This window comes from Coptis chinensis, chromosome 2 (assembly GCF_015680905.1).
Source record: "Coptis chinensis isolate HL-2020 chromosome 2, ASM1568090v1, whole genome shotgun sequence".
Lineage (NCBI taxonomy): Eukaryota > Viridiplantae > Streptophyta > Magnoliopsida > Ranunculales > Ranunculaceae > Coptis > Coptis chinensis.
Window position 1 is genome coordinate 111,822,755 of NC_141457.1, and position 248,320 is coordinate 112,071,074.

General features: G+C 37.7%; 22 protein-coding genes, 3 long non-coding RNA genes and 1 pseudogene across 34 annotated transcripts; 20 read left to right on the forward strand and 6 right to left on the reverse strand.

Annotated features, from left to right (window-relative positions):
* The first annotated feature begins 22,776 nt into the window (after nt 1-22,776).
* On the forward strand, nt 22,777-25,782 carry LOC147520694 (glutamyl-tRNA (Gln) amidotransferase subunit A (DUF620)). Its single transcript, XM_086592207.1, has 3 exons — nt 22,777-23,556; nt 24,015-24,362; nt 24,463-25,782. Exons 1-3 carry the CDS (start codon nt 23,065-23,067, stop codon nt 25,081-25,083), a joined length of 1,461 nt encoding a protein of 486 aa, XP_086448333.1. The 5' UTR covers nt 22,777-23,064; the 3' UTR covers nt 25,084-25,782.
* An 8,196-nt stretch (nt 25,783-33,978) lies between these two features.
* Nucleotides 33,979-34,596, reverse strand: LOC147520695 (uncharacterized). The gene has a single exon (XM_086594311.1). The coding sequence runs from the start codon at nt 34,594-34,596 to the stop codon at nt 33,979-33,981; it is 618 nt and encodes a 205-aa protein (XP_086450437.1).
* A 5,159-nt stretch (nt 34,597-39,755) lies between these two features.
* LOC147520696 (putative F-box/FBD/LRR-repeat protein At1g78760) lies at nt 39,756-41,080 on the forward strand. The gene is made up of 3 exons (XM_086594312.1): nt 39,756-40,373; nt 40,476-40,652; nt 40,730-41,080. Exons 1-3 carry the CDS (start codon nt 39,756-39,758, stop codon nt 41,078-41,080), a joined length of 1,146 nt encoding a protein of 381 aa, XP_086450438.1.
* A 48-nt stretch (nt 41,081-41,128) lies between these two features.
* LOC147520697 (uncharacterized) lies at nt 41,129-43,801 on the forward strand. 3 transcript variants are annotated; one of them, XM_086594973.1, is made up of 5 exons: nt 41,129-41,530; nt 41,686-41,823; nt 42,377-42,449; nt 43,369-43,530; nt 43,622-43,801. In XM_086594973.1, the coding sequence occupies exons 1-4, from the start codon at nt 41,408-41,410 to the stop codon at nt 43,410-43,412; spliced, it is 378 nt and encodes a 125-aa protein (XP_086451099.1). In that variant the 5' UTR covers nt 41,129-41,407; the 3' UTR covers nt 43,413-43,530; nt 43,622-43,801. The 3 variants fall into 3 exon arrangements, 1 of the variants encoding a protein (XP_086451099.1); XR_015214452.1 differs by lacking the exons at nt 42,377-42,449; nt 43,369-43,530; nt 43,622-43,801 and adding an exon at nt 41,910-42,351; XR_015214451.1 differs by lacking the exons at nt 42,377-42,449; nt 43,369-43,530; nt 43,622-43,801 and adding an exon at nt 41,905-42,349.
* A 5,246-nt stretch (nt 43,802-49,047) lies between these two features.
* Nucleotides 49,048-51,799, forward strand: LOC147520698 (uncharacterized). The gene is made up of 8 exons (XM_086594313.1): nt 49,048-49,220; nt 49,502-49,856; nt 50,046-50,081; nt 50,175-50,725; nt 50,924-50,976; nt 51,151-51,346; nt 51,463-51,643; nt 51,732-51,799. The coding sequence occupies exons 2-8, from the start codon at nt 49,625-49,627 to the stop codon at nt 51,797-51,799; spliced, it is 1,317 nt and encodes a 438-aa protein (XP_086450439.1). The 5' UTR covers nt 49,048-49,220; nt 49,502-49,624.
* Nucleotides 51,800-59,930: 8,131 nt separating this feature from the next.
* On the forward strand, nt 59,931-60,669 carry LOC147520699 (uncharacterized). Its single transcript, XR_015212789.1, has 2 exons — nt 59,931-60,036; nt 60,114-60,669. It is a non-coding gene; the product is annotated as an uncharacterized LOC147520699 (long non-coding RNA).
* Nucleotides 60,670-61,527: 858 nt separating this feature from the next.
* LOC147520700 (uncharacterized) lies at nt 61,528-62,327 on the forward strand. The gene is made up of 2 exons (XR_015212788.1): nt 61,528-61,910; nt 62,047-62,327. It is a non-coding gene; the product is annotated as an uncharacterized LOC147520700 (long non-coding RNA).
* A 193-nt stretch (nt 62,328-62,520) lies between these two features.
* On the forward strand, nt 62,521-64,014 carry LOC147520701 (F-box/FBD/LRR-repeat protein At5g53840-like). The gene is made up of 3 exons (XM_086592218.1): nt 62,521-63,003; nt 63,107-63,265; nt 63,352-64,014. Exons 1-3 carry the CDS (start codon nt 62,839-62,841, stop codon nt 63,685-63,687), a joined length of 660 nt encoding a protein of 219 aa, XP_086448344.1. The 5' UTR covers nt 62,521-62,838; the 3' UTR covers nt 63,688-64,014.
* A 7,683-nt stretch (nt 64,015-71,697) lies between these two features.
* On the forward strand, nt 71,698-72,729 carry LOC147520702 (putative F-box/FBD/LRR-repeat protein At1g78760). Its single transcript, XM_086594315.1, has one exon. The coding sequence runs from the start codon at nt 71,698-71,700 to the stop codon at nt 72,727-72,729; it is 1,032 nt and encodes a 343-aa protein (XP_086450441.1).
* Nucleotides 72,730-72,773: 44 nt separating this feature from the next.
* LOC147520703 (uncharacterized) lies at nt 72,774-73,508 on the forward strand. Its single transcript, XR_015214453.1, has 2 exons — nt 72,774-72,946; nt 73,024-73,508. It is a non-coding gene; the product is annotated as an uncharacterized LOC147520703 (long non-coding RNA).
* Nucleotides 73,509-82,439: 8,931 nt separating this feature from the next.
* On the forward strand, nt 82,440-84,676 carry LOC147520704 (F-box/FBD/LRR-repeat protein At1g51370-like). Its single transcript, XM_086592217.1, has 4 exons — nt 82,440-82,782; nt 82,917-83,875; nt 83,979-84,143; nt 84,233-84,676. The coding sequence occupies exons 2-4, from the start codon at nt 82,994-82,996 to the stop codon at nt 84,449-84,451; spliced, it is 1,266 nt and encodes a 421-aa protein (XP_086448343.1). The 5' UTR covers nt 82,440-82,782; nt 82,917-82,993; the 3' UTR covers nt 84,452-84,676.
* A 1,108-nt stretch (nt 84,677-85,784) lies between these two features.
* LOC147520705 (senescence-specific cysteine protease SAG39-like) lies at nt 85,785-137,265 on the forward strand. Its single transcript, XM_086592219.1, has 3 exons — nt 85,785-85,940; nt 86,104-86,804; nt 137,157-137,265. The coding sequence occupies exons 1-2, from the start codon at nt 85,886-85,888 to the stop codon at nt 86,694-86,696; spliced, it is 648 nt and encodes a 215-aa protein (XP_086448345.1). The 5' UTR covers nt 85,785-85,885; the 3' UTR covers nt 86,697-86,804; nt 137,157-137,265.
* Nucleotides 96,317-98,497, reverse strand: LOC147520706 (replication protein A 70 kDa DNA-binding subunit B-like). Its single transcript, XM_086594975.1, has 10 exons — nt 98,378-98,497; nt 98,215-98,296; nt 97,988-98,120; nt 97,751-97,914; nt 97,540-97,660; nt 97,255-97,437; nt 96,990-97,082; nt 96,791-96,880; nt 96,619-96,708; nt 96,317-96,516 (listed from the first exon to the last, which is right to left on the reverse strand). The coding sequence occupies exons 1-10, from the start codon at nt 98,451-98,453 to the stop codon at nt 96,511-96,513; spliced, it is 1,038 nt and encodes a 345-aa protein (XP_086451101.1). The 5' UTR covers nt 98,454-98,497; the 3' UTR covers nt 96,317-96,510.
* LOC147520707 (uncharacterized) lies at nt 103,477-111,467 on the reverse strand. Its single transcript, XM_086592208.1, has 4 exons — nt 111,384-111,467; nt 110,340-111,265; nt 107,259-107,442; nt 103,477-107,149 (listed from the first exon to the last, which is right to left on the reverse strand). The coding sequence occupies exons 2-4, from the start codon at nt 111,237-111,239 to the stop codon at nt 106,440-106,442; spliced, it is 1,794 nt and encodes a 597-aa protein (XP_086448334.1). The 5' UTR covers nt 111,240-111,265; nt 111,384-111,467; the 3' UTR covers nt 103,477-106,439.
* LOC147520708 (uncharacterized) lies at nt 104,492-105,673 on the reverse strand. The gene has a single exon (XM_086594316.1). It carries the CDS (start codon nt 105,671-105,673, stop codon nt 104,492-104,494), a length of 1,182 nt encoding a protein of 393 aa, XP_086450442.1.
* LOC147520709 (uncharacterized) lies at nt 112,617-113,566 on the forward strand. The gene is made up of 2 exons (XM_086592209.1): nt 112,617-112,662; nt 112,753-113,566. The coding sequence occupies exons 1-2, from the start codon at nt 112,660-112,662 to the stop codon at nt 113,281-113,283; spliced, it is 534 nt and encodes a 177-aa protein (XP_086448335.1). The 5' UTR covers nt 112,617-112,659; the 3' UTR covers nt 113,284-113,566.
* On the forward strand, nt 122,063-123,452 carry LOC147520710 (putative F-box/FBD/LRR-repeat protein At1g78760). Its single transcript, XM_086594317.1, has 3 exons — nt 122,063-122,680; nt 122,783-122,959; nt 123,037-123,452. The coding sequence occupies exons 1-3, from the start codon at nt 122,063-122,065 to the stop codon at nt 123,328-123,330; spliced, it is 1,089 nt and encodes a 362-aa protein (XP_086450443.1). The 3' UTR covers nt 123,331-123,452.
* On the forward strand, nt 126,335-127,535 carry LOC147520711 (putative F-box/FBD/LRR-repeat protein At1g78760). The gene has a single exon (XM_086594976.1). It carries the CDS (start codon nt 126,554-126,556, stop codon nt 127,457-127,459), a length of 906 nt encoding a protein of 301 aa, XP_086451102.1. The 5' UTR covers nt 126,335-126,553; the 3' UTR covers nt 127,460-127,535.
* Nucleotides 133,016-135,636, forward strand: LOC147520712 (F-box/FBD/LRR-repeat protein At1g51370-like). 7 transcript variants are annotated; one of them, XM_086592210.1, is made up of 4 exons: nt 133,016-134,137; nt 134,241-134,399; nt 134,486-134,892; nt 135,222-135,636. In XM_086592210.1, the coding sequence occupies exons 1-4, from the start codon at nt 133,220-133,222 to the stop codon at nt 135,241-135,243; spliced, it is 1,506 nt and encodes a 501-aa protein (XP_086448336.1). In that variant the 5' UTR covers nt 133,016-133,219; the 3' UTR covers nt 135,244-135,636. The 7 variants fall into 7 exon arrangements, with proteins under 7 accessions (XP_086448336.1, XP_086448337.1, XP_086448338.1 ...); XM_086592211.1 differs by having other exon boundaries at nt 134,486-134,922; nt 135,222-135,634; XM_086592212.1 differs by having other exon boundaries at nt 134,519-134,892; nt 135,222-135,634.
* LOC147520713 (senescence-specific cysteine protease SAG39-like) lies at nt 135,819-137,265 on the forward strand (annotated as a pseudogene). The gene is made up of 2 exons (XR_015212787.1): nt 135,819-136,307; nt 136,471-137,265. The product of XR_015212787.1 is annotated as a senescence-specific cysteine protease SAG39-like (transcript).
* Nucleotides 137,266-139,494: 2,229 nt separating this feature from the next.
* On the forward strand, nt 139,495-142,470 carry LOC147520714 (putative F-box/LRR-repeat protein At4g13960). Its single transcript, XM_086594318.1, has 6 exons — nt 139,495-139,542; nt 139,923-140,217; nt 140,407-140,929; nt 141,064-141,523; nt 141,626-141,802; nt 141,880-142,470. The coding sequence occupies exons 1-6, from the start codon at nt 139,495-139,497 to the stop codon at nt 142,183-142,185; spliced, it is 1,809 nt and encodes a 602-aa protein (XP_086450444.1). The 3' UTR covers nt 142,186-142,470.
* Nucleotides 142,471-167,189: 24,719 nt separating this feature from the next.
* LOC147520715 (uncharacterized) lies at nt 167,190-169,592 on the forward strand. Its single transcript, XM_086594977.1, has 3 exons — nt 167,190-167,447; nt 168,079-168,249; nt 169,263-169,592. The coding sequence occupies exons 1-3, from the start codon at nt 167,352-167,354 to the stop codon at nt 169,344-169,346; spliced, it is 351 nt and encodes a 116-aa protein (XP_086451103.1). The 5' UTR covers nt 167,190-167,351; the 3' UTR covers nt 169,347-169,592.
* A 5,292-nt stretch (nt 169,593-174,884) lies between these two features.
* LOC147520716 (uncharacterized) lies at nt 174,885-175,478 on the reverse strand. The gene has a single exon (XM_086594319.1). It carries the CDS (start codon nt 175,476-175,478, stop codon nt 174,885-174,887), a length of 594 nt encoding a protein of 197 aa, XP_086450445.1.
* An 18,400-nt stretch (nt 175,479-193,878) lies between these two features.
* LOC147520717 (uncharacterized) lies at nt 193,879-195,351 on the forward strand. The gene is made up of 3 exons (XM_086594978.1): nt 193,879-194,060; nt 194,147-194,239; nt 194,496-195,351. The coding sequence occupies exons 1-3, from the start codon at nt 193,917-193,919 to the stop codon at nt 195,159-195,161; spliced, it is 903 nt and encodes a 300-aa protein (XP_086451104.1). The 5' UTR covers nt 193,879-193,916; the 3' UTR covers nt 195,162-195,351.
* Nucleotides 195,352-204,220: 8,869 nt separating this feature from the next.
* LOC147520718 (uncharacterized) lies at nt 204,221-205,010 on the reverse strand. Its single transcript, XM_086594320.1, has 2 exons — nt 204,537-205,010; nt 204,221-204,430 (listed from the first exon to the last, which is right to left on the reverse strand). The coding sequence occupies exons 1-2, from the start codon at nt 205,008-205,010 to the stop codon at nt 204,221-204,223; spliced, it is 684 nt and encodes a 227-aa protein (XP_086450446.1).
* Nucleotides 205,011-217,638: 12,628 nt separating this feature from the next.
* LOC147520719 (uncharacterized) lies at nt 217,639-219,160 on the forward strand. Its single transcript, XM_086594321.1, has 5 exons — nt 217,639-217,891; nt 218,010-218,104; nt 218,198-218,283; nt 218,799-218,925; nt 219,125-219,160. Exons 1-5 carry the CDS (start codon nt 217,849-217,851, stop codon nt 219,158-219,160), a joined length of 387 nt encoding a protein of 128 aa, XP_086450447.1. The 5' UTR covers nt 217,639-217,848.
* The last annotated feature ends 29,160 nt before the right edge of the window (nt 219,161-248,320 follow it).

A 248,320-nucleotide genomic window follows, 5' to 3' on the forward strand; every position in this document is an offset into this window, starting at 1 on the left:
TTTTATTTGAACCTTTAGTATTATATTTACTGTGTTGTGATGTTGGATTATGATTGTGGGGTTGGCTAAAACAATTGGTGGTAGGGAAAGATTGTGGGTTGATGTTTGGGTGATGTAGGGTGCTGTCAAAGCTCAAGGATGCGACAATGGCGATCGGATCCAAGGTTGATACTGCAATACTGTGGTGGTGTGGATTTTTGTAGTTTAAACTGTTATTTTGTATTGTGGGTTGGTTGATTGATGAATGGTGGTAGTGAGGAGGTTTGAGTGTTGATTGAAAGCTAGAAGGAGGCGTTAATGGCGATCGGATCTTGGTTGGGGAGTGATTTTCGAAGTTTATAGGTTAGAGTTTTGTATGTATTAAAGTGGCGTGGGTTTTCGTAGGGAGTCCAACCGCTGGGTTGAAATGGGCGGACGAGTGGAGGTTGTGGTGGCCGGAAAAATTTGGGTTGGCGGCGGAGAAGAAGCTGGAGCAGACGACTTGGTTCTATTTCTTGCTTGGGCTTGGGCCGGAACTTAGTTTTGTTATTTGGGGCCAAATTCTATTTTTGTTTGGGCCAGACCACATTAGTTGTTTTGGGACTTTTTCTATTTCTTTTGTTTTAGGCCAAACTAATTAGTGTGTTGGGCCAGTTTCTATTTTTAGTTTGGGCCAAATTCTATTTTTATTTTGGGCCGACCCAGTTGACTTAAAATGGGTCAAGGTGAGTCTTTAAGGGTTTAGACTTTTGGGCCTTGGTTTTTGGGGCTTGTCTTGTTTAATTGGATTAGGACAATGGGCTGAACTGTTTTAAACATGGGTTTGGTTTTGGGACTTTGATTGTAGACTTTTGACTGTTTAAATTGTGCTACGTTTTATGTTGTAAATTTTATGGACAAATATAAAAATAAAAATGTTGTCAAAAATTGCATAACCTTGTTTGTCATTATCTAATTAAGATTGACGTGAGTAGTGTGTAAAGCATATAAATATTGGCACGTAACCAGAGGGAAATTCTTGTAAGACTTAGATATATACGTTTTTATGAGAATTAAATTATAGACGGACTTAGATTCATGAACTTTAGTATTTGGCTTTGATGGTGAATTGAGTTCACATAAATATATTGAATGAATACGTTACATGATTGATTACTATTATGAGTTGCTACATAAATGAATTGTAGTATGTATGAAGGCTTGAGATATTCCATATGGTGTAGTGCAATATATGATTGGCACGTGAAATAATAAGTTTCGAGATTTGATATAGAGATACTTGGATATCGTGTAATGAATAGTATTGGCACGTGATAATGTGGATTTTATTATAACGAGAAACGTTGAGCTTCAGTACAATTAAGTATACTAGCATGAGATAGAACAAGAATTATTCGGAGATGTAAATGTATGACACCTGAATAAATTACGTAACGAAAATCCAAGAACCTAGCTACCACAACTCAGAGGATTTGGCCCTTGTGATGGGCGTATGTGATATGATTGGCCCTTCTGGCGTTTCAGTGAATCTGAATGGCCCTTTTCGTAAGTGAATTTGAATGGCCCCCGGCGTTTGATGAATAAGCCGAATAGTGGCTTGATTATTCCGTTCGCAAAATTAGAACGAGATGCACGATATTTTATGATGTATAATGGCAGTACTCACATAATGGCTTTCGTGTGAGGGTTACCTAGTGTGCGGCATCCTGCTCAGGGTAGTTATGCACGGAGTGGTTCATTATGTGAGGGGAGGCATGTGGATATACATGTTCGGCGTTGGGTAGCGATTGTGGTAGCCAAAGAAACTATGTAAAACATAGATACGACATGATTTTAGGGATACGCAAAGAAAGCCTTAAATTAATATAATTATGGTAATATGTTGGTTAATGATATATCTTTAGATAGATGATTGTATATGGTTTTGCAGAAGGGTGGGTCAAACTAATTACTTGTGCAGAGGCGACCCACTCTGTAATTGAGCATGAAATGCGGTAAGTATAAAATATGTTTGGCTGGTTATTAGTTTAGTTAGAACCTAAGGCGCCTCGGTGGAAGAACTAAATGCCTTTGTATTATGGTTGAAAAGCTAAGGCGCCTCAATGGAGGAACTACATGCCTTATTTATTATGCGTATGGTATGTTGTATTAGTCGTTGGAAGTTAAGGCGTCTCGGTGGAGGAACTAAATGCCTTATGGATTGCGTATATATATGTATAAGTATAATTTGTATTTTAGGACTACTCACACCAGCATTTCGACAAGAATTTCAGAACTAAACTGTCACACCCCGAATTTCGACAAGAATTCGGAAAAACAATATTTGTTCCCGACTCTTCGATTTTCGAGGTGTGACGCACTCCCAACTTCCAAAAACCCATAAACAATTTAAATATGCGGATAATTAAAAACCAATAAAAATTTTAACTTAAACAAAAGTCCTCTTCATTACAAAAATTCACAAATAAGATTAGGTTACAAATCTCTTTTCAATAACTCTTTATTTAAAATTACAAATGAAAATACAAATAACATTGTCTCAACTGAAAATCTATATCACCTCAAGGGAAAACAAAACCTATCTTGAAATGCGACGCTAACGCAAACCACAAGCAGTAACCAATCTTCTTCAACACTAAACCTATCCAGACTTATCAACTATGTTCATTTAATGAACACACCCGATAAACAAACATGCAAATCGGGTCAGCATTATAAAAATGCTGGTGTGAGTAGCCCTAAAATACAACATATACTTATACATATATTTACACAATAAATAAGGCAGTTAGTTACTCCATCGAGGCGCCTTAGGTTTTAACTAAACTAATAACCAGCCAAGCATATTCTATACTTACCGCATTTCATGCTCAATTACAAAGTGGGTCGTCTCTGGCTCTCTGCACAAGTAATTAGTTTGACCCACCCTTCTGCAAAACTATATACAATAATACATTTAAAGATATATCATTAACCAACCTATTACCATAATTATATTATTTAAGGCTTTCTTTGCGTGTCCCTAAAAATCACGTCGTATCTATGTCTTACCTAGTTTTCCTGGCTACCACAATCGCTTCCCAACGCCGAACATGTACATCCACATGCCTCCCCTTACATAATGAACCACTCCGTGCGTAACTACCCTGAGCGGGATGCCGCACACCAGGTAACCTTCACACGAAAGCCATTATGTAAGTACTGCACTATTCGGCATAAAATATCGCGCGTCTCGTTCTAATTTTCTTAACGAAATTATCAAGCCACTATTCGGCTACGCCAGAAGGGCCATTTAGATTCACTAAAACGCCAGAAAGGCCAATCAAATTACTTACGCCAGAAGGGCCAATCATATCACATGAGTTGTGGTAGCTAGGTTCTAGGATTTTCGTTGCGTAATTTATTCAGGTGTACGTCATACATTTATATCTCATAATCATTTCATTATATCACATGCATGCCAATTAATTATTGTACTAAGCCACACTATTTAGAAATATCTCAATACATCTCATAACACCTTTCATTCTTTCATGTGCCAATATATTATTGCACTAAGCCACAATCCCGTGGGAAAATATTCACCAATACTATACTACCTCATAGTAGCATCTCACATATATAATAATGGAGCGTTTATATAAATTTCTCAAAAATATTGCATTTAATCGATATCCTAACATATGATATCATTTATCAGAACAACAATTTCAACATACCCCATAACGTCATAATAGCTCCAAACGTACCGCATAACATTTTTATAACATTTTAGGAATATTATATCTCCTAAAATTTCACTCTTGACGCGTGTCAAAAATGCAAAATATCAACGTCACATTTGTCTTAGATAATGACAACCAAGTTTATACAGGCTTCCACAACATTCTATCATTTGATTGGTCCATACAATTTACAACATAACACATAGCACAATTAAACAGTCAAAAGTCCACAATCAAAGCCCAAAACCATAACCCAAAAAGCTAAATATTTAAAGACCCCATTGGATCTATTTTAAGTTATATGGACCAGCCCAAAACCAAATTAGAAACTGGCTCAAAACACAAATGGGTTCGGCCCAAAGAATTTAACTGAAACCGGCCCAAAACTTAAACTAAAACTGGTCCAAAACTTACTAGGCTCGTGCATGGGCTTTTTTGGACCAATTTCAAGCATGTAAAAAATCAACTTCAAGTGAAGGCTACGACAGCCGAACAGAAATATCCAATAGCTAAATGAAAACTATATTAAACTCAAGCCCTGGTATGCTTATTTACGTGCTCCTAGATCATATATTTTGATGTTATTGTCGTCTATCTACATCTACACTCCAATATTAGGTTATAGGATCCGTATTATGAAGTCTAATTTGCACTGACTATTGGTTCTATTCGACATTTCGACCCAAAAACTTCAATTAGTTATAAGCTCAGTAACTGGATCTCCTAATTCCTACTAGAGGTTGGTCTTGCTACTTCCGTTTGAAAATCTCAATGTCATTGTAGGAAGAAAACAATTGTTTGTTTATATCAAGTAATTGGGCTGAGAGCCCAATTTTCCCAAATATTTTTGCTTTAAGTTCACTTCAATTTTAATTTTGCTATAAATTCTATGCAAATTTAAAATTGCATATGAAAAAAAAAAGATTACATATACAAATTTAAATTTATATATAAAAATGAACTATGTAAATTTATATTTTCATATGCAAATTTAAATTCATATAAGACTTATGGCGAAATTAAATTTGAAAATGTGTCATTGCGTCGAAATTATAAATAAAAAATGATGATGTTTGGAATTTATGGCGAAATGAAAAATTAAGGTAGATTTATTGTGAAATTATTATTGGGTTATGTCCTTGAGCCGTAATCTATGTTTATATGGGAAATACGCAATGGATGGGCGGGTCTGTTGGGCCCATCTAGCTAAGTCAACTAGTATTTTCAGGCCCATACAACTAAGTTTGTAGCTTAGATTTTTCTTTTCCGGCCTTTAAGTGATGGCTTAGCAATAGTACCATTTCAAGCATGATTCTGATGCGTGACAAATTTAGGTGATTTTCCTTGGCACAAAGCCACATACCCATATTTTTCTCGTGTGATGCTTGTGTTCAGGTTCTCCTACATCAACCCCTACTCTGATTCTTTAGCAAAACAAAAAAAAAAAAAACACCATATACTCTGATCTGCATTAATTCTGCGTAATCATTGTATAGGTTGTTAAAGTTTTGTGAAAATTTAAAAGAATTCTCCACAACAATGAGCTATCAAAAAAAAAAACATCATTACACCTTAAAGAAAGAAATGGGCCTCACATCACTGATTCAGATCCGAGTACATAAAAAACTCTCACCTCCCTATAAAAAAAGAGCACTACTTCAGTGCGCGAGATGTATCGTGCGCAGGAAGTGAGGGCCGTGGATCACTACTTCTTGATACAATACACACGCACCCCCCTTGTGATGTGTGGCCGAGATGTGAGGGCGTAGCCTACATCTCGCGCACAGTAGATTTAGCCATAAAAAAAAATTATAGTTTTAAAGAAATCATTATCTCTTTCGTTTATTTTTTTATTTTTTTTCTCCCCTTTTTACTTTTGGAAGAAAAAAAACCTATTTTCACTCATTGTTTCTCCTTCAATAAATTTAATTTTTTTACTTTTTATTCTATTATGTTCAATTTTGAAAAGTCTTTTTAGAAAATTTTCATTTACGGTTCAAAAAACACATATGATTATGCTATAGAGGAGTTTGGTTTATTGGATGATTTGATATTGAATCAACTCATTCATCTCTTCAACTTGTTTTTTAAATGAAAAATAACGTTCTTAACTTCCAATTTGAGGGGTGGAATCAATTTTTAATTTTTTTTTTCAATTCAACTTTATGTGTATTGAAAAAGATTAGTGCAAATTTATCTTTTCAACTTGTGGATTTGGATATGTTTGTTTTCGCTCTTATTTGTTTATATCTAGTGGATTAGTTTTCGACTTTTCGTCAAAAATTGATTTTTTTTCAATTGATTATTTATTTTCGGTGTTATAAATAGACATTTCAATGTGCAAAAAAATCTGCATAGCAAGTTAACTATATAAATTTATTGTTGCATAGAAATTTGACTATGCAAATTTCGTTTTGCATAGCATTTCAGTATGTAAATTTATTTTTGCATAGAAATTTGACTATGCAAATTTAGTTTTGCATAATATTTTGATATGTAAATTTATTTTTGCGTAGCAAATTGACTATATCAAATCGACTGAACAAATTTATTTTTGCTTGACAATTTGACTATGCAAATTGATTTTTACATAGTAATTTCGAATGAAAATGTATTTTTGCTTAGCATTTTAACTATATAAAATTGTTTTGCATATACTTTTCAATATGCGAAACAGTAATTGTAGTGTATATGCAAATTGATTTTTACATAGTAATTTCGAATGAAAATGTATTTTTGCTTAGCATTTTAACTATATAAAATTGTTTTGCATATACTTTTCAATATGCGAAACAGTAATTGTAGTGTATTATGTAAAAACAAATATGATTTTTCAAACAAATTTTGGATTATTTAGCTTTTTCTTTACAAAACCACACATTTCTTAAAAAACAGAGATTTTTGTGGTATTTTAGTTTAGACTTTTCTTTTTGTGTAGAGAAACTAATATTTTTACATATATCTTCATTTTCAGTTTTTATTTTTATTTTTTGAGATTTTTTGCAAAAAAAAAGTTAGATATTTGTATTGGGTTTATTATTTCTTTTTATTTTTCAATAGAAAAAATGACGTAGAAAAAGATGAGAACTTGGTTCTCTGTTCAGTAGCTAAGTTACAGGGGTATTTGTGTTCATTTAAATTGTGGTTTTGTTTTTGAAAAAAATAGGAAGGTTTTATGAGTTCTCTAGCAGGAGAGGAGTTTTTATAGACCTGATCACCTGAATCACCTGATTATGTACTCAGGGAAATTTACCGTAAAACCTGCAACTTAAAGTGAGATATACAACCGTTACTCTTATGGTAACGCCTAACTCTTGTTTTTTTCCTTTTTCTTGTTGGTTGGCAATATTAACCTACTTATTTTGATTCTAGTCTAATTTTCAATCTTTTTTTTTCAAATTGATACTTGCATCGAATTTTGCATGACTTTTGAGTGTAATGACCAATAATAAGTAATAACTGAGTTGTATCAAACTATCAATTAATTATACATGGTTGGTGGTGAGCTGAACTAGAAAAGAAATTCCCCATCTTTCTTTGATGGGACTTCCTTAGTATTTGAATTTAGTTTGTTTAAGTAGTCAATAATAATAAGAAACACCTCTTCCTTGCATGATTCACGGCGAAAAGCGAATTTGTCTTGGAGACTCGGACATGGAAGATAACTCACGAACCCCACCACCCATTACTTCTTCCACTTTACAACCAAATTTTCATACATGTTGCCGGTTCGATCTTCTTTTGCTTTGTGGCCAAAATGCTCTAGCTTCTCAGTTTTCATGCTCATGTCTCCTTGTCATTTTCCAAGGACCTGTGTTCTGATTATCGAGTCTAGCTAGTTATGGTCTCAGTTTTTCTTTTATTAATTTCAGATATTATAAACATCTGACTCATAGTTTAGAAAACCTACTAACCATTAAGATAAAAATGACATTAGAGTAGAATTAATTCGTGAAGTAGATGGGAAAAATGATCACTAAAAAGGAATAAATTAAACAGGACAAAATCAATTCCGCAACCAAAATAAGAGCCTTTTATCACGAATTTAGTTGGTGGATGAGTAGATGACTACCTTAATTTCTGTTTACTTAGTTTAACTGATCTAAACTAATTGTAAATGTCACAGGGAAAGGGCCAACAATGTTGCATGAGAAGATCTGTTGACGTACAGTTCTTTCGACCAAAGGTGACACTTACGGTCTTACCTAACAACAAAACCAACTTCAGAGATTCCATCAAGTCCCACCAAACAGATGCACATGGCTTGAAAATATATACCGTACCATCGCAATCTTCTATGCCCCCCCCTCCGGGTACTCTATCCTTGCTCTTTCCTTTTTTTTTTTTTTTTTTTGATAGTGAAATTTCTTTTTTCTTTCACACTGTTCTTTGATGGTACTCTTTTCTAATAGAGTGGCCCTTTCTAAGGCTGAGTCCAACGGTGTGTCACCCTCTATCTCTATTCTACAAAAAAATAGTGTTTTGAGGATAGGGAGTCAATTTTGGTGTTTTATGGCTCGGACCATTCTATACCACTTCGACCAGTGCGGAATTAAAAAAAAATAAAAAAATACATTTCACGCCGCTTCAAGTGGGCACTGTTTGGGATTTTACAAACCGCACGCCATTTCAAATAGCGCAGTATGAAATTAAAAAATGCATACCATTTTAAATGGCGCCGTTTCAATTTTTACAAACCACGTTATTTCAATTCGTATGAAATGTATTCTCTATTCCTTAATATTACTCTTTATATATAGAGAGTATTATGGAGATAAGAGGGAAAAACCACTGCCACTCTCTCCACTTTTGAGAGAATCCAGCCTAAATAATTAGCATAAACCCAATTCCGTCTTAGCCGGCCCAATCGTGGATTTTTGTATATACATTCTCAGGCATTGCCAACGACCGTTGTACTGTGAGAACAGTGTATTTTAAACTGAATTATCGAAAAAAAGTGTATTTGAAACTGACACTTGGAAGACTTGAACCCATCAACGACACCACCCGAGAAATGCGGGAACCTTAAATAGAGGTGGGACCAGATTGTGCCTAATTGGAGAGCGTACTTCGATTTATACGGGGTGCGCAAAATTGCAAACTCAACACTCCAATGACAATTCTCTAGCTTGTATTAGCAGACTGTTACCACACCACGGTTTTCAACTTGACCACCAGCAGCTTGCCTGCTTCCATGCACCAGTTTCTGGCCCTAATGTCTTTGCCCTTGTTATGGTGCATTGGTTTATCACCATGACACCATCTAAAAATACATAGACATTGTGATATGATTGAGTGAGGTTAATAGACGTCTAAATGGCAGGATAGGATTGGGGAATGTCTGACAATGCATTTCCTAAATTGTGCAGTTTTTATTTCCTTTTAGCTAAAATCGATAAATCATTATGTTTTGAAGGATTGTGTACCTTTTTCCCAAATTGATGGATCGCCAACCCAAACTGTTATCGAATTGAATTTATCACATTCGGTTTCATTTTTCATGACCCTTTTAGCCAATTTTGTTATATTTACAAGCAATGTAACTATAACCATGAACATATTCATCATTAACAACTGAGGGTACGTTGGAGAACCTTGAGAATTTCCCCTTATCTATATTTGATGGGAATTATAATTCTAATTCTAGTGTATATTTGGATGTTTATGACGGTCGAGACTCGTAATTTTAACGAGAAATGAATTCTCATTTTAGTAGGAATTTGATTCTCGCCTAAAACCCATATTAATTGGAAATTCTTATTGGGGGTGTAAAATTACACCTCCACCTAGACTCTACGTAGGTGCCATTAGGATTTTACAACTTTAATTGCATACTATTGTATAGTCTATAAATATCCACACTCTATACTCTCCAATGAAAAAGTTGGAAAAGTATAAAAAAATTGGATTTTAAACCCGAACGTCACTTAAAGTGACGTCTTTATTTAATTTAAACTAGGACATCTGAGTTAAAAAATTACTTTAGAATTAGAAATTGACGTTATTTAAAGTGACGTCCGAATTTTTTTTTGTTCGGACGTTGGTTAAAGTCTCGCTATAACTATTTATCAACTGATAGTGAAATGAGAAATTTTCTACTTCCTCTATCAACTAATACTCTATTATCTACGATATACCACCCCCATTGGAAATAGTTTTTTGATATTTAGAGTGTAAACTTTACACTCTATACGGTTTACACCCTCCATTAATTAGAAATGCTCTTATGGTGGTTAATAAGTAATGAAAAATAATCAAAATATTATCACCTATGCTATTTGATGACATGTGTACTCTTTAAATCTAGGAAAGAAATAATTCTTATGGGACACCAAAGTGACCAAACAACTCATTTCTCACTTAAATGTTTAGCAATTCAATCCTCATAGAATTCTATTTTTCATGAGAATTCTATTTCTCGTTTCCAAACACACCCTAAATTTTCATCTGATCTTATTCTACAAAACCACAATATCATATTAAGTCCAATATATATATATATATAGGGCCGATTTTGGAAGTATATACTTATTTTAAGTTTAAAGTAAGTACGTAAGTAAAACTTCACCTAGACAATGAATTTAAACGTAATTTTTTGTGGATATGATATATTCACCATAAAGATCATCTCAACAAAATTTTAGTTCATTTGAAAACCTCTATCCTAAATAAAATAATCTCGACATTTATGAATAGTTAGATTTCTTCTTAAATATGATATCAATTTTTATCTAGGTTAGAAGTTTCCAAATAAACTAAAATTTTGTGGAGATGATCTTTATGGTGAATATATCATATCCACAAAATACTACGTTTGACTTCATTGTTTAAGTGAAGTTTTACTTACGTACTTATTTTAACTTAAAATAAGTATGTACTTCTAAGATTGACCATATATATATATCAAAAAATCATAATATTTATTAGATATGTCTAACCATGTTAAAATTAGTGTTCATTTGTGTTCATTTTTGAATTTTTTATCTAACAGTCTAAAAGTTTTGTGAGCATGTTCTAATGTTAGACTTCTTTGAATGAGCTGAATTTTTGTTAGCATGTTCCCCATGGTAGGGAGATCATATCTACAAACAATCAGCCCTTAGTTCAACTTTTAAGTTCATGATTTTGCTTGAATTAATTTACAATGTGACTATAATGTGCGCATAAGAATGTGTCTCTATCCCTTCCCTGTATATATATTGGACACGCCTATAAAAACATTCCCGTGCTCCATAATTAACTTAAGTTTTTGTCATACCCCAATAACCGTTTCAATCCAATAACATCTCCCAAATTAATTTAGGGTATTTTCAATATAGGCAAAATAATTTTAAAAAAAAGAACAACATGTATTTGGATACTCGTTCTTTTGATCGAAAGAAGAAATCAAGAATATATTTTTTCTTTTGATTAACACAAATAAAAAGAAAAAGATGAACACATTTTTTTTCGATTCCAAGTGAAAACATAGAGTATCTAGGGTTTAGTACGTATGGCAGGGGCGGATCCAGGATATTATATCAGGGGGGGCTGCTATGGAGTTAATTTTTAAATTTTTTTTTAGGAACCAATAATCAATATCTATGTAAAATTATGTAAATATCTATTTGAATTTATAATTAGCTAGCATTGATAAACAAAAGAGTTATCGCTTTTATTACCTTATCCAAAATAGACAAAAGAGTGTTTTCACTATAGACCTAGACAAATTAAACATAACAAAGAAATGTACAAGAATAACATAGCACATTAGCATCACACTAGTGAAGTTTTGACATGCGTGGTTTTTTATCAAATACATCTATTATTGTATCCAAATCAGCTTCTTTAGCAAAATATATACATAATACTAAACAATTTATCTTAAATAATGAATAGGAAATAAAATGATAAATGGATTGGGTCGGAAGTCAAGAACTAGAACTGCGGAAGCACTGCTGAAGTCTGAAGAAGACAAGAAATCAAATTTTCTTTTGTGAACAGCAAAAAGTGCTATTTTTTATTTTTATTTTGACCTTTCAGTTTTTTGTTTTGTTTTCAATTTTTAATTTTTGACATTTTGTGATTGTGAGAACTGAGAAACGTGGGATTGTGAGTTTGTGACTTGAGAGAAACGTGGCCCACTGGGCTTAAGATTGTGACTTGTGAACGAGTCAGTCTGGCCTATGCGATTGTGACTTAACAAAACTTCAATGAGTCAGTGGGATTCATTTTTTTTTTCGCTATTCATACTTCATTTATTTTTTTTTAAGTTAGGGGGGGTTGTAGCCCCGATCAGCCAGCCTGTAGATTTGCCCCTGTACGTATAGAGTCTTACGGGTATATTAAATAAATGATTTGTTTTGTTTTTGATATACTTAATAAAAAAATATTGTAATTTAAGAACTTAAATATGGAGTATTTATTTATTTTAAAATTGGAGTACAGAAGTGTTTTTATAAGTGTGTCCAAAATCACCCTATATATATAGTTAATTAATTTGACGTAATTATATACCCGTAACCCACCCGAAGGAGTAAGCTGCTGATTCTGTTAAAATATTGTTTGGTTTATGTCACGAGAGTGATGAAACTAAAGAGACGATAGACCTAGCGAGTAGCGACTAGCCCCATTGGAACCAGTGCAACTATTTTGGACTTTTGGAGTAAGTTCTGCACTTCAATCCACTGGAAGAGGACAAAGTTATACAGAATCTGAATGACGCGGGATATTGCTATGAACCATTGGATTTAACGTGGAGATGAACCCTCAAATTGGTTATTACAATTTACAACTCACGGCGAACATCGCTTTCAAGTTTCAACAGTAAAGTTTTCACTCTTCTTTTGCGCTCACAAAACTATAAAAGCGTCCTTGTGGTTTGACTTTATTTTTTTTTTAAAGAAGTATGGGTTATGGGACTTGTGGCTTATACTTAACTCCCCTCAGGCTGAGTCCAAATGCCCATATCCCCTTAAAAGTGGAGTGGGGGAAGGGATGGTTTTTACTATTCATCTGGATTTCACTCTCTCTCTCTATATATAAGAGTTATTTTGAAGAATGGAGAGTGCATTCTAAGCGAGATCAATTGGAGTGATTTGGAAAAACACAACTGGCGCAGAAAAACAACAATATGTCATTTGACACCATTTGAAATGGAGTAGTATTGTTTGTGTCCTCACCAAATTTGGAAGGTATCAAACTATTCCAGTTGGAGTGGAGTAGAATGTTTCACACATAGTTTGTGATTCCGAACGAAACTCCGGAATTCCGTTCGGAATTTCGGTTTTTCAAAAAATTGAAATTTTAAATATAGTGTCGAAATAATTGAAATTTCGAAAAAATTTGAAATTCCGAATTCTATAGGATTGAAATTTACTGGATTTCGGTTTTTAGATTTACCGAAATTCCGAGAATTCCGAAATCCCGAACTATGGTTTCACACCATTAATTGAACAATTACTACTTTGTATTCTCATAACATTGTATTTTAGAAGATTATGAATAGGGAGTTCTCAACTATTAGAAAACACCCAATTGAAATCCGCCATATCATTTGAATGAAATTGGTTTCTCTTTCAATTGGAAAATAACCCAAACCCAAAACATAAAAATACTAGTAGAAATTCGTTCTTCTATATCTCGGCTCTACCAAACGTCCAAAAGAGAAAAGGGGAGGTGATGATATAGTTTAAACTTTAAACAATTGAAAATTGATTCAAGCATCAGGTGGATCAACATATTGCAATTAGGGGAGATTCACTCTCCCATTCTTAAATTTGAGATGATTTTATTTAGGTGATAATTCATTATTTTTAATTTTGTGAACAATTGGAATAAAGAGTTCAATCTGTAAATTATTCCTGTCTTATTTTATAGCGGAAATCAAACTCTTTTACCTCCATTTTCATCGAACATCATCATTACAGGAAAATCCATTCCTCTCCATTGGAAAAGGAAGTTTATCTTTTAAGAATTCCTTATTTTTTAATCACAAATGAAAAAACTACTTTGGAGGGTTACAAGTTTTATGGAAATGATGTGGCGGATTTGAATTGGGTTGTTTTGTAGATAGATGACAGCGGCTATCTTTGCTAGCATTACTCCTAGAGAGCAAAAATAGAAAAGAAAATAGGAACTTAAAAGTCATGGGTGTGAATAAAAGAAGATTAAGACATGGATCGGTATGCTCTTTTTAAGGTTGTTTTGCTTATTTTCTTCCTTGTGCAGACAGACTACGCCAACCTCCAAAATACAACAGCTACTAACAATCAATCTTCTATGTTCACATAAAGAAGAAAATGACAAACAACGAGACTCATATATATTATAACTGTCCAAAAATATAGTATAGAAAATAGGATTTTTTTCAGATTTTTTTTGGGCTACTGACGTTTATATAGAGGTAAAACGGGAGAGAAACATGAAGTGCAAGTAGATCCACTAAAAATATAGCTTACCTAATCTTTTGAGCTTTAAAATACATGGACTAAGTAAAAATAAAAAATTAGGGTGTTTTTAATTTGCATTGCATGTATTTTAAAGCTCAAAAGATTAGGTAAGCTATAATTTTTTAGGCGAAATCACGAAAAATTTGAAACCCCTGCTCCACGTCTCCACCAATCTTTCTCTCTTAAAAAACTGTTTTGAGGGAAGGACTCGAGATCTCTACAACCAGGTACAGAGATCATCTCTGTAACCGTGTTATCTCGCCGTTGATCCGAATCCGAGATATGTGTGTGTGTCTCGATACCTGTGTGTGTACTCCGAGATGTGTGTGTGCGCGCCGAGATACGAACTGTATGTGTGTGTGGTACAGAGATTGATCTCTGTACCCAGTTATAGAGGAACCGGACTCTTGAGGGAATATACCCTCGCTAAATTAACGTACCGATGAGTCAATGACAGCATCATTTTTTTAAATTATTACAGGAGTTTGGAAGAGGGACTTTTTACCAATACACAGTTACACACCAATAAACACTTTGAATTATACCAACTACCAAGTAGGCAAAGATATTCCACTTCTTTTGGGTTTTACTTCTTCACAGCTAACCAAAACCATGGAGCTTTGATATGATATTTAATGAGATTCTTGCTGGTTTGAACCTTAAAAAGGAAAAACAAACGCGTTATTGATCAAACTTCTGCAATCTTGGTTGTAAGCTTTAAATAACTTGTATAATGAAATCGATCAGTTTTCGATTTTCTTTTATGTCTATAGTTTTCAATTAACAATACATTAAGTCTTCAACAAATCTTGTTCATGTGGTGGACTCCTGTCGTCTCATGTCCCTACATAATCAAGATGACAAAAATAATATCAAATTATCTGGAAGTTCAAATTTTTAAATGATGAAAACTTTTAAAGTGTTAAAAGCTGTGTATTCCTTTTAGGGAGAACATGCTTTGTATGTAACTGGTGTAATTGTGTTCTCCACGTGCATAAGCGCGTTAAACAAAAAATGTTATTGGTGTGATTCAATTCAAGCAAACAAGTAATATGATGATGTTGAGGAAGTATCAGCGAAATTCAAATGGGTCCCTGTTATGCAAGGACGTTGGAATCCATATTTAAACAACTAAACGTTGTATCTATTTACATTCGCTCTAATGAGTAATGACCCGTTGTCACAATGTCACAATGAGAATGTACAAAAACCCTGTTCTGGCATGGTATGGAATGAACTTATCCATCATCAGATTATAAGTTCATAACCCCACTTGGTCGTAGGAATGGCTTCTACTGAACTGAACCCGGATTTGGTCATAGAAATGCTGCGGGTGGAGAATTTAGCTAATATATAGCAATGTTGCGTGCTTGCATTTTCATATAATCATACAAGCATATTACTTTATCTGAATCCAGAGATCAATGCTCTAACAGAAACACAGGTTGCAAGAATCAAACGAGCACATTTTTCCCCAACACCAACACCTCACCAGTCCACCACCAAAATTTAAATGAAGTATTCGTTTTTTTGTTTATCTGTTTCCATTTTTTGTTTTCATTACTGTTTCTCAAATGTAAATGTCACGTGCTTCTTCTTAGTATAAAAGATCACAACTATTGCAGTACTCAATTGGAGATTGTAAATGATCTCGAGGATCATTTATTCACGAAGGGGTGGCTAAAAATATGCTTCATTTATTTATTTTTATTACCATTGCATTGAATTGGCTACTTTTTATTCGAACGTAATTAAGTGTGTATGTATCATTGTATTGTCATTTGTCAAACGGTATTTTTTATAGTGGGGAGAAGTCTTTGTCGTGAAGGGATAAGATGGGCCCGTGCTTCATTCGAATACTATATCCGGCATGACTGAGCGTCTGAGCATACACATCTAGCTTTGCCTTCTGCGGCCTTTTGGTTAGTTGTAAACTTGCATGTGTTTAAATTTGATGAAACTTTCGTCGTCTACCTCCAAAACAAAGTGTAAAAATTTGGAAATTATCCTACACTATTAGTTTGTTCATATTTGGAAATTAACAAATATTTGGTCTTGGCATTATAGGTGATGGCGTGTGCAAGGGACATCCCACCTCTCAAACACGTCACACGCACACTATCCACATACAACAATTTCACCAACTCAGTTCAACTCCAAACACACGAGTACTCATCAAAATCGGCACCAACGACTCTTCACTCGATTTCGCCTCGTGACATCATCACTGCCAATTTCATCATTGTTATCATTAGCATCGAGTATTTACCTACTACAACACTCAAATCATTGTCATTATCACTTCCCTTACTACACTATTTCTATACCAACTTATCTGAAACCACCACACACGTGCAACTTGATAGGACGTGTCGCTCATCCTAACAACACACCTGTCCATATCACCACACGTATCATACCAACTACACACTCCCAATGTCTATAAAAAACCAGTCCCAAAACTACGCTTAAGCGATTCGGTCCTCACCCCAAGGTGCTAAATACGTAACACTCAAATCATTGTCATCATCACCTCCTTAACTACACTATTTCTATACCAACTTAAACAACATAATACCTGAAACCATCACACACGTGCAACTTGTGAGGACGTGTCGCTCATCCTAACAACACACATGTCCATATCACCACACGTATCATACCAACTACACACTCCGTATGTCTATAAAAAACCAGCCCCATAACTACACTAGCTTGATTACAGTCACACCCCCAAAGTGCTAAATACGTAGACATCTTTTTACTCATAAAGAGCCGTCAGTACCACCCACCAAAACATTCCCCTTTCTTCACTTGAATTAGATTAGAGTTAAGTCATAAATATTTTGTGTAATGTCATGTTAATCCCCCGAATATAAATATTTACAATGTGTTTTTTTCACTTTTATGTGAATATCTAGTTTGAAACAATTTTGAAAAAAATGTGTTTGAGAAGTACAAACACCAATGGAAATACCTCATTCACCACATCGGGTGAACCAAGGACACAAACACTTATTTTATATATATATATATATATATATATATATATATATATATATATATATATAAAATAAGTGTTTGTGTCCTTGGTTCACCCGATGTGGTGAATGAGGTATTTCCATTGGTGTTTGTATTTCTCAAACACACACACACACATATATATATATATATATATATATATATATTAGATCATGGTAAACAATATCTTAATATATTTCGAAATATATGTTGAATTATGGGAACCAAATACCGACATTATTATGTACCCATTAAAATTACGCGCTCTTTGCATTTCACTTTGACATTGGTAAATTTTTCTATACTTTCCAGATCTATCAATACTATATGAAATTTTAACTTTTTTAGCGTAGCCTAATTGAGCTTATACAATTAATCTGGCGGGTAATTTCTCGATTCAGCCATGATAATGTCATTTTGTTTCTAATGTTGACAATGTCAGTAACTCAGTGCAAAAAATTGCTTACATTATCCCACTAGTTGTTGAAAAAAATGAGTTGTGTTGCTATTTGGGTTCTAATTGGGAACACATTAACAATTTGAAATTATCATTATGGCTAAATCAGGAAATCATTCTAATCTTGCTCGAAATGGCTCATTGCCTCATTAGTACCTTACAACTATTTAATATTTTAACCATGAAAAAGGATATTCACCATTTTGTTGTGTGTATATTTTTTTGGTACAAATATTGTGTGTATATGATCCAATGATCACTTCAGCAACTACTCTGATTTTTCATGTGTCCATATATACTCCATAGATGACTAAGAAGAGCAGGGTCTATATTAAAAAGAGAATTATCTTTATCAAAAAAAGAAAAAAAAGAAAAAATATCCCTCTCTTTTAAAGAACACGCCCCTAGTTACCGTAGAATTCATACGTAATTTTTTATTTTTCCGATTTTGCTCTCACCAAACACTATTATTACAACTCATGCCACAGCCCATGCCATCTGAAATTTCAACAATTTCATCGGAAATTCCGGACAAATTTTCACACTATTATTACAACCCATGCCATCCGAACTTTCAACAATTTCATCAAAAATTTCGAACAAATTTTTCAAAAATTATTATTATTATTATTTTTTTATCCCAACAAATTTAACATATATAATCTAAATTAGTAGGTTAGTGGTATAGTTAGCAATTCGTAATACGATAAAAATTCGATACGGAAAATATTCGAATAAAATTCGAGTTTCGATAAGAATTCGTTTTTTCAATTCGGATTAAAAAAAACGTAAATGGCAAAAGTCCAGGTTCGTAAGTAATTTGAGTATAATACTAAATTAAAAATAAAAAAATACGATAAAATTTGACAACATACTCAGCAAATTTATAGTAACAATACGAATAATTCGCAAATAATTCACGAATAATTCGCGAATTAATGATTTTTTGCCGAATTAATGAATTATTCAGTATCATTGAAAAATACGACATTTTTAAACGTTTTTCGAATTAAATGAATAATTCACCGAATTGTTAACTATGATTAGTGAGACTTTTTTACATCTAGAATAATAAATTGGGTCAAAAATTTAAATTTTTAATAATCAATTCAAATTTGAATTTTATAATCAAAATTTTTTATGAACGCAATTGATTTCGATTTCGGATAGATAACATAAAATAAGTGTGAAAAACAACGTTCGAATCAAACATGCCGGAATAGATTTTACGCTTTTATACTCATCGAGCGTGCCAATAATACTAGTTTACATACAGAGCAGTTCTTCGGTCCGCAGACTGTATGGTGCGCAAGCCTCATACGACCATAGATTCAGTACTTCTGCCGTCCTATACACCCCACCCCCTGGTATGAGTGGCTGTGATTTCACAGCGCACCATACGCCTTGCGCACATAAGATTTAGCCTTACATTAAAGGATGATGATTCACATTAAAGGATGATGATTGTAGATAGCTTTAAGGCTTTAATGAGGCGTTGATCTTTCTCTCGCCCAGCAATCAGGTGTACACGTGTAGTGCGTGACTCGTGAAGCAAGTCAGTTAATGGAGAATTGTCCACACGAATTAATGCGGCGTCAAAATAAATGAGGTAAACGAGGGACCATCAGCGGTCCCATACGCCTCGTCTGATGGGCAAGCGATGTAACGCGTTTTCACACCAATTTGTATCTTCAATTTGGATTCTTTTTCTGCCGTATAACACATTAACACCCAAATCAACCCAGACTATACGGTCTTACCTCATTGAGACACTCATCTTGATCTAGATAAGTGTAGTTAATGCGTTAATGTGCACCTACGGCACAACACTCTCTTTGTCTATTAGGTGATTAAAGTGAGGCGTAATAAAAACTAAATATAACAAATAACAAATAAAAAATAAACTAAATATTAAATATGATATAAATTATCATTGTTTGGCTGTGACAATTATTAAAATTAATTTTATAGTGTGATTGTAAACCTGAAACCATTTAGCAATACCCATAAAATCTACGAGTTATTTCCATACCATTGTAATAATTTAAAAGAAAAATCTAAAACAATAAGTAAATAGCAAAATAAAACTCCTATCTCTCAATACAATCTAGTTCAATTTCAATAAATTAAAAATAGTGAACCAATCGAATTGAACAAAAAGAGTTTTTTCACGAAATAGATAGAACGCATTATTCAAATTTTGGAATCTCGTAAAACTTTATTTAATTTCTTATACCATACAATAATTGGATCGAGTATAAACGTATCAGGTATAGCAAAAATCGTAACAAAAAATGAAAAAACTGTAAATATTGATAAGGCCTGAACAAAAAAACACAAAAGATACACGCCCTATGTTAGCTCCCATGCTTTGATCAAAGTGAGACACTAAAGTGCGCCTCTCCGTACCTCTTTGTGCATTGACTACACTGATCTAGACTATGGAACACGTCTCATCTTTCCTTCCATGTCAATTAACCGAACTCATCTTATGAATCTTCATTATCTAACAAAACAAATTACTAAATTTTCTTTATTTGTAGTTTTATTTGTAAAGAGACTGTGGTCCGCCCTAAATATTAACAAAAAAATATACAATTGTGCCGGTATTAGTCCTCCACTACAGTCTTTAAAAATTAGTGGTAGGAGTAATTAAGTTTCCAAGAGACCACTAGTACTAGGGATCAGAGAACAGTCGTGGGATACAATGAAAATAGAATTTTACTACCCTTATTCGAATCGGACATGTCCTCCTTCCCTTCTTCCATAAACCCTTGTTAGTTGATACCTCCATCTTTGGCGTCCCCAATGCCACATTTGTAAACCATCCGCAACACAGCTAAGCGCTTGATAACAATGGGATATTTGGGATAGAAATGCAGCACAAGATTTAGACATCTATTTAGCCTAAAAATGGTGTGAATTAAGTTCAACATGTAATTTCCTTTTATGGGCAATTGATTATCTAAGATATTTTATTAATTTTTATTTCAAGAACTTGTAAAGTGAACAATTTCTAATTGTAAGCTTTTTTGTCTTGTTGGTTGCTGTCGTATGCACATTTCTACCCAGCTACTTAAATACGACTTCCTACTCCAACTCCAAAGTTTGATAGCATTGTTTTGCAAGCGAATATAAGCATGCATGAACATCGACATAGTCAGTTGTGGTCATTTAAGATATGGTCTGTTACTTTCATTTATGTACGGAATTGTTTTGTATAATTAGATTCTTAATTCTCTGTGGGACTGTGGGTACGGTCAAAATATCAATGGCCGAAAATAAAAGCAGCAGTTCTATTTTCGTGTTTTTATTTTATCGACTATATATTCAAGTTTTAGAAGGAGATTAGGTATCATATCAGAAAATCAAGTTTCTGGGTGTCCAGCCCACTCCTAACTCTTCTAATGCCACTCTGCATGAGTTTCCTGCAAATGTATTCTGATAGCCTCCTAAATAGTTTCTAGATCAGAACTAGTAAACCATTTTCTTTTATGAAATTTTTTGTACATCGTTTTCCTTTTTAGTCATACAGTCCAAACTGGTAGAATAAGGAGACCAAGGAAGCAAAACTAGTTTATAGGAAAGCTTATATAGTCAATTTATGGAGTTAATAATCTAAAGTGATGGTTAGTTGGTTACTATGAGTCCATGACCAATCTTGGTTACAGACTTACTGGTGATCACAGTTGAGCGTGATGCACACATGTTTATTTTGACCTCAGTTAGTCAATTTACTAACCAATTAAACGTACTTCTTTAATCATTAATTAAAAGAATATCAACCTCCCAAATTGCACCAGCTGCTAATCCATCAAATTGGAAGTGGTCCACTATCTGTCCAAACTTGCATGTGCGTAGTTCGCGGTGCACCATCACGTAGGCTAACTATATTTACGGTCCTACCCTATCTCCCTTTGATTATGACCTTAGATTTCCTTTTTAAAAGAACATTTATTTATTAAATCCACAAACAATAAACAAAACAAAATAATTAAAGCTGACGTTATGAAACACCGTTAGTTATTACTACTTTCCTTAACGGCGCAGAATTTTTGCTGTCGATTTCCAGGATTCCTTCCCACTGGCTTATTATCTTTTGTCCAGTTTCTGTTTCTCTTTATAATATCAAGAAGACTCTACCAAGAAAAGAAGCAAATATTTCTTATTTAAGATAAATTAGTACAGCTAAAAACCACTTGGTTGTAGAGTTGTACATGTACAGCAACAAGAAAGGAGTGTCTTATGGAACTCAATTTTCCCAAATTGGTCACACATACATTTAAGTCAGGTACCTTGATTGCCGATAAACCTAAAAATTAGATCATTGGGTAATCCTACGATCATAGGCACCAATATATGTTATCAAACAAGCAAAACAAATCATAGTGACTAATCTAGTTAAAAAAACTTGTCTTTCATTTTCTTAGCTCAAGGACAAAAAATGCCTAAATTATGTACAAAACCTGAATTTATTGTTGCTGATATATATGTTCGGTATATTTTGTAGAGATGCTGATGAGTGCATCGACTACCAATTTCACATAAGGGTAATTAAGAAATTAGTTAGAGTATTCTCAATGCAGATGAATATGGTGGGAATGTGACAATACTCACCTCTTTATGGTTCAAAATATTTGCCCAATGCAAATGTAAATACGGTAGTGACTATTTTTCCAAGTCAAAACAAGAATGAAACCTTCAATCGAAATAGTGGATTCCGTCTATAACTCTATATTACAAAACTCATCAGACGGAATCCAACATCCCGTCTCACTATATCCACCTATTGGAAGAAGGTGAAAATAGACTGTTTCGCGTCTGTTGATATTAGACTCACCATACAAGATGTTTCATTTCGTCTCTTTGTAAAATATCAGACGGGATGTTACATTTCGTTTCGATCAAAAAGCCTCCAGACATAATCTAACATCCCGTCTGAGATTATTTGTCATATTTATATTGGGCAGACTCACCTTACTTTTCATCAAAACGGTAGACAATAGTAAAAATACTATTTACGTGGAAGTGAATAATAGTGGCTTGAATTAAAAATGCTATTAGGGCAGAAAATATTAGGTAGGAGAGTAGCATATATGCAACTCTGATAAGGGAACAAAAAAGATTGGTGGGCTTTATACTAGAATTTCTCTTTTACACCTTTTATTATCCGAATCCGAAAAAGAAGGTCACACCATTCTCCCTTCAAACCTAACTCACACTCTCTCTCTTCTTCTTCTGTTCATAAGTTGCTTTTTTCAGTGTGACTCAGTAGTAGTACTAGTTCCTCTCTCTGTCTCTCTCTACAAAACCACTCTTCTCAGCAAAACAACACCGAGTTTTTCTGCTTCATTTTCTATGGTTTCCCAAAACACCCCATTTATGAAGAAGTCACCACTTTGTTGTTAAAGGGTCAGTTTTGGTAAAAAAAAGGAGAGTTTATTTAATAGAAATGGAGAGAAAACAAGGCTTCTTCTCAAATTTAAAAGAAGATGTAATAAGAGCAATATCACCAGCAAGAACAAGAGCAAAAAGCCCATCAACAAGCCATCGTAGTGCATCACCAATGTCTAGTTTATTAAGAAGGAGTAGAAAACAACATTATAATAATAACCATTACGTGGCACAACCAGAACCGTTGATAGCAAGATCTGGTAGTTTAAGACCAGTTGTAGGTGAAACACTGACACCATTAATGGAAGGACCGGAAAATGGAGATGGGTGTGGTGGTTCTGAAAATGGGGAGTCGAAAAGAGGGGAGAGTTGGGGTCATTGGATGAAAGGACAACTATCAAGGGCACCTTCGGTTTCGAATCATGGTGGGGGTGGGTATAAACGTTCGGATCTAAGGTTGTTACTTGGTGTTATGGGTGCTCCACTTGCTCCTGTTCATGTTTGCTCTATTGATCCTCTTCCTCATCTCAGTATCAAAGATACTCCCATTGTGAGCTCTCCCTTTTTTTTTTGTTTTATTCTACTTTTCATTACTTATTTCTCACTTTTTTTTGTTTTACAAGTTATTTGCAATAAAAATATCATGTCTTTTTGGACATAAATGGAAATATGTACAAGAGAAGTTGGTTTTTTGGGTTGGAGTTATTTAGTTACTGTTTTGATCTTTGGGACTGAATTACCCTTTTGTTTTGATGAGATGTTAGTTGAAAGGTTTCAAGTGTTTTTTGGTTTGAGATGGGGTTTGTGGTAATTAGGATGAAAAGCATAAAAATTCTTTTGCTTGTAGATTATGGAAATGGGACTGTCTACTTGTGGGTTAATTAACTGAGAATAAGAAAAACATAGTGTCACAATTTGATTCTGTTTTGAGACTGTTGGAGTAGTTCATAGTTTTTGATTCTTCTGGAAATTTGGGTAGAAATTTGATTAAATGGTATGCTGTTACAGGAGACATCTTCTGCTCAGTATATATTGCAGCAGTACACAGCTGCATCTGGTGGACAAAAGCTCCAGGGATCCATACGAAATGCGTACGCGATGGGGAAAGTGAAGATGTTAGCTTCTGAGTTTGAAACTGCCACAAAGGTAATGAGGAATCGGAATTCCTCTAGAGCTGCTGAATCCGGTGGGTTTGTTCTCTGGCAGATGGCACCGGACATGTGGTATGTTGAACTTGCTGTTGGAGGAAGCAAGGTTCATGCTGGTTGCAATGGCAAACTCGTTTGGCGCCACACTCCCTGGCTTGGTGCACATGCTGCTAAAGGGCCTGTGAGACCTTTGCGTCGTGCGCTTCAGGTGAAATTGCGTATGCCTTTTCATTTCTCACAGTTCCAACTAGTTTGATTTGGTCTTTGCCATCTGATTGTTTTCAGATGTGTCATCTGTTATTTTCCAGGGTCTTGATCCCAGAACTACTGCCAGCATGTTTGCTGATGCAAGGTGCATTGGGGAAAAGAAGGTGAATGGAGAAGATTGCTTCATCCTCAAGCTCTGTGCCGATCCGCAGACCCTGAAAGCCAGGAGTGAAGGACCAGCTGAGATCATAAGGCATGTATTATTTGGTTACTTCAGCCAGAGGACTGGTCTTCTCATTCACATGGAAGATTCCCACTTGACTCGCATTCAGTCTAATGGAGGCGATGCTGTCTACTGGGAGACTACCATCAATTCCTTCCTTGATGATTATAGGCCTGTTGAAGGGATCATGATTGCTCATTCAGGACGTTCTGTAGTGACCCTTTTCAGGTTTGGGGAGATGGCTATGAGCCACACCAAGACAAGGATGGAAGAGGCTTGGACAATAGAGGAGGTAGCATTCAATGTCCCTGGTCTATCAGTCGACTGTTTCATCCCTCCTGCAGACATTAGATGTGGTTCCATCAGTGAAACATGCGAGCTCCCTCATGCAGAAAGGGGAAAGACCATGGCAGCAGCAACACATAGAGCCAAAGTGGCCGCATTGGAGAAGTCTCATAACAATAACCTTGACAATGTTATGTGGAAAGTGGAAGTTTAGAATTGCGTAGGTCTGGAACACGGAAATTGTTCATATTGGTATCGAAGGTTTAATTCACTGACACTGTAGAAGTTGCTGAAATAGGAGCTAAGCTGATTGAAGACTTTTGAGTTGGCATGTTTTGTCATCTGTAAATAGAGCATAATCTTTCACAGGCTCTCAGGTGTCTGGCTGAATCATTATACTCTCAATGCAGAAGCCGGCACAGACTTTTTCCGGCATGTTGAAGCAGATGGAGGTTCTTTTTTTTAGTTTACCTTCCATGCACGAAGGGTTGTAGCAACTAGCAACACTTTAGGTCTCTCAGGGAGAGAGACCACTAACTGTTCAGTTATTTTACTAATCCTTTTATCTTTAGGCATCCAGGGGACAGTGGTAACGATAACTCAGCCGCTGTTCCTCCTGGCTTTACACTCTTAATTGTTTTTCAGTTTTTTTTTTGTTTTCAATCGGTGTTGATGTTTTAGCGTCAGTGTGGTTGTTTGGTTGTTGTATTGATTGGGTGTGGTGTAGAAATGGACTCTCTCAATCTAAGGAGGAGGTAAAATCCCAATTTTTGACTACCTACTGAACCAAAATGTGAGTGTTTGATTCGTGTTTCTGGTAAGGATTTTACCACTACTGCTTCTGGGAAATGATGTAAACAGGACTCTTTCATCAGATATTGAATGCTTATAAACTTATAGCTAATTTTTACTACATTTTCTTCTGATTGTACAGAAATTGTATAGTTTTGTTGGTGAAAAATGCTTCAGTACACTTTTTTTTGGTGCACAAGTCGCCAGCATTTATGTTGGCTATTGAAAAGCTAAATGTAGTGATAGTTATGGGCCCACATTCACTCAGGTGGGAGGGTGAGATGTGCTTGTTGGTGGGGCCTTTTCTTTTGAGTGCCCCTTTACCTTTTCTGACCATGTTTGTTGACTGAACTCCCACCAGGAGGTGGTGGGGGTGAAGGGTGGAAGTTTGGAACTTTGGATATGCATCGTTTGAGGCAAAGCTTGTATGAGAAATATCATTACAGAGGGGGGCACGGGGTTAAAGCCAACCCATGTGGTTTCCCTTTCTTCTTCTGTTCCCCACTGAATCTGAATATATTAAGAGCTTTTGCCAGATATTGTCTTTCCTTCGCTGTAGCCAAGTTGTGTGTTAGTCAAATTTAATTATTATGCCAGAAGGGGACGTTTCCCTTGTAATGATGATGCCTTTTTTATGCTCAAATTCTCCATCGAATGAATATAAATATTGCTAATTTAGGTCATATGCCGTTGCATTGCATGGATCATCTGAACTCTGAAGTAGATGTGACCAATTAAGTAAGCTAGACGACGTAGCCAGTTTATGTAATCAAAATCCAACGGAGATACTTAAGTTTAACCTTCACACTTTCCTTCCTTTTCAATCAGAAGCCAACCAACTGTGGTCCTAAGCTCTCACCTTCACACTTCCTTTTCCAGAATTTGTCATTCACTTTTGATGCCCGAGTAATTTGTTATTATTATTATTATTTTTAGTAGTCATTTTTTGTTTTTTTATTTATATCAACACGAGTTTACATCTTGTATCTAACATTTTAGGCAGAAGGTAGGGGGACCTATTTAAAGTTTCCCTTGAATACATTAGGCCCATGGAAATAATTTGCATCTATCTTTCTGTTATCTATTTAGTCTTTGCTACAACTTCAAAGGAACTTTAATAGATCGTGGTTACCTAATAATACGTGAGTTTCCTTTGAGACGGCGGCGTAGACCGAAATAGCAATATGAAAAGCATTGAGAGGAGAAATGTTGGTCTGACCTTTTTGCACTCATTGTTTTTTTTTTCCCTTCAATACCAATATCAAAATCGTCCCCAAATTGGAAGAGGTAGAATGTAGATTGTAGACTGAGTATTAAACAAGTTAGCAACAATCTTAGATTCTTCCTCCAAGAATGACGGTCGTTGTTTCTAGTTACTTTTTGCGTTCAACTTCCATAACCTAACTCTCCCCTCTAGAACTAGTGAACATATATAATTTAGTGTTGCTGATTGGATGGATAACACATTAGATATGTGTTATTTAAGAGTTCGCATTGACTTTGCGTACTCTATTTTTTTTTGGATAATAGACTGCGCACTCATTATATTGTCTAATAATTTTAGCAAAGTCAACTAAAATGAAGAGCCAAAGAGGTTTTCAATTGTTGTTTCACGTGTTAGCATCTCAAAAATCATTTATAGTCGGGCGGATCCAGGGGCGGGCTGCCGGCTGCAGCACACCAAACATACTAATTATAATAATGTATAGCTCACCCCAAAAAATATATTTGTAGTGTATGTTAGTCACTTAGTTGTAGCTGCCCCTTGAGTGGCAATCTTGGATCCGCCCCTATTTATAGTGATTAGAGGGAGCGACAGTGAAAATAATTTATATCTTTGTAACTGTGTCAATAACGCTATTCTGGGAGAGGCTGAAAGAAGGGAAGAAGAGACCAGCAAAGAATACTCTTATACGCAGTCCTATATAACATTTTTATCGTGGATAAACTTTTCCTACCAAAAACCAAGAGTGGTCCGAGAGAACTAACTTTAAACTAGTTGACTGCTGTCTGAAACATTAAGTTACTCTCTTAGTTCTTTTATGCTACGAGTAAGAGGAAATATTTTACAAGAAAGAAAGATTATACAAAGACGTACTGAAGGCAGAATATGATACATGAATTACATGCTACTACTAAATCAACAAGTAGATACTAATTTTCTGCCCCCTACATAAACTTATAATTCTTTGATTTTGGGGATATGAGGTTTCCATTCCAGTTGCAAAAAAGGATAATTCTTACTTTTCATAAATATATTTTGAATTCCACCCTAAAATCCTGGTTGCAAAATGCACCCCTCTCTAAAGCACAGACGCACCAACCCATGGGTTGTGTCCGCGTCGGACGTAGACACAAACGCGGACGCAGCATGGACGTGGTCAACACGCGGTCAACTAAACTGGACGCGGGTCAAGACGCAGTTCGGACGTAGGTCAACATGGTTAGGACGCGTATTTTGACCCCAAAAAAAAATCAAAAAAATATTAAAAAAATCAAATTTTTTTCATTTTTTGTTTTATTAAAACTTATGACATGTTTTTAAAGTTTGATTAGGAAATATTAAACTTAATTTTGTGGCTATTTATCTTTAATAGTTTTGAATTTATGAATGTTGATACATTTAATTTAGTTTTTAATGTTCAATTTATATAAAATAAAATTATAAATATTAATTAATTTCTGTGTCCTTTGCTGCGTCCGCGTCCTACATTTTTGAGATATAACAGAGTCGTCGCGTCTGTGTCCATGTCCGCGTCCATGCAACATAGGCACCCCTCAATGAATTGGGAACTCTAAGGGTTTTTGAAGCAATTTAGGATTCACTCCTTTCTTTTGCATAATTTATGTCATATATATTCCTATTGGTTGATTCTTATTGGATACTTTTTCCTATTTTTTTCAATGCCATGAAACATGTCAAATAGAGCTTTAAATGTCGCTGATTTGATTGTGTTTATGTCGGTTGTGTTTGTAGCAAGGACCAAAATATCGTTGATATATATGATATATCACCGATATATATCATTTTTTTGGTACACCGACATCAATATTTCCGACATATATCCACCGAATATTGAACCCTTTTTTTCCCGATATATATTGGAATTTCCGATATAAAATTGTATATCGCCAATATAATTGATATATACGATATATATTGTTTGACTTTTTGACTATTTTTTAATATAAATCTGATATTTCCAATATATTTCCGATATTTTAAATAGTTTGGACTGGTCACAAAAAAATTAGATATATCCGATATATATCAATTTTTGGGTACACTGATGTATTCACCGATATCGATATTTTGGTCTTTGATTTGTAGAAGCAAACATGTTTTCGTGGCCGTTAGAGAGTTGAAGATCCAAACAATCTTTGCCACATCAACTATATGTCTCTATATCCAAGTCAAAATCCATTTAAATTATACTCGATATTTTTGGCCCAAAAGAGGTCCTCAACCACGCCAAGTCCCATTAACTCTTTACTCTCTGCCACATGTAATAAGTCAGCCAAGTAATAACCAATTTAACAAACCATTTAGGGTTGGTTTAGGAATTTTAAGTGAAAACAAATAGTATAAAGCTCGTACAAGAGCAGTTGTTCGACCACAAAAAACAAGAGCAGTTGTTCGACCACAAAAAACAAGAGCAGTTGTAACGGTTCGAATTCTTTGGCGTTCAATAGTTCTTCTCTTCCGAACCATTTATAACTGAACAACACAAGTACCAACCGAAAGATGTGGTGATTGTTGGAAAATTAAACCAAATTTCTAGAAATCAAAGAGTCATAGTGAAAGTTTAATTGTGTCTAGGATAATGAAAAGTCTAATTAAAATGTGTGATATAGTTAATGAGGTTTCTAGTATCTATAGTTTTCTTTAAAGACTATATATAAGCCATTTATGTATCTGTTTTTGGATTAAGAAGAAAACTAAGAAACAAAGAACTGAGTTTCATGACAATGTTGCAAAGTCAATTTGATAACCAGAGCGTTAGTGTGGGAGTGGAAAGATTAATTGGTTTACCACTACCTTTAATCTATCCTATTGTATCGTTCCTTCCAGTTGAAGAAATGGTTCAAACATGTGTTCCCTCCTTTCATTTCGATCACGACTTATATCTATCCAATAAAATACGCGATTTCTTTAAATTTGTCGAGTCAGTACTATTTCGACGAGATGGCTTGGATATACAAAAATTTTCTCTTTCCCTACGATACAATTCCTGGTCTGCTGATTCGCATAGGGTGAATTCGTGGATCATTTATGCGTTAAGACATAATGTTCAAGTTCTTCATATAAGTAATGATAACACATCTATTGCTTGGACTCCTCAGATATTCACTTGTGAATCCTTGAGAGAATTCAAACTGCGTAACGAATACCTAAAACTTCCAACTTTGATTTCTTTACCTGTTCTCACAACTCTACATCTTAGCTCAGTTGAGATTTTGAATGGTCATCTACACGTGGCCTTTTTTTCAGCTTGCCCTTGCTTGGAGACATTAATTCTAGAAGAATGTGAGTTTGTTAACTGTTATACCTTAACCATATCTGCTTCTCAACTTAAGAATTTGAGAATAAGTGACGTAGTTCTTGCTTCAATTGTGATTTCTACCCCAAAGCTTGTATCCATCGAAATGATCAGAATTGGGAATCCATCCATTAGGTTCACTTGTGAGCTAAAATTTATTTCTGATGCGAACTTTGACACTGTGAGGAATGCACAATCTCTGACACTGTCTTTGTTACTTCAGGTAAATACTTGTACAACTTTTCTTGTTTTCATTCGACGAGTTGAAAATCTATTGTATTATGTATCGTTTAGTCTTACTGTATTTTGTTTCAATCGTGTCTTAGCCAATCTATGTGGAACTGGAAAATGATCCATCTTTACTCAGTCGCATCCAGACTTCATTTTCTAACCTTACGCGGCTGAAGATTGGAACTCTGTTCAGTGACAATGATATTATGTTGATCAAAAATTTACTCAGGCATTCTCCTCAAATTGAATATGTTATCTTTTTTTGAAGGATAGCTATGGGGTTAGGCGGACCCCTACCTGCATTCCTTAATCAAAATTTTACATAGATTGTTCCTCTTGCATCCTCCTCAATGATTTTAGTCAATTGTTCATCTAGAGGGGGTATAAAATACAAAAGAGTCTCGAGAGAGTCTTTTACACACTTAGCTAATAAATCTGCAGACCTTGTTGGTCTCCCTATAGCAATGGTTGACACTACTATAATCGAAGTTTCTTCCTTTTGCTCTCGATAGATAGTACAATATTCGACAATACCATGGTGATGTAGTCAAGCCATTAACTATTCTCACAGCAATCATAGAGTCGAGTACACTGTACTTTGGTAATTCCATGTTTGAGACACCCTCTAGCCCCGCATCAATAGCCATTAGCTCTGTTGAAGTATAGACCTCTTTGGGTTAGAGCCCATGTAGGCAAAATGCACTGTGCCATCTTCTTTTCTTGCAATACCACCGAATCCTTGGTGCGGAAGGAGTCAAAGACCCATCCGTGTTTAACTTAACATGGCTGGATCGGGGTTTACGCCATTGGCGATAAATAGGTTCCTTTGCATGGTAGTTTGCATCTATACCAAGGTTTTGAAGAAGGACTCTCACTGATGTGGAATCTGGTATATCCTTTACATCCCTTTGTTGTATAGCTTCATATCTTCTAGTATTCTCACCATGACCAGCTGAGGGGGACGATACTTTTTCTGAAAGATTCTAGTGTTCCTCTCAGCCCAAATAGCACTTACGGTAGCACAGATATATGCTCCTCTGATATCACCTTCCATAGAACTTTTTCTGCTAGTCTGCAAGATACTATGCCACTCATTGTTAGAGTCTGCTACTCTGAAACCCATACCAATCTTTGCTTTGACCCCACTCCACACTCTCTTTGTATAAGAACACTAAAAAAATAAGTGTTTGGAGTTTTCTCTTGCTGCTGTTCCACACAAACTACATTTTGAATGATTGATTATACCTTTGTTAACCAACCTGTCTTGAGTGGAGAGACTACCAGAGAATAGTTGCCAAGTGCAAAAGGAATGTTTAGGGATCACCAATTTTCCCCAAACAAGCTTGGACCATTTGACTTTGTTCTTAACCTTCTTTAGTGCTATATAAGCAGATCGAGCACTGAATTTTCCTGAATGAGTTAGAGACCAAACTACTTGATCCTTGTTCATGAGATCATATATATCCGTTCTTAGTATCTTGGTCTTCAAGTCACACTCTGGAAGAGAAAGAACTATGTCATTCCACCGGCATTTGAGATCAGTTCACTAACTTTGGCTTCCTCACCAAGTTGTAGCATTTGTCTAGCATTGTTATCCCATAGGAGGGTGTCTCGTACACCACAAGTGGAGTGCCGGATGAAAGTGTCATCTCCATTAGCAATGATGTTTCTTGTAAACTTCATAGCAGTCTTCCTATGCTCTAAGATGCCTCTCCATACCCATGAGCAGTCCTTAGGAGCTTCCATAGTCCAGAAATGTTTGTTTTTGATGCTATGAGTCCACACCCAGTTACTCCATAAAGAATTCTCTCTTGATGCAAGTTTGAACACTAGTCCACAATACGCAGCTATATTCCATGTGTGGAGATCAATCATGTTCAACCCCCCTTCATCCTTAGAGAATCGGAGTAGCTCATGACTAGCCTTGTGTAAACACTTAGTTAGAGATGGGCGGACTGGAGGAATGTTGCAAATTTTACTAACCTTGTCGAGCACAGGTTTTTAGGCGATACAAAAGTCCTAGACCAATAAGTGTGGAAGGAAGAAAGAACAGAGTGAATCAGCTGTAGTCTTCCGGCATGAGAGAGAACTCTATTCTTCCAATTGGAGATTCTACTTGTGATACTCTCAATGAGAGGTAAGCAGTCTTTTACTCCAAGTCTAGGCCTTAAAGAGAGGAAGGCCAAGATACTTCCACGGGGAGGATGTACCACAACAACACCAAGAACATCTGCAAGAGCTTGAGATTCCACTATGCTCATACCACCCGGTAAGTATAGTGGACTTGTTGAGACTAATACCAAGGCACAGCCCCGATTGAAAGTGACTAGGATAGTCTTAATAGCCCTTATAGAGTCAACATCCCTTTTGAGAAGATAAGAACATCATCGGCCAAAAGCTTAGATGTGTAATAGAGAGTTTCTTGCACTTCGAAAGTGGGGTTTAAGTCTTCTCTTGTACAAACCATGCTTGAGAAGGCCACCAAAGACTTCCATAATCAACACAAAGCGGTGGGGAGATAGTGGATCTCCTCGTCTCAAACCTCTCTTTCCTTCAAAATACCCATGAGGGCAACCATTAATAAGGATAGAGTAATGAGGGGAGGCAAAACACATGATGCACCAATCTATGAATTCTTTGGGGAAGTTAAACCTTTTCATCACCATAATCGGGACGGACCGGTGTGAGTCATAAGCTTTTTTATGTCGATTTTATGGCACACCTTGATGATAAATGAGTCCTTGCATAACTTCGAGTAGTTCATGAGCCATAAGAAGGTTGTCCCGGATGTCTCGCCGGTATAAATGCTGATTGGCAGTCTTCCACAAGTGTAGAGATATAAGGCTTCAACCTGTTCGTTAGGACTTTGGAAATGCATTTATAAATCACATTACAACAGGCTATAGGCCTAAACTCATCAACTTTTGTGGGGTTGACAACTTTTGGCACTAAACATAGAAAGGTAGAGTTGACACTCTTATGCACATGTGAGATATGAAAGACATATTTAACTGCTTTAATAAAATCTCTACTCACAGTGCTCCAATTATGCTTGAAAAAGTATGCATTGAAACCATCCGGCCCAGGAGCTTTGTTGTCTTCCATACTGAACAGGGCCTCCTTTACTTCAAGATTGAGATAGGTGCTATAAGTAAGGGCGGCAGGTAATGTGAAAAGAGTATTCTTCACAACAATATTGTTGAAAAAGTCCATGTCGGGCGTTGATGTGATAATCGACCCCAAGAATTTGAGTAGTACTTTTACAAAGGAGTGCAACATCGCTGTAGTAGACTTAATCCCTGAGTTATCCTCCACAGACCATATAGAGTTTCTCCCTTTCTTTTCTTGTATAGATTTATGAAAAAAGGCATTACATCTGTCACCATACCGCATATAGTCACAATGACTCCTTTGTTTGAGGTCCACCTCTTCCATCTTGACAAGAGAAGTATAGAGAAGTCTTGCTTGTTTTTCCCGATAATACAAGCTCACATCAAAGGGAGAGGTGCATTTTAGTTTGAACTTCAAAGAGGGATTTTCGGCCTCTAATACTCTTGACTTAATGTTAGAACACGACTTCTTGCCCAATTCTTAAGTTGAGGTTTAAGCACCTTAAGCTTTTGAGTAAGGATAAAAAGAGGATTACCAATGAAGCTAGACTCCCAGGCCTCCAACAAAGTATCCTTGAAATCAGGGTGAAGGCACCAAAAATTACAGAATCTAAAAGGTGGATGATACTGATAATTGTCATGCCATGAAACTACAAAGAGGGAGTGGTCAGATACTCCTTGAGTGAGAAAAGTGACCGAGGAGTTGTGAAACTGAGAGTTCCAGCAAGAATTCACTAGACACCGATCAATTTTAGACCACTTTCTTACATAATCACTGTTATTTGTCCATGTGTAAAAGCATCCATGAGCCTTGAGATCAGATAAACCACAAGAGTTCAAACAATTGGAGAAGTCCACAGTTTCTCTTGGATGAACAGCAGCGCATCCAATTCTCTCATGAGAAAACAACACATTGTTAAAGTCTCCAAAAGAGCACCACGGGCCAATTACATTTGTAGCCAAAGTAACTATTTGTCTCCAGCAATCCAATCTTTCAGTAAAAGTATTACTGACATAGACAATAGTTAAGAAGAATTCAGTGTTTAAAGGCATATGACATACCTTAACATGCAAAATTTGTTCAGATTCAAAAAGTTTCAGGATCCTGGCACGCTTAGGATCCCATGCTAGCCATATCCTACCACTAAAGTGGCTATCATAATTATTCAAATACTCCCAGCTAGGACAAGCAATCTGACTGAAGAAACTAAAGTTGTCTTGCCTAACCTTTGTTTCCAAAAGAGCGACTATGCATAAGTTATTTTCTGAAATAGCTTTGTGCACTTCCTTTGCTTTATTAATATCATTCAACCCCCTTGTATTCCAGTGGTAGGGAATATGTTATCTTGGTAAGCGCTCAATTGTTGATACTAAATTCAGTGGCTTACTAGGTAAATCCCCGACCTTCTTTTAACTTTTATCTAATGATCATTGTCAAGGGGAAGTATACGGATGACGATGATGATATCAAGGGGAAGTATACGGATACCCTACCAGTAAGCACTGTTCATGTTTTAACTATTTTGGCATTCATTTTAGGAGAATAATGGTGAAGATGATAATGATGACTACTAGAAAAACTCGATTATATTCTGTTCATGTTTTAACTATTTTGGCATTCATTTAGGAGAATAATGGAGAAGATGAGGACAACGACGACAACCAAGTTGATAAAAGAAAGTTAGTAGAGGAGGCGTGGTCCCTGTGCAAGCTGTCACACCTCAAGTTAGTTGAAATGCAAGGGTTTCGAGGATCTCAGATTGAAGTTAAGTTGGTTAAATTTTTCCTGGAGAACGCAATAGTTTTGGAGAGAATGATTATCACGGTGTCAAAGTCAGATCAGTGGATATCCATAGATAAGCAAGGAATGATGAGAATTGGCAGAGAACTGTTGAAACATCCACGAGCCTCGTCAAGTGTTGGAATTTTGTTTCTGCATGACCTATAATGCTTGATCTCGAGTCTTGATACTTTTAAGGTCTATCAAAGTTGTGAGAACAGGTCACGTCAAGTGAGTATATGGATAGGATTCAGGATACTTTTTAAAAATGATATAAAAAGTTTGTGTGTTAGTTGTTTACTGGGAATCGAGTAGTTGGAGGAATTGAGGAAACGCAATGATTTTGCAGTTGTACTTATGGCGATGACATTGGACTTATGGCGAATCTACACTGGAATACAAATGTACATTACATGACTGGAGAACGTCTTTGTAGACAACATTTCTTGTAAATGCGCCTTCGAAACCACTTAAGACTCCTTTCTACACCTGAAAGGGCAAAGTAGAAAAAAAAATTCAGAGAATTAACATAAAATAAATTAAACATCAAATGAAACAACAAATCAGAAGAACTGATACTACAGGAGGGAAAAGCCGGGTTTTTTTTTTTAGAAAACCACTTTCAATAGCATGAATTCAGACTACTAATTGATCCAGAAATCTAGAAATTTTGGAAAGGAAAAATATAAAGTTGATTTGCGACTTACGGTTGGAACCCTTGATCCAGATAACCAGAGCAATCGAATCTTTCAATCTTCAAGAACTTCTCGCAAGTTTATTGGGAAGAATCAAGAAACTGGGACGGAAATTGTGATTTGAGTATTTGGGAATCTGGAGGAGACGACTTGTTTGGATTAGCAAAAATTGTTGTACATAAAATGACCAACATACGCGGCCCTTCTGATTTGAACTCTCAAACTTAACGGCTTTTAATTGGGAATATCAGGAATGGAGAGAAGAAACCGGATGAAAATAGTGATTTGGGAAAATGAAAACAGGGTTTAAATTTATGTTTCGTTGGTTGGCAAAGTGTTTGTATCTACTACTATTCCTAAAATAACCTTATCATTGAATCAATTCCCCAACACATAATCAGCCTAAAAGAAGCATTGCACGTTAGGATGGTTAGATGGTGTTATAAAGAAATGTGGCCAATAGAACTTGTCTATATACAACTCTTCGGAAACAAAGACCTGTGTTAATTCATAGGTGAAGGAGGGGTGGTAGGCGGCTGAGGTTTTTGCTTTAAGGATTTACATCGCCTAAAATTGGAATGGAATCCAATACTCACCCCTACTTTGTGTGCGTACAAATTAATGACACACCACATAACCGGTTGCAATCAATTACCGGTCTGCGAATTTTGGACTTGGTATACTCTGGTTCCATGATAGAAACATACTTTTATTATATTTTTCAAAACATAAGAAATGTTTGATCATTGAAAAAATTCTATCTACAAAAGAAGGTCAACAAGCATATACTAAAGTAGCGCTCACTGACACTGCTTCTACGTAAGGTTCAGGCCAAAGTCCAAACGGATTCTTTTTGTCAAAAAATAAGCATGGTCAAATTAAAAACCTTGTTGGGGGATAAAGGATAGATGCTTTACATTATGGGCAATTTTTTAGTAACGTGCAGACAATCTAATGCTCTGATTCTAAAGGAGAGCGCCATTTTTACTATGGTCCAAAATAATAGTGCATGTTGAGTGGATGTGGGAATCATCATATAGTTCAACCCCTCCCCTCCCCACCCTAAAGACCCCGTCCAAGTGATAATATCTGAGCTCTTCTTCTATTTGTATTGGTGTTGGATAGTACCTCTGAAATGGCAAAGTTCCAAAGATTTGCATATGTGTAGGTCTTTCCATTACAATATAGGGCAGCTGTTTGGGCTGAAAGCATGTAATCACTGTAAAGAACGGCAAGAAATGCCGAGCCAACAAGGTTTCGCAGAGAGCATTCCATTGATCGACCCATATCATACCACCGCAAGTTGGTAAGAACTGGAGGTGCTTGAGAACAATGTTGTCTGATTCCTCCCTAATCATTCTTGGTTTATATGTAAAAATAGTTCTCGGCTCAATAGCCAATAACAAACTACTGAATGGACGGGGTTATTTGGATTATAACCTAATTTAAATTTCCTTAATAAATGAATTGGTATATGTTTGGACATGTAAAAGATTACCACCTGCTCAATGCGGTGAGGCTAGGGGAATCTGGTAGAAGGTCGCACATGAGAGCCTCGGCTGTTTGTTCTTCGTACATTTGGAGTCCGATGCTATCAAGATCCGAAATCTCTTTTCCACCAAAGAAACTTACCTCGGATTTGTAGAACTGCGCTCCCAAAATTGCAGATTTGCGTGATTGTTCTGACTTATTCCTAAAGCGTTATCAACACCCAAACAACTCTCGCTTTATAAGGTGAGGTATTCTTTTTTGTTTTTTAACTGTTTTTTATAGTTAATTATTTTGACAAATATGTTTAAATTGCTAAGAGTCTTATCAGTAGGTGTAGAGATTTAATGTTCCTTTATAACACATTACTTGAATATCTGAGAAATGACTACGGAATTATTAGGTGTAATTACTTTCGTTTTATTGAAACTCAAGATGTTATTAGTAGTAGCCGTTGTACATATATGTCACTATGTAGTAAGAGAAGTCAGTTGACTAACATGATCAGATGAAAATTAAATGCAAAGTGTTTACAGTATATCTTGCATTTGGCAATAACACGATATACCGAAGTTCCAAAGATGCTAGCTATCCCAACTAAACCATGTTGGATTGCCCCAGTGTTGGCAAATTCTTTTCCATTTTCCCCTATCAGATACTTGAGACATGAATTTTCCCCTGTCGCATGGTAGAGGCAAGAAGCGGCCCACAGAAGTTCATCTCCATATCCTGTAGAGTTGTAGTAAGTTTGAACTTCGGGGATACTAACACTGTAAGAGCCTCTATAGGTATCAGCGAAAGTGAAAATCTGTTATGCATGCTTAAGAAGCATACATGAATATGTTGAGTTGATTTTCTTAAAGACCAGTGAAGCCGATGACAGCGCCGCTGCTGTGCTTAGTACTGGTATTTTATCTTTTTCTTGCAGAAACACAAAATCCACTTCAATTCAATTCTACTTAATACCATTTCCAAATAAACGAGTTTGCGAAAGTACCTGAAGCCTCATAAGTAGATCTGAACTATGTTTCTTCTCAAACCGATAACCTATAACCTTGGAAACAGAGAATTGTATCGAAGAATAATCTGATTGTTTGTAAAATCTGGAAACGGTGTTGAAATGGTGCAAAAAATTAGTGTGGTTTCCTACAAATTGGAAACAGAGAATTGTATCGAAGAGTTTTATTTACTCACTTGCATTTATAACGAAGCAAAGAATCCCACAGGAATAATCGACTGGTTGCAAAGTGTTTGAAACGGGTTTTAATTGGAAAGGAACGGAGAAGACGAACGAACGGTTTGTTTTTTTTTTGTTGGGAAACTGCGAAACGGTGTCTCTATCTGTTTTCACGTTGAGTTTTTTAGTCCTGGGAAATGATTTAAATGACCAATTTACCCTTTAAACGTGAAGTATAGAAAATTTGGTGGGTGAAACTTTTGGGTACCCTTTTATACCAAAACATTGGGTTAAAACCGAGAATACAGGGACTAATAAACGGGGGCAAATTTTCCCATTATATATAAGATAAGATATATATAAGCCATTTATGTATCTGTTTTTGGATTAAGAAGAAAACTAAGAAACAAAGAACTGAGTTGTTTGCTAGAAATTCTTCTTCCAAAGTGATAGTCTAAGTTACTTTTATAACTGTGATCTCTATTTTGTAAAGATTGAACTTTTATAAGTAGTTCTGTTTTTGAAGTCATCTTGCGCATGTTAAGAACCACAAGATTCACGACTTTTGATTTTGGTTCGGTAAGTTTATTACCTGGCGTTTTACTAAGGAAAGGGTTTTGAAGTATAAGTAATGTAACTCTGTGTTCATTGATCAGAGAATTGGTGAAATTTGTTTTTTAATTTATTGCGAAGGCACTAATTTCATGCTTGAAATGTGTTCACAGGTCTCATTCTCCTACACCGCCTAGGGTAATTGACTTACTTGGAATTACTGCGTTCCCGATTTCATTTGAGAAAAATAGTTTCAATGACAAAGATCCAAAAACAATCAAGTTCGCAGAATTTGAGCCTAGAAATGAATAGGATCTCTGCATTACCCATGCCTATAATCTATCACATCCTATCGTTTCTTCCAACCAAAGAAGTGGTTCGAACATGCGTTATATCTAAAAGGTGGATAAACATATGGTCTTCTGTCCCCTCCTTTCATTTCACTTCAATATGCTTCCCATACACAAAAACATTCATTAAGTTTGTTGATTCTGTACTATTTCTACGAGATGGTTCAGATATGCAAAATGTTTCTCTTTCCATAGTAGGCCCGATTGATGATGTAGATGTAAGTAGGATCAAAGAGTGGATAACATATGCAGTAAGACATAATGTTCAAGTTCTTGATATTGAAAATACTTGCTGGAAAAATATCCAATTAACTCCTCATTTATTCACTTGTGAGTCGTTGAGAGAGTTCAAACTGTTATACAACAGCCTAAGCTTGCCACTTAGGATCTGGTTACCTTCTCTTAAAGTTGTGCATCTAATTTTTGTTTCTTTGAAGGATGGCCAACTTTATGAGGCCCTCTTTTCAGCCAGTCCGTCCTTGGAGACACTTATTCTAGAAAACTGCAACATTACGTCTGGTATTTTAACAATATCAGCTTCTCAACTTAAGAATTTGAATCTGAAGGGTAACTTTCCTTCCTCAATTGTGGTTTCTGCTCTGAACCTCATCTCCCTCAAACTCAATATAACAAATTCAGTTCCAGTAAATATTATATTCAACGGAAACCTAAAGTTGATATCTGATGCAAACATTGACCTCAAAGGTGATTCTTCTGTATCAACTACTCAACTAATTAGCATAGTCAAGAATGTGCGGTATCTGACAGTGTCTACTCTGTTCGTTCGGGTAAATACTCCTACCCGCTTTTCTTTGTTAACTTTCAACAAATTAAAAAATGGTTGTATTAGGTTTTGTAAACTCTTAGAAGTTTGTTTCATTGTGTCTTAGTCGATAGCTGTGGAACTGCAAAAGGATTTAGCTACACAAAAGTGCAGCGAGACGCCATTTTCTAATCTTAAGTGGCTGAAGATTGGAACTCTGTTCAGCAAGGATGAAGTCATATTGATCAACCATATACTCATGCACTCTACTGAAATTGAATCTATCTTCTTAGTGAACGATGTGGTAAGCGCTTAATATGAAATACCCGTTAAACTTGATTTTTTGATGTCTTAATTTTCTCTTTAATTGTCATTGTCAAGGGGAAGTTTGGTGGTTTGAAGAACATCGCTCAAGTTGAGCAATATGAAGTGAAGGAGGGGTACAAGTACAAGCTTTCCCACCTGAAGTTTGTTGAAATCGAGGGCTTCCGAGGATCTGAGAATGAAATGGAACTGGTCAACTTATTTCTGGAGAATGCAATAGTTTTGGAGAAAATGATTATTTTCCTTCGCAAGTCTGGCGAATGCAGTTCAATAGATGAGCAAGAATTGATGAAAGTTGGTAGAAAACTTTTGACAACCACGAGCGTCATTGACTGCAGGAATAATGTATTGGCGCATCTGATGATCTTGGCCTTCTTTAACTCTACACTTTTCTGTTTTCTAATTTAGTCTTGATTTGATAGTCAGGCGAATCAAATCAAGGCTTCATAGTGTAAACTGAGTTTACCATTATCAGTTTAGCACCAGTCTGAGAAGAGTTAGGACATAGTTTTTCTTTAAAACAATCACATCTTATTCAGCCAACAAACAAAATCAAGGCTTCATAGTGTATGTTTGTGTATGCCCAAAGGTCGGCCCATTCGAAAATCCAATGCTTTTATATTACATCTCACTGGCACGGTATGCTGGTCTCCTTACCATAAATAATGTGTTACCAATAGGACTCCTACATTTCTCTGTTACTGAGCTAAACTTGGCAGGACACCATTAAAGCTGATGGCAGTCATGTTGCAGTGGATAAATATATTGCAAATGTTTTCAGTAGCTGGGCAGAGTTCCTTCCCTAGCACATTATTGGATCGGGAAACAGCAAAGATTGTGAGGAGTGGTTCTTTCATCGTAAGTAAGCGAATGAAATTCTTATTTGTACCTTTGTTATGTTTAGCTCTAGGCATCTAGCTGTCGGTATAATAATTGTTTATTACAACTCCAAATACCTGAAGCCAATACTTTGATCTTTCCAATCTTATCTAACTAAGATCTACCGTGTACAGGTATTGTTCATGACTGACCAGTTGAATTCCGGGATCAGGGATGCAACTACCAACATCTCCCATGTTAGGGACTTATCTTCTATACTCACTTCGGCAGTTGAAGATCCAATTGTTTCAAGCCGAAAGATTTTCAACTGTGTAAGTATTGGCTGTTAAAATGTTTGAAGATGGCCCCAGTAAGTCTATTGGCTGTTAAAATGTTAATTTGTTGCCTCATAGGTCAGATGGTAACCTATGCCAAATAGCTCAGATGGTGGTGGGTAGATTGCATGTGTGTTTGACATTATGTAACAGCAGATAAAGAGTGAAGGATCGCATGGGAAAGGGAGTTTGTACAAAGTTTTTCGTTAGAGCTTAGAGAGTAGTGTATACTTCAAGGAGCTTCTTCCTGGGTCAAATGAGTATAGGAGTACTTCAGAAACAGTTCTTCATACTCTCGAACAAGTGAAATGATTAATGCTCCAATGAGACGTATTGATGAAATTCTTTAAGAAGAAACTCCAGTTAGACGTATAAGAAGAAACTGGGAAACTACAAAACCATGATCACCCTTCACGCTGCTGTCCCTCTCGAGCTCCGTGCATCTTGAAGAGTTTGAGGAAAATATTAATAAGTTGATCAATAATCTTACCTATTCTTTGTCATGTACCATCAATGCATATCTTAGCATCCCTACTTTCTTTTTTTGCAGAAAAAATTGTTTATGTTGTTCTTGCTGCAACCAAATGTGTTTTCTCCACATGTTATACCCATGAACTCAATCTGTATGTTTTCGGCGTAATTCAACATTGCAAGATCTTTATAATTATGTACTCATTACGATGTACATCATTTTTTAAACGCTATTGTGTCATTGATACTTACTACTATCTCATAATACAAACTTATATAGTTAGCGCCATCAAATATGCATTTTTTTACATGCAACTAAAAAGTCAGTCTCCAACAAATATACATACAAACGTCATTTTTTTTTTACAACACCTTGCTAATACACAGATAGAGTTGTAGGAGGGAGCTACGAGTGTTACATTTAGTCTGCATTCACGCCTTCATACGAGGTATTGCTTGAGAGCGGATTTCCACTATTACTTTTTGGAAATGCCCATACCATAGAGCTTTCAAACCGACTAGGAAGGCCCAGTAATGGGAAAAAAAAAGGACTTATCCCTTCGATCCTCACTGCTTGAAGTTCAATCCCCTCAATCGTCAAAAAACTCTTCCTTCAAAATTCAAGTACTAACTGCTTCAACTACCACTCGTATAGTTCCTTCAAACTATAACCGTTTCTTAAGCGAAACTGTCAGTATACATACAAAAAAAATTCCATTGTCAAAGCCTCACTTATTCTCTTCCTTCCCAATTTCTCATGTGCCATCTTTGGCATCAGCAAATAGCATTATCCTGCAAAAAAGGTTTGATCATGACTAATTTCAGTCTCTTCAACAACACTTTGCATATTTCAACTTTAAATAGACACCATTTTAACTCTACTAAATTGTTTCATCGTATCATTTTTTCTTTCATAGTGTTGTAGTTTTCAAGACTGTTCATCATGCACACTTTCAAGAGTGATTCATTACTTTTTTGTACACGTTTTCTTATTCACTACTGCATTTCATAATCTCCTTCGTAAAATATTTATTTCATGGTCTATATTTCTCTGACTTTAAAATTTTATAGGTTTCCTTCAAAATGACACCACCGGGATATCTTCCTTTATCTGACATAAATTACCAGAATCAAAACTGCAGAATTAAGTTTCGCGTCTCTAGAAAATGGAGCATCGGAAAAGAATTGCATGGAAAACCTAGCAGATTTGACATGGTTTTGATAGACGATAAAGTTAGCCAATTTTATTTGAATTGTACAAATTCCCTTTCCAGTATATTTTATTCAAAAAATTATTAACTGTTTGCGTATATTTTGGTTTCAGGGGAATCAAGTGCATGCAATTGTTCCAAAGAACCAATCTGAAAAATTCTCAGAAGTTATCCGAGAAGGCTGCGTGTATCATGCTGAGCATTTTAATGTACAAACAGTGTCTGATTATCGGCTTGTTCAACATGCGTTTGTTATACTTTTTAAATGGGACACGTTTGTTAGACTACTAAGTGAAACTGCACCAGAAATTCCGCCGTACAAGTTTGCTTTTACTGAATTTGACAACATCAACAGTCGTTATAAACAAATTACAAATCTAATAGGTATCCGAGGAATGAAGCCACTGAGAAATATATACAACTACAAATATGTATATTTATACATAACAAATATCTCTTTATAATATTTATCAAATGTATGTGGTGTGCTTGAAGGAATTTCAGCCATAACAGTTAGGAAAGGAATGAAGCAACTGAGAAATATTCACTTGAGGAATGACAGGTTAGCTTCCAAATTTTGTTTTAATGAGTATGGAAAACATCTTACCTGTATCTATATACTCACAAAAAAATTAACTACCCAGTGGGAAAAAAAATGAGGATTACACTATGGGAAAATGCAGTGGATTTGGTTGACAAAGATATCATTAATTCTACTGTGGATCAGCCTGTGGTCGTTGTAACATCGTTGACTGTTGACATCTATACTGGTAACTTAATTAATACAAGTATAATTATACGTTTTATATTACTATATTATTCCTTCTCCTTGGAACTAACTGCTGCTTTAAATATTTCAGGAGTTACTATCTAAATTCAACAAGGGCGACAAAAATTTATTTCAACTTGGCAATTCCTGAACTTCAACATCTAATGAACAGGTAAAGTTCTCAAACGTACATATACTTTACATTACTCAAAATTTAACTTTCATTTTTTCAGTCCCAAGAACAAAACAATTGAACTGCTTGAAGGGTCAGCATCTACTGATCGTATATCGAGTACTCGACAACTCAAGAACAGGAAAACTCTTTCTGAAATTCTTAATTCATTAGACGTACAGAGACACCATTGTGAGTTAGCAATACACTTTTATATAATTTTTTTTTTTTGCTTTAAAACTTTTCACTATATAGAATCATTCTTTTCAGGGACAAGTTCTGACATGCAAAGCTTCAATTTGCGAAGTCATACATGACTACGAGCCATATTATTTATCCTGCCCTAAAGCTGGCTGTCGAAAGAAAAAAGTTTTGGAAAAAGATGATCGCTATTGGTTGCTGTAATGAGTTTCTACCCTCTCCATTTACAAGGTAAAACTATTATATTTTATTATAACTTCTTCACTTCCCTTTCAATTATTTATATTGACATTGAATGCTAGATATCAAATTCAAGCCCGCATTCAATATCACACAAATCGTTCTATTGTGACCATATTTGGAAAAGAAGCAGAAACACTGGTTAAACATCCAGCATCTGAATTGGAGGCTATGCTTAAATCGGTAAATCTACTATTAAACATTTCAACACTAATTTATTTGCATTTAAATATATCTAATTCAAGTGGATAATATTTTCTTAAACCAGGCAAGTGGTTCTCAAATGGTTAAGAATATACTGAATGAGCTTATAGGTTCATCATTAATTTTTTAAATAAAAATTAGTGAATACAACATCAAGAATCAAGGAACCAATGGCTTCATAACAACTAAAGTTTTTCCTATGGATTACAAGCTAGAAGGAGACATGATGCTTACTCACATTGATCAGGTAAAAAGAAAAAATATATTTAATAAAAGTTTAAGATAGATAGACAAGACATTATTATTTTTTTATTCAATGCATAATTTCTTTTTTTGATTATAGATGCAGGCCAAAGTAGAAATTCATACTCTTAATACTATCTACCCAAATCCTATATCCGAACATCCAAAAGTGAGAGAAAATGTACATACTAATATGCTATTACACGTTTTTACGTTATGTTATCTGTTGCCATCTTTTATTATTTGTAACGGGGGGTGTTTCAATTAGAAAATTGAATATTATTTTGTTAAGAATCATGTCCTGGGCAGATCAGCTCATTAGAAATTCAATCCTTCTTGATACAGATATTACCATTTGAAAATTCTTCTGAACCACCTGGAACCTCAACTAAGGAAATAAATCCTAAACGTATGCGTAGAAAATCCGAATGTGTGGTAAATATACAAACGCGTTGATTTTTAACTATTTGTTTTTATCAATTCTTTATAACTAACCCGGGGGGGAAAATGTGCGTATTATGTTGGCACAGGAAATTTATTCATACAACTTTAAGAAAACCATGGAAACTTCAGCCACGACTGTTGCATCTAAGAGAATCCGCACAATTTACCAGGTAATACACTTTAATTATGGTCATTAGAATTCTTAACTTCCATCTATTGTGATCTTTAGTTTAAATAAATGTTTGATGAAAGAATATGTCGTTATAGGAGTAAATGTGTGTGCTGTGGTGTGGTGTTGTGGATGTGGTAGTGTATGTTGTGGTGTGGTGTGGTGTGGTGTGGTGTGGTGTGGTGTGGTGGAGGTGGTAGTGTGTGTGTGTGTTGTGTTTTGTGTGTATGTGTATGTTGGCAGGTCATGTGGTGTTGTGTTGTGTGTGTGACGTCGTGTTGTGTTGTGCTATGTGTGTGGTGTTGTGTTGAGTGTTGGGTGTTATTGATGTTGTGTACTTGGTGCTGCATTCTGCCTGATGCTGCTGTGTGTGTTGGGTGCTACTGCTGCGTGCTAGGTGCTGTTTTCTGCCTGCTACTATTGCTTTCATACATCGCTCGACTCCAAGTGCTTAATTTCTTTGCCTTCTGATGGTGGTAGTGGGAGTGTGGTGAGTGTGCTGGTTCGTATCTTTGTGTGGACTGGTGTGTCATGCTGTAGTGGTGTAGGTGGCAGGTGGTTTAGTAGTGTAGTCGACTTATTTTGCTGCTGCTGTAGTGGTTTATGATTGGAACATGTTAATGGTTATAGGATTGAATGATGGAGATGGCTTGGAGCATGTCGTTATTAATATTGTCCTCAACTTATTATTGTTTTATTACTTATGGTTATTAGATATTTTGTTGTTGGAATTTAATTTGTAAAGCAACAGTGATGTCACTAATGGCTACTAGATTTGCTCTGCCATGTCATAGTGATGCCATAGGATTTACATAAATAGTTGTTCTATAAAACAGCCTAACAGGTAAGCTGAGCATCTTTCCCTGATGTCAAAAATCTCAGTTACGTATAAGGTAAGGTAAGTGTCCTACCTAAATAAATTGCAATACCATAGAACTTCCCAGTTGACCATCAACTCAAGGTGAATTTACCCATAAATAATGCCATCTTAAACATTCTAAACGAGAAATTGTTTTGAGTCGATAAATGTTTCACTCATACAGGCAATTACAAAATCCAACACAAACCAGTTAAATATGCCCACATATTCCTATGGAAATAACATAAACTACTTAGTAAAAACATTTACAACAAACTTTCACACATAACTACATAATCCCAAATTACTACACACCCAATCTGCTAAAACCCAAAAGACACAAAACTCTTCTCCAAAACACTAAAAATAAACATAACCCATGTGTTCTTAAATCTAAAAAAAAAGCACATTTTGCAAGAACTTACACTCTATCACTAAGTTATAAAGTCTGTTGTTTGCCTTTCTAATTATTATTTATAATGATTTTTACTAAACTTTCCATTCCATGTTTCACAATTCAAACGAAACTCCGGCACATAACCTAATCACCCAATTGCAAAGTCTTCAGACTAAAGTTCATCATCCATAGCAATCCATGATTCCGCCAGTGTTGGGCAATATTTCAATAATTAGTTATTTACCATGCTCAGGCCCAGAACAATATATAAAAATGGGGCAATCCAATCCATCATGAAGCAAAAGATTGATGAATGGCATGTGCAGCTTGGTGCCAAAGAAAAAGGTTCATAAATTGGGACCAAATAACCAACATTTCATTTCATTATGTTAATCAAGTGGAATCCCGAAACTTGGCAAAATTTTGAATGTGTAGCTTGGTGCTAATAACATTTTTAGAATAGGGACCAATAAACAATGTAAAAATTGATCAAATTAATGCTCCACAAAAGAATTACACAACTAGCAGCACAAAGGTAAACTTCATCAACATAATTCCTATTTTTTAGGTAAATTAGTTTGTGCCATATACAATACTAATTACATACTAACTAAATTACAGGCGATTAAATACCCCTTCAAATATATTTATTCGCAACTTCGCATAGCAGCAAAAATTGAATCAAACAAAGACTAAAACTAGCGTATTCAATCGTTTTTTTTCCTTATTGAAGTTCTTTGAATATAAACCATTTTACATAATCCATTCAGACAAATGTAATATGTAATATTTTACATTATACATAATTCTTTCCTTTGATTTTTCTACCCCAATTTTCTTTCCTAGCACGTGCAACGCACGTGCCCGTTTACTAGTTAAGTATAGTAGTTATTTGGATGGGAGTCAAGATAAGTTTTCATGGTTGATATTCGGAGTTTGTGTTGGTTGTTTCCTGTGAATCAAGTAGTTGTTGGTAACCTAATGATTTTGCGTTTTTGAAGACTCAGGAGTCCGGTCAGTATTACATAATCTATAGTGTACGTGTAAACTGATTTTCAAGAAACTCATGCATTTTATGATGATATGAAAAATATGTTTATATATTTCATCTCAAGCCTTTCAAGTAGTTATCGTTTACTTACGCGGGTTTCCCTCAAACAGATGTATACTGCAGACTCTGCAATGGCTTTCTTTAAGACAGTGATTAAGTACTAGACACTAGTTTATTTCTCTTGGCCATTTGTGCTTTGTATGTAGTAGAAAAAATATATATATCCATGTAAACTTGCTCGTTAAATGCCATATAGGACTGTAAAAGTATTCTTCTCTTGCCAATTTGTGTTGTCTTCACTCTGTAATCTGTTGCTTCTACAAGATGGTTCAAGTATATAAGTAAACAAGATAACATAAAATACAAAAGTCATCTCTCAGTTGTGTGAAAACAATGTTGAAATTCTTGACTATGAGATAGCACAAAGAAAATATTTGAGTTGCTTCCACGTTGATTATGACCTTGCATTTTACAAGGTGAGATGCGAGGTATTCCGTACGTATACAGAGTTACAGACTATTGCAACTTCATCCGTTTGAGCAATTAGTACACGACCTTCAACAGATTTTATTGGGTTTAACGGTAAGAGACACCAAAATATCCCCATGCATCTGCTGTAATTTGAGACTCAATCTACTTATTGTGGAAGATGCATGGTGTCGTTCTTAGGTTCGAATGCAAAATGTGTACAAGATCTAAGGGTTGGTTTAGGAATTTTATGTGCAAACCCACCATATTACTTTACAAAACCCACTTTTTTTCAGTCTCTTTTGAAAAAAGTGCCAATAATATGAGCTCCACATTACTACATTAGCTTTATTCTTTCTCCAATTTCTTCTTTATTCATCTCCCCTTCTCCCTTAGCTTCATCCCTAAGTCAGTGAGTCACCTAGCCCCTAGTTTTAGGATGCAATGATGAATTTGAGCTCTGGTTGTAAACTTGCGAAAGATGTGGTAATCCCTGTAAGTTTTATTCAAACCTTTCATGTTTAATGTTTTTAAAAAGTGGTTATATCTATTGTAAGCAATTCTGTTTTTAAGTCATCTTGCATGAAAGATCCACGACTTTTGATTTTGGTTTGGTGAGTTTATTACCTAGGGTTTTACTGTATTTGTTAAATCATGAGGATAAGGGCTCTTTAGTGTTGGTTTTAAAGAATGTAACTCTGTGTTAATTGATCAGAGAATTTGTTTTTTTAAATTATTGCTAAGGTAATAATTTCATGCTCAAAATGGTTTCACAGGTCTAATTCTCCTACACCGCCTATGGACGTCTACGGTTGCAGATACTAGGGTAACTTACTTGGAATTACTGCGTTCCCACTTTCATTTGAGAAATATAGAGGAATAAAAAAAATATAGTTTCAATGACAAATTTCCAAAATAGTTTTACCTCTGGAGCCTTTGTCCCTGGATTCGGATCTTCAACAAGCTCTGTCCTTGGCGAATTCGGATCTTCAACAGGTGCTACCTGTACTGGATTTGGATCTTCTTCTAGTCCATTCGGTTCTACAAATACTGCATTTGGAGCTTCAAGTTCTCCATCCTCTGGTTTTCAGCTCACTTCATCTCACTTTGGAGCTCAGACTTCTCTGTTTGGTGAGTCCCTTTCCCCTGCAATACTTGAAATTTTCAGCTTAAATTTTCCAATAAATTTAGTGACTTTGGTTAGTGCACACGCCATTGCCGGCATCAGTTTTACTCAAATTTTGTCTCTGCTAGTAATTATTGAAGGATTCACACAAGTACTATTCTCAAGTGTTTTTACTTGTTCAAATTCATTTATAGGTGGCTCCAATCCTGCTGTTCAGCTTCCTGCTTTTGGTCAGCCTCCTACACAATCCACACCATCTATTTTTTATTCTACATCCACCCCTGCATTGGGAAGTAATCCGTCACCTTTGCTATTTAATTCAGGTTTGGCTACATCCCCATTCGGTGGCATGAATTCTAACACACAATCAGCTGGGTTGGTCCAGTCCACTGCACCTTCACTTGGGCAGACGGGTAGTATTGTTGAGCAGACTGGTTCAACCTTTGGAGAGAATTCGAGCCTAGAAATGAATAGGATCTCTGCATTACCCATGCCTATAATCTATCACATCCTATCGTTTCTTCCAACCACAGAAGTGGTTCGAACATGCGTTCTATCTAAAGGGTGGATAAACATCCGGTCTTCTGTCCCCTCCTTTCATTTCAATTCAAGGCTCTTCCAATCCAAGAGAACATTCATTAAGTTTGTCGATTCTGTACTACTTCTACGAGATGGTTCAGATATGCAAAATGTTTCTCTTTCCCCAGTAGGCTGGTTTGATGATGTAGATGTAAGTTGGATCAAAGAGTGGATAACATATGCAGTAAGACATAATGTTCAAGTTCTTGATATTGAAAATGCTTGCGGGAGAAATATCCAATTAACTCCTCATTTATTCACTTGTGAGTCGTTGAGAGAGTTCAAACATGTCACAGTGAGCCCAACATGTTTATTGTTTCATCGTATGAGTTGAAATACGAGCGCCAACATGTCACAGTGAACCCATACATCATGAACTTGATTCCACACTTGGTTACTAAAGAAATGAACGACTTCTTGACTGCAATCCCCAATGCATTGGAGGTGAAGGAAGTTGTCTTCTGCATGGACCCAAATAGCTCCCCTGGGCCAGATGGATTCCAAGGCTGCTTTTACCAAAGCTTCTGGGACATTGTTGGACATGATGTAAGTAGTGCGATTATCTCTTTTTTTAGAGACAACAAGCTACCACAAGCCATGAATACTAGTTTTCTGGTACTGATACCTAAGACTCAAAATGCCAGAGCCCTTAACAAGTTCAGGGCCTCTCTGCCTTAGTAATTTCTTTTTTAAAATTATTACTAAAATCTTGTCTTTAAGGCTTAAAGTGTATACTGACAAGTTGATTAGTAAGCAGCAGCTAGCATTTGTAAAAGGAAGAACAGGTATCACAGGAGTTGCTCTGGCTTCAGAAATGATTAATGAACTCGATACCAAAAGAAGAGGAGGCAATGTGGGGCTGAAACTGGATGTGACTCAAGCTTTTGACACACTCAGTTGGGATTTCCTCATGGAAGTACTCAACAAGATGGGATTCAATAGTAAATGGCTTGTTGGATAAAACTATTCTCGTGAGTGCTAAACTCTCACCATGATAAATGGTGGGCCTTGTGGTTTTTCGCTGTCATGTAGGGATTGAGGCAGGGGGATCCACTATCACCTATCCTCTTTGACCTAGCAGAGGATGTTCTCAGCAGGGCCCTTCACTGGATGTATACAAATGGGCATGTGGACTATATGGCTTTCTCTTCTGGGCCATCCCATTTGCTCTTTGCGGATGACATTTTTATCTTTGCAAATGGAGGCATAAAAGGTCTTAGGAGACTATGGAGATTACTACAAGACTACCAAGTCTCCCATCTTGGGCAATTCTTTAATGTAACTAAGAGCTCTGTTCTTAGGTGGCATGGACGATCGAAAAGAAAAGGGTAGAAGACCTTTTGGAATAAAAGAAGGAAAGCTTCCTTAAAAGTACTTGGGGTTCCATTGTTTAGGGGAAAGGTTACCTCGAGACATATTCAACCACTTGTGGACAAGATCAAGCTAAGAGCATCGGTCAGGGAAGAATGCTTTCTTTCCAGGCAGAGTGGTGCTAGCTCAATCCATCTTGAATAGTATTCCGGTTTACAATATGTCGATGTGCAAATGGCCTCGAGATGCATTAAAGAGGGAGAAGCAGCCATTAGGAATTTTATTTGGTCTGGGGACCCTACAAAGAGGAAGGGGATCACTTTGAAATGGGAGAACGTGTGCAAACCAAGAGACGAGGGTGGGCTAGGCTTGAGAAAGCTTAGGGACATAAACTTGTCTCTCCTGATGAAGTTGGGGTGGCAACTGCTTACACTTGACACTGACTGGAGCTGTTTCATGCACAAGAAGTATAAAATGTTGAATGGGAACTGGCTCACTTACCATAAAACATCTACTGTTTGGCCTGGGATCAGGTGGGCCTTAACGGAGCTCAATGCACACACTGGATGGGTGGTGGGCCAAGGAAAGGACATAGATATGTGGAGGGACTCATGGGCGGGAAAAGCTATAACTGATTGTCTTCCCCAAGTAAACTGGAAAGGGTTCAAAGCTAGGGTGGAGGACCTAATAACGGACAACAAATGGGACATACCGGCTCAAGTCACATCGGTGCTTACTTCACTGGGTATAAACGTCACAGAATTTCAGCAACCTACTGGAGAACAAGACCAGAGAATATGGAAGCCTGATGATCATGGCAACTTCTCCGTTAAGTCCGCACATGAAACGATTCGGGAAAAACGGAACAAGGTGAGCTGGTGGAAATGGATTTGGGCAACACATATTCATCCAAGAGCAGCTGGCACTGCTTGGAAACTTATCCAGAAAGCAGTTCCTACAGATGATAGAGTGAAGAGAGCTGGTATCAAACTAGCGTCCAGATGCCGACTATGTAGAAACAATGAAGAAACAGTGGAACACATGCTATGGGATTGTCCTACTGTCAGAGAAATTTGGGATTGGTTTGCAGGAGTCTTTGAAGTTAGGCTCACCAATTATAGCTTCCGAGAATTGATCAAAGCAATTAACAATAGAAGCCCGATTGTCAAAACACTATGGAATGCCGGTGTGGTGCATATCACGGTGCAAGTGTGGAAAACTAGAAACAAAATTTTTTTTGAAGGGAGATTTTTCAATAAAGATCGATTCAAAAGAGATATTCTTAAGGAAGTGAAAATAGCATCGGGTCGCCCAAAGCCACTATGCATAATCTGTGCATGAACCGGCATTCCTTCACAGATTGGGGTCACTTGCAAGCCCGCAAGAGTTCCTATAATCAAAGAAGTCAAGTGGATCCCGCCGTAAGACGAGGAGATAAAAGCCAACACCGACGGCTCCTCTATTGGCAACCCGTAATGGAGGTGCGGGGTGTTCTCTTTAGGGATAAAGAAAATCGGATACTAGGTGTTCTTGCACAAGGGCTTGGAGTAGTAACAAACTTTGAAGCAGAATATTGGGCAATCATCTTGGCAGCAGAACATGCCGTATGCAGAGGATGGTCAAGTTATGGATAGAATGTGATTCATTGGTCGCGTGGCTCAAAGCCTTATGGGGAGAAGAACGCCATGGAAGATCAGAGCAAGATGGAAAATAGCCACTTCAAACTTAGCTCCCGGAGAATAACCCATACCTTTCGCTGGTTAACTTTGGAGCCGACAGCAGCAAAGAAGGCATGCTTCAACTCTTGATAATAGACAAGTCGTTTGGAGTGACATTCACCGTGTTTTGTCCCAAGAGTGGAGTGTCCCTTTCGATCCTATTTTAGATTCTGTTAAGTCGATGAAATGTAATCTTACTATCTCTCTCAGAACACATTCTTTTATTCGTAATACTACTCCTTACTCATGCAAAAAAAAAGAGAGAGTTCAAACTGCTTAACAACAACCTAAGCTTGCCACTTAGGATCTGGTTACCTTCTCTTAAAGTTGTGCATCTAATTTCAGTTTTTGAAGGATGGCCAACTTGATGAGGCCCTCTTTTCAGCCAGTCCCTCCTTGGAGACACTTATTCTAGAAAACCGCAACATTACGCCCGGTATTTTAACAATATCGCCTTCTCAACTTAAGAATTTGAATCTGGGCGGTAACTTTCCTTCCTCAATTGTGGTTTCGCCCTCAACCTCATCTCCCTCAAACTCAATATAACAAATTCAGTTCCAAAGAAATATTATATTCAACGGAAACCTAAAGTTGCTATCCGATGCAAGCTTTTGACCTCAAAGTTGATTCTTTCAGATCAACTACTCAACCAATTAGCATAGTCAAGAATGTGCGATATCCGATTAATCGCCTACACCGCTCGCTCGTGTAAAATACTCCTACCCGCTTTTCTTTGTTAACTTTCGACAAATTAAAAATGGTTGTATTATGTTTTGTAAACTCTTAGAAGTTTGTTTCATCATGGTCTTAGTCGATAGTCGTGGAACTGCAAAAGGATTTAGCTACACAAAAGTGCAATGAGGCCCCATTTTCTAATCTTAAGTGGTCAAGATTGGAACCCCGCTCGCCAAGGATGAAGTCATATTGATCAACCATATACTCATGCATGTTGGGGATTACACCAATACCAATCGGTTCCCCCACTACACAGATAACTTGTATGAACACACTTCAACTCCGGATAAATTCTAAATATCAACTACAACCTATACTAACATGCCCAACTCGCTAAAACAACTATTAACAATGTGATAATAATGTAAAAAGCAAGAAAAGCAAACCACAAAACAAAGATTTACCGTGGTTCGCCAATGATGCCTACTTCCACAAGAGCCGGTTCTTATTAAAGTGGGAAGGAAGATTACAATCTCTCCTTTTAGGTCCTCTCACCTTACTAGATCACTTTATCTCTTTGAGTGGTTGTATCTCAGTAAAGGTTATCTCTCAATCTTGATAGCTTTCAAGATTGGGTTTTCTCTCTTTGTTTTAGTCCGGATTCCAATCCTTTTTCCGACTTGGTTTTTCTCTCGTTAGATTTTCCAAAACCTTGATTTTGGTTTTATCTCCAAAACCAAATTTCGCGGGTGCATCAGAAGAAAAAGGCCCCACGAAATTAGACTGGCGTAGCGCTGCCCTCTTTGAGCTGGTCGCACTAAGACATCGGACACCGAGCTGAAGTCGCGCTTTTCTTTGAGCGCTGGCGCCTCGACCGACGATCGACACCGAGCGAAGTCGCGCTTTCTTTGAGCGCTGGCCTCGACCACTCCAACGCCAATTCGCCCCGCTTTCCAAACCTCTTTCTCTCCTCATGTGAGGGATAACTCAACAATCTCCCCTCCCTAACAGTGAGGGGGCTTCCTCCATGCAATTTCCAAATCATCAGAGGGAGTGCGGCCGCCATTCCGCAATAGCACAACAGACATCAAACTTACCTTTCGGTAAGACTTTGGTCATCATATCCCACCCGCTCTTGTCGGTATGGATCTTCTCGATACACAAATGCTTGTCCTCGAAAGTACTTTCTAATCCAATGATAACGCACGTGTATGTGCTTTGGACCTAGAATGAAAACTCGGATTCTTGCTCAAGTGGATGGCGCCTCGACCGCCACATAGTAACTACAAACTGTTTCGCTTTTAGCCCTAGTTCGTCGAAGAACCTCTTCATCCATAGCAACTCTTTGCAACACTCGCTGGCTGCAATATACCGCTTCAGAAGTGGAGAGGGCAACACACTTTGCAACTTTGATTGCCAAGAAACCGCTCCCCGCAAAAGTAACCGTGATAACCGGAGGTGGACTTCATCGAAGTCAACATCACCGCCATGTCCCGATCGGTGTAGCCTTCAAGTAAGGGCTTACTTCCACCAAAACACAAACACGATTTGAAGTGCCTTTGAGATATCTCAATATCCACTTAACACCTTCCCAATGCTTTTTTACCCGGATTTGATGTAAATCGCTTACAACCCCAACGGCGAAAAGCAATATCCGGTCTAGTACACACCATGGCATACATCAAACCGCGCCCATCGCGGATGCATAAGGAATCTTTTTCCATCGACTCTGCTCATGCTCACCCTTAGGACACATCTTTGGTCATGCGGAACTGGCCACCAAGCGGATTAACCGACCGGGTTTCGCTTTGATCCATGTTCAATCTCTTCAACACCTTTCTCAATGTAGCTTTTTGAAAAGCCACAACTTCTCACTCTTTTGTCCACGAGTGATCCGTGATCCCAAGTATCCGCTTTGCTTGACCCAAATCCTTCATCTCAAAGGACTTACTCAAGTCTTTCTTTCAACTTGATATCTTGTTGATGTTTGGGCCAACTATCAACATATCATCCACATACAACAATAAGACACAATGAAATCCCCATCCGAAATCTCTCGAACAAACACACAATGATCGGAAGCAGCACTTCTTGTATCCTTGCTTCGCCATAAAGGAATCAAACTTTATGTACCATCGCCGGTGCTTGTTTCAACCCATACAAGCTCTTTATCGCCTTGCATACTAGGTGCTCCTTGCCTTTGACCTCAAACCCTCCGGCCGGGTCCATGTAGATATCTTCTTCAAGGTCTCCATGAAGAAAAGTCGCCTTTAACATCTAGCCGCTTTCAACCTCTAGGTTCATACTTTGCGGTCATACCCAATACCACCCGGATAGAAGTCATCTTCACTACAGAGAGAAAATCTCATCAAAGTCAATCCCTTTCCTTTGACCGAATCCCTTCACAACAAGGCGAAGCCAGGGGTGAGATTGTTCTCCCTCATGCTTGACTTTGTATATCCACTTATTCTTGAGAACTTTTCTCCCGTGGGTTTCTCAACTAACTCATAAGTGTGATTCTTATGCAAAGAATCCATCTCGCCATGCATGGCCTTCAACCACTTTTTTGTGTCGTACCTTCAAGTGCCTCTTGAAAGTACATAGGTTCTCCACCATCCGATAGTAGAAACGCACGATATGTGGTGGATACCGGTTGAAGCTAGTCTCCTTCTGCGACCTCCTTGCCCCATCCATCGGTGCCTCAGAGGTTGCACTTCTACTTGCTCTGGTGGTGGTTCATGCATCTCATCTGCATCTTCTATACCAATAGGTTCTATCCCATCATGAGCAATAGGATTCTCATCATGAGCTTCAAACTCATGGTTCTCTGCATTCTCAATGCCTTCTGCACGTTCCACAGTAGGAACTTCTGGTTCTGAATCAACAAGATCATTGGTGAAAGCCTGTAACTTCTCACCCTCCTCAAAGTTTGCTATGGTTTGGTCTTCTAAGAACACAACATCTCGACTTCGGATTACCTTCTTGTTAATCGGATCATAGAGTTTGTAACCAAACTTTTCATCTCCATAACCCAGAAAAATGCACTGCTTGGCTTTGTCATCAAGCTTGGATCTATTATCCTTCGGAATATGCACAAATGCCCTGCACCCAAATACCCTCAAGTATCCATAATCAACATCTCTGCCTGACCATACTCTCTCTGCGGATAATCACTATTCGTGAGGCTTTGCCGGGACGACAAAGTTGATCACATGCACGGCCAGACGCGATTGCTTCTACCCAAGAGCTTCTAGGTAGCTTAGAGTGAGATAGCATGCATCTCATCCTCTCTACAATGGTACGGTTCATTCTCTCGCTATTCCATTCTCGTCATGCGGTGTCTTGGGAACGGTCCGCTCATGACTTAATCCCATGACTCGCAATACTCTTCAAATGGCCCAATGTACTCACCCCCATTATCCGAGCTTAATACATTTCAACAACTTCCCATCTCTCTTTCCACCATGTGGAATTTTCAAACACGCCAAGTACTTCATCCTTGGTCTTCGACTATAGGCCCATATCTTTCGACGCATCATCAATGAATGTCAAGAAGCACGGCTCCCTGGTGGGACTTTACTCTCATAGACCACATAAGTCCAGGTGCACTAGTTCAAGGACGTTGTCCTTTTCGCGGAGACGGAATCTTTGGAAAGACACCCCGTGTTGCTTTCCTACCAAACAATGAGTACATGTATTTAAATGTGTACCTTTAATGTCCGCACGACCTTTTGCTTAGCAAGAACTTCCATCCCTTTTATGTTTGATGCGACACGCCTCTTGTGCCACGTTCGGATGAAGCTTCTTCTTCACAGATTCGCTTCGCTTTTACACAAACTAGCCCGTGTTTTGTAAAGAGAGCAAGTTTTCTTTCCTCCGGCGCTACAATGGGAACCTCTCGCCGGTTTCCATACCCCCGCTACCAAACGAAGTTAACAAAGCCGCCGTCATCTAATTTCCCCACCTGAAATTAGGCTTAACCGATGTCGGGACATGCCTTACATCCTTGAGTGTCAAGGTGTAGCCGACATTGGTTTCTATATATATGAACATCTCCAATGCCTATAATCTTCGAGACGCCATCGTTACCCATCCTCACTTCACCATATTCACCACATATGTAGGTAGTGAAGAATCCCCATCGCGGTGTGACGGATAGGATGCTCCTCAGATCTATCACCCACTTTGTATCCCGACATGAGGTACTAAGACAAAGACACACCACACCGACACAATTCCCACTCAGGTCGCCGGGATTAGTGCGGTAGTATCTCGCCGTGTTTCCGTTCCTCCGCACCATGTCTTCATGTACACGCTTATTCTTCTCATCCCTCTTCGTTCTCGCAGACTCATATCCGAAGTGGCCTTTTGTGGCACAATAGTAACATTGCTCTCTCGCTTTTTAGGAGTTCTAGCTTCACCCTAGATTTTTACTGGCCATCACCTCTAGAACGAGATGGTTTTTCGTTTCGACCTCTCCCCGTTTTCGCGGAAAAGGACCTTCGAGTGAGAGAGAGCTTCTTGCACTCCTTCTAGTCTCTTCATTCAACAAAGATATGGTAGCCATCTCCATGGTAACAATTCCATCCTTGGTCGCTCCATGTAGAGAAACCGCTAATGTCTCCCAACTTTCGGGTAGAGCCTAATAGAAACAAAGCCTCAACTTCGCCTCCCAAATTGATCTTCATCAAATGCATCCGATTGATGATATTCTCAGACTTCATTAAGATGCTCGACATCAAGAACCATCTTGGTACTTTCAGGGGTTCCGCAAACTTCTTAACGACTAGCACTTTGTTTCCACCGACTTCCTTTCATATAGGTCTTCGAAGTTTCTTCCACGCATCGGGCGTCGTAGTCTCTGGGACACATGGTGAAAGACACTATCGTCAATCCACCCGCCGAATGTATCCAATCGCTTTTTCGTCAAGCTTTTTCCACTCACCATCGGGCCTTTTCTCGGTTTTACTCCCTCATTCTCAATGGGAAGTGCCAAGTCCTTGCAATATAGCAAGTCTTCCATCTTGGCTTTCCGATGATGGTGTAGTTCTTCCTATTCGGACTCATCATACGAAAGTGTTCACGGAATGGTCCATCTCTACAAGTTATTTAACCTCAAATCTTCTCTCGTGAATTTCACAAACACCTTTCCGACCAAGATTCGATAACACCCTAAAGCTATTCTAACCAAGGCTCGATACCACTTGTTGGGATTACACCAATACCAATCGGTTCCCCACTACACACGGATAACTTGTATGAACACACTTCAACTCCGGATAAATTCTAAATATCAACTACAACCTATACTAACATGCCCAACTCGCTAAACAACTATTAACAACATATAATAATGTAAAGCAAAGAAAAGCAAACCACAAACAAAGATTTACCGTGGTTCGCCAATGATGCCTACTTCCACAAGAGCCATTTTTCTTATTAAAGTGGGAAGGAAGATTACAATCTCTCCTTTTCAGCCTCTCACCTTACTAGATCACTCTTATCTCTTTTACAGGGTTGTATCTCTTAGTAAAGGTTATCTCTCAATCTTGATAGCTTTCAAGATTGGGTTTTCTCTTTGTTTTTAGTCTGGATTCCAATCCTTCTGACTTGGTTTTTCTCTGGTTAGATTTTCCAAAACCTTGATTTTGGTTTTATCTCCAAAACCAAATTTCATGCGGTAATCAGAAGCAAAGGCCCACTTTAAATTAGACTTGGCCGTAGCGTCTTTCTTTGAGCTGGTCGCTTAAGACACTAGGACACCGAGAGCTGGCTCGCCTCGACCACTCCAACGTCGAATTCGTCCCGTTTCTCTCCAGCTCTGTTTTCTCTCCTCATGTGAGGGATAACTCCAACAATGCACTCTACTGAAATTGAATCTGTCTTCTTAGTGAATGATGTGGTAAGCACTTAATATGAAATACCCGTTAAACTTGATTTTTTGATGTCTTAATTTTCTTTTTAATGGTCATTGTCAAGGGGAAGTTTGGTGGTTTGAAGAACATCGCCCAAGTTGAGCAATATGAAGTGAAGTACAAGCTTTCCCACCTTAAGTTAGTTGAAATCGAGGGCTTCCGAGGATCTGAGAATGAAATGGAACTGGTCAACTTATTTCTGGAGAACGCAATAGTTTTGGAGAAAATGATTATCTTCCTTCGCAACTTCGGCGATGAACAAGAATTGATGAAAGTTGGTAGAAAACTTTTGACACAACCACGAGCGTCATTGACTGCAGGAATAATGTATTGGCGCATCTGATGATCTTGGCCTTCTTTAACTCTACACTTTTCTGTTTTCTAAGTTAGTCCAGATTTGACAGTCAGGCGAATCAAACGGTGAACTGTGTATGCAATTTCAAGGATTCAAGTGGAACTGTTTGTGTTTGGTGTCAGATCAGTATTAGAGTTGTGTTTATTGTCATTTTCTTAAACTTGTTTTGAATTCTTGGCTATTGTAACTATTTCATATTAGTAATATGCGCTTACTGGTCTGAATTGATAGATCCTCCACATCAATATATACGATTGAAGGATACTACTAAGTTTTTTGTTTTTTTTGTAAATTAAAAAAAAAAAATCTGTGCGGAGAAGAGGGTATGTAGTTAAATATACTCTTATTCAGTTTGGCAGTATTGGATTTTTGGGGTGAAGGAATGGGGAATGAAGTACTGTACTAAAGTTAAGTGTGTAAAAAACCAAGTAAGCTGGGGTTAAGGTATACCCCACCTGATATTATTGCAAAAGGTTAAATCTTAACAAGCTTCTTAAGAGTTAGATCATTGAAAGGAGTAACACAAAGACACTATAAAGGAGGAACAAAAGACACTATATCGACAATTAAGTGTTAATAGACCATTACGTAAACTTGTTTTGAAGTCATTCCTATAGTAACAAGCTCAGATTCGGAATCCTTTTGTAGGTCTTAACAAATCTAGTACGAAAAGACGGGAGGAGATCGAAAGAGGGGATGGAAATAAAGAGAAAATTATAGGTTGTTTAGCAAAATCACTAAATTTCTTTTCATGGTTTCCTATTTACCCCTATTCCCTAAGAGCATTTTTAGGAGAGATACTTTCCTAACATCAAACACCAAATTCTTGACCAAATTCCCAAGAATTTGGTGTTTTTTCATTTTAAGGAGAGTCACATGTTGATTCCAATTTTGGTGCTATATCAAATTTATCACGCGTTTTTTCGGTTTTTTAACACTGTATGGGCTTGGGCTAGAATGTAGACTTCAATCACGCGATTTTGTGAAAACTGCACAAGAGATTTGATTGAGAAAAAAAAAAAAAAAAAAAAAAAAAAAAGAAAAAAGGTACATCGTGCAGTTTTTGAAAAACCGCGTGGGCTTGGGCTTCAGTCGTGGTTGTGAGAAAGCCGCGTAGGCTATATGACGTAGTTTATCTAAAACCGCGCCATTTGATATCAAATATTTGATGTTGTTCCTGAAGTTGGTTGGTGTTTTTTAAATTTGGTGTTTGGTTTGATTCAAAAATTTAGTGTTTTTTGGGTTTCTCTACTAAAAATGTTCTAAGTGAATTCCCTAATATATTTCTAGCATAGAACAATCTGTCCAAAACATGAGTGGACAACTGAACCTGGACATCGGCCCGTGGAAAATGGGTTGCGTTTTCTTTTGGGCCTTCACTCCTTTTAGCCAGTCACGGTTCCGTTCGATATTTTAGGGGTTGGGAACACTGAGCAGACACTTGATAACCTTACTGTTTTTTTCTTTTTTTTTTTTATTTCTCAAACACGAGAATCAACGATCAAGGTAAGCTCTCTATTTACTTTTCCACCGATTTCCTGCTGTAAGTTCTATTAAAAATAAATATCCCACGTTGGCTCTATTTATTATTATGTTTTTTTTTTGAGTTATTAAAGTAATTCATGCCTAAATGTGTTGACAGGTCTGAACCTACGATTGCGGGTACTAAGGGATTCCCTTTGTTCCCAACTTCATCTTAAATAAAATTTGTGTGTTTCATGACAATGTTGCAAAGTCAATTTGATGACCAGAACGTTAGTGTAGGAGTGGACAGATTCATTGGTTTGCCACTACCTCTAATCTATCATATTGTATCGTTCCTTCCAGTTGAAGAAATGGTTCGAACATGTGTTCTATCCAAAGGGTGGAGAAACGTTTGGTCTACTGTCCCCTCCTTTCATTTCAATCACGACTTATATCTATCCAAGGAAGAACGCGATTTCTTTTAAATTTGTCGAGTCGGTACTATTGCGACGAGATGGCTTTGATATACAAAAATTTTTCTTTCCCTAGGATACAAACCCAGGTCAGGTGATTCTAGGGTCAATTCGTGGATCATTTATGCGTTAAGACATAATGTTCAAGTTCTTCATATAAGTAATGATAACACATCTATTGCTTGACTCCTCAGATATTCACTTGTGAATCCTTGAGAGAATTCAAACTGCATAACGAAGACCTAAAACTTCCAACTTTGATTTCTTTACCTGTTCTCACAACTCTACATCTTAGCTCAGTTGCGATTTTGAATGGTCATCTACACGTGGCCTTTTTTTCAGCTTGCCCTTGCTTGGAGACATTAATTCTAGAAGAATGTGAGTTTGTTAACTGTTATACGTTAACCATATCTGCTTCTCAACTTAAGAATTTGAGAATAAGTGGCGTAGTTCCTGATTCAGTTGTGATTTCTACCCCAAAGCTTGTATCCATCGAAATGATCAGAATTAGGAATACATCCATTAGGTTCACTTGTGAGCTAAAATTTATTTCTGATGTGAACTTTGACATTGAACTTGATCAATCAAGTGAATCAACTGCCCTACTAATTAGCACTGTGAGGAATGCACAATCTCTGACACTGTCTACTTTGTTCCTTCAGGTAAATACTTGTACAACTTTTCTTGTTTTCATTTGACGAGTTGAAAATCTATTGTATTATGTATTGTTTAGTCTTACTGTATTTTGTTTCAATCGTGTCTTAGTCAATCTATGTGGAAAACGATCCATCTTTATTCAGTTGCATCCAGACTCCATTTTCTAACCTTAAGTTGCTGAAGATTGGAACTCTGTTCAGTGACAATGATATTATGTTGATCAAAAATTTACTCAGGCATTCTCCTCAAATTGAATATGTTATCTTGGTAAGCGCTCAATTGTTGATACTAAATTCAGTGGCTTACTAGTAAATCCCCGTCCTTTTAACTTTTATCTAATGATCATTGTCAAGGGAAATTATGAAGACTATGAATACACCAACCAAGTTGAGCTATTTGAAGAAGAGGATATGATGTCTAACTGCAAGCTGTCACACCTCAAGTTAGTTGAAATTCAAGGGTTCCGAGGATATGAGAATGAAGTGAAACTGGCCAAGTTCTTTCTGGAGAACGCAACAGTTTTGGAGCAAATGTTTATCATGGTTTCAAATTCTGATAAACGGAGTTGCGTAGATAACCAAGAAATGATGAAAATTGGCAGAAAACTACTGAGACATCCACGGGCCTCATCAAGTGTTGGAATCCTGTTTTTGCAAGACCGGTTTATGTCCACTCTCCACATTCTGTAATATTAATTTTTCTTTTTTCAGGCCAGTCAAATTGTTTGAACATGGTCATATACTCATATCAAAAATATGTTTATATATTGTCAGCCAAGCTTTTGAAATTATGTTGCGCACCATAGTCCAGAGGTTCTGCAATGGTTGTCTGTTTTCTTTGAGACAGTGCTTGCATACTCTGAGATTGGTTCTTTCTGATCCTTCTTGTTTGTCGTGGAAAAAATATATCTCAAAAGCTTGTCTGAGATTGAAGCATGAAGTACAGAATGAATAGTTCAAGTACAAGCTGTCTCTTCTCAAATTAGTTGAAATACACAACTTCCGGGGATCTCAGAACGAAGTGAAAGCCGCTGATTTTTTCCTGGAGAATGCTGTATAACCACAAAATGATGACATTATGCGGAAACCAATTGTGTATCCTCGAGCATCACTGAATGTTGAAATACCACCATCAAAAAAAAAATGTTGAAATATTGTTTGTGCAAATCTGCAATAGCTGTAATAATATTAACCTGTCATATGAAGTGGTGAACTGCAAATGATCAGATTTAATTTGGATACAAATCCAATGGTTATAGTATAACCTCATTCTCCAGTGCATCTCAGCCAGATTTTTGTTACGTTTCACATCTCGCGAGTCCTGTGGTTCAATAAGCGGAGGCATGCAAATAAGAACTATCAAATTCAGAACTAATTAGATATTAAAACTGATGCCGGCATGATCAGACACTCATCAGCAGATGAGGATGATGACAATGATAATGATGCTGGTTATAATGTAAATGGGAAGTACGAAGACTGCAAGGACACCGACCAAGTGGAGGATAATCTAGAGGAGGACAACCAAGTTGATAAAAAAAAGTTAGTAGAGGAGGCGCGGTCGTGGTCCCTGTGCAAGTTGTCACACCTCAAGTTAGTTGAAATGCAAGGGTTTCGAGGATCTCAGATTGAAGTTAAGTTGGTTAAATTTTTTCTGGAGAACGCAATAGTTTTGGAGAGTGTTAACGTATACACTATCTTGGTGTATATTCTCTAATCTCCTATATATTCGGTTTACCTCTTTTGTATATATTCTCCTTCCTAGTATAATTAGATTTCTTTCTATATGTAAATTCTTGATGAGAAAGTCTCTCAACTTGAAGGGAAAGTTTCTCTTCCTGTACTTGTAATACCTTTATAAATATATTGAAGTTTTATGTCTCACAGTCAAGTGAAGACACCAAAATCATCTCCATTCTTAACATGGTAACAGAGCAGTAACGATCCTTGTTTTCTGACTCTCCATTCTTTTCAATCAATAATCTCTAGTTGTCATGGCCGAGTCTACTACTCGTGATTCTCTTAATAATCAAGGATCAACAAATGATCCTCTCTTTGTTCACCATTCTCGATAGCCCCACCTCGCTCTAGTATCTCCACTTCTCTCGCGATAACTATCCCACTTGGGTTCGACTATGACCATGGCTCTTCGAGCCAAGAGCAAGTTGGGTTTTGTGGACGCACAATCTCAAAACCTATTTTCAAACCGGCACGCAAGTGGGAACGTTGTAATGATATGGTGAATTCTTGGATATTGAATTCAAGATTCTAGCGACATTCGGCAAGATTTTATATGCCGATAATGCAAGAGAAGCTTGGACAGATCTAAAGGAGCGTTATTCACAATCAAATTCTCCAAAGATCTTCCAACTAAAGGATTCCATAGCCATCCTTAACCAAGAAGATCTATCTGTTTCGGCATACTTCACCAAACTTAAAGCCCTTTGGGATGAGCTTAATTCATTCTCTATTGTTCAACCCCAGACTTGCGGTCATGGAAAATCTAATGCCGAGCAAGTTGAAAGAGATCAAGGTATGAAGTTTCTCCAAGGGCTTCACGATCGTTTTCGTCCAATTCGAAGTCAGATTCTCATGATAGAGCCTTTTCCGAGTTTGCCTAAATTGTACTCGTTGATTCGTCAAGAAGAGAAACAGCAAGAGATCCAAAGCGCTACCTCTCGATTCGAAGCATAAAGAGCCCTCAACACCATCAAATTTGAAAATCGTGCACCAAACCCCCTCAAACCGATCTAACAATTCTTTTCGATCGACAGATTGGTAATCACAAACAAACTGGAAACTTTCGACAAGGTGGCTATAATCAATCAGAGCAAATCGCGCAAAACCCAAAGGGCGCCCCCATTGTGATTTCGCGGGTCGTGATGGGCACTATAGAGCCACTTGTTATAAGTTGCACGGTGTTCCTTGGAAGCAAACAGAGACAATTGGTTCTGCTTCGAATTCTCAGCTTGATGAACCTCTGATGAATCCTCCAGCCCTCACTCAAGAGCAATACAATAAATTGCTCGCTATGCTCTTCGTGTAGCAAGAAACTCTAATGCTAACCTAGCCACGGTATTGCTCTCTCTTATTTTCCTAGTTCTATGTGGATCATAGATACAGGTGCAACAAACCATATGTGTCATTCCTTATCTTTGTTTACTTCATATACATCTTGTTCCATGCCATATTATGTTCAATTGCCTGATGGTACTCATGCTCCTGTCACACATATTGGTACAATCACTCTTTACCCCCACCATTAGACTTGAAAACGCTTTTACATTCCATCGTTTAAGTTCAATCTCTTGTCTGTTAGCCAAATCACAAAATCTCTCAATTGTTTGCTAATTTTTTATCACAATCAATGCATTTTTCAGGACCTATCAACGAAGAAGAGGATTGGACAGGGTAACTATCATGAGGGGTTATATTACTTTTCGATCTCGTCGCTTTTTATCGGGTCATCAAACCACCTAGTATCGATCTCGCATTGGCGTTTGGGGCATTTATCTTATCGCTCTTTGCAAACTTTAAGTAGAGACATTCCTTTTATTTCATGTTCAAATAAACGTACTTGTGAAATTTGTCCACAAGCTAAGCAACATCGCTTGCCCTTTCCTTCCAGTGAGATCACTACTAGTTCTCCTTTTCAACTAATTCATTGTGATATCTGGGGTGGTTTTTCCCATCCTTCGTTGAATGGATCTCGTTATTTCTTAACCATTGTTGATGATTATAGTCGTTGCACGTGGATATATCTCATGCATATTAAATCTGAAACAAAAAGACTTTTGCAATCTTTCTTTGCCATGATTAGAACTCAATTCAACACTCATGTCCATAATCTTTATTCAGAACGGTCCTTTACTTTTCTCACCAATTCAAAAGTTCGTTTCGACAATGGCACCGAAGTTCCTTTCTAACGACATGCACGTGCTTTTTTTTCGATCATGGTGTCATCCACCAAAGGAGTTGTGTCTCAACACCACAACAGAATGGTGTTGTGGAACGTAAGCATCGTCATTTGCTTGAGGTTGCTAGAGCCTTAAGATTTCAAGCACACTTGCCGTTAAGGTTTTGGGGTGAATGTATTCTCACGGCAGCTTATCTTATCAATAAAATGCCATCACCTATTTTAACGGGTAAAAGTCCTCATGAACTCTTATTTAAATCTATACCAAGTTACTCACATTTACGAGTCTTTGGTAGTCTTTGCTATGCTCACAGCAGTAACATTAAGCATAAATTTGATCAAAGAGCTAAGCCTGGCATTTTTGTTGGTTATCCCCATGGTCAAAAGGGATATCGAGTATTTGATATTGCAAGTAAAACAATATATGTTTCTCGAGATGTTAATTTTTTGAAGGAATTTTTCCTTTCATGATGTTTCTAAATCTACTTCTACATCTCCCTTTGTTACTCCCCTTCCTTTAAATGATAATGATAGTATGGAAGTTATTTCTCATGATAATGAAGTCAATCATCATACTATCGTAGAAGGGAATAATGGTGGTAATCTGGTTCTCCTAGTTCAGAAATTATTCGCCAATGACGCACCATTGTCTCCCGCCGGGTCATAATTCCCTGTTGGTCATAACTCTCCAACACCCATTGTTCCGCAGCAGTATCATCATCCACAGCGTGATCGACATCCTCCTATAAAGCTTAGTGACTATGTATGCACACGGGTTACTCATGATAGCTCCCCTCCTCCATCCAATTCCAAGTTGACAGGTAATCCATATCCTATTCATAAGTACCTTTCCAATTCTAATATCTCTGTTGCACATAAGGGGTTTCTTTCTAGTGTTTGTTCCAGAGATGTGCCTACTTCTTTCAGTCAAGCAGTTAAGTGTCCTAAGTGGCGTGAGGCAATGCAAAAGGAACTTCAAGCACTTGAACAGAATAATACATGGAGTCTCTGTCCTCTTCCATCCCACAAGAAACTCATTGGGTGCAAATGGGTTTACAAAATCAAATACAAATCTGATGGAAGCGTCGAACGGTATAAAGCACGATTGGTCGCTAAAGGCTTTACACAAGTAGAAGGGATGGACTATCACGATACCTTTGCACCGGTTGCTAAACTGGTCACAGTTCGAACTTTACTAAGTGTCGCCTCACTACGTTAAGCAATGGCCACTATATCGCCTTTGATGTTAATAACGCTTTTTACAAGGTGACCTTGAAGAAGAAGTTTATATGAGAACACCACCGCTTTCCCGAAGGGGGGAGCATCGAGTATGCCGCCTAAACAAGTCCATATATGGCTGAAACAAGCATCACGCCTGGTTTTCGGAAATTTTTCCTCGCTCTTCTTGAAATCGGGTTTTCTCAATCCAAAGCAGATTATTCTCTGTTCACTCATATCACCGGTCAATCATCCACTTTTGTGTTAGTTTATGTCGATGACATTATCATAACAGGTAATGATGATTCCGTTATCAACCATCTCAAGCACTTTCTTGAGAACAAATTCTTTATCAAAGATCTTGGACGTCTAAAATATTTTCTTGGTATTGAAGTGGCACGTTCATGCAAAGGCATATTTTTGTCTCAAAGGAAATATCTTCTGGACATCCTTAAGGATATTGGTCTAAGTGGCGGCCGTATTTCAGCATTTCCCATGGAACAAAATTTGCATTTATCTCCAACTGATGGGACGCCTTTGCCGGACCCGACTATTTATCAGCGCCTGATTGGCCGACTTATTTACTTGACAGTTACTCGACCTGATATCACTTATTCAGTTCATATCCTTAGTCAGTTTATGCAATCTCCAAGGAGCGCACATATGGATGCGGTACACCGTGTTCTTCGTTATCTCAAAGGTTCGGCTAGTAAGGGGATCCTTCTGTCATCATCTAGCTCTCTACATTTGCATGGATTTTGTGATTCTGATTGGGCAGGATGCCCATCTTCTCGTCGTTCTACAACGGGATATTGTGTTCTTCTTGGCCACAGTCCTATATCTTGGCTTAACAAAGAAGCAAACCACCGTTCCCTTCTTCGGCCAAGCGAGTATCGTGCTATGGCAACCTTAACTAGTGAGCTCCAATGGCTGCATTATTTGCTCAAAGATTTTGGCATTTATCACTCCTCCCCATCACAGTGTATTGTGATAATCAGTGGCTTTGCACATTGCTAAAAATCCCGTTTTCCATGAACGTACAAAACATATTGAAATTGATTGTCACTTTGTGCGAAAAGATTGAAAAGGCCTCATTAGTCCTCGGTACATTCCTTCCTCCAATCAGATAGCAGATATTTTCACAAAGCCGCTCGGTGCAGATCCATTTCATCGTCTTATGGGCAAGTCAATGCTATGATGTACACGCTCAGCTTGAGGGGGAGTGTTAACGTATACACTATCTTGGTGTATATTCTCTAATCTCCTATATATTCGGTGTACCTCTTTTGTATATATTCTCCTTCCTAGTATAATTAGATTTCTTTCTATATGTAAATTCTTGATGAGAAAGTCTCTCAACTTGAAGGGAAAGTTTCTCTTCCTGTACTTGTAATACCTTTATAAATATATTGAAGTTTTATGTCTCACAGTCAAGTGAAGACACCAAAATCATCTCCATTCTTAACAGAGAGAATGATTATCACGGTGTCAAAATCAGATCAGTGGATATCCATAGATAAGCAAGGAATGATGAGAATTGGCAGAGAATTGTTGAAACATATACGAGCCTCGTCAAGTGTTGGAATTTTGTTTCTGCATGACCTATAATGCGATCTCGAGTCTTGATACTTTTCTTTTAAGGTCTGTCAAAGTTGTGAGAACAGGTCACGTCATGTGAGTATATGGATAGGATTCAGGATACTTTTTTAAAATGATTTAAAAATTTTGTGTTAGTTGTTTACTGGGGATCGAGTAGTTGGAGGAAACACAATGATTTTTCAGTTGTCGACCATCAAGAGCATGGTCAGGATTATTGTGGTCTACTAGTCTCTGTACCGCCGAGAAACTGGTGCATTTCATGTTATAAAGTAAGAGCATATGTTTAGAAATTTTCACTCAAGCCTTACAAATAGTGATCATTAAACTTCTGGCTTCTGCGGGTTTCCCACAAACCGATGTGTATTCCGGACCATACTTGCTATTCTTTGCAATCTGAGATTTCTTTGAGACGGCGCTCAAGTACTCTAAAGACTACTGTTTCTTGGCCACTTCATGTAGTGTTGTATAAAAAAAATATTTAAATGTGCTAAACGTTGTGTAGGACTGTAGGCGTATGCTTCTCTATGTTGAAAGACTTTTGAAAGCAATTGGCTAGATAATGCAATATAATCTTGAAGTTTACAAAGTGCAACATTCCTAATCAAATTTGGAAGGCCAGAGGTAAGGACATTCCATTTCTTACTTATATGGAAGATTGCAATTGCCGTCCGAACAATTATTACAAAGTGGACAGCACACTTTCTTTCTGATGTTGGCCTCAGAATAGTAGAATACGATGTCTACCGCAAATTAAGTTCTCCTTAATGCTGGGACGCTGGGTTTATTCAGAGACGACACAGTATCCCCATCATCTGGGTTTCTAAAACTCAATGTGGCAGACTAAGTTACATTTTTGGCAAAATTGAAGGGAGGCTACTAAAGTACTAAGTCAATTTGTGATTCTCACGCGTCACGGTCGGTTTAAAAATTTATCAAGTACTTAGAAGAGTTTTGTTTTGGGTCGTTATAGCTTCCTCAACGCTCCTTGTCCCGAATCATTCATCAGCATTTTCGTTTCACTCTCACTCCTACTGTACAAGATCTAAGGGTTGGTTTAGGAATTTTACGTGCAAACAAATAGTATAAAGCTCGTACAAATCTGTTGAAGGTTCAAATTCTTTGGCGTTCAATAGTTCTTCTCTTCCGAACCATTTATAACTGAACAAAACAAGTACCAACCGAAAGATGTGGTGATTGTTGGAAAACTAAACCAAATTTCTAGAAGTCAAAGAGTCATAGTGAAAGTTTAATTGTGTCTAGGATAATGAAAAGTCTAATTAAAATGTGTGATATAGTTAATGAGGTTTCTAGTATTTAGTCTTCTTTAAAGACTATATATAAGCCATTTATGTATCTGTTTTTGGATTAAGAAGAAAACTAAGAAAAAAAGAACTGAGTTTCATGACAATGTTGCAAAGTCTTCTTTAAAGACTATATATATAAGCCATTTATGTATCTGTTTTTGGATTAAGAAGAAAACAAAGAAACAAAGAACTGAGTTGTATGCTAGAAATTCTTCTTCCAAAGTGATAGTCTAAGTTACTTTTATAACAGTGATCTCTATTTTGTAAAGATTGAATTTTTATAAGTAGTTCTGTTTTTGAAGTCATCTTGCGCATGTTAAGAACCACAAGATTCACGACTTTTGATTTTGGTTCGGTAAGTTTATTACCTGGCGTTTTACTAAGGAAAGGGTTTTGAAGTATATAAGTAATGTAACTCTGTGTTCATTGATCACAGAAGTGGTGAAATTTGTTTTTTGATTTATTGTGAAGGCACTAATTTCATGCTTGAAATGTGTTCACAGGTCTCATTCGATGTTCCCGATTTCATTTGAGAAAAATAGTTTCAATGACAAAGATCCAAAAACAATCCAGTTCGCAGAATTTGATGCAGCCCTATTTCAATTGAGAAAAATAGCTTCAGATATCCAAAAACAATCCAGCTCGCAGAATTTGAGCCTAGAAATGAATAGGATCTCTGCATTACCATTTGGTGGCATTTATAAGAACACACATTCAGCTGGGTTGCTCCAGTCCACTGCACCTTCACTTGGGCAGACGAGTAGTATTGTTGAGCAGACTGGTTCAACCTTTGGAGAGAATTCGAGTCTAGAAATGAATAGGATCTCTGCATTACCCATGCCTATAATCTATCACATCCTATCGTTTCTTCCAGCCAAAGAAGTGGTTCGAACATGTTTTCTATCTAAAGGGTGGATAAACATATGGTCTTCTGTCCCCTCCTTTCATTTCAATTCAAGACTCTTCCGATACATGAAAACATTCAATAAGTTTGTCGATTCAATACTATTTCTACGAGATGGTTCAGATATGCAAAATGTTTCTCTTTCCATAGTAGGCTCGTATGATAATGTAGATGTAAGTAGGATCAAAGAGTGGATAACATATGCAGTAAGACATAATGTTCAAGTTCTTGATATTAAAAATTGTTGCGGGAAAAATATCCAATTAACTCCTCATTTATTCACTTGTGAGTCGTTGAGAGAGTTCAAACTGTTTAACAACAGCCTAAGCTTGCCACTTAGGATCTGGTTACCTTCTCTTAAAGTTGTGCATCTAATTTCAGTTTCTTTGAAGGATGGCCAACTTGATGAGGCCTTCTTTTTAGCCAGTCCGTCCTTGGAGACACTTATTCTAGAAAACTGCAACATTACGTCTGGTATTTTAACAATATCAGCTTCTCAACTTAAGAATTTGAATCTGAAGGGTAACTTTCCTTCCTCAATTGTGGTTTCTGCTCTGAACCTCATCTCCCTCAAACTCGATATAACAAATTCAGTTCCAGTAAATATTGTATTCAACGGAAACCTAAAGCTGCTATCTGATGCAAACTTGGACCTCAAAGTTGATTCTACTCATCTAATTAGCATAGTCAAGAATGTGCGATATCTGACTGTCTACTATGTTCGTTCAGGTAAATACTCCTACCCGCTTTTCTTTGTTAACTTGCGACAAATTAAAAAATGGTTTTATTAGGCTTTGTAACCTCTTAGAAGTTTGTTTCATTGTGTCTTAGTGGATAGCCGTGGAACTGCAAAAGGATTTAGCTACACAAAAGTGCAGCGAGACGCCATTTTCTAATCTTAAGTGGCTGAAGATTGGAACTCTGTTCAGCAAGGATGAAGTCATATTGATCAACCATATACTCATGCACTCTACTGAAATTGAATCTGTCTTCTTAGTGAATGATGTGGTAAGCACTTAATATGAAATACCCATTAAACTTGATTTTTCGATGTCTTAATTTTCTCTTTAATGGTCATTGTCAAGGGGAAGTTTGATGGTTTGAAAAACATCGCCCAAGTTGAGCAATATGAAGTGAAGGAGTGGTACAAGTACAAGCTTTCCCACCTGAAGTTAGTTGAAATCGAGGGCTTCCGAGGATCTGAGAATGAAATGGAACTGGTCAACTTATTTCTGGAGAACGCAATAGTTTTGGAGAAAATGATTATCTTCCTTTGCAAGTTTGGCGAATGCAGTTCAATAGATGAGCTAGAATTGATGAAAGTTGGTAGAAAACTATTGACACAACCACGAGCGTCATTGACTGCAGGAATAATGTATTGGCGCATGGCCTTCTTTAACTCTACACTTTCCTGTTTTCTAAGTTAGTCCAGATTTGACAGTCAGGCGAATCAAACGGTGAACTGTGTATGCAATTTCAAGGATTCAAGTGGAACTGTTTGTGTTTGGTGTCAGATCAGTATTAGAGTTGTGTTTATTGTCATTTTCTTAAACTTGTTCTGAATTCTTGGCTATTATAACTATTTCACTTAATTGGCATAGTATACAACGTACTATACATGTTTTTGCACTTTGGATACTATACAATTTTCTAGGCACTAAACTACATTGTACTATCAAAAAAATTTCAGGTTGCGACCTGGGCAAATATTCCGGCCAAAATCTGTTGACGTGGCCAAATTTGGAGGTTTTATAATCCTATGTGGAGACATGTCATTTTATTTATTATAAAAAACGTGTGTTGACATTTGCCACACAAGCTGAATAGCCAACAAGCATTTCCCGCATTTTCCCTCTTAACTTTTCCCTCTCTTTTGATTAGCGCCCAAAAATTGGAGATTTCATCAAAAACCTAATTGACCAAAATTTGTTGTCTTTAAGACTAAATTGCCTAATTCACACAAACCCTAACCTATATAAAACACTAATCCATAGAAATCTAGTCCATATTAAAGTAAGTTAATGTTTTTTATTCTTAAGTTAATGTTTTTTATATTGTTTTTTGTTATATTGTTGTCGGCTATTATACATGAATATTATACTATGATTGTTGTTATATTATTGATATATTGTTGCTAAATTACTGCAGTGGAAACAGTTGTAATTAATCTCCATCATGGGGGTTCATTTGTTACTAGTCCAGACCTTCGTTACCTTGGTGGTAGGATAGAGTGCTTGGACAATATTGATCCGGATAGGTTTGGATATTTTGATTTAAAATCAATGGTGGAGGAGTTGGGGTATTATAATGTGAGTAAAATGCACTATGGTCAAGCCGCCAGAAGTAGGGTTATATGTTAATTTTGATGATACTAGTATTATGAAAATGCCGCAAGAAGCTTTGGGAATAGAATTGAGGTATACATTGAACATGATGTTGAGGTGGATTCAAGTGAACAAAATGTTGTGCATGATATTGAAGTAGTTGAGTTAGAGAATGGAGAAGACATTGAGATACAAACTCAGTTACAGAGTGATAAGGTTTGTATTTCAGATGATAATGAGTCAGATGAGGAAGATTTTAGGTTTGAGGATTTGCCTGAATTGTCTGATAATGATGAGGAGCTTATTGAAGTTAGGAAAATGATAGAAGAAAGGAAAAAACGAAAAAGACTTGAAAGAATGAAATCAATTTGGGATGATGGTGATCATGAACCTGAAGTGAATGGTACTGGAGCTGAGCAAGCAATGAATGCTGAAGGTGATGATAATGTTGAAGGTGATGATGATGTTGAAGCAATGAACACTAGTACTGGTGCTGTAGCAGTGGATGGGCTTTATGTTGATGAAGGAAACAATGTGTTTATTAGTGATGATGAAGCTGACCATGGGGATGTTGATAGTGACTATATAGATTCAAGTGATTATGAAAGTCCAGATACTGATGAGGATGATGGTATTAGAAAAACCAAGAAGTTTAGGTACCCTAGTTTTGATCCCAAGACTGATGTATTTCATGTGCAACCAAGACTAGGGATGGTGTTTGCATCCCCTAATCAGCTCAAAGATTGTTTGAAGGATTTTGCAGTTGCTCATGGGTACCAACTTTGGTTGAAGTTAAACAACCAGAAAAGAATCCTTGCATTATGTGCTGAGGATTGCCCATTTAGACTATATGCTAGTTGGATGACAAGCAAGAGAAGCTTCCAGATAAAGTCCTATATAGAAGAACATAAGTGTTCAAGGATATTTGATGTCCGTGATTGCTAACCTGTAAATGGATTGCTAGGATATATGGAGAGAAGATACTGAAGTATCCTAAAATGAAATTGAAGGATTTGAAAGAGCATATTATGCACAAGTTTAAGCTTGATGTGACATTGTGTCAGTGTAGCAGAGCTAAGCGCAAAGTTCTAGATGCAGTGGAAAATAGGTTGGCTGGTGTATATGCAAAGTTGTGGGACTACCAATTTGAACTAAGAAGGAGTAATCCTGGGAGTACTATTGAGATAGAATTATTTCATCCTACACCTAATGAACCTGCAGTGTTCAAGCGCATGTATATAGGGTTTGCTGCACTTATAAATGCATGGAAGAGTGGTTGCAGACCAGTTATTGGAGTTGATGGATGTTTCTTGAAGGGGTACTGCAAAACAGAGCTACTGGCAGCCATTGGTAGAGATGCAAACAATCAAATGTTCCTAATAGCATGGGCCGTTGTAGAAGTGGAAAACTCAGATAGTTGGATATGGTTTTTTGGATTTCTTTGATGCAAGACTTGGGGTTATAGTGAGGTCGGTCTTGGGTTGACTATTATTAGTGACCAGCAAAAGGGTCTTGTACAAGTGATAAAAGACTATTTGCCTTTTCGAAAGCAAGTAAATTGTGCCGCACATGTATATGCCAATTTCAAGAAGACATTCCCGGTTTCTGATTATAAGTTTATGTTTTGGAAGGCTAGCAAATGTGGGACTCCTCAAGAGTTTGAACAAAACATGGATGAAATGAAAAAGTATTCGAGGATGCATATCACTTTGCATGGTGAAGCAAAACCCAAGACAAATTGGTCAAGAGCTTTTTTTAGCATGTTTCCTTGTTCGGATTATGTTGACAACAACATATGCGAGACATTTAACTCAACAATAGTGGAAGCAAGGGAAAAGAACATCATAGAAATGCTTGAGGATATCAGATTGCAAGTAATGGCTAGAATGCAAAAGAAGATTGCAGCAATGGCTAACTGGAAGACTGCCTTTTGTCCTATTATAATGCAAAAGTTAGAAAAAAATAAAGAAGATCATAGGTTTTGGGTTGCACATTACAATGGAAGCAACTCATTTGAGGCCAGGAAGAACAAATATGAGGCCTTTACTGTGGATGCAACTGCTATGAGATGCAGCTGTAGAATGTGGGAAATGAATGGCATCCCATGTCCACATGCCATTTCAGTTATGTATTATCTCAACATTGATCCATTGCAGCATGTATCTAGTTGGTATAGTGTGGCAGAGTACAAGAAGATATATAGTCATGTGTTCTGACCTTTGAATGGTCAAAACATGTGGCATAGGACAAAAAGGCTGTTATTTTGCCTCCCATAGCAAGGAGGATGCCCGCGGAGACCAAGAAGAATAGAAGGAAGGAAGGAGTAGCAATGGGGATTTGGAAGAGTGACACAAGTGGGAACTGGAAGAGTGACAGAAGACAAGGCTTCTCATCAACTATGCAGGAAGGGTAGGAAAATGCATTGTTCTAGATGCAATAGTGAGGAACACAACATAAGGTCATGCAAGTCTACAGACCCACCACTTAGAAAGAAACAAGTGAGTATGCATTTGTCTTTTACTTTTATAAGTTATTTTTACAAGTGGTTTTGATTGTATTTAAATATGTTAATATAATATTAGGTGAGGAAGAAGAAAGGAGAAGTGAATAATGTCCCAGCTGAGGATGCAACTAATGAAGGGCCAACTAATGTAACAGCTGAGAATGGCAGTAATGAAGGTAGGTGTACAAAAGGCAGAGGTACAAGGGGTAGAGGTCAAAGAGGGAGAGGAAGAAGGGAACCAGTCCCTATAGGCTTTGGAGTATACACTAGTCCTGAAGGAGAAACTTACATCAATGTGAGTCTTCTAATATATTTAATGTATTTTTCATTTATTATATTTTGTGCATTATCTTATTCATAGTGTATTATGTGTAGACTGCTTCAAGATTGACACCCTTGAATTCAAATGAACCATCTCCAAGTAATGAAGGGCCAAGTACTTCGGATGATGAGAGTGCAACTAATCAGCAACCAAGTACAAGGGTAGAGGTACAAGGGGTAAAGGTACAAGGGCTAGGGGTGAAAGAGGAAGAGGAAGGGGAAGCAATGAGCCACCATTGTTCCACTTGGTGTAAACACTAATACTATTGAAAGAGAAGTGACATCAATGTGAGTGTTTTAGTTTAGTTTTTCAATAAATTAGTTTGAGTGCATTGGCTTATTCATTGTGCATGGTGTGTAGATCGCTTCAAGATTATTTGTTCCACTTGCACCAAGAGTAAGCTGTGTCAATGGGTGATGGAGTACACATATTACCTCCAACTGGAAGAAAATATTTTAATGTAAGTTATTACTTTAAGTTTTTATTCATTTAAGTGTCCGCAATTTAAAATTTAGTTTAGTTTATGTCTTTATTCTTTAGTTTAGTTTGGTAAGTTTTATTAATTATGCTTTATTTCTTATATAGCCACCACAAGAAAGGAGAGTTGTACAAAGGAAGACTTCAAGTGCAAGTGATCAAGTTGGAAGTAGTCAAGGGTCAAATAATACACCACTTGGAACTTCGGGGAATCAAGTCGCAAAACAAGACAAAGATAAGGCATCCCACGAATTATTTGGTAAAATTGATCTAGCTCATTTTGGTGTTTTAAGAGTGTATTAATGGAATCTGTTTCAAACTTGTTGCTTTAATGAACAAGTGTCACGTTTTGTATGTTTCTCTCAAATATGGTCATGCAAAGAACAAGTGTCATATTTTGAATGTAAGAAAACAGTTTTTTTTTTGGTCAAAGAGAATGCTTTAATGAACATATTGAAAACTGATTTGACTAATGTCTTGTAAATAGTGTTATAGTTTTAATTTTGGACTTTATAGTTGGTGATAATTAATGGTGTTTGGTATGCAATCTATAAAACCATCCTAGAGGGGTAGAGGTTGTATGCAATAGGTTTAGATTCGAAAAAACAATGCCCAAGGGTCAGATGATCCATGTTGAGGGTAAGGGAGAACCCAAAACTTTTGAAAGAGCATTGGTTGCAGTTTGGGACCTCATCAAAACAAAGGAGGGGAAGAGAGTGTTCATGGAGGTTGTTTATGAGAATGATGTTATTAATTTGAAGCCTTGTGATGGTTGTGGAAGGGTGTGCATCATTGAGCCATTTGGAAGAGGGAGAGTCAAGTCGACCTAGAGAACCAAGTCCAGAAGTTCCACCTGGATTCGAACATAAGCTCAGGAAATCGCCAAGGTTACCAGCAGCAGCAGTAAATGAAGCAGCAGTGAGGGAATCAGCACCAACACCATCCAAGCAGCAAGTTCAAGAGGTTATCCGGTCTTTTCGCTGCGGCTTTTATCCCGGGTTTTGTATGAAGTCCAAGAAGTTTAAGAAGTCTAAGTCTAAGAAGTGAACCGATGTTTGATGTGTTGTTTGATGTGTTGAAGTGTTGAAGTGAACCCGATGTTAGGTTTATCTAGGCAGTGTATTGTGTATTGTGTCTTGTTCTTGTTTCTATGTTTTGATGTTTTTTTAGCTTGGTTGTCTTGTTCTATGTTAAATTATCAAGTCTTTTTTTTTTTGATAAACTTTCCATATTATATATTAAGCCTTAAAGCCATAAAGGCACAGAGTTTGTCTCCACCATACACATTGGCAGAGCTGTGTAGTGTAGTGATGTTTAACCCTGATACAGAAACTTAAAGCCACAGGTTTTTGTAACATGGTTACACAGGGTTTTCTGGTTTTTTTAAAGACCAGGCTACACAGGGTTTCATTCACAGAAACTTAAAGATACAGAACATTACAGAAACCAGGCCATACAGAAACTTAATTCCATTTTCATTCCATTTTCATTCCAACTCTACAAGCCACAGAAACTTAAAGATACAGAAACCAGATAACTCTACAACTTCATTCCATTTTCATTTTCATTCCGTTTTCATTCCAACTCTACAAGCCACAGAAACTTAAAGATACAGAAACCAGATAACTCTACAACTTCATTCCATTTTCATTTTCATTCAACTCATTACATTACAAAAACCATGTTACCAAACATTACCAAAACAACAGAATCCATGTTACAGAACATTACAGAAACACAGAATCCAGAGAACTCTATAATTTCATTCCATTTTCATTCAACTCATTACATTACAAAAACCATGTTACAGAACATTACAGAAACACAAAAACACAATGCACTTCACTTATTAACCAAACAAATACTTGTAAAGCAAGAATACAATGACCAAAATCAAACAAGTTTTCTTCGTCTTATAATTCTGGCATTCCAAAGCTGTCACCTTTTTCTTCAACTCTGTTCTCTTCTTCTTCTCAGAGTAAACAATTACATTCAATTTTCCTTGCAACTCCACCTTTTTCATGTTAGCTTCCTCCAAACTTTCTTTCAATTCGTCAATCTCTTTGTACAAATCAATGAACCTTTGCTTTGTTGATTTTGGAACTTTGTCCTCCCAATCAAAGTAGCCACAATCGTGAGTTTTGTAATTTGTACAACCAAAAAATCTTCTTCCCAAATTTCCAACAGTCTTTGACATTACTAAAGGAGATGGCTCTCCACAAAAGCATGAATGATTTGAATTGATAGAGGTGGACGACATTTTGAACTATTCAAATTGATAGTTAGGGTTTCAAATTGAGAGTTAGGGTTTTCAAATTGAGGAAGAAGGTTAAACTTGCAATTGAGAGTTAGTGTTTCAAGTTTTCAAATTGAGGTACCACCAAGTCACGTGTATTTCAAAAATGCCACATGTCTAGATGGCCGGACACGTGGCATAGGCCGGTGGCCACATCAGCAAAAATTGACTGGAAATACTTCCAAGTCGCAAAGTGAATTTTTTTTTATAGTACAATGTAGTTTAGTGCCTAGAAAATTGTATAGTATCCAAAGTGCAAAAACATGTATAGTACATTGTATACTATGCCAATAAAGTGTAACTATTTCATATTAGTAATATGCGCTTACTGATCTGAATATGGCTATTATAACTATTTCATATTTAACTATACAGAAAATTAGTCTAGAGGAGTTAGTTATAAATATTTAGTAGTCCTAAGACTCCTCTTAAATTTGTTTTGAATTTAATACCCCAATTTGACCAGAATATGGAACTAACCACCTGTTATCCAACTTTATCAGGAATAGATGAAAATATCCTCACTTGGAAACAAACATAACCGACTATCTACCGAGTAACATAGTGGGATACAAAACAAAAAATTAAATTTCACACAAAAAATTCACTTATAACTACCTGCCTTCACATTTAAAAATGCATATAATGAAAAGAGGACATCTAGGGTGCATCGAGTGTATGAGTCTTGTGAGGGAATGAGAGCCTTTGGACAATACTTTTTTGCTACAATACACCAAGATTTGTGCCTATATGAGTGTCCCGTGATGCTATATTAATCGAGTACACCCTCAAGCACACTAGCTTTTCGGTAATGAAAAAACTAAAAATATTATGCCTCCAATATTTTGTGGAGTCATTTGACACTAGTCGTTAAGTCTAAACTCCAAACCACTAGACACTAAATCCAAAATCTTTATAAACTAGACCCTAAGCTTAAACCTTAAACCTTAAGACACTAAACCCTAACCCCTATAAACTAGACCCTAAGCCTAAAGCCTAAATCTTAAGACACTAAACCCTAATCCCTATATCCTAAATTTATAAACATTAAACTCTAAACCAACCCGTTTCATTTAATAGTAGTTAATCAAACCCACAAAATAAATAATCAAATGCATTTTGTATCTGCATTTTAAAATGCGTGGTGTGTATGCATTTTAAAATGTATAAGTTTATAACGTGGTGCATCTGCATTTTAAAATATATAAGTTTATATGAGTTTATAACGTGGTGCATCTGCATTTTAAAATGTATAAGTTTATAACGTCCACATTCGGATGAAAACAGGTAGTGTCAAATTTAACTTTTGGAGCAATACACGGTACTTTTTGCTAAATTCTATTCAAACCCAAAATCTACTCTTTTTGTTCTAGTAGTTATTTTATCTAAAAGTAGTTATCTTATTCAATCTTTATTCTGGTAGTTATCTTATCTACAAGTAGTTATCTTGGAAGGGTGAAAAAGAGAATAATTTATATTAAAAAATAACAGGTGGCACCTGGTCTCAAGTCAAAAGTTTAGATTCTAAAGATTTTCTATAAAAAAACACTTATGGCGAATAAGAACAATGTAGGGGTATTAAAACCCAAAAAAATTATGGATAGGGCTTTAGAGTTGTTTTTTTTTTAAATGAGACTCTCTAGCCCAATTTCTTGTTTAACTATATACGATTGAAGGATACTACTAAGTTTTTTGTTTTTTTTGTAAATTAAAAAAAAAAAAATCTGTGCGGAGAAGAGGGTATGTAGTTAAATATACTCTTATTCAGTTTGGCAGTATTGGATTTTTGGGGTGAAGGAATGCGGAATTAAGTACTGTACTAAAGTTAAGTGTGTAAAAAACCAAGTAAGCTGGGGTTAAGGTATACCCCACCCACTTGATATTATTGTAAAAGGTTAAACCTTACAAGCGTCTTAAGAGTTAGATAATTGAAAGGAGGAACACAAAGACACTATAAAGGAGGAACAAAAGACACTATATCGACAGTTAAGTGTTAATCGACCATTATGTAAACTTGTTTTGAAGTCATTCCTATAGTAACAAGCTCAGATTCGGAATCCTTTTGCAGGTCTTAACAAATCTAGTACGAAAAGACGGGAGGAGATCGAAAGAGGGGATGGAAATAAAGAGAAAATTATAGGTTGTTTAGCAAAATCACTAAATTTCTTTTCATGGTTTCCTATTTACCCCTATTCCCTAAGAGCATTTTTAGGAGAGATACTTTCCTAACATCAAACACCAAATTCTTGACCAAATTCCCAAGAATTTGGTGTTTTTTCATTTTAAGGAGAGTCACATGTTGATTCCAATTTTGGTGCTATATCAAATTTATCACGCGTTTTTTCGGTTTTTTAACACTGTATGGGCTTGGGCTAGAATGTAGACTTCAATCACGCGATTTTGTGAAAACTGCACAAGAGATTTGATTGAGAAAAAAAAAAAAAAAAAAAAGAAAAAAAGAAAACAAAAAGGTACAGGCAGTTTTTGAAAACCGCGTGGGCTTGGGCTTCAGTCGTGGTTGTGAGAAAGCCGCGTAGGCTATATGACGTAGTTTATCTAAAACCGCGCCATTTGATATCAAATATTTGATGTTGTTCCTGAAGTTGGTTGGTGTTTTTTAAATTTGGTGTTTGGTTTGATTCAAAAATTTAGTGTTTTTTGGGTTTCTCTACTAAAAATGTTCTAAGTGAATTCCCTAATATATTTCTAGCATAGAACAATCTGTCCAAAACATGAGTGGACAACTGAACCTGGACATCGGCCCGTGGAAAATGGGTTGCGTTTTCTTTTGGGCCTTCACTCCTTTTAGCCAGTCACGGTTCCGTTCGATATTTTAGGGGTTGGGAACACTGAGCAGACACTTGATAACCTGTTTTTTTTCTTTTTTTTTTTATTTCTCAAACACGAGAATCAACGATCAAGGTAAGCTCTCTATTTACTTTTCCACCGATTTCCTGCTGTAAGTTCTATTAAAAATAAATATCCCACGTTGGCTCTATTTATTATTATGTTTTTTTTGAGTTATTAAAGTAATTCATGCCTAAATGTGTTGACAGGTCTGAACCTACGATTGCGGGTACTAGGTGGAATCACTTTGTTCCCAACTTCATCTTAAATAAAATTTGTGTGTTTCATGACAATGTTGCAAAGTCAATTTGATGACCAGAACGTTAGTGTAGGAGTGGACAGATTCATTCGTTTGCCACTACCTCTAATCTATCATATTGTATCGTTCCTTCCAGTTGAAGAAATGGTTCGAACATGTGTTCTATCCAAAGGGTGGAGAAACGTTTGGTCTACTGTCCCCTCCTTTCATTTCAATCACGACTTATATCTATCCAAGGAAGAACGCGATTTCTTTAAATTTGTCGAGTCGGTACTATTGCGACGAGATGGCTTGGATATACAAAAATTTTCTCTTTCCCTAGGATACAAACCCAGGTCAGGTGATTCTAGGGTCAATTCGTGGATCATTTATGCGTTAAGACATAATGTTCAAGTTCTTCATATAAGTAATGATAACACATCTATTGCTTGGACTCCTCAGATATTCACTTGTGAATCCTTGAGAGAATTCAAACTGCATAACGAAGACCTAAAACTTCCAACTTTGATTTCTTTACCTGTTCTCACAACTCTACATCTTAGCTCAGTTGCGATTTTGAATGGTCATCTACACGTGGCCTTTTTTTCAGCTTGCCCTTGCTTGGAGACATTAATTCTAGAAGAATGTGAGTTTGTTAACTGTTATACGTTAACCATATCTGCTTCTCAACTTAAGAATTTGAGAATAAGTGGCGTAGTTCCTGATTCAGTTGTGATTTCTACCCCAAAGCTTGTATCCATCGAAATGATCAGAATTAGGAATACATCCATTAGGTTCACTTGTGAGCTAAAATTTATTTCTGATGTGAACTTTGACATTGAACTTGATCAATCAAGTGAATCAACTGCCCTACTAATTAGCACTGTGAGGAATGCACAATCTCTGACACTGTCTACTTTGTTCCTTCAGGTAAATACTTGTACAACTTTTCTTGTTTTCATTCAACGAGTTGAAAATCTATTGTATTATGTATCGTTTAGTCTTACTGTATTTTGTTTCAATTGTGTCTTAGCCAATCTATGTGGAACTGGAAAACGATCCATCTTTATTCAGTTGCATCCAGACTCCATTTTCTAACCTTAAGTGGCTGAAGATTGGAACTCTGTTCAGTGACAATGATATTATGTTGATCAAAAATTTACTCAGGCATTCTCCTCAAATTGAATATGTTATCTTGGTAAGCGCTCAGTTGTTGATACTAAATTCAGTGGCTTACTAGTAAATCCCCGTCCTTCTTTTAACTTTTATCTAATGATCATTGTCAAGGGGAAGTATGAAGACTATGAATACACCAACCAAGTTGAGCTGTTTGAAGAAGAGGATATGATGTCTAACTGCAAGCTGTCACACCTCAAGTTAGTTGAAATCCAAGGGTTCCGAGGATATGAGAATGAAGTGAAACTGGTCAAGTTCTTTCTGGAGAACGCAACAGTTTTGGAGCAAATGTTTATCATGGTTTCAAATTCTGATAAACGGAGATCGTAGATAACCAAGAAATGATGAAAATTGGCAGAAAACTACTGAGACATCCACGGGCGTCATCAAGTGTTGGAATCCTGTTGTTGCAAGACCTGTAATGGTTTATGTCCACTCTCCACATTCTGTAATATTAATTTTTCTTTTTTCAGGCCAGTCAAATCGTTTGAACATGGTCATAACCTCACATATAAAAAAGATGTTTATATATTGTCAGCCAAGCTTTTGAAATTATGTTGCGCACCATAGTCCAGAGGTTCTGCATGTGTTTTGTCTGTTTTCTTTGAGACAGTGCTTGCATACTCTGAGATTGGTTCTTTCTGATCCTTCTTGTTTGTCGTGGAAAAAAATATATCTCAATTTTAAGTTGTGCTAAATGTCAGACATGAGTACTCTTCTCTCACAAATGCCCATTTCTCTTTTCTTATACAGAAAGATTACGGGAAGAATGTAATCAGGTTACTTTTTCCCTTTTGAAGGATGGAGAAATTTCGATGTACTGTTGCCACCATTGGTTTCGTTGTGGACTTGAGGACTAACATAAATTCGTGGAGTCTGTGCTACAAAGAACTTCCTGTCTCAGACTCTCAGTAGAGTGCATGAAGACTAGAGTACTACAGTGTTGTGAGATTCATAGTCTCTTTCCAAGAAGCTCATCTGTCCCCAGTATAATTTCCATTCCATGCATATAGTAATAACAAATTAGGAGTATCAGGCTATCACGACTCAGGAGACCTTACTAATTTATCTACCCAATAAGTTCGTTCAATAAGACAAAACTTGAATATTGTACGTCGTTGTCCATAGATCACTAATGTATAGTTTTGTATATTTCAGCACAAATATTTAAGTGCTAAATTGTCTATTTGCTATTCAAATCATCTGTGGTTCCCCGGCACTCAATTGTGAAAGTCTCATTTTGGTGTCAAAGTTAACAACACATGACTAAAATTCGTCTATATAAACAAGGACTAGGAATGTGCATACTCACTCAATTACTTGAAACTTGAATCCTACATATCTACAACTCTCAAAACTACACCCCCTACACCCCCAATAGCTTGTAGTCATGGCTTCTTCACTCACATGGCGGTGCATGAGTTTGGCGTTGGTCGTTTTGGCTCTCTATACAACTCAAGCTATGTCACGTAACCTCCAAGAATTATCTATGGAAGATAGGCATGAGCAATGGATGACTAATTATGGTCTGGTATACAAGGACTCCGTTGAGAAAGAGATGCGCTTTCAGGTATTCAAAACCAACGTCGAGTACATTGATACTTTTAACAAGGTTGGTGATCGAACTTATGTGCTGAGTGTCAATGGCTTTGCTGACCAAACCAATGAAGAATTTATAGCATCTCGAAATGGATACAAGAACTCCCTGAACGAAAGTCTGGGACAGCGTTCAGGTAATAAAATGTTACAGCAGTTCCATCTAGCATGGATTGGAGAAAGAAAGGAGCTGTCACACCTATCAAGGACCAAGGCCAATGCGGTAGGTGAACATAGACTGATAAAAACATCACTAAACTATCTATTGTTACATCCATTAGTTGCTCCTGGTTTTTTCACTTTTTGGTATACTTATATTATTAAATAGACATCACCTTCTAGCTGTTTGCTAACAATTTTTGATGTCAAAATACTCAAAAATACAGGAAGTTGTTGGGCATTCTCTACTGTAGCTTCTATGGAAGGTATAACCCAACTCTCAACAGGTAAATTGATATCTTTGTCTGAGCAAGAGCTAGTCGATTGCGACGTAAACGGTGAGGATCAAGGATGTGAAGGTGGTCTCATGGATGATGCCTTTGATTTCATTGTACAAAATCATGGTCTCGCTACTGAAGGTACCTACCCATACAAAGCTATTGATGGAGCTTGCGATAAGAAAAAGAAGCCTCCCATGCAGCTTAATATCACTGGCCATGAAGATGTGCCAGCCAATGACGAGAAAGCTCTGTTAAAGGCAGTTGCAAACCAACCTATTGCCGTGGCTATTGATGCCAGTGGATCAGCCTTCCAGTTCTACTCAAGTGGTGTATTCACAGGAGATTGTGGCACCCAATTGGACCATGGTGTCACCGCAGTTGGTTATGGAACAGCTAGCGATGGTACCAAATACTGGTTGGTGAAGAACTCTTGGGGGACTTCATGGGGTGAGAATGGATACATAAGAATGCAACGTGATATTGGCACTGAAGGGGGTATCTGCGGTATTGCCATGATGGCATCCTACCCAACTGCCTAGTAAGAAATCCTTGAGAATATGGATCAAATTATGTGTCTGTGATTAGTCCTTTATGTTTAGGCTGTAACTACTGTATTCTAAGTAATTATTAAGTTGTGTCCGTGTAAAGTATGTTCATGTATGTAAATGGCGTAATTACTGAGCAATGTACATTGTTGGTAATAAACATCTTGAAGTTGAGCTTTCCCTCCACATCATAGGATCAGAATGAAATAATTTTCAAAAGAGCGATTCGCAAACAGAATTTAATCAAGGCTCAATAGGATTCGCAAACAGAATTTAATCAAGGCACAATAGGCCGCTTAGGAGGGCATTGAGGATATTATGTTCCCTCAACGAAATCACCACGTACCGTTAATTACTGGAGTAGCTTTAAGTCATAATGCTTTGCATTAGTCGTAGACTCGTAGTTTATGACTTACCTTCATTATGTGAGTCTGCCCTTAAGATTGAAATTTGAAAACGCTTTGGTTTTTCATTTTTATCATTTCGCAACAGTTTAAGGCAATACAGACACCATCCGATTGAAGCATGAAGTACAGAATGAATAGTTCAAGTACAAGCTGTCTCGCCTCAAATTAGTTGAAATACACAACTTCCGGGGATCTCAGAACGAAGTGAAAGCGGCTGATTTTTTCCTGGAGAATGCTGTATAACCACAAAATGGTAACATCATGCGGAAACCAATTGTGTATCCTCGAGCATCACTGAATGTTGAAATACCACCATAAAAAAAAGAATGTTGAAATATTGTTTGTGCAAATCTGCAATAGCTGTAATAATATTAACCTGTCATATGAAGTGGTGAACTGCAAATGCTCAGATTTAATTTGGATACAAATCCAATGGTTATAGTACAACCTCGTCCTCCAGTGCATCTCAGCCAACATTAAAGTCTAAACTGAAATAATAAGTGAGGCAGACTTGCAGACTTGCTTATTAAAAGTGATATACTTTTCTTTGCACATCCTGAAGTTGGACAGTCTGAAATTCTATTTCAATTTAAAAATTGAAAACAGGCGCTCTTAACATCATCCTATGAACCTTCAAAGTGTTCAAAGTCAATCTGTTAGCATATCAAATTCAAACCTGTAAAACAACACTAGAAGGAAGTGTTAACATTCAAATTGTTCAGCATGAAATCACTAATGTGGCTTCTCCTACTTCTCAAGGTGCTGAGGTTGATGTTTGTTCTCTTATGGTCGTTATTCCAACTCAAGCTGATGTGACTACTAACACAAATGTTAATGTTGCTAGAGCTTTAGCTACTAAGGTTGTAGTTGGTACACATAGAGATATCGCACCAGCTAAAAGATACTCATCAAGATGTTGCTTTTGCACATATGAATGCTGAAATTATTAATGTTGATTTGAATGTTGGGGTTCAAGTGGATACTGTTCCAGTACTAGTGGATGTTGCTATAATTGCAGACATAGTACAAAATATCCTGATATATCGCGATATTTGGGGATATCTATCCAGATTTCAGAGAAAGATATATAAATATCACGATATGTTCAGAGATATATACAACTGCAAATATCGATGATATTTTGATGATATTTGGCGATATTTGGCGATATTTTGTGTATATAATAATTTTATTTAATATTTACCATTATATTTCAAATAAATATAAATAATATATCATGATATATCAAGAAATATCCACAATATCCACGATATTTTAGATATATCCACGGTATTTACATGTGAAACAATGTCAAATATCCCCAAAGAAGGGGATATTTCCACGATACATATCTAGAAATTGAATATCGATAAATACTCATATCCTGATATTTTGTACTATGATTGCAGATACTTCCCAGAACGTCATGAATGGTGAGCAGGCTTGTGCTCCCATGATGAAACAGCAGACGAGATATAAAGTACAACCTATCTCTCCACATGGAACAAGGTCGAGAGTTCAAGGAGAAACTCAAGCTGATGAGGAATGGACCACGGTTAGGTAAAAAAGAAGTAGCAAAGAACCCTCTCCAAGTGTGGTTAGGGAGCGCGTTGCTGGAGAAATTAGTCCTACCTTAGCTATGATTAAGCAGGCTTCCAAGACAAAATCTTGATGGATACATCAAGGAGATTTCAGATGATACTCTTGGATTAATATACGCTTGCGGTAAATGTGGGACTTTTTTCTACAATTTCGAGTATGCACAGAAACATCTAAAGAATGATCATCCAGTCTTAAGGGATAAACTTTTGTTTGGTGGCAGACATTAAATGTTTTTATGTTGTAAACTCTTTGTGTGTATACCCGAGTGGGTTATGTTCATGAGCTTCTCATGATTGTTAGGCTTAGAGCCTAGTATTATTGTAGTGAAGATTCTCCCTCTAATGATCATACTCTTAGGGAGATATGTAACTCTTTGAAGTTTAATCAACAGGTAGGAGTTTGTCTCAACCCCGTAACTTTTTCAAAAAAAATATACATTTTAAGTGACTACTTCGAAGCAAGGGCGAATGACACGGACATGAAAAAACTCGAGGAGATGCCCTCGAGCTCATTTTGAATCAAGACCATTCTTTGTTCTTACAAATCAGCCAAACGGCCATGAAGGCATGAAGGACTCATTCCAACCAGATTTCATATGCTTGCACTGTTAATACTTTGGTCACAGCAGCAAGTTTATTATGCAAGTGTAAAAAGCATTCCAGCTACAAGTTTGAAAACGAATTGAATGACTATAAAGTTAGAACATCACCAGATAAACTGTTATGATCATGCCACCAACATCAACAGTTCATCTATATTCAAAGTCTCTGTTTTAATTTGTATATGCAAGAAACGTTTCTTACGGATTTCATTCTTCTCAATCAACTACCCAACTAATTAGTATTTTTAAGAGTGCACAGTACCTGACATTGTCTACATTGTCTGCTCAGGTAAATACTTAGAATGCTTTTATTTACTCTCATTTGACCAAATTGAAATATGGTTGTATCAGATTATGTTATTTTCTTACACTCTTGTTTTTCTTGTCTTAGTCAATTTCTGAGGAACTGCACAAATATCTATCAATACTAACTTGCGACAAGACTCCATTTTCTAATCTGAAGTGGCTGAAGATTGAAACTCTGTTCAGTGACCATGAAATTGTATTGATCAACAGTATAATCAGTGTCACAGCCCAAATTTCTAAACAATTAAAAAAAATGAATATTTGAAATATAAATATCTCAAACATCACTTGGTTCAATTGTCTAAAAACCCAGGCTATGACGGGGTGGATACAACACATGTCAAAACCTAAAACCCACATCATAAAAGAATCTTAACAACAAAAATAATCTCCAAAATTCTCTTTATTTCTTTATAAAAAAGTCTATCTTCCGTCCAAATAAACATCAAACCACTCTAAGAATAACAGGTCTTCAACATCGTATTTTCATGTCATATGAAAAGAAAACTATGTTATTACATACTTCCAAAAGAAACAGACCTAACAAAACTAACGGACTGCTCCAGGCACGAATCCCAATCACACACCGCGGTTCCACTGCCTTCCACCTATGTTCCCAAGAACACACTCACGTTGCCAAAACAAAGCAAACATGGGTCAGCAAATTGAATTTCTTTGGTATGAGTAGACTAAATACATATAAACATTTCAAACTTTACTTATCCAACTAACACTTTAAATCTATCATAACCTAATCATTCTCACTTGGAAGCGGGTAGTTCCATTATCTCAACCCAAGATAGTTTCTTCCCAAGCAAAACTTCCATTTTATTAACTTCCATTTTATTAACTCATTCTAATAACTCCTTTTTAGTATCTAAATAATTGCATTAACACTTACCGATATCCACGGCCGTATATAAGGGTAGGACGGCCCCTGCACAAAATGTTATTAAGTCCTACCCTCCCAAAAAGAAAGTTAAAACTTCTATATAATATGTGTAGATATCCTATAGGTATTCGTATAAACCTAAACACACTCGCGATAATCAAATCAATTACTCAATTTATTTTCTTATACACATATTTCACAAACTATGTATCTTAGGTCATTCCCATACATTCAAGGAATACCTATCATATCACTAACGCCATTCATAAGACATTCAATGAATGCCCCGGGTCATTCCTCGCCACATTCAAGGAATACCCAATCATACATTCCCGTGCACACTCAAGGAATACAACTAACCCAAGTAAGCTTAATACCTTAGTTCCTCTACAGGGTAGTCCAAACAATCTGGTCATTCACAAGACATTCAATGAATACCGGGTCATTCATGGCACATTCAATGAATACCCATATATAACGCTAACGGGTCATTTATGGCACATTCAATAAATGCCCACCTAACCTATGACATCAACAGTCATAAAACTCAATTTCAAAACTTGAGGCGTGGAGAGTTCTCAAAGAGGTGGTAAATTTGTTTACGCATTATTGAAATTTATTATATATATTATTTCAGAGAACGAAAGAGTCTTGATTCATGTATTTTTGGTTTACGCGTTATTAATTATATGGATGTCTAAGTGTCATAACGTTGCATATCATAAAATACTACAAAATCATATAGTAGTTAATACACATACACACGTATAGATAACGGTCTTAGCCTAAAGCCAAGCATGCTAATAGTCCTAGACTTATCCTAATAGACCGAATCATAATCCGAGTTAAAAAGTCAAATTGGGTCAATTGGTCAAAAGTCAAACTCTGGTCAAAGTCAAAGTCAACTCTGGTCAAAGTCAAAGTCAACTCTGGTCAACAGTCAAAGTCGACCTGCTAAGGGTCAACAGCAATCAACCCAGTCCCAAACCGATTTATCTAAGCTGACCAAGTTCAATAACTTAAGCCTTAACCCGGCCCATACACTGGTTTGGCCCAACTTGAAGATCCACTTAAAATACTATGGACCAGCCCCAAAAACCAAGGCCCGAAATCGAGGCCCAAAAGTCTAAATCCTTAAAGACTCACCTTAACGGCTTAACCCATTTTAATTCAAATGGGTCAGCCCAAAATAAAATAGAACCTGGCCCAACACTCTATTTAGTTTGGCCCCAAAACAAAACAAGTTAAGGCCCAAACAAAATCAACAAGTTTCGGCCCAAGGCCCAACTTGCCCAACAGGTCGTCCTCTTCCTCCAACCTCTCTCCAGCAGCTCCTCTCCACCGCCAGCCACCACCGTATTTCTCCTCCTCCTCCAATTCCATCATATCGGTTTGACTCCTCCTGAAAAACCCCACATGCCGATATCCAAAAACTTAGATTTCATTATAATGCGAAAATCTCAAACCGACGCCATTAATGGCTTCTCAGAGCTTCACAACACTCATACCATGATTCCACCACTACCAATCATTCCCCGACGACAACAACTCATCTATTCTTCACCAAACCACAACCAACAACCAAGGAAAATACCACCCTTCAATTCAATCAACAGCAAAAGAAAACAAATATATGACTTCATCAAAACAGTTTACTCTCGCGGCAATCAATAAGTTTTGAGTCCATGTAATAATAATTAACTATATCATTAACTGGAAACTCGATTTCATTCCAGGTTAAACAAAAAAAACAAATCTTGCGAGGTTACAGTTTATCTGTTCCTGCGTTAACAATCTTATGTATTTCTTGGTTTTATACCATTTAGTTCTAACAATCACACGCGTATACAACCACATTTCCGACCTTTACAGTCGACAGAAAAACGATGATTCAGCACTAAACAAAAATTTAACAGAACATGTCATGTTCAGACTACTCACAGTTTTTAAAACCGAACAGCTTCCCGAAAGCGATACCCCGAAAGATCGAAGTCGACTGCCCGAAGAACTCTTCCTTTTCTTCTTTTAGCCAAACTCTCCCTTTTTTTCTAAAACCCTCGCTGTATTTTTTTTTTTCAACCCTATTCTGTTTTCTTTCTGTTAAAAACAAAAACCCCCGAAATAGGGAAGAAGGTTTATCCCATAAACCCACGTCTCCTATTTCCACTAACACTTATCCTATTTTATTTTATCTATTATCTATTATTATTATTATTACTAGTAAACGGGCACGTGCGTTGCACGTGCTAGGAATGAAAATTGGGGTAGAAAAATCAAAGGAAAGAATAATGTATAATGTAAAATGTTACATATTACATTTGTCTGAATGGATTATGTAAAATTGTTTATATTCAAAGAACTTCAATAAGAAAAAAAAAACGAATGAATACGCTAGTTTTAGTCTTTGTTTGATTCCATTATCTTCGCTTTTGCGATGTCGCTGAATAAATATATTTGAAGAGGTATTTAACCTACCTGTAATTTAGTTAGTATGTAATTAGTATTGTATATGGCACAAACAAATTTACCTAAAAAATACGTATTATGTTGATGAAGTTTACCTTTGTGCTGCTAGTTGTGTAATTCTTTTGTGGTGCATTTATAATTGATGGAGCAACATTGTTGGATTTATATGTGTGTACTACCTGTAAGATATAAGAATACTACATCATGTTGTGCAATATAATTTATATTCTAAACTGAAGAATAAAATATCTAACAAAAAATGCAAGAAAAGTAGCCTTTTTCTTTTGATTGTATTCAGAATGATCTAGCGAATCCATTTTTTTTTTTTGTTTGTCGTTAATTATTTTGATCGGTTTAAATAAGTAGGTAGCTTGGAGGGTTGATAGCTAAAAAAAGCCATTTTTTGTTTGTCTTATTTAGGAACGTTCACATTTAAGTTGGATATAATATGTGGACTGAATTGAATGTGTAAATAATAGTTTTCGGTTAGATGGCTATGTGGCAAAATTACAATTTAAAAGTTTTTAATATAATGTGGATCCATTTCATGTGTATGGAGATTTAATTATTCAAATGATGGAGGGTTGAATTTTTTCAATACATTTGTATGGAGGTGTCAAAAGAAAGAAATTATGGATGCTAGGTGCATTGCTGAATTACATCTGTGTCATCATTCTGTTAGTCGCACATTAATTTGATCAATTGTTACATTGTTTATTGGTCCCTATTCTAAAAATGTTATTAGCAGCACCAAGCTACACATTCAAAATTTTGCCAGGTTTCGGGATTCCACTTGATTAACATAATGAAATGAAATGTTGGTTATATGGTCCCAATTTATGAATCTTTTTTCCTTGGCACCAAGCTGCAAATGCCATCCATCAATTTTTTTGCGTCATGATGGATTGGGTTGTCCCATTTTTATATATTGTTCTGGGCTGAGCATGGTAAATAACTAATTATTGAAATATTGCCCAACAATGGCGGAATCATGGATTGCTATGGATGATGAACTTTAGTATGAAGACTTTGCAATTGGGTGATTAGGTTCTGTGTCGGCGGAGTTTCGTTTGAATTGTGAAGCATGGAATGGAAAGTTTAGTAAAAATCATTATAAACAATAATTAGAAAGGCAAACAAAAGGCTGTATAGCTTAGTGATAGAGTGTAAGTTACTGCAAAATGTGTTTTTTTTTTAGATTTAAGAACACATGGGTTATGTTTATTATGTAGAAGAGTTTTGTGTCTTTTGGGTTTTAGGAGATTGGGTGTGTAGTAATTTGGGATTCTATAGTTCTGTGTGAAAGTTTGTTGTAAATGTTTTTACTGAGTATTTTATGTTATTCCCATAGGAATATGTTGGCATATTTAACTGGTTTGTGTTGCATTTTGTAATTGCCTATATGAGTGAAACATTTATCGTCTCAAAACAATTTCTCGTTTAGAATGTTAAGATGGCATTATTTATGGGTCAATTCACCTTGAGTTGATGGTCAACTGGGAAGTTCTATGGTATTGCAACTTATTTAGGTAGGACACTTACCTTACCTTATACATAACTGAGATTTTTGACAGCAGGGATCACTTACCTTACCTTACCTTATAGAACAACTATTTATGTAAATCCTATGGCATCACCATGACATGGCAGAGCAAATCTAGTAGCCATTAGTAACATCATTGTTGCTTTACAAAATAAATTCCAGCAACAAAATATCTAATAACCATAAGTAATAAAACAATAATAAGTTGAGAACAATATTAATAACGACATGCTCGAAGCCATCTCCATCATTTTGTCCTATAACTGTTAACATGTTCCAATCTTAAACCACTAAAGCAAAGAGACAAAATAAGTCGACAACACTCTTGAACCACTGCCACCTACACTACTACAAAGATGACACACCGGTCTACACACGGATCTGAACCAAAGACACTCACCACATTCCTAGTACCAGCCATCGGCAAAGAAGCAAATGAAGCACTTTGGAGTCAGCAAGAACAACAATAGTAGCGGGGCAGAAAACAGCACCTACCACGCAGCAGTTAAAGAAAGCACCAACACAGATAAAGAAGGGCAGCGGCAACACATACAAAGAAGAAAGGCAGAATCAAAAGCACCAAGTACAAGATAAAGCAATAACACCCAACACTCAACACAATATGAAGGCATGAATGTAACACTTGTATTCCCTCCAACTACTCTATCTGTTTATTAGTGGGGTGTTGTAAAAATATTTTGCTTATTAGCAGGGCCTCTCTGTGGTGTTAACGAAAGGAGCCGACCTATATTCGAGAAGAAAAGAAGAAGGTCAATTAAGAATAGAAAACCCTAGGAGTTTAAAAGACGAAGCTTACCCCTTAACAGATGCTTCCTCAGAACCTTCTGAGTGCTTGGGTAGTGAAGGAGTATTACTTCTTGTTTCCTTGATGACGATTTTAGGTCTTGGACAATTCCGATTATTAAATCTGAATAAGGAAACATATCGAAGAAGTTGTGAATCAATATGATGTCGACTACCCAAGTATGTTACTTGTTTCTAACATGAGACAACAGTTATCGGCAATCTGTAGGACCAACATAGTAAGTTTGTTTTTTGGGTTGTTACATTCTGAAAATATCCATTATGAAAAACATGGGAATTGACAAAACAGAGCGAGAAGCATAAAGCATACCCCTTCAACATGAGGTGCCTCATTCGCGTTTACTTGTAGATCCGGAACTACTAATGTAAAAACAATTGTTTAACGTTGGCACTCAGGCTTGCCTGTTACAACCAAACAACATTAGAGTATGAGAAGCCGCGAACACAGCGGTTTATGCATGACAAATGCACTGTTTTATTTTTCCTTTTAATAATTGCTTAATCAAATGAAACTATGAAACGATAATCGCAAAAAGACATAAAAGATAAATACAAAAATAGTAATGGTGAATTTGGAGACAGGAAACAAACCTCACAAGATATCAAATCTTTGCCTTTTATTCAACACAACATCGAATTCACCGCCAACAACATCCGTTTCTAATATGCTCGGATAGAGTAGCATGAAATGCAAGTAACCTTTGCTAAGAACTCCGTAATGGTTGCATTTTTTTCGGGATGAATGCCTCCTTAATAGCTTTGACAACCTTTTCTTGTAGTGGAAGCGGTTGTCTCCCCGCTAGACTATCGAAATTGGAGCATATGACCCTTAAGTACCTTAGATCTTGATCCCTTAAATCTATAAACCTTTACAGTAAGTCTCCCTTTTCCTTTTGTAATACTAAAGTGATTATATATCTGAATGTCTTGTAAAAGCGGAAATTATATAGAGGGAATCTAAGAAATAGCACAATAAATGCAATAAAGTTATGCAGAATATTATAGTTAGTTCTGATACGTATGATAGAGATGGACTTCATGTCTAAAAGCAATAAAGTTACAGAAGATAGCACATTAAGTTTTTTTTTTTGAGAACACAACTAATAATAACAACAAATAAATATAAAATATCTCCATCGCATTATCTACTTTGACACATTTGAGCTTCAATCCTACAAACAAAGAAAAAATATATGTGATTGAAATGAGTAAGAAGAGTCATGTAGAATTGTGGTAAAGGTCAATTTGTTTGAAAATAAGTAATGTTTAAATACCTTGCTTTCTTTTATCCTACGAACTCTTTTAGATGGAGGTCTAATGACTGAAGTCTGGGATGTTTCATTCGAATCTTCAGTCGAAAATTCCTTTGACAAATAAGCATACAGAGGATAAGTGAATGTCTAACTATTTATTAAAAAGGGAAACATATAAAAGTAAAACACATACCATATAAGCTTTTCTTTTGAAAGTTTTATTAGGTCTTTTTTTCTTATTTGAGGGCTGAGGAATGTCATTGGAACTTGCCAAAAGAATCTGCTGCTAGACAAAAGAGCATAATAAGAATAAAGGGAGGAATAAAGGAATATGCAAAGTTTTTTTGTATAGATACTAAGTAATTTGCAGTAGGGTAAAAGTAAATGAATACCTTTTCCTTCATAAGAGTTGAGTTGTTCTGCTGCATGTTGTCAGGTAGTTGGGCTTGGAAGGAATCATTTAAAATCTGTGATGACTCTGTCACCTGAGTGTATATTAAGAGGTAAGCCAATAAATATAAGCCGCGCCAATGATAAATAGGCATATTATTGGTAGCTAGTGTAATAAAACTGAACGCGTCCAAAGGTTGAAACAATGAAGTATGTATCTAATAGATAAAACACAATCATAAAGAATAAGTTTGTATATCTATTTACCTGTTCAATATCTTCTTGTATTTGGTGTGAATCAAGATTGTAATCCATCTGAAAAACCTTGTTAGCTGTAAAGCCATACTTGCCTTGACTCTGGATGTTGTATTGGTTGATTTTTATCTCAAACACTATCGAAGTTCCAATAATTTCATCCATTATGGCCTTAACAGTTTGGATACCATCTGCCTACTCCAATAAATGATAATTATTCAGTTACAATGTTGTATTTTGTAAATCATAGAGATTGAATGCGAAAATTTTCAGAAGAATGCGTTGTAATGGTTTTACCGATTCGATAAGCCTAGCCAAATCAGAAGCTGGATGTTTTAGTAGCTCTTCTGCTTCATCACCAAATATAGTTATTAGGGTACTTTCTGTGTCATCTTGAATGCGAGCTTTCAGTTGATACCTAGCATACATTTTTATTAGATCAAAATCATAAAGTCGAGAGAAGTATTAAATGAATATCTTTAAAAAAAAAAAGAATATGAATACACACCTAGCATCTGGAGATGGAATAGCATTGTTGCAATTATTGCACCAATAGTGATCACCTTTGGCTATAACTTTTTTCCGGCAGCCGATTTTGGTGCAAGACTTATAGAACGGTGCATAATCATGAACAATATCATTAATAATTGCTTTGCATGTGAAGACTTGTCCCTGTATGGAATATAAGTATTTTGAGAAAAGTAAAATTAAATATGGTCGATAGGCAAATGTAGAGTAAACTTACAACAGAATCTGCATTTAACATTTGAAGAATTTGCGAAAGCGTTTTCCTGTTTCTTAAAGATCTGTCCTTCATATTACGTTCAACTGATGGTGAAGCTTGTAGCACTGAAATATTTCTTTCTTTGAAAGTGGAGCTGTAAAAATATAAAATATAGTTATACTTGATCAATGGCTAGTTAATAAAAGTGTATATTTTATTTTAAATAAGTTTTCGTTTTATTAGATCACCTGTTCTGTAATTCTAACACTTCTGGAATTTCCAAGTTGACATAGAACTGGGTTGCGCTTGTTGAATTAAGGAAGTATTGATCTGAAAAAGAAAAAAATTTAAGAGTAAAAAGGTTATGTAAAAGAAAAAGTGCTATATAGATTAAAAATCTAATATAATCACCATAATAGCTTCCAACAGTTAGCGAAGTGACAACCAACACCGGTACGCTCGTTGCATATGTAATAACATTATCCATCAATTGTATTGCATTTTCCCAGAGATTTATTTTCAGTTCAGTTCCACTGCATAGATAATATATTATTGTGTTAATGTATAGAGTTGGTTATGCATTTTTTAAATTCTAAATGAGCATATGGAAAAGCAAACCTGCTATTCTTCAAGAAGATCTCTTTCAACATGAGGCCTTTTCTAAACATCAATTGTGAAACACCTTCAAGCGTACCATAGACATCTGAAAAAAACAATTTGATGAAATAGTCATTTCTAACGATTTTTTTAGAATTGAAAGACTGCTTTTATATCACGGCAGCTTACCTTGCAGATTTTGATTTTCTTTTGGAAGCAGCCTAATTTTGTTAAACTCAACGAAGTCAAAATTATATTTTGGAATTTCAGGGTGTGCTTCAGAAGATCCCCTAACAATAGTATCCCATCTGATAAGTATAAGATATTCGTGTTGAACGGGGCGGAATGAATCTGTTCTAGTTTGAACACTGAAGTTTTCAATGTGATATACATGTCCTTCGTGAAGAACATTTAAGAATGTGTTCGAATGGTTCTTAGGAACAATTGCTTGAATTTGATTTCCCTGAAAATAATTAAAAGCATTTAGGCAATGTCATAATGGGGAGAATTCAATGTAACGGAACATAAATGACTTATACGAATTACCTATTCATCAATCAGGACAACATCAAATCTTTTCTTCTTCTCTTGGGAGTCTTTACTGCCTAATGTCCATCTTCTCGAGACACGAACTTTAATTTTACACCGATGAGTTTTGTCAGTTAATTCATACAATGGAACATATTCTTCTGTACCCATTTGTAACGTGTACCTAAAGTGCAATGAATTAGTTGCAAGGAAAAATAAAGCAACAACATGCCAAATTTAAAAGTTGTAACTTAAAAGTTAGAAGATTTAGAAACCAACCTTTTTGGAGTGATTTGGGTACTTGTTGTTCTTGGTGATGACGTATAAGAGAATGGAGCAGTAGAAGAAGAAGAGGGATTTGAAAATGTAGTTTTTGAGTATTTATAGTAACTATCATACATTCTGGGGTAGTTAGGAATGTCAGTGTATGAAGTAACTGAATCTGTATTCTAAACGGTGTGTAGGATGTATCGCTTTCAAAATAGATTCAACTGAGACCTAGATTCTTGGCTTTAAGGGAAGTGGTTGTGTAACTGTTTATAAATGAGAAACTTGGCGGTTAAGCCATTTTTTTATTGCATGAAAAAAACGGAAGAAAAAAAATTAAAGTGGGAAAATATTTGTAAGACTTGTAGTAATTCCTTATAAAATTCTTGAATATGATTTCAAAACGTGTAATTCAAAATTAACAATGTTACATAGCAGTAATGTTTTTTTCAAAAAGATTTATGATATATTTTTTTGTTAGGCAAACCTCTGTTGAGCTTTAAAAGCAATGTTAGCGACGATCGTTTTTTTATAAAAAGGAAGTTGAAAAAAAATAACGTCAAGACATTCAAAAGGAGACTGCAATAGAAAAAAAAATTTGGGATGGAAGCTTGCAGTTCTATGAAGAAAATGAGTGTCAGTTCTAAATTACCACCATGTGTAAATGATTTTATTATAGTTATATCGGTATGAATTCATGTGAAGGAACAAAGGCTAGTTTGTTATGTATGTCAGAACGAAGTTCCAGTATCATAGATCAACAATGACGACAACAATATAGCCTTGTCTAGAAAGTATATATATCAGACTTGGTTCCTAGCATGCCTGTTTTTGGTACTCTGGGTCTATGTAACAAATTGTCCCCGCTGCTGATGTCATGTGATATTGAGTAACCGTGTTGGCCACTGAGGGTGTGAACAAACGTGCCAGCCAACGCGTCTATGATCTTGGTCACATAGTTGTGATCTAGGAGAATATTGCCTGGTTTAAGGTCCGGTGCACGGGGGCTCGGTTTTGTTTGGTGAATGAATAGAAGTCCGGTTGCAATCTCGTCTGCTATCTTGAATCGAGTCCACCATGGAATCGTAGGTGTCCCTCCCTTCCTTCCTAAAGAGCCTTTCTTCTAAGCTACCATTGTCCATGTACTTTCGTAGACTAAGCATCAAGACTCGAGAGGCCGAGCAAAAGAACCCATGTTTGGATGTCTAATGCGACTTAACACTTCCCTGCGTAGTCATGTTTGTTCATCATGAATACAAAATTTCGTGGTAAAGACATAAATGCATAGTTATTTCTTGATGCTACCACCACGCTAGCACTAAATATGTTACCTCTTGTTGGAATTGTTTCATCCCTTGTCTTTGCGGCCGATCTTGAGGCCTTAATGGCAAATGGTGTGGGATCAAGCTCAGCTCTATAAACCGTCCCATATCCGGCTTCACCAATCTTGAGAGAATCGAGAAGAAGTTATCGATTACCAATCTCGATCTCTTCTATGTCGTATGTTCTTGTTTGGCAAAGATCAAGACTTTGGTTTTCGCCGCCCGGTCGAGCCTTCATCTCGACACCCTTCTTCCTCTTTGTCTCGGTTCGGATATCCTTTTTGATCTTTGCGAGTGCTTCAGCGGCGCTGCGTCCTCGCCTTTGCATCTTGGCAATTGCAAGTCTGCCTATTGACTAGCTTTGCATCCTCAAACTTGCGAGCTTCATTAATTTTCCATTGGTGAAACTCTACAGCCTGATATCAAACATCACAGATACCAGTTTTCTTAACTTGGTTTTGAAGGAAATCAAGAAAGGTCCATGCAAACTTGGCGAGTCAATTGTAGTTAAATGTTGCAACCATTGATCTTAACTTATATTTGGTACTTGGGTTATAAGCAGGTCCTCAGTTAGAAACTTTTGTAGTTAAACAACATATGATCAGGTGTTCAAACTGAAGAGATCTTACCTTGTGTCTAAATTTGAGACTTTTTTTTTGGAAATTTCGAGTACACATGTCCATGGTTTGCTTTAGCTCCATTTTTAGTCGCCTCATCTCAGACTCTATTTGTTGAAAGGAGGATGTATTTATTAGTTATCATCCTTGAAAGTAATGGACTACCTATCTAACTAAAATCAATAACATTGCAAATTTGTTGTGACATATGTACATATGAAATCATAACTCATTTGTTGCAATGGATACAGATGAAGTTCTTTCGGCATTAATGGTTCAAATAACGCATAAAAATAAAATAGAGGAAAGCAACGTACAATAAACTATTTAAGATTTAAATCAAACTGAAAGTAAAAGTGAAATTAGGAAATAGGAATCTTACCTCATCCATTGTGGTTGCAGAGATAATGGAGAGTATGTAGGGGGAGAGACTAATTAGAGGGAGAAGTAGGGGGTGAGACATTTAAAGGATCTTTCTTCTTTGACCAAGGCAACATTTAAGATGAATACGCTTTCCAAATCTATTGAGAATTCTCATCGAGTAATGAAGATTCTATCGGTGTGTGACGTGATAACACTGGAGTTGCAAGGGTTCTTTGTTGAGTACTATCTTACTGGCATGGGAGTATACATTAATTATGAAGGGAGCATATATAATTTTCCCGTGGAAGATATTTGATGTTTCATACTCACCCTTAGATCCATGAAGTTGCTTGCATGATCTTTCACGTTCTGACCATATAGTACGGCAACTGGCATGGACACCAGAAATGCATGAGCAGCGTGGCCAGTGGTTGTCATGAGATTGCGGAAAAAACAACATATCACCATGAATTCTTCTGTCTATAAAGCAGATGAGGAGCAACTTGTAAGTCTGTAAATAAGGTTGCAGACCCAAAAACAGGATACTCTGAAGCATTTCATAAGAATCAGGGAACCGGTGTGCCAGAAGGAATGCAATAAGAAGATAATTGCATGTTGGAACATTAGGGCAAAGTCGTGCGGCAACCAGCTTCAGCTTCAGTGAGATGAACACAATGGGCAAGGACTTCATGACACTGATGTATTTGTTTATGGATATGTCTATGTCCTAAGGGCCTTTGGTATCATTGCCTGTCATCAAAAAACTGCTCCACGGATAAAGGCCGGTGTCAAGTAATCGATAATATTTTTTTGACAATATGAAGCCGCAGGCCATATACCAGAACTGTGTCAATAGATCTTCAGATGACTTATGGTATGCGGCACGATAACCTGGTAGTTTATGCATATCGGATAGTTGAGATAGTGTTAGCCTCGAACTAAATACATACATAATATGGTTGTAGGAGTAGAGTAATGTTTCTTACTTGAGCGATGCCAATGTGTATCGATGCAATGATTTTGTTTAGAAGGGTGCTGGTTTTCCATCGGCTTCTTTTTCACCATCATTTAAAGTTGAATAACAATGACGGCAATAGCTAGACTTGAATTTAGTTCAGTCTGAAAACACTGTTCATATCTCAGCTTCTGCACCACCATCGACTCTATTGGCCTCTTTATCGTCACAATCGATTGTTAATGGAACAAAAGGCAGATGCGACGACTTGTATATCTTGAACAAACTGCACAAAGTTTAAAAGTAATCTTTAAGCACATGAAGAATATAAGGAAAACTGGAGACAGATAAACTGAAGAATATTATTGTGCAGAGTTAAATTATTAAATCCTAATCTTATAGACCCATTAACGGGTGCACATCTTGTATATCACATTTACAAACCTGTACTTGCAGACCAACTCCAGTGACGTGTCTATTGTTTCAGCACCACACAAAAAAAATTTAAATCAACTTTAGAGACAGATAAATTGCTGCAACACCACATGTAGAAGCTGAATTTGGAAAAGGACGAAACGATAGGAAGTAAAAGCTTGATAGTCAGCACTGCCCAAGTAAAGTTCGATAGTCAGCACTTCCTAAGAAAAGTTAGAATGGCTGACATTGTATGTTTAAATTCATAAATGAAGATATCAGTACTAAGGATAACTAATAGCATACAACAACAATTTAAATTTATTTTCCCTCCTCCTTTATCGGGGCTTGGGACCAGCAATGCAAAACGCATAATGCATTGGCGGAGTTAAATTTTTTTTTGGTTAGTCGTGGATACCCTCCCTTTAATAGTTGTTTTTCTAATTGTTTGAGCGTTTGCTTTGTTTACAGTAAGGACTTCAGTGAAAAAACTAAAGGCACTCTTGTAATGTACCAACAAAAGGAAACAATCACAAAGTAAGGCTAAAACGCAGGCTATGTCGGGGTGGAGACCACAAAGACACGTTCTAAGGCACGTTCAATTTGCACTATCACGAGTATTAACTAAGAATCCTAGGGACTACTTGAGCATTGTTGGGTGGTTACAAACATATATAGGTTTTAGGGGGTCTAATAGAAAAATCAGATAGGAAGACAATATTGTGAATCCAATGGATTGCCCAAAAAATTGCCTCACATGATATCTCTACTTCATATATGTTTATATCTTTGTGGAGAGTTTTTTAAAAAGTAAAGCGTGTGGGAGTGGTGGGGATGACGTATACCTAACTGCAAATATTAACTGTGGGTGGGTATCCCGAACTAACCATACTGTTTATTTTAAATGCAGTAGAAAAATAATCATAACATTTTATTGTACATACGAAAACCAGGGAGTGAAAAACAAAGGAATAACGATTCATTGCATGATAGCATGACGACACGAAAAGAAGGTCAGTGTAAAGCATCCATAGTATCATCATCATCTGAAAGTAACACGTCCCGATATACAATATTTCTAGTGTAAGTTCCGCTACGTTTAGTTAAGGTTCCATTTTTGACTAAAATCTTGATGTTATTTCTTGAGACACACCTCGACAATGCAACGTATAGTTGGCCATGAGTGAAAACATGATCAGGAAGGTATATACCAACATCACGAATAGTTTGTCCTTGTGATTTATTAATAGTTAATGCGAAACTAAGCTTAATTGGAAATTGTTTCCTTATAAAAGTAAACGGCATGTGTTCGCTTTTATTTGGCTCGAGAGGTATTCGTGGTATAAACTCTTTTTTACCTCTGAACTGCCCAGTGGCAATCTCAGCATATATAGTATTATCATAGAAATGAATACATATTAATCTAGTTCCATTACAGAACCCTATAGTCGGATTAATATTTCTAAGAAGCATGATTGGGCATCCCTTTTTTCGAGGAGTTAATTGATGTGGGGCAGGCCACTGGTGCAATAGAATTCAAAAATTCTTGTTGATATAAGTTCCTCAGATCAGGTGGAACAATATCAAATGAGTAGTAGGTTTTTTCTTGTCCTGGGAACATGTCTATAATCTGATTATTGAGTTTATCGACAACATCATTCCTCGGTATTAAAATAGCCCTATCAATAATGTAATTACTATTACATCCATTAAGACTCAGTGAAGGATAAACAAAATCTATTAGATCATTTATTGACGAATCACCTGTCCAGGGCAATACAATATCATCAGGTAATCTAATCATTCTATCATCATCAATATAAGGCTCGTCACCATTTCCCACACGTAATAGAAAATCAGCAAACCATGGATCAGTTCGTGCACGCATATTTTGTGTTAGAGAAATTATTTTTACCTTGTTCCAGAACCATGACCTAACAACAGATGCGTCAATCTCTTGAGCCCTTGTAGAACGCGGAACAACAGGGAGTGTTTGACGGAAATCACCTCCAAGAACAAAAATTTTTCCACCAAAAGGGAGGTCAGAGTCGGTGATATCTTTTAAGGTTCTATCAAGAGCTTCAAAAGCGTGTTTATGAGCCATTGTTGCCTCATCCCATATAAGTATATCTGCACAACACAAAAGCTTGGCAAGTGCAGAGCGCTTACCAATGTTACATGTCGACAGGTAATCTATATTTATTGGAATGGCAAACCTCGAATGTGCAGTTCTACCCCCAGGTAATGCAATGGCTGCTATCCCTGATGTGGCTGTCGCTATCGCAATATGATTATCATTCCTTAAAGACGCAAGAAGTGCTCTATATAAGAATGTCTTCCCTGTACCTCCTGGTCCATCAATGAAAAAAATAGAATGTTTTTTTTCTTTAACAAATGAAAGTATTTCATCAAAAGCCATTTTTTGTTCAACATTCAAGTTTTGAATCGCCATAAGGTCCCCTTCTGGAATTTGCAAAGATCTCTCTTCAACAATAAGCCTTGTTAAATCAATATCCTCGTCAATGCCCCCAATAATGTCGGGTAAATCATAATCGGTAATTTTCTTTTGTTTCTCGGCTAAAATATCATGAAGTTCCTTGAGGAAGGCGATTAATAAATAGTTGGGTATTTCTATTTCTATCATTTGTCGAAGCGTAGTCCTCGATCATAAATGGGTAGTATTCATTCCAAAGTTGTCTTACTCCACTTGGCTGACAATAAATTAAGATGGTAGCGAACAATCGTCTTAAAGAAAGAGGCATATGTGTACTTGCAGCCCGCTTAAACAACTTTTGATCTTTGTCATCATCTTCAAGTAAACCCCTTTTTCTAGCTGATTCCTTAAAAGTGCCCACATGCTCACCATTGCTGTCGAAGTAAAAATCGTTAAAAGAAGTAGGACCTCGACATGTAACAATAAAAAGGCAAGTAATAGCGTTCTCCTTCCATAGGAGAAACTGTTGCAATTCTTCCGATAGTTCAAGCGATTCGCGATTTCTCTGGAACCATTCCCTACGAGTTGAATCCCAATAAAAGTATTCGGAAACTCCAAAAATACAGATATTGGCGTGCTTCCTCATTAATAAGATTTGTTTCGAAAAATTCTGTGAGCATGGTTTTCAGCCGGTGTTCATCATCTAATATATCTTCTATAAGTTCACCACTATAGTAAGTAACTTGTTGTCTATTAGGTAGATGTATTTGCAAGGCTATAACAGAAGGAAACATGCCATTTAAAGGGAACTTATATAATCGCCAAAAAGCTTCAGGTGGGCAAATCCATCTTGCATTTACAAATTGTGTTATCTCATAATCACTACCAGATGGTTTACTACTAACTCCAAACGACACCCGATCAGGTCCTTTATAAACATATTTATACAAATATTTTACTGAAGTTATGCTGGAACTTAACAAATCTCCACATTGATATGACAATTATATTTTAAGAGAATATAAGGATTGTATGGAACAACATTACGATTGTCTAATGTGTATTTTCCAACACTTATATGCCTTCCATTATCACGCCTCATATATGTAGCATATGAATCAGTACCATGTGAAGTTGAGTGTGAAAATGACTTAGGAAATGCACTTTTACATCTACCATTTTTCATACAAACTGCATTCCTATTAATAGTTCCACATGCGTTATGCATCATATGTTTTGTAACAGCAGCATACAAATCAGGATCCGTATCAGGATCTGGAATTTCAGCAGAAACAATCTTATCTATATCTTCAGGATTATTTATTTTATCATCTTCATGGAGGATGATGAGAAAATGAGCATGTGGAAGGCCTCTTTTTTGAAATTCTATAACATGAACTTGTGCAATCACTCTACCTAATATATGTCTGTTAAATAAATCATGTTTAAGTTCCCCTAAAATAGAATGGAATGTTCTGGTGGCCACATCTGGTCTATCTTGTGTACGTAGGTCTAGGTCTAATTCTCGTGTTATTGCATGCCAAGATGAGTTACATGTGACAGTTATAAATAAATCTGGTTTTCCATACCTCCTTACCAACGCCATTGCATCCTGATATCGGTGATGCATATCCCGAGGGCTACCCGTATGAGACGGTGGAAGTATGATCCTTCTACCAATGTTGCCTAGTTATCATAAGTGTAAATAAGTTAGTTTTCAAAAGATAAAAAGTAAAAAAAGAGAATGGCAATTATTAGTTAATAATATGAATATCGGAAGACAAATATAATGCACCTGCAGATGTTTCCCCTGCATTTAATGCATCTTGAATGCCTTGGTACAGTTCAGCTCTAATATTCTTTTGATTATCCCGATAATACCTCATTTTCATTGTTTCAATTTTGACACACATATCAACGACAAATTGTTGCAGAAGACGACACCCCAAAAGGAACAATGAGACCTCCATGGGGCGAATCTGAAAGATGTAGAAACATGAGCGATTAGATCATTAGATATATGGTTTTGTCAAAGACGTTGTTAACTCTCTGAAACAACTATGAGTTTAAATTATATAATTTGTTGTAATTGTTTGATATGTCCTAAACTCTGATGACAGCAAGTTATCATGCATTAATCCCATTTGATTTACAACAACAATGTATTGTCTCTAGTATTCTCGACGGCTGTGTCAGTGCCCAACTCTGAAAATAAATAAGTAGGTCTTCGTGAAATGTCATGTGTAGTTTAACAATCTGTTTGTAGAGCGTGTTTAATATAATAAGAGGAATTAGAATTCATATATAAACTATTAAAAGAATTGAGGGCATAAATAAATAAATAAAACTTATACACACTGATATTAATTGCTAGAATGAATATTAACGAACTATCAATGAAATAGTTATTATACAGCCCAATAACAAAAAGACATGTCAATCCATAAAATAAAAAAGAAAGAGTCATTTACATTATCTAAGGTTTATGCTACCAAACACTGGCGAGCAAATATTTTTTAAAATGAGATAGTTGAATGACATTTCAGTAAATATTATTAAATGCATGGTCGTATTAAGACACTGGAAACATTTGATACGAAGACTTGCATTAGCATAATACTTGGTAGCACTCATAAAATTACAGATGCTCATTGAGAGACGATAATGCTGGCACAGCAGTCCCATATGCCTAAAATAATTCAAGCCTGAACAGTAGTGGACAAAAGAATGGTTGGGACGACATCTAAAATGTATTTTGCAGGGCTAAGCTGAGAATAAAAGTGAACCACGGAATCTGGCAATTTGTGCAACTATCAATAACTGCCAGGAATTTCATAAGATCAACATAACTTGTATAATGCAATTTCCATAAGTTTCATAAATGTTATTTTTCACCTTCTATTCAATCTCATTGTCTATCTGAAAACAGTTAAAATTCTCGTAGCTCGAAAATGGTTTATTCAGGATATTTGCTTTTTAAATTTCCATGCAGAAAAAATAACAGATGATCCATAACCGTTGTAGTTTTTATGGTTCTAAGAGTGTCGCACATGATGTCAAGAAACTGTGAATAGCTAGTGCAGAAGACAAAAATTTCAGGGCTCGTATTGTGCTTCAATAGATATGGCGGAGATACTTTTGTGAATGAGATGTAAATCTGGGGAAGCTAATTTTGGTGGGGGTATGTTCCAACAGTGGGATCGCCATTTGAGACAGAAACATTTCTCACTAACATCACTTACTTAGCAGAGAGTGGGTATGAACTTTGAGTGATATCCAGTAAATTATAAAGTGTATTGTTTTGTTAGAGTGATAACAGTCAAGGTCTCAAGGACTGGTTTCCTGTGGTAAGAATTCTGAAGGTTGTACATGGTTGATGAGCTTTTACGTTTTTTCTTTTTGGGCAACTGTGCTAAAAACTAATCCTTGTAATATTTTGCTAGGGGCAGTTTTATTTAATGTTTTCTTTCATCTCAGTCAAGATTTTCCTGGTGTGATTTTTTTTCTTGCAGAAGGGGTCATTACAACACTTGGTAACTAATAGGGTCAGAGTCTATTAGCTAGTCCATCCGTTTTTTTGGAATCTTAATTCCTAAAGTTAAAGAGCTTGCAGTGACTGGTGAAGTCTTTACAATGAGTGATGGTTTGGCATGCAAGATACCCTGCTGAAGTGGTCTTAGATTGTTGTTGTAGTCCTCTTTGATCTTATATTAGGTGAAGATTAAGTAGAGCATGGTGTGTAAAACCGATGCACCAGGTGCAAGCATAAATGAAGAACAAAGTAAAACAGCTTAGGTTGAAGTTAGTTATCCTGTAGGAAAGCCTAATATAGTTGATAGTTGGACATATATACATGTACTGTGGGCGACAAAATATAAAAACTTTTTAATAGTACTGCCATAATGTCAAGGGTATCTGTTCCTGTGAATACTGTTTGAAGTTTTGAAGTCTGTTTATATGAGCAATCTATACCATCTAATCCGGTGTTTTGGCCATCCATCTTATCTATGTTTGTCAAAACGGTTTCAGGATTTGAAGTCTGTTTCAGATGTAAGAGCTTTGGTTTATATAAGCCTCAGCTTCTAATCCCAGCGTACTTACAGTCAGTATTTTTCCAGTTGGTTCCTCCGAAGTACTTGCAATACAGCTTGAACACTGAAACTGTTTTCATTGAAGGGAAATGAAAACTGAATTCCATTTTTGTTGTTTGTGTAGGCAGATGAAGCATGTTAGATAAGTAGATGCAATGAACTGTATCAGAAACTTAATTTTATCGATGCATGGACTGCCAAGCATCTTACAGAGGACATGCTTAGTTGACATCTCACTCAACTTCATTTAGAGGGTGACTTCCCTCAAGCATCGTTTAGTAAGTATTTCAAACCTTATCTCAAACCACAACAGGTAAACTTCCAATGCAATTGATTATCTAGCCAAGGCATGAAAATTTGAAATATCTCCAAGTCCGGGACATACAAAGTAAAGAAGCTAATGAAAGCTAACCAAAAGATGCACTGATCAATTAATAAAAGAGTGCAAGATGATCCCAAAATCGTTTGATGCTATAGCCTATAATAGTTCACATCTATCTAATTGAAGTGTTCAGAAAAGAATATTGCTATATACAAAAGGAAGAAGTAGAGATTTTAAAAAACAGAAAAAAGAAAAAGATATTTCAATGAAGCTATATATGAGCTTGTCTGAGATAAATTATCACCTCCAAAGCTTTTTCTTCAGCATGAATAAATTTTGGTAGCTTCCTCATTTAACAATTAACAAAATAGTAGCGGTAGTAGTTACCAAATGCAACAATTTGTAATAAAAGGAAAAACTTTTATAATCAATATAAATACTGTTGAATGAATTTTGTGCATACCTGCAAAATATAAGCATAGTAGGTGGGGCAACTTATTCTTCTTGTACCACTGCGATGTACACCCAAGTCCCAACCATATTCACCAAAAGGAAGCATAAGAGGATATTGTAACGGGTCATAATATCCAGCAGTGTCGAATTGGCGAAGGTAAGCCCGATTGTGTTTGTACAATAATATCTCTCGCTTCCATTCTCTACGGATCAAGTATCTCCTATCAATACTGCAGCAACTTGTGATGTTTGTGGGTAGAGCATGCTCCCGGCGGTCTGTTCTCAATTCTTTGATAATGAGCCGACAACTCTGTAAATCATTTCTCTGTCCAAGTTGTCTAAAAACGCCGACAAAGGGATTATTGCAATTATCTAGGATATTTTTCAACGTAGATATAACATCCGCCCGTAATTTAAGGTTTTCAGAATTCCGATTCTCAATCTCATGGTCAGTGTCATAGATGTACATCTGTAAATATCTAGGTTTCCTATTAGGTCCCGGCAACAAACTTCCAATCCTATGATAAATAGAAGCTCTTGCACGAAATGAGAAGACGCCATCTTTACCATTTGCAAGATCTTTATCAAAATCAACACCCATTGAAGTAAACGCAAATATATGATTGTAGGAGCGGATGCTTTCTCTAAAATGTTTACCAAGGTCACCACCATCACGAAATAGTTGAACTAATTCGGCTGGCGCCGATGGCCTAGGAAGATTTATTCTACCTTTTCCACAACATATCTCAGATGTCTCGTGAATGAATTGTTTGGCTCCACAGTATTGACAAAGTGTAGGTTCGGGCAACATGTAAGGATCAAAGGTTGGATCAAAAACAAAACCTCTTGCACACCTGTAAAACCCATGACTGATCCTAGACGGTCTCGAAGATGGTAGAGGTATTGGCATTACATGCGAGCTTGTTCTGTTACTCCCTGAAAAGTGTTGATTGAGTAAAAAGATAAGCACAGAAGGTAAAAAAAAATGCGTCTGAGTTTCATAAACGACGTAGAAGAACTAAAAGCATCAAACAGGAACAACAATAAATGTCACCTAAATTCGTGTTTATGTTTCTTGCAATTTGCAATGAGGTTGTTAGTCGCAGCGCGGTGGTCGTATGAGAACAGTTTTGTTGATGGGAATCTGAAATAAAGCGTTAAAAAAAAGAATAAGTTATACAGAGTCAAAAAATAAAGTTTTAAGACGGAATAAGGAATAAGGAAATGGGCAACCTTCATTAACGTTAGAAGATAAGTGTTGTTGATTAATACGCCTCTGGTAGCGATTTCTATGAGCAATAGAACGCCTCTGTCTTTGTTGTTCATTTTCAGGATTTCTTCTTCGATGTCTGGTTCGGCGCCGCCGATGGGAAACACTTTGGGCCTGTAAAAAAATCAAAAATGAAAATGTCAAAGGAAAAGCTTGTAGAGAGTAGTAATTGAAAGGAGAGTAATAACAAAATACCTCTAGCATCGGAACTATGTAGAAGAGAGATTTTAAAAATAAAATAAAAAACAAAAAAAAATAAAAAGCAAAACAACAATGAAAAGCGTCGGGGAGAGAGTTTGGAATGATGAAGAGAGGAGAGTTGGGTATAATTGAAAGGAGAACAGTTGAGAGTTTGGAATGATGAAGAGAGGAGAGTTGGGTCGCGATGAGAGGAAGGAAAGAAAAGAGAATGTAACTGTCGGTTTTTTCGCGGTTGTTATTTAAAGGGTTTAAAGGCTAAGCATGTTGACCAATTTACCCTTTCAAGGAAGAACAAAAAAATAGTGGCTGTCTAACTTTCCGGTACCCTTTTCATGAAAAACTTTGTGTTAAAAACGGGAATACGGGAAGTAATTGGGAAATCTGGTATCCGCTTTATATAAAAATAAAATAAAAAACAAAAAAAAATAAAAAGCAAAACAACAATGAAAAGCGTCGGGGAGAGAGTTTGGAATGATGAAGAGAGGAGAGTTGGGTATAATTGAAAGGAGAACAGTTGAGAGTTTGGAATGATGAAGAGAGGAGAGTTGGGTCGCGATGAGAGGAAGGAAAGAAAAGAGAATGTAACTGTCGGTTTTTTCGCGGTTGTTATTTAAAGGGTTTAAAGGCTAAGCATGTTGACCAATTTACCCTTTCAAGGAAGAACAAAAAAAAAGTGGCTATCTAACTTTCCGGTATCCTTTTCATGAAAAACTTTGTGTTAAAAACGGGAATACGGGAAGTAATTGGGAAATCTGGTATCCGCTTTATATATAAGATTAGGAAAAATAAACAAAATAAAATACGGGGTGTTATAATCAGGCATTCTCCTGAAATTGAATCTGTCTTTTTAGTAAACGATATGGTAGTACTCAACTCAAGAATTAGTAAATAAAGTTGTCGTTCCTCTATGTTTCTAAGTTTTTTTATTTTCATTTTAATGGTCATTGTCAAGGGGGATCATATTGATGATGATGATGAAGATGAAGATGAAGGTGCTGAAGATGAAGACGTTGACGATGACTATGACGATTACGATGACGACGAAGACGAAGACGGAGACGAAGATGAGGAAGATGTAGATGATGGTGATGGTGAAGGTGAAGATGTTGATGATGGTGAAGGTGAAGATGTAGATGTAGATGTTGAAATTGAAGGTGAAGATGTTGATGATGGTGAAGGTGAAGGTGAAGATGACGATAGTGGTGTTGGGCACTTTCTGTTGGAGGAGATGTGGTCTGAGTGCAAACTGTCACACCTCAAGTTAATTGAAATCCAAGGGTTTTGTGGATTTGAGAATGAAGTGAAAATGGTTAAATTTTTTCTGGAGAACGCTATTTTTTTGGAGAGAATGATCATCATGGTTTCAGATCCTACTGAATGGAGTTCTGCAGATAAGCAAGAAATGTTGAAAATCGGCCGAAAACTTTTGAAACATCCACGAGCCTCTCCGAGTCTTGGAATAATTTTTCTACCTGACCTGTAATGGTTGACCTCGAGTCTTGACACTTTTGTTTTCTCATGTCAGTTAAAATTGTGAGAACAGGTTATATTAAGTGGTTATTTGGATGGGAGGCGAGATAAGTTTTTATGGTTGATATTCGGAGTTTGTGTTAGTTGTTTCCTGTGAATCAAGTAGTTGTTGGTAACCTAATGATTTTGCGCTTTTGAAGACTCAGGAGTCCGGTCAGTATTACTATATGGGGTGTAAACTGATTTCCAAGAAACTCATGCATTTTATGATTTATGAAAAATATGATTAGATGTTTCATCTCAAGCCTTTCAAGTAGTTATCGCTTACTTACGTGGGTTTCCCTCAAACAGATGTATACTGCAGGCTCTGCAATGGTTCTTTAAGACGGTGATTAAGTACTTAGACACTACTTTTCTCTTGGCCATTCGTGCTTTGTAGTAGAGAAAATATATCCATGTAAATGTGGTCGTTAAATGTTATATATGACTGTATAAGTATTCTTCTCCTTCCAAATGCCAATCTGTGTTATATAGTCATATCTCGTAGGCATTTATACATAGACATTGATCTTGATCTGCCACAGACTTTTTGTTTTTGTTGGGGAGGGGTGGTGTGGTGAACATTATGCAATCTGCACTCTGTAAGTCTGTATTGCTTGTACAAGATGGTTCGAGTTTACAAGTAAATAAGATAAAATAAAATACAAAAAAGAACCATCATCTCTCAAATGTGTGAAATTCCTGAGTAAGAAATGGCACAGATAAAATAGTTTGAGTTTATCGCCAACTTAATCCCTTTGGACAAGTTGTAGACGACCTTCAACAGAATTCTTCTTTATGTTGGTCCCAAAATATAATTGAGACAACAGATTTTAATCAAGTCAACAGTCAAGCTTTAGACAATGATTAGTTATAATTAGTTAACAATTCTGTTTTACTTTAGTTAATCAGTTACAGTGACGTGTATCGTAACCGCCATACTATAAAATACTCTAGCAATGTAACAGTTCATTCAATCAACAACAGATTCAGTTTTTCATTCTGTAAAATTATCTTGGTATCGGAGCCAAACACCTTCAATAGGTGACGATCAAATTTTGAGGTGAGTCCTCATTATCAAAATCAATCTCTAGGGTTCAAATGGCACGAACAAATCAAGTCAACGTTCCTTCTTCATCGATCATCGATCGAAATCAACAAAACACCACAAATCAAATTGCTGATGTTTCTATTCCAGCTGAAACTACAATCAATGCTGTTACTGATGCTCAAATTCCAGTCTCAAGCACAATCGCTGATGCTCAATTCTCAGCTTTAGCTTCAAATCCAAATCTGAGTTCAAACTCTCAAATTCGTTATCTCCAGAGTCAAAATCCATCTTCCTTTAAAAAATTTGGTGGTTTTAACAATCAAAATCAACAAATTAATGGTTTCTTTAATCAGAATTATGGTTATAATACTCAGAATCCAAATATTCTTGGTTCTAATGGTGTTCTTGGTTCATATGGCGTTGGTTCACATGGTGTTCTTGGTTCTAATGCTGTTCTTGGAGCAAATGGTCAAGCTAATTCTTTCAGTAATCAAGCTGCAAGTCCAGTTAACATGATGAATATGAATATTCCTATGGTTGCACCACCACAACAATCAGCCTCATACTCTTTTCAAAATATTTCAAATATGGTGCCAATCAAGCTCAAGAAGGAAAATTATCTTCAATGGAGGTCTCTTTTTTTACCAATTTTCAATACATATGATCTTCATGGTCTTATTGATGGTACAGATTCTTGTCCCTCTAAATTTTTTACTCATAATAATGGAAATGGTAGCTTTACAAATGTTGTAAACCCAGCCTATATTGCCTGGGTGAAAAGAGATCAGATGCTCATGATTTGGCTTAATGCCACATTGTCAGAAGACTTACTCCCATATGTTGTTGGTTTATCCACCTCAAGGTCTTTGTGGTTAACTTTAGAGAAGAGATTGTCTACTATATCAAGGGCTCATGTTAGTCAACTGAAAACAAAACTGCAAAACATAAAGAAAGGATCAACACTAATGAGTGAGTATCTTCAACAGATCAAAATACTCACTGTAGAGAAAAACAAAGTTTTTTTCCTGTTTTTTACGTTCAGAGTGCGCCAGAGTGGGGGACTGACTCGCCATGGTCCATGAATTGCGCAACCCGCAATTCGCCCGCCGGGCCTTTTGTTTGTGGGCTTTGCTACAGTAACTGCAGTTTTGGTTTTTTGGCATAAAAACAAAATCAGTTTTTTGGAAAACCTAACTTTTCCAAAACCAAGAAAGAGAGAGATTATAAGAGAGCAATTCTTTGTGAGTTGAGAGTTCATTCTTTGTGAGTGAATTGAGAGACTTGTAATCTCATTTTCGGGACATCTAGTAAATCTTGGAACTCGAAATGTGGAAGTAGGCAAATTGCCGAACCACGATATATATCTCGTCTTGTGGTTTGTTCTTCCTTTACATTAATTGTTTTACTTTATATACTTGTTATTTGATATCGAGAAGTGTTGGGATATTGCACGGAGGGTGTTGAAGTCTTGTCTAGTGTGAATGATCGATCTTTGTATAGGATTGATCCGTTTGTTGTGGGTAACGTTGTTTCCGCGACTTATATATTCACAACAATTGGTATCAAAGCGTAGGTATCGACTCCAGGATTTTTGAGTTTAGTGCTCAAAATTTGTGTAGACAGGGTGTTCGACTAAATTCCGAGGTGAAACTGTTTCTTTTTGAGTTATTGTGTGTAACTTGAAAGATGGCTCCCAAGATGTCAAACACAAGGTTTGAAGTAGAGAAGTTTAATGGGAAGAATAACTTTGGGATTTGGCAAGTCCAAGTAAAGGACATCCTCATCAAACAAGGTTTGCACAAGGCTTTAAAGGGGATTAAATCTAAGGCTGCGAGTATGAGTAATGATGATTGGGAAGAGTTCGATCTTCAAGCTTGTTCATCTATCCGGTTATGTCTTGCTAATGAGGTTATGTATAGTGTGATGGGAGAAAAATACCGCCGGTATTTGGCTCAAACTAGAGTCTATGTATATGACCAAGAGCATGATTTAACAAAATGTACCTTAAGAAGCGTCTTTATCGGTACATGATGGTCGATGGTTCAACGATGCAAGAGCACGTTAGTGAGTTCCGTCGACGTCTAGCGGATTATTTGAATGTTGGTATGAAGATGGATGATGAGGATCAAGCGGCATGTTTAATATTCTCCTTGCCAGAAAGCTATGAGCATATAATGACTACATTCATGAACAGAGAAGTCATCGATCTTGACGAAGTTCAAAGTGCACTTCTTTCTTATGAGTTGATGAAGAAGACACGTGTAGAGAATAGCATTGATGCAAGTCAGGGGCTAGTGGCAAGAGGAAATTCTTATGAACAGAATTATTCAAGTAATGAGAATTCTAGGTCCAAGTCAAAGAAGCCTTTAAAACATGTACAGTGCTACAATTGCAATGAAAAGGGACATTATGCAAGTAATTGTCCTCACCCGAAGAAAGAGAACAAGAGAGATGGTCAGAAGAAAGGTAAGGCAAAAATTGAGGCAAATTATGCTTCAGGCTCTGAAGAGGATGAGTTCAGTCTCTGTGTGTCCACACAAGACTATATGACCGAAAAGTGGATTCTTGATTCCGGATGTTCATATCATATGTGCCCGAATAGAAAGTGGTTTACTTCTTATGAAGGCATTGATGGTGGTTCCGTTTTAATGGGTAATGACGTTGCTTGTAAGACGGTAGGAATTGGAACTATACGGGTCAAGATGTATGATGGTGTAGTGAGGACTTTAACCGATGTGAGACATGTTCCTGAGCTAAAGAAAAGTCTTATTTCTCTTGGTACCTTGGATTCCAAAGGCCACAAGTTTGTGGGTGAAGGTGGAGTCCTAAATATTGTTAATGGCTCTTTAGTTGTGATGAAGGGTCAAAAATATGGAACCTTGTATACTCGATAGGTAGTACGGTGATATCGCGATGTAGCAAGTGGGTGCATGTAGTAATGATTCGAAAGTGCACTAAGATATGGCATATCGTTTAGGGCATATGAGTGAAAAGGGTTTGTCCGAGTTGTGCTGGCGAGGGTTCTTGAAGAACTTGAAGCCAAGTATGGGGTTTCCGTGAGCATTGCGGCCTATGGGAAGCGATCAAGCAGAGTCAAGTTCAAGTCAAGCAAGCACACCACAACGAGGCATCCTTGATTATGTGCATACGGATGTTTGGGGACCCTCGTGGTGGCTTCTAAGAGAGGTAACCGCTATTATGTCTCATTCATTGATGATCATACTCATTATGTGTGGGTGTATATGATGAAATCGAAAGATAAAGTGTTTGAGACATTTAAGAAGTGGAAGGCAAGGGTTGAGAATCGCATACGGATAGGAAGGTAAAGACATTACGGTCTGACAATGGTACTGAGTATACCTATGGACCTTTCCAAGAGTTCTGTGCGCAACAGGGAATTGCTAGACACTAGACAGTCAGGGGCACGCCACAGCATAATGGAATGGCAGAAAGGATGAATAGAACTTTGCTTGAAAGAGCAAGATGTTTATTGTCTAATGTCACCTAGGCAAAAGTATTATTGGTGATGCAAGTGTCCATGGCATGTTACTGTACAATAGGTCACCAGTACCAGCCATAGATTGCAGGACACCTTATGAGGTGTGGTCAGGTAACCCAGCTGATTTTATAGTATTTTGCGAGTGTTTGGATCGACAGCTTACTACCATGTGAGGGACAACAAGCTAGATCCTAGAGCTAAGAAGGCCATATTCTTAGGCTTTGCAAATGGGGTAAAGGGATACAGATTGTGGTGTCTAGAAGACCACAAGTTCCTGGTCAGCAGAGATGTTACCTTTGATGAGACTTCCGTGTTGAGACTTCCGTGTTATCTTTCAGTAAGCCGGAAGTAGCTGGGCAGAATGGTGAGTCTATAGAAGTTCAAGCTACTGAGCTTGCATTGAGTTGTCTGATGCAGCAGATGACTGGTTAGATCATGATGAGGTACCAAATCATGGAACCACACAGCAACAGGAAGAAGAGCATGAGCATCCGCAACTTGTAGTGGCTGACTCTAGGCCACAGAGACAAGTTAAAGAAGTGCACAAGTATGGGCATTAGAAGCCGGTGAAACACTATGGTCAGGTGGATTTAGTGGCATATGCACTGAATATCGGAGATGATGAGCCAGATAGCTTCAAGGAAGCCGCTCGAGATGCTCATTACGTAGATTGGTTGGTATCTATGCAAAGCGAGATGGAATCTCTTGATAAAAAATCACACATGGGACCTAGTTTTATTGCCAAAGCGGCAAAAGGACTATCGGCAAACAAATGGGTGTTCGAAAAGAAAGAGGTCCTTCCCCGAGTCCGAAGATCGGGTACAAGGCAAAGAGTGGTAGCAAAGGGTTTTTCACGTAAGGAAGGCGCCGACTACAATGTGGTATTTTCCCGCTGGTCAAACATACGCCCATTCGTGTGTTGTTGAAGTTTAGTTGCTCACTTCAACTTGGAGTTAGAGCAACTTGATGTGAAAAATGCTTTCTTGCATGGGGACTTGGAAGAAGAGATCTATATGAGACAACCTGAAGGGTTTGTCGTTGCTGAGAAAGAAGATCATGTATGCAAATTGAATCGGTCATCGTATGGGTTAAAACCAATCGCCTGCAATGGTACAAGCTTTGACACATTCATGATGCAACATGAGTACACTCGAAGTAAGTATGACTGTTGTGTCTACTTTAGAAGGCTTCGTGGTAATGACTTCATCTATCTCCTGCTTTATGTGGATGACATGCTTATTGCTTCCAAAAGCATGGTGGAGATAGACAAGTTGAAATCTCAACTTAGCTCTGAGTTTGAGATGAAAGACTTAGGTGGAGCCAAGAAGATACTGGGCATGGAGATTGACAGAGATAGGAAGAAGCGACGGATAGTTGTATCTCAGAAGAAATACTTTCAGAAAGTAATTTCACGATTTGGTATGGAGAATGCAAAGTCGGTTTCTACACTTTTAGCTGGGCATTTTAGGCTTTCAGCTAAGTTCTCTCCTAGTTTGGTGGAGGAACAAAAGCATATGGCTAATGTTCCTTATGCAAGTGCCGTGGGTAGTTTGATGTATGCTATGGTGTGCATTACCGGACATTTCACAAAGCGAGTTAGTGTTGTAAGTGTGTATATGGCAAAACACGAAAAGATTGGGAGGCAAAGGAATGGGTACTAAGGTACTTGAAGGGTACCTTGGATGTGGGATTAGCTTATGGTGGAGGCACTTGTTATGTCAGTGGGTTTGTGGATTCTGATTATGCAGGTGATCTAGATAGACGAAGATCGACTACTGGTTATGTGTTTATGATGCATGGTGCACCGGTTAGTTGGAGGTCTATGCTACAGGCTACAGTTGCTCTATCTACTACTGAGGCAGAGTATATGGCAGTGGCAGAGGCAGTGAAAGAGGCACTATGGCTTCGAGGTCTTCTAGGTGATTTGAGTATTGAGCAGAATAGTGTTGCTGTGTATTGTGATAGTCAGAGTGCTATTCATTTGGCGAAGAACCAAGTTCATCATGGTCGGACCAAGCATATTGATGTCCGTTATCACTTTATACGGAATGTCGTTGAGGATGGTGATGTTGCACTTGAGAAAGTAGACACCCATGGCAATCCTGCTGATATGCTGACGAAAGTTGTCACCGGAGTTAAGTTCCAACACTGTTTGGACTTGCTCCAAATCCTACATGTTTGAAAGAGCCCTGTCTGGGCATAGCCCTTCGGGCGGTTTGATCGCGAAGTCTTCCTTTGGCGGAGGTGTTCCCTCTTGGATGTGATTTTGTTAGATGTGTTCGGCTTGGTTTTATGTGTTAAAACCTCACCGAGGTGGAGAATGTAGAGAAAAACAGAGTTTTTTTTTTGTTTTTTACGTTCAGAGCGCGGCAAGGCCAGAGTGAAGCGACTCGCTCGCCATGGTCCGATGAATTTGGCGACCAGCGCCACCAGGCTTCGCCGTGCCTTTTGTTTGTGGGCTTTTCTTACAAGAACGCGATTTTGGTTTTGGTATAAAAACAAAATCAGTTTTTTGGAAAACCTAACTTTTCCAAAACCAAGAAAGAGAGAGATTATAAGAGAGCAATTCTTTGTGAGTTGAGAGTTCATTCTTTGTGAGTGAATTGAGAGACTTGTAATCTGTTACTCAGGACATCTAGTAAAGCTTGTAACTTCAAGTGTGGAAGTAGGCAAATTGCCGAACCACGATATATCTCGTCTTGTGGTTTGTTCTTCCTTTACATTAATTGTTTTACTTTATATGCTTGTTATTTGATATTGAGAAGTGTTGGGATATTGCCTGGAGGGTGTTGAAGTCTTGTCTAGTGTGAATGATCGATCTTTGTATAGGATTGATCCGTTTGTTGTGGGTAACGTTGTTTCCGCACTTATATATTCACAACAATTCACTGATAGTCTTGCTGCTGCTGGGATTCACTTAGTTGATGATGATGTTATCTTTCATGTCTTAAGTGGATTAACTGACGAGTATAAACCCTTTGCCACATCTATCAGAACAAGGTCTTAGAATGATCCAGTTCAGTTAGATGAGTTACATGGTTTGCTTTTAAGTGAAGAATTAACTCTCGAAACAAGTAACAGGGGTTCTGATATGACCCACATCAGAAATGCTCAGAGACAACATCCCATCCGCTGCAATTTAAGACTCAATTTACAGTTGTAATGATTTTGTCTGTGCAAAATGAAAGGGAGCGCAAAATGCTCTCCTTCTGTACAAGATCTAAGGATTGGTTTAGGAATTTTACGTGCAAACAAATAATATAAAGCTCGTACAAGAGCAGTTGTAAAGGTTCAAATTCTTTGGCGTTCAATAGTTCTTCTCTTCCGAACCATTTATAACTGAACAACACAAGTACCAACCGAAAGATGTGGTGATTGTTGGAAAACTAAACCAAATTTCTAGAAGTCAAAGAGTCATAGTGAAAGTTTAATTGTGTCTAGGATAATGAAAAGTCTAATTAAAATTTGTGATACAGTTAATGAGGTTTCTAGTATCTAGAGTTTTCTTTAAAGACTATATAAGCTATTTATGTATCTGTTTTTAGATTAAGAAGAAAACTAAGAAACAAAGAACTGAGTTGTTTGCTAGAAATTCTTCTTCCAAAGTGATCATTATATCATTGTAAGTTTGATTCCAACATTTCATGTTTAATTCTTTTAAAACGAACTGGCTATCTCTATTTTGTAAAGATTGAACTTTTATAAGTAGTTCTGTTTTTGAAGTCATCTTGGGCATGTTAAGAACCACAAGATTCACGACTTTTGATTTTGGTTCGGTAAGTTTATTACCTGGTGAAATTTGTTCTTTAATTTATTGCAAAGGTAGTGATTTCATGCTTGAAATGTGTTCACAGGTCTCATTCTCCTACACGGCCTAGGGTAATTAACTTATTACTTGGAAATACTGCGTTCCCGATTTCATTTGAGAAAAATAGTTTCAATGACAAAGATCAAAAACAATCCAGTACGAAGAATTTGAGCCTAGAAATGAATAGGATCTCTGCATTACCCATGCCTATAATCTATCACATCCTATCGTTTCTTCCAGCCAAAGAAGTGGTTCGAACATGTGTTCTAACTAAAGGGTGGATAAACATATGGTCTTCTGTCCCCTCCTTTCATTTCAATTCAAGACTCTTCCGATCCTCGAAAACATTCATTAAGTTTGTCGATTCTTTACTATTTTTACGAGATGGTTCAGATATGCAAAATGTTTCTCTTTCCCCAGTAGGCCCGTTTGATGATGTACATGTAAGGAGGATCAAAAAGTGGATAACATATGCAGTAAGACATAATGTTCAAGTTCTTGATTTTGAAAATGGTTGCGAGAGAAATATCCAATTAACTCCTCATTTATTCACTTGTGAGTCGTTGAGAGAGTTCAAACTGTTTAACAACAGCCTAAGCTTGCCACTTAGGATCTGGTTACCTTCTCTTAAAGTTATGCAACTGATTTCAGTTTCTTTGAAGTATGGCAAACTTGATCAGGCCTTCTTTTCAGCCAGTCCTTCCTTGGAGACACTTATTCTAGTAAACTGCAACATTAAGTCTGGTATTTTAACAATATCAGCTTCTCAACTTAAGAATTTGAATCTGAAGGGTAACTTTCCTTCCTCAATTGTGGTTTCTGCTCTGAACCTCATCTCCCTCAAACTCAATATAACAAATTCAGTTCCAGTAAATATTATATTCAAGGGAAACTTAAAGTTGCTATCTGATGCAAACATTGACCTCAAAGTTGATTCTTCTGTATCAACTACTCAACTAATTAGCATAGTCAAGAATGTGCGATATCTGACACTGTCTGCACTGTTCGTTCAGGTAAATGGTCCTACCCGCTTTTCTTTGTTAACTTTCGACAAATTAAAAAATGGTTGTATTAGGCTTTGTAAACTCTTAGAAGTTTGTTTCATTGTGTCTTAGTCGATAGCTGTGGAACTGCAAAAGGATTTAGCTACACGAAAGTGCAGTGAGACACCATTTTCTAATCTTAAGTGGCTGAAGATTGGAACTCTGTTCAGCATGGATGAAGTCTTATTGATCAACCATATACTCATGCACTCTACTGAAATTGAATCTGTCTTCTTAGTGAACGATGCGGTAAGCACTTAATATGAAATACCCGTTAAACTTGATTTTTTGATGTTTTAATTTTCTCTTTAATGGTCATTGTCAAGGGGAAGTTTGATGGTTTGAAGAACATCGCCCAAGTTGAGCAATATGAAGTGAAGTACAAGCTTTCCCACCTTAAGTTAGTTGAAATCGAGGGCTTCCGAGGATCTGAGAATGAAATGGAACTGGTCAACTTATTTCTGGAGAACGCAATAGTTTTGGAGAAAATGATTATCTTCCTTTGCAAGTCTGGCGAATGCAGTTCAATAGATGAGCAAGAATTGGTGAAAGTTGGTAGAAAATTATTGACACAACCACGAGCGTCATTGACTGCAGGAATAATGTATTGGCGCATCTGATGATCTTGGCCTTCTTTAACTCTACACTTTTCTTGTTTTCTAAGTTAGTCTAGATTTGATAGTCAGGTGAATCAAACGGTGAACTGTGTATGCAATTTCAAGGATTTAAGTAGAACTGTTTGTGTTTGGTGTCATATCAGTATTAGAGTTGTGTGTTTATTCACTTTATTGTCATTTTCTTAAACTTGTTCTGAATTCATGGCTATTGTAACTATTTCATATTAGTAATATGCGCTTACTGGTCTGAAATATTTGTGTACATTGTAATGGTTGAGCTCGAGTCTTGACACTACTGCTTTCTCATGTCAGTTAATATTGTGAGAACAGGTAATATTAACTTATTTAAGTAGTTATTTGGATGGGAGTCGAGATAAGTTTTTATGGTTGATATTCGGAGTCTGTGTTAGTTGTTTCCTGTTAATCATGTAGTTGTTGGTAACCTAATGATTTTGCGTTTTTGAAGATTCAGGAGTCCGGTCAGTATTACATAGTCTATTGTGTACGTGTAAACTGATTTTCAAGAAACTCATGCATTTTATGATGATATGAAAAATATGTTTATATATTTCATCTCAAGCCTTTCAAGTAGTTATCATTTACTTACGCGGGTTTCCCTCAAACAGATGTATACTGCAGACTCTGCAATGGCTTTCTTTAAAACAGTGATTAAGTACTAGACACTAGTTTATTTCTCTTGGCCATTTGTGCTTTGTATGTAGTAGAAAAAATATATATATCCATGTAAACGTGCTCGTTAAATGCCATATAGGACTGTAAAAGTATTCTTCTCTTGCCAATTTGTGTTGTCTTTACTATGTAATCTGTTGCTTCTACAAGATGGTTCAAGTATATAAGTAAACAAGATAAAATAAAATACAAAAGTCATCTCTCAGTTGTGTGAAAACAACGTTGAAATTCTTGACTATGTGATAGCACAAAGAAAATATTTGATTTGCTTCCACGTTGATTATGACCTTGCATTTTACAAGGTGAGATGCGAGGCATTCCGTACGTATACAGAGTTACAGACTATTGCAACTTCATCCGTTTGAGCAATTAGTACACGACCTTCAACAGATTTTATTGCGTTTAACTGTAACAGACACCAAAATATCCCCATGCATCTGCTGTAATTTGAGACTCAATCTACAGTTGTAATGATTTTTTCTGTGCAATATGGAATGGAGCTACTGTGAGGGAGTGATATTCTAATTCAGGAGTATCATACACGTGTTCAGCATAGTGGAAATACCACACCGACCTATGACCTCGTTTCCCGAACTGCCTTCAGAGCGACTTACATCATTAGCTCACACATCCGAGCTACAAGATCGCTCTAGAACAGATCAACTCGCACATCTTCACAAAGATCATTCTATCTCGTGACACAGCCTATCTTCTAGAAGCAATCATTGCCAAAGTCATACTTACACATTCTATTACCGCAAATCATGAACCACTGTAACAACTCCCCATCATTACAGAATTCATACCAACACCATTCCAACACCATTCCAACACTCCTCAATCTCAACCATACATTTGTTTTTATTAGTACACGTGTTGGATAGATCTCCACGTTCACAAGCTATAAATACCCCTTGCATGAGCTACGCCAGACCTAATTCTACTCTCTCCTCAGAAGTGAGAGATAGATATGCAGGCAGTTCACTCAACAACGAACTCGGTCTTTCCCATGTCCTAACCCCTTATCTTCTCTTATCATATTTGTAAGGTAGAACTAAACAGCTACTAATAACGTTAGTTATTGTGGAAGATGCATGGTGTCGTTCTTAGGTTCGAATGCAAAATGTGTACAAGGTCTAAGGGTTGGTTTAGGAATTTTATGTGCAAACCCACCATATTACTTTACAAAACCCACTTTTTTTCAGTCTCTTTTGAAAAAAGTGCCAATAATATGAGCTCCACATTAGCTTTATTCTTTCTCCAATTTCTTCTTTATTCATCTCCCCTTCTCCCTTAGCTTCATCCCTAAGTCAGTGAGTCACCTAGCCCCTAGTTTTAGGATGCAATGGTCAATTTGAGCTCTGGTTGTAAACTTGCGAAAGATGTGGTAATCCCTGTAAGTTTTATTCAAACCTTTCATGTTTAATGTTTTTAAAAAGTGGTAATCTCTATTGTAAGCAATTCTGTTTTTAAGTCATCTTGCATGAAAGATCCACGACTTTTGATTTTGGTTTGGTGAGTTTATTACCTAAGGTTTTACTGTATTTGTTAAATCATGAGGACAAGGGCTCTTTAGTGTTGGTTTTAAAGAATGTAACTCTGTGTTAATTGATCAGAGAATTTGTTTTTTTAAATTATTGCTAAGGTAATAATTTCATGCACAAAATTTCATGATTTAATAATTATTGCTAAGGTAATAATTTCATGCACAAAATGGTTTCACAGGTCTAATTCTCCTACACCGCCTATGGACGTCTACGGTAACTTACTTGGAATTACTGCGTTCCCACTTTCATTTGAGAAATATAGAGGAATAAAAAAAATATAGTTTCAATGACAAATTTCCAAAATAGTTTTACCTCTGGAGCCTTTGTCCCTGGATTCGGATCTTCAACAAGCTCTGTCCTTGGCGAATTCGGATCTTCAACAGGTGCTACCTGTACTGGATTTGGATCTTCTTCTAGTCCATTCGGTTCTACAAATACTGCATTTGGAGCTTCAAGTTCTCCATCCTCTGGTTTTACTTTCACTCCTGTCTTTCGCCAAAGTAGCAGTCCTTTAGGAACGACTTCATCTCACTTTGGAGCTTCAAGTTCTCCATCCTCTGGTTTTACTTTCATTCCTGCCTTTCGCCAAAGTAGCAGTCCTTTAGGAACGACTTCATCTCACTTTGGAGCTCAGAGTTCTCTGTTTGGTGAGTCCCTTTCCCCTGCAATACTTGAATTTTTCAGCTTAAATTTTCCAATAAATTTAGTGACTTTGGTTAGTGCACACGCCATTGCCAGCATCAGTTTCACTCAAATTTTGTCTGCTAGTAATTATTGAAGGATTCACACAAGTACTATTCTCAAGTGTTTTTACTTGTTCAAATTCATTTATAGGTGGCTCCAATCCTGCTGTTCAGCTTCCTGCTTTTAGTCAGCCTCCTACACAATCCACACCATCTATTTTTTATTCTACATCCACCCCCGCATTGGGAAGTAATCCGTCACCTTTGCTATTTAATTCGGGTTTGGCTCCATCCCCATTCGGTGGCATGAATTCTAACACACAATCAGCTGGGTTGTTCCAGTTCACTGCACCTTCACTTGGGCAGACGGGTAGTATTGTTGAGCAGACTGGTTCAACCTTTGGAGAGAATTCGAGCCTAGAAATGAATAGGATCTCTGCATTACCCATGCCTATAATCTTTCACATCCTATCGTTTCTTCCAACCAAAGAAGTGGTTCGAACATGCGTTCTATCTAAAGGGTGGATAAACATCTGGTCTTCTGTCCCCTCCTTTCATTTCAATTCAAGACTCTTCCGATCCACGAAAACATTCATTAAGTTTGTCAATTCTGTACTATTTCTACGAGACGGTTCAGATATGCAAAATGTTTCTCTTTCCATAGTAGGCTCGTTTGATTATGAAGATTTAAGTAGGATCAAAGAGTGGATAACATATGCAGTAAGACATAATGTTCAAGTTCTTGATATTGAAAATGGTTGCGGGAGAAATATCCAATTAACTCCTCATTTATTCACTTGTGAGTCGTTGAGAGAGTTCAAACTGTTTAACAACAGCCTAAGCTTGCCACTTAGGATCTGGTTACCTTCTCTTAAAGTTGTGCATCTAATTTCAGTTTCTTTGAAGGATGGCCAACTTGATGAGGCCCTCTTTTCAGCCAGTCCATCCTTGGAGACACTTGTTCTAGAAAACTGTAACATTACGTCTGGTATTTTAACAATATCAGCTTCTCAACTTAAGAATTTGAATCTGAAGGGTAACTTTCCTTCCTCAATTGTGGTTTCTGCTCTGAACCTCATCTCCCTCAAACTCAATATAACAAATTCAGTTCCAGTAAATATTATATTCAACGGAAACCTAAAGTTGCTATCTGATGCAAACTTTGACCTCAAAGTTGATTCTTCTGTATCAACTGTTAGAATAGTTGTATGAACACAGCAACTAAAGTAGAATAGAAGGAACAGTAGACAGCAGTAGCAATGAAGAGACAAGGACAGCGATGGCGAAGAATAGCCAAGGCGGATTAGGCAGTCCTTAAGGAAAGATTTAAGCCCCTTCCAATGAAAAGTAAAGGCAAGCGTGGCGTCTTTCCTCGAGGATTCAATGGTTAACGGCTTAGCCCTGACTTTGCACTAGAAACGGACTACCCTCTAGAACAAAGACAATATAACTCTCTCTGGCGGCCGGACAAGAAGAAGAGAAGAAGAAAAGAACCGGGTTTGAGTTTTCGCTTTCTCTCGAGTTGAGTTTCGATCAAGTCTCATCTCTATGGACTCACAGTCCTATTTATAGAGGTTAGGAGGAAGAGAGACCAACTCCTAATAGAACACTGAAACTTCTTTGCCAAGAAAAAGGCAAAACAAGTTTAGGCTATTGGTCAAACCACTACCAACAACAGTAAGCCCAAGCCCAAGCCCGAACCCTACCCGATGTGGTGGATAACCAATATGGGACTATCTACTATGCACTAAAGTGGAGAGAACACATATGGTTCATCTCCTCCACTTTGCACACACTCACAAGTATTTCGAAATACACTTAGAGATTCCAACAATCCCCCACTATTTCAAAATACTAATAGTCCCCCACTATTTTGGAATAGGATATTACAAAAGAAAAGGGTTAACGAAATGCCAGAGAGAATCGAAAAAACAATGCATAAGATACTGGTGCTTTTCGGGCTTGAACCAGTCATAGGGTAACATGTCTTATAATACGTGAAAGTGGTGGATTAAAAAATCTTTGAACCAACATTCCCTTGTAGTAAAATAGAGGACATGCACCCACATTGCTCTTTCATTATATGCCCCTGTTCTGTGGTGTTGCTTTTTGGCCTTTTCATACGCGTGTGTTCCATGAATGCTCTAGAGTACTTGCACGAATACTCATAAGAACCAGGCCAATTCTACATTCACGTAGGTGGATATCCATCAAGTGTACATTGCAGCTTAAAATACACTATCTCATTATAAAAAATGGACTATGGATTCCAATAAGAGTAAAATAACTCATCCTTTCTCATTGCAATCCAAGTTATACAAAGTATACAAAAATGCTATCTAGTCATAGGGTGGGACGCCTCAAAGAAAGACAATAGCATACCGTGATTTAATTTAGGTGACTTGTTTTTCCCTTTGAACCTAATTCATGAGATCTCCAATCACATAGGTGGGGGGTTTGCCGATTGTCGCCCTCTATCTAAGGCAAAAGTCCCATCCCCTCGACGATATAACCACTTGCCTCCAAAGAAGTGGAAGCGGTTAAACATGTGGCCAAACTAAGTCCAACCTAACATAATCTCTAGCATTTTGCTTGATTAAGTTATATCTCAACTTACATGTATTCTTTTCCCATTGCACATAAGATAACATGTCTTAGCTATTGCAATGAGGCGGTTGCAAAGCATATACACATCGAGGTCTGTTTAGAGCCAATGGGAAGATTTGCCAAGAGGTTGCTAACCCACTCAAGATCATCACATGCCTTTTCTAAGGCGATTAGCTTGGATGATATCCAAGACACTCAATTTCCACCAAAGGTAAACACATAAACATTACTGGATCCAGTTTATAACATATTACCCTTCTAACAATGATGGAAATCTATTAAATATCAGTCCATAATCAATGGCTCGCTATAGTACTTGGATAATCGACAATATACATCAAAGTTCCTTATAAGGACACAATGGGTTATCATTTCAAGATGCCATTAATGTAGGCAATGTCATGTCTCACATACATTATCCATCAAGTACAATTGGCTACCAATGATATTGACATATTTAGTATGAGAAAACACAAGGAGATTATTTTTCATAAGATGGATATTTGACATAAAAGGTGTTAACACATGCTTACTATCATAATACCCATACTTTTCAATAAAAAATATTTCTACTAAGTGCTATAACAATATAATGAGACCTACATGAGTTTTAATTCCTATATTCACTAGTCATTCAATTCTGTAGTGCCCGAAACTCCCCTATACCATCCGGCCGGTCTGGTTTAAGGTACACTGTGGCCTTCAACCATATTCAAACGTCAACATCTTGACAACTGAATATAGCAGTTACAGAAATGAGTTTAACAACATAATAAACTATCATTTTCAATGACGATTTATGATGTGTTTCAAATAGGAATTTCTCTGTCTCATACACATTCTCAATGCTAGCACTCATGATATTAAATCATCTAAACAAAGAGAGATTAACACATATGTCTTGCTTTACTCTAAAGAAAGTACACATTTTTTATTTATCAACAACGATACTTTGACATCCATATGACACTAATATGTTGTTGAAATGCTCATGCCATTTATAGGCGCTTTTGAATCAACTCATACAAAGATTTAACTAAATTGTATACCTTCAGCTCATCACCTTGTACTACTTGGTATTGTAGTTCTGCACAACTACTCAACTAGAGTCTTTAGAATTCCTGTAGAAGACATTCTAGTTATATGAGCAAGGTTTCAAAATAGTATAAATCTTGTCCGATTGAAACCCCCTTGGCTATTATTATTAGCATTGTATTTTGCAATACAACTATCACGTTTTAGTTTTCTTTTAAAGATCCAATTCAACCTATAGATCCCCCAATAAATCAAGAGTCCAGTTTAGAGGAGTTGTATCCTTCAAAAAGGACACTTCTCATAGACAAACAACTTCATTATAGGTTAATGAATCTTCCTCAAGAAACATATAAACATCATCACCGTGAATGGTGGAAATACTCATTGATAGTCTTCCAAATTTCTTGTGCAGAAATAATAGGATTATCTTATGTAGTTCATTATGAACATTCAACCACTCTATGCCAATTTCTCAGAAAGAACAACCTCAAATAAAATTAGCATATAAGACATTCAATAATAGTGTGGTATTTACAAAATTGTTATCACTCATGACAACTGAAAACAAACATCACTATTATGAGTTTCACCAATGAACATCTACTAGATAATTCTAGGTCTCAAAAAGACTTCTTTTAGATTCATTCACAATAGCCTTGGCAAGACACCCCCCACATTTTGAAGCATTTTTGGATAGGCCCAAGACCTTTCCATACTTTGTAGTTCAGTGTCTTTCCAATTATCTTGTGAGATGAACTATGGTAAAACGATGTTGTTATGCATATGGGTCACCACCCCCACGGTTCAATAGTTACTCAACTTAATCAAACTTACATGCAAAACACATTATACCGCTACAAACATTAAAAGAAACAACAACAATAAAATGCACTCTTATGACAAGAATATACTTTACTCAAGTCTATGATTCTGGATCATATTAAACATAGTCATATTATGTTCATGTTATCTATATGAAAGGAAATCCACAAAAGATTCTCATGAATCTTAAAGAATAGAAGAATTAGATGAAAAGGGTTTTACCCGAGATAATATCATTATCATCCTTCTTTTCATCATTCAACATTCCAACTGTCACAGGGAGATAATCCACGCACTTATACATCACCTTGGCTATTTATCCATAGTCATAGGAGGATAATGCCTAATAAGACAATCTACAAGCGTTACATCTCCTTGTCTAAAATAGTCACTGGAGGATATTGTCTAAGAAGACAATCCATTACCGTATATCTCCTTGACTAAATTAGGTTTAAGAGGATATTGATTGTTTCCCATATTGTTTCCTCTCGTAGACAACGATGCTCATTACTTAATAATATATGACATGGTTACGCTTCATGCCAATGTTAAATAATGCATTCATGCCAAACATTGTAAATATCATATCATAGGTTCAGGAAAAGTAAACTTTAACTGTACCCCTCACAACAAAAATTATACGATATTTAAGCAAATCTAGCCACTGAATATGCAAAACAACTGAGGACTCCACCTCTTCTTTTTACATGAGCTCAAGCAAGATAGGATACCCTATCAACAAGACCTCAAGTACTACCACAACATCTAATGGCTCAATCCATTAATGTTTTAAACTAGAAAACATTTACCAATAAACTATCATCGATAAAGTTCAAAGTAAATTCACGATGATTAATATCCAAAATTAGCATGCTATACAACTTTAACATATGCTATATTGGATATAAGCTACAAGTTACTTTATCTAACATGTATTTTCACAACAGTACAATTATAACCATCGTCTAACAACTCGTACACTCAATAAAGGTAAGTAATTATGCATTGAATACATTATAATTACTATCCAAAATTTGAGTGTGGTTGATATTAACTATCTTAAGGTCTCTCTTAGACCATCTACATACATCTACATATGTACAAAGAAAATTAATATCAAACTACTTCTAGTCAAACCAATTAATTCATCAGTGATAAACACGTATAATTTGTTGGCTAGGTTATCAAAGAAGTTTAAGCTTAGGGATTTCCCTCCTAAGAAAACTAGCATGCAACTCAAGGCAAGAATATCACCATATAATTAAACCAAAAGAATTGCAAAGAGTGAAAGAATACGATACCTAACCGATTGAAAAACCGGATTACCATATTTTCCTCCTTCTAGAAAAACAGTTCAAAAGAACTGTAATTCTAAACCAACTCAGTACGAATTGGGTATCAAGCCTTATACCACTGGAAAGCTCTTTGAATCAGCTATCCAACACAAGAAGCGGATTGCAAAACCGAGCTCTGAGCTGAAAGTTATAGCAGTTTCCGTAACGAGTGACGCTGCTGTCAAAAAGATGAACTTTGACGTTTTGCTTGATAGAAATCTCATATTTGACTTCCACAAACGTAGGAGAAAGGTCTACAACCATATAGGGTTTGATAAACCACAAAAGATCAATAAATATTCAATCTTTAATTGGTTTCCCTACCAAGAACGAAATTATTAGAAAATTTATAAAGTCATAACCCAATAACACAAACAATAACTCAAAGTAAAAGACTTATCTTTTGATTGTCGTATTAAAACACTCTCTTTTGTTCTACTACAAAACTCTTTCCTTAGGATTGTTAGAATAGTTGTATGAACACAGCAACTAAAGTAGAACAGAATGAACAGTAGACAGCAGTAGCAATGAAGAGACAAGGGCAAGTGAATGGCGAGAATAACCAAGGCGCTGGATTAGGGTCGGCCCCAAGGAAATATTTAGCCCCTTCCAATGGTGCGTAAAGGCAACCGTGGCGTCTTCCTCATAGGATTCAATGGTTAACAGCAGACCTGACTTTGCACTAGAACGGACTACCCTCTAGAAGAACAAGAATATAACTCTCTCGGGTGTGACAAGAAGAAGAGAAGAAGAAAAGAACTGGTTTGAGTTTCGTTTCTCGAAGTTGAGTTTCGATCAAGTCTCATCTCTCTATGGACTCACGGGCCCTATTTATAGAGGTTAGGAGGAAGAGAGACCAACTCCTAATAGAACACTGAAACTTGTCTGCCAAGAAAAAGGCAAAACAAGTTTAGGCTATTGGTCAAACCACTACCCACAACAAGAAGCCCAAGCCCAAGCGTAACCCTACCCGATGTGGTGGATAACCAATGTGGGACTATCTACTATGCACTAAAGTGGAGAGAACACATATGGTTCATCTCCTCCACTTTGCACACACTCACAAGTATTTCGAAATACACTTAGAGATTCCAACAATCCCCCACTATTTCAAAATACTAATAGTCCCCCACTATTTTGGAATAGGATATTACAAAAGAAAAGGGTTAACGAAATGCCAGAGAGAATCGAAAAAACAATGCATAAGATACTGGTGCAAAGTCAATTTGATGACCAGAACGTTAGTGTAGGAGTGGACAGATTCATTGGTTTGCCACTACCTCTAATCTATCATATTGTATCGTTCCTTCCAGTTGAAGAAATGGTTCGAACATGTGTTCTATCCAAAGGGTGGAGAAACGTTTGGTCTACTGTCCCCTCCTTTCATTTCGATCATGACTTATATCTATCCAAGAAAAAACGCGATTTCTTTAAATTTGTCGAGTCAGTACTATTTCGACGAGATGGCTTGGATATACAAAAATTTTCTCTTTCCCTACGATACGGATCCAGGTCTGGTGATATGCATAGGGTCAATTCGTGGATCATTTATGCGTTAAGACATAATGTTCAAGTTCTTCATATAAGTAATGATGATGACACATCTATTGCTTTGAGTGCTCAGATATTCACTTGTGAATCCTTGAGAGAATTCAAACTGTGTAACGAAGACCTAAAACTTCCAACTTTGATTTCTTTACCTGTTCTCACAACTCTACATCTTAGCTCAGTTGTGATTTTGAATGGTCATCTACACGTGGCCTTTTTTTCAGCTTGTCCTTGCTTGGAGACATTAATTCTAGAAGAATGTGAGTTTGTTAACTGCTATACCGTAACCATATCTGCTTCTCAACTTAAGAATTTGAGAATAAGTAGCGTAGTTCCTGCTTCAGTTGTGATTTCTACCCCAAAGCTTGTATCCATCGAAATGATCGGAATGGAGAATCCATCCATTAGGTTCACTTGTGAGCTAAAATTTATTTCTGATGTGAACTTTGACATTGAACTTGATCAATCAAGTGAATCAACTGCCCTACTAATTAGCACTGTGAGGAATGCACAATCTCTGACACTGTCTACTTTGTTCCTTCAGGTAAATACTTGTACAACTTTTCTTGTTTTCATTTGACGAGTTGAAAATCTATTGTATTATGTATTGTTTAGTCTTACTGTATTTTGTTTCAATCGTGTCTTAGTCAATGTATGTGGAAAACGATCCATCTTTACTCAGTTGCATCCAGACTCCATTTTCTAACCTTAAGCGGCTGAAGATTGGAACTCTGTTCAGTTACAATGATATTATGTTGATCAAAAATTTACTCAGGCATTCTCCTCAAATTGAATATGTTATCTTGGTAAGCGCTCAATTGTTGATACTAAATTCAGTGGCTTACTAGTAAATCCCCGTCCTTTTAACTTTTATCTAATGATCATTGTCAAGGGGAAGTATACAGATGACGATGATGATATCAAGGGGAAGTATACGGATGACGATGATGATATCAAGGGGAAGTATACGGATGACGATGATGATATCAAGGGGAAGTGTGAAGACTATGAATACACCAACCAAGTTGAGCTGTTTGAAGAAGAGGATATGATGTCTAACTGCAAGCTGTCACACCTCAAGTTAGTTGAAATCCAAGGGTTCCGAGGATATGAGAATGAAGTGAAACTGGTCAAGTTCTTTCTGGGGAACGCAACAGTTTTGGAGCAAATGTTTATCATGGTTTCAAATTCTGATAAACGGAGATGCGTAGATAACCAAGAAATGATGAAAATTGGCAGAAAACTACTGAGACATCCACGGGCGTCATCAAGTGTTGGAATCCTGTTGTTGCAAGACCTGTAATGGTTTATGTCCACTCTCCACATTCTGTAAATATTTTTTCTTTTTCAGGCCAGTAAAATCGTTTGAACATGGTCATAACCTCATATATCAAAAATATGTTTATATATTTTCAGCCAAGCTTTTGAAATTATGTTACGCACCATAGTCCAGAGGTTCTGCAATGGTTTTGTCTGTTTTCTTTGAGACTGCTTGCATACTCTGAGATTGGTTCTTTCTGATCCTTCTTGTTTGTCGTGGAAAAAATATATCTCAATTTTAAGTTGTGCTAAATGTCATACATGAGTACTCTTCTCTCACAAATGCCCATTTCTCTTTTCTTATACAGAAAGATTACGGGAAGAATGTAATCAGGTTACTTTTTCCCTTTTGAAGGATGGAGAAATTTCTGATGTACTGTTGCCACCATTGGTTTCGTTGTGGACTTGAGGACGAACATAAATTCGTGGAGTCTGTGCTACAAAGAACTTCCTGTCTCAGACTCTCAGTAGAGTTCATGCATGAAGACTAGAGTACTACAGTGTTGTGAGATTGATAGTCTCTTTCCAAGAAGCTCATCTGTCCCCAGTATAATTTCCATTCCATGCATATAGTAATAACAAATTAGCAGTATCAGGCTATCAGGACTCAGGAGACCTTACTAATTTATCTACCCAATAAGTTCGTTCAATAAGACAAAACATGAATATTGTATGTCGTTGTCCATAGATCACTAATGTATAGTTTTGTTACTTTTGTATATTTCAGCACAAATATTTAAGTACTAAATTGTCTATTTGCTATTCAAATCATCTGTGGTTCCCCCGGCACTCAATTGTGAAAGTCTCATTTTGGTGTCAAAGTTAACAACACATGACTAAAATTCGTCTATATAAACAAGGACTAGGAATGTGCATACTCACTCAATTACTTGAAACTTGAATCCTACATATCTACAACTCTCAAAACTACACCCCCTACACCCACCCCCAATAGCTTGTAGTCATGGCTTCTTCACTCAAATGGCGGTGCATGAGTTTGGCGTTGGTCGTTTTGGCTCTCTATACAACTCAAGCTATGTCACGTAACCTCCAAGAATTATCTATGGAAGATAGGCATGAGCAATGGATGACTAATTATGGTCTGGTATACAAGGACTCTGTTGAGAAAGAGATGCGCTTTCAGGTATTCAAAACCAACGTCGAGTACATTGATACTTTTAACAAGGTTGGTGATCGAACTTATGTGCTAAGTGTCAATGGCTTTGCTGACCAAACCAATGAAGAATTTATAGCATCTCGAAATGGATACAAGAACTCCCCTGAACGAAAGTCTGGGACAGCGTTCAGGTACGAAAATGTTACAGCAGTTCCATCTAGCATGGATTGGAGAAAGAAAGGAGCTGTCACACCTATCAAGGACCAAGGCCAATGCGGTAGGTGAACATAGACTGATAAAAACATCACTAAACTATCTATTGTTAGATCCATTAGTTGCTCCTGGTTTTTTCACTTTTTTGGCATACTTATATTATTAAATAGACATCATTCTAGCTGTTTGCTAACAATTTTTTGATGTCAAAATACTCAAAAATACAGGAAGTTGTTGGGCATTCTCTACTGTAGCTTCTATGGAAGGTATAACCCAACTCTCAACAGGTAAATTGATATCTTTGTCTGAGCAAGAGCTAGTCGATTGCGACGTAAACGGTGAGGATCAAGGATGTGAAGGTGGTCTCATGGATGATGCCTTTGATTTCATTGTACAAAATCATGGTCTCGCTACTGAAGGTACCTACCCATACAAAGCTATTGATGGAGCTTGCGATAAGAAAAAAGAAGCCTCCCATGCAGCTTAATATCACTGGCCATGAAGATGTGCCAGCCAATGACGAAGAAAGCTCTGTTAAAGGCAGCTGCAAACCAACCTATTGCCGTGGCTATTGATGCCAGTGGATCAGCCTTCCAGTTCTACTCAAGTGGTGTATTCACAGGAGATTGTGGCACCCAATTGGACCATGGTGTCACCGCAGTTGGTTATGGAACAGCTAGCGATGGTACCAAATACTGGTTGGTGAAGAACTCTTGGGGACTTCATGGGGTGAGAATGGATACATAAGAATGCAACGTGATATTGGCACTGAAGGGGGTATCTGCGGTATTGCCATGATGGCATCCTACCCAACTGCCTAGTAAGAAACCTTGAGAATATGGATCAAATTATGTGTCTGTGATTAGTACTTTATGTTTAAGTTGTAACTACTGTATTCTAAGTAATTATTAAGTTGTGTCCGTGTAAAGTATGTTCATGTATGTAAATGGCGTAATTACTGAGTAATGTACATTGTACTAGTCCTCTTTTACGAAATGGAGATGCACTTTTATTTTGATACTGTTCGTAACGCATTTTGAAGAAGATTTTGTTTTTGTCAATCTATATAATTGCGTTCGGGCTTGATGTCAAAAGGATCTGTGCACGCTTATTGTTGGTAATAAACATCTTGAAGTTGAGCTTTCCCTCCACATCATAGGATCAGAATGAAATAATTTTCAAAAGAGCGATTCGCAAACAGAATTTGATCAAGGCACAATAGGCCTCTTAGGAGGGCATTGAGGATATTATGTTCCCTCAACGAATTCACCACGTACCATTAATTACTGGAGTAGCTTTAAGTCATAATGCTTTGCATTAGTCGTAGACTCGTAGTATATGACTTACCTTCATTATGTGAGTCTGCCCTTAAGATTGAAATTTGAAAACGCTTCGGTTTTTCATTTTTGTCATTTCTCAGCAGCTTAAGGCAATACAGACACCATCCGATTGAAGCATGAAGTACAGAATGAATAGTTCAAGTACAAGCTGTCTCGCCTCAAATTAGTTGAAATACACAACTTCTGGGGATCTCAAAACGAAGTGAAAGCGGCTGATTTTTTCCTGGAGAATGTTGTATAACCACAAAATGGTAACATTATGCCGAAACCAATTGTGTATCCTCGAGCATCACTGAATGTTGAAATACCACCATCAAAAAAAGAATGTTGAAATTTTGTTTGTGCAAATCTGCAATAGCTGTAATAACATTAACCTGTCATATGAAGTGGTGAACTGCAAATGCTCAGATTTAATTTGGATACAAATCTGGGGCATGCAGTTCAATAGATGAGCAAGAATTGATGAAAGTTGGTAGAAAACTTTTGATACAACCACGAGCGTCATTGACTGCAGGAATAATGTATTGGCGCATCTGATGATCTTGGCCTTCTTTAACTCTACACTTTTCTGTTTTATAAGTTAGTCCAGATTTGATAGTCAGGCGAATCAAACGTTGAACTGTGTATGCAGTTTCAAGGATTCAAGTAGAACTGTTTGTGTTTGGTGTCATATCCGTATTAGAGTTGTGTTTATTGTCATTTTCTTAAACTTGTTCTGAATTCATAGCTATTGTAACTATTTCATATTAATTGTGAGAACAGGTAATATTAACTTATTAAGTATAGTAGTTATTTGGATGGGAGTCAAGATAAGTTTTCATGGTTGATATTCGGAGTTTGTGTTGGTTGTTTCCTGTGAATCAAGTAGTTGTTGGTAACCTAATGATTTTGCGTTTTTGAAGACTCAGGAGTCCGGTCAGTATTACATAATCTATAGTGTACGTGTAAACTGATTTTCAAGAAACTCATGCATTTTATGATGATATGAAAAATATGTTTATATATTTCATCTCAAGCCTTTCAAGTAGTTATCGTTTACTTACGCGGGTTTCCCTCAAACAGATGTATACTGCAGACTCTGCAATGGCTTTCTTTAAGACAGTGATTAAGTACTAGACACTAGTTTATTTCTCTTGGCCATTTGTGCTTTGTATGTAGTAGAAAAAATATATATATCCATGTAAACGTGCTCGTTAAATGCCATATAGGACTGTGAAAGTATTCTTCTCTTGCCAATTTGTGCTGTCTTCACTCTGTAATCTGTTGCTTCTACAAGATGGTTCAAATATATAAGTAAACAAGATAAAATAAAATACAAAAGTCATCTCTCAGTTGTGTGAAAACAATGTTGAAATTCTTGACTATGAGATAGCACAAAGAAAATATTTGAGTTGCTTCCACGTTGATTATGACCTTGCATTTTACAAGGTGAGATGCGAGGCATTCCGTACGTATACAGAGTTACAGACTATTGCAACTTCATCCGTTTGAGCAATTAGTACACGACCTTCAACAGATTTTATTGGGTTTAACAGTAAGAGACACCAAAATATCCCCATGCATCTGCTGTAATTTGAGACTCAATCTACAGTTGTAATGATTTTCTCTGTGCAATATGGAATGGAGCTACTAAGAACGTTAGTTATTGTGGAAGATGCATGGTGTCGTTCTTAGGTTCGAATGCAAAATGTGTACAAGATCTAAGGGTTGGTTTAGGAATTTTATGTGCAAACCCACCATACTACTTTACGAAACCACTTTTTTTCAGTCTCTTTTGAAAAAAGTGCCAATAATATGAGCTCCACATTAGCTTTATTCTTTCTCCAATTTCTTCTTTATTCATCTCCCCTTCTCCCTTAGCTTCATCCCTAAGTCAGTGAGTCACCTTGCCCCTAGTTTTAGGATGCAATGATGAATTTGAGCTCTGGTTGTAAACTTGCGAAAGATGTGGTAATCCCTGTAAGTTTTATTCAAACCTTTCATGTTTAATGTTTTTAAAAAGTGGTTATCTCTATTGTAAGCAATTCTGTTTTTAAGTCATCTTGCATGAAAGATCCACGACTTTTGATTTTGGTTTGGTGAGTTTATTACCTAAGGTTTTACTGTATTTGTTAAATCATGAGGATAAGGGCTCTTTAGTGTTGGTTTTAAAGAATGTAACTCTGTGTTAATTGATCAGAGAATTTGTTTTTTTAAATTATTGCTAAGGTAATAATTTCATGCTCAAAATGGTTTCACAGGTCTAATTCTCCTACACCGCCTATGGACGTCTACGGTTGCAGATACTAGGGTAACTTACTTGGAATTACTGCGTTCCCACTTTCATTTGAGAAATATAGAGGAATAAAAAAAATATAGTTTCAAAGACAAATTTCCAAAATAGTTTTACCTCTGGAGCCTTTGTCCCTGGATTCGGATCTTCAACAAGCTCTGTCCTTGGTGAATTCGGATCTTCAACAGGTGCTACCTGTACTGGATTTGGATCTTCTTCTAGTCCATTCGGTTCTACAAATACTGCATTTGGAGCTTCAAGTTCTCCATCCTCTGGTTTTACTTTCACTCCTGCCTTTCGCCAAAGTAGCAGTCCTTTAGGAACGACTTCATCTCACTTTGGAGCTCAGACTTCTCTGTTTGGTGAGTCCCTTTCCCCTGCAATACTTGAAATTTTCAGCTTAAATTTTCCAATAAATTTAGTGACTTTGGTTAGTGCACACGCCATTGCCGGCATCAGTTTTACTCAAATTTTGTCTCTGCTAGTAATTATTGAAGGATTCACACAAGTACTATTCTCAAGTGTTTTTACTTGTTCAAATTCATTTATAGGTGGCTCCAATCCTGCTGTTCAGCTTCCTGCTTTTGGTCAGCCTCCTACACAATCCACACCATCTATTTTTTATTCTACATCCACCCCTGCATTGGGAAGTAATCCGTCACCTTTGCTATTTAATTCAGGTTTGGCTACATCCCCATTCGGTGGCATGAATTCTAACACACAATCAGCTGGGTTGTTCCAGTCCACTGCACCTTCACTTGGGCAGACGGGTAGTATTGTTGAGCAGACTGGTTCAACCTTTGGAGAGAATTCGAGCCTAGAAATGAATAGGATCTCTGCATTACCCATGCCTATAATCTATCACATCCTATCGTTTCTTCCAACCAAAGAAGTGGTTCGAACATGCGTTCTATCTAAAGGGTGGATAAACATCTGGTCTTCTGTCCCCTCCTTTGATTTCAATTCAAGGCTCTTCCAATCCACGAAAACATTCATTAAGTTTGTCGATTCTGTACTATTTCTACGAGATGGTTCAGATATGCAAAATGTTTCTCTTTCCCTAGTAGGCTGGGGGTTTGATGATGTAGATGTAAGTTGGATCAAAGAGTGGATAACATATGCAGTAAGACATAATGTTCAAGTTCTTGATATTGAAAATGGTTGCGGGAGAACTATCCAATTAACTCCTCATTTATTCACTTGTGAAGTTGTGAGTCATTGAGAGAGTTCAAACTGTTTAACAACAGCCTAAGCTTGCCACTTAGGATCTGGTTACCTTCTCTTAAAGTTGTGCATCTAATTTCAGTTTCTTTGACGGATGGCCAACTTGATGAGGCCTTGTTTTCAGCCAGTCCGTCCTTGGAGACACTTATTCTAGTAAACTGCAACATTAGATCTGGTATTTTAACAATATCAGCTTCTCAACTTAAGAATTTGAATCTGAAGGGTAACTTTCCTTCCTCAATTGTGGTTTCTGCTCTGAACCTCATCTCCCTCAAACTCAATATAACAAATTCAGTTCCAGTAAATATTATATTCAACGGAAACCTAAAGTTGCTATCTGATGCAAACTTTGACCTCAAAGTTGATTCTTCTGTATCAACTACTCAACTAATTAGCATATTCAAGAATGTGCGATATCTGACACTGTCTACACTGTTCGTTCAGGTAAATACTCCTACCCGCTTTTCTTTGTTAACTTTCGACAAATTAAAAAATGGCTGTATTAGGCCTTGTAAACTCTTAGAAGTTTGTTTCATTGTGTCTTAGTCGATAGCTGTGGAACTGCAAAAGGATTTAGCTACACAAAAGTGCAGCGAGACCTCATTTTCTAATCTTAAGTGGCTGAAGATTGGAACTCTGTTCAGCAAGGATGAAGTCATATTGATCAACCATATACTCATGCACTCTACTAAAATTGAATCTGTCTTCTTAGTGAATGATGTGGTAAGCACTTAATATGAAATACCCTTTAAACTTGATTTTTTGATGTCATAATTTTCTCTTTAATGATCATTGTCAAGGGGAAGTTCGATGGTTTGAAGAACATCGTCCAAGTTGAGCAATATGAAGTGAAGGAGGGGTACAAGTACAAGCTTTCCCACCTGAAGTTTGTTGAAATCGAGGGCTTCCGAGGATCTGAGAATGAAATGGAACTGGTCAACTTATTTCTGGAGAACGCAATAGTTTTGGAGAAAATGGTTATCTTCCTTTGCAAGTCTGGCGTATGCAGTTCAATAGATGAGCAAGAATTGATGAAAGTTGGTAGAAAACTTTTGACACAACCACGAGCATCATTGACTGCAGGAATAATGTATTGGCGCATCTGATGATCTTGGCCTTCTTTAACTCTACACTTTTCTGTTTTTTAAGTTAGTCTAGATTTGATAGTCAGGTGAATCAAACGGTGAAATGTGTATGCAATTTCAAGGATTCAAGTAGAACTGTTTGTGTTTGGTGTCAGATCAGTATTAGAGTTGTGTGTTTATTGTCATTTTCTTAAACTTGTTCTGAATTCATGGCTATTGTAACTATTTCATATTAGTAATATGCGCTTACTGGTCTGAAATCTGAATTGATAGATCCTCCACATCAATATATGTGATTGAAGGATACTAAGTTTGTTCTTTTTTTTGTAAATTCAAATTTTGTTTCTGTGGTGAGAAGAGGGTATGTAGTTAAATATATTCTTGTCCAGTTTGGCAGTGTTGGAATTTTGGGGTGAAGGAATGGGGAATGAAGTACTGTAGTAAAGTTAAGTGTTAATTGACCATTATGTAAACTTGCATGTTTTGAAGTCATTCCTATAGTAACGAGCTCAGACTCGGAATCCTTTTGCAGGTCTCAACAAATGTCGCCGAAAAGAAGGGAGGAGATCGAAAGAGGGGATGGAAATAAAGGGAAAATTATAGGTTGTCTAGCAAAATCACTAAATTTCTTTTCCTGGATGGTTTCCTAATTACCCCTATTCCCTAAGGCAATTCTAGTATGTCAACCCGAATGTCACTTTGTTGGCTGCGTTCCAATACTTTCAAAAGACGGTTAACATCCAACCCATCACGACGTCCCTCGCGGCGGCAATTCCTGCATTGGGTTTAGAGCTGGAAATGGAGCGGGTTCGGGTCAGATTCTCACTCAAAACTCTTTACCATAGTAGGATCCATTGGATTTTGGTCAGATTTCAGATATTTATATCCATTACAAAACACCAAAAAATACACTATTTTAATAATTTTCATATATAGTATGATATAAATTAATTTTTAGGCATCAAAATATGAATCTTGTTAAAATGGTTTGAGTTCGGGTCGGATTCTAGTCACAAACATAGAAACCATATCCAGTAAAATGGATTCGGATATGGTCGGATTTGGGTTGAAACCCGTACCATTTCCAGCCCTAATTGGGTTGTAAAGTAGCAAGAGTGTGATCATCTGATTCAGAATGAGCATCAAGAACATGGTGGTCACCTCTCTTTTCATCAGCTGTATCATCCCCTAAGCCAGCAAATGGGTTTGCGCCCAAGTCTGATTCTTCAAGGGTGTTTAAACCATTATTTTTGCTCACAACTTGTTCGCTTTGATCTCTTTGTAAAAAGAGTTGATCAACTTTTTATGTCAGGGAGGTCAACAACCGTTCTACCTGTTCTAATCTCTGGCTTTGATTTTGGTTCCTCCTAGGAGGCATCTTAGATCATTTGATCGTTGCTAGGCAACAATTGTTGGAAGATTTCACTAGAAAATCACACCTCAATCTAGTTACTTTCTATCCCAAATGATTTCAACTTGGAGCTCACACCAAAGAAATCACCCACCCAAGACTTTGGTAGTTATCACAACAAACTCAAACAAGCAAAGCCACTAATTTATCATCACCCATAGCAAGCAAACAATAAATAAGGAAGTAAATATGCAAAGAGACACAAAGATTTAGGTGGTTCAGTAAATATTACCTACATCCACACAAGAGCCGAGTTTCCTTTATAGCAAAGATTGGAGAGTTTACAAGAGATATCAAGAATCAAGAACAAGAGGCCTGACTCAAACCCTAGCTCAATAGAGCTCCCACAATACCCAAGAAATGAATCTCTCAAAGTTGTCTCAAAACCCTAATCTATTTCCTTTATATAGGTGTACATAGAAAAAAAAGGGAGAAAATGGGTTTGGGGCCGAAATATCGACAAATCGTTGAAATTCCAAAAAGTTTCAGAACTCTAAAGCTTGCTGGTGAGATACCGGAGCTTCATTCACTCGACGGTTCCATAGCCCAACAATCTCCCACTTGGAACCTTCGAGATTCTACATGCACATCACATCTCAATTGTAACAACTCCATCAAATTCCAATTTACTAAAGAAACACTCGGCTCATCCATCATGGTATTTAAGCAAAAAGACCCACCGAAGTTGAACACAACTTCAACTTCTCAGTAGGCACGGTCTTGGTCAACATATCCGCCATATTCTCACTCCCTTGGATCTTCTCAAGTGCCAAAACCTCATCCTCTAACAGAGATCGGATAAAATGATATCGGAGACCAATGTGCTTGGTCCTAGAATGAAAGGCGGAATTCTTAGCAAGATGTATAGCACTCTAACTGTCATTGTGTAACACACTTCTCTCTTGCTTCATCCCAAGCTCTTCCATCAATCCCTGTAACCAGATCATCTCTTTGCTTGCCTCTGTAACGGCCACATACTCTGCTTCTGTGGTCGACAAAGCAACAATCTTCTATAACTGAGAAATCCAACTCACTGCGGTAGCACCTACTGTAAAGACATAACCAGTAGTGCTTCTTCTGCGATCTATTTCTCCTGCAAAATCGGCATCCACATACCCTTGCAGGTTCACAACACCCCTTCCATAACATAGGCATTTCTCTGTAGTACCTCTCAAATATCTCAATATCCACTTCACGGCTTCCCAATGTTGCTTGCCAGGATTAGACATAAATCTGCTGACAGCTCCCACTGCTTGGGCTATATCCGGATGCGTGCAAACCATGGCATACATAAGACTTCCAATGGCAGAGGCGTATGGTACCTTAGCCATGAAGTTTCTTTCCTCAACAGTCTTGGGAGAGTGTTCCTTGGACAACTTGAAGTGGACTGCCAAAGGTGTGCAAATTGGTTTCGCACTACCCATGTTGAACCTCTTCAATACCTTCTCAATATACTCAGCCTGAGACAACTCCAGAATACCTTTCCGCCTATCTCTTCTGATCCTCATCCCTAGAATCTGTTTCGCTGCACCCAAGTCCTTCATAGAGAACTCACTTGCTAACTTCTCTTTCAATCTCCCAATTTCTGACATATCAGAACTCGCTACTAACATATCATCAACATATAGCAACAGGATGACGTAGCTGGAGTCGAACCTCTTGAAGTAGCAACAATGGTCAGCGTTGCACTTATAGTAGCCATTTCCTTGCATGAAGTTATCAAACTTTCCTGTACCACTGCCTAGGGGCTTGTTTCAAACCATACAAGCTCTTTCTGAGCCTGCATACCATATTCTCTTTACCCTTCTTGATGAAACCCTCCGGTTGCTGCATGTAAATTTCCTCAACTAGGTCACCATGGAGGAAGGCAGTTTTAACATCCAACTGCTCAAGATACAAATCTTCCGCTGCAACAATACTCAACACTGACCGAATAGTATTCAGTTTCACCAGCGGGAGAATATCTCGTGAAGTCAGCGCTTTGCACGCTGAAAACCCTTGACTACTAGCCTCGCTTTGTATCTCTCGGGAACCATCATGTTCCTCTTTGACTCTAAACACCCATTTGTTACGTAGAGCCTTCTTGCCCATAGGTAGTTTGGCTAACTCCCCGTGCCACTAGAGATGAGGGACTTCATCTCATCTTGCATAGCAAGCTCCCACTTGCTTGCATCACTTTCGCCTCAATGCTTCATCATAGCATTGAGGCTCGTCACCATCGATGAAGTAGCAAGTAATTCACATAGGTGGAGGGTGGATATCTCATTACTTTCGGTACATATGGCTGGATGTCTTCCTTGGGGCACGAGGTGGAGATGGACTCGGTGGTGTAGTATTCTCATTATTCTCTGAGTCACTACTACTGTCATCCTCTGACTGTGGGGCTCCCACTATACCACGACTTACATTAAAGTCTTCCAACTCAACATACTGCGTGCCGCTCTCTACCCGATTCCTTGGTTTGTGCTTCATCTCGTCCTTGTACATCACCTTCTCATTAAACACAACATCTCTACTATTTAATGATTTTCCTATTTTGATCATCCCAAAAGCGATACCCAAAATCATCACCGTCATAGCCGATGAAGGTGCACTTTAGTGACTTAGCATCAAGCTTGCTTCTAGCTTGGTCACTAACGTGGACATAGGACACACAACCAAACACCTTCAAATGGGAAAGGTTCACATCCTTCCGGCTCCACACTTCTTCCTCCGGAATCTTAAAATCCAAAGGTAATGCGATGGTCCTCTATTGATTAGGTAAGTCATTGCTGTGCTAACACTTTACGCCCGAACTGCTTGGGCAAGCCGCTGAAGTAGTGCGCGATACACCTAGCTCTCTCTGTCGGTGTTCTATTCATCGCTCGCAACCCCATTCTCATTGAGGTGTGTCACGACAAAGTCTTTTCCATCTTGATGCCATTGTCAGCACAGTACTTCTTAAAACCTGAATCCTCATACTCTCCACCGTTATCGGATCTTAATTAGCTTCTTTACTTTCAAGCTTGTCTCATTCTCAACTATGGCCTTCCAAGTTTTGAACACTTCAAATACTTCTGACTTGTGTCTCAAGAAATAGACCCACACCTTCCTAGTATGGTCATCAATGAAAGTCACAAAATATGACTTTCCGCCAAGTGAAGAGAGATTAGCTGGGCCCCAGATATCTGTATGAATCAAGTCAAGCTTTCTAGCTTTCGGAGTCTGACCCATTCTCTGAAAACTCACCCGCTTCTGCTTTCCAAATACACAGTTCTCACAGAAGTCAATTTCAGTCAACTGTAACTTTGGGAGTTTACCAGAAGAGTGAAGGATTTTCATTCCTTTCTCACTCATGTGACCAAGTCTGCAGTGCCAAACATTTGGATCCTCTTTGCCATGTGCCACGGCAATCGACTCACAACTATGTGCAGTCATGTAGAGAGTACCATCTTTCTTGCCATTTGCAACAATCAATGAACCGCCGAGACCTTCCAAGTATCACGGTGAAGACGTAACAAATCCTTCACTTGCCAATTGCCCCACGAAATCAAATTCTTCCTCAAATCCGGGCGTGTCGGCGTCCCTCAATAACCATGACGAGCCATTCATCTTGACATGCACGTCATCCTTGCCGACAATGTCACAAGGTTGGTCATCACCGAAAACCGTTCAAAGGTCACCCGGTGTAGTTCTCAAGGAACTCGATGTGAGGTAGCATGGAAAGATCTTGCCGAATCAAGTACCCAAGACTCCTTCTTATGCTCCATCGAACATATCAAAGCGTCATCTACCATCTCAACAACATTAACTTCTTGATTCTTTTTCTTGTTCTTATTAATGTTGTTGTTGTTTCTTGGTGCCGGGCAATTGGGGCTATAGTGGCCAGGCCTACCACAATTATAGCACACAACTTCACTTATGTCTCGAGGTTTGTGTTCAACGCTTTGCAATCGGGGGGCTTGAGATTTCGATCTCCCCCTCCACTTCTTCTTACCACGATTCCTGTTTGAATTTCTCCCCCTACTTTCAGTGCTCAATGCCGACCCAGAAGTTGACCTCGAAGATGAAGGACAATCCTGTCTCCTGATTTCATCGGTTAGTACCATACTAACAACGTCCTCAAACTTCAACTTGGTCATTCCCGCAGAGCCACTAATAGCCGCAACCGTAGCCTTCCAACTTGGAGGCATTTGTCCAAGTATCGCCAAAGCTAGCACCTCATCACTAAATGTAATCTCAACCGACTCCAATTGGTCTTTAGTTTGGTTGAATTCATTTAGGTGATCCTTGAAGGATGTCCCCTCCGACATTCTCATACTAAATAGCTTGGTGATCAAATAGACTTTGTTCGCGGCCGAGGGTTGTTCATACATCGTAGTAAGTGCCTCCATGAGAGACTTCGCCGTCTTAATATTGAAGGCTACCGACTTCGAAAGACTCAATCGGATTGTGGCCAAGGCCTTTCTATCTTGCAAATCCCATTTGTCTTGCAGAATTTCCTCAGGCTTCTCACTTATCAACGTTTCCATCAAATCCTTTTGATAGAGAACGTCCTCAATTTGCATATTCCAATAGCCGAAGTTTGTTCCGTCAAACTTCTCTATCCTATAGCTTTCTTTGTCGGTCGTCATGACTTTACTGAATCAAAACCAACGGTGGAGAACCTCTCAGAGGAATTTCCTCAAACACCTAGCCTTCAATGCTAAAGGTGGAGTCTTTTCCTCACACACCCCAGTAGCTCGATCTGATACAGAGTCTCGATATCACTTGTTGGGGAGATTTCACTAGAAAGTCACACCTCAATCTAGTTACTTTCTATCCCAAATGATTTCAACTTGGAGCTCACACCAAGGAAATCACCCACCCAAGACTTTGGTAGTTATCACAACAAACTCAAACAAGCAAAACCACTAATTTATCATCACCCATAACAAGCAAACAATAAATAAGGAAGTAAATATGCAAAGAGACACAAAGATTTAGGTGGTTCGGTAAATATTACCTACATCCACACAAGAGCCGAGTTTCCTTTATAACAAAGATTGGAGAGTTTACAAGAGATATCAAGAATCAAGAACAAGAGGCCTAACTCAAACCCTAGCTCAATAGAGCTCCCACAATACATAAGAAATGAATCTCTCAAAGTTGTCTCAAAACCCTAATCTATTTCCTTTATATAGGTGTACATAGAAAAAAAGGGGAGAAAATGGGTTTGGGGCCGAAATATCGACAAATCGTCGAAATTCCGAAAAGTTTCAGAACTCTAAAGCTTACTGGTGAGATACCAGAGCTTCATTCGCTCGACGGTTCCACAGCCCAATAACAATAGCCTGTACTCCAAGAAAATCTAACCGAGAAAGAACCTGGCTTTATAATACCATTTTTGATGCAAATTTGTTAGCGGAAGCAAGTCAGTAGATACAACATAAGATTAAAGCCAATTGATCTCTATTAAGATACTTGAAACTTAACAGTTAGCAATGGCGGGGCTATTTATTTTTTTGGGTTAAGTTATAAGAGGGTCTTATATGACCATGTGTTATAAGAGGGTCTTATAAGATTGTCTTATAAAGTGGTTTGTTTTTCATTTTAAGTTCCTCTTATAAGCAATTGTAAAAATAGAAAAAACAAATACACGACATCCTATAGATGGTTATTTGACAAATATAACCCTGCTTTACATCATATTTAACTTGAATAGATTAATTTGAAACAAGCGTATAGTTTGATTTTCGGTTTCAAATCAATTTTGATAATTAGAATATCAATTTTAGGAAACTACCTTAATTGGCGGTGGTGGTGGTAGTGGTCTTAATAGCACGGTGGTTGTGGTAATGGAGGTGATGATATTGGTTTTAATAGCACGGTGGTGGTGGTGGTAGTGAAAGTGGTGGATGTCTTAATTGCACGGTGGTGATGGTGGTAATAGTCTTAATAGTACGGTGGTAGTAGTGGTGGTGGTGGTGGTAGTGGAGATGATGATATTGGTCTTAATAGCATGGTGGTAGTGATGGTGGTAATGGAAGTGGTGGTGGTTTTAATAGCACGGTGATGATGGTGGTGATAGTCTTAATATTATGGTGGTAGTAGTGATGGAGGTGATGATGGTGTTGGTAGTTGTGGTGGTGATGATGATGGTGGTAGTGGCGGCAGTGGTGGTGGTGGTTTTAATAGTTTGGTGGTGATGACAATGGAGTTATTTGGAGAAGAAGATAATGAAAAGGGAAGAAGAGAGAAATGAGGCTAGGAGTATATGGACGGGGGTGTTTGAGTCATTTTTCAAGTTATAAGACTTATATAATTGAAGTAGATCAAATTATATTTCAAGTTCAAGTTGTAAAACATTTATACCAGCATCTTATATAATTTATAAGAGGCTGGTAACAAATGGCTAGAAAGATGGAAGGAATCATTGTGATGTAAGATCAGAGCTGTTTCAAGTTTGTTCATGGAGGCCCAAGTTTAGTTTCTTACCTTTGGTCTAGACATACGGGATACTGTTTTACTTGATTTTCTAAGCTTTCGATTTTATCTGAGAAAATATTTAGTTTCGATGAACAAGATCCAAAAGCTCTCCCTTTCCTATGATGTGAGTCTAGGAATGGATAGGTTCACTGGTTTATCAAGGACTGAAATCCATAATATTCTATCATTTCTTCCTATCCAAGAAGTGGTTCGAACATGTGTTCTATCCAAACGGTGGATAAGCATATGGTCTTCTGTCCCCTACTTTCATTTCAATCAAAAGTTATTTCAGATATGTGTTCTATCCAAACGGTGGATAAACATATGAACTGTGTACTATTTTTTCGAGATGGGTCAGATTTTCAGAAATTCCATCTCTCCTTGGTAAAATAGTTTCAGGCTAGTGGTATGTTGGAATCTCTTGAGTATTAGTGTGTGTGTGTGCAAAGTGGAGGAAATGAACAAAGGGTGTTCTCTTCACTTTAGTGCATAGGAGATAGTCCCACATTGGTTATCCACCACTAGCAAGTAAAGTATAAGAGACATTCCTCTACTATTCCACTACCATAAGGGCGTGCCCTTAGGGTACAAATATTTTTGTGTTAGGAGGGAGAACTCACCCAAAGCCACACGCGCGCACGCCCGCACTGAGTTGGGTTCGGGCTTGGGCTTACTGTTGTGGGTAATGGATTAACCAAAAGCCTAAACTTATTTTTGCTTTTATTTCAGTGTTTATGTACGAGTTGGTCTCTCTCTTACTTATCTGTGTAGGAGACCGACCATGTCCTAGTGCGAGTTGGTTTCTATGACCGATCTAACCTCTATAAATAGGACTGTGCATCCATAGAGAAACTCACTTCAACAGAACCAAACCCAAAACTCACGACCTGCCCTTTTCTTCTTCTCTTCTTCCTGTAGCCGCCAGAGAGAGTTATATTGTTGTTCTAGAGAGTAGTTTGTTCTAGTGCAAAGTCAAGCTACCGTACACCACTGAATCCTGTGAGAAAGACGCCATTGCTGCCTTTCTGCACCATTGGAAGGGGCGAAATCTTTCCTTAAGGACAGTCTAATACGTGCCTTGGTGGTTCCCTGTTACTACTGTCCTTGTCTCTTTATTGTTTTCTTTATTCACATCCAACAATCTTAAGGAAAGAATCAAGATGTCTACACCAGTAGACACGCCGAACAAAGAAACCAATTCTGGAGTCATGGAAGTTACTTCGACTATGAGAGATGCTGCACCTCTACTGAATGCTCGCAACTTACCTAATGTGTCAAAGATTGAATCCTTCAACGGTACACACTTCAAACGATAGAGAGAAAGGGTGTTCACAGCCCTATATGTACTCAACTATGCAAAGTATCTCATTGATACAGCACCCATGGAGGGTTCTAATGATTTCGCATGCTGCTTGGCTCAATGGGAATATGGTATGTCGTCATGCTATTTTGAGTACCTTGTCTAATGAATTTTTTTATATTTATTGTTCAAATAAGAATGCACATGATATTTGGGAAAGTTTGAACAAAAAATACGTAATAGAGGATCTGCCGGGTAATTTCGAAATATCTTTGTTGGGACTTTTCTAAAGTTCCAGATGAGAGAGGATAGAGATGTAACGTCTCAAATCCATGATTTTCATGTGCTAATTAATGATTTGAAAATTGAGGGTATTAATTTACCCGAAACCTTTGTTGCTGGATGTTTGATTGAGAAACTCCCCGAGTCTTGGAAACACTATAAAAATAGTATGAAGCATAAACGCAAACATATGACTCTTGAGGATGTGATCATTCACATTCACATAGAGGAAAAGAACAAGACTCGGGATGAGGTGTTGTCTAAGGAATTCCATTCCAAAGCCAATATCGTTGAAGGTAATCCCAGCAAATCCAACAAAACCTCTAAAAAGCAGAAGTACAACAAAAATAAGAATTTCAAGGTCAAATGCACTTCTTTTAAAAGGAGTGGTACTGGCAATGAAAATTGTTATGTTTGTGGTAAACCTGGACATAGGGCTTTTCAGTGCGGGCAGACGAAAGACACTGATGATCCTCCCAATGCTAATTTAGTTGAGGGAGATGAGATAATTGCTGCTGTAGTGTCACAAGTGTTCATGGCCACTGGGAAAAAGAACTGGGTACTAGATTCTGGTGCCACCCGCCACGTCTGTGGTGATATTGAAGCCTTCTCAGACTACATACTAGTGAAAGATGAAAAGGTCTATATGGGTGACTCAAGGTCTGTTCCTGTTGAGGGAACATGCAAGATTCTTCTGAAGTTAACTTCACTTCAGGGAAAACCCTTTCACTTAGTAATGGTCTTCATGTTCCTGAGATTCGTCAGAATCTGATTTCTGTGTCCTTACTGGGAAAAGCTAGCGTCAAGGTGACTTTTGAAAGTGACAAGTTCGTTCTGACAAAGAATGAGGGTTTTGTTGGGAAAGGTTATTGTAATAACAGTGGTATTTTCATATTGAATGTACTTGACAACATTATTATTATTAATAAGAATGAATCTGCTTCTGCTTACTTGCTTGACTCTTTTAATATATGGCATGGTAGACTAGGACATGTGAATGTTCAGTATATGAAAAGGATGAAAGCATGTGGTTTATTATATGATATTTCTAATTTTTCTAATGATAAATGTGAGATATGTGCTGAGATTAAAGCCACAAAGAAACCTTGCAGAACTGTTTCTAGAGATAAAACTGGATTACTAATTCTTATTCATACGGATTTGGGTAAATTCAGAAGTACCATGTTTAGAGAGGGGAAGTTTTATTATATTACATTCATAGATGACTTCTCTAGGTACACCATGATATATTTACTTAGAAACAAACATGAGGCAGGTGAGATGTTTCTCAAGTACAAAATTGAAGTTGAAAACCAGCTTAACTGTAAGATTAAAAGACTTCGGTATGATAGGGGTAGAGAATATGGGTTTAACCCCTTCCAGGACTTTTGTGACAAGAATGACATTATTCATGAGACTACTCCACCATACTCTCCTGAGTCTAATGGAGTAGCCGAATGGAAAAATAGACACTAAAATAGATGATGAATGCTATGCTTGTAAGTTCTGGAGCTTCCCTGAACTTGTGGGCGGAAACAATCCTATTTGCTTGCCATATACAGAATAGGATACCCAACAAGAAAACAGGGAATAAGACATCATATGAATTATGGAAAGGTCATGTACCTAACCTGAAATACTTCAAAATGTGGGGGTGTCTTGCTAAGGTTCTAGTGAATGAACCTAAAAAGAGAAAATTGGGACCTAGAACTGTTGATTGTATGTTCATTGGTTATGTTCATAATAGTGCTGCATATAGATTTTTAGCAGTAAAATATGATAATAACCTTGTCGATGCTAACACTATTATAGAGAGTAAAAATGCTGATTTCTTTGAGAATTTGTTTCCTTTGAAAATTGGCATTGAGAGGTTGGTTGCTCCTAGTGAACAACAATCAACAGATCCTGAAATTTATGAACAAGAAATTCGGAAGAGTAAAAGAGATAGAAAATCCACCAATTTTGGTGATGACTTTTACACGTTTCTTCTTGATGATGATCCTGTGACGTATAATGAGGCAATCAGTTCTTGAGATGCACCTTTCTGGAAAGATGCTATAAACTCAGAACTAGATTCGATTATATCTAATCACACTTGGGAGATAGTTGATCTACCTCCTGGGGCGAAACCTATACGTTACAAATGGATCTTCAAAAAGAAACTGAAGCTAGATGGTTCCATTGATAAATATAAGGCTAGACTAGTAGTCAAGGGGTTCTCCCAGAAAAAAGGCATTGACTATTTTGATATTTATGCTCTTGTAACTAGGATTTCTTCTATAAGAGTTCTAATGGCTCTAGCTGCTATTCATAATTTATTTATTCATCAAATGGATATAAAAACTGCATTTTTGAATGGTGATCTTGATGAAGAAATATATATGATGCAGCCTGAGGGTACTATAGTACCAGGGAATGAGCAAAAAATATGCAAATTAGTTAAGTCTTTATATGGGTTGAAACAAACGCCAAAACAATGGCATGAAAAGTTTGACAGTGTTATGATGTCCAATGGATATCAAATAAATGATGCTGATAAATGTATTTACTTTAAATCTTTTGATGTGAATATATATGTGATTATCTGTCTATATGTGGATGACATGTTAATCATGAGTCCTAGCCTTGATGTTGTGAGAAACACCAAGATGTTCTTATCCTCCCAATTTGAAATGAAGGATTTGGGAGAAGCTGATGTGATTCTTGGAATCAAAATCATCAAAAACTGTGATGGCTATACGCTTTCACAAGAGCATTATGTTGAGAAGTTTTTGAAGAAGTTTAACTATTATGATAGTAAGCCTGTGTTGACACCTTATGAGGCAGGTAGTGAACTTCAGAAAAATTATCAACATTGTGTCCTTCAGTCTAAATATGCCCAAATTATTGGTAGTCTCATGTACTTGATGAATTGCACTATACCTGACATTGCTTATGCAGTTAGCAGGTTAAGCAGATACACTCATTGTCCTAACAAGGAATATTGGAGTGCGTTAGAGAGACTAGCCAAGTACTTGAGAGGAACAATGAATTATGGCATGCGGTTTAGACAAACTCCACTTGTGATAGAGGGTTATTGTGATGCAAACTGGATATCTGATTCTCATGATATCAAGTCCACTAGTGGTTATATTTTCACCCTTGGTGGAGGTGCTGAGGCTGAGTAGCTTAGAAACCTCTTGGCAGATCTTCCTATTGGTACAAAACCGCTTTCACCGCATTCTATGCATTGGATCAAAGCCGCCTTAATAGCAAAGGCAAAGAGCAAATTGTATAATGGGAAAAGCAGGCATATCCGTCTGAGACTACAGTCTATAAAGCAGCTACTGGAATCTGGAGTTGTGGCTCTAGATTATGTGAGGTCAGAGTTAAATTTGGCCGATCCTCTGACAAAACTGCTTCACAAGAGGCTAGTGGTTGAAACATCGAGGGGGATGGGACTTTTGCCTAAGATAGAAGGCGACACTGACGACAACCCCACCTATGTGATTGGAGATCCCATGAAGTAGGTTCAAAGGGAAAAACAAGTCACCGAGTTGCTCTGGTATGCTATCGTCCTTTTTTTGAGACGTCCCACCCTATGACGAGATAGTATTATTTGTATACTTTGTATAACTTGAATTGCAATGAGTAAGGATGAGTTATTTTACTCTTATTGGAATCCATAGTCCATTTTATAATGAGATAGTGTATTTTATCTGCAATGTACACTTGATGGATATCCACCTACGTGAATGTAGAACTGGGTCGGTTCTTATGAGTATTCGGGCAAATATTCTAGAGCATTCATGGAACACAGGCAGCGCACGGGCCAAAAAGCGCAACACCGCAGAACAGGCATATAATAAAAGAGTAGTATGGGTGCATGTGATCTATTTTACTATAAGAGAATGTTGGTTCAAAGATTTTTTAATCCACCACTTTCACGTATTATAAGACATGTTACCCTATGACTGGATCAAGCCCGTAAAGCACTAGTATCTTATGCATTGTTTTTTCGGTTCTCTCTGGCATTTCGTTAACCTATTTCTTTTGTAATATCCTATTCTAAAATAGTGGGGGATTGTTGGAATCTCTTGAGTATTTCTAAATACTAGTGTGTGTGTGCAAAGTGGAGGAGATGAACAAAGGGTGTTCTCTCCACTTTAGTGCATAGGAGATAGTCCCACATTGGTTATCCACCACTAGCAAGTAAAGTATAAGAGACATTCCTCTACCATAAGGGCGTGCCCTTAGGGTACAAATGCTTTTGTGTTAGGAGGGAGGACTCACCCAAAGCCACACACTCGCGCGCGCGCCCCTGCACTGCACCGAGCCGAGTCGCGTCGGGTCGGGCTTAGGCTTAGTAGATTAACTAAAAGCCTAAACTTGTTTTTTTTGTTCTAGTGCAAAGTCAAGCGAGACATTCTAATAACTGATAATGAGCAGTCCATGTAATTAACTTGGCTTTTCTTTTATGATTGGCTGATAATGAGCAATCCATGTAATTAACTTGGGTTTTTTTTTTTTTTTTAATGATTGGCTGATATTGAACCATTAATCATGAAAATGAATATGAAATGAGTCCACTTAAATAGGTGATAAGAACATATAGAACAAACGAAGTCATGGAAGGAACATATGCATAAGCAAATGGAGCGAGTAGGTGATTGTGGGTTCGAGTCTCACTGGGTGTGGTTTTTTAAAAAAAAAATATGAAATGTCATTGCTTATCATGGAAAGCAAAAGAGAAGGGTAGTGAAAGTTTAGTGTTAGAGTATACTCCATCAAGTTGGGTGTTCACACCATTTGTAGGTATGGTGTGTGATGTATTATAGTAGATGTTTTTTTGGTTTTGTTCCAAGTGTTTATTTAATCCATAATGAGGAATAAATTATCAGATGTGGTAACCAATTAACTCTTTCGACCAAAAGGCGTGGCTTCATGCCTTAACCAAACCCTATATAATAGTGGTAATTTTCATAGTAAATAACTTTTCACTGACTCGAGAAACGTTCACACGAGTGAAAATTCACTAAGGTGCAGTGCCCGTTAGTGTGTTTTGAGCCTGTAAAATTTCCCAGTAGGCGGGAGATGTGCACAACCTATATGAGCCAATCACTGATGAATTCATATGTAAATAACGATTAAAAGTTAGTGATTTTATATATGTTATACAAGTAAAATCATCTAAGGATTAAATCAAAGTAATTATGCATCTGTACAAGAGCTGCCAGAATTGTTGAGAAATAATCAGTGATTAACAATGGTATGGCCTCCTTCTCTCTTTGCCCCACTTTTCAAATAGAAATAAATAGTTCTAAATTCTAAAATACATACCAACTCAATATTATGGTTGGTGATTATTTGCTTAGATTATTAAAAATATTTAAACAATTCCTGGAAAGTGAATCAATTGAGGGATTAACTCTGATGGTTCATGGGATTACAAATCTTTTTAGTGTAATAAAATTCATATATGAAACAGAATGTGAGGATTTTAGAGTATTTGTGAAGTTTTTTTTAGAGTATTTAATTTGTGAAGTTTTTTTTTGACCTTTTTTTTTTACATTATATAGAAATTGATGTGCGCATGTTGTGCAGATGACCTATATGTTTAAACTTTAAATATGATAAACTTTCACCACCACTAAAGCAGCACTAAAAAACTGCTTATGTGCTGAGTGGTAGTTGCATTTGCTTCAGTATGTGTACTTAAATGGGTTTTATTCTATTTTCAAGTTGTTTTGCATGGCGTGGTAAATATAATTGTTGAACCAATTGGTGAAGAGATCGATGAGATAGAGCTACCAAAGATTTGCCTTTGCTTCGATTTACTCAAGAAGGTAGCATGAATTTTACTATAGGCATTGATCATTCCCTTAGGTTTCTTATACCCTAATGTTAGGTTACGTCGACTCCTCAAATTCAAGCACTGCCAATATGTTCTCTAAGAGGTGTTGTCTTCTACACGCCACATTTTATTTGATCTACGTCTTCTTTTAGTTGTGCATATTCTTCACGACTCCATAGAGCATTTTCTTTTTTCAAGGTATTGTTCTAGCATATTGTTCTTAATTGCTTAATGGCTTCTTAGATTTTTTGGGTTCTCAATCGTTGTGTTTGATTGTGTTCTTTATGGTTAATCTTTGGTATTTGCATTAAAATTTTAGTAGACTGTTTAATTTCTTTTGCACTCATAGACAATGTTAGTATCTTTTAAATTGGTTTATGAAAAGTAGAAAAAAATATATAATATAAAATAAGGAGTTGTGGAAATGGTGCATTTAGATTGATTGTTTCTGTATGGTTTGAACTTCGTTAAGACCAAATTTGGTTTTTTTATAAAAGATTTGATGATTGTATCGTAAGTGTGTGGTGTAACTAATTAGGCACTTTTGATGTGAGGGAAACTGATCAAATCTCAAATCTCTTTTTTGGGAGTGTACTTGACATGTAGAAAGAACAACTTAATTATATATTGATATTTAAGCGGCTTTTTTTTCACTTTGTTTATTGTCTTTGGGTTGTTTGAAGTAGTGATTTTATTATGTTTGTATGAAATGATAGCTTAGTGTGTCTTGGGCTTAAGGCTCCCAAGTCTGAAGTTCTGAATGTTTTTGTCTTAGTGTGTCAAAGCAAGAGCCATAACTTAGTTAAACCCTAAATATATACCAACGACATAGCAATAGTATAGGTTTATTTACTCATGCATGTAATCCACTATTCTCTTTGTTGTTGTTTCTTTGCATGCCAAGTGAGGATGAGATATTTTATTCTTTAATTGAGATTTTTTCATCTATACAAGTATTTCTGTTATTAAGGGATTTTGATTTTTGTGTGTATGTGTGACATTATTTGTTATGCAAGGTGATGCAAGGACCTTATATGCCTATATCTTTGAGCCTTAACCATCAAGAAACAATGTATCATCACTATGTGGCAGATCATCCAAAAAATTCGGCTAAGCATAATTGTCTTGGTCAGCGTCACCTGACCAACTACCCCAGTAACTGCTTACAAATCGGGCTACATTCTTGCTACTAATTTGTAAAAACAAGTGTTGTGCCTTGAGCATTTATCTCTTTTTTTTTTCTATTAAAATATTAATTATGTTATCTTCTTGACAATTCTTATGAAAGAAAGCAAGACTAGCCGAAAATCATTACAATATATTGGAGAATTGTATTGCCAAAACTCTAGCAATATATCATTTATAAACTCCTTCTCATGTTGATGTTGGGCGCTTCAATATCATTTTGAAACATGTTTTCTTTTTGTGGAATTGTTATTGGGCATAAGTTTACACTATTTATTGGATCCATTAAACTTAATCTTTATAAAGGTGTATTGTGCTAATAGTACACTTTGTTTTGCTGGAATTTTGTTCAAGTCCATTAACATATGAAGTAGGTATTGAATTATGTGTATAATTTCTTTTTATCATGTAGTTTGCTTACCTTTGACGTCTTCTACAAGTTGATTACATCAGAAGCGCATTGAAGACCAAGTTTGTTTTCTAATTCAGCTGTGGAGTGAGTTGAGCGACCTTCTCATTCAGTCATCCCTGAACACTACTTTATTCTATTATGATGACAAGTGATTTCTTACTCCTGGGAAATGTGTGCATGGGCTGGCAATACGTACAAGGACTAGGTTATCCGTGTATTTGGCTGAATGTTATCTACCTAACATTTAAAGGATTTTTATTTTACAATCGTATGTCAAGTAACTGGACATTTAAGCTTAACATATCATTACATTGTTCAAAAACTTTGATATAGGTCCTGTATTTTTGCTCAGTAAGCTAGCAAAGACTTTTAATAAAGAATTCGTTTGTACATCCTTGATGGGACTTGACTTTCAGTAGTTTAAACAGCAAACAATGTGTTTTCCTGGTGGTATTTGAGATAAGGTTTTCTTTTGTTTCTCCTTTTTGTAGATTAGTTATATTCGTGCTATTATGGTATGCAATAATCAGAAAATTTTCTTAAATTGGTTTTTGGTTTTGGTACTTAGTCTTAACGAGTTCCTTTCCAAATTCATTTTCAAATTACCCTTTTCAAATTCATTGGATTATTCTATCCAAAAATTACCTTTTGTCAAATTCATTGGATTACAAAAATTACCTTTTGTCAAATTCATTGGATTATTCTATCTATTTTTCCTGGAAGTAGGTCGGGATGTATATGTGTTTGGTTTATGGATATATCCTCAATGGCATCCTGCAATCTAGCTTACAAGGCCACTTGATTGTGCCAGTCAAAGGTATAATACTTTCAAATATATGGGTACTTCCTCACAATTGTATACCATTGTTTTTCTTAGTTTCACGTGTATATGTATACCATGGATTTTTTTCAGTTTCACGTGTATATATTATTTTAATTTATTTGTTCCACACATATTCTTCTTTGTACTTTCAAACTTCTAAATGGGTAGTCTTGCCATATTGTCTACTAGAAGTTAGATAAAACTTTGAATGGTTCTCAGGTACTTTTTAAAGAGCACTTTTATTGTCAGATTATCACCTCCTTATAAGTGTAGGGTATGCTCACTTGAAACATATAGTTACAAGAATTATACTTAGTGTTCATATCAATCTTTTATCATGAGAATAATTTATGCTCCTCATCTTGGATGGCTAATGGAATAACCTCTAGGAACCATGGATCGGACTACCTCCTTTGCTTAGTGGGTTACTCAAGCTTGCCAAGAACCCATGCCTACATCTTATATATCATAGATATCAAACCCATTAGGCATAGCCATCTACTTATCCACCATATGAGCGCTCTCTTGAAAAATATTAATTTGTCTGTACGTTAAGGCGCATAGATAAATTCTTATTTATCTAAGAGTAGATTCTACAAGGTATTATGTAGTATAATAGATTGATTTTTTTCTTTTCCTTCATAATTTTAATTTTCCTGTATGGGCTTGAATGGACACCAGTAAGTGATGCCATTTCGATATACCACTTATCCTTACGTATGGTTGTATAGTACTGTTCAAATGGCTTATTTGCTTCTAGAAATAATCTCCAGTAGTTTGGTAGTAGTTTACGTGTGTTTTTATTTGAATTATATGGATCTTTTACATTGATTTAAGACATTATATTGAATTTAAAAGATAATTTCATGAATTGTTTTTATATAGTAATACATGCTCCTTATATGAGTACTTCGTCACAATATGTGGGTCCAAATGTTACAGTTATTGGGGTTAGAAGCAGCAAGTGCTATAAGGAAATGCCAGTGGAGCTCCTTCATGCCAGTCTTCCCCACACTGATGACCAACAGTGCAAGTTTCAACTTTTTAATGGATTTTGCTCAGTGTTCTATGTTTGTAACTTTGTTTAATAGCCATAACAAATTATTGGCATTGGGAACTTTGATAAATTAATTTACTGTATGAGTTTCACTATAGTTTAGAAGTAAAAATTTTGATACATAATAATAAATTGAAAAAAATTATATAAAAACGGTCTCCTGAAATCGCAGATGAGCATTTTCGCCCACTGTGCAATAATAGATTTAGATTTGGGAGTTTTTAATTTTGGGGACTAGCTGGACAATTTACATGAACATTGAAGGACAAATTAAGAGCTCACTCATTGAAAAGGAAGCAAGTTTCATCAACGAAAAATATATTCACAATTCGCCAGTCCATTGATTCGTAAGTTTTTTTAGTAATCTATTTTTCACTATTCTTTCAAGAAATTGAGATCTATATATTAAATTTTGAGTTATTCTTTTCGTATTTTTTGGTTAGAGATTTCTTTTTGTATGAATTGTTTTAGGTAATGGATGAAACCATCGTATTCCTCAATTCATCTATCTTCTCAAATCGACGATGGCCATTTTTCCTTTCTATTCGACCTCAATAAACTCCAGGGAATTGGTGAGGATTTTTTCAGGTAAGTTTTTTTGCTCTTTTACAGTTTTTACTAATACCAAGAACAATTTTTACTATAATATGTAAGTTTTATGAAAAGTAGGAGACAGTATTTAACCCTTCATCTTTTGTATATCATAAACTAATTGCATGAATTAATTCGATTGATATGTAGCTTAAGGTGTGGTACAAGTCAGAGAAGATGTCTTTATCAATCAATGAATGTACCTGTAAAGGTTTCATTGCTGCTAATGTTATTATATTATTGCAAAAGGTTTTTCATATTTTTTAAGGCTACACCATTATATATATGTTGTTGTTAGCTTCGATTGTTGGACGATCTTCGTTACCTGGGTAGTGCTTAGTTTGAGACATATTTTCAAATTTAACTTACTTTAATGGGGCAATTAGTTAATAATGATAATTCAATGATTATTCAGTCATTTGTTTTCTGAGTCCATGGCAAATCTTAAATTGAATTTCTTTTATCAATTTGGTTATCGTGAATTCTAGGGAGATGATACGAAAGAATTCATATACAAGGGGAAAGTCCAATAGGTTAATATTAATACGAAAACTTATATATTATATTTTAAGGTGGGGTATGAGAATATATTTTTTCAACTGGGAGATAAACCTTGGATATAGTATACTTAAGTAGAGAACTTTCTTGCTAGCCATCTTTAGAACCAAATAGTAGGATGTCCACAACATCTGCCTAAACTTTGTTAGTTACTCAATAACAATCGAATGTTACTTGGAGATATAACTTTGGGAATCCTTGGTTGACCCTTCAGAGCACATGTTATTTAGATGACTCTTGTATTATCTTCACTCCTCCATTGTCTGAAATATTGCAGACTATTGTAAAGGAGGATATGGAAGGAAAGATGTATATGAGGATTAATTAATGCAGGTTAGGAGTAGGCCAAAACCACCAGCTTATTGTTAAAAAAAAATAACTTTGGGAAACACGTTGTGATATATATGTTATAATCTAACCATTCCTAGGTATAAAGAATGCTAGACTTCTAGGTTGATGGAAGAAGGTGACTTCAACAATTATTATATTGGAAACGCACGCATATGTGCATGTGGTCTGAAACGAATCTTAAAGCATGTTTTATCATGCACCTCCCAAGTTGTTTGCCTTCGTAATGATGTAACTCAACTGAGTCCGTGTAGCAACCTTGCCATGATCCAGCCATTGTTTGATACTATTTTTCATTGGTGAAATATCTTGGTGATGACATGTTGTTCAATCGTTTAAGGTAGCCAACAGTGTTGTAGGTCGTAAGACAATTGACTGCCATCAAATCCTAACATTGCAGAACTTTAAGACATGCATATTTATTTGTATGTTGTATCAGTGGGATTTTTGACTAAGATGCTAAGGTATTTACTTCAAATAAACATGTCAAAAGGTGATTATATTTTTTTCACTGCTGTCTTCTTCGAGTAGTTGTTCGTCATATTTAATTCGTTCTTCTATTTTCTAGCTTAGATTTTGGGAACGGTTCATTTAATGAAGCAGACTTGAAGATGATTATGGCAAATGAGAACCTACTTGGGATTGCACTAGAATGGTGAATATATTTTTTCAACATCTATCCTCTTCGAGTAACTGTTTGTCAAATGTTGATGTGCCTATTGTATTGGTTGATGTAAGGTTTCAAGGTATTAGCCAATTGTTAGTCAGTTGCTCGCTCCAAGGAACACCAAATTAGACATATATATTAGAATTGGAACGTAGGGTGCAGAGAGAAGCTACCAAATTGTCTATACAACTAACCTTGTTGTGAAAACTGACACATTCTTAATTAATAGGCATGACTTGAGTCCCTAATTCGAAGTATATTATATTGATGTTTCGTATTAGCATGGTATGCATCAACAATTTTAATGATTCAATGATAAATTACTTCTTAGCATTAAATTTTAGTTTTTTATTGATTTTTAAACCTTTTAAGACAATCTAAGCATTTTTTTTTGGTTACTACGTCACTATGTGAGGGTTATTGCATTTGCTTGAAATTAAGTATATCCTCTATTAAAATTGTACGATGTCATAATCATAGCCACTATTTGCTAAGCTTTGTGTTTTTAAGTTGTAGTAGAGATGCTTTATTTTTAATTGCAAAATAGACAATGAACTAATACATTGATTTAAGTTGTGTTTCTTATAGTTAAATGTAGAAGAGTGGCAATCCATATCTGTCGAAATTAGAAATATAAGTTATCATCTTGACCATGTCCTAAACAATTTAAACCATGTCGAAATTAGAAATAGATTAGTATACTTTATTGTACTTTAAACAATTTACTTATCTTTTTAAGTAAAGTAGGAATGCAATAATATGTTTTTTGCTATTTTAATTCAAAAAAATTGGTAGGATTGATAGGCACTTAGAAAATTTCTATGGTACATTACACATGTTACATGTACATCCATCAAAATTGTAGGACAAAATTTTTAAAAATAAATATTTGGCTTTAGTTACTAGAAGCATTTGTACCGGATTGCTTGACCATATGGTTAGAGTGGCATATCCACGGGTTAAATTCTAGGGTGTGTTTGTTATGATGGAAACACTATGGAAAGGAAAGGAAAATAAGAGTGGTCCACCTTTTCCATAGTTTATAAGGTGTTTGTTTACCCATGGAAAGGAAATGGGCTTTTCCATATGGAAACAAAATTATTGAAATGGAAAAGGTTTTGTGTCCTTAGCTAACCCCTGAAATTTTTGTGGAAAGGAAAGGAAAGGAAATAAATAGATAGGGACTTACTACTAATACACCCATGACCCAACAATACAATTATTCATTCCATAGCTTTTGCAAACAAATATGATTATTCCTTTCTCCAGTTTTAACTTTCTTTTCCCCAGTTTACCAAACACATACCACTTAAAATTATTTCCTTTCCATTCCATTCCATAGTGGACCACCCATTTTATTTCCTTTCCTTTATATGAGTTAAAATTTAACAAACACACCCCTAGTATACACTAAAGGAACTATGAATTTAGAAGCTAGCCTTATAATTCAAATTTAGAAACTAAAACAACTAATTTTCGGAATTACAAATAAACCTAAAAATAACCTAAAAACACCAAATTAGCAACCAAACATGCTTCTAAAATCCCTATTAACATATGAACCAATTAGGACTCAAAACAGGGGTTTCTAACCCTAGAGTGCATCACATTGCCTTCTTTTTTAAACTTTTGCGTGTTTGGTTGCTTCTTTATTTAGAAAGTTTCACTTGTGTTAACCTATATTCAAGATGATATTAGTTGCACATTCAAGATGAAGATGTGAGAGTTAGAAAGCCGAGGAGTTTGGGTTGGATGCGGCTGATATTGTAGTGTCTCGTACTAGGCTAGAGATAGAGAAGAAATGTATCCTGATGCAAAGCTTGAGAGGGAGCTTGCTGTGAGGAGAGAGGAGAGTCAATTGTCTTGTTGTAACTTGCCTTTGGCGGTGGCTTTCACATTATTACGATTACATGCATTTCTGCTCAGTTTATAGTTTACTGGTACCGTATCTTTACATATATCTATAGTTCGAAGGCAGTAGCATAGAGCTATCCCTAAAAACGATATTTTCTGGATCTCCATGCTTTGAGAAGTGGATTGTAAATATTTCAACACTGGTTCGATGTCATGTTTCTTTACAAGTAATGTCTCTTTTTTATGAATTGACATCCTATTTATTTATTTGAAATAGGTGCTAGTTGTTAACTCAGGTGAGTAGTGGTTAGTGTTTTGATTTATTCTAGCACATGCACATTTTCTTAGTTCTTTTGATGTGAACAGTTTCTCTTGGTGTTCTAGCAAAGAAGGTAAAAAAGGAACCTATCTTTACTCATGGAACCCATTATGCCCTATGATTAATTGCTTTCTTCTGCTTTATAGCTGGGCTTAAATTATGCTTTACAGGTTTGGGTTGAACCACCGACCACTCTGGCTATAGCACAGTTGGCTGTGTTTTCAACTGAGGTTCTCAACATTCTTTCATTACTTCTATCAAGAGGAAGTAAGTTATTATGGTTTGGGAGCTGATATATTGGGTCATTTTGCAAATATGGAACCAAAGTAAGCAAAGGGGAAAGAGAATAGGATCAAAGCCAGTAGGACAAAATTTCCCACTTACATGTAGTCCAAAGTTGATTAATTACAGATACTCTTGTTAGGACATAATTGGTGCAGATGTATAAGCTCAAACTGGTTAGGGCACTCTTAATTTAGAGGTTGATGGTTCAAATCCATCTGGATCCAATTTTGAAATGAAATCTGATTAGCTATCCACAAAAGTAGTTTCGGTTGAATGCCATAGACTATAGCTGTTTGCGCTGTTAAATATAGATAGCGCTGTTAAAATATAGATAGCTTACAGCCTAGTACTAGTTATGATTGTGCTGCAAATCCTTTGGAGCCAAAGCGTTAACAAGCACATGCTTCAGCATATCAGGAAAGAAACCATTCTACGGTTTGAGTTATAGGTACCCGTTATTCTACATTCTTTTTATGCATCATATATTCATATCTATGGCAGTGCAAGATTTCTATTTGACTTTTACTGTTATCTTTGTTTCTGGTCACAATGATTTATCTGTTTGGTGATGCCAGGGAACTGTACAAATTCTGATGCACCAGAAGTACTGCCACAGCTTCAAGAAATTCTTGAATAAAGGCAAATATCGTGAAGGCACCCAAGCCTGCTTCAAATTGTGGGACAAGCCCTCAAATGTATGGATCTTTCTTCTTATATCTTGTGCTTTTAAGTTATTAAGGAATTCTACTTATAGACCTGCTGGATTTATAATACACTTCACATTTTCAATCGAACGACTTGAAAAAAAACTCAATAGGTTGACCCACTGCATTACAAGTATTATCTGTTTAAGTTCTGACGCTACTTTCATGTGTTTGCTTGATCACGAAGCTATGTCAATGTGTGTACATAGGGCATAAAAGTGTGTTCCACCGTCTAGAAATGGAGCAAAGGTAAGCAAAGGAGACAGTGAATTATTAACTTCAAAACCAGTTGAGGACAAAATCCCCCAATTACGAGTAGTCAAAAGTTGTTTGGTAACAAATATTCTCCTCAGTACGTATTTGGTGCAAATATACTTTTGTTAGTGTGTTCTCTAATGGATTTGTAAGCTCAGAACGGTTAGAGCACTCTTTGTTGAGAGGTTGATGGTTCAAATCCATCTGGATCCAATTTTGAAAGGAAATCTGATGAACTATTCAAATATAATAGATTCTGTTGAACATCATAGACTATAGTGTTCTGCCGTTAAAATATGGTTATGTTTGTGCAGCATTATTAGGAAAGAAGCTATTCTCTGGCTTGAAAGTAAGCTTCTAGTAGTTTTGGTATATGTTTCTTATAAATTGTATCATGTCCATTTTTGAAGGTTAGCCAGCCTCTTGGTGATCACAGGCTAGATGTTGACGATTCCCATGTTGCACATGATGTAAAACCCTATAGAATAGAATTGGATTTGGATACCACTACAGTTAAACTGATATATTCGGTGGAGGATGTAGTGTTTATAGGAGGCCATTACCCCTCAAACCCTCGTGAGGTGAGGTGATTGTGACAACGATTTCCTGAAGCAAATAGGGTCCTTCTGTCCTTCACAAGCATTTACAGAAAGTTGCAACATCAATCACGTGTAACTGCAGAGAATCAGATCATACTGGAAGTTTGTCCCCATAAAAGGGCATCTCCAAAAGGGAATTTGAACGACAATCCAAAAGGAGTTCAGTTTACAGCAATTCTTAGTTTGCATGATCCGTTTTGGCTACTTTTTCTCCAGTTTAGGAATGTTGAAGTCGCAGCGAGTTGAGTAATAACTCAATGGACAGTAGCAATAAAAGAGGCTACGCATGGGCGATATCAGCGGGTGCGAACGCTGCATTAGCTGCCATTGCTGCAAAGTTCTTCTCTTCTCAGGTACACACTCATTCTTTCATTTGCACTTCTTGATTGCTGGAGGTTCAGTTTCTTCCTTCCAAAATAACAAGTATAATTTGTGTTTTAAATGCATCATGAACAGTATAATGTTTTAGAATATTAATATTCATCAATTATTAGACACGCCGTTAGTTCAGTTGCTTTCGGATGATTTTCACAAAAGAAGTTTTGAATAAATGCGTTTTGATTTTCTAAGAAGCAAACCAAATTACATATGCTAGGTGAACGACCGGATTTAAACTATGCCATTTTGGATAAAGTTAAGAGTAGAATTTGTGTCACAAACTTGGTGTATAGGATCAAGCCTACAAATGACAATGCTTTGTATCATGAAACTTATCTCCACATTATATACACTTGTCCTTCTTTCTACCTCTTAAGGACATGAAAAATTTCAAGCTATGTAATCTTTCAACAGGTTGTCCTTAGTTCTAGCATCGTTGTTAAATCTTTGATATACCTTACATCTTTAGAGTTATTGCTTGGGGTCTATTTGGTGAGCGTGTTATTTATATGATCAAATTGTTGTATTGAGTTAATAACTGCAACTTAGTGCATTTGTTGGGTGAAAATTCTTGACTGCATCTAACTTTAGTTTCTCCTTCCCCAGTTTGTGAAATATGGTTTCATTATAGTCTTCAATGTAATGATGTGGGGCTGCTATGTTAACAGCCTGAAAGCACTGTCTTCCTTGCAAGCTACAGTGACACATTTCGCTACAAACTTCCTTTCTTCAGGTTTAGCCGGATTCTTCTTGTTTGACGAAACCATATCCACTAAGGTAAGTGACGATGTGCGCCATAATCAGTTCATTTTGGTTTCAGTAGGCATTATTTCATTTGACAAAAACATAAATCCAATGATAATAATACTATGCTTATGATTTGTTACTGAAGAACAATTCAATTGTGAGGTATCAGTGGGTAGATGTGATTTTCTTGTTTGGAATTGCTTCTTGGTAGTTTGCGAAATCACCTCAGTTTTAGATACACTTGGCATGACAAACATAGTAGAAGAATGCATCAACTTAAAAGGCCTTCTCTTGAGCAGTATCAAATAGAACACCAGTGAGCCTATTTCCTAAAATGGAACAACAGACAGAAATGAGTGGCTAAATGTGCAAGATGTAATGTTCACTTAATGATTTGGTACATTTTATTTTCCTTCAGTTTGTGTTGGGAGCTTAATGGAGAGTCTAACAAATACTCAAGTTAAGGCTATGGAAAATTGTTATACTTATCCAACTCAAGGTGGTCACTACTTTGATGTCCTGGGCTTCTTTCTCAATGTTATACACACTAACAGGTGTATGCCTTAAAAAGAGTCTAGTTTGAGGTTTTATCCCCTCTTGATGATCTAAACAGACGTTATAAGAGGGGAGGGGTTTGTGTTTTGCATCTGTTTGAATTTCATGATAAGCGCAATTGGCCTTTTACTTCCCAGATCAAATTATTACTTGATTGTGTGATATTTTTTGTTAGGGCATTCAGACTTTGGAAGTACAATCTAGATGTTTCCTCCAAGTGTTTACTTCTTCGTCTTATCTATTATGCTATAAAGTAAATACTTGCTCCTCTGATATGATTGCATCCCCAAGATATTGGAACAAATGGACCACCTAAAATTTGATTGTGAATTAGGTTTAACAATTGCTACTGTGACCTTATAACTTAAATATTCAGTTGTCTACTCCGTTAGTTCTCATTATTGCTACAGTGTGTACTTGTTTACTTGAATCTTAGTTCAGTCAGTTTTTACCTTTTGCATTTCTGATTCCAAATCGTTTCCTTGCAGTGGTTTGTGGGCGCTCTCCTAATTGTACTAGGGGTCCTCATACTAAGCAAGTTAAGTGTGGAGACGAAAACACACTCTGACTAAAGATATATGGTTCAGTCATCAATGAGATTTTGTTACTCTTGGCTCTGCCGTTATGTCCAATGTATCCAACTGCCTCTTAGAGGAGAGGGAGAGGAGAAGATGCCTTTCGAAGCTTGAAGAAGTGGAATCTTGTAGTTGTCGACTGTTTCATTGTTGTAACAAACTTATTGGCTTTTTTGTTATCTGTAATTTTTACTGAGTTGATTATTATCAACAGAGCAGCATTAAAAATATTGCGTTGCATTTGGATGTGGTGTACATTAAGATTTGGGTACTTAGATTCGCTATGCATAAGCTTGGAGAATGCAATTTAATGATCATTGTAAAATTTATTGAGGTCATCTGATACAGAAGTTTGTTATTAACAATTTCTTAAAATCAAGGAAATAAATCTGCATTTGTTTTACGAACCTAGAGCAAAATTTGTTACATGAAGAAAATACTTTTAGGCACCTCCCATTTTGTGTTGGGTGGATTCCAAAAAAATTTATTTTACAAATTTGTCATTGACCAAAAAAATCGTAATTTGTGTTGGGCCCAACTAAAATACAACCTGGCAACTTGTTTAGCCTTTTTCTTCTTATTTTCCCTCATTCCTAATCCCTAAAGGTACTATGATTCTGCATATAAAGTATGAATACATACATGGCCAGTATCGCAGACTCGCCAACCAAACCACCCAATCAGATATATTTAGTCTGCAAGGCATAAATCTCAAACCCAATGACAACAACGAATGAGAAGTGGTTGTAGAATATTTCAACATAGTATAATTGCCTAAGTATCTTAGTAATCATCAGATTCCGTGCATCCTTTCCATGGACCCTCCCAGTGCGAAGATGATGCCCTGTCGTAAACACAATAGGAAGAAGCAGGGAGAAAATGTAAATGAAATCATAGAGATGGAACCAAAGGGTAATCACAATACTCCTTCAGGCCAATTGATGTTAAATTAAGCTTGGAAAATACTAACGATAAATCGGAGAAAGAAGACAAGAAACGTAATGGGATCCTCATTCTTCTCTACATGTGGTATCAGCCGACGACCACCAATCACAACCACCAAATGCAAGTGAACACGGAAAGCACAAAACTAGGCATGTAACCAATGCGTTTGATGTAGCATAGGGTCAGCCACTTAAGAAGAAAACCCAAGAGTTTACATACCGCAAAAATTAAACAGTATAACATAATGGGGTATACGAAGAATAACACTTCCTTTGGAACTTCTATCACGCAGAATGTAAATCCAAAACACGGTAAATGAAAGATATACGGTGCAAAATATGAAAAGAATTGTCAAAAAGAAATTATTTCCAGTAGATATAGGTAGTTAGGACGACCAGTTATGGGATCCTTAGGCTGTCCCTCAGGCAAAAGAAGACAATTCTGGAAGTATAGTTTAAATGCATTGGGGTCTGACACTGATGAGTGATGACTCAAAATCTAAGTTGCTACTGGTATTTATCATCATGCCAAAGGTGAAGAGTTTTTTAAAGAAATAAGAGTCAAGATAGCAAGTTGAGGTGCGATTATCAAGGAACATGGCTAAACACCATTTGAAACACGAGTTGGGGGCAAGAAGAATCCCAGTTTAGAGAGATTGAAGAATTCATTGTTGGGGTATGCATTTGTAGGAAAAGTAATGTGAGAGGCATTGAGTTCAAGGCGACCGGATTCAGTGAATCCAAACACATCAATATAGACGAGGGATGAAGGTTTAACTGCAGGTCTAAACCGTCTAATGTTAGTGTATCGGATATCAGCAAGACAAGTAGGAGTAGTAGTGATGGAGAAGAATAATGAGATTATTGTTATTAGGATACTCATCCTCGTCATCATTCCATATTCCTGTTGGAATAATGCAGTAGAAAGCTAAAGAACAAGTACAAAAACAGAGAGAATAGACTGCAAGTGTTACTTGAATTCTGAAAACTAAAAGACTCGATCCTTACATTGTACTGACTCTCTGACTTATTTATAAGAGAAGCATAGCCTACGTGGGCTATACTTGTACAACAACCTAAGACTCCTTAAGACTAGCACAACTCCTGAAGTATAGCTAACAGACTCCTAAACCACTCAAACACTACGGCCAATTACATAGACCACTTGGACTACTAACTTGCAGACACTAACATTTAGACTACTAACTTGCAAACACTAAACCCACTTGTTTTACATCAATTCTTATCACTCCCCCTTGATGCAAAAAGGAAAACATTCAGTGAGGATCGAAACTTCCAGAACTTAGGATATGAGAGTGCCTTGGTAAATCCATCTGCAACTTGATCATTTGTTGGACAATACTTCATCACGATTGTTCCTTCTGCAACTACATCTCAAATGAAGTGAGGACGAAGCTCAATGTGTTTTGTCCTCCCATGGAAAACTGGGTTCTTCGTCATTGAAATAGTAGCTTTGTTGTCGCAGTTAATCTCTGTTGGTGTTGCTTGTACTTGGTGCAAGTCCTCCAAAACTCTTCGCATCCAAATGGCTTGACACGTTGCTGACGATGCTGCCATGTACTCAGCTTCAGATGATGACAGTGCTACAGTCGCTTGCTTCTTTGAGAGCCATGATATAGCTCCCGATCCTAGGCTGAAAACAAACCCGCTTGTGCTTTTTCAGTCATCTACGAAACCTGCCCAGTCACTATCAGTAGACCCAACCAAACTGAAATGAGGAACTGGTTTATACCAAATGCCATAGCTGTTGGTTGCCCGAATATAACGAAGAATTCTCTTGGCTGCTCCAAGATGATGCACTGAAGGATTGTGCATAAATCTTGAGACTAAACTGACTGCAAACATTATATCCGGACGAGAGTGTGTAAGATACATCAGTCCACCAACCATACTTCTAAAAAATCTTTCGTCGGCTCTTGGTGTTCCATCATTCATTGACAACTTCTCACTCGTGTTCAAGGGAGTAGAAGATGTCTTGCAATTCAGCATGTTAAACTTCTTAAGCAGGTCCAAAGCATACTTTTCTTGGCCTATGAATATTCCATCATCTGTTTGCTGAACCTGGAGACCTAGGAAATAGTGCAGCAGTCCCAAATCCGACATATCAAACTCCCTCATCATGCTGTCTTTGAATTCCTTGATAAGAATGTTAGAGGATGCAGTGTATATAATATCATCTACATATGCACATATAATAATAATATCACCAGCACTTGTTATCTTCACATATAATGTAGGCTCATTATCACTTCGATGAAAACCATCCTTACGAAGATACGAGTCGAGTCGGCTATACCATGCTCTTGGCGCTTGCTTAAGCCCATAGAGTGCCTTATTCAACTTATATACTTTCTCCTCCTGTCCTTCAACAATGAACCCTTGTGGCTGCGCAACATAAAAATCCTCTTCCAAAGAACCATTTAGGAAAGCCGACTTTACATCAAACTGAAATACTGGCCATTTATTTTGAGCAACTAATCCCAAAATAATTCGAACAGTTTCATATCTAGCAACCGGGGAGAAGGTATCCACGTAATCGATACCATATTTTTGCACATAGCCCTTCACAACTAGTCTTGCTTTGAACTTCTGAACACTTTCATCAGCATTATACTTAACCTTGTAGACCCATTTTACACCTATGGCATCTTTTCTGGGTGGCAGTTCGACTAGTTCCCATGTATCATTTTTTTCAATGGCAGCAATCTCTTCGTCCATGGAGTGCTCCCACTACTTTGATGTTGTTGCCCTCACTACTTTGACACCTTAAAGAAGTGCTCCCTGTGCTCGCTGGAGTACTCTATGATGGAGAAGACTGAGGTGAACTTCGCAATGGAGAAGATTGTGATGGCCCAACTTGCTGCGCTAACTGTGTTGGTTCAGATGCATCTTCTACAAAAGGAACATGCTGATTTTGTTCAGCTTCCCACTGCCAAAAACTGTTTTCATCGAATATAACATCTCGACGAATGATTAGTTTTCTAGTTTCTGGATTATACAACCGATACCCTTTGGTTTCATCACTATAGCCAACAAAGATACATTTCTCACTCTTTTTATCGAGCTTAGAACGAGCACTAGACTCAATCAGTGAATAAGCTATGCTGCCAAAAATCTTTAAACAACTTACATTGGGCTTTCTGTTCCACCATGCTTCATATGGAGTCATGTTTCGCACCGCTTTTGTTGGGGATATGTTTAAAAGATAGACCGATGTCGCCACTGCTTCAGCCCAAAATGCATTAGGAAGCTTTTTCTCATTCAGCATGCTTCTCGCCATTTCAACAACCGTCCGGTTCTTCCTTTCAGCAACCCCATTTTGTTCAGGGGTTTTCCTCACTGTCAACTGCCTGTGAATGCCATTTCTCTTGCAAAATGATGCAAACTCATCAGATAAGAACTCTCCCCCTCTATCGGTTCGAAGAACTTTAAGGGTACACCCGCTCTGTTTTTCTGCATAGGCTTTAAACTCTTGAAACTTTTCAAATGCTTCTGATTTGTAAGAGAGAAAAAATACCCAGCTCATACGAGTATAGTCATCAGTAAATAGTAAAAAATATCTACTCTTACTGAAAGACATGGTTCTTGTCGGACCACATATATCGGCATGGACAACTTCCAAAGGCATCTTGGCTCTCCACGCCTTTCCAACTGGAAATGGTAAGCGGTGTTGCTTCCCGTAAATACACCCTTCACACACATGATCAAGACTGGAAATAGAAGGCAAACCAAACACCATATCTTTCTGACATAACAATTTCAGCCCATTGAAGTGTAAATGCCCATAGCGTAAATGCCATAATTTTGAATCATCATTAGCGCAGACAACTAAGACACAATCATCAAAACAAGAAATCTCAAGAGGAAACATCTTGTTCTTGGTCATGGGAATTTTTATAAGAGGGATATTAGACCTATGTTTTCTAATTTCACACATAGCATCATCAAACATAACAGAGTACCCTCGTTGAATCAACTGTCCTACGCTTAGCAAGTTATGAGCTAGACCAGGGATATAGTAAACATCATGAATTAGTCGTTCAATACCTGATTTAGCCATAACAACTATAGTCCCCTTGCCTTCGATTTGTACTGCTTTATCATTGCCAAGCCGAACTTGTAACTTTACAGATTCATCAAGATTGCGGAACATACTTCTATCCCCTGTCATATGATTGCTACAACCGCTATCTAGGAACCATATATCACTCTTACTTTCTTGAGAGTCTAGACAGGTCAGAAAAAGATTACCGTCTTCTCGGTTGTCTTCAATGAAATTGGCTTGTTGCTGAACTTTTTGTGGGCAATATACTGATATGTGCCCATACTGATTGCACGTATAGCATTGCCTCCCTTGATGGTTCTGCCTTTGGTTGCCTTTATCACCATATTGGTTTCCGCCATTATGGTTGCCTCTACCGATACCAAATCTGCCTCTTCCTCTACCGCGACCACGATAGCCTCCTCTGCCTCGACCTCGTCCTCGACTACATGAACCTTCTTCTTTGTTAGAAAAATCAACTTTGGTTTGAAACGCATGCTCAACACTCTTCTCTGCAGACCTGTTCATTCAATCTTCATGCGCTAAAAGAGATCCCATCAAGTCATTCAAGGAATAGTTATCTAAATCCTTAGACTCCTCAATAGCAGTAACTACATGATCCCACTTTGAAGGAAGACTTCTCAAAATCTTTTCAACAACCTTCTTATCTGAGATTGTTTCTCCAAAAGTTTTCATTTGATTTACTATGACAAAAACTCTACAAATGAAATCTTGCACAGATTCATTACCTTTCATAAGGAGAGTTTCAAACTCCCTACGAAAAGTTTGAAGTTTTACCATTGTTACCTTGCTGTCCCCATGGAACTCTTGCTTTAAAATTCTCCATGCTTCCTTCGACTTGATTGCACTTGCAAGGCGAGGAAAGATCGGTCTCATCACGACTTGTTGTAACACTAGTAGAGCCTTCGCATCCTTCTTGCGATGCTCCTTTGCATCAGCTCCCATCTCTGCATAACCACTTTCAACAATCTCCCAAAGGTCTTGAGAGATGAAAAAGGTCTTCATCTTAATGCTCCAGAATTCGTACTTCTCTCCACTAAAGATCGGAACTAGAGAGTGAGAATGTGAGACATTAAGAGAATTGACACCATTTGACGCCATGGATACTGCCATGCTTCTCTATGAAGATTTGCTATAGCAACTAATCTCCAAAAAATGGTGATTCGCCCAACCTAAATCGAACCTTGCTCTGATACCAAAACTGTTGGAATAATGCAGTAGAAAGCTAAAGAACAAGTACAAAAGCGAGAGAATAGACGCAAGTGTTACTTGAATTCTAAAAACTAAAAGACTTCGATCCTTACATTGTCTTGACTCTCTCTCGACTTATTTATAAGAGAAGCATAGCCTACGTGGGCTATACTTGTACAACAACCTAAGACTCCTTAAGACTAGCACAACTCCCTCAAGTATAGCTAATGGACTCTAAACCACTCAAACACTACGACCAATTACATAGACCACTTGGACTACTAACTTGCAGACACTAACATTTAGACTACTAACTTGCAAACACTAAACCAACTTGTTTTACATCAATTCTTATCAATTCCAACGTAAGGAGTCAAAACTTTTTTCGCTTAGCCTGTTTGGTGCGGACGGCAGTTTGCTTCTTTTGTTGCGTTAAACTTTTATTATTTAACTGGTTATTTCCGGTTTATGTTTGTGCGGGCTTTGGCGATGGGGTGCCCAAGACTCAATATTGTGCCCAACATAAATACAGGTCCCAAATTGAGCCGGGCTCTACCCAACACAAAATGGGGTCTGTCAATAATAAGACCCCTAATCACTATAAATAGGAGCAGATCCAAAATTGCCACTCAAGAGGGGCTGCTACAACTAACATACACTACAAATATATTTTTTGGGGTGAATTATACACTATTATAATTAGTATGTTTTTTTTCCCGACGGAAAAGTTGGGTGTACGCAGCCCACCCCTAGAGCTCTCGATTGGTTCTACTTGTTAGGACCAAACTCCATCGACAACTTCGAAAAGCTCATTGACCAGTTCGCCAGCCAGTACATCCACAAAAGACGTAAGACAGCCGACCTCAATTCGCTCTTCCAATTGTCTCAAAAGAGCGACGAACCAATTCGCACATTCCTAGGACGTTTCAAGACAGAGCTACTGTCCATGGAGAGCGGTCTCAAGGAGTCGTTCGTTATAGTAGCCTTCTCAAATGCGATCAGGAAAAACACTACTGATCTCTCCAGGTCGCTCATGAAAGAGCACCCTGAAACATTGGCCGAACTGTACGCACGCGTGGAGAAGTACATTAAGCTCGCTGAAAGCATTGAAAAAGAAAGGCTAAAGGCCACAGGCGAGGTCGCTGCGATCTCAGATAATGCCCCGTCCTCCAACAAGCGACCCAGGCAACAGGGTCAGCAGACCAGCAACCGAAATCAAACCAAAAGAGAGTTCACTGTGCTTACAAGATCAAGATCTCCAAGTTACATACTGGAGAAAATAAAAAACACGGCCTATTACCGACCTGAGGTAAAACGGCCAGAGGACACACCAGGGAAGCCGTACTGTGCTTTCCATAAAGCAAAGTGCCATGAGACCAACGAATGCCGGGGGCTCAAGTACTACCTTGAAGACCTCATCGAGGCAGGGCATCTCAAACATTATGCCGATATACCCGATGGTGACCTGCGTCACAAACTTATGGCTCGCAGAGAGTGAAGCCGAACTCCACCAAGCCCAAGCAGCCGAGCTTGTTCTCATGCAAGAGGACGTTCAAAGGAGCGATCGCGTCACAAGTGTTGCCAACACTCCTTTGATAGAGACACCAACCGAACTATCAACATGATCACCTTCCAAGACGACTCGGTCACATCCTCCAGAGAGAAAAGGAGACGAGTGGGCGCCTTACACGAAGTCTACCAGTTCTCCTCACAATCGACCCCCATCCTGCACGCAAATGGCCGCAACTCAAGAGATATCACCTTCACTGAAGCCGACCTCAACAAGGTGTGCCTCCCACATAATCAACACGAACTGCCTTGGTAGTCCATGACAAAATCAGCGACTAGACTGTTAAATGCGTCCTGATCGATCTAGGCAGTTCGTGCGATATCTTATTCAATCGTACTCTGAAGGAGATGAACTTGCCCAAATCAGTTATGGTCGATCCAATAACCCCCCTCTATGGCTTTAACGGATCACGAGCTGTTCCAATAGGCGACATCATTCTACCTGTCTTGGTGGAATCGCATGAAGACAAAGTCAGTATCAACACACGCTTCAGTGTTCTGGATGTCAACTAGTCCTATACTGCTATACTAGGACGCCGTTGGATCCACAAGATGCAAGTAGTCCCATCAACACTTCATCAAGTGTTGCGTTTTCCCGGCCCCAGAGGCATGATGGAACTCCGCAACAACCAGCTTGATGCTCACAACTGTAATCAGATCCACTCAGTTAGCAAACCAGCTGGGGCTTTACTAAAAAACAAAGGCGAGATCGCCAAAACCAAGCTGGCAGAAGACTTCACCTCTTAGGTCAAGACCTTGACCAAAACCCACCACACCGACCTCACAAAAGAGCACGCCAGGGGCTCGGTTAAAAATGTCCCCCAAACCTTCAATTGCAAGAGACGCCGCAAGAGACCAAGACCCCAAAGGTCGCTCAGCCAACTGAAGTCGCTATCCCTACCGAGATGAAGGAAAAAGTCAACCTAGGAACTGAGGACGACCCCAAGTTCGTTTATGTAGGAGCTAACCTTGATCCTACTCTCAAGGCACAACTTGTAAACTTTTTATCATTAAATAAAGATGTCTTTGCTTGGTCGTATATCGATGTGCTTGGAATTGATCCCAATATTGCATGCCATAAGTTAAATGTTAACCCTAATGCAAAGCCAGTTCGCCAACGACCTAGGAAGCTATCTCTTAGGTTCAAGAAAGCAATAAACGATGAGATCGACAATCTAAAAAAAGTAGGCTTCATTAGGGAAATGGAATACCCCGAATGGATTGCTAACATAGTAGCAGTCCCAAAAAAGAACGACACAGTTTGCCTATGTGTTGACTTCACTAATGTCAACCAAGAAACCCCTAAAGATGGCTTCCCCTTACTAAGAATCGACCAACTCGTGGACCAAACAGCTGGCCATGAACTCATGTCATTCATTGATGCCTATAATGGTTACAACGAAATCCCACTGGCAGAAGAAGACCAAGAGAAAATATTTTCGTAACAGAACAGGGCATCTACTTCTACAACGTCCTCCCATTCAGCCTAAAGAACGCTCGAGCGACCTACCAAAGATTGGTCACCGGTATGTTCCAGGACATGTTAGGAGACACCATGGAAGTCTACATAGATGATATGGTTGTAAAAAGCAAGAAATATGGCGATCACTTAGACCATCTTGAAAAAGCGTTATCTAGACTCAAGCAAACTCAGATGAAGCTCAACCCAGAGAAATGCATCTTTGGCGTGTCATCCGGGAAATTTCTAGGGTATCAAGTATCCCAACGAGGGATAGAAGCGAACCTAGACCAGATTCGAGCATTCTTGGACATGCCCGATCCAAAAACAAAACAACAAATATATAAATTGTCAGGAATGGTGGCCACCCAAAACCGATTCATATCGAGAGCATCAGACAAGTGCCGACCTTTCCTACAAATCCTCAAGAAAGGTGAACAATTCTCCTGGACTGATCAATGCTACCATGCGTTCTCTACTCTCAAGGAATATTTGACAACACCACCTGTGATGGAAAAACCGATTGATGATGAAATGATGGGGCTTTACCTAGTTGTTTCTGACTTCGCTATCAGTTCGGTTCTCTTCAAAGAGGACCAGAACGCAGAGAAACCAATCTACTTCACAAGCAAGACTTTGTTGCCAGCTGAGAAGAACTACTCCCACATTGAAAAGGCAGTACTGGCACTGCTTTATTCAGCAAGAAAGTTCAGGCCCTGCTTCCAAGCACATCCAATCAAAGTACTCACCGACTTGCCACTTAAAAAGATCATTCTTAAAGCCAATAAGACAACTCGCATGGCAGTATGGGCAGAAGAACTCGGGGAACACCACATTGAGTTCGCCCCAAGAACATCCCAGAAAGGTCAAGTCATTGCTGATTTCTTAACAGATTTCCCTGTTGACGACCTAAACTGGGAACCAGAAAAGAACGTCCCGACTGCTAAACAACTGGACCCATCCATATGGTCACTATTCGTGGATGGAGCTAGCAACCCAGGAGGCAGTGGAGTCGGCATAGTCCTGTATCACCAGATGGCTCCATGGTGGAAAAATCAGTTTGCATCAATTTCGCGACCTCTAACAATGAAGCGGAATATGAAGCCCTGATCATGGGACTCCGTATGGTGCTAAAGCTCGACGTTTAGGAGCTCAAGGTCTTTAGCAATTCACAACTGGTCGTTCGCTAGGTTGCTCATGAGTATACCACCAATGAAGGTAACTTTTCTAAGTACCTTCAAGTTGTAAATCAATTATTACCTTCTTTCAAAAGAGTCACCATACAACATTTTCTACAGGAGGATTATCGCCACGCATGCTAACAGCTTGGCCTATCTCGTGACCCAAACACCGAACTGTGACCCTAAGAAACTACTTATCGAGGTAGTCGACCAACCTGCTTACCAAAATGAGCACGTCCTAGAGGTTACCGACCTATGCCTACTCTCGGAAACTCAGATGAGTCAAACATGGATGCAACCTCTTATAGATTATATCCAGCTCGGAAAAAATCATCAGAAGATTGCACAAAAGCCAGACAGGTTCAATATCAGTCAAGTCACTACTGCCTCGTCAATGACAAACTTTTCAGGAAATCCGCTGGAGGACCCCATCTGAGGTGCATAAGCCCAGAACAGGGTCAGACGATTTTTGCAGAAATTCACGAGGGAGAATGTGGAAACCACGCAGGAGGTCGCTCTCTAGCCCACAAAGTGATCTCACAAGGATACTTCTAGCCATGAATGCAGATTGACGCCAAGAAATATGTACTCAAATGCATCAAGTGCCAAACATTTGGCCACAACATCATCCACCCAGCTCGCAAACTAATCAACATTGCCAGCCCTTGGCCATTTCACATGTGGGGCTTGGACATCATGGGTCCATTCATTACACAGAAAATCACAGGCTTTCAGTTCGTCCTAGCTGCAATAGACTACTTCACCAAGTGGGTGGAAGCGATTCCGTTGGCCTATGTTAAAGAGTCTAATGTCAGAAACTTCATTTGGACCAATATCATTACTAGATTTGGCCTCTCACACACATTGGTAATGGACAATGGCTCTCAGTTCAAAGAAAAAACAGTCAAAGAATTTTTGGCCAAATGGAAGATCGTTCACGTATTCTCCACTCCCTAGTATGCTTAGAGCAACGATCAAGTAGAAGCTAGTAACAAAGCAATTCTGGAAAACTTGAAAAAGAAGATCGAAAAGAACAAAAGTCAGTGGCCAATGCAGCTAGAAAACATTCTATGGGCTCATAGAACGATAACTCGTTCTAGTACAGGCGAGTCACCATTCTCACTATGCTACGGTACTGAGGCCGTCATCCCTACCGAGTTGAAAATTACAACGACTCGATCAGAGATCATCGAATCTGGACAGAACGACTCTATTCTTGCTCGTGAAGTCGAATCTGGACAGGACCTCACAGCCATTCGAGTGGCATCCTACCAACAAACTCTGAGGAAGACATACAACAAGCAAGTAAATCCTTGCAGTTTCCAACCAGGTAACCTAGTTTTGAAAAAGACTAAGGATAACTCGAAACTAGCACCGACTTGGCAATGTCCTTATATAGTGGAGCGAGTCATTGGCAATAGAGCATATTGGATCAAAACCCAAGAGGGACAAGCACTTCCACGTCCTTTGAATACTTTCTTATTAAAGAAATTTTATCAATAAAAATTCCATTTCCATGAATTCTTTCTCTTAGTATTATCCATATAGTTTTATTAATAAACTGCAGTATCACAACACTGGCAAATCTAAGAACTAAAGCGCTCTCCAAAGCTTAAATGTTCTCCTTAACAAAACGCTCACTCGAGCTCAGGGCTACATAGTCCACGGGCTACATAGCCTTAACACTTCTCTCTAGTTGGAGACCTATATTTCTAGGGTTAACTAAGTGTAGAACGCTCTCTAAGAGCAAAACATTCAAATGAACTCAAACGCTATTCAAGGCTCAAACGTTCTGAATGACAAAAAATGCTCACTCGAGCTCAGGGCTACATAGTCCACAGGCTACATAGCCTTAACACTTCTTGCTAGTTGGAGACCTATATTTTTAGGGTCAACTAAGTATAGAACGCTCTCTAAGAGCAAAACATTCAAACGAACTCAAACGCTGTCCAAGGCTCAAACGTTCTGAATGACAAAAAATGGTCACTTGGGCTCAGGGCTATATAGTTGATAAGAGCCCAAAACTGTAGTTTTAACCCTTTAACAATATTGCTTTTAGACCGATTATGTGATTAATAAATAAGGGTTAGTACTGTTTACGTGCTTTTATGTATTTCAGGCATTGGAGTCAATTATGTGCAGAAATGTGTCTCTTTAGCGAGATAAAGGAGCAAAGGTTGGTTGCTAAGAAGTTCTATGATTAAAGGCCAAGATTCAAGAAGAAAAAGCCTTTTCAAAGCCCAGTCAAAGCTAAAAAGTCAAAGTCAACGCGGGCATAAATAGCGCATAAAGTCAGCAAAACTTCCGAAGGCCGTATCTTTGGACTCAGACCTCGGAATTGGGCCTACCATATGTCAAAACGACCGGCTCGGAAAGAGATTTCTAATGGTCCAAGCTTTGACCCAATCAGATGAGAAAAAGTGGACGAAAAGACTGTTGTAGTAATTTCTAGTAGAGAAACCCTTTTTGGACCGAAGTAATCAAGTTTTGAGCTGGGCTCGATTTTATGGCCCAAAACATGGCTCTAAAACCCATGCACGAATTTGTAGACCTAGCCTCTTCTATATAAAAAGGATTAAGGCAAAACTCTTAAAAAAACTCTAGATTAGATTCATAATATAGATTAGTCTTAGTTAATTAGTCAGTACTTAGTTTTTAATACAATTTTGAATCATTAGACTCTTTTTCATTAGATCAATAAAGTATTTTTACATTTCTTCAAGGATGTCTTCTTCTTATTCATTTATTAATGATAGTTTGATAAATCAAAGCTAAAACCTCCATTAGAGGGGTTTGAAGAAGCTTTGATGAAAACATGATTGTGTTAGTGTAGAAGTGGTTGTAATAATCTATTTCCCTCTAGAAGGTAATTAATTCGCCATGAGAATGAGTTTAAATTACCTCACATGCTAATTATTAGTTGGTAGAGATTACCATGAATAATTAGGGATTAGAAAGACCCAATCGTTATGTGAAAACATTACGATTCGGATTACAACCAATCTATGCTAGTTTATTAAGTTGAATTCAAGGTGGAATCAAATCCCCCTAATTCCTTCTCATATTCACATCGTAGTATTGAATTGTCATAGTATAAATTACATCATTTCTATTAGTATTCAATCACCTCGTTATTATATTTTCATTTCATTACTCTCATCGATTTTTGTTAGAATTACATAAACTATGAAATCTTTACATCTAAACGAGCTAGGAGTGGAACGAATTCTTTACTCCACATATTGAACGATAACGAGAGTAGAACTTTGATTTATAGCGTAAATTTCATTTAGGTTTATTTATTCATAGCATAACTAGTTAAGAGTAGGTAAAACTATCATTTTTACATTTATCAATAGTCCACAGGCTACATAGCCTTAACACTTCTCGCTAGTTGGAGACCTATATTTCTAGGGTCAACTAAGTGTAGAATGCTCTCTAAGAGCAAAACATTCAAACGAACTCAAATGCTGTCCAAGGCTCAAACGTTCTGAATGACAAAAAACGTTCACTTGAGCTCCGAGCTACATAGTCCACAGGCTACATAGCCTTAACACTTCTCGCTAGTTGGAGACCTATATTTCTAGGGTCAACTAAGTGTAGACGCTCTCTAAGAGCAAAACATTCAAATGAACTCAAACGTTGTCCAAGGCTCAAACGTTTGGAATGACAAAAAACGCTCACTCGAGCTCAGAGCTACATAGTCCACAGGCTACATAGCTTTAACACTTCTCGCTAGTTGGAGACCTATATTTCTAGGGTCAATTAAGTCTAGAATGCTCTCTAAGAGCAAAACATTCAAACGAACTCAAATGTTGTCCAAGGCGCAAACGTTCTGAATGACAAAAAAACGCTCACTCGAGCTCATGGCAACATAACCCACAGGCTACATAGCCTTAAACACTTCTCGCTGGTTGGAGACCTATATTCCTAAGATTAGCTAAGTGCAAAACATCCTCTAACAGCAACACACTTACTTAAGCTACAACGCTCGCTCAATCTCAAAACGCTTCGTAGTATCCTATGTCTTACTAAGACAACGGGACATACAGTTCTAGACCAAATTCCAACAAAATTATATGCAACAAGCACTCCAGACAAAAGTAAGATCATACTTCAAAGTACACATGCATTTCATAAGTGCAAATACGAACTGCCTGAACACACTCAGGAAACTAGTTCTTTAAAGCTACCGAACTGCCCCTTATGTGGAAGCCAGTTCGTCCCATTCTCAAACCTAAAGGAATAGATAAAGCGAACTGCCTAGGTTTCCCCAGGTTATCAGCTCTTAATGTATCTGGGCCGAGCCCCAACCATTTCAAGAAGCGAACTGCCCAGGCAAGCCTAAAAAACCAGTTCTATTATTTTACAACCAGTCAAAAACTCTAAAATGATCACATTTAAAGAAGCCTCACCAAAAAGAAATGTGGAAGCAATGGTCAAGCATCAGGAGTAACATGCGTCTTGTAATAACAGCTTTGATCTGTCGAAAGCGCAAGATCGTAGTAGCGGAGTGTTACTAGCATCTCCAGGCACGACAAACACACTTGTACCTAGAGCCTCACGTTCACGCTTTCCTTTCAGTGCAAAGTACGTCTCCTCAAACAACGCATAATCTTGGCACACTCTGTCATATGCCTTTATAACATGATGAGCAACCGACTTGCATTGCTTGGCGTACACAGTTACTGCTCCCAGTTTTTCCTGCATGACAACCATCGAACTGACCAGTAACGACCTCTCGGACATAGCGTCTTGATGCAGCTTCTACAATTCAACCAGTTCCTTCCTCTCAGCCTCTCGAGCAAGCTGTATTCTCAACAGGTCCTGCTTTATCCTGCCCACATCATCTTCCACAGTCTCCATAACTCGGGCGGAGTGCTTCAACTTATGATACCTAGTAAGAAACTACAACAGAAGCATACATGTTACTTTTGCCAATAAAAGAAAAAGGGACCAGAGAATAGTAAAGCTTACCAAACAGCAAGCCATATCCATGGTCTCCATAGTTTTATCCAAATCTTGGTCTTCCAGCATCTCCTTGTCACCATCCAAGATAATACCTTCTAGAAGACAGTTCGCTATAGGTGCTGACCCAAGGCTGCAGTCAGATCGTTTTATTGCACGCCTCTTCCCCGTCCTCCCAGCGTAGATGAATTGTCTCCCCAGATCGCCATCCTGGCCCCCCAAAGCACCAGCCTTAGAACTCTCCCCAGCAACAACTTTTCCCTTACCGGCCACATCACGAACGCGGGCACCTAGGTCGGCCCCACCCCTCGAAGTCAGGTCCCTAAACACCACACCTCCAGTTCGCTTGTGCGAACCAGAGGCAGAGCGACCCACATGTTTAGATCGTTTTGTGGCTCTCGTTTCCGCAGAGACTGCCTTCCGCTTACCCAGATCGCGTGAACGGCGTGGCACGAATTCAATCTCCTCCATGACGAGCGGAGAGGTCTCCCTCACCCCTCCCATTGGAGGAACCAAAGAGTCAAGATCATCACCATCTTCCCTAGACATCCCAGTTCTCTATAGTTACCGAACTACCACTTAGGTGGAAGCCAGGTTGTTACAAAATAAAGTAGATAATAAAGGCGAACTGCCCGGGCAAGCCCAGGTTATCAACTCTTAATGTATCGGGTCATATGCCATGCAGAAATAAATAAAGGCAAACTGCCCAAGCAAGCCCAGGAAACCAGCTCTATTGTATCTCTACAAGCAATCAGAAGACAAGCAAAGACCTAACACCTCTCAAAGCAAAAGCAAAAGCAATCAAATAACATGTTCAAAAGTATCAACTAGCAGAGGATCCAACACAAGACTCGAGTCAGGTTCCATGGTGGTCGCAGTAGGAGGGACGGTAGGGTTCGGTTCCAGCTCGTCAATAACAGGAAGTCAATTAACAGGGGCATAGGTAGCAACAGAGGGCACTACATTAAGAGCATTACTTGCACCTTCGGGTGAAGCGTTCTCTCGTTCACCCAAATCCCCACGTTCATGCTCTTCTCTGAGCTGCTCATACTTCTGCTCTAGCTCTTCCAACTCAAGGCACATATCATCATATGCCCTTTTCGCCTGCAGCGTCACCCCCTTGCACTTCTGGGCAAAGTCGTTAGCCGTGGCCAGTTTCCCCTCCAGGTCGCTCACCATATTAACAGCTATTGTTTTCTCTAGAGTCTCAATGACAAGTTGCGCCTTCACAACGTCCAATTCTTTCATCACAGACTCTTGAACCTGGCGAATTGACACCAGCTCGTCCCTCGAGGCCTCGAGCTCACCCTTCTCCATTTTAGCTATTTGAGCCGCCGTCTTTAATTTTTGATAACCAGCTATCAACTGCACCAAAAGAAGATCACAACATCACACAAAGTGCACAGTCAAACACAAATGGATGAAAAGATGACAAATAAACCCAACAATGACAAAAGGATCGTTTACCAAACAGTGAGCCAGGTCCATAGCTCTCAGGTTCTGTTCTAGACCCTTAGAATCAAGATCCTTTCTATCTCCATAAAGAGTTATCCTTTCCAGTAAATAAGCTGTTATAGGTGCAGACAGATAGCTAATGTCTGACCTCTTAATGTATTGTTTATGCCCCGACCTCTCATTAACATACTCCAGATTGCGATCTAGAATGTCCTTACCCTTCCCACTATCCTTGCCAGCCCCTTTCTCTTTCACCCTGCCAACAGGAGCAGTTGGAACAATTTTAGTACCACCACTACCCAGAATACTGAAATTGACCAGGGGCCTCGCCCTTGAACTGCAAAGCGGTCTTTCCACTACTCCGCTCACAGCCCGCACCACTAGAGCTACCTCCGAGCACAATCTCAGCCGCTCTCGCGACCTTAGCAGCCCTTGAGTCGGGAGCATCAGCCTTCCGCTTCAGCGGCTTACTCCTCTCACAAGGAGTAAAAGAGATGTCTTCCACTAGAACAGAGGTAGTCTCATGACTCCTCCCCCTTCCCCCCTCAGGTCGCCTATCCGACCCACCTCCGGCAGGTCGCCCTACCCCAGCACGATTTCTCTCCTCCCTAGTCATAATGCCACTATTTTCCCTGTCCATTAATAGCTCAGTTGAAGGCTCTCGAGCAGCTCCTCCACGCGCCCTCTTCTTTTGGTTACGCCTTTTCAACCTAACCTCGCGAACTCCCCTTTCTATGAAGTAGTTCGCTACCTCAGGAAGTTTTTCTTGCTTCACAGTCTGGCTCAGCCTAGCAAACTTCTCAATCACACAGCGCTCAGTTCACTCTCTGACAGCGACCTCTGCAAAACAATACAGAAATATATCAAAAACAAAGCCACCAATCAAGACATCAATACAAAGGAAAATACACTGGTACATACCAGCAAAATTGCAAATCCTAGTGTGTAAACCAAACCCACTAGCACAAAAATTTCCAATTAACAACAATAGCCTTCTCTCCCAAGGCTCATTGCTTATACCATCCAGAATGCTTGACTTTCCAGTCAACGTCTGTAAGCTAAAATTGTTAGCTCTAGATCTTTTCACCGCAAAATGCTCAACAATATCTGCAACACCAATGTGGTACTCACCACTCTCATTCAACAAGTCAAAAACCCTAAGCAAACGCCAGGTATTACCAATGAACTGGCAGGGCACTTTTTCACAAAAATTCAAAAAATCACATGTAAGCTTTGAGAACGGTATCCTCATTCCAGCTCTCAACTGCCCCTCACATACAACGACCCCATAACCTAGCGGTGCGAACGCGTTTCTAAAAATGTTCGCATCATCTCCTAGTTCATGTATTTCTAGATCTCTAACCTTTATACTGTACACCTCCTTTAAATCTAAAAAGCTTTCTAAAGCTCGCTTGTCTACTATCCTGGGTGGCAAACCACTAGAGGACGATGCAGTCCCACTATTCGAACTGCTAGTTATAGCAACAATAGAGTCAAATTTAACATCCTCCTCAACATCCTCAAACCCTATTGACTCCGCCATATCCTCCTCTACCTCGTCATAGCCCAAAGACACTTCTCGAATCTCCTTAGAACGAGTGTCATCCGAATCAGACATATCTTTTGAGATGTTACAATACCAACAATAATTACAACGAAAGACGACCTTAAAAGCAAACAGAGATAGCAATGCCAAAGAAAAAGAACAGCAAGCAACAATGGCAGAAGGAAGAAAACTAACCTGACCCTCTCGTTTTCAGTTGGAAGCAAAGTGAGAAACCCTCAAACTCTCCCAATGCGTATGCAACAAGCCACCGGTTCGTTTTTCAAAACAATAGAGAAGCAATAATTATCCCCTAAACCCCAGATGACACGTCTTCTGTAACTGCCGTATCTCAAAATCCCTCAAATTGAGGCGGTTATTATTCCACACACATGCTATACACGTGCAGACGTTCTCTCTCAGCAGCTCGTTAAGACGTACTAAACGACTTACTGAGATGGGGCTGTGTGAGGGAGTACTATTCACATCCAATGAATATCACACACGTGTCCAACATATACAGAACAAACAACCAACATCGTATCCTCATCCTCAGAACTCGCTACATAGCAACTCGACTCAGGCAAGCAGCCTATTCAACTCGCGCCCAGAGTGATGTCACCCCCAACCGATCTCTTGTACTCGACCTACGAGCTCACTTCCAAGTGACTCGAGCCGAGTAGATGATCTCACCAAGAAGCGACCTCCACAGCGCCCATTCCTCTCGCTCCACAACGGCTCGTAACGTAAGCCTTTATTACAACTGTCAATACTACAACTTCAGGCACACAACTCATTGATTCTTCATAACTCGCCTTCATGGCTCATAAGTGACCTGAAGATCTGGATCTGACCTGAAGGAGAAGAGCAACGGGGACAGGCTCCTTGCCTATATAAAGAGGATGAGGAACTACGTCTGACCTGATTCAAGTCCCCCCCCCCCCCCAGTAGAAAGAACTTGATACGTAGGTAGTTCGTCCATACAAACTCGGTCAATCCCAATCATCCATTCTATCTCCTCTGAATTACCAACACTTATAAGGTTAGATAAAATATAACCTTTACACCGAGTATTCACGCAATGACGCAACTCAGCATTTAAATTTCTTTCTTGGTCAGTATGAGTGCCATCAATAAATCCAAGGATTCACCTGTTGTGGGTGCTATTTACTAAAATTGCATAGAGCAATTCTAAGTCATAGAATAAGATGAATGTCTGTGTCTAAGTCTTCTAGATTTTAAAACGATTAATGCATATGTGACCTATTTTCTTCTTCATGAATTGCAGGCTATCTATAATGGGTTTCTTATTATAGTAAGGTACGTCTGCAAACTGCCATAGTTACTCAACACAACTCAAGAAATATACCAATGATAAAGAGAAGTACGAAAATCCTATTTCAATTTTCATTTGTGTAATTTCACTTTTCACTGTTGTAGTTTGATTTTCTTCAAAGGTGAACTATGTTTTTCAAATATCAGTTCCAGTCTTACTTGATGTTTGGTGATTTGATTATTTTAATAAAAATATGATACATGTATCTTTTCCATTGTTAATACTACAAGGAGAGGCTAATGTTGTAACTGATCCGTCAGCCGAAGTACAATGGTGGCAACTACAACTTATGTCTATCTAACACAGAAAAAGGCCAAATCTCCAAAGGTTGGTGATACAGAGTGTTGCCCAAGAAGGAAATTTATAGACCACTATCAACTTGCAGTGAAGGAGACCGAGATTTGTCTCGAGTTCAGCCAACAGATCGAGATGGTTGGTGATTCCAGTCCTTCATAAATAAGCAACAGCTATAAGAGGAGGTTAGGCTTTGGTAAAAGAGGGTCAGAGAATGTCAGATTTTTTGCCACCATCTTTTTACAGTGTTGAATGCACAACTTGGATTGTTACTTTGTTTGTGTCACCTTTAATGAATTAAACTTGGGTAGAACTGTAGAAGCCTTCGTCAACTTTATGTATTACAGTCAGTTTTGAGTAATTTTTACAAACAAGCCTACATATATAATATAGCGTATTCAAAACATTTGCTATATATAGTGCTAAAACACTTTCTGATTGGTATGTGTTCTGCCAATCTCATTCATATTAGTTAAGCATTCAACCAAGTCCCATGTATAATGACATTGGTTTTATGATTTTCGTGGCACTGAACTCAATCTCCATGCTTTCTCTGTTCTTTCGTTTTGTATTCTTGGATTAAATTCCTATATTCTCTGAATAAGTTTAGCATACTAGCCCTGCATTTTAGATAATTGTCTTTATAGTAAGAGTAAAGGGTATATTTGCAGGTTTTTATGAAGGCATGTCCCTCAGAGAGTCAGAGAGATCATTCATTCATCTCAAAGTTGAGTTTACAACCTTTCATAGCGGCTCCCATCCAAACCAACCAGCTCAGACGGGGTTCACAAGAAAGGCAATGGTCAAGTTTGCCATCCTCTTTCCAAACAAATGTGGAGGAAATGAAGAAGGTTTTTGACAGGTTCGATGCATGGTTGGTAAAATATTTAAGGAAAAATACCACCACATATGGTGTTGAGGCCGTTAGAGAAGCAAATTTTGGAGATGGAAGTGACTAAAGCATTTCATGTTGTTGATGCAAATGGAGATGGTTTTATTGACTTCAAAAAGTTGAAGAATTTGCATAAGAAAGGATACAGGACTGTTTTCACATTATTTGATTTTGATATAAGGACAATATGTAATCATACTACAACTTTGGTCTATTTGAAGTCTATAAATTATGTTCAGCAACGATTGTCTTGCTGCAAAATCACCAATCTCTTACTTTTCTAACTTGGTGTCTTTAGATGGATTAATGTTCAAATTAAAATGTTGTTGCCATTACATATTCTGTTAAAAGGATACAACGTAATAATCACAGTTCCAAGACTTTAAAGTACAGGTACATAGCAGGGTTCACATACTAGTCAAGAATTCAAGATGCAGTAAGTAGTAACAACTTGTAAGTCATTGTGGGATTTCAACCAGTCCACACGGCCCTAGGCCATGTCTATTTATATTTTTTCCTGGGTAAGATTGGATTTGCTGGTTTAAATTGATATAATATAAGCTAGGTCTAGTCCATCTATTAATGTCTTGATTGTTAGTTACTCGCCTCTATGAATTCGATCTGCGTGTTGGTTTTTTATGTTGAAAACATGACATACAAAAGTGAAAGATAAGAGTGCTTCTACTCATACTCTATAACTCCCTTGGGACTCCATTTCCTACGTGGCATCCAAATCTCACTTTCTCTTTCCAAAAATAAAAAAAACAAACATAGAAACAAAATAATAACTAATAACTTACCTAATTAAATAACTAAAACTATAAATAGTAACAAATAAAAAAAAAAACTTACCAATATTTTCACAAACAAGAAAAAATAAAGAAATAAAGAACCAATCTTACTTAACGCATATATATATATATATATATATATATAAATAAAAAAAACTTGAATAAGGTTAATTAATTTTCTTTTCTAGTGCATCTTCATTTTTAGTCACACCATTTTCATATTCAAAACATTCATCTTCCATCATCTTTCTTTATACGTTTGTTCAAGTCAATAGATAGAGAACATACAAAAAAAAATTCTCTATTCAAAACTAATATAAACTAAAGTGATAAAAAATGTAACTTTGTAACAAAAAAGAGAAAGAGGGGATTGATAATGAGTAAGGTGAATTTTTTGGGTGTTGTGTTTTTTTGGGCTTTGGTTTTTTCTTTCTTTTTTTTGTTTGATGAACTACATGTAAGTTTTTTGTTATTTATTTGTTACTATATTGAGTTTTAACTAATTAATTGGGTAAGTTATTAGTTATTTATTTATTTATATTTATATTTTTTTTATTTTTGGAAAGAGAAATATAATTTGGATGCCACCTAAAATATGGAGTCCCTATGGTGTTATTAAGGGAGTATAGATAGATTTTTTGATAACTCCTCAAGTTGGTTGCCGGTTAATTGAGTTAATTAGGGTAGTTGGGCTTTAAGATATGATGATCAGGCTTAATTTAAGTTGGAACTCAGTCGAGAGCAAGCCCAAAAAAGAAAAATATTAGGTACGCCGTCATATTGCACCACAAGCCAAGCTCAAGCAAGCCAATAACAAGTTGAGTTGTACGCTCGAGCCAAACTCTAGTAGCTCGGATTGTTTACTCGGCCTACTTTTCATGAACCCATTTTAGTGAATACACTGAATTTGTAGTGTTGGATTTTATCTATTTTTTGGGGGGGAAAAGAACCGCACTGGAAATGGTTGTGTTTTTTTGAACCACCACACTGAAAATGATTTATGAACCACACTGGATTTGTGCAAGTAAAATACAAGGTTGGTAAAAAAGTTTATGTCTTTTTTTACAATGATATCAAATGGAAAACCTTAAAAAAAAAAAAAAGGTGGCAACCCTAGATTTTACCTTTGGAGTCATTTGCCTTGATGAAATCACATTAAGACGTCAACATGTGCTGCTTGTATTTTGCTAATCGCTCAAAAAATGTAATTTACTCTAAAAAAAACCTCTCAATCATTTCTTTTCCAAATGGCCCCCCATATATCACAAACTCAAGAAGTAAGTAGATTGTGACTTGTGAGTGGGCACAGTGGCACCAACAGATTAATTCATTAAGTACTAATGTTTATTCTAGCGACGAATATGTGCACACTTGCAAAGACTAACAAATTTGAGTGGCCTGATTTTTGATCATCATGAGGACATGACCTGATGATATAAACACTCCGAGACAGTCATCTATAGGCTATGGCTATGCTGTTAAATTGTTAAACTGGCAGTAGTGTATATTAACACTACCCTAATCATGCAAATCGAAACTAACACTGCACCACTAACAGAACCGTACCCATACCAGTTATTAACAGCAGTAAGCTAGTAACAGAAACCTGAAAAAAGCTGTTGCGTGCTACTCAAGCCAAACAAACCACACCAATTTCCACATTCTCTGTTAACCATTGGATCCACGTGTACATTTTTGCATATGCTGTTAGACAATACAAAACCGTCCACGTAGGCAATTCTGACATAATAAGTCTACCATTTTTCACAAAAAAATCTAAAACATAGAGAAAATTACCAACACCATGAAAATGAAGCAGCAGCAAGAAAATGAGAAATCACATAAAACTGTCATCAATAAAAACCGTTTTCAAGAACAACAACATAATTGAAAATGAAACATATCGTAAACATCACCAAACAACTAACAACACTACCCATTTTTTCAAGTAATAGATTCAAGCTAATAAAGACTAACTAAGTAGACTATCTATTTATCCATAGCACAAGGCCCAAAATATCGCCGATATATCCGATATATATTATTTTTTTGGTACAGCAATATGGATATATTCGATATATCTCAACCGAATATTGAATTTTTTTTTTCTGATATATATCACAATTTCCGATATAAACGATATATATCGACCGATATATATGATATATCCGATATAAATTGTTGACTTTGACCGATATTGTTGATTTTGACCAAATATTATTGAGTTTGACCGATATATTGATGATATTTCTAATATAATCGACGATATTTCCGATATATCGACATACAAAACAAAATTTTAACTAGTCAACAAAAAAAAATATATTTATGATATTTCAGATATATCATATATCAGTTTTTGAGTATATCGAAATATTCACCCAATTCGATATTTTGGATCTTGCTTACCTAGCTATTTTCCTCTCCAACATAGACATTCTTTTTAGAGTTTTGTGTTTTAATGCTGACCATCTGATTCTATGTGTTTCCTTAATCAGAAAGAATGAGACCAATTGTAACTTGTAAAAGACAAAAGACATGTTGCACCAAAAAAATTGTTTTTCGTTATCAAGTCATCAAGTGTGGAACTGTGTGGACCATTTATGAGTGAGGTGTGGGGCTACATAAAAACGGTTATGGACGTCTGGTAAAAATGTGTCAAAAGAAAAGAACAAACTCAAATCCGGAAGGAAAACACCACAGATTGATGACACGTCGTCATATTAGCCGTAGGATCCAAAAGTTTCTAGAAATTTCCAATCACATACAACACTATAAATAGATGAGTTTGCTGAGTTTTTATTTCATTCTCAGAAACGAAACGAGGAGAGACAAAGAAAAAACCAGTGAAGAGAAAAGAATGGCCGTGTTAACAGAGTTACTCGAAGAAGAAGAAGGAATGAAGCCTGGAAACGAGAATCAAGCTAGAAAGCAAGAAGGAGTGAAGCTTGGAGACGAGAATGAAGCTAGAAAGCAGGCAATTAAATTGAAAAAACGGAGGAAGGTAATTTTCTAGTTGATTTTTCGTTTATACTTTTTCATTTTTCTCATTTTTTATCTTTGTTTGCTTCATCTCTTCATGTTTTCCAGGCAAAAGGTATCAAGCTTGCGAGAAAACGTTCAAAACGTCGGCGTCCTGTGAAAGTTGAACCAAAGAAGAAGAAAAATAAGAAGAAGAACCAGGTCTACTTTCTTGTTATATTTCTCTCATCATTTGGCATGTTATCTCGTTCTTTGATATGGTTGTATATTTCGTATTTGGATATTGATCTGTTTAAGTGGATTTGAAATGGTTGGATATTGATCTGTTTTAGTGGATTTGATATGGTTGGATATTGATCTTAAAAACTGAGACATGTGGATTTCTTGTTGTTTTCGTCTTTCCGATATGTTCTGTTGTATTTTTGTGAGCTTAACTAGTTGTTTATACGTGTTTTAGGTGTATAGAACCGTTCTAGAGGGCAAAATCAGAAATAATGATGGCATGTGGACTGATGTGTGGTTAAAGGAGTCAAAGTCTAACAGAAATTTCACAAACTATAATCTAGGCCTACTTGAGAAAAAATATCTTCAAGTAACTGTTACACAGAGAGGCAAAGGTTTGAAAGAATGGGTGCACCAGACAAAACTGCTAAATGGGAAAGCAATGCACAGTGTTGTGGGGATTTGGGTTTGCACTGAAACTGTTACTTTAAGGATTATGGCTGTTTGTCATGGATCACGAGTAGTAATTTTCCGAAATGCGGATCCGTCCAAAGTTCCTCTGGCCTTCCAAAAATTCTTGCAGATGAAAGAAAGGTTCACGTTTGTCCACTGCAACGACGTTGTAAAAGAAAGCGCACGTGTACGCAATTGGCTGGGAAACGTCAAAGGGGATTGGCCTTTTAAAATGAAGATAACTAATCTTTTTACTGCTTGTGGAATTAACAGCTGGGGGCTCCCCGCTGCATTGGGTTATGCGTTGGAAGGTCTGCAAATTCCAAGTCATGAAATCTTGGATCAGAACATAAGGGAGTATCATCCTTCTCAAATTGGTGCAGTTGCTGTTTGGGTTTACTTTGTTTGTGAATTTGGTAAAGCTGGCTTAGCTCAGCAGCCATATTGAGATTGCTTATCTGATCGAGAATGGTCTTTGTTTAGTTTTGTCTGTATGTCTCTAATGGGTCTGCATGAAAAGGCTTTTTGTGTTTTTTGTGGTTGCCTGCTTTTGCAGTTTGTGTTGTCTGTTGTCAAGGTGTTTTGATGTTACTCCACATTCTGTAATGCTATAATAGTCTAAATAATGCAATCGATTTTATTCCGTTGTTATATGCTTCTGTTTACGCGTTAAAGAATAGAATTGAAGTATTAAACTTCTTGGTGCAGTTTAGTAATGAAATGAAGTAAAAGCATAGCAATGATGCGTGTTATTTTTCTGCTAATAATATACTATGGATTTGGGATATTGCATTGGGGTTATGAGTAGTTGCCTTTTTTAGTTTTTCTGATGTTGAGCACGTGAAACTTAACAATCTCAAACTTAAAAACAAGTTGAGAGCTGCTGAGATTTTGGAAAAAGAGGAAATAGAAGTAGAAAGAAAAACTAGAAACAGAAAAAGTATGGAATCTGAGAAGAAAATGTTGACTCTGCACGTGTTTTTACACCAAGCTAATTGTATAAGACACTGAATATTTTTAGAACAATTGTTAAACTACTAATTAAGTACCAGCACTTTTGTAAAATGAACTGAAATTGAGAATGCAAAACAAAAAATAGGTAAAAGATAAAGGGAGAATGGAGTTCACCCGGTTGCTAGATGCAGTGAGAGATGAAACCCTTGTGAGTTGTGAAACCCCACGCGTAACTGCGTAAATGAACGCGAAATGAGATCGTTTGTAAATCAATTAAAGAATAGAACTGGACGGGGGCATTTTTCAGTGTGGTCTAAACAAAACCAATTATTATTACTCTTAAGTAGCGTGTTTTATTCAACTATCTCAAAGTAAAGTTTCTTTTGTCCTTCAGTAATGGAGGAAATACATTTAAAGACTTGGAGACTAATGGGCTAGGACTTGCAGACTTGGAGACTAATTTGACACAGGGACTTTTGCTATTTCAATTGGATAAAAAAAAATTTGGTACAGACATTGACAGTTGAAACCACACAAATGGCTAGAAAAATATGATCATTTCCTATCTGGTGGACATGGTACCATCTCAAAGTCATCTGATTTTGCATTAGTACACCTCCTTTCATACATGTTTCAAACCAACGAAACTTCTCCCAATAATCAATTTGCTCAATTAAACTGTTTGATATTGAAAGTTTAGTCCACCACGGGATCAAGTGTATACAAAACCAAGTACAAAATTACGCTTCATTCGACTACTCGCGAGCTTGCAACCGCTGTGAATGACTAATAGAAGTTTCACAGAAAGAATTGCTTCAACAGCTAGCGATGCACACTTCTCTAGCAACCTTGATTGAGTTGGGCATTCTCCGTGCAGTTCATAAGAGGGTATTGCTGCTCACAATTCATGCCGGCCTAAAAAAAGGAACTTATTAGCTGCTGTACGTAGCTTGGAATACGGGAAAAATATGCAAGTGGGAAAACTTAGTAAAATGACTGATGTAGAAGGGCAGCTACTTAAAAGCAGCACACTTCATCATTCATCATATTATTGGAAGGCCAACTTCGAAAATCGGCCCCTAATTAACAAACACTACCAAGATGCACGTGCTCTACACGCGATGTCAAACAAAACTCACCGAAAAGTGTAAACATAATTTGTCTGGCTTAATATGCTTACAAAGAAAGAAGCTCGAGATATGCTAGGCAAAGAAAGTACTTTGTCTGACTTGATGAGAAGATCCTCGGCAAAATTTAAGTGAATATTTCAGCATTTCAATATATAATAAAAGCATTTCAATAACTTTAAGTACATCCCGTACAAGATTTTCATCTTCAAAGTAATTCGCCCCAGTACTGGATGACTACATAGTACACAAAAAATAATAAACTGGGTAAACTTAATACAGTACAACAAATCACAAACAAAGAAAATGTTCCTTAGAAACGGAAAACACTTCAGAGATCTCTTGTTGCCCTCCAGATACAAGTAGCTGACGACTCATTCCCAATGACGGGCCTGATAAGCAACCGTGAAATGGTAATCAATTGCATCATTTTCTTGTTAACTGAAGGAGAACATGGCATCCTTGCAGGTGAGAACACCACTATTAGGCGTGCATGGTCAGATGAAGAACAATCTCCATGCCAAGTTGGGTACATAATCTTGAAGCAAGTTAGCAACTTCCTTGAATCGCCGTAGATAGAGAAGCGATTGTGCTTTGAGCTCGAGAGCATCTTCAAATCGGGGAGACAGCGCGAGGGATGCATCAAGAAGATCGAGAGCAGAAATGATCTCTCTCTGGTCATAGGTTGCAATGAGAGCTCAGGCTTCTTTCATATATTTGCTAACAATCTGTAGAAACAAATTGAACAAAACCACCATTTAAAAAAATCGATGTTCACAAAAAAGAACATGTTTTTGTAGTTTGCACAGCTAAAAAACAACTACAAGTAAACAAAAGGAGCTTCAAAGAACAACCAAAAGTGTTGCATAGGAGCTTCCCTGAAGCTCAAAAAACCAAGAAAACATAACACCACATTCATCAAAGTACTTATAAACAACCCTTGACAAAACAACAAAGATTCCCCATTTCTATGAAATTTTCTTATAATCAAAACAGCATGAACAAAGATTCCCTATTTTATGCAGTGAAAACCAAAGTTATCGGGAACACAGTCAGAGGGACCACAGCTAGAGGAAACAGCAGTTGGGAGTGACAAAAAGTTCATGTCACTCCCAACTGCTTTTTTCTCAAAATGAACAACTACATCTTCAACTTCCATATCTCTTGGATGTTCCTCCACTACCTTCCATATGATCTGACGAAAAATGACATAAAATTGCAAGGTTACATGCTTAAACAAAGGAGGTGACATATCATATATAAGAAATAAAACAAAAATACTAAGGACCTAAGGTAGTACAGCCCAAAGCCTACAGTATCTAAAGACAACTACAAAATAGAAGACCAACACATCTTTGTTTTTCGCTTTCTAAAAATGATATCGTTTCATGCAACTGTATATGCCTCGTGAATTGGGCACGCCTGTGGGAGCAATTTTAATTTTATGCATAAGCTATCATAAACACTGTCAGCTGTTGTAATTGGCATTTAGTAAACCAAGACAATTACAGTACGTACCTCATAAATATCCGATTTCAAACGTGTGCAAATGAAATTAACAGCTCCTAGAACAACAACATGAGGTCCATGGTCTGTAACAAATTTCATGAGACGCTGCTGGTCATTCTTTTTGCATTGCTCGTCATTAACATTTTGTGATCGACTACTAATGTAGTTAGCTTCTAATAAATCGACCACCTCTCCAGATGAATCCAACATCACAAAAGTGGTTGCAGGGTTTCCACGTCCCCAACAGCAAGCCATGACTCTCGATGCAGCTTCATCATCGGGGCTAACGTCATTAGTCCCCTTCCGCTTATATGGTGCTACAAAAACCTTCGACCATAACTGTTTCCCATATTCCATGAGCAGAATTTTTTTGAATCTAGCAGTCAACACAGAACGCACTTCCTTTTCCATCGAAGAAATAAGAAAATTTGAGAATGCATCCTTCAAAATCAAGCTCGGGTAGAGAAACAATGTGGCCTTACATGTTTATGTCATTTGTAACTCCTGCAAGTGTGTACTGCAAACATACATTTTTCTATAGAAAGTTAAAAGCTCAAGGGTTGCAACAGTGCCAACCCATATTGATCTCGTGGCACTCATTCCAAACTGCATATGAGCAGGTCAATCATTTATTCCACCAAGTCACCAACACATTAAGAATCAAATGACTTTCTCATTATCTTCCTTATCTCCTTACTGACAAATTGTATCCATTTTTCTTATTGCTTATGCACTTGGATTGGCAAAACTAGGCAACACATCGGACTTTATACCAGGTTGTGCCGGTTCATCTTTTTCAATAACCTCTTTATTAGCAGCCGCATAGCTCAGGATACAAAAGCTGCATTCTTGAAAAAAAATCTGGATATTGCACCTTTAAGCTTAAAGACGGGCACTAATTCTGTTTAAGCTTAAGTTGTCCGTACTCCCTACAGATGCCTCGTCCCTTTTAAATTTCCGTGCCATTGTAGACGAAGTAGTTTGGGAACAAAGGAAGGAAAGTGATTGCACCCATGAAACTAAAGTGGGTTTCCTTGTAACATCATCGGACTCGGCAACCAGGGTATGAATCTCATCAAGCACCATCTTTTGACCATCTTTTGGCAATTGAAGAGTGAATTGGGCTAACAGCTTCATCAAGTTTGGCAGTACCTACATGAAGGAGTGCAAAAGCATTTTGTTATGCAATGCAAGTCTTTTGTTATTTCAAACTTCACTCTAGCTTATACTGTTTAGGACATATCTTTCCAATTTCGTATTCTAATTCAATATTATACACAGTGACTTGACATTCTACAACACATGCAGCAAATAGCAGAAGAGCATTGCATAAATAGCTAGGTTACATTGACACACCGTATCAGACACGGATACGAATTGTCGGACACGGCAAAATATCAAAATTCGATGTAAATTACATGTAATATGTGTCCAACACGGACACGTGGATACGTATCCGACACGAATTTTTTTCAAAATATGGCGTGTCCATGTAACCTAGATAAATAGGGATAATGAAATCACTGTGTACATGTATATCCACAAGTGAAAGCAGCCGCAAAAGCAACTCAACCAATTTCTTACAGGGCTCAGAGTCTCCTTGCCAATTTTTCCACATATCAGCACCCTCTTCCATTGCTCTACTGCAAAGAATGTTAGCTTTTTCTACAATACTGTTGATACAGTACAAAGTGGCTGGCCTTCCTGCAGAAAGATGCCGAACCAAGGATGCCACTCCTGACGCCATACCTTCAAAAGGGGTAATTCCTGGATATCCCTACAGTCACAGCCAAGACTTCAATTCATCGTATAAATAACAAATCATCCATGCTCAATTTCAGCAAGAGAAGTTTCAGTATTTTTAGACACCTCCAAAGCTCTTTGCATGTAGTAATAAACTAATTGTTCCTTTAACAACACTCTGTCATCCATATTAGAATCTTTTCTAGAGGCTATAAAAGCCACAAATACCAAATGAGAGGCTCGTGCTACTTTCCCATTTGGATGTCCCATATATCTGAATGAATATGAATTAAAGAATGACAAACATAACCAGGATTTGAAGAGGGGACTGAATGTTGATCTATAAGGAAGCCTCTCTCTTTCTCTAATTCTCTGAGCCTATTGTTGTTGTTGGCGCACACTATTATCACTAACAGAAAGCAAATTTGGATGGCCTCCGGTCCTAGCCATTTCCAAACGCAGGCAAATGGAAAATAACTTGGTTATATATGAAGTGCGCAGTCTATAAAGCATAATACAGTGAAAAGCAAGAAGACAGTAAGCACAAAACAACACCATTTAAAGACTACTTAAAAAAAAAAAAAAAAAAAAAAAAAAAAAAAACTGAAGTTCGACACACTACGTATTGGATTGCCTCTAGACCTCGCCATTTCTTAAATCGCAGTCAATTCGGTACTATTATAGTAAACCGCAACACATCAATTCGCAATATATCTATCTAAAAAAAACATGAAAACCAAACAAACAAACAGACGCCCAGAGTACATTAACATTGGTTATATGAATTATGAAATCTAAAGTACTCGGTCAGTTTGCAAGACAATGATCAAGTTGTTTTTATTGTAAAACCCCCATGGATAACCAAATGGGAGGTTCCAGAACATGTTTATTATAGGTTTTGTTAAGTTCTTATAGTGCTACTGTGTGAGTAGACTGTAATTAACTCCTCATGTACTCTCCTCCCCAACCACCTTTCATCAATACAAATTTTTGCTTACTGAGGAAAAAAAAAAAGAAATCCAACAACCTACCTGCATTACTACTCATAAGAGATGAACTGAACATTTTTTTTTTTTGCTAAAGGGTAATTGTATTAGATAGCAAAGAAAAAACAATATACATTTTGTGAGGGCCCTGGGTAGACCACTCCAACATACATTTCCTAAATTTTTAAGAAATAAATCTGAAATAAGTAGAGTGTTGATTCTCTAACTTATAAACAAAATTAGGTCTATTCTCCCACCATAGCTTCTGACCTTTTGCTAGGGTCGCTCCTTTCTTTGCACACAAGTCTGCTCCGAAATTTGCCTCCCTCCATGTGCTTGTTAGAACTATATTTGCCTTCCCTTTAGTCCTTTCCCAATCTGCTCTAACTTTCCAGTGCACTGAGTTGGTTTGGAATGCTTTGATTGCTGCCGTGGAGTCTGACTCCACCCATACTTTCGTGAACCCCATCTCAATCTCCTTAGTAATACCTTCAACAATAGCTCTAGATTCAGCCACATAGTTTGTATCTGAGCCTATTCCCCCAATGTAAACTCCAACAACTTCGCCTGTGTGCTTCCTTAATAGTGTTCCCCAACCTGCTGGACCAGGATTGCCTCGAGCACAGCCATCTGCATTGATTTTTAAGTATTCAAGTGATGGAGCAGTCCAATAGCACTCAAGAATCCTTGGTGCTTGTCTCAGTTTGTTCCTCAGTCCCAAGGCATGAAGTGCTTCCAATTCTAGAGGGGTGTTGTCCATGGTGCCTCCAGAGAGCTCATGTGCTCTTAGAATAGCCCTTTTGATATGTATTCTGACTTGCCCTTTCTCAACATTCCCACCATCATAAAGAACTCGGTTTCTTGTCTTCCAAATATGTACAAGGCAAGCAATGGCTGCGGCAGACCAGATGTCTTTTGTGAGTGGGCTCGTGGACTTACAAGAATTAAGAACATCTGTCCTCGAGTAGATGCCGGATTGCAACTTGAATGATTCCTTTAGGTAGTTCCATTGTTCTTGTGCGAAAGTGCATCTGAAGAGAATGTGTTCGTGTCTCTTCATCTTTGCAAGCAATGTGCAACACCTAGATGCAATTTTAAAATTCCTCTTCTTAAGCATGTCATCGGGTGCATAATCCCCGAAATTTTTCCACCAATGGCTTGAGTACTTGGGTGCAACTTGGCCTTCCAAATGAATGTATGCCACTCACCTTTTACGCCTTCTTTTCGATTGCTTCGTAATGCGGTAACCGAGAGAATTTGCCATTGGAAGATGGCATCCAGATCCTAGCATCATCTTGTGTGGGATTTGGGGCTTGTAGGTCATTAACATTGACACCAGCGGCATCTAGAATCTGAATCATTTCAGCAGGGAAACTCCATTGTCCATTGCGTATGCATTCACTAAGTCTTGAACTGCAATGCCCCCAAAAATCATCGAACATCTGAAATACATGAGTGAAAGCTGCGGCTCCTGTCTAGTTTTCCTTCCATGTGTTTATAGCTTCTCCAGTACCAATGACCCAAGTCGTATGCACTTTTGATTCCTTGAGAGCCCATTTGATACCTGGCCATATAGTAGAAGTCTTGTATTTTGTCCACTCATCACTTCTTGCACCATATTTCCCCTTCATATACATTGCCCAGTCATTATTATCATTTTCTAAGCTCCAAGACAACTTCATCAGCATAGCTAGATTAATGTCTTTGAGTCTCCTCAGCCCAAGTCCACCCTCTTCCTGTGGCTTACATGTTTTCTCCCAGTTCAGAGTCATGAATTTCTTTTCTGTAGGATTTCCAGACCAAATTAAGTTTCTAATAATTTTCTCACACTCCTTTATGACTGAAGCAGGCCATTTGTAAATAGCCAAGTTATGAACGGGTATGCTATTGAGAACATGCCTTGCAAGAACAACTCTACCTTGAAATGAAAGCATCTTGCCAGCCCAACTAGTTGCTTTCTTCCTTATCTTGTCGACCAGAGGGGCTAGATTTGCTTTAGTTATCCTTCCTGTGATGATTGGCACACCAAGATACTTCTCTGGAAGGCCACCCTCCTTTATGCCCAGAAAATACACAATAGATTCCCTTCTGCATGTGGTCATGGGGCTTAGAAAGATTTTGCACTTGTCTTTGTTGATGTACTGACCAGCTGAGCATTGATACCTGTCTAACAAATCTAGAAGAGACCTTAGACATCTTTTATCAGCATTACAGAACATAAAAATATCATCGGCAAACATGAGGTGAGAGGGGCTACAATAGTTTGTATGTGTTACCATTCTTTTGACTTTCTTTTGGGAGACTAGGTACTCTATTCCCCTGCTGAGACAGTCTTCTGCAAAGGCAAAGAGGAGAGGTGATAGAGGATCTCCTTGTTGTAGACCCACGCTTCTTTGTGAAATAGCCTCTTGGCCCTCCATTGATCATGACTGATATGCAATTGTTTGTGATAGCTCCTTGAAGCCAATGAAGCCAGATGTCAGAGAAGCCAAATCTTTCCATGACAGACCAAAGGAATTTCCAATCAAGTGTATCAAATGCTTGAGAGATGTCAAGTTTGATAGCCACATTGCCTCCATGTCTCTTGACTTTGAGTTCATTAATCATTTCTGAAGCAAGCCCAATGGCATGATGTGAGTTTCGATTGGAGATGAAACCATACTGAGCCTTTGAAATGATTTTTGAAGCTACCGGAGCCAGCCTAGATGCCAAGATCTTTGTAATAATCTTGTAAGCAAAATTTGAGAGGCATATTGGTCTGTACCGATTAAGCTGGTTTGCATTCCTCTCTTTTGGTATTAGCACAATAAAATTTGCATTGTAGCTTTTTGGTAGTCTGCTTTTCAAAAAGAAGTATCTCACTGCTCTATAAACATCTCCACCAACTATGTTCCAGCAGGCTTGATAGAAGTGTCCATTAAATTCGTCTGGCCCTGGTGCACTATCTGAACAAAGACCAAAGACAGCTCTTTTGATCTCACCGAATGTGGGTATAGACGAGAGCTCTTTATTTTCATCTTCTGTGACTAGCTTTGGTATCAAGTTCAGTAGGTTCACATCTGATTCTAGCTCCACCTCTTTGAACTTTTCTGTATAGTGGCTGACTATGAATCTGCTGATATCTTCTTGATCTTTCAAAGTGACACCATGTGCATCTTGTATTTCTCTTATCATTGCTTTTGACTTTCTCATGTTTCTAAGCTGTGAAAATACTTGGTGCTTCTATCCACTTCTTTATCCCATCTAGTTCTGGATCTTTGCTTCCAGTAGTCAGCTTCTTGTTGTAGGAGATTTTCAACTTGTAGTTCCTGTTTTGCAATTTCCATAGCTAGCATCTCATTTTCATCTTGCTCAAACTGATGTTGAAGCGCCTCAAGATTGTGAGTTGCCTCTGTGATCTTTGTGCCCAGGTTACCAAAGACATATTTGTTCGATTCTTGACTTTTGTTTAAGTTTTTTGAGTTTCTGTGATAGAATGAAGAGGGAGTGTCCCTCAATAGGCACCTTCCAATTTTCTTTAACCACTTCCAAAAAATCAGGGTGAGAAGTCCACATGTTAAAGAATCTGAATGGAGCATTTGTAGGTTTTGGAATTCTGTCATACCACCCTACCAGAGGAGAGTGATCCGAGCAAAGCCTACTGAGTACTTTGTATTTCCATCCAGGATACCTATCACACCAGTGAGAGTTGAAAAAAACTCTATCAATCTTGCCCCTGACCCTTCTGTGAACCTTCTGATTCTTAGTCCAAGTGAGCATATAACCAGTACTTGGAGCTTCAATAAGTTGATTCATATTCACTGTGTCTCTGAAGTCCTCCATAGATGAAGTGGGCCTCAAGCCACCTTTCTTCTCAGATGGGCTTAAATATGCATTAAAGTCTCCCATGATCAGCCAAGGAGTGTTTAAAGGGTTAAGATGCGCCAGTTCCTGCCATAAAGATCTTCGTTGCACATATAGAGTACTAGCGTGTACCATAGTAACAATAGAACCATTACATTCAATAGTAAGCTGCTGATTAGAGCAGTGAATGAGGTTAGGAGCAAAAAACCCTTCCTTCCATAGCAGCCAGATGTTTGGCAGTTGCTAATTATTACTATTGCAAAAAAAAGTAACACAGAACCCCAAGGACTGAATGTAGCTCTTAGAGATGGCTTTGGAGTCTATTTTGGGTTCAGCAATGCCCAATAAGTCCGGATCCCACTCCTTAATAAGCTTGGAGAGCCTATTTTGTGTTTTGGCATTTGCAATGCCTCTTAGATTCCAAAAGATGCACTTCATTTTGTAACAAAAGAAGTTTTTATTTGTGAAAGGGTGATAAGTCACCGTTTGCTCCTTTTTTTCTTAGACATGGCTGTCTTAGAAGAAGTTATGTTCTGCACTGGACAAATCTCTGTAAGTAGAGCAAATTTTCCTGCATGTGAAGTTTCTGTATCATCTTCTTGAATATCTGCCCACCTCTCCTTGGCCTTGTTTGGTGGTCTAGGTGGTGTTTGATCAACCTGTGCTGGGTGATCAATAGCCTGAATGACTTCAGTTGCCTCATTGATAAGTTGTTGTAGTCGACTAGGAGTACACCTAACAACTGATGCCGAACTTGCACATGAAGCAGGTGTTTGTGGAGCATCCTCTCTTTGTTTAGGGGATTCACTATTGGCTTGTCTCTCCATGTTTTCCACGGTATTCAGTTCTGTCTGGACATTTAGAGCATCAGAAAATTCTTCTTCAAACTCAGCTCCAGAGTAGTCCTCCTCAGTATCTGTTGAATCTGTTGAATCAGATAACTGTCCCTCAGTGTTGCCTCGTTTGTTTTGATCATCAGAATCAGCTATTACAACTGCTTCCAAGTTAATTTCCTCATCCCCTTCAGGAGCTAGCTGAACCTCTTGTGAAGTGGTGATATGTTCGTCGACGACCACAATCAGTGCATTTTGTTCCCCATCTTTGTTTCCGTCCTCTTCCTCTTGTAATTCCGCTAGTGCACTGAACTGATTTGTATTGTTGATATGAGGGTTCACAGAGGTTGCTTTCTGGACCCAGGTTTGTGGTGGCCCTCCTTTCCTGTTCCTTTTCTTGTTTCCATCTTTTGTCACATTGGAAGGACCTGCAGCTGGTGTAGTATCGACTACCACCTCTTTGTTTTTGTCTTGCTGCATCACTCCCTTTAGTCGCTTGCATTCGTGTCACTAAGTGACCTACACATTTGCAGTGATTGCATAGTTTAGGTAGCTTGCTTACTTCCACGTTTGCCAAAACTCAAAAGCTTTGGTCTTGACATAGATTTGATCGGGGATGGGCTTAGAGATCCACATCAACAAGCACCTTTGGTACCCATAATCCCTTTTCAGAGTCTTTCGTCAATTTCCATAGGGGTTGCCCACACCTCGGCAATGGACATGAGTGCCTCTAGATCCCGGTATTCTTGATTTCGGTCGCACGGGGAAGTTAACCCGGACTAAAGGCGTGTGATTGTCTTTGAGCTTCGGATTGAAATTTGGATTCCAAGTGTTTAGTCTCGGAGGGCAGCCATCAAAACCCATGAGCCTTTAGACCAAACCCCGTTAAGATCTTCAACATTATCAAATCTTATGAATAAGAATCCCTTGCCTATTGGTGTAATAAGCAAGTCTCTTGTGGGTGACCATTTAAGCCTTGGCTAGTTGCCTAACCTTGTCAATCGGTACTTTAACCCGGATCAATCCCCGCCAATTAAGCAGAACTTGCAATACCTTAAGCCACGCTCCACCGCTCGCCAGGGATTGTTATTGCTGGGTACTCTCCCATCTTCTCAGCCGAGGAAGGTTTTGAAACTCAAATTGAGAAGGTCGCGGTTTGTTTAGTTGCCTCTGCGATAGGAAACTGCCGCTCTGTTTCCATTAGCATTTTGGTTGAGCCTCGAAGACGTCTTGTTACCTCATTGCTCACAAATGGCCTCTCAAACTCGATAAATCCATTTTTCGAAAAGAAAGATGATCAAAACCTAAGTTTTCGATCAAAACCACCCCATAAGGGGAAGTTTTCTATCCTGTTTTCAATCCAAGGACAGTTTGAGTAGATCAGATTTTTCTATTTTGAGAAAGAAATGATGTTTGTTTACACTATTGCCCTTGATGATGTGAAGATAAGTGAATCGCACTTACAATCGCACTTACTACCCGCGTCCTCAATTCTTTTGAACTGAACATTCACACATCACTCTACTAATGAGTTCCAAGAGAAGACAAATAATAATAATAATAATAATAATAATAATAATAATAATAATAATAATAACTGTTCTTGAAGAGAATAGGAGAACTAACGAACCTGTTCCATCAATCAGAAGTTTTCCTTTGACTCTGGTCGGTATCGTTTTCCTGATTAAAAGCTAAAATAAAAGAAAAAATAAAAGAAAAAGCTTTAACTGAACCTTTTTGTGAGGAAACTGGCACAAAAGAAAAGATGGCAGTGGAAGCAAGAATCTTGAGTAAACAAAAATTGGAGAGTTGAGATGTGAAGGAATACGCATATCATCACAAACAGATCAAAAAGAAAAAAGTGTGCGTAAGAACTTCACATACAGGTTCTAAACATAAGCTAGAAATAGTGGAACAATACATATTTACTCAGCAGAAATATGTTGGCTAGAAGAGAAAGAAGCTGCCAAAGAAAATCTAAGAAATACCTTTTTCCAACCTCCTTACTAACTCCTAATATGTTTCTCCTAATGAAGAAGTTTGTCGATCTTGAGTCGTCTGAGCTTCAAGGTACCCGGCCAGAACCTAAATGCAGAAAATTTGGAAACAAATCAACAATAATAAATAAAAAAACACAGGGCTATCAGCAACCGCCATGTACAACATATGGTATATCATTATTCACTGTGTCCCTCACTTAAGTAGCTTATTAAGATTAACTTGTAAGCATACCTCACCATACCTGCTTCAGTCGAAAGGATAACAACCTCTTTAGTGTGTCCCAATCATTCCTGAACACAAAGAAAACCATCAGCAAAGCAATCGGCTTGCTGGAGACATCGATTCCACATAATTATAGGATGAGAAGGAGATAAAGAGAGGGGTCTTCCTCCGTGGCACTTTCTTCTCCGAGCTCTTCTCTAATGGTTTTTTGGTTACACTCAGATTACACTCAATTTTTTTGTTATTTTTTATTTCCTTTTGTCTTACAGAGAAAAACCCAAAATTAAAAGAATGAGAGTAGTAGTTTCATTGTGAGAAAAAAAAAATATGAGAAACAGAAGAGATGGGAGAGAAGGGAAAATAATCGGTTCATATTCTCTGATTAGACTTTTCTTTTTCTTAACCTCTTATTAAATAACCCAATTATTGCTAATTAAATGGGCGTACAATTGAGAATGGCGTGGATTTGGTTTTCTAATATACTGCCACATGAAAAGACTGATTGCTCCTATTTAAAGGTGTTAAGCAATATTTTTATTTAAGGACAATATCGGTACTGAAAATTTATAAATGCATAAAAAGACAAAGTAGTCCTCATTAATAAATATCTAGGCATCTGATTTTATTATTCATCAAGAGTATTATGCGTCAGAAAAAGACCTGGATGAATCTAAGAGGCCACGATCATTATAGGTTATACTACTACTCTACTACTAGAGATACAAGAATCGGACCTCATATATATATATATATATATAGCCCGGCTCCTAAAAGGACCTTAAATAAGGACCAAGTCTAAAACACCCACAACTTCACCTACAAAATGATTTAAACCCTAATCTTTTGTGCATATGATCTGCTAACTATAAAGAACATCTCTACAAAAATTCAACTCGTTTTAACAATTTTTAATATTAAGATATATATATATATATATATATATATATATATATATATATCTTAATATTAAAGCTCCCACATGGGGTATTTTTCGAGCTCTATTAAAATTCCACATCATCGTTTCCTATTAAAACGGGAATTCCTCTCCTATTGATTTTTTTTAGGTACTTCTAATTAAAATAGAAATCATTCTTCTATTAAAATGGAAGTTCTTCATCTATTAGAAAAAAAAAATTCTAACACTTCTGATTAAAACATGAATCATTCTCTTATTAAAACGGTATCTCTCTCCCAGTTAAAAAACGGGTTTTTAAGACTTAATTAAAATAATTTTTTGAGAAATTAAAAAGAGTTAGCGACGAAAACATGAACACAATTTGTGAGAAACTATATATATATACACGAAGTTCAAACAGAATTTTAAAACAATTATCATTGTTCTAATCAAACAAGTGGGCAAGCTTCAAGAAAAATTCCTTCAGTTGTCGGGCAATTCAAGTCAACTCCCAGCAGTCTAGCCTGAAATGCTCCATCCCCAAGCACAATACACCAGTACCAGCTCCTACAAGGGGTATTTTTCTAGCTCTCTTAAAATTCCACGTCATCAACTCCTATTAAAATGGGAATTTCTCTCCTATTGAAAAGAGAAATTCTAACACTTCTAATTAAAACGGGAATATTTCTCCTATTATAATGTAAATTTCACCCCTATAAAAAAAATAAAATAAAAATAAATCTAACACTTCTAATTAAAACGAGAATCATTCTCCTATTAAAAACGGGAATCACACTTTTAAATTAAAACGGGATCCCTCTCCCAATTAAAATACGGATTTTTAAAACTTAATTAAACCAATTTGTTGATAAATTAAAATGGGTTTTAAGAACTTGATTAAAACAATTTGTTAGGAAATTAAAACGGGTTAGCAACAAAAATAGAAGTCACGATTTGTTAGAAAAATTATATATGTATAGTTATGAATGTTGAGTAAAATTTTAAAAGAGCCAGTGCGTATACACGGGTCTACTTTCTAGTCTTAATATTAAAGCTCCCATAAGGAGTATTTTTCGAGCTCTATTAAAATTTCACGTCATCTCCTATTAAAACGGGAATTTCTCTCCTATTAAAATGGAAATTTCTCTCCTACTTGAAAAAAGGGAATCTTTTTTTACAAAGGAATTCCTCTCCTATTATAACGGAAATTCCTCTCCTATTAAAACAAATTCTAGCACTTCTAATTAAAGCGGGAATCATTCTCCTATTAAAATGGGAATTCCTCACTTATTGAAAAAAAAAATCTAGCATATCTAATTAAAACGGATATTATTCTTATAATGCCCGTATTTAAAATACGTATTTATTTATTTATTAATTTATTTATTAATTTATTTATTTATTTAAAATTTGTTGGATTGGATTTGGGATACGTGGGCCTGATTTCTGGGCCCGAGTCTGTGTTGGGCTTAGGTTTCAAACCCAGGTATATATACATTTTTCCAGAGAATAAGGTTTTTGGATTAAAATAAAATAAAAAAAATGGATGCGGAGATAAAAGTTTGATTTCTAGAGCGTTGGAGCGCGACGATTCGGACTATGAGGGATTCGTGGAGCTTTTGATTAAGGTGAGTAGTTTAGTTTTCATTTCAAGTCGATACACGGGGATAACTTTAACTTTACTATAGTACAGTGTTGCCATTCGTTTTCTGCTCATTCTACTGTTGTTATTCTGCGTATTGTCTGTCGTATGATTAAAAACTTGGAGTATTGTTAAAACCTGTAATATATTGTTTGTTCTTAATTACTAAAATTTATTGAACTGTTGGAACTAAGGTCCGTAATGGTGGCGCAAGCCAAAGAAGAAATCGTCCAGTATTTATTTGAACTTTCAGTATGTTTATTGTGTGGTGGTGTTGGTTTATGATTGTGGGGTTGGGTAAAACTGTTTGTTGGTATGGGAAGAGGGGGGTTTTTCTATGTGAGTCAAACCGCTGGAATGGAAGGAGGAGGAGGATGGTGGCTGATCCGGTGGTGGCTGGTGGAAGAGCTGCTGCCTGATGGCGCTGGAGGGAGGAAGACGACCTGGTTCTAGTCTTAGTTGGGCTTGGGCCTTAGTTGTTTTGTTTGGGCCCGGTTTTGTTTTAGTTGTTTGGGCCAACATTTCATTTGTTTTCTTTGGGCCGGAAATTAGATTGTTTTGTTTGGGCCCGGTTTAGTTTAAGTTGTTTTGGGCCAAACTAATTAGTTTTCCTTGGGCTAGTTTCTTTATTTGGTTGTTTGGCCCGGTCCACATTAGTTTAAGTTGTTGGGCCAGTTAGTTTAAGTGTTTGGGGCAGTTTCTAATATTGTTTGAGGCCAGTCCATAGGACTTAATATAGATTCAAATTGGGTCTTTAAATATTTAGACTTTTGGGTTCTAAGGTTTGGGTTTGGGCTTGGCTAGTTGGGTCCGAACCATTACCTTAGTCATGAGCCCATGAGCCATGCACCTTGACCTTAGCCATGAGTCATGGCTATGACCCTGAACCTGTTGAACATGGAAATGACAGGCTGACTTTGACATTGACCGTTGACTATTGAGAATTGACCGTTGACTGGGGAATGTTGACTTTTTCCAGATTTTCACATATTTGATTTTATGGACAATTGTAATAATAAAATGTTGTCGAAAATGGTATAACCTTGGTTGTCATTATCTAATTAAGATTTGACGTGAGTAGTATGTAAAACATATAAATATTGGCACGTAACAAGAGGGGAATTCTTAGAAAACTTGTGATTTGGACTCGAATAATTATACGTGATATTTGAACTTGAGTTGTTCTTTCTTTTAAAGTCGTTTCATTTTGAAATTTGGTGGAATGGACTTATATTTTGATTATTTATGTACTATTTATATTGTGCACAAATGGAAATAATGCGTGCCTTTGATGGGGAATTGAGTTCACATAAATATATTGAGTGAATACATTACATTATTGATTACTATTATGAGTTGCTACTTAAATGAATTGTAGTATTTATGAAGGCTTGAGATATTCCATATGGTGTAGTGCAATATATGATTGGCACGTGAAATAATAAGTTTTGAGATTTGATATAGAGATACTTGGATATCGTGCAATGAATAGTATTGCACGTGATAATGTGGATTGTATTATAACGAAACGTTGAGCTTGATACAATTAAATTATCTTGGCATGAGATAGAATAAGAATTATTATGAGATATAAATGTATGACACTTGAATAAATTACGTAACGAAAATCCTAGAACCTAGCTATCACAACTCATGTGATTTGGCCCTAGTGATGGGTGTACGTGATATGATTGGCCCTTCTGGCATTTCAGTGAATCTGAATAGCCCTTCGGGCGTAAGTAATTTGATTGGCCCTTTCCGGGCGCTTTTGTTGAATATGAATGGCCCCTTTCCGGGCGAGCGAATAGTGGCTTGATTATTCCGTTCGCAAAACTAGAACGAGACGCGCGATATTTTTATGCCGAATAGTGGTAGTACTCACATAATGGCTTTCGTGTGAAGGTTACCTGGCATACGATATCCCGCTTAGGGTAGCTACGCACAGAGTGGTTCATTATGAGAGGGGAGACATGTGGATGTACATGTTCGGCGTTGGGTAGCGATTGTGGTAGCTAGGGAAACTAGGTAAGACATAGATACGACGTGATTTTAGGGACACGCAAAGAAAGCCTTAAATAATATAATTATGGCATTATGTTGGTTAATGATATATCTTTAAATATATGATTGTATATGGTTTTGCAGAAGGGTGGGTCAAACTAATTACTTGTACAGAGACGACCCACTCTGTAATTGAGCATGAAATGCGGTAAGTATATGTTTTGGCAGTAAACTGCTTCAACACAACAAGAGCAATGGTAAATAACGCACTAAGAAACATAAAAATTTGATGTTGAGGGAGATGAAACTGAACCAAATAATGGCTACCTACGTACCCAAGATCTATTCTCTAGGGATCAAGTTTCAACGTAGTTCCTTATGAAAAATAGTTTGGTATTTATATAGGTAGAGTAGAGAGTCCTTGTAACTCAAGTATTCCTGTATCTTGGGTAATTGTGATAGAATATAACTCTCAACTGATAATTATCTCTTTGATAAGAAACGAATCTGGACATAAATTAACGTACATTAGTGGCAAGCTATGTGGCTAAGGTTCAGCCTTAGACACATGAGTTAATGGGCATGTACATTGATCCATGGTATTGTAAATTGGGTTTTAGCCCTGTTAATTAAACGAATAAAATGGAGACCCATACTAATGGATGTTTGCCACATATGTGGGGGTCGAAACAGTATAGAATATGCTTGGCTGGTTATTAGTTTGGTTAGAACCTAAGGCGCCTCGGTGGAGGAACTAAATGCCTTTGTATTATTGTTGGGAAGCTAAGGCGCCTCAATGGAGGAACTACATGCCTTATTTATTATGTGTATGGTTTGTTGTGTGGTTAGTGGGAAGTTAAGGCGTCTCAGTGGAGGAACTACCTGCAGTAATTTTTGGTAATTAAGAATGTTGTATTAGTCGTTGGAAGTTAAGGCGCCTCGGTGGAGGAACTAAATGCCTTATGGATTGTGTATATATATGTATAAGTAAAATTTGTATTTTAGGACTACTCACACCAGCATTGTTTATAATGCTAACCCGATTTGCATGTTTGCTTATCGGGTGTGTTCATTAAATGAACATAGTTGATAAGTCTTGACAGGTTTAGTATTGAAGAAGGTTGGTTGCTGCTTGTGATTTGCATTAGCGTCGCATTCAGGATATGTTTTGTTTTCCCTTAAGGTGTAATAGATTTTAGTTGAGACAAATATAATTTGTATTTTCAGTTGTAATTATAATTAAAGAGTTGTTGAAAGGAGATTTGTAAGTTAATCAGATTTGTGAATTTTTGAAATGAAGAGGACTTTTGTTTATCTTAAATTTTTATTGGTTTTTAATTTTCCGCGTATTTAAACTGATTATGGGTTTTTGGGAGTTGAGATTGGATCACACCTCGAAAATCAAAGAGTTGGGAACAAATATTGTTTTTCTGAATTCTGTCGAAATTCGGGGTGTGACAATTCTCCTATTAAAACATGATCTCTCTCCCAATTGAAAAAAACGGGTTTTTAAAACTTAATTAAAACAATTTGTTAGAAAATTAAAATAGGTTAGCGACTAAAACGGTAGTCCCAATTTTCTAAAAAAAATCTAAATATTTTCAAAAGAGCCGGTGCGTATGCACAAGCCTACAAGCTAGTATTAATATTAAAGCTCCCACAAGGGGTATTTTTCAAGCTCTATTAAAATTCCACGTCATCTCTTATTAAAACAATAATTTCTCTCTTATTTGAAAAACAGGAATTTCTCTTCGATCTATTATAACGAGAATTCTTCTCCTATTAAAACAAATTCTAACACTTTTAATTAAATTAAGAATCCTTCTCCTATTAAAATGAGAATTCCTCCCTTATTGAAAATTAAGCGAAAATCTAGCATATTTAATTAAAATGGGAATCATTCTCCTATTAAAACAGAATCTCTCTCCCATTTGAAAAAACGGGTTTTTTAAACTTAATTTAAATAATTTGTTAGAAAATTAAAACGGGTTAGCGACTAAAACGGTAGTCCCAATTTTTTTAAAAAAATATAAAAGTTTTCAGAATAGCTGGTGCGTATGCACGGGCCTACAAGCTAGTCTTAATATTAAAGCTCCCGCAAGAATATTTTTCGAGCTCTATTAAAATTCTACGTCATCTCCTATTAAAACGAGAATTTCTATCCTATTTGAAAAACGAAAATTTTTCTCCTATTATAATGGGAATTTTTCTCCTATTGAAACAAATTCTAATACTTCTAATTAAAGCGGGAATCATTCTCCTATTAAAATGGGAATTCCTCCCCTATTGAAAAGGGAAAATCTAGCATATCTAATTAAAACGGGAATTATTCTCCTATTAAAACATGATCTTTCTCCAAATTGAAAAAAACGAGTTTTTAAAACTTAATTTAAAACATTTTGTTAGAAAATTAAAATTGGTTTGCGACTAAAACCGTAGTCCCAATTTTCTAAAAAAAATCTAAATGTTTTTAAAAGAGCCGGTGCGTATGCACGGGCCTACAAGCTAGTCTTAATATTAAAGCTCCCACAAAGGGTATTTTTCGAGCTCTATTAAAATTCCACATCATCATCATCTCCTATTAAAATGAGAATTCATTTCCTATTTATTAGGCACTTCTAATTAAAATGGGAATCAATTTCCTATTAAAATAGAAATTCATCCTCTATTAGAAAAAAGAAATTATAACACTTCTAATTAAAACGGGAATCTTTTTCCTATTAAAACGGAAATTCCTTCCCTATTGAAAAGGAAAAATATAACATATCTAATTAAAACGAAAATCATTCTCCTATTAAAACGGAAATCATATTTCTAAATTAAGTCAACTATTAAAACGGGGTTAAAAAATGGGTTTATAAAACTTAATTAAAACAATTTGTTAGAAAATTAAAACGGGTTTTTAAAACTTAATTAAAACTATTTGTTATGAAATTACAATAGGTTAACGACTAAAACGGGAATCACAATTTGTTAGAAAATTTCTATATGTATATAGTTATGATTGTTGTGTTAGAAAAATGATTTGCTCAAATCCATTTAAATATGAATGAGTAGTTTGTCTCCCAAGTTACCCCATTTGAGATGAAATGGGTTTTTTCTTGAAACAGTACGTAATGTGAGAAAAACCTTTTCAAAATGATGCACTTGTTTGAAACAGTGCATTATGCCGAAAAGGTGCGACCTTTCGAAATGTGCACTTTGGTTCAAACGGTGCATCATGCTTAGAAAAGGTGTGACCTTCGAAATAGGCACCGGGTTGAAAAACAAATCTTTATGCGAAATGGTGTGTCTTTTTCAAACATGTGACTTTTCAAAGAGTTGCTTACTTTTTCCCAAGAGTCATTTGTGTTGTTTTGAAGAGGCACCACTCACCTATAAATAGTGGATGAATTTGGAGAGAAAGACACGGATCACACGAGTTCTCGATCTTTCTCTTCTCCCTGTTCTTAGTCAAATACTATGTTGTGTTCGCTGATTCTATAGAATTGAAGTGCTAGCTTTCTATAGAAGGAAATCCGTTCTATCTTGGGAGACAGTTTCCCATCAACCTTCAAGCACCGTGAGGGGGAAAATCTGTCTTAAGGACATAGTGAATCTTCACTAGGCTCGGATTTAATCATTGGTAAATTAAGTTCATTAGTTGAACTAAAAGGTTTGTTTGTATGTTGATATTAAAGGTTTGTTCATATCAATTTGTTTTTCTTGTTTACTTAACAATAAGTATATCTTTGGAATAAGTTTCCTACATGTTGAACATGTTTTCAAAAGCGCCGGTGCGTATGCACGGGCCTACTTTCTAGTATATATAAAATCTCGCGCACATTCTCTCTCCTTACCATATCGCTCCATTTTGCACCTTGAGCAATATGATTAGCTCCTAAAAAAGAAGAGGTCCTAATAATTAGAAACACCTCCCTGCATTTGCTTAAATCTCCTTTGTCTATTCTTAAATTACTATGACCTTCTCAATTTCTAATTTTATCACAAAACAAAATAACAATAGAAAAAAACACACACACAGGAAACCATCCAAAGCCCTCCGTACACAAAAAAAAAATAATAATAATAATAATAATAATAAAAAAAATAAAATAAAAATAAAAATAAAAATAAAAATAAAAAATTGAAAGTGTCGTGACCTGCCCCTCTTTCCCCCCTCAGTTTTCTTGCACATAATAGGTTAAGTCTCTAGCTTTGGTTTCTAAACAATTAGAGGCAAGCTAATACAGTGATACATGATATAAATGGGTTTAAAGTATCAACTTATTTTGAGAACTACTACTTATTTTTCTTTTGTTCTTTCTTTAGGCTGAGTCTAATGGTCAGCCACTCTTTATCTCTATCTCTTAATACCACAGTATTATACGGATAGAGAGTGGGTTTGGCTGAAGCAATGGTTTGAACCATCCTACGCCACTTAAACTGGTGCGTTTTGAAAGCAACTTTTTTCCACACCACTTCGACTAGCGCAGAATGAAAACCAAAAAAAAAACCATTCCACGCCACTTCCACCAGCGCAGAATGAAAACTCAAATTTTGAAAAAGACGAAACTGCCCCTGCGCCCTTAAATTGAGTAATATAATACATCCATAATAAAATAGAAATAGTGGGGGTAGTGTAGTAATTCGCTATTCTCATAATTACCATGTAATTCGGTGGGGACACTTTGCAAACCACTCCACTTCAAATGGCGAGGTTTGAAATTGCATTTTGCATTCCACGCCACTTCAAGTGGCGCCGTTTGGGTTTTTACAAACCACTCCACTTCAAGTGGCGTGGAATGCACTCTCTATTCCTCCATTTTACTCTCTATATATGGAGAGTTGAATAGAGATGAGGGGCAAAAACCACCGCCACTCCCTCCAGTTTTGAAGGAATGGGGTGCCATTGCACCCAGCCTTAGTATGATTGACATATCCATTTGGCAGAAGAAGAAAAAAAAAAGGGAAGGGAAGAAAAAGGATAGAAATGCTGGAATAGTAAGAACGTTGACGGTGTTATATATAACAGGCTTGAATCTCAGAGTGACATCAATGTTATTTCAATTTTCTACTATTAAAAATTAAGAATTTCACATATGGTAGTAACAAAGATAAAAGAAATAGACTCCTTTATAGCATTATCTCATACTCCACTGGTTGAGTTGAGCAAGTTGAGTCATTAAAAGCAAGAATACACTTCTCTTTTATTTTCTTATATTTTTTTTTGCTCTCAAAGGATACTCTTTTCTGATCATCACTGTTCTGATGTTGCCTCCATATATTCCATTTTCCTTTGTCTACATTCATATTGGTCTTATTTTCTCCAATGTATCGTTGCATGTTATTTTACAAAGGAAGATGATATAAACTTTGGATATCTTTCTGTAGGATTGTATGAAGGCACTCCAGAAGAAATTCCCAGAGAGCAGAAGGGTCGGTGAGTCCATTATATTATACTGCATGTGTATATTACCACTCACACAGTAGAAGTAAAAATTGTTGTGCTTTTGCATTTGCTTCTTAAGCTATTGCCTAATTTTAGTAATTATTTTCAGGTAAGTTGGAGGGCATGTTGCTTGAAGCAAAGGGATTGTGGGAAGATGCAGAAAAAGTTTACTCAAGCCTTCTAGAGGATAGTCCTCTCGATCAAGTATAAGCGGTAACAGTGAAATATATTCAGTGTTAACTTTGTTAATACAAATAATATCTCAATTGAAGTCCCTATTGCATCCTTTTGTTGTAGGTTATTCATAAAAGAATGATTTCTATGGCAAAGGCACAAGGCAATATCTCAGTTGCAATTGAAGGGCTTAATAAATATCTAGAAATGTAAGTTAAACTGTGTATCATTGTGTTGGTGTCGAATCAGTTTGTTGTTGGATTCGGCATCATAGTCTTCAAATTTAAGGACAAATATCATTTACAGCATAGTCATAAAGATAATGGATATGTTGATGGAGTATTTTATATAGACACAAGGAGCAACATATAGAAGAGAGGTGTTGCCAAAATATTCCGCCTTTCTTACAGCCTCAGCTCACAGGATACCCCTCCATCTGTACATTGAGAAAACTTTAAGGTCCTTTCATTACCGAGCTGAGAGTCTGAGACCACTTAAAAGAAACCCCTTGACTTTATTTAGTCCTTTGGGTTGACAACGTAAGCAAATGAAAATTAACGTGAATATTGATTTTTGTTCATGTTATTGAGTTTGTCTAATCTATGCTACTTCTTGATCATTAGGGAGATCTTACTCATGCACATACATATACTTCTTGATCATTAGGGAGATCTTACTCATGCACATACATATACGCAATGTTTTCTGATTCTTGGTTTTTTAGGATTAAGAATGATGACAAGTTGATTCAAGCAGAAGGTGTGGATTCCTTTTCAAAAAGTGAGCTGCGTCAAACTGTTAGAGAGCAAGGAATTCTTAGGTTGCTGTCAGTAGAAGAAATGCAACAACAGGTCTTTATTAATATTTTTCTTTATTCTAATAATACATTTAGTTGAAAATATATAGTTTGGATATGGTATATGTGCTCTTGAGACGTGGGTTCTGGTGAGGTGTTGGGGGTGAGCCTACCAATCTCTTCATCCATTCTATTTGAAAAATCAACTTCTTTGGTTCATCTTTGTTTGATGCCCCATTTTTTCTTTTATGCAGGACCGAGATTTACGCAAATGGTGTTCTTCTGTTTAGATTTTACCAATTCTAATTAGATCTATTCTCTCCCTTTCCAACAATCACTTGATCCTCTTATTCAATAACTCAAACATGGTTTTATCAAATAATTTAATCGTCAAGTGTGGACGCAACATTGATCTCGGAAGAGCCACTATCAACATGGATATTTTAGAGGTGATTAATCTGTTACTCTTGTATTTTCTTTCATCGACTTTCATATATGATTTCAGTGCACTCATTTGATTAATTCTATTGATATTACGTTCTCATATTATGTACTCAAAATTCACTTTTATGCATTCTTTTTCCTTAAATATTTTTTTTAAAAAAATTCCCCATGGTTTGTATATATCGAATGAAGGAATTAAAACTTTTCTACACTTTGTGAGTTGTGACCAATAAGAACTTTGCCTTTTTGTTTGCAGTGTTGTGTTCTTTCTAATTATTTTTTTAATTTCATCTTCTGTACTCATCTACTTTATTGTTCATAGTAGATCATACCTGCAAATGGGTTCTAGATCTACTCTACTGTTCATAGTAGAACTAACAATAATGGACTATGACACTGTTAGTTCTATAGATGAATTTAGCAAATGGGTTCTTGATCTAGAAGATGTGAACCTACCTGCAAAGGCGATGAACGAAGAAATAGAGCCGACTTGGATCAAAATACCTGATGACATACTCATTCTAGAAAGTGACAACTCAGTTGAAGATATCATTAGCACCATTTATCCAAATTTGGTGAATAAGTATACATAAGTTATATAACACCCCGTTTATTTTCTTTGTTTTTCCTATTTATTAGGGTTTAAAAAAATATAATAATATTAAAAAGAAAAGAAAAGGATAAAGATAAAATAAGATAAGATAAAAACGTGGGAGAGTTAGAGGGGTTTGGTTACAACCGAACTCTCCCTTTTTGTTGAGTTTTGCTGGTTTTTGAAAAAAATAAATAAAGAAAAGAAAAACAGAGAGAGAGACGTACAAGAGAAAAGGAGAAGGAGTGTTTACTGGGGGAGAGTGCTTGAGTGGAGAGAGAGAAAGAGTTTTACTCAAAGAAGAAATGGAGGTTTCTTGCTAGGGGATTTGCTTACAACAGGAACGTATCACAAAACTTTGAGATTGAAATTATTTGTTTAATCAGAGACTTTCGGTATATTGAGGTACTGGCACTAAAAGTTTAGCTTTGATATATAGGTGTCGTTGTGTTAAGGAGTACTTGTATACGGTAGTGAGTAAACCATGTGTTTATTGATTGCTTAGTAGTATTATATAGGCCTGCAACTATTTTGAATGATGTGAAGTCATTGGATTTATGTTATATGGTTTTGATTTTCAAAATTTAAGAACTGTTCTTAGTAATTTAAGCATAGAAAATTCGTTTTTGATCTTTTTTATATGAATCCAACGTTTGTCTACTGTAGACACGCATATCTACAACTTTCGTGTTTTGCAAAATTTCATATCTAGTCGTTTTGCATACTGAAATTTAAGTTGAAGTCTGGCGTATAAACTGGGACTGAAACTGAGTAGTCTGCAGTAATAAAATCATATAAAATAAAATATTTACTCTTTTGTGTTGATTCCAAAACCATTAGAATCTAGACTTACAAGGTACAACCTCATACTTTGACCCGAGTTCATACTCGTGCTTAAGATTATGAAAATGGACTTCAATATATGATAACTGTTTGTGCACCTATTCTGAATATGTTGCATTGTAGGAAGTGTATAGGACACTATACTTTGTAGATTTGTGGGAAACCAAAACCTAATGAAACCTTAGAGAGTCGTTTATCTGATGCAGTGATCCTCACTTAATTTAGATAAGTGACGGAAAAGATATGACCTCGACAATTCTATGCGTCAGAAATTCTATTCGTCAGAAAACAGTTTTCTGCATAGGGTTTGATCACAAATTGCATAAAGATAGGGGAATATTTAGAGTTTTTATAGAACATGAAAAGGTGAGTTGTATAAGTCTACTTTCCAACCCAATTGGCCTCGTCGCATTCCGAGGTCTGTGGTAATAGATATAAGGTCTGGAAGTTTAGTTGACAGAAAACAGTGCGTCAGAAATCAGTTTCTGCACATTGTGTTCAAGTCCAGTTTTAAAATAGTTAGGGTGAGAGTTAGAATTTTTATAAAACATAATAAAATAAGATTTGGAAGTCTGCTTTCTATTCCAATTGGCCTCATTGCATTCCGAGGCCTGTGGAATTTATTATGGTGTCTGGAAGTTTGATCGACAGAAAAAAATAGTCGCCAGAAATCAGTTTCTTCGCACTGTGTTCGAGCCTAGTTTTGGCACATTTAGAATGAGATTCGGTATTTTTGTAAAACATGAGAAAGTAAGTTCTGTGCGTCAGCTTTGCAACACAAAAAGCTTCGATGCGTTTGGATACCTGTGGAAAGAGTTGTTCCATTCGGAAGATATCCCGTCAGAAATCCAATTTGCTGAAATTAGGATTTTTACCGTTTTCAACCTAAGTTTTCTTTTAGATGGGCTAAGGTTGGGACTTCGAGTTATACATGAAAAAGTATGTCTACATACCCTAGTTTCTAAATAATTAAGTTACATATCATTTGGATAAATGTAGAAAAAACTATAGCATTGACTATGTGGCTGATAAGAACTACGAAGGCTTGATTCCAATCTTGAAAGATTTGGATACGTAGGCAGCTTTGAGCAAAAGTGCAGCCACTATACTATATTAAATATTATATATTAGTTATTGTGGTAACTATATGTGAACGTGATTGTGTACGTGATTGTGGTTATTTAAAATGTATTCACGAAACATTTAACTAATGTGTTATTCCTGATTGAACCTTTTGATATCTATGATTTATATAATTGATAATGAGGTGAGTTGATTATTTATTGTGTTTAGAATCTTTAGTAATGAATTATTGTTTGAGACGATGTTTGTTTTGTAATAAAAATATTATAATAAAATGAGAACTCACGAGTGTTAAAAATCCGGTGTAAAAGTGTCCGGTGAAAGTTTAATGTGTCGCCCACAACTTTAGAACTCTCCACGCCTCAGGATTTAGTAATGAGATATTATGACTTGTGATGTCATGTGATAGATGGGTATTCATTGAATGTGCCATGAATGACCCAATAGTTTGGACTACCCTAGAGAGGAACTAAGGTATTCGCCTTGTGGGTTGGCCGTATTCCTTGAATGTACGGGAATGTAGGTTCGGGTATTCCTTGAATGTGGCGGGAATGACTCAGGGCATTTATTGAATGTGCCATGAATGACCCGTTAGTGTTATGATGGGTATTCCTTGAATGTGGCGGGAATGACCCAAGGTATTCATTGAATGTGCCATGAATGACCTGATATTTTGTTATGCCCAAAGAGGCTTTGTGATTATGTGTATGGAAAGCCCAGAGATGGCTGTGACTCACAAGTTACGAGTTTACAAGATTAAAGTATGTTTCCTGGAGGCGATATCCCGCTTGGGACATATGTCTTGTAGTAGTACTACGGTGTGAGTGAGCAAACAATGGATATGTGTGATTTGGCAAATGTGTGTAGTGCAAAACGTGGAGTAGGAACTAAAGGTTGGGCTGTGTCTTTGAATAAATGAGTCAACTAGATAATTAATAAGCAAAGTAAAATATTGATTTTTCGTGTGATGGAATTATTGCATATGATGTATATGATTTCTTATGAGAAATGTTTACGTGGTTTGTATGAGTTGATACTCACAAGGGATGAATGTACTCCCTGGGTTGTGACTTTTTCTCGTTCTCATAAGTAGACGAGTGATACTAAAGTAAAAGTATATGAATTGTGTGATGTTATGGATATGAAGTGTGACGGTGAATAATATTAGTAAATGATTGTGATTTCTATGTGACTGTGAATTTACTATAACTTGATATGTTATTACGAAACTATTAACGACTTGTGATAGTCTGAGATCTATGGTTATGCACGCAGAAACTGTATGACGTAATGATATCATATGAATGACTACCCTTGATATAGGTATTATGATAAGTGGTATTCCCCGAATATGCGGGACGAACCAAGTTATATCAATTAGACTTAAATGTCTTAAATGAAGTTTGGTTATGAATGGAAATTTGACTGACTGAGATAAATTATTTTATTGTGATGTCTAACTCTGTTTTGCAGGAGGGTAGGATCTATTAATCTTTTCTGCAAGGACGTAAATATCCTACCCTAAGACGACGTGTTGGCTTAAAGGTAAGGTATACCAAACTCATATTTAATTATGTTATCATATGTGCAGTTAATAAATGGAATGTAAGTGGTATTGTATTGTGAGTTATTTTGGAAAGTGGGAATGACGAGTACTGTTATATGAGATTCTTGGAATTTATATGTTGGGGGTGAAATCTTACTTGAGAAGAAACTACACGCCGTTTTTGGAAAACGGAACTATATTGTCTTCCAAGTTGAAATTGTTTGTAATGTTATATTATTCATTTGAAAGATTATTATATATATTTTGTTGTTAGTCTACTCATACCAGCAAATTCAATTTGCTGACCCATGTTTGCTTTGTTTTTGCAACGTGGGTGTGTTCTTGGGAACATAGATGGTGGAGTGCAGTGGATGAAGACACGTGACTTGGATTTGCTCTTGGAGTCTTCTGGTTTAAGTTTTTTGAAAGTGTATGGTTTTGAATTGAAACAAAGGTAATAGAGTTGGTTGGTAAAAAAATTTATTTGTAAATGAAGCGTTGTTCTTTCAGTTTTAATTTGATCTCAGATTTTAAATATTGTGGTTGATAATATGTTCGTGGGTTTTGTTTCACCCTGGGTTTCCAGATGATTGAATATCAGTTTTAATTTTTCTGGAAATTTGGGGTGTGACAAGTTAAGTACTTGAAAGAGAGGAGTATTCTAGCACCGAAGAATGACACGATAGACGAAATAAATTCTGCAGTTGTGTCACACCCCGAATTTCGACAGAATTTGGAAAAACAATATTTGTTCCCAACTCTTCGATTTTTGAGGTGTAATGCACTCTCAACTCCCAAAAACCTATAATCAGTTTAAATACGCGGATAATTAAAAGCCAATAAACAAAATTTAAATAAACAAAAGTCCTCTTCATTTCAAAAATTCACAAATCTGATTAACTTACAAATCTTCTTTCAACAACTCTTTAATTATAATTACAACTGAAAGTACAAATTACATTTGTCTCAACTAAAATCTATTACACCTTAAGGGAAAACAAAACATATCCTGAATGCGACGCTAATGCAAACCACAAGTAGCAACCAACCTTCTTCAACACTAAACCTGTCAAGACTTATCAACTATGTTCATTTAATGAACACACCCGATAAGCAAACATGCAAATCGGGTCAACATTATAAACAAATGCTGGTGTGAGTAGTCATAAAATATAACATATACTTATACATATATTTACACAATAAATAAGACAGTAAGTTCCTCCACCGAGGCGCCTTAACCTCCCATGAATAATACAACATCCTTAAGTACCATAATTAAGGCAGGTAGTTCCTCCACTGAGGCGCCTTAACTTCCCACTAACCACACAACAAACCATACGCATAATAAATAAGGCATGTAGTTCCTCTATTGAGGCGCCTTAGCTTCCCAACAATAATACAAAGGCATTTAGTTCCTCCACCGAGGCACCTTAGGTTCTAACTAAACTAATAACCAGCCAAGCATATTCTATACTTACCGCATTTAATGCTCAATTACAGAGTGGGTCATCTCTGCACAAGTAATTAGTTTGACCCACCCTTCTGCAAAACCATATACAATCATATATTTAAAGATATATCATTAACCAACATATTACCATAATTATATTATTTAAGGCTTTCTTTGCGTGTCCCTAAAATCACGTCGTATCTATGTCTTACCTAGTTTCCCTGGCTACCACAATCGCTACCCAACGCCGAACATGTACATCCACATGCCTCCCCTCACATAATGAACCACTCCATGTGTAGCTACCCTAAGCGGGATATCGCATACCAGGTAACCCTCACATGAAAGCCATTAGGTGAGTACTGCCACTATTCGGCATAAAATATCGCGCGTCTCGTTCAAATTTTGCGAACGGAATAATCAAGCCACTATTCGGCTACGCCAGAAGGGCCATTCAGATTCAATGAAATGCCAGAAGGGCCAATCAAATTACTTACGCCAGAAGGGCCATTCAGATTCGCTGAAACGCCAGGAGGGCCAATCATATCACATACGCCCATCACAAAGGCTAAATCACATGAGTTGTGGTAGCTAGTATCTAGGATTTTCGTTACGTAATTTATTCAAGTGTCAGACATTACTATCTCATAGCCATCTCATTCTATCACGTACCAAATAAATTATTGCACTAAGCCACCATATTTGGAAAACCTCAATAATAATTCTTGTTCTATCTCATGCCAGTATACTTAATTGTACTGAAGCTCAACATTTCTTGTTATAATAAAATCTACTGTAGTGGCATGATACCATCCTGGAATATCATAGGGAGTGGGGCCGGACTTAACATAACCCACAAGGCCGCGCTGCACCAGAGCGTGATGCCAGCACGTGGTCGCGGTACGGAAACCCTACACATGGAGGGTAGGGGACCGCGAGATCGAGGGACAGGTGGAGGGTTTAGATGAGAGAGGGAGGGGATATAAAAGAGAAGTGAGGAGGAAGAGAAGGAGGAAAAAGAAAGGAGGAAGAGAAAGAGGGTGAGGAGGCGGCAGACATCCAAGAGAGAGAGAGCGAGGAACAAGATTGTAACCAGTGTTTGAGTGTAACAGCTTGAAATCAACATTTGTGTCATAAGAGCTTGACTTTGGTATTTGTGTTGTAACATCTGGCGCCGTCTGTGGGAAACAACAAGATAGAAATGGCACCAAAGAAGGCGGCGGGTAGGCCCCGAAAGAAGAGAGTCCCGGAACAAATGCCGGAAGCCCGGTGGAAGAAGGAGAGGGACGAGAGGGGAAAAAAAGGAGGAAGCCGCTCACGCGGGAAGAAATTGGGAGATTGAGAGAGGAAAATGAGGAGCCGAGGAGAAAAAGAGAGAAGGAGGAAGAATCCGGGGGATGAGAAAGAAGAGGAAGCGGAGAGAGAAAAGGCGAGGATGAGGAGCAAGGACCGACTTTGGTGGACAATCCGGTGACGGGTTAACAATGGAGCAGTCCAAAGAAATGATCAACAAATGGCGCAGAGGCTTAATCTTCACCGGACAAGGGCCCAAACGGGCGCGGCGCCAAGTGGTGGTGGCGGGGTTGAATCGCGAATCCGGGCGGACGCGATATGGACGCCCGAAGTACCAAAACGCTTCAACCAGCCGAGATTCGGAGAGGTATGGCGGACGGGGACCCGGCAGATCACATCCATCACTTCGACAGCCAGATGCCGCCTCGGCAAAGAGGCGAGGTATGATGGTGCGGTGCATGATGTTCCCGCCAGCCTTTAGGGGGCTTCCGACGGTACTATCGATTACCCTCAAAGAGCATAACTTAATTTCCAAGAGCTAGAAACGGGCATTTGTTGATCATTTTATACATCGAAGAGGAGGGTGGTAGACATCGCGACCTTATTCAATGTTAGACAAAGATCCGCTGAGTCCGTCGAGAGTATCGTGGTCGCCTTCAAGGCCGAGACCCTAAACGTGGAAAAACGGACGAGAGAACGGCGGTAATAGCGCTCGAAAAGATTGGTCGCGACCAGGACGGGCGGTCCATCGGTCGGTGGCTAAGAACGAGATTGCGAATTTTGCACGAATTATACCCGCTGGTAGAGAAGTACATCAGTAATGAAGATACCATGCATGAAAGGAAGAGGGAGGCAAGACAAGATGAGTGGAGAAAGAGAGGGGCGCTGTAAGGCGGGGAAAGGACCGAGGCAAAGAGATACCGCGGTCAATCATCGAGGCGGGAAAGAGGGAGGAGGTAGTTCAAGAGAGAGAGAGGAGAGGAAGCCATACCGCTGAATCGAGATCACGCTACCTGGCGAGACCATTGAGTGAGATATTACCGTTGATAAAAAATGTGCAGGGGATCTGGCGGTCGCGAACCATTCCGCGGAAATGCCTAACAAACCATACGCGACTATCACTGGTGCACAATCACGAGACCAACGATTGTTATGCCCTAAAATGGTTAGTCCAGATTGGTGGAGAAGGGATGCCGAGGGAATTCGTGGGGAACCTCCAAATAGGGAGCGAGGTGCGCGGGCTTAAATATGGGAACTATAAATGTTATTTTCAGCGGGAAGATCGAGCCATAATGCCCACCGACAAGGTCGAAGGACGGAAAGTATCCAAACAGTCAACGAGTCGCACCGGGACGAGATACTGAGAAGAGACAATGGAAGAGACAATTACATTCTCCAAGGCGCACTGAAGCCGTGGATACACCGCATGAGGATCGTTGGTCATCACAAGAGCGATGGGTAATTATGTGGTCAAAAGGGTCCCGGTAGATCGCGGGTAGCGCCGTGGATTTTTGTTTCGGGGGCTATAGAGGAGATGGGGATCGACCGGGACAACTGAGACCTCCGCGGACAAGTTTGTAATGGATTCAATGGGGGCCATCGAGCCTATGGGGGAACTCTTGCTACCAGTAACCGCGGGACCGGTGACAGTGTTCTCAAGGTTTATGGTGGTCGATTCCAGCTCCACAAGATAACGCGATCCCGGGGAGGAGATGGATACATGAGATGAGGGGTGCCGCCGACGCATCTTATCAAGTCATTCGATTCCCCTACCCTAACGGAACATATGAGGTCCGCGGAGATCGTGGCATCTAAAAATAGTCACCGCGAATACAATCAAGAGGATGTCCCGCGGACCAGAGGAGAAGCCGACGAGCTCCCGGAAGAGGTCCGCGTAGCAATTACAGTGCGGGGCCGCGGAAGTGGGTGAGCAAGTCGCGGTGACCCCAAAAACTTTGGATGAGATAGAGATGGTAAACCTGGGGCAGGGAGAGGAAGAGAAGTTTACGTCGATAGGATCGAGTCTTGCAGTGGAATGGAGGGAGAAACTGATACAATGCTTGGTGAGAAACAAAGACGTCTTTGCGTGGGAAATAGAGGATATCACTGGTTTAGATCCGGAATTCGCATGTCATCGCCTGCATATGAGGGAGGACGCGAAGCCAGTGAGACAGAAGATGAGGGGTATGAGGCCCAAATACGCGGAAGGAATCCGAGAAGAAGTTGCCAGATTAAAGAAGGCAGGAATTATAAGGGACGTGGAATTCACGGACTGGTTGTCCAACATAGTTGCGGTCCCGAAGAAGAATGGGAAGGTCGGGGATGTGTGTTGACTTCACAGATGTAAATTTAGAGTGTCCGAAAAGACGGTTATCCAACGCCGCGAGTTGGCGAGTTGGTAGACAGACGGCGGGGTTCAAAGATGTTTCGTTTATGGACGATCGATGGGGTACAACCCGGTGGCGATGTATGGCCGGATCAGAGGGGAAGACCTCTTCGTGGTGGAAGGAGGCACATCGCTACACGAGAATGCCGTTTGGGTTGAAAATGCGGGGGCCACATTCCGCGCTGGCGGAGAAGATGTTCGAGGGCAAAATTCGGCAAGGGCATTGAGGTATACATCGATGATATGGTAGAAAAGAGCATGTCGGAGCGAGGAACATTTGGAGGGTTGGAGGAGACATTCGGATAATCGGACCCATAATTTGAAGCTCAACCCAGAAATGTACATTTTGGGTGACCACGGGAAATTTCTAGGGTATATTGTGACACAATGAGGGATAGAGGCCAACCCGAGCAGATTAGGTCATTGGTAGAAATGCCCCGCCGCAGGTGAAAAAAGGAGGTCACGGCGGTCATGGAAGGTTTGCAACTCTCAATAGATTCATATCGGTCGTCGACAAATCAAAGCCGGGCCAGATCGATCATTTTGAGGAAACCGCGGACTTCTCATGGACGGCAGAGTGTGAACAGGCGTTCCAAGGGCTCAAAAGATATTTGGGGGAGATCCCTTTGTTGTCGCGACCGGAAGAAGGAGAGAAATTGTATCTGTATCTAGGGGTCTCAGATTACGCAATCAGCTCGGTCCTCGTTCGGGTAGTGGATAAGATAGAAAGACCAGTGTACTTTCAGAGCAAGACAATGTTGGATGCGGAGACCAGGTACAGTCGTGTGGAGAAGTACGCCCTCGCCTTGATCTTTTCGGCCCTGAAACTAAAGCCCTACTTTGAAGCCCACTCCGTGATCGTGGTCACGAATTTGCCCCTTAAGCAGGCTCTGAGGGCGGAGAAATCAGGGAGAATGTTGAAATGGGCCGTGATGCTGAGTGCATATGAGATCCAATATCAGGTTAGGACAAATGGAGGTAACGTGCCCCGGCGGAGTTCTTGGCGGAGTTCCCGCAGAGGACCCTAATGGGGGAGGAGATGGTTTTGGAGAATGAGGGAGAAAAGGAGTGGTAGCGGATCCATGGGACGGAGGTAACGGTTGGAGAGTGTTTGCTGACGGGTCAGCCACGGATGCCGGCAGCGGAATCGGCGTAATCGGGTCACGCATAACAATAACGAGCTAGAGTCGACGATGAAGTTAGGGTTCGCGGCATCTAATAACGAGGCGAGTATGCGCGTAATTGCGGGCATGGGAATGGCGTAAGGCTTGGGGTAAAGGAAGGAACTTCGCGGTAACTCGATTCCATTTGGTGGTGTGCCCGGCGAATGGTGGGTTCGGGCCGCGGTGTCCTAGGGATGGCGAGATACTTGGGGTCCTCCGGTCGGCGGCCGGGTTAGCGGCGATTCGGTTTGTACATTTGAACCGTGGGGAGAACCGTCACGCTGATGCCCTGGCATATGTAGCCGCGGCCATGCCGGGGTCTGAAGGAAGAACTATAGAGGTGAGAAGACTGGACAGACCGAGCACAGAGGAACCAGCGGGAGTACTGAATACCGCAGAGAGCGACGAAGGATGGATGGTGCCCATCAAGCAGTTTTTGACAGGAGAAGAGAATATTGGTCCCAGAGAGAGACGAAGGTTGGAACAGACAGCTCGGAGGTACACATTAGTAGGGGGGGAGTTATATCGGAGGAATTTCAAGGGACCCTTGTTGAGATGCTTGGGGCCGGGACTGGCTCGAGAGGTGCTCAGTGAGCTACATGAGGGGGATTGCGGGAGCCACTCGGTGGCGGGACGACAATTACACCGATTCGCGACCAGGGGGTTACCGGCCTCCACATGAAGAGAGGCGTGGAATTCTCCAAAAGATGTGAGAAGTGTCGAGATTTTTTCGGTTGATATGGGCCCCGACCCGAAGCCAGACAAGCAGTGTGTCTAGCCCATGGCCATTAGCGATGTGGGTCCCGGACATTATAGTGGGACCACGCCCATGGCCCGCGGTAAGAGGAGGTTCTTGTTGGTATGAATCGACTATTTTACAAAGTGGATTGAAGCCGCGGCGCAATACAGTGAAAAGAGGTGCAGGTGATCAAGTTCTTGTGGGAAAATATCATTTGCCGTTTCGGGTTGCCCTATGCTATAATCGCGGATAATGGAACCCAGTTCACGGGTTCAAAGGTTAGGGGTTTCCTACAAACGTATCACATCAAGCAGGGATTCTCAGCCCCATACAACCCCGAGGGAAATGGGCAGGCGGAGTCATCTAACAAAACCATACTCAACAATCTCAAGAGGAAACTGGAGGGCAGGAAGGGGTCCCGGGCGAATTTAACTAAGTCGGTGCTTTGGGCCTATCGGACGACCCCACGAACATCCACCGGTGACACCCCTTTTGCATTGGCATATGGAGTAGAGGCCGTGATACCAACGGAGATGGTGGCGGCGACCACAAGGACCGCGGCTGTCGAGGATAAGTCAAACTGGGGCATTTTGGCCAGGGATATGAACCTAGCAGAGGAAAGGAGAGATTGGTGGCGTCCGATGGAGGACTATCACCGCTGTCCCGCAGAGGCAAAGACTGACAAAAGCGAGAGTGAGGAGATTCGCGGTGGGAGACAAGGTGCTTCGGAGAGTGACACCCAGCACCAAAAAAGCTAGCGAGGGAAAGTTGGGCCCGACGTGGGAGGGGCCTTATGTGGTGGTCGAGGTAGGGGGAACCGGTACCTACAGGTTACAAACCTTGGAGGGAGCAGCAGTGGATCAGCCGTGGAATATAAGGTTGTTGAAAATATTTCATGAGTGAATGTAATGAGAGAGACTGAAAACTGCATGAGCTATTTGTACATATATAAAATCAGAAAGCACTTTTGAGGTGGAATATCATCGTTTGAGTTTTCATTACCCCTCGGAGTGAAGGGGAAGGGGATGAGCCCCGGGGACGAGGTCCAAACCTTAGGGGGCAAAAGGAGTTGCCACAGGTGTGAGGTCTCTCGGGGCGGGGTGAGAGGAGTCGCCGGATCCCCCGAGAGATAGGGCAGCGAAGCCGAAAGAGCTTCCGCGATGCCGTGGCGAAGTGCCGCCGGAGATAGAGAAAAGCGAGCCCCAAACTGGACGGGGGGCAAGTCAAACATCCAAACAAGAGGGTGTACAGAAACAATCAGATAAAAAGGAGATAAAAAGGGGCAAAACATAATATGAACATCCCAACTGGGGGGAGTAAAAATACAGCAAAAGTAGCGTAAAGAGTATGACAATGTAGCATCAAGAGAAGCCTAGCCAGGGCACAAACAAGCTATTTTCAAGGCCTAGAACTTTCCAGGATCACCGAAGCGGCGGCTTCTTCTATAACTATGTCCGCAGCCATATCTATAGCCTCGGCTACCAGCTCAGCGGCATCTCTCCCTCCGGCAGAGAGTCAGTATTGGCACAGAGATCTCAGATGGCGGAGCAGCAGCGGGAGCTTCCGGAAGGAGGCGGCCTTCTTTAGTGAGCCGGGTCATCTCCTCCTTAACCTTCTTGGCCACCCTCTTCTCGGCTTGGGCCCGGTAAATGCCACGGAGCTCGTCCATGTCGGCCTCGTGCTGCGCATGGAGTGCCGCCAAAGCTTGTTGGTGTTTTTGAGAAAGGGAGTCCAGAGCGGCAGCGTGCTTCTCTTGAAGGGCCTCACGCTGGAGGGCGGCCGCGTTCATGTACGCCAGGTGGGCGGCCTCTGCGGCCCTGAGCTCGTCTTGGGCCCGTAGCTTGTCTAGGTCAGCGGCCGCTTTCTTCTCTTCTAGGAGGGCCACCTCCTTATCAAGTTCATTAATCCGCGCCCTGGCACCAAATAGGCCGCGGATCATGAAGGAGATATCCAAACTCATCTGAAGAAGGGAGCAAAAGTCAGAATACTTAAAGAGAAGGAAGAAAGATATCGAATGCAAAGAGAGGGGTACCTTCTCCCAGCCTGTGTAGAAGGAGGTCCGGTGGGACTCAAAGGAACCACCCTCGGCATATGCCATATCTTCGGGGAGGTGAGACCCAAAGAACAGGGAAGAAGCCACTGCCGGGTTCTTCAGAGCAGAATCTTTGATGGTCAGGGTGCGGTTCCGGAGCTTGAAGGAGGGACAAAATGGAGGAGTGGGTTCGTCGGCCTCCTTATCAGTGTGGGACGCCACCTCCTTCCCGGGGCGCTGTTCCACTTGAGGGGGCGCGATAGTTTGGGGCGCATCCTTAGATGGGGGGCCTTCTCCAGGGACGGAAGGCAGTGAATGTTTGGAGGCTGGGGGAGGAGATGGAGGAACGGCGGTGGACTGGGGGGCAGCGGCGACAACGTCCTCATCCGAGTCGCTATCGAAGAGTTTGCGTTTGTTAGCGCCCATGCTTGAAGGAGGAGAAGTGGTGGAGGAGGAATGAGACGGGGAGCACTGGTCTTCCCAAGTCTCCAGGGAGCGGTAGGGGGTAGGGGCTGCGGAGCGGTGAGTGGTAAGACGAACAGGTTGGGGGCGGAGTGATGAGGCGGCGGTGCGGCGTTTTTTCTTGGGAGGGGAAGTGGCACGGGGCTTTCTTTCTTTAGGGGGAGGAGGACGAAAGAAGGGGGCGCTGTATTTTCCTATGGATGCCAACTCGGGTCGTCGGACAATAGGGCGAAAGCTTGATGGCATGGGTCAATCCCAAGTAGCACAGATTGAGCCGCGCCCAGGTCACGAATCCTCTGGAAGGTCGTGGAAAAGATGTTGTCGTAGGGTCGCGATCTCGAGTCGGGCCGCCAACCTGAAATAGATAAACGGCAAGTTTGATTAGAAACCGAAAGACATACTTCCATGGGGGTAGATAAAGAGCGGGACTCACCACTGGGGAGGAAGGCCAGGTGATGGAGATTCAACTCAGGTGGAAGGTCCGCGGAGATGAAATTTCCAGAGATATAAAGAGGGTAGTGATGCCATAATTTGTCGGAGGAAGTGATGCGAAGGATAAAGTGCTTTTTTCTAGGGCGGAGGCAAAACGAGTGATAGCCCACACTGACTTCCTTGGTACTCTTTTTGAGGTAGAAGTGGGCGGCCATGTCGCGAACCGTTATTCGGGGTACTTCTGAGCGGTTGTAGTGGTTCGCGGCATACATGACCCTCCAGAAATTGCCAATACCTTGGCATGGGGGGATGTTGAAGTGATTGCACACCTCGACATCAAGACGGGTGAGAGGCAGTCGAAGGCCAGCGACAATCAATCTGTCCCATCGCGGGCCACGAGACACCCCGGCTTGTGGGGACCAAATGAGGGTAATAAGTTAAGTCGCACGTGCTCTAAGGTGACGCCGTCGGTATCCCGTAAAGCGCCTTTAACAGCCTCAAGATTAGGTCCACGGCGTGGTGGTGGTGTGGAAGGGCAAAAGCTTGCCCGAGGAGGTAGGGGCCCGGTCCCGGGTCGGGGCAAGGCTCGCGGTGGAGGAGGAGGAGGTGGCGGATCTAGAGACAGACATCGGGGACAGGGTGGAAGACGTACGAACACAACAAGGCAGGGAAGGAAGTGAAGATGAACAGTTCCAAACACAAAGGAACAATGAGCACTATAACAGTTAAAGGAAGCCAAAGAGAAAGGGAGACCAACCCGAGGAAAAGAGAGAGCAACCGAGCAAGAATGTCGCCTCTGTAACCCAAAGAAAACGACCGAGCAAGCGACCGGAGCTGGGAAAATAGAAGAAAGGTGGAGGAAAAGGGAAAGAGAAGCCGAAGGCGAAAAGAGGGAATTTGAGTGAGAGAGAAAAGATCGGCGCGGGCTTTTATAAGAGGTGGGGGCAAAAGGGTAATTGCCGGGGTGCTGAAATCGAGGGGACACCAAAAAGAACCAGCCAGCAGAAGGCACGTGGATGCACAAGAAACGAGGGGGCAGAAGGGGAAACCGCATGCGCAATCACGAATCCAGCTGTGAGGGGAAGAGGGAAGACCCGCCCGGAAGGAGGAAGGAGGCGAACTCGACTCCCGATCGAGATACCATCGCGGACTCGAGAGGGGGCATCTGTAGTGGCATGATACCATCCTGGAATATCATAGGGAGTGGGGCCGGACTTAACATAACCCACAAGGCGCTACCGCACGAGAAGTGATGCCTCGCGACGTGGTCGTGATGTACGGAAACCCTACACATGGAGGGTAGGGGACCGCGAGATCGAGGGACAGGTGGAGGGTTTAGATGAGAGAGGGAGGGGATATAAAAGAGAAGTGAGGAGGAAGAGAAGGAGGAAAAAGAAAGGAGGAAGAGAAAGAGGGTGAGGAGGCGGCAGACATCCAAGAGAGAGAGAGAGCGAGGAACAAGATTGTAACAGTGTTTGAGTGTAACAGCTTGAAATCAACATTTGTGTCATAAGAGCTTGACTTTGGTATTTGTGTTGTAACATCTACATTATCACGTGCCAATACTATTCATTGCACGATATCCAGGTATCTCTATATCAAATCTCAAAACTTATTATTTCACGTGCCAATCATATATTGCACTACACCATATGGAATATCTCAAGCCTTCATAAATACTACAATTCATTTAAGTAGCAACTCATAATAGAAATCAATCATGTCAGGTATTCATTCAATATATTTATGTGAACTCAATTCACCATCAAAGCCCAACACTAAAGTCCATGAATCTAAGTCCGTATGTAGTTTAATTCTCCTAAAACGTATATATATAAGTCTTATAAGAATTCCCCTCTTGTTACGTGCCAATATTTATATGTTTTACCCACTACTCCCGTGAAATCTTAATTAGATAATGACAAACAAGGTTATACAATTTTCGACAACATTTTATTACTATATTTGTCCATATTCACATAAGATCAACGTCCAATCTATATTAGATACTGACAAACAAGTTTATACAAGAGTCACCAACATCCTATCACCGGATTTGTCCATAAAATTCAATCTATAACATTTTGGAAAAAGTCAACAGTCAACGGGTCAACAGTCCTAATCGGTGGTCATCCCAACCGGTCCTCACCAAAACCCATATTTAAAACAAATCAAACTTTGGTCCTAACCGACTTGGCTAAGCTGACCCGGTTCCATAACTTAAGCCGTACCCCGGCCCATAAACTGATTTGGCCTAACTAACCGAAACAGACCTTAAAATTATTTAACCCGGCCCATGTGATTCACTTAATATTCTATGGACCAGCCCTCCTAAACATGTTAAACTGGCCCAAAACAAAAGATAAATAGAATTGGCCCAAAAACAAAAACTGATGTGGTCTGGCCCGAAGTAACCAAACTGGTGTGGTTCGGCCCAACTAAAATAGAAACCCAAACAAAGCATCAGGAGCACTAGATACCGATCCCCTTCATCCTCACCAGCGCACCAACACAAATTCTGGCCACCACCATCTCGCCTCTTCATGCCATTTCAACCCAGCGGTTTTGGTCCTGGAGAAAGCCCTCACCACTTTAATAAATCCAAAACTTTACTACCTAACTTCGAAAATTCATCCCCAACATAGGTTCGACCGCCATTAACGTCGCCTTGAAGCTTTCAAACCACGCTCAAACTCCCCCCTACCACCATTCATCAATCCACCAACCCACAATACAAAATAGCAGTTCAAAAATACAAAAAAATACAATATCAACACCACCACAGTATCCCAGGCCAGTATTACCATTCAAACATTTACAGGACAAAGGAGGAGGTTTGGGGCTCGCGCCTCCATTAATAACCACCTAAGAGTTTTGACAGTCCTATAATCTAACAAGTTTTAAACCCTAACAAGAAGAATAATTGCTGAAGAGAAATGAGCAGAAAATGAATGAAACATGGTACTACAGTAAAGTTATCTCTTTGTATACACGAGAAAATGAAAACTAAACTACTCACCTCTCTGTTATCGTGAAAAAAGAAATATCGAATAAGACTACGCGAGAACCAATCCCAGCTAGCTCGCAAAATCCGCCGGTCTTCTTCGTTTTTGCTTGAGTGTGTTGTTTGTGTTTTTGAGAAAAACCTACTTTCTCCGGAGGCACCATATATTTTGCTTAACTTCCAATTTTACTAAATATCCTTATTCCTAACTATGGAAATCTTATTCTCTATTAAAAGTACTATATCTATTAAGTTCCTTATGTTAATATCTTGTTTCCTTTTTATGTAAAACTTTCCGAATATTAAGAATAATCTATACCCAACATTCAAAATTCAAATACTAGTTTCCTATAGTAACATTATTCGAAATTACTATTTGGTATTCCCTCCTTTCGCTTTCTATCAAAAGTCAAACCCACATACTAGCACGTTGACCAGAAAATAAAATCAAATACAGAAATATACTAAATATTGTTACGAAAATAATGTAAAAATAAAATAGGGGTCTTACAACTATACACATCTCAAAAGAATCTCGTCCCGAGATTTGGAAGTAAAGTAAGCTATACGAACAAATAACGTTGGTTATTAACTTAGAACCTACACAAAAATGTACAGAGATTCAAGTTAAACAAGATAACGTTGATATTAATTATTTTTAAATAATTTCCGAATATATGTCTTCATGCCACTACAAAATCTATTATAGTTTAACTGTCTATATTAAAATAAATTATTACCACTTTCACTTAAACACAAGACAAATATATCGCTTCTCATTAGCATGCAGTTTCTTGACACGTAGCAACCTCTACGAAAAAATAATATTATACTTAAACAAATCAATAATGTGAGGTATGTTCATCTCTGCATAAAATATTATGGAGTTTTTCATTATCAAGCACAAAAGAAAATTAGTGTCCTACCCTAACACACTTAAAACAAAATCACTCATGTCATTGAAACTACAATAAAAATCTCAAACATATTAATTAAGCGTACTCCTTTATCATATGAGTCAAATCGAAAAGGAAATATCTAATTAAAAATGCAAACCATAATATGAATCAATAACGCATTAAAACACTCTTATCCAATTTTACATCAATTTCTTCTTATGCATATATCAAAATTTATTTTATTTTACTAGTAAACTATTTTTTTTTTTTTTTTTTTCTAAACAAACAAATCAAGTTTCTCTTATTATCATGGATGACAATCTAAACAACGGACATACTACGTATTTCATAAGAAAATTGAAACAACAAAATGCATATAATTTGTAGTTTGTTTCATGACTACTCACTATGGTAAACCATTGATCTAAAAGTGTAAGAAAACTTCGACACATTAACACATTTTAATCACACAAGAATAAAATTAATTAGTCGGCAAAAGTTATAGAGAACGGATGAATTGCACTAATTATTATGCATATGAAATCTATTGAAATGCCACATGCCACAGGATAATAACCACCTCAAACAATAAAACTTTATATTTACTTTAGTCATGCTATCAGAAACCCTTTTATTCCATTATTTTATTGTATCTACAAACGTTATTTCTTTGCATTATCAAACAAAATATTTAAGGAACTCTAACTCAACTTCATGCAACTATAATTCATCCACATGAGAGGAAGATAAACAATCAAACATATAATACTCTCATTTAAGCAAGCAAAAATGAGTCATTTGAAACTATATAAATCATGAACATGTAAACAACCATCGAATCCTAATTCAGGAATGCAACTGGATCAAATATAACACGTATTCAAAAAATAATTTTTCATATTCATCTATCGAAATCATATAGACTAAAACAAAACAATTAAGAATAAATACTCAACGCTCATTGCTATTATTATTACTAATTATTTTAAACGGTGAAAAGATTCAAAAATTAATCTCCATATACAATGACAATAAAAATAAGACTTGTTACTGTATAACACGAATTTTTAAAATTCTTTAGGATAATATAAACCCACTTCTAATATATCAGCAACAACAATTTAGATCGGCATGAGCAAAGTTCAATATATTAATTAAGAACAATTAATCCAATTATGGTTTATGGCAACCAATTATCACGACTAGTTTAATTAATCATTAATAACGCGGCATTAAGAAAACAACCTACACATGCATGTCTTATTGGTGAAACAATATTATCATCACATACGCACGGTAATAGTTCATCTATATACAATAATATAAAAACGTGTATACGCAAGTATACACATCTCAAAAGGAATACACGTATATTTTATTTTATTTTCTTTCTATTTATAACTAATCACATCTAACAAATTAATCGCTTATACTTTAAAACATTATTCATCCATTAAAGTGTACGAGTGAGGCGAGATAGTTCCTCCAACACAGAGGCAATTAGTTCCTTACTTAGTACGTCACAAAGTCATCAGTTAATGCATGCAGCAGCTCATTCATCAGTTAATGCATCTCATTCAATATAGATTAAAATATCTCCTTGTTTCTTGAATGATAGCATAACACTCAAATACAAAGTTCACAGACAGGTTATCATACTTAATCCATACTCCATGTGAAAATGATCACCAACAACAAAACAACATTATAGCAGCACACATCATTTTGATCAAATCCGTTAATAATTAACATACGACAAATGTAACTACTCCTCATATGATAAGGAAAATAAAAATCATTTCATATCCACTCCACAAGTAACTAATATAAATATACACATTACACATACAAACAAATCAAGAAAAATATTGACTCGTTTTATTTATGTATCTTTCCTTTTTTTTCCTTTGTAAAAATAAAATGACTAGCGGAAATAGTTTTAAAAAGAATACTTCTTAAACACTACCCATAAACCACGATCCGAGAATCACTTAGACTCACTTAAGTCTAAGCTAACCAAATGCTCTGATACCAAACTGGTGTGGTCCTGCCCAACTAAAATAGAAACCCAAACAAAGCATCAGGAGCACTAGATACTGATCCCCTTCATCCTCACCAGCGCACCAACACAAATTCTGGCCACCACCATCTCGCCTCTTCATGCCATTTCAACCCAGCGGTTTTGGTCTTGGAGAAAACCCACCACTTTAATAAATCCAAAACTTTACTACCTAACTTCAAAAATTCATCCCCAGCATAGGTTCGACCGCCATTAACGTCGCCTTGAAGCTTTCAAACCACGCTCAAACTCCCCCCTACCACCATTCATCAATCCACCAACCCACAATACAAAATAGCAGTTCAAAAATACAAAAAAATACAATATCAACACCACCACAGTATCCCAGTATTACAATTCAAACATTTACATGACAGAGGAGGAGGTTTGGGGCTCGCGCCTCCATTAATAACCACCTAAGAGTTTTGACAGTCCTATAATCTAACAAGTTTTAAACCATAACAAGAAGAATAATTGCTGAAGAGAAATGAGCAGAAAATGAATGAAACATGGTACTACAGTAAAGTTATCTCTTTGTATACACGAGAAAATGAAAACTAAACTACTCACCTCTCTGTTATCGTGAAAATAGAAATATCGAATAAGACTACGCGAGAACCAATCCTAGCTAGCTCGCAAAATCCGCCGGTCTTCTTCGTTTTTGCTTGAGTGTGTTGTTTGTGTTTTTGAGAAAAACCTATTTTCTCCGGAGGCACCATATATTTTGCTTAACTTCCAATTTTACTAAATATCCTTATTCCTAACTATGGAAATCTTATTCTCTATTAAAAGTACTATATCTATTAAGTTCCTTATGTTAATATCTTGTTTCCTTTTTATGTAAAACTTTCCGAATATTAAGAATAATCTATACCCAACATTCAAAATTCAAATACTAGTTTCCTATAGTAATATTATTCGAAATTACTATTTGGTATTCCCTCCTTTCGCTTTCTATCAAAAGTCAAACCCACATACTAGCACGTTGACCAGAAAATAAAATCAAATACAGAAATATACTAAATATTGTTACGAAAATAATGTAAAAATAAAATAGGGGTCTTACAAGTTGTTTCAAAAATTCCTGGAGATTTAAAAAGCTACTTAAGTACAGACTCTCTATGTCCAATCCCAGGAAAGTGCGCAGAACAAGATGTTCTGTATCCAACAGAATTTTTAAACAGCTTGAAATTTTCCGGAGAACCCAACCACAATCTGAAGCTTAAGAGTGGAGTCCCTATTATGCTGATGCGAAACATGAATCAAAGTGAAGGACTGTGTAATGGTACTAGACTCACAGTGACAAATATTGCTCCAAAAGTCATAGAAGCAACAATTATTACTGGAACAAAGATAGGAGAACCAGGTTTTATTCCCCGAATGATTATGTCTCCAAGCGACACAAAATGGCCTTTCGTCTTCAGGAGGAAACAGTTTCCTGTCAAAGTTTGTTTCGCTATAACTATAAACAAAAGTCAAGGTCAGACTTTTGATAAGGTTGGTGTTTATTTACCCAGACCAATTTTCACACATGGCTAGTTATATGTTGCTGTCTCGCGAACCACCTCAAAAAAGGGATTGAAATTCCTAATATAAAAAGATGGAAATGAACCTGAAGGATGCACAAAGAACATCGTGTATAAAGAAGTTTTCAATTCAATATGAAGATATCAACTCAAGGTATGTCCTAATTTCGCTATTTTACATTCAAGAAAAATCACATACAAGATTAAAATAAAAACAAATTAAATAAATATATATTAATTTCTTGCCTAATACAAATATTTAATATGTTTTATAGGAAATAATGTATGGATTGGATTTAAGAAATTTGAGATGCCAAGTTCTGAAATAGTGACTGCCATAATGGCATGGCAGCAGATCTCCTGCGGATCAAATTGATTGTTTCACTTTAGGTCTTTGAAATAGTGACTGCCATAATGGCATGGCAGCAGATCTCCTGCGGATCAGATTGATTGTTTCACTTTAGGTCTAGGGTACAAGCTGTAAAAGAGTGTTGACTTTAATCTAAATAGGTCTACTGGCATTAAATATGGTGGTGTTGCAAGGGACCATCTAGCTGAAGTTGTCTTGCCTATTTGTGGTGGTTCTGGAAGGAATTCTGTTATTTTTCAGGAGCTACAAGCTATAGAGAAAGCGTTGCAAGGATGTCAACTACATGGCTTTCGCAGAGTTGATGTTAGTTCCCGCTTTATGCAAAACCATGATCAGCAGCAGTTCAAGTTTCAACATTTTCCTATGCCGTATCTTTGGCTTGCAGCTCACCGTGTCACTCAACATTATGGGTTGCAGTCTATGGCCCTAAACTCTCTCCACGAGTAGAACCTCCACTTTTCTCTTTTTTTCGAGTGTGTTTATTTTTCAAGAAATTACATTCTCACTTAGACATTTTGATGTGATCTTAATAAGATCTTTGCACTATTTTATTTTATTAACACACTCCAAATTTTGTGTGTGTTCCTATTTAAAAGTTTGTGTATTCTATCATATTGGATACAGGAACACTGTTCCTATTTCATAATCTGCACTTGGCGATTTGGAACGAAAAATTAAAAAAAATGACCAGTGAAAAAACACCTTAAGTAGAAAGTACTCTTGAAAAATATAATTTTGGTTACCTTAGTATACCAAGTTATCGCCATTAGATAATCCTTTTCCATAAAACTTCTCAGGATATAAGTAAACTTTGCAGCTGAATTATGGTCAAGTATGGAGCCAATTTTCCTCATAATGTGATTGAAGTGTATAAAGGGGCCACCCATGGCTGTATAAATAAAACCCTGTGACCACCTACGTTAGACTTTGAGAGTACCTGTGAGATGCCAAGCTCTAACATAGTGACTGCCATAATGACATGGCAGCAAATCTCCTGCGGATCAGATTTATTGTTTCACTTTAGGTCTAGGGTACAAGCTGTAAAAGATTGTTGAGTTTAATCTAAATAGGTCTACTGGCGTTAAATATGGTGGTGCTGCAAGGGACCATCTAGCTGAAGTTGTCTTGTCTTTTTGTGGTGGTTATGGAAGGAATTCTGTTGTTTTTCAAGAGCTACAAGCTATAAAGAAAGCATTGCAAAGATGTCAACTACATGGCTTTCGCAGAGTTGATGTTAGTTCCCGCTTTATGCAAAACCATGATCAGCAGACAGTTAAAGTTTCAACATTTTGCTACGCCATATCTTCGGCTTGCAGCTCACCGTGTCACTCAACATTATGGGTTGCAGTCTATGGCCCTAAACTCTCTCCACGAGTATAACCTCCACTTTTCTCTTTTTTTCGAGTGTGTTTATTTTTCAAGAAATTACATTCTCACTTAGACATTTTGATGTGATTTTAATAAGATATTTGCACTATTTTATTTTATTAAAGGGTGAAAAGACAGCAAAACACAACAGCCTTATCTTTTATCATAACAAATTGGTCAAGTACAAATTGTTGTACATTGAGAATGCGGAGAACCCCGTAGTGACATTGGCTGATCTCGAATTAAAGTATGGGAAGAATGTATTAGATTTTTCACCTTTTCTACTTTGAATAACACACTCCAAATTTTGTGTGTGTTCCTATTTAAAAGTTTGTGTTGCTGAGTGCAACTGTGCTGAAGTATCAAAATAACTGTGGATGTATGAAGGCAAAGGCTATTCTTGGGAAAAGAGCAAGAAAACCCACAAGTAATCCTGGTGCTTCCTCAAGATTACTTTTGTTGTTTTATTGGTATTGTAGGATTTATCAAATAGACTCTAGGAAGCTCTTAAATAGATGTTCTGTCAGCCATTCTTACTTTGGCATTGTGTCAATCCGCGTGGTTGGTCCTAACCTATCAATCCAATCCTGCTTAGTGTCAATACCAGCACAAATATATGGACCTGTCTGGAAGCACTTTCGGTGCAAAACACGATGGAGGCAATATCAGGAGGAAGAGACAGAGACTTGATTTTAGACTGGAAGTCTAAGACGCAGGAAGAGGCGGATGGAAGATCAGCAAGTTGAAAGAGGGAGGTTTCTTACAAGTGTTGTGCAAGACCGATGCCGAAGAGTCGTTTTTTGTTGTTGTGTGTGATGGTGATTAGATCTGAAGATGTGTGTCATATGCAGCTCATTGAACGTGAAGATATCGATGGTGAAGAAGATTTGTTTGAAGCGATTGATAAGCGTGAGTGTTGTTCATTATTTGATGTTTGGAAGAAAAAGAAGGATCATTACCTTTTTCTCAGAGTGAGTTTTAGTTTTCTTCGATTCCCATATTTCTCTCTGGATATTGACTTTGGCTAGGAGGCGTGTCCACCAAACAACCAGTCATCAGCTACCCATGTCTTCTTTTAAAGAATCCCTCACTAATGAGTTTCAAACAATAAAATCATGGGGGAAGATCTGGACAAAACGTTGCACGGACCTGACAACTTCAACAGAGATGCAATTGATCTGGTAAGCTAGCTAGGATAGTTTATATGTTATCAAGCAAGTAGTAGCACATACAATATTGAAACACTACTACTCACTCAACAGGAGCGCCTACCCTTGGAAGAAGTTTTTCAACATCTAAGATCATCCCGTCAAGGTCTTTCGTCAAAAAATGCTGAAGCCCGTCTGTCTATATTTGGTCATAACAAGCTCGAGGAAAAGCCAGTCTTGACCACATATCTTTTTTATTTCATTTTCTTTTACTCATCTCATATTATGTATGTGTGTGCTCAAGTATCCCCATACTATCTCGAGTACCTGCAGGAGAACAAGTTCTTTAAATTCCTTGGTTTTATGTGGAATCCTTTGTCATGGGGTTAGCCCTTCTGGGATCCGATGTGTTTCGACTTGAGAGTGCACTTGATTTTTTAATGTTTGTTTATTTTATCAACTACTCTAACCAATAACCTAGCTCTCTAATCGTAATAAATTTGTTCATCTTATTCGTGGCTAAATTTTTTTATTAGTTTGAAATGTGTAATTGCAAAGGATACGTTGCCCTTCTCAGTTGGGTCATTAGGTTATAATTTCTTCTAGACTTTGTAAAGTCGATGTTCCTTTTGTTCAATAACCCTAAACAAATCCCACCGCCTAGAGCAGCAAACCATTCTAAAGCCCTTATTCGTCCCACCAGCAGACCATTCCCTCATAGCTAAGTAAAAAACTGCCTACTCTGTAAGAAGAACCAGGGCATTTGTATTTCACATTTGTCCATCTCTAGCCTTTGAAAGGTGTCCTATTCCTCTTATCTTACTCAAATACTTTGCTAAAAATAATGCATTAAATGCTTTGAAAGTTGTCCTAAATTTTATCATCGTAATTGAAGAGGATATGTTGGCCTCCTCAATTGGGTCGTTGGCTTATAATTTCAAAGGAAATATTTAAGAAGTCTTATACAATTAAAAGTCTAAAGCTAACTCAGTTCTTAGACAATTAGAAGTCTTATATAATTAAAAGTCTAAAACTAACACAACACTTGACAGTCTTAGAAGTCTTAGAACTCTATTACTACTATAACTATCTCAATACCTACGGATGTTTATCCAGAAAAACAACTATAAATCACAAACAAAAACCATACTCCACTAATCTACAAAGCTTCTCTCCTCAAATTAACAAAGGTATTATTAGAAAAAACAAGTACTATAAATATAAATCCTACGATTAATCAAAATATTTTGACAGATTCTAAATTCTTCTTTTGTATATTGCAGACTATTCTATAATTCAAGTCAAGCAATCATACAGGTACAACATATTCCTCTTATTTACAAAATTTATAAAGTAACATATTCCTCTTTTGTTTCTTCAACTTTTGTTTATGTAACTTTTTTATTTGGGATAGGATAGGATATGTAACTTATTTTAAATTTCTAATAGATCTGAATATTTTTTAATATATTATTATTATGCCTCAAGTGAGGATTAAGAAATTATCTAGAACAGAATAATGTTGAGCAAGTGAGTAGCAACCACTCAACAGTGAACCTAGGGGTAAGGCCAACGACAATATGAACGCTTTGTATCATTCCTAGATTTAATTACACACGACAGCCACCATTGCCATTGCAAGTGTAGATTGTAGTAAAAATAATATCTCATAACAAGAAAATCACAAGGAAAAATTTTACATACCCCTTCAAAGCATCGGATTCGTAATCCTTTGGGAGAGACACCCTTGCGACCTCCCCACAAGACGCAAAGTGCTCCTGCAATGTGCTCTCAACCTGCCACCAAAGGATAGGTGAGAATAGTATCCAATTATATGATTTAGTAGATAGTAACAATGTTCAACAAAACTTTACCTCCTGAGGCTTCCCTGATGTGTCAAAACCTCGAACAAAAACCGTAAGACTTTGGCCTCCCTTCTGATACGAGTTTGTCTTTCAGCATTGGCATAATGAGAATTAGCAGTGAGAAGACCAAATAAAACAATTAAAAACACATGTAATATCAACAATACCCAGATTGCGGGGTATTAAATGAACCCCTTGGTCTGGAATAATCAAGCCTCAGCTCCTGGCCATATAACTCCTGACCATTCAATTCCATGGACTAATATAGAAAGACAGCAAAGGGAAAGGATTAACACCGCAAAAAACTATAGCTCTTGTCCTACTCAAGAGCCACTTTTAATGGATCATGATGATATAGACAATCCACAAAGAAGCCAATGCGCTTAACTTTCTTCCAATTGGGTATTTGGAAAAAATTATCCCATAAAGCTTCAATGAGGACTGCTACTGATGGGTATAGATACAAAAAATGTTAATCTCCAATTGTACATAGGTAAAAGTTGGACCTCAGCACATAGTTATTACATCTACAACGAATTCAAGTTCTATAATGCCAATAATATAAACATAATGATTCAATAGAAATTCAGAGATACCAGAAATTGCGTAGGACAGAACCATTGCAGGGCCAACAGTCCCCTTTGCTTCCTGACCAGTAAGAACAAAGATCCCATAACCAATATCAGCACCAATACCAAACCACATGAGATCCCACCAATTAATAGTCTTCTTCATGTCATGTTGGCCTCCATGCCTTTACATAGTTGCCCCACCTCTAGAATGACTTTTCAGGTGGGAAAGCATTTTTGGTGCATGAACATCCCTGTTTACCTGCACAAAGACCCAGTCTTTACAATGGTCTTAGAAGAAAACGGATGTTTTAGGTAGAACTACAATAACTATACGCTAACTTTAACTGACAGAATACCCATGTAGTCACTTACATATGCAGAAGAACATCTTGCTCTAACTGACTGCACTTTAGTAGCATGCCACATTAGTGCGCAGCGGGTATTCCACTTTGAAATGCTTAAGCTTGAATTCTAATCCCTTTTGAATGGCATTCACTAAGACAAACACTATGGGTATATGGGCAGAAACAAATAAGGTGATCTCCTTTTTATAAAACACATAGAAGCAGTAACAATATGTGTAGCATAAACAGTTCCAGCACCAGAGTTAGCAAATATGGTCATCAGAAAATGCTCTTTGACACTGAATGGTCCTGGATTCATAGTGAATTCCCATCGAGTTCCCTTTAAGAATATGTGTTTAGTGATTGTTGAAGCCATTAAATGTCCAAGTGGTACCACAGCAATTTAAGCTGATATAGCTGTGATTGTTAAAGGCTCTTTTCTGTACTAGAAATTTTGGTTTAGAAATGAGAGCAGAACATAAGATAATGTTCCAAGTACCCACATTTGAAACGTTAAAACCAGCGGGTCAGTCCCTCCTATACCCCCTTACCACATGTACCGCTCAAGTGTGCCATCAGAGTGAGTCTTCACTTTATAGACCAACTTAAGCCCTATAGCTTTCTTACCCTTAGGAAGAGGGACCAGATCCCAGGTATGTGTCCGCTCTAACGCTGATCACTCTTCTGCCATTGCTTGCTGCCAATGAGGTATACTGGATGCCTCACGATCACCCTTTTCAGATGGTGGGTTCATGAAAGGAATGAACAGCTACAAGAAAGGATATGTAGTTTAGAGTCAAGGTCTCAAAGGGAGCAAAGCGTGCAGGAACTTGATGTTCCCTTACAGTATTTCTCCAAACACTTACCCCTCGTTATATGATAGAGGGACGGAAGGATCAAAGATCCGAGAAGCAATACTCGAAGAGTCGGCGAGTGCATTTCGATATGGCGAGTATCTTTCCCTCCCTTAATACCCTTGTGTTAGAACTGACTGTATACCGGCGGCACATCAGATGCAGTCTTTGAATGTACATCGATCGGGCGTAAAAGGAGTCAGTTCCAGTCCCACGCTGGGTAAACTCTTACTCCCTGCCTCCCCCATACCTCTGCCACTGATGATGATTCAAGTATAATTAGCTCAATCTCTTCGGTGATGCCCTCAAGATCTCGATCCGCTTTCACTCCTTTCCCTATGGTCAAGCTGTTTAACTCATTAGCACAAGCGCTAAACGATAATAATACCTTTCTGAACTTGACGTAAATCTTATGTCAGTCATCAAATTTCCAGATGGCCGTGCCCGAGTGTCTATTTGTGATTTATTACGCAATAATTTCTCAATTAATTCAATTACATGATAATACACTTACTCCTATTACACACTGTTGGAAATGAAACTTCAAGGGTAGGTAATCTACCATACCTTCAAAATTAAATATAATTTTATTGCTCTAGGAATTTGAAATTGATTTACCTAAACTACCCCCATTAAAACATAGACTGTAACTGAAGAAAAGGTATATTAACAATTTGATTTAATAATAGCTTAATCAATATATATTGATAGTTTTTTGTTAAGGAACTAATTCACAATGTTATAATACTGTTTCGCAGGCATTACACAATGGAAAATAAATACACAGGACTTGCCGAGCTCAACCAAAAAACAGACAAGTGTATAGTGAAAGCACGTGTCAGCAGATTGTGGTTCCTTTTTAATCCATTGAACAGAAAACAAACTTTTGGAATAGACATGTTTCTCATTGATGAAAAGGTCAGAAATATAAATTTAATTAATAATCACTTTTTTTTTACTTAATAATTTAATT

Coding starts and splice junctions, on each gene's coding strand:
- LOC147520694 (XM_086592207.1), top strand. CDS start 23,065: ATGGAGAGAAAACAAGGCTTCTTCTCAAATTTAAAAGAAGATGTAATA. Junction 23,557..24,014: donor GTATCAAAGATACTCCCATT/GTGAGCTCTCCC, acceptor ATGCTGTTACAG/GAGACATCTTCTGCTCAGTA. Junction 24,363..24,462: donor CTTTGCGTCGTGCGCTTCAG/GTGAAATTGCGT, acceptor GTTATTTTCCAG/GGTCTTGATCCCAGAACTAC.
- LOC147520695 (XM_086594311.1), bottom strand. CDS start 34,596: ATGCCTTTAAACACTGAATTCTTCTTAACTATTGTCTATGTCAGTAAT.
- LOC147520696 (XM_086594312.1), top strand. CDS start 39,756: ATGCAAAATGTTTCTCTTTCCATAGTAGGCCCGATTGATGATGTAGAT. Junction 40,374..40,475: donor TGTCTACTCTGTTCGTTCGG/GTAAATACTCCT, acceptor ATTGTGTCTTAG/TCGATAGCTGTGGAACTGCA. Junction 40,653..40,729: donor TCTTCTTAGTGAACGATGTG/GTAAGCGCTTAA, acceptor GTCATTGTCAAG/GGGAAGTTTGGTGGTTTGAA.
- LOC147520697 (XM_086594973.1), top strand. CDS start 41,408: ATGGCAGTCATGTTGCAGTGGATAAATATATTGCAAATGTTTTCAGTA. Junction 41,824..42,376: donor GCCGAAAGATTTTCAACTGT/GTAAGTATTGGC, acceptor CTTTTTTTGCAG/AAAAAATTGTTTATGTTGTT. Junction 42,450..43,368: donor TATACCCATGAACTCAATCT/GTATGTTTTCGG, acceptor AAAATTTTATAG/GTTTCCTTCAAAATGACACC.
- LOC147520698 (XM_086594313.1), top strand. CDS start 49,625: ATGACAAATTTCCAAAATAGTTTTACCTCTGGAGCCTTTGTCCCTGGA. Junction 49,857..50,045: donor AGCTCAGACTTCTCTGTTTG/GTGAGTCCCTTT, acceptor ATTCATTTATAG/GTGGCTCCAATCCTGCTGTT. Junction 50,977..51,150: donor GGGACATTGTTGGACATGAT/GTAAGTAGTGCG, acceptor CTTGTCTTTAAG/GCTTAAAGTGTATACTGACA.
- LOC147520701 (XM_086592218.1), top strand. CDS start 62,839: ATGATCAGAATTAGGAATACATCCATTAGGTTCACTTGTGAGCTAAAA. Junction 63,004..63,106: donor TGTCTACTTTGTTCCTTCAG/GTAAATACTTGT, acceptor ATCGTGTCTTAG/TCAATCTATGTGGAAAACGA. Junction 63,266..63,351: donor AAATTGAATATGTTATCTTG/GTAAGCGCTCAA, acceptor ATCATTGTCAAG/GGAAATTATGAAGACTATGA.
- LOC147520702 (XM_086594315.1), top strand. CDS start 71,698: ATGAATAGGATCTCTGCATTACCATTTGGTGGCATTTATAAGAACACA.
- LOC147520704 (XM_086592217.1), top strand. CDS start 82,994: ATGACAATGTTGCAAAGTCAATTTGATGACCAGAACGTTAGTGTAGGA. Junction 83,876..83,978: donor TGTCTACTTTGTTCCTTCAG/GTAAATACTTGT, acceptor ATTGTGTCTTAG/CCAATCTATGTGGAACTGGA. Junction 84,144..84,232: donor AAATTGAATATGTTATCTTG/GTAAGCGCTCAG, acceptor ATCATTGTCAAG/GGGAAGTATGAAGACTATGA.
- LOC147520705 (XM_086592219.1), top strand. CDS start 85,886: ATGGATTGGAGAAAGAAAGGAGCTGTCACACCTATCAAGGACCAAGGC. Junction 85,941..86,103: donor CAAGGACCAAGGCCAATGCG/GTAGGTGAACAT, acceptor TCAAAAATACAG/GAAGTTGTTGGGCATTCTCT.
- LOC147520706 (XM_086594975.1), bottom strand. CDS start 98,453: ATGGATAATGTTATTACATATGCAACGAGCGTACCGGTGTTGGTTGTC. Junction 98,297..98,377: donor AACTGTTGGAAGCTATTATG/GTGATTATATTA, acceptor TTTCTTTTTCAG/ATCAATACTTCCTTAATTCA. Junction 98,121..98,214: donor GTGTTAGAATTACAGAACAG/GTGATCTAATAA, acceptor ATATTTTTACAG/CTCCACTTTCAAAGAAAGAA.
- LOC147520708 (XM_086594316.1), bottom strand. CDS start 105,673: ATGATAGAAATAGAAATACCCAACTATTTATTAATCGCCTTCCTCAAG.
- LOC147520707 (XM_086592208.1), bottom strand. CDS start 111,239: ATGCCAATACCTCTACCATCTTCGAGACCGTCTAGGATCAGTCATGGG. Junction 107,443..110,339: donor ACTATGCTTATATTTTGCAG/GTATGCACAAAA, acceptor TACATCTTTCAG/ATTCGCCCCATGGAGGTCTC. Junction 107,150..107,258: donor TGCAGGGGAAACATCTGCAG/GTGCATTATATT, acceptor TATGATAACTAG/GCAACATTGGTAGAAGGATC.
- LOC147520710 (XM_086594317.1), top strand. CDS start 122,063: ATGCAAAATGTTTCTCTTTCCCCAGTAGGCCCGTTTGATGATGTACAT. Junction 122,681..122,782: donor TGTCTGCACTGTTCGTTCAG/GTAAATGGTCCT, acceptor ATTGTGTCTTAG/TCGATAGCTGTGGAACTGCA. Junction 122,960..123,036: donor TCTTCTTAGTGAACGATGCG/GTAAGCACTTAA, acceptor GTCATTGTCAAG/GGGAAGTTTGATGGTTTGAA.
- LOC147520711 (XM_086594976.1), top strand. CDS start 126,554: ATGAATTCTAACACACAATCAGCTGGGTTGTTCCAGTTCACTGCACCT.
- LOC147520712 (XM_086592210.1), top strand. CDS start 133,220: ATGCCAGAGAGAATCGAAAAAACAATGCATAAGATACTGGTGCAAAGT. Junction 134,138..134,240: donor TGTCTACTTTGTTCCTTCAG/GTAAATACTTGT, acceptor ATCGTGTCTTAG/TCAATGTATGTGGAAAACGA. Junction 134,400..134,485: donor AAATTGAATATGTTATCTTG/GTAAGCGCTCAA, acceptor ATCATTGTCAAG/GGGAAGTATACAGATGACGA.
- LOC147520714 (XM_086594318.1), top strand. CDS start 139,495: ATGAATTTGAGCTCTGGTTGTAAACTTGCGAAAGATGTGGTAATCCCT. Junction 139,543..139,922: donor CGAAAGATGTGGTAATCCCT/GTAAGTTTTATT, acceptor TGAGAAATATAG/AGGAATAAAAAAAATATAGT. Junction 140,930..141,063: donor CTTTCCCTAGTAGGCTGGGG/GTTTGATGATGT, acceptor TCACTTGTGAAG/TTGTGAGTCATTGAGAGAGT.
- LOC147520715 (XM_086594977.1), top strand. CDS start 167,352: ATGGACAGTAGCAATAAAAGAGGCTACGCATGGGCGATATCAGCGGGT. Junction 167,448..168,078: donor CAAAGTTCTTCTCTTCTCAG/GTACACACTCAT, acceptor CTCCTTCCCCAG/TTTGTGAAATATGGTTTCAT. Junction 168,250..169,262: donor ACGAAACCATATCCACTAAG/GTAAGTGACGAT, acceptor GTTTCCTTGCAG/TGGTTTGTGGGCGCTCTCCT.
- LOC147520716 (XM_086594319.1), bottom strand. CDS start 175,478: ATGGCGTCAAATGGTGTCAATTCTCTTAATGTCTCACATTCTCACTCT.
- LOC147520717 (XM_086594978.1), top strand. CDS start 193,917: ATGGCCGTGTTAACAGAGTTACTCGAAGAAGAAGAAGGAATGAAGCCT. Junction 194,061..194,146: donor AATTGAAAAAACGGAGGAAG/GTAATTTTCTAG, acceptor CATGTTTTCCAG/GCAAAAGGTATCAAGCTTGC. Junction 194,240..194,495: donor AAAATAAGAAGAAGAACCAG/GTCTACTTTCTT, acceptor TACGTGTTTTAG/GTGTATAGAACCGTTCTAGA.
- LOC147520718 (XM_086594320.1), bottom strand. CDS start 205,010: ATGGTACACGCTAGTACTCTATATGTGCAACGAAGATCTTTATGGCAG. Junction 204,431..204,536: donor TGGTTAAAGAAAATTGGAAG/GTGCCTATTGAG, acceptor CTGGGCACAAAG/ATCACAGAGGCAACTCACAA.
- LOC147520719 (XM_086594321.1), top strand. CDS start 217,849: ATGAAGGCACTCCAGAAGAAATTCCCAGAGAGCAGAAGGGTCG. Junction 218,105..218,197: donor AGGATAGTCCTCTCGATCAA/GTATAAGCGGTA, acceptor CTTTTGTTGTAG/GTTATTCATAAAAGAATGAT. Junction 218,926..219,124: donor TAGAAGAAATGCAACAACAG/GTCTTTATTAAT, acceptor TCTTTTATGCAG/GACCGAGATTTACGCAAATG.